This window comes from Budorcas taxicolor, chromosome 8 (genome assembly GCF_023091745.1).
Source record: "Budorcas taxicolor isolate Tak-1 chromosome 8, Takin1.1, whole genome shotgun sequence".
NCBI lineage: Eukaryota > Metazoa > Chordata > Mammalia > Artiodactyla > Bovidae > Budorcas > Budorcas taxicolor.
The window spans coordinates 91,527,527-91,815,884 of NC_068917.1; the positions used below are offsets into that span (position 1 = coordinate 91,527,527).

A 288,358-nucleotide genomic window follows, 5' to 3' on the forward strand; every position below is an offset into this window, starting at 1 on the left:
TGCACAGACAACAACCACTTGTAAAGGTGCTGGATGCTGCTGTGAAGGAGTTCTGTAGATAAGATTCATGTTGACGGTTGACTATAAGTAAAGGAGATTACCTTTGATAACATGGGTGGATCTCATCCAATCAGTTGAAGACCTCAAGAGTAAATTCCAAGATTTCCTGCAGAATTCTGCCTCAAGACTGCAGTGTCAGCTCCTGCCTGAGTTTCTGATCTGCCCTATGGACTTTAGATTTACTAGCCCCTACAACTGCATAGCCAGTTCCTTAAAAAAAATCTCTCTCTCTCTGGATGTACTATGTATTTATATGTGTATTGTATATATCTTGGCTCTGCTTCTTTTTTTTGGTTTTGTTTTTCTGGAGAACTCTGATACACAAAGTAAAGAATAGTAAGAAGAAAGCTGAGTGAAGGCAAGGCTAAACAGGTAATCTGGTTACTGAACCCAGCTTTCATTTTGAGGGTATCTGTTGCCAGGTGTAGGTTCTAAAGGAGAACTTTCTGCTTTGAGCTAGGACCCCAAAAGTGTATTCCATCAATCCAGGAGTGTGGTATAAACAACAGAGAATACAAAGATAACTGTAAGGAAAATAGAAAGATAATTGCTGGCATTCCCTTAGATGAGGAGAAATCTCCCTGAGCATTTTAACTACAAGCCAGTGTTCTTGGGGGTGATTCTAAATGCCTGTAAGTTTTTTCACATGGTTTCAAATTGACTGTGCTCCCAGGCAACACATGGGAATATACTCACATCTTGCAGGAGCCTAAACATTATCCTACACATTAAACGTTCTTACATTACGTTAGCAAAAACTGGAGTAGTTCACAGTTACAGGTCACTTACAGAAGGCAATAATGTAGCTTGAGTGAGAACCAGCAGCAACACTCCATAGAGATAGATTCCTGAAGTCATCACGTACTGGAATTTTTAGACATAGATTATAGAGTAACTACAATTAACAAGTTTAAATAAAGTAAAATGAAGTTTGAAAATAAAATAATGAATAAGGAACTGTAAAGTATGATGAAAGGGTTATAAAAGAGAAATAACAGAACTTACAAAAATGAAAAACCCATATAATTATTGAAATTACTCGCTGGATGAGTATAGTAGCATTGGGAAAAATTGAAAGAAGAGTCAGTGATTTGGAAGATAGAAATCATGGAATTATTCATGATGTGTGAGAGAGCAAAGAGATAAATAATGTGAAAGAGATTTTCTAATTAGAGGCCTTAGGCTGCAGAACTGTCATTCTTAAACTTGAGCAATCATCAGAATCCCCTGGAGGACTTGTTAAAATACAGATTGCTGGGCTGACCCCCAGAGTTTCTGACATAGTAGGTCTGGGATGTGGCTAAGAGTTTGCTTCCCTAACAAGTTCTCAATGATGCTGATGCTCGTGGGGACTCAACTCTGAGAACCATTTCTATCAGTGTGGTTCAAAGCTTGCCTTTGCTGATTTGAAAGCCCACTTGCACTTCTTGATTGAGTAACCTTGGAAATTTTTCATCACCTTTCTGTGCCCCAGTCCCTCCATCACAGGGTTGATGCGGGGAACATGTGAATTAATGCTCACAGAACACTTAGTGCTATGGTGGTAAGGGTGAGGATTCTGAAAGTGTTAGCTGTTACAATGTCTCGTACACAGGACCCCGGATGGATTCTTTCCTGAGCACCCCAGATCACAGAATTTATGAGCCCTCTGAGTGTTGTATTGAAGCTGTGCAACTCAGACTGGGACTTGAACCCATAGTCTTTTAGTTGAGATCACACACCTGATCTCAGGACTTAATAAAGCTCAGGTTCTCAATGTCTTGTCACAGAAAGAATTCAGTGAAAGACAAAGTGATAGGCAAGAAATGGATTTATTCAGAGAGAAACATATTCCGCAGACAGAGTGTGGGCCATCTTAGAAGGCAAGAGACCCTGAACTATGGGATGGTTAGTTTTCATGGGCTGGTTAATTTCACAGGCTAATAAGTGGGAGGATTATTTTATTTTGGGGAAGGGGTGGGGATTTTCAGGGATTCGGCCACTGCCCACTTTTTGACATTTTATGATTGGCCTCAAAACTGTCATGGCACCTCTGGATGTGCCATTTAATTGTTAATGTATTACAATGAGAGTACAATGAGGCTCAGGGTCTATTGGAAATTGACTGCTATCTTGGACCTAGTTGGTTCTGTCGCGGGAGTTTGTAATTTCCTTGGTTATGTCTCATCACAACAAAAATTTGAAGTGACGGACCAGTGTGACACTCCTTGGATGGACAAGTGTTACAGCTCCATGTTATAGCTCACTGTTATTTAGAAAGTAAAAGAAAATACATCTTTGAAGCATGAGGGCATGCCGACCCAAAACATGCAAAGAGAAGAGAGGCCCCCGGCCTAGTTTTGGCTCCTCTTTTTATATGTTTGTTTTCCTCCCCTGGGCCTGTCCTGTGTAAACTGGGCCAGCCAGGAGTGATGTTTGTTCCACCTGAGGTCCTCACTCCGGTCCTCGGACCTTCGTTTGTTCTATTTTCACAGGCTTTTCCCTTCCTTGTCTTTTAGCCACTGCCATTCTGGACTCCTTTTTCCTATTCTAACTACCCAACAGTTCCGACCAGTTTTTGTCATATCCTATGGCTATATTGGGCTTCCCAGGTGGCACTAGTGGTAAAGAACCTGCCTGCCAGTGCAGGAGACTTAAGAGATGCAGGTTTGATTCCTGGGTTGGGAAGATCCCCTGGAGCAGGGCATGGCAATCCACACCAGTATTCTTGCCTGGAAAAATCCCATGGACAGAGGAGCCTGGTGGGTTATGGTCCATAGGGCCGCAAAGAGTTGGATATGACTGAGGCGCACACATGCATGGCTATATCATTCTTATAAAGGTTGTGCCCTACTCTCTTCCCCTCTGTTTCAGTATTAGGGATGTTCCAATGCTACCAATTCTCTGAAATATAAGGAAGCTTGTTGGGTTAAAGTGCTCAAAGCTGATTTGCATAAAGGCTTGCCTTGATTGTGAGAATTTGATGATGTAATATTTAAAAAGAAATCTACCTATTTTTACACAAAAGATTGAATATGCTGAATTCACTTATGATGACATGATTCCAAATAGCATGTTTAAATAAATAGCTAAGCTCATTTGTAATGTCAACAAAAATTAATCGTAGATTTTGAGCAAAATTGAGGATTATAACCAAGGAATAGACCCTCAGAAAGTTCCAAGAGCTGTTCCATCCTTAGAAGTCAAATCACAGTTATATAAATTTTTGAGACAGGCTCCAGGCTGTACATTAAATAACCTATTTGACAGTTTACATAATCCAGATCTGCAGGTATGAAGTGGTGGGTCTTTGTGACCCCTTACAAGGTCAAGAAGGACTGTTCATGCTAGGAGAAGTTTACTCTTTAGGGCTAAGCTGATGGGGGAAGTTTGGTTGATGTATAATGCAGATATTCAGTGTACAGTAGAAGGCAGAGAAACCATTTCATATATAAATTTTTCTTATCTTGCCATGAAATATGAATTTTATTTCACAGTAACCAGTAGCATGTATCGAATATTTGAATATAAGTATTCGCATGCTAAAATTCTTAGAAGAGCTCATTCTGTCAAAGTGGATTATACTGGATCCACTCATACTGGCTGGTGGGAGCAAACGTACACATATCTTTTCAACTCAGCAATGTCACTTTGGTAGCCTGACATCTGCCACGGTGTGAGTCTGAGTGTATATACTGTAGTGTTAGTTAGTTTTAGTCGCTCAGTCATGTCTGACTCTTTGTGGCCCCATGGACTGTAGCCCGCCAGGCTCCTCTGTCCATGGGATTCTCCAGATAAGAATACTAGAGTGGGTAGCCATTCCCTTCTTCAGGGATCTTCCTGACCCTGGGATCAAACCCTGGTCTCCTGCATTGCAGGCAGATTCTTTACCATCTGAGCCTCCAGGGAAGCCCCTAGATATACCATAGAACATGGCAAATACTAGGAACCAGGGCTCTTCCTTCACTGGTACCCCAAGAGCATTTACCAGAACACCATTAGTTTAACATACAGAATATTGCCCATGCTTCCTTGCTTAGGAATCCTTTCTACAAAGATACACTAAACTTCAGGGGTGTCCATCCTTATTTGAGTTCTGGTTTGTTTATATTGCTGAAATCTGCATTATTAACTTTTTAAAATTTGGTTTTATTATAATCAGGTATGCATACACATAGCTCTAAGAATCAGAGTTCTTGTATGGTCATGTGGACAAAGTCCACTTGAGTGGACAAAGCCATTGCAATCATTTGAGCTTTTTAATCTCTCTGTAGGCATTCAGCCTTTGCAGCCATTATCCCTATTATTGAAAACTGAATAAGCCAATTGGAATAAGTCATTCATAAGGGTCTGAGGACCAGCAGTCACCTTTTGAATTTTGCATCTGATATCTGGAGCAGACTGGGCTATGAAATGCATAACCAAAAAGGCCTGTTCCTTATGGGAGGAGGGATCCACATTTTGTATACTTTTTAAAAGTTTCCATTAATTTCCCTTGAAAAACGGCAGGATTTTCATCTGATCCCTGTTGAACTTCTTTTACTTTCTCATTATTAACAGGCTTTACTGAAAGCTTTTTCATGCCTTCTAGCAAACAGCTAGTCATATGTTCCCATCTGTCCCTGTCAATAGAATTTATCTGGTAATTCCATTGTGGATTAGTCTCATGGATGGTGTCATTTGAAAGACTGTATGTCCTTGTTGGGCTCTAGTTGCCAGTTGGTCAGCATGGGCTCTGGCTGCCAGTATTACACACTTTCCTCTGGAGTATAGCAGTGGGAAAGCTTCCCCAGTGGCTCAGTGGTAAAGAATCCACCTGCAATGCAGAAGATGTGGGTTCCATACCTGGATTGGGAAGATCCCCTGGAGGAAGGAATGGCAGCCTACTCCAGTACTCTTTCCTGGAGAATCCCATGGACAGAGGAGCCTAGCTAGCTGCAGTCCATAGGGTCACACAGAGTCAGACACAACTGAAGTGACTTAGCATGCATGCATGCACAGCAGTGAGATTGTAAATATCCCCCACCACCACCAGAGTCCTCTGTCCATGGGATTTTCCAGGCAATAGTCCCGGAGTGTATTGCCGTTTCCTTCTCCAGGGGATCTTCCCAACCCAGGGATCGAACCCAGCTCTCCCACATTGTAGACAGACGCTTTACCATCTGAGCCACCAGGGAAGTCATAAATATCCTCAGGTAAGATCAAAAGATCTCATTAACCTGGTAAACTCCTTAGTAAAAAGTTCAGGGTCCTCAGAAAAACTTCCCAATTTCTCCTCTGCCATACTTCGATCAAATATTGAAAAAGGCATGGGGACTCCTACTGTACCTTGATTTCAACCAGGAATTTCCCTCAGATGCAGACGTCTAGGAGCAGTTGGCTGCTAACTCATGCCACTATGGGGGCTAGCTGGACTGAGATTGGGTCCCTTGGGTAACTCAGAGTACCGAGAAGGAGTTCCAGAACATGATGGTGGCACTTCCTCACCCTTGGGTACACTTTCCCCTGGGATTTTAGCTTCAACTGGAGCAGCAGCTCTCTTCGATATAGGGAGCCTCTGTTGGTTCAAAGGTTCCTCCAGGAGGACTGTTGCTGTTGTTCAGTTGCTCAGTCGTGTCCAACTCTTTGTGACCCCATGGGCTGCAGCACACCAGCCTTCCCTTCACCATCTCCTGGAGCTTGCTCAAACTCATGTCCGTAGAGGCGGTGATGCCATCCAACCATCTCATCCTCTGCCACCCCCTCCTCTTCCAGCCCTCAATCTTTCCCAGCAGGAGTGTGGGGAATATTGCTCCCTCTGGGATGGCAGCTACTGCAGGAGGAGAAGGTTCTTCCTGCAGGAGATCTGTCTTCACGTGGCCCCGAATCCTGGGTCAGCTAAAATGTCCTCTGAGTCCTTCCTTAAATTAACCTCCTGGGTTACACATATATTAGATTCCCTTCCAATTACATTTCCCAAATACAAAGTCATAAAAACTTTAACATATGGTATTTCACTCCATTTTGATTCCCTTCTACAGTATAAAACTAACTGCAATACAGTATTATAATTTAGAGACCCACTCGGTGGCCACTTTTCTTGACTCTCTAACTAATATTGAGGCCGAACTTGGTTACATAGCCTGATAAGCTTTTTCTTTTTTAGATCTTGTTGTTCAGTTTTTTCCAGTTCTGGTGTATGTGTACCAGAGGGGTGTTGACTGGGATTGATTTGGTTTGAATCACCTTAGAGCCAAACCTGGGCAGATGTCTCTGATTTCCGAGTTATCCAAAAGTTTTGTTCTTGTGCAATTTGATCAAGGTTTGTATTTATAATTTTAGATGATATCCCTTTCCAAAGTAGTCTCCCAACTAGATGTTAGTGCCTGAGAAATAGTTGCCAAAGAATAGTTCAGAAGGTGTCCCCTATGGTGCTGGTACCAACAATTACCTGGAATGGATCTGGCAGCAAGTGGGAAATGAAAGGGTTAACATTTGCAAGGGCAGGAGGGAAGACTGACATCAAGGCCTGGTGACTGCTAAGTCACTTCAGTTGCGTCTGTGTCTTTACAACTCTATGGACTGTAGCCAACCAGGCTCCTCTGTCCATGGGATTCTCCAGGCAAGAATACTGGAGTGGGTTGCTATTTCCTTCTCCAGGGGATCTTCCAGACCCAGGGCCTTATAGTTATTCAACTGGGCACTCCTAGTAATTAAGGAAAAGTACTTTAAGTCTTGTAAGCTGGTTCCCTGACAAATAAACTGAGAGAAAGAGTGAATTGTTGTGCCTTAGTGATCATACAGGTCTTCTGGAGTTAAAAGAAAAGAAATGGAACAGAAACAGATATAGAGCTTAGAAGGAAAATCTCAGAGTGAAAGAGGAGAGTACAGATTGCTAAATCCTGCAATGTCGTATAGTGGCTGGCTTTATTTCAGACTTGCTACTGCATTTGCAGGAGCATTGACATTCCACTGCCTTTTTATGTAGCCAGGACTTGAACTTGATCAAAACAACCCCAGTGAAATTCCTTCCTTTTTATACACCATTTCCCTTGTTTTCTGCACCAGCAATATCTCTTCTGTATTTCCATACCACTTTTCTATAGCAACCCATACTGACTGTCATAGTTTCTCCAGTTTTCTGTCCTTGAACATCCATATCATCTTTCCCCTGGCCTGTTCCTAGGAATCCAATCAGAGCCCCAAAGCATTTGGAGTTGATTGGCTGCACTGAAATGGGCTGTCCATTGGTGGAGCATCCTCCCCAGGACTCCTGGCCCGAGGCATCCCATGGCCCTACAAGCCCCGCCCCTAGACCTTCTTACCTAACCATTGTCCTGTCCGTTACCAGCTGAAACTATTGTCTTGTTTCCAGGGCTCCAAGGAGTTCTGGCACCATAGTTCTTTATGTCTCAGTGCAGAGAAGAATTCAGTGAGAGCAAAGTAGTAGATAAAAAATGACTTACTATAATAGAACGTGAAGTTTACAAGCGGGTGGGTGACAAATGCCGCACCCTGAGAACTTAGTGGGCTACATACAGTTTTATAATCAAAGGAGAAGTAGGGGAGAAGAAGTTCTTTGTCTTTTTTCAGTAGATGTCATGTTTTCATCATCAGTTCCTCCCCCAGGTAGGGCAGGGAAGTTTATTTGTCCCTTGCTGTATGGTCAGACCAGGACTGTCATCAGTTCAGTTCAGTTGCTCAGTCGTGTCCAACTCTTTGCAACCCCATGAATCGCAGCACGCCAGGCCTCCCTGTCCATCACCAACTCCCGGAGTTCACTCAGACTCAGGTCCATCGAGTCAGTGATGCCATCCAGCCATCTCATCCTCTGTCATCCCCTTCTCCTCCTGCCCCCGATGCCTCCCAGCATCAGAGTCTTTTCCAATGAGTCAACTCTTCGTATGAGGTGGCCAAAGTCTTAGAGTTTCAGCTTTAGCATCATTCCTTCCAAAGAAATCCCAGCATTTGGGAAAAATATTTTTAGGTCTCAGTACAATAAGCGTTTTTAATTTTGAAAGCCACCGTCCCATAAGTGATTATTTTTTGTGTGCACAGAGCCTGTTTCGGGGGTATGTAACTTGATGACACCACTGGGCAGATTGAAGGTCTTATTTTCCACTATTGTTTTATTGTTTTGGGAGCATGGTGCAAAGAATACGTCTTAGGGGCCAAAGAATTTGTTTCGGGGGTTATTAGTTCACTGGGCAGGATGTGGGTCTCATACCACCATTGCTTTATTGTTTTGAGGCGTGTCTCCTGCTTCTTTTGTGTGGTTTTGTTGGCTAAGCAAGCCTCCTTGATTTTGTGGTTAAGCAAAGCTGCTTTCTCAAGTAATCATTAACTTACAGGGATCTCCCATATTTTTCAATTTACAATCCCCTAGTGGGAGAAGGCAATGGCACCCCACTCCAGTACTCTTGCTGGAAAATCCCATGGGCGGAGGAGCCTGGTAGGCTGCAGTCTGTGGGGTCGCTAAGAGTCAGGCATGACTGAGCGACTTCACTTTCACTTTCCACTTTCATGCACTGGAGAAGGAAATGGCAACCCACTCCAGTGTTCTTGCCTGGAGAATCCCAGGGATGGGGGAGCCTGGTGGGCTGCCATCTGTAGGGTCGCACAGAGTCGGATACAACTGAAGCAACTTAGCAGCAGTGGGATCAAATGTTTAATCACCTATTTTGTCCCTTCATTGTGTCCCTATCACTATTGATCTCAGAGAGTCAGCTCTGAGGTGTGGAGTAAAGCAAGGTCTTAGTTCCCTGCCCAAGAATTGAACCTGGGCAGTCTGGATGGAAGCCAGGAACTCTGACCATCAGACTAGCAAGGGCTAGAGGCTAGAAGCAAATTTTCTTTGGCTCTTGCCCCCACTTGAAAAATGCATTTCTCAAGGAGGTAACAAGTTTAAAAACAGGCACTTGTTTCTTATGAGACACAGCACAACAAGTGGGAGAGCACACAGAGAAATAGAAAAAAGGCAGAGATGCACACCCAGAGAGAAAGTGTGTGGACATCCCCCACAGTGAGGAGGAGCACAGTGAAAAGGCAATTCAACCACTTATATAGGACAGTTCTTTAGGGTCTTTATCTTTCCTTTGGTCAATTGTTTGCTTTCTTTTCCCACACCTGACCCGCCCTGGAACCCTCCCCAACCTGCATGTGCAAATTTTTTTCCAAGATAGATGCCAACCCAGAGGTCTATGGGATCACATATTAGCATCACATATTATGGGGTGGTGACCCCCAAGGAGCCTTTCTGCATATGTGAAATATCTCGTTTGCCCCAAGGAGGGGGAACATATGACCTCCTGATCTTTGCTCAAACAAGGTTTAGCCCCTCTCTGTTCCTGCCATGACTGTTATCTTAAGGATCCCACAGGAGACAGAGACTGGCTATTTACCCTGTTTCTGTTGTTGCTTCCATTTTGAAATAGGAACAAGAGGCTGGTTGTAAATATCTAACCTGGAGCCCATCTACCTCCTGTCTCAGGAAATGCAAACAGGAGGCTACTTGTAAATGCCTAACCTGGAGCCCATCTATCTCCTCAGAATAAATAGTGCCTACTGAAGGGACTTCTCTGTCCTGCAGGTTAAAATTTAGTGTTCTGAAGGGGCAGCGATTTTATACTGGGAAGCAAGTCTGTCCAATGGCACGTCTTCACCTTTATTTTAGGAAAAGAAAGGAAATTTCAACAAAATAAAGCTCATGTATAAGGTTTAAAGAAAAAGGAAATTCTAGATTGTGTCTTGGATAGTATTCATACTTCAAATAATTTCCTATACCATCTACTACACATATCAGAAGGATTAATGATGGCTGCATATCATTTATCACAAAACATTTAATTACATTTTATAACTTAAAATTTTTATTTTATTAAGGCAAAGATGTGTAAAACACGTTTTAGAATTTTTCATTGGAAAGAGCTGTAAAACTTTTCCCAGATTTAATGCACGGCCTTTGCAAAAAATCGAGTAAGGTACTAAGATTAATGTCAGTCTGTTCAGGCTGCCACAACAAAGGACACAGACTGGGACCCAAAGCAGGAGAAATTTAGTCTTTCACCGTCCTAGAGACTGGAAGTCTGAGATCAGGGTGTCATGGGTTGGTTTCTCCTTGGCTTCCACACAGCCGCCTTCTCCCGGCGTCCTCAGTTTACCCTCTGTGTGCACGTCTATATCCGATCTCTTCTATAAGGACACCAAACAGATGCGTAGGATTAGGGGCCACCCCATGAGCTCTGTAAAAGCCCTGTCTCCAAAGATAGTCAAATTCTGAGGCACTTGGGTGAAGACTCTAACATATGAGTTTTTATGGACGTAGTTTAGCCCACGAGAGCCCTTCTCCAGGCACACTGGATGGATTGGTTGTGATCATGCAGCCGCCACTATGTTTGCACAGGAGGTTCTGAGTTTGGACTGCGTTCAACCTTGCATGACCTGAGGTTCACTCCAGCACTGCCTTCCCACTGTGGGTGCTCAGGCTTCAAGCATAAAATCTGTCGATGACTAAGTTCAGATTTTTCTAACTTTACAGCTGGAACACACTGTCACAATCATGTTTCTCATCTCACAAATGAGAACTCCAGGTCCAGAAAGGTAAATGGCTTTCCTCCTCCAGTCCACTCAGCACTTCCCAACCCCATCTCTAGCCCACACAGGCCTTCTCTCAAGTGTCACCACAGGAAGCATCAAACCTTCAGACCAAGCCAGTGGACTCCCTACATCTCCAGGTCTAGGGTTCATGTGATAATGGAAAACATGCTTTTGGGGTGGAGGTCAGGTTTCCTGGGACACAGGGATGAGTCACATCTGACTGAATGTATGTGCAAAAATGGAACCAGATGGCACACACAGGTGTTTCCAATTTAAAAGGCTGTCTGGGTCATCCTCTCCTCTCCACCTCGAAACCTCTTCTAACCTATCTTTAAATCATCCACAAAGAGGAAAAGAAAATTCGTATCACTGACAAAAATGAGTATTTACACATAACCTGCCTATCCATCCACCCACCCATCCACTCGTCCATCCATTTATCCCTTCCTTCATTCTGATGTTTAAGGAAGCACTGGCTGAGCCCCTGCAGATCCAGCAGTAGGCAAGAATGAGGTCCCTTTCCTCATGCAACTTACCCTGGGAGGCATTGTTGAGATGGATGGGACTGCTTTTCAGAAGGCAAAAAGGGAATGATTTTCAGAAGAGGTGACAAGCAGAATGTAGAGGAGCTAGGAGAAAAACAAGTGGTTTCAGAGAGGCAGCAGTGAGTGGTGGAATGAAGCAAGGTCTCCGTTCCCCACCTAGGAACTGAACCTACATAGCCTGGATGAAAACTAAAAATGCTAGTCACCAGACCAGCAAAGGATAGAGGCTAGAAGCTATTTTTCTCTGGCTCTTGCCCCCAGTGAAAAATACATTTCTCATGGAGACAAGAACTGTAAAAGCCGATACAAAGTTTATTACTAGAGACACAGCACAACAAGTGGGGAGCACACAGAGAGATAGTTTAGTTAAGACTGGGAGAGATGCACACCCGGAGGGAAGGGGTGTGGGGGTCTCCTCTAGTGAGGAGGAGCACGATATAGAGGTGGTTAAGTCATTTATATAGGGCAGTTTTTTGGGGGGTTTTGTCTTCCCTTTGGTCAATTGTCTGGTTTCTTTTCCCACACTTGACCTGCCCTAGGACTCTCCCCAGGGTGTGCAACTTTTTCCAAGATGGATTCCAGCACAGGGGCATATGGGATGGCCTTGGCATCACATATATGGGGTGATGCCCACTACTTTTTAACCCCCAGGGAATGCTTTTGCACATGTGAAATGTCTTCCTTGCCCCAAGGATGGAAAATACATGATGTCTTGATCTTTTATTCAAGCAGCGTTTAGCCCTTCTGTTTCTCCCATGACTGTTACCTTAAAGTGTCCTCAGGAGACAAAGCCTGGTTATTTACCCCATTTCTACTGTAACTTCTTTTTCAAAGTGCAAATAGGAGGTTGTAAACATCTAATCTGGAGCCCACCTGTCTCCTGTCTCAGGAAATGCAAACAGGAGGCAAGTTGTAAATGCCTAGCCCAGAACCCATCTATCTCCTGACTCACAAGGACCTTCCAGGTGGAGGGAATGATATGTTTACTATGATCTGCTTCATAATTTCAAAGGATTCATTCTGGCTGCCATTTTTGGAAAGTGAAGAAGTGGAAGCGGAGAGGAGCAGTGGAGACAAAGGGATGTAGACAACCATCAGGACCTATGCTGGGATGGACGTGGAAGGTGATAGAAAGTCAGGAAGCAAGGATGCACTGGTTTTCTGCTTGCTAGTGGGTGTGATTAGTGAGATGAATGGAGTGAGCTAACCTGAGGAGATGCTACTTGGGATTGGGCACTGAGCATCCATTATTGTTGACATTTTATTTTTGTGGGAATCTAGGTAAAATGGGAGGCACAGCCTGGCTGCTGACTGGATGGACATTCAGGTGTGTGAGTCCAGGTGTGGCATCCTGTCATTGTGACATAGGGTGCAGAACTGCCATGGAAACAGCTGTCCGAGGTCTGGGCCTGATGTCCTTGTGTATCCAATGGTGACAGCACCTTAAAGCTGTTCTTCCTGGGAAGAGTCTTGGCTCTGCTTTGCATCCCTGGGTTTCCACCCAAGCCTGGTCCTAAAGCCCAGATACCGTCATCTGCTCAAGTGATCCAGAATCACTGTGTGTGCTTGGTAACCAGAGAGGCTAGTTATATTAGTTTTTTGTGGTTGCTATAATAAATTACCTCAAGCCAGGTGGCTTAAAACAATTAAAGTTTATCCTCTCATAATTCTGGAGACCAGAAGTCCGAAATCAAGGTGTCAGCAGGACCACACTCCATCAGAAGGCCCTGGGGGCGCCCTGTGCTCTGCCCCTCCCAGCTTCTGCAGGCTGCTGAGACTCTGTGGCTTGTGGACACATCACGCTGGCCTTGGCTTTCCCCTTCCCATGGCTGCTGCTTCTGTCTGTGTCTCTCCTCTGTGCGTCTTTTATAAGGACACTTGACATTGGATTTGGAGGGCACCGGATAATCCAGGATGATCTCCTCACTTCAGGATCCTTAACTTTATACATTTTCCAAGACTCCTTTTCCAAACAAAGTCACGTTCTGAGGTTCCAGAAATGTGACATAGACATGTCTTTTGGGGGAACACAATTCAACCCACAGGAGTTGAACTTTGGCTCTGTTAAGTGTGAGATGCATATGGCATGTGTGAGTGGAGGTGACCTAGTGAGCCAATGGAAGTGTATGTCTGGACCAAAGAGGGAAAGATCATCATCACAGGAATGGGATTTGAAGAAATGGAGCTGGATGGGCTCACCCAGAGGGAGAATATGGATGGAGATGGGGCTTGGGGTGAAGCTCTGAGCAGCAACTGCCATTGGGCAGGAACCCCATGTTGCACAGCTGCATAACAAATCATTATAAAACGCAGTGACTTAAAACAACAGTTTATTATTATCATCTTTCTTGATTCTGAGATTCAGGAATTTGGACAGGGCACAGAAGGTATGCTTCATCCTCATTCCACCAATTGGGAGCCTCAACTGGGAAGACTCCAATGCTGGGGCCTGGGGACTTCCCTGGCAGTCCACTGGTTAAGAATCTGTCTTCCAATGCAGGGGACTTAGGTTTGATCCCTGGTCAGGGAAGTAAGATCTCACATACCTCAGAGCAAATAAGCCCATACCCTATAACTATGAGAAAGCGTGCAGCAACGAAATATCCCACATGCCACAACTAAGAGCAGATGCAGCTAAATAAATAAAAATACTGGGGCTTGACTGGGCCTCTTTCTTTTCTCTCTTTATCCACACAATGCCTCTACATGGTTAACTTGAGCTTTCCTATGATATGGTGGCTTCCAGGTGGTCAGACCAATGGATGGTGACACAGAACACTAGAGATCAAGGCAGAAGCTGCAAGTCCAGTTGCAGAACTGGCATGGCACCATTTTCACCATACTTGGTAGGTTAGAGCCAGCCCACTGTTGAGAGGAGAGGAGGGACCAAGGAGTAAAGGAAGACTTGCAGCCATCTTTATTCTGCTTTGTGACCCTATGGACTGTAGCCTGACAGGCTCCTCTGTCCATAGCATTTCCCAGGCAAGAATACTGGAGTGGGTTGCCATTTCCTCCTCCAGGGGATCTTTCCAACCCAGGGATCAAAGCCATATATCCATATATCCAATGTGTCTCTTGCATTGGCAGGCAGATTCTTTACTACTACACCATCTGGGAGACCTTACCTCACAGCAAAATTTGCGAAGAGCCTTTACAGCTCCCCAGTAATAATCTTCCTAGAATCTGGCTCATCTGAGACTGGGTGGTCTATCTGTACCATCCTAAGGGTTGTGTTGGGGCAGAACTTTCTTCCCCTGACACTCCACCCTCTCCTTGAATATGTCTACATCTGTTCAGAGGCAGGAATCCCAGAAATCCCATTTCAAGGTGTGCATGGTGTGTGTGTGTGTGTGGTGTGGTGTGGTGTCTGTGCGGTATGTGTGCGTGATGCACACAGCTTTGTGACTCACTTTGTGAAGTTGTTTCTAGATTTAGGCTGGGGTCCTAGGTTGTTTCTTCAGGCAGGTGAGTAGTGTGAATGCAGACTGGTTGGGTGACACTCAGTGAGTGCTTGTTGTCTTTATGTTCTCTGCGTATTGACGGAAATGGCATCATGCGTCATGACCCCCTCTCTAGTCCAGGTCAACACTCCAGAGCTTTCGGCTTTTTAAGAGCTCGCATGTTCATTTTGAGGTAGTTACACTGAGGGTGACTTCTGGGTTCAGGAACCTCCCTCAGAGCAAGAGTCAAAGTCAAGGAGCCTGATTTCACATGTTGGCCTCACTCACTAGGTGCTCCGCAGCTAGACCATGAAATGGGGGTAACAACTTGAAAACATCTTCCTTTCACATGTGAAAGGGCCATTGAATTACAAGGGAAGCACATGGGCAGTCCATTCTCACTCATTTATAAAATCCATGCTGTGTCCCGAGGCGATGCCTTGAGTGGAACAGAGGGGACAGCAGAGCTGGGGAGGAGGCTTGACTGATGGCAGAGTTGACAGTTCCTCCAGGCATGCATTCACCAGCAGGAAAACTGGAGGTTTGTCCAAAAGGAACGGAGACTCACAGCAGACTGGGATGGTTGGTTACCGTAAGGGCAGATGCCCTGACAGAGTTGCTTCTCTTTTCCAAACCCTCTTTACCTGTCAAATGTTGAGGGTGTTGACATGGGTCCTGCCATGGACTGAGGGTCTGTGTCCCCCAAATTAATGTGTTGAAGGCCTAACCCTTAATGAGATGATGTCTGGAGGTGGGGCCTTTGGAAGGTAATTAGGTTTAGATGAAATCATTAGAGTGGGACTTCTGTATGGGATTGTTGTTTTTTAGTCACTAAGTTATGTCAACTCTTTGTGACCCCTTGGACTGCAGGGGTTCCCTGTCCTTTACCATCTCCTGGAGTTTGCTCTAATTCATGTCCACTGAGTCAGTGATGCTGTCTAACCATCTCATCCTTTGTCACCTTCTTTCCTTCTGCCCTCAGTCTTTCCCAGCATCACGGTTTTTTTCCCAATGAGTCGGCTCTTCACATCAGGTAGCCACAGTATTGGAGCTTCAGCATCAGTCCTTCCAATGAATATTCGGGATTGATTTCCTTTAAGATTGACTGGTTTGATCTCCTTGCTGTCCAAGGGACTTTCAAGAGTCTTCTCCAGCACCATAGTTTGAAAGCATCAGTTCTTCAGTGTTCAGCCTTCCTTATGGTCCAACTCTCACATTAGTACATGAATACTGGAAAAACCACAGCTTTGACTAGATAGACCTTTGTTGGCAGAGTGATGCTCTCTAGGTTTGTCATAGCTTTTCTTCCAAGGAGCAAGCGTCTTTTAGTTTCATGGCTGCAGTCACTGTCTGCAGTGATTTTGGAGCCTATTCATGCCCTTTTAAGAAGAAACACCACAGATCTTGCTCCCCTTTTCTATACCATGTGGGAACAGTGCAAAGATGGCTGTCTGTGAGCCCAGGGGTGTTTTCCCGGATCCCCACCCATGCTGGCCTCCAGAAGTCATCTTCCTCTATCATTTAGCAAGTGGTGAAGAGTAGAGGCTGGGATTCAGCATGATTGTTCCCATGTACTGAGGGCCTGGCAGCTAGAACTCCTTTCCATCTCCCGTTCACTCTGGGCCAGGAGTTACATCATGTTCTCAGTCCCCGTTTTGGCCAAGGACAACCACCTCATTGCCATAAGAAAAGTCCTCCTTCACGCAAAGCTCAGGAGCTGAAGAAAATGGAATCAGGAAACTTGGGCCACTTTAGGAATTATCACTTACAACAATAAAACTTATCCCCAACAAAGAAAACATTCAATCAAAATTGGCTTGATGGAAGATGCTGGATTTCAATCAGGATTCTGATGAAATGTTACAATCTGTTTGCCAAAATATGATTTTCGAAGACATTGAAAGGGAAACTTCAAAAAATATTTTGATTTCCTTCATTTGGGGCTTTCTAAATATTTAATGTCTAAAACCTTTCAGATTATTGATTCAAAATGATGTTTATTTCCAACAACTTATGTTTAGTTTTTGCCATTTATAAACATTCAACAAAATTAGCCTCACGTGATATTTAATATTGTTGGTAATTGCTGTGAGTGTTTTTCCCTTAGAATTCTAGCATTAAGTCATAAAAGGATGATGAAAAGGAAGGCTAATGTAATTCAAAGGGCGTAAAACCTCAGAGTTGATCCTAGGAAGTTTCTATACTTCTTCCTCCCATGGGGAAGCCCTCTAACAGTTTCTGCTGAATTCATTGTGAAGCTATGGAGGGGAATGAACCTAAATTTAATCTCAGTATTCCATCCAGCCTGGCCGCTCAAGCTAACAGCATCTCAAAGTGCAGATAACACTCTGATGCTCACGGGTCCCCCTTAGCAACAGGATTACCATGGAAACACATTGTAACTCACTGAGAGGAAGCAAGCAAGAGTAGGAGGGGTGAGGAATTTCTCATTGAAATAATTACAGTGGGCCTCAGTGTGTTTAAGAAATGAATACACTATGACTTTTCAAAAAGAATTTCCTTTTCATAGCATGTTTGTGACAAGTCTTGCTTCCAAATAGTTTAGCTCAAATGCTTACTATGTTAAATCTAAATAATACTATATTTATGAAAAACATGTTTGGAGAGCTCTTGGTGGTATATTATCTCTTTTAGGATACAGAGTGTCATGTGCATTTAGAAGTTTATCCAGACATGAACTTCCTATGAAGGGGACTGACTGGTTATCTAAGTAAGAGGCAGAAAAGATGTATGTGAAATCTATTTTTTACAGAATTAAGGATTTGATAGGATTTTATAGTAATTGAATGTGTGCTGTTTATGCTTTTTATTCAATATTCTTTATAACGAATTATCACTTTTTTGAGTTGGATTATATTAGCACTCTAACTAGCACTGAGCCTTTGAATCTCTGATCATTTGAGATGTTCTTGGATTGCTATGAAAGATTTTGTTTCTATTTAGAAAACATTACATGCTTCTCTGAATCAGAACTAAAAGAATAAGAAATGTATTTAATAAATTATTCCTAAAGATTCTTTGTAGTGAAGACCTGATTTTTATTTTAAAAATTAGCCTTTTATTCTGGTGAAAAATGTATATGTGTTCATGGTAAAACTTTTAGAAATTATTTAATAGCACAAAGACAAATATGAAGATTTCCCAGAAATCTGGTGAGAGACACTCATCCTCAAGGTTAAGTACTCTTTCTTGAATTCTTTATTTTTAGGTGTATGCATTTTTTATTTTAGTAATTGTGGTCAGGACAGTACTTAGGAGAACTGCATTTAACATAAAAAGCATTCATGGGAAGTTCTTCAGCTAAGAAGAAAAACTAAAGCACAAAGCATGCAGATTGTTTGACATACAGAGAGGTTAATTCTTCCCTCAAGAAAGATGGTACTCCATGGAGAAATTAATTAAAGTGCTCACTATGGAAACTCCATTTTAAAATTGATTCTGGCTGTGATGTTAACTTCTGAAGGTGATTTTCCAAGGATCCTGCACCTGGGGAGGCGGTTGCAGGTTGGAACTGCTCAGTTGGCTGGGGCAGGTTTTCCACTCTGCTAACCTGGGTGAGCACTGAATTAGGTGCCCTGATATATCTCTGTTATTGTCTATCGAGTTGTAGTTTTCATCTATTTTGATGTAACAATGTCTGGAGTTTTCTAAGACCCAGGACCTTAGAACCAATACATTATATTAAGACAGTAATGAGGAAAACATCTAACAATATAACTTTCTGAAATAATAGCATTGTTTACATACTGTGAAGAAAATACAGTGAAATCTAAATCCTTCCACATCTAGGGATCCTGGATGTGGGCTTGTTGTTGTTGTTGTTGCTCTTCACTGCATTAACCACAGCAATGCTTTAGCAGAGCTGAGAACCATGAGAGGGGGCATTCTAGAGGCCCCAGGGTGCCATGTCATGGCTTCTGGGAGTTTCTATGAGCTGTCATCAGAATATAGAATACTGAGACCTCTATCTAGAAACTAAGGGCTGGGCTAGAGTCTGCAAATCAGGTAGTGATAGAATTTTCACTAGATTAATCGGTGGTTGGATTCCTTTTTCTTTGAAGAGAATTTGGAAGCAGGGTGCATTACTATAGACATTTTATAGGAGACAAAAGTTACTTGAATATCACTATGTGTAGCAAAGAAAGTGTTTGAGGCAATTTATTCTTCTCCCATGTTTGCCAGCAACAAGGCAAAGGAGCACTTTTTCCGGAAAACTTTTTACTGTGATAAAATACACCTAGCACAAAGTTTGTCATTTTAACCATTTTTAAGTGTACAATGAAGTGGCAGTAAGTATATTCACAATGTTCTCTACAGATCACCACCATCCATTTATAGAACATTTTTATCACCCAAACCTAACCTCCAACCCATTAATCATTAACTCTTTGTTTCCCTCCTCCTAGGCCCCGGTGGCCACCATTCTAATCTCTGTCTCTGGGAATTCGACTACTCTCAGTACCTCATTTAAGTGAAATCATAGAATATTTGTCCTTTTTGTGACTGGTTTATTTTACTTAAAGGAGTGTCTTTAAGGTTCATCCATATTGTAGTATGTGTTAGAGTTTCTTTCCTTCTTAAGATTGCATAATATTTCATTTTATAGATATACTGTATTTTGTTTATCCATTTATCCATTAATGCTCACATGGTTGCTTCTACCCTTTGGCTATAATGATGCTATTGTGTACAGGTGTACAAATACCAGCTCAAATCTCAGCTTTTATGTATTGTTATTTTTTGGCGTATACCCAGGAGTGGAATCGCTGCATCATGTATTGTTCTGTGCTGTGCTTAGTTGCTCAGTCACGTCTAACTCTTTGCAACCCCATGGACTGTAGCCCGCCAGGCTCCTCTGTCCATGGGGATTCTCCAGGCAAGAATACTGGAGTGGGTTGCCATGCCCTCCTCCAGGTGATTTTCCCAACCCAGGGGTCAAACCCAGGTCTCCTGCATTGCAGGGCGGATTATTTACTGACGGAGCCACTGAGAAGCCCAAGAATACTGGAGTGGGTAGCCTATCCCTTCTGCATGGTATCTTCCTGATCCAGGAATAGAACTGGGATCACCTGCATTGCAGGTGGGTTCTTTACCAGTTGAGCTACCAGGGAAGCCCCATACAGAGTTGTTCTGTTGAATTTTTTGAGGAACCAAGCTACTTATTTCCAAAGCAGCTGTACCATTTTATATTCCCACCAGCAATGCATAAGGGTTCCAATTTCTCCACATCCCTGTCAACAATTGCTATGTTCTCTTTTTTGTTTTGATAGTAGCCATCCTAATGGGTGTGAAGTGGAGGATGGACATAGTTTAAGAGAAGGTGGTGGGAGCTGGGGCAGAGAAACAATCACCAGTGTGACTTTGCTCCCAGGACCAGCTCTCACTCCTTCTGCTGGGAACTGTGCTCACTGGAGGGTGCTGACAGCTACTGCTCTGAGGATGTGGGTCACCTCCCACCCTACCCTCAGTACCTTGGAAAAGACATCCCATCTCCTCTTTGTGAACTTCCCCTTGACTTTCACACTGCATTGTCCTGGATCAGAGACAGCAGGGCAGCAAACTGCAGTTTGTGACTAGGTTAATCCACACAGCAAATTAATTTTTTAAAAAAGTGTTTGTATAGAAAAGTGTAACTTTCAGGGAAAAAGAAAGTGAAAAGCTGAAATCAAGTGGGGGTACCCTCTGCAAGAGAGTTCCAGAAAAACATCTGTTTCTGCTTTATTGACTATGTCAAAGCCTTTGACTGTGTGGATCACAATAAACTGTGGAAAATTCTGAAAGAGATGGGAATACCAGACCACCTGACCTGCCTCTTGAGAAACCTGTATGCAGGTCAGGAAGCAACAGATAGAACTGGACATGGAACAACAGACTGGTTCCAAATAGGAAAAGGAGTATGTCAAGGCTGTATATTGTCACCCTGCTTATTTAACTTCTATGCAGAGTACATCATGAGAAACGCTGGGCTGAAGGAAGCACAAGCTGGAATCAAGATTGCTGGGAGAAATATCAATAACCTCAGATATGCAGATGACCACCCTTATGGCAGAAAGTGAAGAAGAACTAAAGAACCTCTTGATGAAAGTAAAAGAGGAGAGTAAAAAAGTTGGCTTAAAGCCCAACATTCAGAAAACTAAGACCATGGCATCTGGTCCCATCACTTCATGGGAAATAGATGTGGAAGCAGTGTAAACAGTGGCAGACTTTATTTTTGGGTGGCTCCAGAATCACCGCAGATGGTGATTGCAGCCAGGAAATTAAAAGACACTTGCTCCTTAGAAGGAAAATTATGACCAACCTAGACAGCGTATTCAAAAGCAGAGACATTACTTTGCCAACAAAGATCCATCTAGTCAAGGTTATGGTTTTCCAGTAGTCATGTATGGATGTGAGATTTGGACTATAAAGAAAGCTGAGCACCGAAGAATTGATGCTTTTGAACTGTGGTGTTGGAGAAGACTCTTGAGAGTCCCTTGGACTGCAAGGAGATCCAATCAGTCCATTTTAAAGATCAGTCCTGCGTGTTCATTGGAAGGACTGATGTTGAAGCTGAAACTCCAATACTTGATCACCTGATGCAAAGAACTGACTCATTTGAAAAGACCCTGATGCTGGGAGGGACTCAGGGCAGGAGGAGAAGGGGATGAGATGGTTGGATGGCATCATCGACTCAATGGACATGAGTTTGGGTGAACTCAGGGTGTTGGTGATGGACAGGGAGGCCTGGCGTGCTGCTGTTCATGGGGTCACAAAGAGTCAAACACAACAGAGTGACTGAACTGAACTGAACCCTCTGGAGTGTACCTAGGTGGAAACTTCCACCATCCCAGCTCCCGCCAAGATTCCCCCACTGCTGCCATCTGCTCCTATTAACCCCAAAGACCCGGGACTAATGCTTAGGGACTAACATCAGTGGTGACTCAGTTCCTGAGTCTTTTGCCAGGACCTTGGTCAGTGTAGGCCATTTCATTTCTAATATCATAATTGTTTAAAGGAAAGAATCCCTTGGAATCTTTCCATAAAGCTATTTGTAGTCCAGTTCAGATGCCACCCCCTGGATCTGTCACAACCTCCATGACTTTCTGCAAGTTCTGGGCTGCAAATCAACTGTTCTGCTTTAGAGAATGGAAATTGATCACTGTGGGAGTCGTTATGGAACATCCAGGTCTTTGCTGGTCCAGGCTGAGAGGGGAAAGCTCTGACTAAAAATGCTGTCCTAGGGTTGGCAGAATTATTATTTGATTTGATTTCAGAAATTATTCATCCTGCATAACAGACTTTGTACCCTTTGACCAACATCTCCACATTTCTCCTACCCCCAAGCCTCTGGAAACCATCAATTTACTCTGTTTCTATGAGTTTAATTATATAGATTTCATGTATAAGTGAGATCTCGCAGTAATTGTCTTTTCACCTTTGGCTTATTTCACTTGGCATAATGTCCTACTGGTCCTACTGTGTTGTTACAAATGGCATGGTTTTCTTCTTTATCCATTCTTTTGTCAGTGGACACTAAGATTGTTTCCATATCTTGGCTTTTGGGATCATACTGCAGTGACTATGAGAGGAGAGATATTTCTTTGAGATCCTGATTTCATTTCCTTTGAGTATATACTGAGAACTAGAATTTCTTGGTTATATGGTCCTCCAATTTTTTAAAACACATTATTTATTTATTTATTTTTGGTTGCGCTGGGTCTTAATTGCTGCACATGGGCTGCACACGGGCTGTCTCTTGTTGTAGCAAGCAGGGACTATTCGCGGTTGCTGTGCACAGGCTTCTCGTTGCTGCGGCTTCTCTTGTTGCAGAGCACCAGCGCTACATGTGTGGGCTTCAGGAGTTGCAGCACGTGGTCTCAGTAGTTGGGGTGCCTGGGCTTAATTGGTCCACCGCCTGTGGAATCTTCCCGGACCAGAGATTGAACCCATGTTCCCTGCATTGGCAGGCAGATTTCTATCCACTGAACCACCAGGGAAGTCCTATGGTAGTCCAATTTCAATATTCTGAGGAACCTCTATAGTATATTTTATAGGGGCTGAACCAATTTACATTCCAACCAACTGTGAACAGCTGTTCCTTTTCTCCACTTCCTAACCAACATTCGTTATCTTTCTTTTTTCTGATAGCAGCCATCCTAAAAAGTTTGAGGTGATATCTCATCATGAATACAATTTGCATTTCCCTGATGGTTTGTGATAGAAGTACAATGCTTTTCATGTATCTGTTGGTCATCCAGTCATATTCCTTAAGCCAACTGGCAAGATTTAACTTTTTCCTGAGATTGTTAATGAGACAGGATGGATTAAAGGTTAAAAGTATTAGGTTTGGAGCTGGACACATATGCATTAGAATCAATTCAGTTACCCACTAGAGCTGTGTGGCCTTAGGTCCATTTTCAACCTTTTCTGAGTTTATTTCTTCATCTGTAAAATGGGGTAACAGTTCCTACAGCACTGCTCTGAGAATTCAAGGAGAACTTTGTAAACCTTTAGCTCAATCTGATAAACTAGTAATACGTATTTGAATGAATTTACTCAGAGCAAACAGCTATCAACTTTACCTGACTCAAACAGAAATCAGTATTGATTCATTCTACTGTGTTAGCCTTTGCTAACCTGGATTTCCAGCAATTGGATATTTAAGAAAACACTAAATGATATTTTTACTATCGTCTTCTGCATCCACCACCTGAAGCACCTGGAGTAAGAGTTGCCTGCATGGTTTTTTCAAAGGGAGTTCTTTCCTCAGAAAGTGCATTAAAATTTTGTAGAGGAGGGTTGAGCTGGCAGACCCCAGAAGACGAGGAGCTAGAAGCAGTGGTTTTAGAAGAGAAACCTAGAGCTTGACCCTTGGTGGGGCTGGTGTTGAGGGAAGAGAGACCTTAAAGTAAGAGGGAGCAGTAGTAGTTGAGTTGCTAAGTCATGCCCGACCCTTGTGACCCCATGGACTGCAGCCCGCCAGGCTCCTCTGTCCATGGGATTGTCCAGGCGAGAATACTGGAGTGGATTGCCACTTCCTTCTCCAAGAGTAAGAGGAGGCATAGGCTTTGGGGTTTTGTGAGAGTGAGTGAGTGTATGTGTGTGGTATGTGTGTGGTGTGTGGGAGTGAGAGTGTTGGAGACTGTGAATGTGTCTGTGTGTGTATAGACACAGATGGGCCCTTTGCCCCTTGGGGGCTCAGTGTGGACTGCTAATGAAAGGACCCCTGTAGAGACGGGTGGCACTTCTCAGGTGCATCAGGAGTTGGAGAAGACAACAGCAGTCTCCAAGGGGCTGCTCTATGTCTGCCTGGAGCCAAGCCTGCAGCCGCCCAGGGCAGCCAGGAACACGAGTAAGGATGCAGATTAGGATGCCAAAGGCCCACTTCACCCCATCACCAGTTACCTGGTACTCACAGGTGACAAGGACGGCTTTTCCTGCTGACTCAGGTAGCCATGAGCTCAGTAAGAGGCTAAGAGGAATAGAGAAATGTGTCATTTAAAAAATAGAAATGGAAATATACAAAAATTGAGTGGTAAGAGTTCAAGAAACATTGCAGTTATGTTAGGTGCACTGGTGGTAGAGAACCCACCTGCCAATACAGGAGACGTAAGAGTCTCGGGTTTGATCCCTGGGTTGGGAAGATCCCCTGGAGGAGGGCATGGCAACCCACTCCAGTACTCTTGCCTGGAGAATCCCAGGCCTGGAGGAGCCTGAGGGGCTACAGTCCCTAAGGTTGCAAAGAGTCGGACTGATGTGACTTAGAGCACACGCAACCTCAGCACTGCTCAGCATCTACCCGAGAGTGGGAAAGACTGAATCAGGATCTGAGTAAAGCACTACAGGTGAGCACCTACTCCTTACCCAGACACACAAGTGCTGGAGGAGCCCCATGTGGCTTCATATCGCTACTCTGGGTGCTGCCTTAGTCCAGTTGCCTCAGGCCAACTCAAGAGAAATTCAGGGAGTTGTTTAAGCCGGTGAAGGTCATGAGATAACAGTACTTTCATGGAGGCTTCTGATTCTGGGTTGGAGGCTGTTTGGATTTGCACATCACTGTGATGAGAGAGTGATGTTGCAGCTGCCAACATTCTCAGAGATTGCTGAGGATGGGGTCATCTGCCTCGCCATGCTCCCCAGGGATGCAACGTGTCTGTTCTGGAAAACAAGAAGGTAGTTCACGGTTCAGAAATGAGAACAACTGAACATTTTTGAGGGACCGCTCCCTTTGGTGGAAATAATCTGATTGGCGGCAACTGTGCACTTGTGAACAAGTGGAGATCTTACCTCTCTAGAGCAACATGGGGGTGGTCACATGGGGCAACTTTGGTAGCCTAGTGGCTGTGGATCCCACTTCACAGAGTGGATTCACGCTTGCCCCACCACTCTGGCCTTAAGGCCAGAGGATCTAGTTCTACTTAGTGACTCCTAGTGGGTGCTCAGCTCATGTCTGCAAAGAACCCAGGAAATGGAAAGAGTGCTTTAGACTCTCCTGTGCTTTTTTAATGGGTCTTCCCCGGTGGCTCAGGCTGTAAAGAATCCGCCTGTAATGCAGGTGACCCAGCTTCAATCCCTGGGCCTGGAAGAACATAGCTTGCCCTGACTTTCCTTGTGAAGGAATGGGGACAAATTTGACAATCTTCAATTTAAATTTAAAACCAAGGGTATGAACACTGAAAAGAGAGAAAGAAAGGAAGGAAGGAAGTTGAAATGAAATTTCTGGTACAACAAGACATAGGAAGGCAGGGATATTCTTGCTTATATTAAGGACTAGGGTGTGAGGGTATAAAAAATGCAGATATTTGTCCATTGTTATGTAATATCTTGTGTGCCTGCTTGGTCATGTTCGACTCTTTCACAACCCCATGGACTGTAGCCCACCAGGCTCCTCTATCCATGGGATTCCTCAGGCAAGAATATTGGAATGGGTTGCCATTCCCTTCTCCAAGGGGTCTTCCTGACCCAGGGATTGAACCCAGGTCTCCTGCATGGCAGATGGATTTTTTTTTTTTTTTAACCATTTGAGCCAACAGAGAAGCCAGTCTCACAGTTATCACTTAGAAAAAATGATTTTTTTGGGTATGAATTATGATTCCTATTTTGTGAATAGAGGACAAATAGTATTTGGAATGGTGAAGAAACTGACAAATCCACCTGGGAAGTAGCAGATGGGCATCAGGATGGGGCTAAATCTTTAGCAATCAGCTTTCTGGAACACAACAAACAAATAAACCTTGATCAATGTTTGCCAATTTCTATGGCATCAGTGCTCCATCAAGGCCAATTTTAAGTTACTAAAGACTTCATATCAGGCTCACAAAATCAGGCTTAAAATATCAGGCTCTGGTGGTCAGATGGTAAAGAATCTGCCTGCAATGCAGAAGACCTGGGTTCAATCCCTGAGTTGGAAAGATCCCCTGGAGGTGGAAATGGCAACTCACTCCAGTATTCTTGACTAGAAAATCCCAGGGACAGAGGAGCCTGGTAGGCTACAGTCCCTGGGGTCACAAAGAATCAGACAGGACTGAGTGACTCTTTCTAACAAGCTCTATTGAGCTGGTACCAGCTGGCTCTAGCACAGTACTGCTTGGTAAGGAAAATGAGTGCATGTCCATCTTTTTACTGATCCTGAGTACTTCCTTGCTGCCAGGGGATATTTAGGAATAATAATTTGCCTCTGTAGGAAGTAATAGGACAGGAAATTTTGCATTAAATATAATACTGCATGGATGTGTATGTCTTGAGGCTAGACACACTAGATCCTACTTCCTACTGACATCCTAAAAAGGTCATTTCCTTGAGTTGTGTTTTTCCTGCCAATACTACTTCTACTAGCTTTTGTGGTAGACACCTGCAGTCTAACTAGCTGTCTCAAATTTCTGTAAGTCCCCCTGCAGTCCTGGGAGGTAAAGGAAAATGGCTGGATCTCTTAGAGGAGCCCTCGGGCACTGAGCTGAGCTGCTCTCTGTCCCTGTTTGAGGTCTGTGGGCTGCCTGGGGAGCATGTTACTAGGGAGACAGGGCCAACCTGAGGGGAGGCAGTGGGAGGCCTTTTGCAGAGTCTTGGAGCTGGAGCTGGTTGCCGTTCCTGTGACTAGAGGGTCTTCTGCCCACGGTGCTGTGGTGGGAGCTACCAGGACACCTGATGGATGAGGGCTGCCATGATTTTGCCAACCCTGCTGCACTGATGACATAGCCTTGCCCCGAGTGCTCTGTCAGGGCACCAGTGTGAGAAATATACCGTGTGGCATCTCTCAGGGTTTGGCCTTCATCACTTATTTTAAAGCCATTCTCAACCCTGCCTCGGCCATTTTTATTTTATTTTTGGCTATTGCACCTGGCTTGTGGGGATCTTAGTTCCCTGATCAGAGATGGAACCTGAGGCCCCTGCAGTGGAAGCCTGGAGTCTTTACAGCTGGATCGTTAGGGAAGTCCCCCATCTCTTCCATTTTAGGAAGAACATACAGGGGCTTCATTGCTGAGCATCACTGACATTTCCAGTTAACCTGGATGCAGAGTTTGGACTTCCTGACTCGTTACACATCTGCAGGGTTTCTTTAGAAAAAAGAAAGCATTGTCTCAGGCTTTCTCTCTGACACCACAGAACAGGACTGAGTCCCAGAGTCAGCACTGCAGGAACGCAGTGGTCCTGAGTTTCCCCGCCACCCCCCCCCCCCCCCCCCCCCCCCCCGCCCCAACCTCCCCATTCCATCGTTGCTTCCAGGATGCCTTATTTCTCTCTTTTCATTTCTGCATCTTCCCAGGTGGCGCTAGTGGTAAAGAACCCGTATACCAATTCAGGAGACTTAAGAGACATGGTCATGTGAGTTAAATTCACCCATTCCAGTCCATTTTAGTTCGCTGATTCCTAGAATGTCGACGTTCACTCTTGCCATCCCTTGTTTGACCACTTCCAATTTGCCTTGATTCATGGACCTGACATTCCAGATTCCTATGCAATATTGCTCTTTACAGCATCAGATCTTGCTTATATCACCAGTTACATCCACAGCTGGGTATTTTTTTTGCTTTGGCTCCATTCTTTCTAGAGTTATTATTTCTCCACTGATCTCCAGTAACATATTGGGCACCTACTGACCTGGGGAGTTCCTCTTTCAGTATCCTATCATTTTGCCTTTTCATACTGTTCATGGGGTTCTCAAGGCAAGAATACTGAAGTGGTTTGCCATTCCCTTCTCCAGTGGACCACATTCTGTCAGATCTCTCCACCATGACCCGCCTGTCTTGGGTTGCCCCACGGGCATGGCTTAGTTTCATTGAGTTAGACAAGGCTGTGGTCCTACTGTGATTGGATTGACTAGTTTTCTGAGAGTATGGTTTCACTGTGTCTGCCCTCTGATGCCCTCTTGCAACACCTACCATCTTACTTGGGTTTCTCTTACCTTAGGCATGGGGTATCTCTTCACGGCTGCTCCAGCAAGGCTCAGCTGCTGCTCCTTACCTTGAACGAGGGGTATCTCCTCACTGCTGCCCTTCCTGACCTTCAACGTGGATGGCTTCTCTAGGCCCTTCTGCGCCCAAGCAGCCACGGCACTGCCCCTGGTCTTAGGCGTGGGTTTGCTCCTCCCTGATGCTGCCCCTGGCCTCGGGCACTGCCCCTGGTCTCAGATGCGGGGTAACACCTAAAAAAGATGTCCTTTTCATTATAGGGGACTGGAATGCAAAAGTAGGAAGTGAAGAAACACCTGGAGTAACAGGCAAAGTTGGCCTTGGAATGCAGAATGAAGCAGGGCAAAGACTAATAGAGTTTTGCCAAGAAAATGCACTGGTTATAGCAAACACCCTCTTCCAACAACACAAGAGAGGACTCTACATGTGGACATCACCAGAGAGTCAACAGCGAAATCAGATTGATCACAACCTGGATAATCACAATGGTGTGATCACTCATCTAGAGCCAGACATTCTGGAATGTGAAGTCAAGTGGGCCTTAGAAAGCATCACTACGAACAAAGCTAGTGGAGGTGATGGAATTCCAGTGGAGCTATTTCAAATCCTGAAAGACGATGCTGTGAAAGTGCTGCATTCAATATGCCAGCAAATTTGGAAAACTCAGCAGTGGTCACAGGACTGGAAAAGGTCAGTTTTCATTCCAATCCCAAAGAAAGGCAATGCCAAAGAATGTTCAAACTACCGCACAATTGCACTCATCTCACATGCTAGTAAAGTAATGCTCAAAATTCTCCAAGCCAGGCTTCAGCAATACATGAACCGTGAACTTCCTGATGTTCAAGCTGGTTTTAGAAAAGGCAGAGGAACCAGAGATCAAACTGCCAACATCTGCTGGATCATGGAAAAAGCAAGAGAGTTCCAGAAAAATATCTATTTCTGCTTTATTGACTATGCCAAAGCCTTTGACTGTGTGGATCACAATAAACTCGGGAAAATTCTGGAAGAGATGGGAATACCAGACCACCTGACCTGCCTCTTGAGAAATCTGTATGCAGGTCAGGAAGCAACAGTTAGAACTGGACATGGAACAACAGACTAGTTCCAAATAGGGAAAGGAGTCCGTCAAGGCTGTATATTGTCACCCTGCTTATTTAAGTTATATGCAGAGTACATCATGAGAAATGCTGGGCTGGAAGAAACACAAGCTGGAATCAAGATTGCTGGGAGAAATATCAATCACCTCAGATATGCAGATGACACCACCCTTATGGCAGAAAGTGAAAAGGAGCTAAAAAGTCTCTTGATGAAAGTGGAGAGTGAAAAAATTGGCTTAAAGCTCAACATTCAGAAAACAAAGATCATGGCATCCGGTCCCATCACTTCATGGGAAATAGATGGGGAAACAGTGGAAATAGTGTCAGACTTTATTTTGGGGGGCTCCAGAATCACTGCAGATAGTGACTGCAGCCATGAAATTAAAAGATGCTTACTTCTTGGAAGAAAGTTATGACCAACCTAGATAGCATATTCAAGAGCAGAGACATTACTTTGCCAACAAAGGTCCGTCTAGTCAAGGCTATGGTTTTTCCAGTATGGATGTGAGAGTTGGACTGTGAAGAAGGCTGAGCGCCAAAGAATTGATGCTTTTGAACTGTGGTGTTGGAGAAGACTCTTGAGAGTCCCTTGGACTGCAAGGAGATCCAACCAGTCCATTCTGAAGGAGATCAGCCCTGGGATTTCTCTGGAGGGAATGATGCTAAAGCTGAAACTCCCGTACTTTGGCCACCTGATGCGAAGAGTTGACTCATTGGAAAAGACTCTGATGCTGGGAGGGACTGTGAGCAGGAGGAGAAGGGGACGACCCAGGATGAGATGGCTGGATGGCATCACTGACTTGATGAACGTGAATCTGAGTGAACTCCGGATGTTGGTGATGGACCGAGAGCCCTGGCATGCTGCAATTCATGGGGTCGCAAAGAGTCGGACATGACTGAGCGACTGAACTGAACTGAAGAGACATGGGTCCTATCCCTGGGTTGGGAAGTTCCCCTAGAGAAGGGCATAAAAAGAGAAAAGTACAGACAATACTTCTAATCTTGTAGGACATTGGTGTAAAAATTAATGAATTACTCTAACGAAAATATTTCTCATGGTTCCTGTCTTCTGGAAGCATTGTGTAAATGCTGGTGCAGCCTCCCAACCAAATTGCCAGTAGCTGTCAGCTTGTGTGGATGCGCGGTTAAAGATCCAATCCCCACACACTCGTCTTCGTCTTTTGTCGAATTGATCCATCCTGCATATGTCTCCCTCTCCTGCTTCTCTACCCTAGGGATCCCAGCCCAATCTTTCTGCAACATTTCAGTTGATAAAATCCATTGTTTGTCTACATGATAATGCATTTTAAAAAACTGAAATGAAAACTTCCAGTTATAAAATAAATAAGTTGTGGGAGTGCAATGTTCATCATAGTGATTATAGCTAACAAAACTGTATCGTATAGTTCAAAGCTGCTAAGACAGTAGATCTTCAAAGTTCTCATCCAAGAAAGAAGAACTGTGACTGTATGTGGTGACGAATGTTAACAAGACTTATTGTGATGATTGTTTCGCAGTGTAGACGTATGTCAAATCACTACTTTGTACACCCGAAACTAATGTACTATATGTCAATCATATCTTAAAAATTAAAAAAACTCAAGTTATTTAAATTGATTTCATTTGAGAATTTGACAATTTTTGAAGACTCGTTGGAAAAACGTAGAGGCGTGTCACACTATGCAGGTGTAACTGTCAGTGCAACTTGAAGAACAATGTTACTCTGCACAAGACATAGACGAACTATATCAGAGCAATTCCTAATGCACAACCACACTGTCATCTGAGGAACAGGAACATGAGGGGCCCATCCCTGGGACATGAAGAACCTCTCATTGGCCTTTGGATTGAGTTTGGAAGACAATGTTTTAAGGACCAGTCCCCAGTGCAGTGGCACTGTTTTGATAAACTCACATGGCAAGCTAGTAGTCCAGGTCACCAAGAAGATTGTCACTTGGAAGAGATAGTATTTCTAGGACAAAATTTGCTCTACTTGGCAGTATCCTGCATATTTGCCCAAGTAATTGTCAATTATTAGAGGTATAAAACAAGTTTCAAGTGTGTCTCTGTTCTTGGCCTGGGACACAGAGAAGGGTCAGTTCATGCTGGCACACTGAGTGGGGTGTGGAGACCTCCAACTGCATGGGAGTAGGGAGGCATGCTTTTGTTCTTTATATGATCACAAAAGTGGGCCTGAGGCAGGAGGTAGCTGGGTTCCCCCCCCATCTACTAGGGTAAAGCAATTGCAGATTCATTTCCTGTGGACCAAAACTCCAAAATATCCATAGCAGGACAATTGAGAGAGGAGGTTGGGCCCTGCCCAAAAAGAAGATAAGAGACCACATGTTCTCCTTCTTGAAGTCGGGAGACCGACCACACATGTGCACAAAGGCTCCATGGAGATCAAAGGGGAGTGATGCTAAGTGACGCTAACTACCCATAAGCCTTTGCAGTAGAATTCATCTAGGCTAAGAGATCCTGACTGAAGAGGATCTCTTGGGCGATCACACACTTGGGAGGATCCTGAGGTATACTAAGTATGGACTCTGAACCAGGCAGATCAAAATGATTGGTCAAAAGAAAGCCAGAAGAAATGTCCCATTAAAGTAATTCAAACTACCCCAAGTTGCAGCTCAGCAGTTCCTTTCCTGAGTTTGCTTGTGTATCTATCCACAGGTACAGTACTTGTTTTTCCTCCTAATAAATGCTTGTTTCACTACTTTCCATCTTTGTGGCAGTTCTTTTTCTGCAAAACCAAAAGGCCAAGGCCTTGTCACTGACCACTGGTCTAGTGGCTAGGATTTCGTGCTCTCACTGCCATGACCTGGGCTCAATCTGGCCAGGGAACTGAAGCCCTGCTTCAAACCACTGCAGGCTGAAGCTACCCAAGATCAGGCCCTAGAGAGGGGCCCAAAGACAAGCTGAGCATCCACATGGGAAAGCACAGAACTTAGCACAGGTTCGAGGGGGTCACAGCAGGTTTTTGTGAACCTTCATTCTGAGCTCTTCATTTAGCTGGCTGGTTTCCTGACTCAGCCATACTCTCCTTGGTTCAGATTTTTTGAGGGAGCATCTGATTGGCCATAGGGCATTGGGTTGCCTGTGTATTGGTTCCCTCTGGTCTAGTCATCTGTTGCCGGGTGGGGTAGTAGGGTGGGGAATGAGGAATGAACATCTTGCTGGTATCACTCTGTCCTCTCAGAACTGCTCACTGCAGATACCTCAGCTGCTCTGGTTGCCCTTGAGATGAGGTCACGCTCCTTCACCTGCTTTGCAAGGTCCTTCTAGACCTGTTCACTCCCCACTCACTGGCTTCATCACACACATTCTCCCTCCAGAGTTGGCTGCAAAACGTGTGAGCACAGATCACAGTGAAAATATGGGATCCCTTGTTAAAGAAGCAGGGAAAAATATGCCTTAAAGATATTTTGAAAGCCTTTATTTTCCTCATGCATGTTCCTTCTTCACTTCTAGTGGTGTTTTTTCTTTTATATTTAATGATCTAAAGAAAAAGAATTAAGTTATCATGAAGTCTATTGTTCATCTTTATACTGTGCAATGTCAATTTTAAGTGCAAACAGTAGAGCATTTGACTTGCATGCAGTCGCTGAAATGACACAGTTCATGTTTTCTGGCTGGTCCTGAGAGGCTTCTTCAAGTTGGCTGGCAGAGTCAGGCTCGGAGACTTGCTCAAGAAGGGAAGGAGGGGGACAGGACCCCAGGCACAAAACTGGCTCAGGGAGTGCTCCTCGCTGAGGGCTGTTTACAAATACCTGGGGGCTCAGACTGTGACCTGGGGTATCCTGGCATTGGCTTGACCATTGCCAGGACTCCCCCTTGCCAGTGTCAGAACAGATGTGCTGTGCTCCAGGTTAGGGAAGATTCAGGGAAGCAGAGCCTCCCACATTCTCATGGGACCATTCTGTGTGGGCTGACACCCTGGACCAAGAATGGGCCAGAGGCTTGTCCCCAGCTAAGGGGTGATCTTCCACTGGCTATCTTCACGTGTGAAGTGTGGAGCTGGGGAAGCTTTATGGGTCCAGGTCATCCCACCTTAGATGCTTCAGGCATGCCCACCTGAGCCTGGGTCTCTGATGGGGAAGGAGGACAGCAGAGGTCACAACATGGGGAAAGGGAGACATGAGCTAGACCCTGGCAAAGGGAAGTCAGAAGCAAGCAGCTGATAATTCATCCTGGGAGAAGGATGAGAGAATGAAGTGGGACCACATGAGCCAGCCTCCTGGGACATGCTCCACCGTTCCACCATCTCTGCTTCAGTTCAGTTCAGTTCAGTTCATTTCAGTTCAGTTCAGTTGCTCAGTCGTGTCTGACTCTTTGCGACCCCATGAATCGCAGCACGCCAGGCCGCCCTGTCCATCACCAACTCCTGGAGTTCACTCAGACTCACTTCCATCGAGTCAGTGATGCCATCCAGCCATCTCATCCTCTGTCGTCCCCTTCTCCTCCTGTCCCCAATCCCTCCCAGCATCAGAGTCTTTTCCAATGAGTCAACTCATTGGAGGGGGCCAAAGTACTGGAGTTTCAGCTTTAGCATCAGTCTTTCCAAAGAAATCCCAGGGCTGATCTCCTTCAGAATGGACTGGTTGGATCTCCTTGCAGTCCAAAGGACTCTCAAGAGTCTTCTCCAACACCACAGTTCAAAAGCATCAATTCTTCGGCGCTCAGCCTTCTTCACAGTCCAGTTCTCACATCCATACATGACCACTGGAAAAACCATAGCCTTGACTAGATGGACCTTAGTTGGCAAAGTAATATCTCTGCTTTTGAATATGGTATCTAGGTTGGTCATAACTTTTCTTCCAAGGATTTCATGGCTGCAGTCACTATCTGCAGTGATTTTGGAGCCCAAAAACATAAAGTTTGCCACTGTTTCCACTGTTTCCCCATCTATTTCCCATGAAGTGATGGGACCAGATGCCATGATCTTCATTTTCTGAATAGCTTATATATTTTAAAAAATATTTTTTTTTCCTTTGGCTGAGCTGAGTCTTAGCTGCTGCACAAAGGATCTTCACTCTTCATTACAGCATGCAAAATCTTTTAATTGCAACATATGGGATCCAGTTCTCTGACGAGGGATTGAACCCAGACCTTCTGCATTGAAATCATGGAGTTTTAGCTGCTGGACCACAAAGGAAGTCCCCCAACCTCCTTGTTGCTCCTTCTGTGGACAGGCCTCACCTCAGCTCCCAGCTGTCATACATGCCTACCCTCTACTTGGGGAAAACCTCCTGCAGCCCCTTTGCCACCTTCTGGACCTTGCTAAAATGTCACTTTGTGCGGGAGTCTCTCCCTGCCCTACCCAGACTAAAGCAAGGGCTACTCAGACCCCTAGATCCCTGAGACATGGATGATGTAATTACTCGTTTCCCGAGCTGTGTACAGGGTCTGTTTCTGGCTTCCTGATCATTGTGTGCCAGTAAGTCACAGGTACACATGAACACCCAATAGATACTTGAATAAATAATAGATAGAACACCCAATAGATACATGAATAAATGAGTGAATGAATGAAGGAGCTATCAGAGGATGAAATACGCTCTCTATGCCTGCATTTCCTTTTTATTTTTTAAAAAAGTATTTAGTTGACTGCAGTGGGTCTCAGTTGCTTGTTATGGACTTAGTTGTGGTATGTGGGCTTAATTGCCCTGTGGCATGGGAGATCTTACTTCTTGAACCACGGCTCGAACCCATGTCCCCTACATTGGAAGGTGGAGTCTTAACCACTAGACTACCAGGGAAATCCCCTGCCTCTGTGGCTGGAATGGCCTGGAAGTAGACATAGGAAAGTGAATCTGAAGAAATGGCTCACTGTCCTTGACATTCCAGGAATGTGGGGTCCATGCCCCTCTGATTGACCCATAACCCATGGAAACAAATTATCAAAAGGTTTTCTTTTCTGCTTGGGGTGATGAACTCCTCTATGGTATTAGTGGATAAGGATATTGTATCTTTATTTTTGGGAAACCACTGATATCTAAACACTTTAAATTATTAGGAAACATCAAGAGCTTGGACAAAGTGCATTTATGCCAAAACGGTAACAGAAAGTCCAAGAAGTTGGATTCTGTGGTGGTGTTTTTGATGTTCTGTACATCGCTTAAGTCTTTACTTATTAACTTTTTATTATGGAAAATTTCAAACCACAAAAACACAGAAAGAACCATATAATGACCCCCTTGCCTTCTAATGGCACATTCCTGCTTATCGGCATTTTGCCAGTCTTGTTTCCTGTATCCCTCAGTTTTTTTTTTTTTTTTTCCTGGAGCATTTTTAAAGTAAATCTCAGAAATATCTGTAAGATCATCGCTCTCTGCCCCTGTGCCTGGAATATTGAGTGCCATTCTAGTGATGGCGCTTTAGGGATGTCACAGAAGCGCAAATGAAGCAATAAGGAGGAGAGGAGGCTGGATTGCTAGCAGCAGCATTGAAAAGCCTCTGTTCAGTCTGAAACAGACAAAGGCAGGAGCAAAGGGACCTTGCTCCAGGAAACATGAGTGGCATGAGAAGGACCACCAGCTGCTGCCACGCCTAGGACTGCAAAACTCCTTAAATCAGGGGGTGAGAGAGGACTGTGTAGCTGGCAGAGAGAACTTCAACTTGCATGTCCTCCAGGGTGGAGTTCCCTGGCTCAACAACTCCTCTTCCTATAGGAAAACAGCACAGCTATCCGCATGGTGAGAAGAACATGATGGGTGAAATGGGCAGTGAGGGGAGCCACATGGCCCATGGCAGAGGCTCTGGGAACAGACATATCCGGGAAGATAGCTCAGGGTCCTGGATCTAGGGTCCAGATAAACTGCAGGACACCAAGGTAAACTTGAATCTCAGATAAACAACAAATGATTTGGGGGTGTAATTATGACTCAAATATTACATGGGATATACTTATGCTAAAAAATAAAAAATGACTTATACAAGGTTCAGACTTAAGTGGGTGTCCTACATTTTTTTCTTTTTCTCCTGAATATGGTCTCCCTACTTTGTTGTTGTTTAGTTGCTAAGTCATGTCTGGCTCTTTGGGACCCCATGAACTGTAGCCCACTAGGCTCCTCTATCCATGGTATTTCCCAGGCAAGAATACTGGAAATGGGTAGCCATTTCCTTCTCCAGGAGATCCCCACCCAGAGATCGAACTGGCATCTCCTGCATTGGCAGGAGGATTCTTTACCACTGAGCCACCTGGGCCACTTTACACCTAACTCCTTTTTCTGTTCTTCTATAAAGGCTCCTTGTTTTAGTGGGCATATAGTGAAAAAAAAATTTTTTTTAAGTTTATTTTTGGAGCAGGTTTAGGTTTACAGCAAAAAACTGAAAGAAAAGTACAGAGATTTCCCATATGCCCCTTGCCCTCACATACACATAACCTCTCCTATTATCAATATGCCCCCTCACAGTTGTGCATTTGTAACAACTGAGGTCATACAGTTTTCTTAAAAAATATTTATTTGTTAAACACTGTGATAAAATACACATAACATGAAATTTACCCTTTTAATCATTTTTTAGTGTACATTTAGGTAATGTTAATTACATTCAAATTGTTGGACACTCACTCTCCAGAGTTTCTTTCATCTTATAAGGCCAAAACTTAATAGCCATTAAACAAAGTGTCCCATTTCTCCCTCCCCTGGCCCCTAGCAACCTCCAATCTCTTTTCTGTCTCTATGAATCTAACTACTCTAGCAACTTCACATGAGCAAAATCACACAGTGCTTATCCTCTTGTGATTGGTTTATTTCACTTAGCAGAATGTCCTCAAGATCCATGCTGTTTTAGTACACGGGGGAAGGGAGAATAAGGGAGTTTGTGATGGATATGTACACATTGCTATATTTAAACTGGATAACTAACAAGGACCTACTATATAGCACATGGAACTCCACTCGCTGTTATGTGGCAGCCTGGATGGGAAAGTTGTTCACTACTCATTTCTCCACTCTCTCCAGGAAGACTGAATCACATCATCATGTAGAACTCAGGCATGGCCACGTGACTTGCCCTGGCCAGTGAAATGTAAGCAGAGTTATGAGGTCACTTCCTGAGAGAAACGTGAAATGTGATCATTGCCCGCAGTGTTCTGTCTGCACAGGACCATGGGCACAAGAGGCTGCTCTGCTAGCTGAGTCCCCAAGAAAAGACAAGAGGGAGCAAAGAACAGCTGATCCAGGGTTGATGTGGAGATAAAGTAATAAATGTGCCACAAGATGCTGGGTCTTTTGTTACCATAGTATAGTTGAATCTATCCTGACAGTACTGCACCAATCATGCAGATCTGCATAGTAACAGAGGCAAAACCTCTTGAGTCTTCTGGAACTAAAAATATCATTTATTTTTCTTGTTCTTGACCTGGCTGTCTAATGGAACTGGCCTGATATGCCTAAATACACAAACTCCTTTTATTAAGGTGTAACTATCACTCAGATGTCTAACTCAAAACATTATAGTGTTTTGAATTTTATATGTTCTATGCTCCAGTCAGTTAACATTACTGTTATAGGAGGTGTGAATGCTTAGCATCAAATAATGGTTACTCTAAACTCTCATTTGGAAAATCTAAATTTGAAAAGCTATTTCCCCTTGACCTCACCTCTAAGTAAGTAATTCAATAGGGAAATACAGGGAAAAGCTAACCTATAATCACAACTAAACAGTACTGAATGGCGGCTGGTAGACTCAGGGTAAGGAAATATTCACATATAGTATTGTAAATTATTATATATTATTCACATGTTATTATTCATTTATAGTAGTGTAGATTATATAACATTAAAGATTATTATCAGTCAGTCCTCCATTATTCTCTATCTTTGAAAGGGGGGTATTAGGCCAAGTTAGAGGTAGTCATACTCCTTCTAAGTCCATGCTAACTCTTTAAACCTAGTATGCTTTGATGGTTTGATAAAAACTGCAAAGAAAGCCAAATGGAAGCAATAAAACTTGCAGTTTTGAAAGGTTCACACAAAAATAATCCAACTTTTAAAACAAAATTTTAAAAAGTGACTCAGTAGTAGATCATAGTAGATTAATATTGGGCACCAGCTTTCACTAGCTGCTGATAGGATTATTTTACTGTATATATTTGTGAGTATCATTTCAGATTTACATCAACACTCTCTCTGGGTGGGACCCAGTATCATCAGCCTTGTGGTGGTGGTGGTTTAGTTACTCAGTCGTGTAAACTCGTATCTGACTATCTTGAGACTCCTTGTATACTGTAGCCCACCAGGCTCCTCTGTCCATGGGATTTCCCAGGCAAGAATACTGGAGGGGGTTGGCATTTCCTTCTCCAGAGGATCTTCCTGACCCAGGGGTTAAGGCTGGGTCTTCTGCATTGCAGGCAGATTCTTTACCAACTGAACCACCAAGGATAACCACTTTGATTAGCATTTAATGTTGAAAAGTGCCTTAAGAGAAGATCTTCTACTTCAAAATGTAATGTCATAGGCATACAACTCCTCAGAGAAAACTCAAATATAGTACGCCCACATTTTAAAAGCTGAAAAATATTCTCTCACTTTCACTATAACTGAAGATTCTTTATTTTGCTAGATATGTCTCTCTTCATCTCATCCCATCCTGCCCTAAGCGTCTTTGCTGATGGTGAGGTGCAGAGCAGTTGACTTCATGTAATATCGTGTATGAGAAATACAGGATCTGAAGGAAGGCTTAACCTGTAACATCACCAGGAGAATCAGAATGGAAATGGTTTTACACAAAATACTGTCTTAGTTTCCATTTTTTTAAGTAAAGAAATATTTCCAAATATTTTTCTTAAAACAATTTTTTTTGCATACCATAAAATCACCCATTCAAAAATTAATTAATTTTTAGTAAATTATCTTTATGATTTAGTAATTTTTAGTAAATTTACAAGATTTTATAAGCATTACTACAATGTAGTTCTAAAATGTTTCTAGCACCTTAAAAAACTTTAAACTTCCTTGTGAGATGTGCCTGCTGATCCAGTGGCTAAGACTCCAAGCTCTCCAAAGTAGGGGGTCCAGATTTGATCCCTGGTCAGGGAACTGGATCCCACATGTTGCAACTAACATTTTGCATGCTGCAACTAAAGATCCTGCATGCCACAATGAAGGCTGGAGATCCCACATGCCACAACTAAGAACCATCACAGTCCAACAAATAAATAAATGTTTTAAAAAATCATTAAAAAATAAATAAAAATATTCCTTGTGCCCATTGGAGTTAATCCCCAGTCCTTGCTGCTTTCCACCTCATCTTCCCCACAGGCATCAACTGATCTGCTTTCTCTCTCAATAGATTTGCTTTGTCTGAACATTTCATATAAATAGGACCATGCCACCAGAGAAGACCCAAAATAGAATCATACCGGTGGTCTGCTGTGTCTGGCTTCTTTCTCACAGCATAACAATTTTGGGTTCATCTAGGTTGTAGTGCGTATCAGTAGCTCGTTCCTTCAGAGTAGTCTTTTATTCACCAGTTGCTGGACATCTCTGTTGTTTCCACTGTCTGGCTATGATGAATAATGATGTTACGGACATTTGTGTACAAGTCTTTTGTGGATGTCTATTTTCCTTTCTCTTGGGTAGATTCTAAGGAGTAGATTTGCTGGGTGGATAAATAAGTCTATGTCTAAACTTTAAAGAATCTGCCAAACTGTTTTCCAAAGTGGTGGCACTGTTTTGCATTCCCACTAGATTAGATTTTTATATGAGTGCGTTTCATGACCTCTTAGCAAATGGTGACACCCTGACCTGAGGATAGATGAATCTTTGAGGCCGCCAGCAGGAGTGGCCCAAAGATCAGCCAAACCGTAGATCATGTGACTGACAGAACCACTTAGTATGAATTTCTATAAAATAAGCCATCAGTCTTGGCAGTCTCTTACCATGCAGCCTGACAACCATAAGAACCTTCACCCAATGCATCAATTCACTTAGCCCTGTGGAAATATATTTTACAGCCAGTTCCTCCTGGCAAGACCACTAAGACACAAAACTGCCAAAATCAGAGGCTTAAGGGAGAACACTTTTTTTCCTGGTTGGGTATCGGATCATAGTACTTGATCTACAAACCTCCAGTCTAAAGTTATGTATGTATGTCATCTGCATGGTCCATCTGCTGTATAAGACTTGTTGGGAGAAATGGCAGCCCTCCTCCACTTTTTCCAGCAGTAATGTGTTTCCATTATTTCTTGGAATCAATTGGTTCTTCAAAATTTATAAAACATTTACACCATAAATGCTCTTCCCAGACCCCAATTCTCCCTGTACAAATACAGTGTATTTTGACTAGATTAACATTCAGTGTTTACATTATTTTGATCATGCAAATATTACTGAGAACTGAGCCATGTATTACATGGCAATTATTTTTCCTTTTCTGCACCAATTTCTTACCTTCCTTGGAGTTGAAAGGTTGTCTTTTTAATTTGTTTCAGATTCTTTGTAGTTATCATGAGTAGTATCCCAAGTCCCATCAGGAGTCTGAACTGCCTCTCTCTGTGTCCAGTTTTGCATTTCTGAACCATGCTTTCCTGTCACCCTCTGCCTGCTCTTGCAAGGCCATCTTGGCAGTCCCCTCATTATCACCCCAGAATTTCCCTTCCCCTCTGTCTGGAATTGGGTCCCATTTCCTGCATCCTATGGCTTCTTCTTTTAAATATGTGCCCTGAGGGGTGAGGGGAAGTATATCTCATAGTAGCTGCCTGAGGAAAAATGCAGATTTTTTTTGAGATACTTTTTTTAATATACATAGTGAAAACTTTTATATTTGGAATTAGCCAGCTGGACTCAGTTTAGATGATCCCAATTTTGTTGGCAACATCCAAAACATCATAGTCAGGAGCCAGTCGAACATAAGCCTTCTTCTCTCCATCAGGCCTGATCAGGATATTGACCTTAGCCATGTCAATGGGATAGAGCTTCTTCACAGCCTGTTTAATTTGGTGCTTGTTGGCCTTGACATCCACAATGGATACCAGTGTGTTGTTGTCTTCTATTTTCTTCATGGCTGACTCGGTGGTGAGGGGGAATTTGATGATGGCATAGTGGTCAAGTTTGTTTCTCCTAGGGGCGCTCTTCCAAGAATATTTGGGCTGCCTCCTGAGTGTTTTGGGCTGCTGGGAAGTGGGTGATGTCCTGATCTTTTTTTCTTTTTTGGTGGGTGTGGGTGCCTTTCAACACTGCTTTCTTAGCCTTCAAAGCCTTTGCTTTGGCTTTCGCTTTAGGAGGGGCAGGGGCTTCCTTCTTTGCCTTCAGGGCCGTCTTCATGAAAAGGCTTTTTTGAGACTTTGAATATCTAAAACTGTCTTTGTTCTACCTTCACCTTTGTTGATTATTTGGCTGGGTATAAAAGTTTAATCAGAAATATTAGACTCACTATTTTGAGGGCATGGCTCTAGGGATGTCTACTTTCCAGTGTTTCTGATCCTGATTCTTTATATGTGACCTGCTTTTCTTTCTCTGTCTCTCTCTGTGTGTCTCCCAGTGAGGCTTTTCAACATAGAAAGGTCTCATTGTACCCCAATCTTGGTCAATCTCAGTATTCATGTGCTTCAGTTCAAGGAAATGTTGCTATTATTTTATTATTTCCTCTTTGCATTTTCCCTCCCTTCCTTATCTCCTTTCCTTTCTCCCTCCCCTCCCCCCTCTATCTCTACCTCTTTCTTTTTTCTTCCTGCAACTTCTACAATTTGCTTGATGAATCTTCTGATATAGTGTTCTAATTTCTTATCTTTACTTCTTTCCATCTTTTTGTAATTTTGTTCAGCTTTCTAGATATCCTCAAAAATTTCTGTTGGGTTTTAATTATCAGAAAGGAAGAGCAGGGGCCCTTTGTGGTGGACTTACTGCGGCAACATTTGCCAGCCCAGCCTCTCCCTGGCAGTGCTTACTCTTGTCTGTACGAGGTGTGTCAGGACAGATGCCTCCATCCCACTCCAAAGCAAAAACAACTTATCTTCAGCAGGGTGGGCAGGAAGCTATAGCCTGGATGTGGATGGTTGGGGAAAGACCTTGGAAACTACCTCTAAACAGACTTTCAAGTAAGCCTCTTTATTTCAGCTCATACTCTTTACATGCTAGTCCCCAGGTACCTGGTGTTGCTAACTCTTAAGGCTGTAGGTCAGTCAATAGCCTGGTTGACCAGAGTTGCCAAAGCCAAGGCCTGGCTCTAGCCTGTGACTGTGAACCATTACTTAAGCTCTCTGTGCCTCAGTTTCTCCATCTATAAAACAAAGACAGTGGTGGTGTATATGTAATTTGGGAATTGGCAAAAATGAAAGACCATTTAAAGTACTTAGAAAAGTATTTGGCACATCTTTTTCACTATTATTATTTTGGAGGTTCTTGGTTTAAATTTCTGGTTTCTTTGATAAGGAAGTTCTCAAGATTTCCAATGTGCAGCCAACATTGGGAACTCTGTTGCAAAGGAATTTCACATTGTGAAGTTCTCCAAGAGTTCTAGTGAACTCCTTTAAGATGCTGTGTAAGGAATTTGCCAAGATTTTGTCTTAGGCTTCTCAAGGTTGGCCACCTTGATGTCCTGAGATGTTGGAAGGTGGAGCCGTTTCAATCTGTTGGGTACTGTGGCTGGAACATATCCAGGGAGTGTGCTTTCAGTTTGGCATCACTGACCGGATTTACACATTTACTGTGTGGTCAATGGACATTGTTCATGTGGGAAGTAATTGGGTAGCATAACTGGGAACCATCAACATCTACTAAATCCAGGAATGCCAGATGATGCCAGCCATCTTCATGGTGACACATCCAATCAGGAAATCCCTGTCTGAGAACCATGACAACACAAAGGGGCTGCTGGTGCCTGCAGGGGGAAAACACACAGAATTTTTATTCTCAGTCTTACTAAGTGCACCCGAGACAGTGAAGTCCTTTCTAGGGTACCAGTGTCAGCATATTGATGCCCCAGCATTGTGGCTTCTGACTCCACACATGAAGAATAAATAATATGTATAATTAATATATATAAATATTATGTTGACAAAGATTGTATAAGTAGGTTAGTATGCATGCATCCATGCTTAGTCACTCAGTTGTGTCCAACTCTTTGTGAACCCATGGATTGCAGCTTGCTAGGTCCATGGGATTTTCCAGGCAAGAATATTGGAGTGGGTTTTCATTTCTTTCTCCAGGGGATCTTCTTGACCCAGGAATTGAACCTGTATCTTCTCTATTGGCAGGTGGATTCTTTATCACTGAGCTACCTGGGAAGCTTCTATGTTAGTATGTATCAGTTCAGTTCAGTTCAATTCAGTCGCTCAGTTGTGTATGTGTAAATCATAAGACATAATACATCCATATGAAAGAGCAATAACACATATAATTAATATACATAAACATGTATAAATATAGGCTATATAAGTATATTAATATATATGGCTGTGTATTATATAAATCATAGCACATATTCATATGAAAGATAAATAGTACTTTGATATTAATATATATCAATATTATACCAATAAAGCTTATATAGGTTATTAGTATACAAAATTATGTGTAAATAATAATGCATAATATATAGTATGTAAACAATCATATAACAATGTAACTATATTATACATAATTATACATATAATAAAATATTTTTTGAAAAAGCTAAAAGTGATAAACATTTGACTATAGTGAGAACACACACAGAGTCTGGAAGAAATAATCTAAATTAGAAATAGCCAAAACAATGCTGTGAGTCCAGAAAGATAAGGGTGAGATTCAAAACCGGCCCTCTGTTTGATGGAAAGATGTAGGTGAGGGTCTGTACAAGTTCAAGTCTACAGGTAGACTGGTTCTCCCCATCCTACTTCCCTATCCAAATTGGGGAAAATCTTGTCATTTTTGGTTTGGAGTCAACCAATCTCTATGAAGGCAGAGTTATGGCATCCCCTCCACCAGTCAAGAGCCCAGACTCTTGAATAACCATCTTGAAAACTATTAAATAAGAAAAATCATTTGTTACTATGAAAACCACAAAAACAACGAAAACCCCAAACTGGGGAGGTTGCAGAAACACAGGTCTACTGATTGCTGTCAGAAGTGAAAACATAAAGAATTTCAGGAAAGGCACTTAGAAATGGTAATCAAGAGGTGTGGAAGTTTGCTTTTCCCTGTGATTTATACTGAGAGATCATCCAATGATACAAAGGAAGCTGGGTGTGCGAAGTCTCTCATTATGCCAATGTTTACGGCATTGATAAACTAGAAACAACCAGTGTCCAGTGATGGGGAGAGCCTAAAGGAGTTAGGTTTCTCAATTCCATGAAACATGAAATGTATTTGTGGAGATTACATTATAAACGGAAACATCCCTGAAAATAGATTCTTTAGACGAGAATGAGGAGCATGAAATTGTTTCTACATAAAACTAAACATGCATATGATCAAGGAACTGATGGGAATATAGAATTCACTAAATTTTTTCTAAATAAATTAATTCTTCAGTAAAAACTGTAATTTATTTTACAAAGGAATATAAGGAAAATTATGACACTGATGAAAGAAACTGAAGATGACACAACAGATGGAAAGATACACAGTCTTCACAGATTGGCAGAATTTATATTGTTAAAATGACCATACTACCCAAGAGACTCAGTGCAATCTCTATCAAAATACCAATGGCATTTTTCATAGAACTAGAACAAATAATTCTAAAATTTATATAGAAATATTAATACAAAAGGCCCCAAATAGCCAAACGATTTTGAGAAAGAAAAAGAAAGCTGGAGGTACGAGGCTACCTGGTTTCAAACTATATTGCAAAGCTATAGTGATCAAAATAATATGGTATGGCACAAAAACGGACACATAGATTAATGACACAGAATAGAAGGCCCAGAAATTAACCCACATATAGATGAACAATCAATACATATATATCTGTGTGTGTTTGTGTGTATGTGTGTGTGTATAGGAATATTACTCAGCCATGAAAACAAATAAAATTTTGCCATTTGCAACAACATGGATAGATCTGGAGGGTATTGTGTTAAGTAAAATAAGACAGAGAGAAAGACAAATACTATATGTTATCACTTATATGTGGAATCTAAAAAGTAAAACAAACCAGCAAATATAACAAAAATGAAACAGACTCACAGATATGCAGAACAAATTTGTGGTTAAAAGCTGGGAGAGGAAAGGGAGTGGTGGAGTAAGATAAGAATAGGGGATTAAGAGAATCAAACTACTATGTATAAAATAAATAAGATACAAAGATATAGTGTACAGCACAGGGAACATAAGCCAAGATTTTATAATAACTATGAATGGAGTATGATTCTAAAAATTGTGAATCCCTCGGTTGTACACCTGAAACTTTTATAATATTGTTAATCAGCTATCAGTTCAATTCAGTTCAGTTCAGTTGCACAGTCGTGTCTGACTCTTTGCGACCCCATGAATTGCAGCACGCCAAGCCTCCCTGTCTATCACCAACTCTCAGAGTTCACCCAAACACATGTCCATCGAATCAGTGATGCCATCCAGCCATCTCGTCCTCTGTCATCCCCTTCTCCTACTTCCCCCAATCCCTCCCAGCATCAGAGTCTTTTCCAATGAGTCAACTCTTCGCATGAGGTGGCCAAAGTATTGGAGTTTCAGCTTCAGCATCAGTCCTTCCAAAGAAATCCCAGGGCTGATCTCCTTTAGAGTGGACTAGTTGGATCTCTATACCTCAATTCAAAAAAACTAAATTAAAAAAAAAAAAAAAACTGTTGTGTGGCTTTCCTGGTGCTCTAGTGCTTAAGAACTTGCCTGCCAATGCAGGGGACCCAGGTTCAATCCCTGGTCTGGGAAGATTACACATGCCACAGGGTGACTAAGCCCATGCACTACAAGTACTGAGCTTGCACATAGAGCCTGTGCTTTGCAACAAGAGAAGCCACCACAGTGAGAAATCCCCACACCTCAGCGGAGAGTGGTGCTGGCTCTCTATGACTAGGGAAAGTCCTTGTGTGGCAATGAAGACCCAGAGTAGCTAAAAATAAGTAAATCTTAAAAAAAAAAGAAAAGAAAAATAAAAAGAATGTCCTTGACGCTGAACCATTGGGCACACCCAGTTTTCAGCATCAGGGTTTCTCTCCCTCAGGTGACTTGTTACAAAGGATTCCTATACCACAGACAGTCCTACCTCCAGGCACCTTAGGGTCCCTACAGAGAAGACATCTGCCCACCTCAGTCTGGGAACCTTTCTCCAGGGTCAGATCTAGGTTTGACTCACATTTCTTCCTGTCTAAACATCCTGTATTCTCATTCTGTCTTCTCTTCCCTAGTGCCCATCCCTTCCCACCTTGTTGTGGGAAATGAGTTTTCTTTCGTTCCCCAGCCTGCCCCAAGGATGACTCGAACCTCTGATTTTAGTGAACCTGTCACCCCTGACCCCTGCTTTGCCCTCCTGTGAGGCAGCTCCTCTGTTTCAGGGACACAATAAGGGACTTTCTGCTCCCTCCCACCTCCCTTGGTTGTGCATCCCAAAGGATCCAAGCAGCCACCTCCCCAGTGCTTCTCCTCCATTCCACCGTGCGGCTCTTGCTCCTGCTCCCACAGCCACTTCCATCTCCGTGCTTCTTCTCCCCACTGCCCGTCTCCCACTCCTGCTAGTCTGCCCTCTCTCCTCCCCGCCTCTACCTGCATCCTCGAATGAACCTTCTACCGAATGATATGCTATCTTCCAGCTCATATGTCAGCAGATGAACCTTTAGAAAATCACACCTCTGCCCTCATATAATCATGGTGGATTCATAACGCAGAACAGGAACACCTTTGCTTTTCCTCATTTGTGGGCAGCATCATCTCTTTTCCTCAGCAGGCTCTGTAAGCGCTCATCCTCACCTCAGTTTTCTTACTTAAATGGACTACCTCAACTTTTTAAGTACAATCTTGCTTTTTGTGTTACAGAGATCAGGTATAACTCCACATTGGTTATCAAAGTCCTTTGGCTTCCTACCATGAGCGCAGATAGATTTATCTGCAGACACAGTCACGGTGACACCTGTGGTCCACCTCCCTTTACTTTGCCTTGCCTGCTACGTTCCTGGGAGGCTGGCCCCTCACTCCCCACCACCAAGTTCCCTGGACCTCTGGCTTCCTGTGAGTTTGGCTAATGGAAGGCGCTAACAGGAGTCAGAGACTGGGAAGAGAGAAGCTGGGGTATTTATTCTGTTTCCTCCCATCGTTGGTTCTGCTTCTCCATCAGTAACTGTATTCCTTTAAAACTACAGCGCCTCCCAGTGGCCCTACCTCTAAAATTCCCTCTGAAATTCCACTGGTTCTAGAAATTCAGTTGTCTTCCCATTCCTTCAGCCCTAAAGGTGGGAATGACTTCTGGCTTTTAGGAATCCCTGGTGTGTCCCATTGGCTTAAGAAAAGTGTACAACCTAAATCTGCAAGTTAAGATTTATTTGGGAATCTTTTTGAGGACTATACGGGACTTAGCAGGAGGTGCTAGTGGTAAAGAACCCGCCTGCCAATGCAGGAGACGTAAGACACACGAGTTTGAGCTCTGAGTTGGGAAGATCCCCTGGAGAAGGGTATGGCAACCCACTCCAGTATTCTTGCCTGGAGAATCCCCGTGGACAGAGGAGCCTGGCGGGCTACAGTCCATAGGGCACACAGAGTTGGACACGGCTGAAGCAACTTAGTATGTACGCACTGAGGACTATACTCAGGAGACAGCCTCTCAGCTTGCTCTGAATGAACTGTTCTGAAGAGGTAAGGGAAGAGACAGGGTATATACAAGTTTCTTTTGCTGGGGGGTAAAAAAACATGTAGTTGAATATCATAAGATTACTGCTAATCACAAAAATCCAGACATCTCAACTTAATGATTTCAGTGCTTTTCTATGTAGAAGAAGATGCAAGAATCTGAGTCCACTGAAGTTATTCCTTGATATATGTGTCTTACAGGCTTCCCTGGTAGCTCAGCTAGTAAAGAATCTGCCTGCAATGCAGGAAACTCTGGTTTGATTCCTGGGTCGGTAAAGTGCCCTTGGAGAAGGGATAGGCTACCCACTCCAGTATTCTTGAGCTTCCTGGGTGGCACAGATGGTAAAGAATCCACCTGCAATGCAAGAGACCTTGTTTGATCTCTGGGTGGAGAAGATCCCCTAGAGGAGGGTGTGGCAATCCACTCCAGTTCTTGAGTGGAGAATCAGAATGGACAGAGGAGCATGGTGGGCTACAGTCCATGGGATCATGAAGAGTGGGATGTGACTGAGTGACTAAGCATATATATGTCTTACCTATTTAGGGCCAATATCCAAAGCACAGAATATTTTCTGTTTTCCTCCATCCTGAATTCCCTTCAGGGTGCACTGTTGGGCAATTACAGTGGCTAATGGCTTGATGCTAATAGAACTGTTATATTCCTTGTTTATAGTCACTATCCTTTGGAATTTCTTAACCTCTTCTCTGAAAATGGGTCTCCTCCTTAGAACCACCTATTTCCTGCTCAACCCCAAATGATCTGCTCCCCAGTTCTCCCTCTCTCCCACTGTCCTCTCTAGGCTGATAGCTCCACCTATCCTCTTGACCCCCACCTCTTTCCTGGATCTCCATTTCTTCCATTCTGTTCTAATCTAAACCCCTCACCTGTATTCTTTTTTTGGTTTTTGCTAAGGTGGATGTAGGATCTTAGATCCTTGACCAGGGATTGAAACCCCAGCCCCATGCATTGGAAGGCAGAGTCTTAACCACTGGACCATCAGGGAAGTCCTGCCCTCACCTTTCTTCTAAACACACCCCCAACTCTTCTATCATCTGTTCTAGACTTCCTGCTGTACCTCCAGCCATTGCCCTATATCCTCCCTTTCATGGCAATTAGTCTTCTGGAAAGTATGACTGCTTTCATCCATTTCGTCATCTCTCATTCAGTTGGCACCACCCTGTGACCTAAGTGGCAGCCCTTCTGTTACACTGCAAAGGTGTTCTCTTGGGGAACCACTACCTCCACAGCTGATTCTCAGCAGGTCCTTACTCAAGCTCGCTGAGGCTGTGGTCATCAACATGGATTTGGAGTCAGACAGAATGGCCAGTTCCTAACCCTGTGTGTCCTGGGCAGATCTCATAACCCTTCTGATCCTGTTTCTTTCTGTGCAGAGTGGAGCCTCTGCTGTTTGGCTGGGCTCCTGGGGCAGCTGAGGGAGTGAGGAGTGAAGGAGAAAGGAAAGCCCACCAGGCCCCAGGGGGACCCTCAGTGGGGAGCCCACCAGGCTGGGGTATGTGTGGCTTCACAAAGCCACACTTCTCCCTCTGCCCATTCCTCTAGCCTCCTCCTGCCTCCCATGGAGTTTGGTCCTTAATAAGCATCTTGCACTCCAAACTCCATCTCAGCTTTGCCTCCAGACAAGCCAACCTGGCCCACTTTTTCTCACCCATCTTTGTCATCCAGGTCATTTTATTGTCTCTTGTTCAGCCCACTGCTTTGGTCTTCCTTCAAGTCTCCATCATTTTTCATTTGTTGTGTAAACAACTCTGCAAGGCCACCCACCTTACTGTCAAGGTGCCCACATAAAATGTAGACCTGATTGTGTCACCTCTCTCAAGCCACTGCAAACCTGCTCAAACATCTCAAGGAAGTTATTGGTTATTCCTAGATCCTCCGGGTCAGGCCATCTTAGTGGCCTGGCTTCCCAATACTATGCATCAGCTCAACCAGTCTACACAGGATTCTGGAAATCATGAGCTCGCTCAAGACTTGAGCTGTTCCCTACCTAGCATCTCCTCTCGAGGTACCTTTTTTCCTCAGCCTATCTGGAGGATCCCAGTAGTGTCTCAAATATTTTCTTGGGGGGTCATCTGCCTGCTGAAGTCAACCCTGACATCCTTAGGTCATGCTCAGTATGGTACCCTATGGATAGGTTTTGTATATCACACATGTTACAACATTCACATAGCATACTGCATAGTAATATTAATTTTCAATTTTCTGCCTCTCTAGTTGGAATGAAATCTATGGGCAAAGCCACACTCCCCAGTGTCCAGCTTATGGCCCATTCTCAGGAGCACAGTTTCAGACAGCCTCTGGAAGCAGGAGAAGGCACGGAGAAGGCAGTTCTTCTCTAGAAAGCCCAGAGGAATGAGCTCTGCTCACATCTTCACTTTATCCACTTGTGAGCCATTTTGGACTGCTGATCTACAGCACTGGGAGATAAATTTGCATTGCTTTAAACCACAGATTTTGTGGTTATGGCAGCAATAGAAAATCAATACACTTTTAAACGAACAGGTTTAAAAAGAAAAGCAAATATTCTGGAAAGGCCCTAGGCTGCCTAGATTTCTTGAGGCTGACTTAATAATGGTTTCGTTTTTTCTGTTTTTTGTTGTTGTTGTTGTTGTTGTTGTTGTCTGTGTCACCAGACTATGAAAATTTCATCCATCATCCATCTTTATATTGTCACAGGCTGATAAACCTGATACTTGGGCTTCTGGGATAATGTTTAAAATAAGCAATAACAGCCCCCAGTGAGGGTCCACAAGGCTGTCCTGGGAAGGAAGGAGTGGCGGGGAGGTGGGGAGGGGGGGCGCTTCTTGGCTGGGTTGCAGGTTCTATTTTGGTGCTGAGAAATCTTTGGGATCCTCTTTTTGCTTTTCTCCTAAGTCCCAAAATGCTGATACCATCTCCCTGATAAATGAGGTTTTACTGTCCTATTGTATTCTTAAAATATCCATCTCCCTCTTAGATTATATCTTCTTTACATATGGTGCATTTATATTGCTATTTACTTTTTAAAGTGGTCAATTTCCCTTTACTTGCCTCATCATAACAAAAGGAAAGACCGTCTCCTGTTGGCTAAAGGGTTAACGTAGCTTCAGGTTTTTTCCCTCTCCTTGGGGACTCCGAACGTGCATGCCTGTTCTATATTCCTTTCACAAAAAGGATCAAGGGCGAGGAGCCTGGGTATTGAATGTGCATTCACTGTACATTCATAATAAATGCTGAACAGAATGGCACATTCATGATTGCTCTTGATGTAAATGAATGGCTGAATGAAAGTTTTAGGGCATAGCTCACCTCCAAGAGGGCAGTCCTATTCGCACTCATACCTGTCCAGTGGATCTTGAATTTCCTTGGAAAAACTAGTTTTTCTTCTCATCATGGAACAGCCTTCTCCTTCCTCCCTACATCTTTGTTATCAGGTTGGCTTTTTTTTTTTCCCACACTGCCGTTGGATGAAAGATCCCGCCTTTGATTGAAATGGAATCTTCCACTATTGAGCAAGCTTTTGTTGAATGAGTCATCGGGGCGGCTGCTCATTGGCTGAGGCCGCTGGAACCAGGGGATTGCCTGGCGCCGGCTGCAAGGCCCGGCTTCATTCACAGAAACGCTGGCTCGCTCGCTAGCCCTTTCATTCACACAAACAGCATTTCATTCACATTTTGCTGTTTTTGTCTGCTTCTAATGAAGATCACGGTTTGGGAATGATAGGGAAGTTTTGCTTTAGATTTGGGGGGACTTGGATAGCCACCACCACCATCTCTGGAGTGTGCATTTGCTGTTGCTATGCCAGCAAGGGGAAGAAAAAAAAAATGAATGCCATGCGGCTGCTCGGCTAGGCCTGCGGCCCTAGGAGGGGAGCTGCCGCTCCTCCACGCTCCTGCGTTCCCGCAGCGGGCCTCACCTGGCCCACCTTGAGTGGCACTCGTCACACCCTGTTCCATAAAGCTTTTCAAGGCTGGGTGCCTCAAGTGTCACATGTCTAGCCGTGGGTGTGAGAAGACTAAGTGTAATCTGATAACGTGCTAGAGGTAAATTCATTTTTTGCACAGAAGTAGACGGGAAACTTGGACAGGGAGCGAAAGCGTTTCACTGTGAAGGGCAGCTTCTCTCAATAGACCGATGAAGACCTCTGAAGGCCGGCAGAGCCCATGGTGACAGGGGTCAGTGGGTTCGTGTCTCCGCAGACCTTCTGGGGTCGGGTGGAGGGGCTCAGTGCTCTGTTCCGCGGACAGCAAGGAGGCCTGTTCGTTTCCCTTGGAGCCGGTGTCTGACTCCCTGAAAACAAGGCATCTTCCGGCGGGCTTGATGTGCACTGACAGCAGCTGCATTTTTTCCCTTTCTTTCTGCAGGGTTGCAAGCAGCAACCAAAGGGATATTGAAATGTATTTGTAGCGTTTCTTAGGCATTTCTCCAGAGCTTGAGCACATTCAGTTGGAATAAAGCTTCAAGCACAGCCCCCCTTTTGGAATGGATTTCTGGAGTTTGTTGCCATTCATCAAAAGAAACACTCTTCTTTTTCAGAAGTAGGTTTTCAGCTTAACCCTGGCTGAGAAAGACTGCTGTAAATTATCAGGGAAGAGACCCTCAGTGGCTCTGGGCAGAAGTTCATACGCAGATTTTTTTTTTCCTGGGAGGGGGAGGAACTGCATCGCCACAAAGACTGTTGTCATGGCTGCTCTGTTGACTTGAAAAAAACCTTGGAGATTGATATTTTATGTTCACCTGGGAATGAATCTTTTCTTTTTGGCTATTTAAGAATTCCTGCTGCTTTCCAAATCAAAATTCATGAGGATCCGCTGAAGATCTTATTCTTAAAAATCCTTCGTCACATTTTAACGCTGCACCGTCAGACACTTTTCCAGGCTCACAGATGGGCTGAACAGGGAAGAAAAAACCCTAGCATAGAATAATGGGTTTCAGAAAGTTCATTTGAAAGAACAGAATTTACCTCTGGCATAGATGCTGAGAGGGGGCAGGGGAAGGGGAGGTGAAAAAGCAAAGGTTGGAAGGAAATGTCTGGGAAGGTAGAGAAAGGAAATTTGAGAATTGATTGGCTCTAGTGTGCTGTCAGTGGGTGTATGTGGTTTTTTTTTTTTTTTTCCCTTCTTCTTTTTTTTTTTTTTTTTTTTTTTTTTGCTACAGGAAGTGATTTGCAGTGCTCACCGAGCCTTTGTTGAGAAGGGTCTCCTCTCGGAGTGAGTCATGCTTTTGCTGTGAGCAGCCCCAAGCAGCTGGGCGCGCAGCAGAGGAAACTATGACTTTTGCAAAGCGAACGTACCGCCCTCAGCAGCCGAGTCCGGGGCCGGGGCTGCGCGGCCGCGGCCGTGCGGGGTGTTAGCGGTGGGAGGCCGGCGCCGCTGCTCGCGCCCCCCAGCCTGCTGTCCCGGCCGCTCCGTCCCGCCCCGGGGACCGCGGCTCGCCTGCTATGCGCGGCAGCCTGCGCCGGGGCCGGCACCTGCAGCGCCCGGGCGGATGCGGCGAGCCCACGGAGGGGCATGCTTCCACGCACCAAGTACAACCGCTTCAGGAATGACTCGGTGACATCGGTCGATGACCTTCTGCACAACCTGTCGGTGAGCGGCGGTGGCAAGGTCTCGGCGGCGCGCGCGGCCCCGGCGGCGGCCCCCTACCTGGTGTCCGGAGAAGCGCTGCGCAGGGCGCCCGACGATGGGCCGGGCAGCCTGGGCCACCTGCTCCACAAGGTGTCCCACCTGAAACTCTCCAGCTCGGGCCTCCGCGGCCTGTCGGCGGCCAGGGAGCGGGCGGGCGCGCGGCTCTCGGGCAGCTGCAGCGCGCCCAGCCTGGCCGCCCCGGACGGCAGCGCGCCCCCCGGCCCCCGCGCCCCGGCCATGCGCGCCGCCAGGAAGGGCCGACCCGGCGACGAGCCGCCGCCCCGTGCCCCGCACGCCAGCGACCAGGTGCTGGGGGCAGGAGTCACCTACGTCGTCAAGGTGGGTGCGGGCGCGGGCCGCCGGGTGGGAAAGCCGGGGCGCAGAGGCGTCCGGCACAGTGGGTCGCTCTGGAGGCCAGGGGGTGCGCACTTTTTCCCGGCCAGCTCGTTTGGCAGGGGGGACCCAGCTCAGCAAACGCACCCATTGCGCATCCAGTGGGAGAAGGTTTGAAATCGGCGACCTCACTGTCCTGGTTTCCCCTGGCTCCGCTCCTTTGGCATGCCTTTGCCACCGAGCTTTGCCATGTGTCCGGCCAGTACCCCTCTCGGCATGGACCACTCTCCCTGGGAACTGTGCATCAGGTCTGCCTAGGGTACACACTTGGAAGAACTGGGCAGCCCCTGCGATGAGAAAGGCAGGTGGTGTCACTACTTCTCCTGTGTTTGCCCCAGGCGGCAGGGTAGATGGTTTCATTTCTTTCCTCAGCAAGAATTTTCAGCTCCTTGCAGTGCAGCCCAAGTACTGTCCTTTATACCAGATAGGTAGCAATTTCTTAGCCAGCAAGGTTTTCTTTGGTTTCTGCCTTTCCTTCCATACCTGCTTTGGTTTACAGCAGCAGAAGGAAATTTGGGACTGTTTTTCCCTGGGGACTCTGGCCTTCCCTTTAAATAGGCTAAAGGAAGCTGAGCCACAGGCTGGAAAGTAGATTTTTTTTTTTTTCCTCCAACACAGAGAATTATACAATCATGCCTGATGTAGTCCACAAAATTCTTCTCTTATGCAAGTATTCTATGATATTTAAAGAACAAATACTTAGCAGCATTCCACTGGCCTGCCACATGCTTATCACATCCTTCTGGTTGTTGGGCAGCAGAGAATCACCACCACAGTGCTCTTCCAGCTGGGCAGACAGCCTCCAGACAGTGGAAAGGGGCCAAAATGACATTATTTCAGACTGGTCACTCCAAGACATGACTTTTCATTTTAAGAGAAATGAGATGCACACTGTCCCCACAGTGTTGTCCAGTCACACTGAGAAACCTGCAGGCTCTTAGTGGCTATTAATACTTACTGGCTACAGATCCAGTTGCAAAATTCTACAGACCACATCCCCTGGCAAAAATATGTCTTGATAATTTTGAACCAAATATTAAAGGAAACAGTTGACTTTGTGGATTATCTTTAACTATCTCAAAAGTACTAACAAAGGAATGCTATCATCAGTATTAAAAATGGACCTGTTTTCCTTTTGAGTCTCCTTTTTAATTTAATCTTCCTTCTTAGCTTCTGAGAGTGAATTAATCATATATTTTACAAAAGGGATGAAGATCAACATAAAGTATGCACAGCTGGTTGAGTTTATTGTAAAAGAAAAAAGAATATTCCTCTTGTATGCCTTCTTTAAGTTATATAACCAGGAGCCAAAAACAAAAGGAAAAAAGAAGAAACAAAACCAAACAACAAAACCCCTGACAACGTTGAGGTTAAGAAGTGATGCCAGAGTATATTACTTGTGCCATGTGTAATATAGTATAATTGCTATCTGAAGAAAAAAAAGAACCATGTTAGACAGATGTTGGCAAAGGTTTTTATACCTGTCATGTTGAACATAGAGGGTAGTTTCCAAATGGAGGGAGAATTTTCAAACTTATGTCTCTAAAGTTTCCTTCAAAAAAATAACTTGCTTTGCTTAGGGCTTTACTCTTGCTCTTTGAAGGATGAAGGCTGACATCCAGTTCTAAATGTCAGTTGTGGCTGAAGAAAGCTAGTCTATTGTGCTGGGCTATCAGGTAGTGACATCCGGTTCCCTCAACCCCGAAGCAAGAACAACACTCAAATAAGTGAAAGGCTGGGTCTGCCTAGAGCCTTCTGGATTTGGGGTCATTTTGCTGTGCCAAAGGATTGTAGTGACCTGGGGGCACATAGCGTGCCCTGTTAGTGCTTCTTGCTGTCGCCTGGTCCATCTTCAGTGGTGAATGGTGGCGTCACAGGAATATAAACTTAGGTTTCCCTGGAGAAGTTTGAAATCACACAGCAAAGGAGTCCAGACACTAAAGGACAATTTCTTCTGCGCACATTTGATTCACAGTATCATGTGGCCTTCTGTCAGTGCACATTTCTGAATTGCCCTTGTTGAGTTTAGAACCGTGAGTTTATTTTCTTGAAAGATCACAAAACTTAAAAAAAGAAAGAAAGAAAGAAAGAAAGAAACCTGGTATTATTGGCTGATTTGCAAATAGTTTTATTGGTGTCCTTACTTTGAAAGATCTCTGGCAGATAGAAAAGAGGCAATTTTTATAACTTGCTTGTACATCAACAGCAAAATCTAAAGGCTTAGAGTTTGGGAGAGAACTTGTTATTATTCTCTTTGATTTAAATGTATGTCTAAATTAAGGAAAACCCCAAATGTTTTCTAGTTTCCTGGAAGACTCATCTGCTGTATAATTATAGATTTCCTGCCTCACAGACATATCTACCTACAGACAATACTAGAATATTGCACACAGATTTATTCTTTAAAAATATTTAAATGTAATCTACTTATATAAAAATGGATATTGTAAAATATAGACGTCTGGTGTATCAATTAGGAAGCACCAAATTGTTTGAATAGCAGGTTGTAATATTAATTAATGAAGGATTTGAAATTTAAAAATAGTAATACCTGAGCAGCAGTAGAATTCCAAGCTCAGAGCATATGTAATTTGTCCTTCGTGCCTTCCCTTGAACCTGATGCTAATAACAGCATGAGATTATGCAAATGAGCAAGGGTTCAAGTTTGTGTTTGTTTACTTCAGGACACCCATTGGTGGCACCTTTGTACCTAAGTGTGCCTGACACTGGGTTTTGTTTTGTGTGTGTGGTTTTTTATTTCTTTTTTGGTGACACAAAAGGAAAAGAACAAGAAAGTATGTCCTTGAGATAAAGGAAAATCGTAACAGCAAAGAGCAATGGATATTTTCATTATAATTCTATTTTAAAACTATTTTACATTTGGGCTTGAAAGGCCTAGAGACATACAGACAAGTATTGAGGACACTGTTGCCCACTTTCAAATTCTATTGCCTAGAAATCTAAGCTGGCAGGGAGCCTGAGTGCCCGTGGGGGCTGCTACTGATTTTTAGCAGGTCCCAAAGGCAGTATTGGGATGCTCTACCCACAGATCCGCAGGGCGAACAGTTTAGGAAGGAAAGATAGCCAAGAACAGTTGGGGGTCAGTTCTTTAAAATAGCCGCTGGCTGTTGTGGAAGAGTCATTTGAAGTAAGCTTGTCTTGAGGTTCAGCCTTGACCACCGCTGATGGAAGGCAATACTGTGTGGGCTACACCTGAGTTAGCTGTTGGCCCTCAGTGGGAGGGTTCGCTAAGAAGAAGAGTTCGCTTTACAGCACATGACACCACAGGCTCAAAACAAGATCAGGATAAGAAGTGGCCACATTCAGGGCTGACCTGAGTGCCCATAGCAAGAATCAGGAAGTCAAGATGCTTGCTGATCACCAGCAACCCAGTGAGAATGTAGGTTGTACTTCGTCGCTCAGTCATGTCCAACTCTTTGCAACCCTGTGGACTGTAGCCCACCAGACTCCTTCGTCCATGGGATTCTCCAGGCAAGAAGACTGGAGTGGGTTGCCATGCCCTCCGCCAAGGGATCTTCCCAACCCAGGGACTGAACCCAAGTCTCCTATATTGCAAGCAGATCTTTACCAACTGAGCCAATAGGAAAGCCACCAGAGAAAGTAGGTTATTCATCCTTAAATCCTGTGACAGCCCCCTCGGACAGCCAAGGTGTTGGTCTGCAGAGAGTGATGCTATGTCTTTACTGATAATAGCTTCACATTATGAGCTGTTTAGAGGAGATTTTAATAATCAGAGAACTACTGAATTATTTCCTGAAGTGCTGGATTGTTTTTCTTTGGGGATGAAGCCTTGTTTTTACAAGAGCTCTTTAAAAATTATTCTGTTTCTCCCATTTGTGACTCTGATGATATTTAGGGTGTATGAATTATTCATTTTATTTATAAATGTTCTATTGCTTTTTATAGGTGGTCTTTATTAACTGCTCTTACTGTAAAATTTATTCTTAATTGGTATTTTTTTTCACTTGCCTCACTGTCTTTAAAAGTATTTTAAATTTATTCTTAGAAAAAGTATCTAAAATCTTTTTTCTTTTCTTAGCACTGTATTCTTTTGATAACTATGAGCTAAGTAAGGTCATATTAAACAGTCACCAACAGAGTTATTTCATGTATAGTCATGATATATTATTGTGGTGGGATTGATTGAATTTTGTTTTAATTCTAGATTAGTAAGTTGTTCCTTGATAAAGAACACAATTTTAAAAGTTGACTTTTTTCTTAAAATTGTTGAAAAATCTCATAAATGTACGGCTTATATGTAAACTGTCAAAATGATTTGAAAGACAGTTTAAGACATTCTTGTGAGATAAGTAGACAAAATTATTTATTTGATCTGGAAAGCATGACACCTCTTTTTTTTTTATGTGACACAAGTATAGCAGATATGTGAAATGTGTATATGTACACACACACCACATCATACATAAACACATACACACATATCCAACACCACACACACACTCGTACACACACGTACACACACACTGAGTAGACAATTGTAATGACTTCGGGCAGGGTCATTAGAAAATAGTAAGTGTTATATTTCCAGAAATGCCTGATTATTTCATTCATTACTTTTACATTCACATTTAAGAGAAAATAATTCTGAAAGATAAGCTTTCGATGAAACTTAAATCTTACGAAGAGTGGACTTCTTGCCCGTTTATGTTCCCACTTGGTTTTATCTTTGAATATATGTCATATTTTCATATTTGTTATATATGATAAATATCATTTAAGCAAAGTTGTGATAATGGGACACTTGGCCAACAGACATGTAAGACATGTAAGAGGCTGGCTTTCCAGCCAACTGGCTTGTTCTGAAGGGTGTGTGAAGCCTGCTGCCCCTCACTTGGTTGTGGTGTCTCCGAGCAGGAACACAGCCTGGATGTGGAGAATCTGCAGGGTGCCTGGCCACCTCAGTGGGGCTCAAGAGGTCAACCTGTCATGACTGGGGCAGGTCTTTGCTCCTGATCCTCGTGCATCTGGAAGAGAGGGGCCTCTGGCTTGCACTGTGGTGTCAGGGTGTGGTTCCCCGGGTCACGTGCCTTCTGGGTGGCTGCGGCCAAGACCAGACCCCTTGGTGCTACTGCCCAGAAAGTTGCATAGGGTTCAGGGGAAAGCACAGTGAAGATTCAACACTTCAAACAAAAATACCCAAGGACAAATAAAGTTACATGCAATTAATTCAGAAAAAGATAGTTTCAGATGAAATGCAAAAAATGATCAATTGGGCATATTTTCTGGGTAAAGGACAAGAAAAAAATTGAATTTTAGCATAAAAAATTTACAATGTGTAGTGCATGAAGAATGTCTTTATGGCAGGAGGAATTAAGCGTAGGAATGTCCTGCTGAGTGGGTGGATGTTGGCTCTGTGTGTGTGTGTGTGTGTGTGTGTGTGTGTGTGTGTGTGTGTGCACATGCAACTGCACAATAATCTTACCAGTTGCTTTTGGTCCTGCAAATTCATAAGTATTGATTTTCAGTTGAGGTTAAAAAAAACAACAAAACAACAACAAATCATTCTGTCCCCATGTGGTTTAGCCTCTTCCCTCCCCACCACCAGTGTGGAGACAATAACCCGTTGATATGTGTCAGTCTGGGCTTCCCACATGGCTCAGTGGTAAAGGCTCAGCAAAACAGAATCTGCCTGCCAATGCAGGAGACACAGGAGACATGGGTTCAATCCCTGAATCAGCAAGATCCCCTGAAGGAGGAAATGGCAACCCAATCCAGTATTCTTGCCTGGAAAATCCCATGGACAGAGGCGTCTGGTGGGCTCTAGACCATGGAGTTGCAAAGAGTCAGACATGGCTGGGCAACTAATCACACACACACGCAGACACACAGACACACAGACAGACACAGACACAGACACACACAGACACAGGCATCAGTCTGTGCCTCCCAGCACTAGGATTGGTGCTGCTTTCCTAAAATAAATAGAAAGACACTAGTTAAACTTGGAGGGCCAGGGCCAGGAATCTCCACGAGGACCACTGAATTCCAACAAGATGCTGGGTCAAAGGCTGAGTTTCCATGGTTCACGCAGTGCTGTTCTCTTCACCTTGGTGGGGAGAAGGTGCCATGCATACCTGTGATGTGCCTGGGAGGAGAGGACCAGTTGCTGCTCTCCTCGGGGACCTGGTTTCCTCTAGCGCCTTCTTGACTCTGTAGTGCCTCAGGCTTGGACCAGCCTCTGCCCTTGCTCTGGTGGATGATAGCAGCTCAGGGCATCCTTGGCCTTTCGCCCTCAGACTCTGGGCTCAGACTTGCCTTGCCTCTCGACAAGAGAGGTCTGGCAAGTTCCACCATCTTCCAGCTGAGGTCTCCATTTCTAGCCATGGTCTCATCTCCTGCAGGAGCTGTAGGGAAACCTGGGTGCTGGAGGAGAAGCTGCAGATATGGGAGAGTCGAGGGGCAAGAGCCTCACCTTATCACTGGTGTTTCTGATGCTCAGCAGCTTCAGAGTACCTGAAACCCTCCAAGCCAAGACTTTCTGAGGAAGAATGTTCAAAGAGCTTGTTGTTATGATGCTCCTTGCTTTCTATATTTATTTATTGACCACACCACCTGGCATGAGGGATCTTACTTCCCTGACCAGGGATTGAACCATCGTCTCCTTCAGTGGAAGTGTAGAATCTTAATCAGGGAGGTCCCAGCTGCTTACTTTCAAGCTGACTTGGAGCCATCTTAGTTTTTCTGAAATGTGTTGTTTTGCTAAAGTAAAGGCCCCTCAGAAGCGCCTTTCCTCACTTCTGTCTATTGAATGGGCAAAAAAAGCAGCAAAGATTTGATTCCAAATTTTAAGAAATTTAAATTTGTACCAACTCCACAGACTCAGTGGGACTTGGCCTTCACCCAGCCTCTCTGCTGAGACCCTTCTAACAAACTTTATTTCATCAAATTCCATTAAACATAATTGTTTGGCAGTCTAAAGGGCCTCACAGACCAGGTTTAATCCTATTGCTTTTGCAGATATTCAGCATTTCTAATACCACTTGCCCATATAAAAATCTTCTGTTTAAAAATGTTTTGAAAAACCGCAGCACAGCTCTAGCTCTGTTGAGGGAAAACTAGCCCTGAACCTGGTTTTCAGCAGAAACACTATAAAATCAGGGTCTCTTATGTGTTCCCCCAAGGAGGGAGAAACAACATTTTTATCTCTGGTGATGAAACCATGAAAAGGTGACTGTTTTTTGAGTGTTCTCCATGGTGAAGAACCAGCCCTTTCATTGGCTCTCCTGGAGGTGGATTCAGTGTGTGCGCTCAGTTCGGTTCTGCTGGGACCGCTGTGCTGCACCTGAAGACACTGAAGACCCCGAAGACCCCTTTCCCTCCTAGGACTTGGCACATACTTCTTACTTCCTTTCCCTCCGAGCCTCAGTTTGGACACTGATGTTACTGAGCAGAGGCCTGTTCAAGCAGAAGTCCCCACAGCCTGCTCAGCAGGAGAGGACCTTTGCCCTCCCCCAACCCCGGGGAGGAGGGCGTATGGGGGAACAGATGGTTGTCCCCTAATGCTGAATGGTTTATATAAGGCAGCAATGATAAGAAAGGCAGCCTCTGGGGCCTGGGACCCATTATCTGCTGGGTCCCAGGGCCCGCAGAGAAACATGGTCATGGCCTCTAAGCCCAGACACCGACAGGCCACCTTCTGTTGCTGGTAGTCCGGCAGCCTTGTGATGTCTCTCACCTGCTTCTTTTGTACATCTTTCTTTTTCTCCTAAATGTATGGTATTACTGTTTGACTGCTCCCAGGTCTTATTTGCAGCATGCAGGATCTTTAGCTGTGGCTTTCAGACTTTTAGTTATCATATGTGGAACCTAATTTCCTGACCAGGAACTGAACCCAGCCCCCCTGCTTTGGGAGGGTAGAGTCTTAGAAGTCCCATCAACCTTTCTTTATAAAATGTAAACATGTGCTGTGGAGATGTTCAAACACACACCAAGCATACAAAACATCAACATAAAAAAAAGAGAGGATGGTCTGATGAGCCCTCAGGTACCCAAGAGTCAGCTTCTCCAGCTGCCAGCTCATAGCCTCCCCCACTTCCTGAATCGTGCAGGGCTGGGGTGCTCAGACAGAACTCGAGGTTCTGATGAATAAGTTGCAGGATTGGGTTTCATAGTGTTTCCACATCTGGCGGAGCATGTTCAGGGTCACAGGCACTGGGACACCCTTGCATTCGACTCTGTGGTCCTCAGCACAGAGACAGTAGGGCAGCCCTTGTGGTTTCTGCTTTAAAGGTGATGACGGTGGGCTCCAAGAGGCACCGCTGATGGGCACCCCCAGGGGATGGGGTGGGAGCTCTACCTCGCCACCCACCCTGCTCGGGCTTCCCTGGACCACCCCACCTCTGACTCTTTAGCAAGCAGATGACCCTTTGAGGAAAGGGTTTTCTCCCAAACTGTTTTTATAGCAGTGTATTAGTCCAGGGTCTCCAGAGATAGAGAACCAGTAGGATGTATGTATAGGAGGAGTTTTGTGACAAGGCATTGGCGTATGTGATTACTGAGAAGTCTGCAGGGTGAGTCAGCAGGCTTACAACCCAGGAAGAGACATTTCAGTGTGAGACCAAAGGCAGGAGAAAGCCATTATCCCAGTTTGAAGGCCCTCTGGGAGGAGGAGTTCCCTCTTATCCTAGGGGAGTGTCAGTCTTTTGTTCTATTCAGGCCTTCAGTTGATTGGATGAGACCCGCCCACATTAGGAAAGGCAGTCTGCTTTACTCAGTCTATCCATTTAAACGTCAAAGTCATCCCTAAACACCTTCACAGAAACACCCAGAATCACTGTTGGTCCGTCTCTGGGCACCTGGTGGCCTAGCCAAGTTGACACGCAAATTTACCATCACAGGCATAGCCACAAACTTTTGGAGTCTCATCTAGGATGGCCATTAGTTCACCCAAACAGTTAGGGAGATTCATGTGCCCTGGAAGAATGGAGGTGAAAGATAAGAAACAACTAAGTAAATCTCCTGGAAGAGTCTCAGGTTTTCTTACCATTTCTCTGGGCACCAAATGGAGACACCTTTAAAAATTCCTCAAGCAGGACCTCAAACCAAAGCCCTGGAGTATAAGACAGATGAACTATGACCCCTGCACACCAGGAGAGCTGTGGAACTTTGGGGACCAGTGGCAAGAGTGTGTCTGTGGTTTGACACTTGCTCAGAGTGGAGGCCTGAGGAGTCACACCTAATATTATCACCAGAGGCCAGAACAAGTTCACTGGTGGAAATATAGCCCCCTTATGTGTCTCTGTACAGGCTCGCAACCAGGGACAGAGGCTCTAGGAGGGAAACAGATGTTTCTAGATCCATGTGTTATTGTTGTAGTCACTAAGTCATGTCCAGTTCCTTTTGTGACCCCATGGTCTGCAGTCTGCTAGGCTCCTCTGTCCATTGGATTCTCCAGGCAAGAGTACTGGAGTGGGTTGCCATTTCCTTCTCCAGGGGATCTTTCTGACTCAGGGATCAAACCCATGTCTCCTGTGTCTCCCACCTTGGCAGGTGGATTCTTTACTGGTGAGCCACTTGGGAAGCCCCACTTTGAGTCATTACTAAAATGGAAAAACTGCATTTTTTTTTCTGATTTGCATATAATAATAATTTATAGCCCTGGTTTCCTCAATTTAAGGGTTGCTCTCATGGATTTTTAAAAAGTGGTTTCACGTGAGCTTCTGTTTGTAGCCTTGAGCAAATTAGAGAACGAGGACTATATATTACCAGACAGTGGAAGTAGCTAGGGCTGGTCCGTTTCAGAAACTAGGCTTTGTGTGAAAGGCTGATTCTTATGTGGGCAAGCTGGTCTGAGTCCTGGGCCAGAGGAAGCACTGTTAGACACTTGAGGCTTTCCTGAGCTCACATTCTGAGAAGCTTCTATCTTTTGTCCATGTTCTTGTAACTGATGGAAGCTGGGGCACAGTCTAGAAATCCTGATTCTCACATGTGTCAGTCTTGGATGTCCCTGTCTGGGTTCTGCTGGCTTCACTCCTTCAGGAGTCCTCCTTCAGACTCTCCTCCTGGTCTCTGGGCTAGAGACATTGCTTTTAAATTTTTATTATTATTTTTGGGGCCTCACAATGTGGCATGCAGGATCTTCCCTGACCAGGGATTGAACCTGTGTCCCCGGCACTGGAAGTCCAGAGTCTTAACCACTGGACCACCAGGGCAGTCCAAACACTGCTTTTTAAAAAGTTATCTTGTTTATTTATTTGGCTGCACACAGTCATAGTTGCAGCACTCAGCATCTTGAATCTTCATACAGCATGAGAACTTATTTGCAACATGTGGGATCTAGTTCCCTGACCAGGGATTGAACCAGGACCCCCTGCATTGGGAACATGGAGTCTTAGGCACTAGACCACAGGGAAGTCCCCAAACACTGCTTTTTTTTTTTTTTTTTAAGGATGGTTATTTGTGAGGTGGTGCTGGCTGCACTCTCTAAAGGACTGAGCTGTGAATTTGTTCACTGGAAGTAGCAACTCCTTAATAGATAATAAGCTTGTTTACAGAGTGACTTAGTTACTTATTCACTAACATGGGAAAAGAAAATAAAAATCATCCAATGGTGGCTAAGAGGAGGGGGTTCTGATGTTCCTGTGTGATCCACAAACTCCCGTCCTTTAATTGCATTCCCTACTTCTGTTGCGCCCTGCCCTCCACCCACCCTCTCTCATTCCTGCCTTATCTGTTGGTTAAGACTCCCAGGGCAGGGATTTGCTGAGAAAAGTTAACGCCTGGCTTTCTGGACAAAAACATGATTTATGTGCTGTGTATGTCTGTGCATGTTCAGTTGTGTCCAACTTTTTGAGATCCCATGAACTGTAGCTGGCTAGGCTCCTCTGTCCATGAATTTTTCAGTTAAGAATACTGGGGCGGCTTGCCATTTCCTGCTCCAGGGGATCTTCCCAGGGTTTGCCAATTCTTGGGGTGTAAATAGTTATGGGAGGTGGGAAAAGATGTGTAGTAACACAGCTTTGCAGAGTCTTAACTTCAAGGGTGTGGATGATATTAACATATTAAACAATACTTAGAAGTGCTGAGTTTTGAGTATTACTTTTTATAAAATATAACTGATTGTTTGGACCTCCTCCTTAGACTGTGTCATGCTTAGTTGCTCAATCGTATCTGACTCTTTGCAACTCCAGGGACTGTAGCTCTCTGGCTCCTCTGTCCATGGGATTCTCCAGGCAAGAATATTGGAGTGGGTTACCGTGCCCTCCTCCCTCCTTAGGCTGCTTGCACCTAAAACAAATTCCCTTCCAAGTGTCCCTTCTTCCCTCGCTACTCCACCTTCCTCATTTCACTTTCTTTCACCTAATTCATGCCAACATGACACAATTGACTTCTTCTGACCTGTGGACAGTGTCTGGAAAAGGTTCCTCGGTGACCCCCTAATTATAAAATCGAAAACCCACTTCATCTGGTGCTGTCACCTCACAGCCTGTCTCCCAGACTCCTGGCATCTGGTGTGAAGGTTCTTCTTTGCTTTTGCTCCTCATTTCTATTCCTGGATTATTTATGAACAGTCTTACCCTCTCTGTTCCTCTTCTCATTCATTAACTCCTCCATCAATCTACTAACCCATTATTTTATTCAACTAGTGTTTATTAAGTTCCCATCCTGGGGTAATGTGTTGGGGATAAACAGATGATTGCTGCTGCTGCTGCTGCTGAGTCACTTAGGTCGTGTCCGACTCTGTGTGACCCCATAGACAGCAGCCCACCAGGCTCCCCCGTCCCTGGGATTCTCCAAGCAAGAACACTGGAGTGGGTTGCCATTTCCTTCTCCAATGCATGAAAGTGAAAAGTGAAAGTGAAGTCCCTCAGTTGTGTCCGACTCTTAGCAACCCCATGGACTGCAGCCTATGAGGTTGCTCTGTCCATGGGATTTTCCAGCAAGAGTACTGGAGTGGAGTGCCATTGTCTTTTTCAAAAGAGGTGATTAAATAAGCATAATTCCTGCTCTTTTGGTGCCAGTGGTGGAGACAGAGGAGAGAAAGTACCAGGAGATCACATTGGTGGTGAGGATGTGGAAATCAAGGATGGCTTCTCAGAGGAGGTGATATGGAAGTGGAGCCCTAGATATCCAGGAAGATGAATGGAATTGGTATGCAGATGTGTTCAAGCATGAGTGAGTGTGTGTGTGCATGAATGTTCCATTCTAGGAGGAGATGGAAACTGACAGTAGCCAATGTAATTAGTGTATTGAGTCAGGGAGGGTCCCCAGGGCCTGGCCAGCACTAGGCAAGTACAGTGGGAAACCACTGGAGATTTTGTGAAAGATTATTCTATCTTCTGTGTGGAGAACAGATTGGAAAGGCAGAAATAAAAGTAGAGACGGTTGAGAGGTAATAAGGAGGAGTGGTGGTGGCTTGGACCTGTGTCATAGGTCAAAGGCCAGAGGCGTATGTTGGGCGCAGGTCTGTATTGTTCACTGTCCATGCAACATGCCCATCCTCTCTCAGGGCCCCTTAAATGAAACAAATCTCAAACTGAATTCATGATCTTTCCCACCTCAGTTAATGGTTTCATTGCTCACCTACTTCTCAAATTCAAGACCTCAAAGGCATCCTTGAATGCCTCCTTTTCCTAAACTCATTATATCTGTTCGATCACTGAGCTATCATTTCTATTCCACAGAGTTTCAAATCTTTTTTTTTTTCTTTTCCTTTTGCCCTCATTCATACCTTCACAATTTCTTGCTGTGATTATTACAATGAACCAGTCTTTGATGATTGCTTTGGGAAAGACTCTTCTTTTTTAAATTAAATAAAAAAGATGATATAGTCTTACTTAGATGTTTCAGAGTGTCCCCTCAACTGCCTTCCCTTCAAATTTTCTTCCTTTCATAGATAATCATCATCACCTGTTTGCTATTTGTATTTCCAGACACACATATGCACACTTTTCTACCTTCCTTTCCTGTATCGTTTCTTTTCCCTTTCTGTTTCACAAAGCAAAATATTCTACATACATTTTTCTGTGACTTGCTTTTTAAAAAATTTAATATGCCTGGGAAATCTTTCAGTATTAGTATTTATAATTCTGCTTCATTCTTTTTGGCATTTGCTTAATACTCGTGCACAGTCTACGTGCATGCATGTCTGTGTGCATGCGTGTGTGCTCAGTCACTCAGTTGTGTCTAACTCTGTGCAACCCCATGGACTGTAGCCCACCAGGCTTCTCTGTCCATGGGATAATCCAGGCAAGAGTACTGGAGTAGGTTGCCATATTCTCCTCCAGGGGATTTTCTCTACCCAGGGGTTGAATCCATGTTTCTTATGTCTCATGCATTGGCAGGCAGTTCTTTACCACTAAGCCACCTGGGAAGCCCAATATTCATGTATATGGAGGTGCTAATACTTAGTCAGTTCTCTATTATTAGACCAGAGAAGGCAATGGCACCCTACTCCAGTACTCTTGCCTGGAAAATCCCATGGATGGAGGAGCCTGGTAGGCTGCAGTCCATGGGGTTGCTAAGAGTCAGACATGACTGAGCGACTTCACTTTCAGTTTTCACTTTCATGCATTGGAGAAGGAAATGGCAAGCCACTCCAGTGTTCTTGCCTGGAGAGTCCCAGGGGCAGGGGAGCCTTGTGGGCTGCCGTCTATGGGGTTGCACAGAGTCGGACATGACTGAAGTGACTTAGCAGCAGCAGCAGCAGCAGCAGCAGCAGCTATTGTTAGACATGTAGATAGTTTCCAATTTATCCCAGTAAAATAATGAACATTCTTCTACACATGTATTTCCGTTTGGGCAAATATTTTTGCCTGTGAGTACAGTAAGTTTTTGCTAGTATTTATCTTTTCCTATGATACCTGTGGGACCTTGAGAACAGTGATCAATTGTATTGATGAAGGTGACTTTTTCACTCCTGGCTACAAAATGAGTCCTCTTACTTAACTATAAAGGAGGACATTTACTGTCATATACCCTTTTACAAGTTAAGAAACATTTCCTATAACTTTAGTTTTCAAAAACTTTCAAATTAGTTTCCAGCATCTAGTGAGTAAATACATATTTTTTGCATTATTCTGTTAATGTGGTGAGTCATTTATCTTTGTAAAATGCATATCTCATCTTCTTAATTAAAATCTCTCTGTTGCTTGCTTTTGCTTACGGAATTCAATCCAAATGAATTTCATACGACACCCAGATTTTCACAATTTGGCTTCAGTTTAGCTCTTGAGCTTCAACTCTTGCCCCTCCAGTATTCCAGCCTCTTAAAACAACTTGTTTTCCCCATACAAGTTGCAACTCTGGCCTTAGTTCAAAGGCCACTTTCCCACTCTGGGCCTCTTCTGTCCACTCCATCTTGGCCTGGAATAACTCTGCTGTTCCGTCGCTCAGTTGTGCCTGACTCTGCGACTCCATGGACTGCAACACACCAGGCTACTCTGTCCTCCACTGTCTCCTAGAGTTTTCTCAAAATCGTGTCCCTTGAGATGGAGAGTCCATTAACTCTGTTAGCTTTCAAGAACTTTGGGCAGCGGTTCCCTCCTGTCTCTCTGGTGAGGCAGAGTTAATGTCACTCCTCAGGGTCTCCACAGCCCCATAGGCCTGTCTTTGTGCTCATCAGTTCAATCCATGCTGAGTGAGAACCAGATGGATGCTGCCAGAGCTCCTGCAAACCTAACATGAATTCAGTGATCCCTGCTTTCAAGAAATCATTCTCCAGAGAAGGTTTCCATGGCCATGCACTGTGGGAAAGGAGGTCAGCTTGCTTTTTCCAAAATGTCCCTGGGTGAAGAGCCTGTGACAAACATTTACTATGTGGAAATGGAGGAATCAAGGTGGCTGGAGGACACTAGGGTGTATGACAGAGCAAAAGAGACTGCTTAGGAGGGTGACCTGTGGTCCTGTCATATATGGTTGGTGATTAAGAATGTGACTTCAGAGAGGCACATTTTGAACTCTGTTCTGTTGAAAAATCCCTTGATGATTGTTCTTTCTGTGAACTGGCATGTATGACATAGCCCACCCAAAGTCTTTACAGTCTGTTCCCTAGATCAGAGGGACCCGTGAATTCTGTTTTATATTGCTTTTTCTCTAACACTAATTACAGAAGGATTTCAATAAGAGAATCAACTTTAATGAGAGCCATGAATAATTATTATTAAGTTAAAATATTGTATGACCAAATGTCACCAGGACATTTCCAAACAGAAAGCTAAACTGAACACTTCCACATGCTCCCACCTCTAATTAAAGCACATGGATTTATTAAAAAGAATGAGGGACAATGAATGTATCAACAAATATTTTCTGAGGACTCAATTACTTGCCTTGTCCTGTGGAAGGTATTGTGGATTGTGAAAGAGGTACAGGGTGATTTTACAAAAGGAACTTGTGATCCAGTTGAGAAGGAAAAGTGGCTCCATTTTAAAAAGAAAGAAAAAAAAAATCGTGTTCAATAAGGTGCTAATGGCATAGCGAGAGATTGGTGGTGGCTGGAGTTATCAAGAAAGGCTTCACAGAAGGTGTGGGATTTTTGTTTTCTGGATCCTGAAAGACTGTCCAGATCTGCGTAGGTGGAAGAGTGGAGGGCGTTCAAGCAAGAGAGCCAGAGTGAGAAACACTTTGAAGGTGGGAGTGGGCATGGCATTTGACTAGGGGCTGGCCGGAGTCAGAGGGACGGTGAGAGGTCAGCTGCCATCTCTAGCGTCTTAGAGTCAGGATGCCCCCTATTTAAAGGAGGGACCATTCTAATGCTGGTCCTTGTGGGATTACACTCCATGGCTTCCCTCCATGTGGTTGACATTTGCAGGTCTGATCTTCATTATTAGGTTACAGAGCCTGAGGGAGCTGGAGAAATGTTTCCCTTGCTTTCTTCTCTCCAAGTTAAACATTTCTCACTCAATCAACAGTCCCAATTTCATGATATCCTGGATTCTATTTGTTTATGTTTTAGTTTGCTAATTACTTTTAAGAGACGTTGCTCATGTGAAAAATTTGGTGGTATTGATTGGATTAGTGTATATTCTATTTTTAGGGTTTTATCCTGTCCTAAGGATAATTTAGAAGGGGACATTTAGAACTGGATAAGTTAGAATTAGAAATGGAACAACAGACTAGTTCCAAATCAGGAAAGGAGTACATCAAGGCTATATATTGTCACCCTGCTTATTTAACTTATATGCAGAGTACATCATGAGAAATGCTGGACTGGATGAAGCACAAGCTGGGATCAAGATTGATGGGAGAAATATCAATAACCTCAGATATGCAGATGACACCACCCTTATGGCAGAAAGTGAAGAAGAACTAAAGAGCCTCTTGGAATGAACGTGAAAGAGGAGAGTGAAAAAGTTGGCTTAAAACTCAAAATTCAGAAAACTAAGATCATAGCATCCGGTCCCATCACTTCATGGCAAATAGATGGGGAAACCATGGAAACAGTGACAGACTTTATTTTTGGGGGCTCCAAAATCACTGCAGATGGTGATTGCAGCCATGAAATTAAAAGACGCTTGCTCCTTGGAAGAAAAGTTATGACCAACCTAGATAGCTCATTAAAAAGCAGAGACATTACTTTGCCAACAAAGGTCTATCTAGTCAAAGCTATGGTTTTTCCAGTAGTCATGTATGGATGTGAGAGTTGGACTATAAAGAAAGCTGAGTGCCAAAGAATGGATGCTTTTGAACTGTGGTGTTGGAGAAGACTCTTGAGAGTCCCTTGGACAGCAAAGAGACGCAACCAGTCAGTCCTAAAGGAAATCAGTCCTGAATATTCATTGGAAGGACTGATGCTGAAGCTGAAAGTCCAATACTTTGGCCACCTGATGCAAAGAACTTACTCATTGGAAAAGACCCTGATGCTGGGAAAGATTGAAGGCGGGAAGAGAAGGAGATGATAGAGGATGAGATGGTTTATGGCATCACCAACTCAACGGACATGAATTTGAGTAGACTCTAGGAGTTGGTGATGGACAGGGAGGCCTAGAGTGCTGCAGTCCATGGGGTTGCAAAGAGTCGGACATGACTGAGCGGCTGAACTGAACTGAAGGATAATTTGGGCCTTAGTTCATATGCCTCCACGACAGAGGCAAATTCACATTTATCTAAGATACAGCTGCTCTGTTTTCCAAGAAAGGATGATAGGGCTTTCTTTGTGGATTATTCGTTATAATCTACAAACATGATTTTCAGAATCACAGTTCCTTTTATCAAAAGACTCAGTGCAGACTCATCTCTGCCCTCCTATCTTCCTCCTATAGGCCATACAACTATTGTAAACTTCCAACCATCAACCTTGGTTAGCAAGACTCAGAATCACAGTTAAGAAGGACAGCGGAATCATCACTGAAAATAACACTACCCATAAAATAAAGCAAATGTCCCCCAGCAGAATGGTGGAATAAGTTGTGGTGTGTTAATACTACACAGTAACATGCAGATGTTTAAAACAGTGAGTTAGAGTTTTATTATAGTTGACTGGATTTCGCAAGGCATTGTTGGATGAGAAGAGCATAGTGTAGCTACATGTGTATTATGAACTAATTCTTGTAACAGAAACAAGTACAGAAATGCTTGTATATACCCACAGTTATAGATAGAGGTTTCTACAGCTCACTCCAAGCAGTGGATGGGTTACTGTGCTGAAAATCAGCTGTTGCAGCTGCTACTAAGCCACTTCAGTCATGTCCGACTCTGTGCGACCCGAGACAGCTGCCCACCAGGCTCCCCGTCCCTGGGATTCTCCAGGCAAGAACACTGGAGTGGGTTACCATTTCCTTCTCCAATGCGTGAAAGTGAAAAGTGAAAGTGAAGTCGCTCAGCCGTGTCCGACTCTTCGTGACCCCATGGACTGCAGCCTACCAGGCTCCTCCATCCATGGGATTTACCAGGCAAGAGTACTGGGGTGGGGTGCCATTGCCTTCTCCAGAAAATCAGCAAGGATATACACAACTAAGCAACATAATCAACTATAGAGTCAGATAGACATCTGTAGAGTCCTCTATGAAACCACAACAGCATAAACATTCTTATCAAGTACTCATGGAATATCTACTACGATAGACCACAGCTCAAGCCATAAAGCAAGCAAACCTAACCAAGTTTAAAATAATTGAAATCATACAAAGTATGTTCTCTGACTGCAATGAATTCAAATTAGAAATTGATAAGGAAAGACAACAGAGAAATATACAAACACTGAAAATTAAGCAACATGCCTATAAATAATCCCTGGGACAAAGGACAAATTGCAAAGGAAATTCAAAAATACATAGAATTGAATGAAAATGAAACTACATCATATCAAAATATGTGGGACACAGCTAGAATAGTACCAAGAGGGAAATTTATAGCAACAAATGCTTACTTTGGAAAAGAGAAAATTTCTCCAAGCAGTGACCCAAGTATCTAGCTCAAGACACTAAAAAAGAACAAAATAAAGCCAAATCAAGTAGCAGGAAGGAAATAACAAAGATAAAAGCAGAAATCAATGTAATGAAAAACAAAATCAATAGGAAGAGAATCATGAAAGAAAAATCTGATTCTGTGGAAAAAATAATCAGTAAGATGGATAAGCCTGACAAGACTGACAAGTATCAAAAGAAAGAAGATACAAGTCACCATCCCTAGGAATGTGAAGGGGCTGTTTCAAGAGATCCGGTTGCCATGACAAGGCTTCTAAGGTAGCTTGGCCAGGTTCTCAGTTGTCAGCGTCCAGATGCTGGGCTGGCAGCCGCTCACTAAGAGCCAGGGCAGTGAGGCAGGCTCCAGGCAAAAGGGAGTGTGGCAAGGAATGGAAGACAAAGCCAGGCATCCAGATACAGTCTGATTCAATAATACGGAGGCCCAGTGCTGAGATTAGAGCTCAAGGCCCAGTGGGTCCCCAGAAGAAGCCTGGCTGGGCTGAGAATGTGGCTGTTGGCACTAGGCCTATAAAGGTTCAACTACACAGAGAGGCGCTAAGGAGACTTCAGGGGCCATCTTGTCCAATAATCGTTTTATTTATTTTTTTCAGGTGGGGCTGGAAAGTAAAGAAAACCAATTCTACAGGCAAGAGAATGTATCTTCTGAGACCAAACAGCTAGTTCAGTGTCAGACTGAATGGAGTCTTTGTAGGCTAAAGAGGGCCGGTCAGCTTCGCCTCCTTCATACATTAGCTATAACGTGGCTTTAGCTGTCATACCCGTAGGTATTTTGGGAATATTTCTTCCCTCTTTTCCTTTGGCTTTGAATAGCAGATGTGGCCTATTGCGTTGCCTGTGATTTTCAGATGAAATGAAGCACAGTGGTTTACTTTTAACCAAACCCCAGTCATACTTCCTCTCTCTGACTCAGCTTCCTCGTTGTAAATGAGATGGATGACACATGCCACCAGCTAACATTTACAAAGACATCCTGGCTTTTTTTTTTTTTTTTTTTTGATGAAAGCCTATATGGCATTTGTATTAATATAATTTTCCCTGTTAGATGAAAGATTAAATGAGAATTGTCACACTAGCTAAGGAAATGTAGATGTAGGATGCCTATGGAACCAAATGGCTAATTTCTTCCTTGTGTGGGAGCTGAAAAAAATCTAATAAAGGAAACAGGGAAACTGAAAGTGGGTCGTCACCTCTCTCAACACTCAACTCTTTTATTCCCACCAGACCATCCTGCAGCGTGCTCCTCTTTATGTGTGCTTTTTTTTTTTTTTAACTGCACCGGAAACATTTCTGGCTTTATTCTTAACAACAGATACCCTGAGTTCTCTGGACTTAACAACAGGTACCCCTGGTGGCTCAGATGGTGAAGAAACTGCCTGCAATACAGGAGACCTGGGTTCAGTCCCTCGGTCGGGCAGATCCCCTAAAGAAGGAAATGGCAACCCATTCCAGTATTCTTGCCTAGAGAATTCCATAGACAGAGAAGCCTGGTGGGCTACAAAGGGGTCGCAAAGAGTCAGACACGACTGAGTGACTAAACTAACATTTTCACTTGCACTTTATTACTCCAAGTTCTCTGAACAGGTGACAACTTTACTTAACTCTTAATCGTCCATTCCCCAGGGTGATGCCCACCAGGAGGAGGTGCACCGGAGCCTTAAGTCCCTTGTCTGAAATGGGGATGAGTCCCTTGTCTGAAATGGGGATGACTATAGCACCGTCTCATGAGGCTGGTCAGAAAGAGTGCAGTCAGTGAACATTAGTAGGCAATTGGCTCAGCGCCTAGCAGGTGACAGAGGCTTCCTGAAAGCTTGCTATTTGAGCCATCCGTGTCCCTATTATTGAGTCCGGAGCTCACCTCTCCAAAGTTTAATGAATCAGGGACGACCTCTGTCTTCATTCAAAGAGACTGATTATTCATTTGCTTTATTCAAGAAAGAGTACTGTCATATCACAAGATTGTGACTCGAGCTCTGTCAGCTCAGCCTCCTAACTCATGTGGATCTGTTCCAGGAGGCAGATGTGATGGTACAGTGCTGTCCTACATGCCCCTGAGGGGAGGTGAGTTTGAGATTTGATGGGATGAAAGCTGGGGAGCGATCATTTGCTTTTCCTGGTCCCCATTTTGGGTTCTCAGCTTCACAACTTCTGCAGATTTTCTTTGGGGCTACAGTATGAACGGCATGGGTTTGTCATGGAGGGTGAGTAGCAAGATAATTACCAGCAACTGGTTTTGAAAACCAGCCAGCTGGTTTTTGCTGCTGGAAAGAAGCAGTGTGGATATTGGAAACAGGTTTCATTGTGGGTGGGTGATGTCTATGTGGCCGCAGTGCCCAGCGCCAGTGTTGAAGTTGATGGGTGTTGGTACAGAACTTTCTAGCTGCCCTATAAGCCTGTGCACAGAAGCTGAGCTGTCAGAGGGCTTCAGACAACATGTATCATAATGCCAAGTTATTTTGGTGGATGGATTAGAAATGATTTTCATTTTTTGATGCTTGTCTGTATTTTCCAAATTTTGCTACAAGGAACATACATTGTCAGAAAAAAATTGAGCATTAAAAATAAAGTGATTTGAGGGTTTTTTTAAAAAGCAGTGATCTTTTATTCTTTTTATTGACCACATAGTAGACTATGCGACCTTGAGTGTTTAGCTCAATGAACATCATATATATATAGAAACACATTACGCCTACAGAGCACCTGACAAAGATCTAAAGGGCATTCCCAGGCTTCCTGTGTCCCAGCCAGTCAGGAACCTCCCAAATGTACCCACTCTTCTGACTTCTGCCACCATTAGTTTATGTCCATAAACTTTTTTTCCCAACCTTGAAACTTCTTATTTTGTACTGGGGTGTAGCTGATGAACAATGTTGTGGTAGTTTCAGGTGAACAGCATAAAAATACATGTATCCTTTCTCCCCCCAAAGCCCCCTCCCATCCAGGTTGGTGCATAATATTGAACAGAGTTCCATGTGTTATAAACAGGTCTTTGTCATCCATTTGAAATAGAGCAGTGTGTACATGACCTTCCCAAAGTTCCTAGTTATCCCTTCCTTCCCAGCAGCTATAAGTTCATTTTCTAAGTCTATGTGTCTCTTTCTGTTTTGTAAGTCCATTTATATTATTTCCTTTTAGATTCGGCATATAAGGGATGTCAGACGATATCTCTCCTTCTCTGTCTGACTTCACTCAGTATAACACTCTCCAGGTCCATCCATGTTGCTGCAAATGGCGTTATCTCATTCTTTTTAATGGCTGAGTAATATTCCCTTGTATATATGTAACACACCTTCTTTATCCATTCTCTGTTGATGGACGTTTAGGTTGCGTCCATGTCTTGACTACTGTAAACAGTGCTGCAGTGAACATTAGGGTGCATGTGTCCTTTCAGATCATGTTTTCTCTGGTTGTATGCCCAGCAGTGAGACTGTTGGTGCATATGTAGCTCTGGTCTTAGCTTTTGAAGGAACCTCCATTCTGTTTTCCACAGGGGCTGTACCAATTTACATTCCCATCAACAGTGTAGGAGGGTCCCCTTTTCTTCACACTGTCTCCAGATTTGTTCTTTGTAGAGAAGTTACTCTTGAACACAAATGTTTGTGTTTGACTCGCTAAAACGGTTGGGCCACAGCTAACTTCAGCAATTCTAAAGAATTTTTCAAACCTAAAATTTCTGGAACAGAATTTTGCTTGAATTTAAAGTTGTCACACAGTCTGTGAGTCAATGACATTTGAATTCTAATTGATTGTAGGTGTGTAGTGAAGTGACGTGAAGTATCAGTCACTCAGTCACGTTCGACTCTTTGCAGCCCCATGGACTATAGCCCACCAGGCTCCTCCGTCCACAGAGTTCTCCAGGCAAGAATACTGGAATGGGTTGCCATGCCCTTCTCCAGGGGATCTTCTTCACCCAGGGATTGAACCTGGGTCTCCTGCACTGCAGGCAGTTTCTTTACCATGTGAGCTACCAGGGAAGTCAGTTGGTTAGCCGTTGTCTATGCTCAGGTGCAATGGTCACCACTGGGGATTTGGATGAAAGATGAAGTTCACAGCCTGCCCTGGGCCTTTAGTTTCCCACAGGTTATCGAGTGATGGTTGACCAGGTCACAGATGAGACTCAGGCAGGAGCTCGTTTATAGTATATCTTATATGCCTCACATCTTTAACTTGAATTTCCCAGAGAACACATCACAAGTGCCAGTTTCCCTATAGAACCTGAAACCCTTCAAGTCACTAGCAATCAGTACCACTAACAACTAAAATCTTAAAAACAGAACCATTGACTATTATTGCAAATCTGAAAATCTATATAAACATTACCAAATATGGATACTTTGGAAACAGTGTCAGACTTTATTTTTTTGGGCTCCAAAATCACTGCAGATGGCGATTGCAGCCATGAAATTAAAAGACGCTTACTCCTTGGAAGGAAAGTTATGAGCAACCTAGATAACATATTCAAAAGCAGAGACATTACTTTGCTGACTAAGGTCCGTCTAGTCAAGGTTATGGTTTTTCCAGTAGTCATGTATGGATGTGAGAGTTGGATGGTGAAGAAGGCTGAGAATTGATGCTTTTGAATTGTGGTGTTGGAGAAGACTCTTGAGAGTCCCTTGGACTGCAAGGAGATCCAACCAGTCCATTTTGAAGGAGATCAGCCCTGGGATTTCTTTGGAAGGACTGATGTAAAGCTGAAACTCCAATACTTTGGCCACCTCATGCGAAGAGTTGACTCATTGGAGGAGACTTTGATGCTGGGAGGGATTGGGGGCAGGAGGAGAAGGGGACGACAGAGGATGAGATGGCTGGATGGCATCACTGACTCGATGGACGCGAGTCTGAGTGAATTCCGGGAGTTGGTGATGGACAGGGAGGCCTGGCGTGCTGCGATTCATGGGGTCACAAAGAGTCGGACATAACTGAGCGACTGAACTGAACTGAACTTAGTTAATAATGTTATCTTTCTCTTATGAAGGCAATGCAAGCAAATTGCAGAAAAAGTAAAAGCTAGAGAAAAGCATAAAGAAGAAAATTAAAATTACCTGTAATCACAATTTTTGATAGTAATTGCTATTAAGATTTCCATTATTGTTTCAGCCCTTATTTTCATTTATGCAGAATTGAGATCAAGTTCAATGATTCTCTGAATTGTTAAATATTCTTAGAAGGCATGTGTTTTTTTTTTTTTTTTTTGGCCATGCCACACAGTTTGCAGGATCTTATTTCCCTGATCAGGGATTGAACCCAGGACTTTGGCATTGGAAGGGAGCCTTAACCACTGAACTGCCAGGGAATTCCCTAGAAAACATGTTTTGCTTTTGGCTGCACTGTGGGGCTTGTGGGATCTTAGTTTCCTGCTCAGGGATAGAATCTGGGGGCCTGCTAAGTGAAAGCACCAAGTCTCAACTCCTGGACCACCAGGGAATTCCTGAAGATATGGTTTTTAATGATTGTATAATATTCTATCTCATTAATGCATTATAACTTAAATACTTTCTTATTTTTTAATATTTATGCTATTTCCAATATTTTTTGCTATAAAAACTTGGGTATTCAATCATTCATTCATTTACTCAATAAATCACACTGAGTTTACACTCAGGCCCTGTACAGGTGCAGAAGGTAGAAACCAGGAATTAAAGAAAAGTAGATATGGTCTCTGACCTCATAGAGCTTACATTCCAGTGAGGAATCAGAAACTAATAAAATAAACAAGCTAATCAAATAGAGAATTTAAAAATTAATTAAATAATTTAAAAATGAAATCATGCTCAGAAAAGCCAAAATGATCTTGATAGGAAAAAGTTAGAAGACTCAAAGTTTTTGATTTCAAGACAGTATGATACTGGCCTAAGTGCAGACATATAGATCAACGGATATAGATGATATAGAATTGAGAGTCCATACATTTATGACCAATTTATTTTTGATAAGTATTCCAACATTGTGTCTTTTCAGCAGATGGTGCTCAGACAACTGGATATCCACAGGCAAAGAATGAAGTTGGACCCCTTTCCACATCATATATCAAAATAAACTCACAATGAATCAAAAACTTAAATATAAGGGCTAAAACCATGAAATTCATAGAAAACACACCACGGTAAATTTTTATGACTGGATTAGGCAATGGTCTCTTAGCTATATTGCCAAAAGCACAAACAATAAAAGAAAAGTGGATAAATTTAGCTTCATTAAAATGAAAAAAATTTGTACTTCAAAGGACACTGCCAAAAAAGTGAAAAGGCAACCACAGAATGCGAGAAAATATTTGTGAATCATGTCTGATAAGGGACTGACATCTAGAATACATAAGGAATTATTATAATTCAATAATAGAGATGAAAATAACTCAATTAAAAAAATGAGCAAAGGATTTGAACAGACATTTCTCCAAAAAAGACATGCAGATGGTCAGTAATCACATGAAGAGATGCTCAACCTCTTTAGTCATTCAGTTCAGTTCAGTTCAATCACTCAGTTGTGTCTGACTCTTTGCGATCCCATAAACCACAGCACGCCAGACCTCCCTGTCCATCACCAACTCCTGGAGTCCACCCAAACCCGTGTCCATCGAGCCAATGATGCCATCCAACCATCTCATCCTCTGTCGTCCCCTTCTCCTCCTGCCTTCAATCTTTCCCAGGGTCTTTTCAAATGAGTCAGCTCCTCACATCAGGTGGCCAAACTATTGGAGTTTCAGCTTCAACATCAGTCCTTCCAATGAACACCCGGGACTGATCTCTTTTAGAATGGACTGGTTGGATCTCCTTGCAGTCCAAGGGACTCTCAAGAGTCTTCTCCAACACCACAGTTCAAAAGCATCCATTCTTTGGCGCTCAGCTTTTTTTATAGTCCAACTCTCACATCCATGAATGACAACTGGAAAAACCATAGTCTTGGCTAGACGGACCTTTGTTGGAAAGGTAATATCTCTGCTTTTGAATATGTTATCTAGGTTGGTCATAACTTTCCTTCCAAGGAGTAAGCGTCTTTTAATTTCATGGCTGCAATCACCATCTGCAGTGATTTTGGAGCCCAGAGAAATAAAGTGAGCCACTGTTTCCTCATCTATCTGCCATGAAGTGATGGGACCGGATGCCATGATCTTAGTTTTCTGAATGTTGAGCTTTAAGCCAACTTTTTCACTCTCCTCTTTCACTTTCATCAAGAGGTTCTTTAGTTGTTCTTCACTTTCTGCCATAAGGGAGGTGTCATCTGCATATCTGAGGTTATTGATATTTCTCCTGGCAATCTTGATTCCAGCTTGTGCGTCATCCAGCCCAGTGTTTCTCATGATATACTCTGCATATAAGTTAAATAAGGGAAATGCAAATAAAAAACCATAATAAGATATCACTTTATGGCCACTAGAATAGCTGAAATAAAAAAGACAGACAATAATAAGTGTTGTTGGTGAGGATGTGGAGGAATTGAAACTCATGTTGCTGATGGCAGTGTAAAATGCTGTACCTGCTTTGGAAAAAGTTTTGGTGGTTCTTCAAAATGTTAAATATAGAGTTACCACATGGCCAGCAATTCTACTCCTAGGTATATGCCCAGGAGAACTGAAATTGTATGTTCACGTGAAAACTTGTACATGAATGTTCATGGCAGCTTTCTTCATAATACCCCAAAGTGGAAATAACCCAAATACCAATCAACTGCTGAGTGGATGGATGCAACTATAAAAAGGAATGAAATACTGATGCGTGCTATAACTTGGAAGAGCCTTGAAAACATGCTAAGTGAAAGAAGCCAGGCACAAAAGGGCACATATTGTATAATTCCATTTATATGAAATGTCCAGAACTGGTAATTCCGTAGAAATAAAAAGTAGATTAGTCTTTGCCAGAAGGTGTGGTGGGGAGAGGGTAGAGATTGCTAATAAGTCCCTTACCCAGATTTATTTTGGGGTTGATGAAAGTGTTCTGGAATTAAATAATGCAGATGGTGTACAATATTGTGCATATATTAAAATGAATGAATTGTAAATATTGACAGGATGGCTGACTTCATAGCAGGTGAATTTCCTTTTTTAGACAAGGCTTCAACTTCTTTCTTTTAAAAAATGTATATTTATTTATTTGGTTGCGCTGGGTCTTTGATGCATGAGGGCTTTCTCTAGTTGCAGTGAGTGAGAGGCTACTCTTCCTTGCAATGCACAGGCTTCTCATTGTGGTGGCATCCCTTGTTGTGGAGCACAAGCTCTAAGCCCATGGGCTTCTGTAGTTGTGGCCCTTGGGTTCAGTAGTTGCAGCTTTCTGGCTCCAGAGTGCAGACTGACACATGGACATAGTTGCCTCGCAGGATGTGGGATCTTCCCAGAGCAGGGATTGAACCCGCATACCCTGAACTGGCAGGCAGATTCTTAACCACTGGACCACCAAGGAAGCCCAGATCTCACTTCTGAAGCAATAAAATTCATTGTAAAAACTATTTTTCAGGTAAATAACAAAATGAAGATAAATCACAGCCTGCAGAGGTGGCAAAGAGGAAGGGGAAAGGTGTTCTCACACACCATGAATGGATGTATAAATCGGTACAAGTTTTATGAAAAGCCAATTGAAATCCTTATCACAGGAGCCTGATGTGGATGAATAGTCAGTATTCTGAGTATAGTACACGTAGCTTTCACTCATTATGCACAGCTTAATTAATGCCACTCTTTTACAACCTGTGCTGTCTGGTGTATTTCTCACAGTAATTCCATTTTACAGATGAGAAAAAATAAACTCAAAAAGGCCTGCAGCAAACAAGTTTGCTGCAGTTCACACAGCCACGAGGTGGGTCTGTAACCTAGGGCTGTGTGAGTCCAAAGTCTGCTCTTGTCTGACTATCAAGGTGAAGGCAGAAATATACGCAGGTTTTGCGGGGCTTTGTCATTTGCCATTCAGCAAAAGTGATATGTCGACAAAGGTCCATATAGTCAAAGCTATGGTTTTTCCAGTAGTTGTGCATGGATGTGAGAACTGGACCATAAGGAAAGCTGAGCGCTGAAGAATTGATACTTTTGAACTGTGGTGCTGGAGAAGACTCTTGAGAGTCCCTTGGACTGCAAGGAGATCAAACCAGTCTATCCTAAAGGGAATCAATCCTGAATATTCATTGGAAGGACTGATGCTGAAGCTGAAGCTCCAGCTCTGGCCACCTGATGAGAAGAACTGACTCATCAGAAAAGACCCCGTTGCTGGGAAAGATTGAAGGCAGGAGGAGAAGGGGACAACAGAGGATAAGATGGTTGGAAGGCATCCCTGACTCGATGAACTTAAATTTTGAGCTCGCTCTGTGAGTTGGTGATGGACAGGGAAGCCTGGCATGCTGTAGTCCATGGGGTCTCAGAGTCGGATAAGACTGAATGACTGAATTGAACTAACAAGTGGTGCTAGAGGTAAAGAACCCACCTGCAAGGCAGGAGCCATAGAGATGTGGGTTGATCCCTGGGTTGGGAAGATGCCCTGGAGAAGGAAATGGCAACCAGTCCGGTATTCTTGCCTGGAGAATCCCATGAACAGAGCAGCCTCATGGGCTATAGTCCATAGGGTCACAAAGAGTCAGATATGACTGGAGCGACTTAGAACAATGCATAAAATTGGTATGTGCCTTTTGTAGAACAGTCTTCTTATGCTTTTAAAAGAACAGAAGACAGGAGTGAAATTTGAGATCAATGATTTTTCTTGTTCATTTTTGTATTGTAGTGGTTGGCGTATAGAATCATTAAATACTTGTTGAATTGTGTAATTATGGCATGCAGACATAAAAGCACACGTGCCGGTTAACATATAGACTTACAGAGAAGGTAGTTGACTCATAGAATATATATTCATTTAAAAATTATAATTAGTCATTGGGAAACTCTAAGCATGTAATTCATTTGGAAAACTACCAACTACTGACCTTTTAGAAAATACACCTGTTATACCAATTGAATGTTGCTGCTGCTGCTGCTAAGTCACTTCAGTCGTGTCCAACTCTGTGCGACCCCATAGATGGCAGCCCACCAGGCTCCTGTCCCTGGGATTCTCCAGGCAAGAACACTGGAGTGGGTTGCCATTTCCTTCTCTAATGAATGAAAGTGAAAAGTGAAAGTGAAGTTGCTCAGTTATGTCTGACTCTTAGCAACTCCATCCACTGCAGCCTACCAGGTTCCTCCATCCATGGGATTTGCCAGGCAAGAGTACTGGAGTGGGGTGCCATCGCCTTCTCTGAATTGAATGTTACTTGTATCAATTTCCAGAATACTGCTCCACATGGGGAAAAACTGGCATGGAGGTAAACGGAGATAAAATGTTGAAGTTTATAGCAATAGTGTTATAGTCTGCTTTTTTCTATTCCTGAATTTTTAAGCATCTTTTTATTTTGAAATAATTACAGAATATTGTTGCAAATATTTGTTGTGCTTTTTACTCTTCTCCTCCTTTGCTAGGATCGGCATTCCCATCTCCTACTGTGTTTTCCTTATTGTTCTTTAACTTAAAATACACACACTCAGACACTCACTTGGATTAATATAGCTAAGTGAAAAGACCTATTTCACAGTTAAATATCTAAATTCTGGAATAATTTCAGGGAAACACAATCAGAGAATGTTTGTGTATGTTACATATCACAAACCAGTGTAAATTGGTGCTAATAAGTGAAATAAAAAGTTAATGAAAAAATTATGATTCATGAGATTCCCACATTATCAAATGACGTGTTACAAGCTTTCTGGTTCTGATTGCTGGAGAGATGCTGAAAGCATCTGTAACTTCATTAGCCTTTAGTGAATACATTCACCAAATGTTTACTTTGTACCCATTTCATTGAGGCATTAGGAATGCAAAGAGGAATAAAGACACAGGCCTGTGGATTCTTCCAGGTGACAAAGTGTGTGAGTGGGTGCTGGAGCCTGCACTGGGTTTGGGGATGAGGGTGCAGAGCAATAACTGGATATTTTGGAGGCAAGCTGAGATATTGGGGAATTGAGAGGGAGGGAGGGCATGGAAATGTCAGAGAGACTTAAAGGTTTAAATTTTCTTCATTTTGAATTTTGGCAGCATCACTTTGTTACATTCTCTGAGTAAAGCGTCATGCCATGATAGAATGGTGAAAAAGGATCATGCAAACAGGCAGAGGTCATGGCTGCAGACCACAAGAAGTGCTCTTACAAAATAAGGGATATTACCACTTGAGGAGGCAGGGGCACTTTCTGGGTGTCTGATATTTGATGTATGTCATGAAGGACTGGAAGTCATCTGAGAAGGGGAAGTGGGGAGGGAGGAAAGGAAAGGAGTTGCAGGGAGGAGGGTATTGCCTCTATGGACACAAGAGGTGTGACAAAATGGGATGCACGAGGTAGTGATGAAAGATTTGGTTTGTTAGGAATATGGGTGTGGAGGTGGTGTGTGAAACCCAAAAGGCAGGTGAAGGATAAAATCATGCTTTATTTATATGTATTACCTACTTTCCTGACTAGCATGGACTCTCAGTCAGAGCATGCTCTCATCTATACTGTTTGCTGGTGTCCTGTCATCTGTCTAGACCAGTTCTGGCATAAAGCAGGGGCTCCATCAACATTTACAGAATGATGTGTTGGAAGGATCTCCTTTTTCAATTACAGAGAGAAGCTATTGTAGATAGTTGAGGTTCTTCCAATTTTCATTGCTATATCATCACCTTATTTTGTGAATATATTGCTATGTATTTATTAATTATACCATTGGTGGATATTTGGTTTTCCTTCAGTTAGGGACTACTATGACTAGTGCTGCTATGAATATTTTCATACATTTATTTTGGTGGGCAGATGGATTTGTTTCTCTTGGAGTGGAATTGCTGTATCACGGGGTATGAACATATTCAGTTTCAGAAGAAAATGCCAGTTTTCCCAAGTGTTTTCCACAATTTATATACCTACCAGCAGTGCAAGAGTTCCTGTTGCTCCACCCCCCAACCCCTACTCTTGATATTGTATTTTCGACTTTACCGACCAAGTGGGTGCGTGTGTGCATTGTGGTTCAATGAGCAGTCACCTGATGACTAAGGAAACTGATCACCTTTCATTCATGTATTTGCCACTTGAAGTTACCTTAAAACGTAACGCACAATTTAAACTGGTATATTTCTAATACCAGCTTTGGTATCTGATGTTAGTCAGTATTCTAGTCCAAAGGAGACAAGAGCCTCACTATCTTATCTTTCATTTCCCTTCTTTCCCCATCTTCCCTCTGCTATGCTCCTTCTACCTTCCATGTCAATGTAGAACCTTCAGTTCAGTTCAGTTCAGTCACTCAGTTGTGTCCGACCCTTTGGGACCCCATGAATTGCAGCACGCCAAGCCTCCCTGTCCATCACCGACTCCCGGACTTCACCCACACTCATGTCCATCGAGTTGGTGATGGCATCCAGCCATCTCATCCTCTGTCGTCCCCTTCTCCTCCTGCCCCCAATCCCTCCCAGCATCAGAGTCTTTTCCAATGAGTCAACTCTTCTCATGAGGTGGCCAAAGTATTGGAGTTTCAGCTTTAGCATCATTCCTTCCAAAGAACACCCAGGACTTATCTCCTTTAGAATGGACTGGTTGGATCTCCTTGCAGTCCAAGGGACTCTCAAGAGTCTTCTCCAACACCACAGTTCAAAAGCATCAATTCTTCGGCTCTCAGCTTTCTTCACAGTCCAACTCTCACATCCATACATGACCACTGGAAAAACCATAGTCTTGATTAGATGGACCTTTGTTGGCAAAGCAATGTCTCTGCTTTTGAATATGCTGTCTAGGTTGGTCATAACTTTTCTTCCAAGGAGTAAGCATCTTTTAATTTCATGGCTGCAATGACCATCTGCAGTGATTTTGGAGCCCCCCAAAATAAAGTCTGACACTGTTCCATTGTTTCCCCATCTATTTTCCATGAAGTGATGGGACCGGACGCCATGATCTTCGTTTTCTGAATGTTGAGCTTTAAGCCAACCTTTTCACTCTCCTCTTTCACTTTCATCAAGAGGCTTTTTAGCTCCTCTTCACTTTCTTCCATAAGGGTGGTGTCATCTGCATATCTGAGGTTATTGATATTTCTCCTGGCAATCTTGATTCCAGCTTGTGCTTCTTCCAGCCCAGCGTTTCTCATGATGTACTCTGCATAGAAGTTAAATAAGCAGGGTGACCATATACAGCGTTGATGGACTCCTTTTCTATTTGGAACCAGTCTGTTGTTCCATGTCCAGTTCTAACTATTGCTTCCTCACCTGCATATAGGTTTCTCAAGAGGCAGGTCAGGTCAGGTGGTCTGGTATTTCTATCTCTTTCAGAACTTTCCACAGTTTATTGTGATCCACACAGTCAAAGGCTTTGACATAGTCAATAAAGCAGAAAGAGATGTTTTTCTGGAACTCTCTTGCTTTTTCGATGATCCAGCGGGTGTTGACAATTTGATCTCTGGTTCCTCTGCCTTTTCTAAAACTAGCTTGAACATCTGGAAGTTCATGGTTCACATATTGCTGAAGTCTGGCTTGGAGAATTTTGAGCATTACTTTACTAGCATGTGAGATGAGTGCAATTGTGTGATAGTTTGAGCATTCGTTGGCATTGCCTTTCTTTGGGATTGGAATGAAAACTGACCTTTTCCAGTCCTGTGGCCACTGCTGAGTTTTCCAAATTTGCTGGCATATTGAATGCAGCACTTTCACAGCATCATCTTCTAGGACTTGAAATAGCTCCACTGGAATTCCATCACCTCCACTAGCTTTGTTCATAGTGATGCTTTCTAAGGTCCACTTGACTTCACATTCCAGGATGTCTGACTCTAGGTGAGTGATCATACCATCATGATTATCTTGGTCGTGAAGATCTTTTTTGTACAGTTCTTCTGTGTATTCTTGCCACCTCTTCTTAATATCTTCTTCTTCTTTTAGGTCCATACCATTTCTGTCCTTTATCGAGCCCATCTTAGAACCTTAGTTCCAGATTATTATTATATTAAGACACAACCACAAGACATATAGACTTAACAGTTAATTTCATTGATTATTAAATATTGTGTTTTATTTCCCATTTCTTTTTCTAGGATTTAATTCTCACTGAATGCAACATCAGGTAATTCTTTCAGAGAGTTTCCATGCAGTAAACTTTCTGAATCTATGTGTATCTGCAAATGTTTTCTTCCTGTTTCCCTCCACAATATAGTTTAGCTGGGTGTTGAAGTCTATGTTCAAAAATTATCTTCCTTCAGAATTTTGAAGATGTTGCTCTATTATCTTTTTTGTATCTGAAGTTGCTGGTGAGAGGTTGCTATCTATATGCTTGTTCTTTTATCTATGTATTTATGTATGTATGTATATTAAATTGTGCTAAAATATATACAAACATAAAATTCCCCATTTTAACCATTTTAGGTATACAGTTCAGAGGCATCAAGTACATTCACATTTTTATGTCTAACTCTTTTTTTTTGTTTTAAGTAACTGAATATTCTTCTCCAACACCCAAACTTTTGAGGATTTCCTCTATCATTGTTCTGACATTGTATCAAGACATGGGAGCTTTTGTTCATTTGTTCTTTTAATCTTTTTTTTTTAACTGCTCTATGCAGCTTGTGAGATCTTAATTTGCAGACCCAGGATTGAACCCATGTCCCCTGCAGTGGAAGTGAGGAATCCTAACCAACTGGACCACCAGAGAATTCCCTGTTCTTGGTGGAACATTTCAAAGGAAAAATTGGATCTTCTCTATTATCTTTTCTCTATATTCTTATGCCTGCATCTTATATTTGATGGGTACACAAATATCTGAATCTATCTTCAATGTCTTTTAAATTTTCTTTTACTCATCCCAATTCTTTGTACTTTTATGCTGTTGGTGTTCAGTATGGTTGATCCTACAGTCTCCTTTTGCTCTTTTCATGTACGTAGCAGCAGTGGGTTTTAGGAATTGTGTCCATCTCTATGTGTGGTCTTGGATACGCTGTCAATCATTGTAATCGCATCCTCCCGTAAGCAGTTAGTTCAGGAACCAGGATGAAGCCTCAGCAAGCATTCTCTTGGCAACATTCTCTTGATGCTGTCTGTGCTCATCAGTGCTCCAGTGTCAGTCCCATGCTTAATGCATGATGTTTGTGACTTCCTTCTTCAGTCCTACTCTGAATGGCTTTCCTCTTTCAAGGATGCCTTAATGTGGCCAGTCCACTGAAACACCCCTTCTTCTGCTTCCCATTGTAATTAGGGATTCACCTATTCTTTCTAACTCTTCTGCCAGTACTGGGGATTTAGGTGGAAGTGAGAGGCTGCAGTGTGCATGCAAACACCCAACATCATCCAAAACCTTTATCATTTTTAAACAGAACAGTTTTTTCCTCATTCATAGTATGAATGCATTTCCTTTTTAATTTCCCTAGTTTCGTTAAGCCTAGTTGTATTTTGGGGTGATGCCCACTGTTAGGGAAAAGATATGTGTTGTCAGCTCTGCATGTCCATCATAAATGGAATGAGAGCTTATCTCCCACCCTGGAGAGCTGAGTCCTGCTTGGAGCTCAGCTCAGGTTCACACCAGGAAGTCCCTGCTTCAGGCAGATGCTTTACTGAGCAAAGGGTATGTTATGTTGTTACATAACAAAGTTATGTAATTTTTTAAAATTTACCAAAGCAATGCATACTTATGAACTTTGGAAAATGCAGAAAATACAGTTTAAGGATTTTCAGGATGAGTTGGTATTATACGTAAAAGTCCAATATATATTTTTTTAAGTAGTCAAAAAACAAATCCCCTTTAATCCCATCACACAAAGAAGATAACTCTGGGCAGCAGGTGGTTGAGGTCAAGAGTTAGGGTCTGAGATGACGGGGCCTGGGTTCAAAACTTGACTCCTCCTGTGATCCTGTAAGCTCAGCATTTCACCTTCCTAAGGACTGAGTGTGGCTTCTTCCCAGTGTGACTTCTGACCAGATATCTGCATCAGGCCCCTTACAGACCACTGAGTCAGAAACTGGGGTGGAGAGGACCTAGCACTCTGGGCTCAACGAGGCCTTCGGGTGCTTCTGATGTGTGCTCAATTTTAAGAACCATTACTCTAAGCATGGTTTCTTCATGTGCCCTTTAAAGTGAAAGTGAAGTCACTCAGTCTGACTCTTTGCAACACCATGGACTGTAGCCTACCATGCTCCTCTGTCCATGGGATTTTCCAGGCAATAGTACTGGAATGGGTTGCCATTTCCTTCTCCAGAGGATCTTCCCAACCCGGGGATTGAACCTGAGTCTCCCACATTGTAGGTAGATGCTTTACCATCCAAGGCACCAGGGAAATCCTCATGTGCCCTTAGCTATTAATTGTTTGTAATTGCATAAGTAATATGCGGGTACATTCTTGTTGAAAAACATCATGTCACATAGAATGAAAAAGCAGGAGTCCCTCTTCATTACCATCAGGTATCGAATTCCTTTCCAGTGGTCACTGCAGCTACCAGTTTGCTGCCTGTTCTTGTAGATTTTTTTTCCTGTGGATATACCTGTATCTTTGCAGACATATATTCACTAGGAATAAGTAGTTTTGTGGGTTTTCTTTTTTTGCTTTTAACTTAAATGGTATCATAGTACGCATACTTTCCCAAAGTTAGCTTCATTATTGTTATTTATTTGCTTGCCTTGAAAAAAGTTTCAAAAACAGAGCCATTTTTTTTTTTTAAATTACTGCGTGATCAACCATGATTAAATTTCTTTCTGATATAATCACACAGTAAAAATCTTTGCGTGTGCCCCCTCTTAAAATGTATGAGAATCTCCACAAGTACTTTGTCACAGGAGAAGTTTTAGGTCAATAGGGAAAAGCGCATATCTAAATTTTTGAGCCATTCTCTGAAATGCTTATATCAGTTGTGATTCCACCAATAGTAAATAAAGACTGTTTCATCTCATCTCCAGCAACACTGATGTCGCTGAATTTTTCAAAAGTTTTTTCCCAATTTTCAATTTCTCATTTTGCTTTAACTACATAGGTTTGAGTGCTAATGAAATTACATAGGTTTGATCACTGCTCATAATGGTCAGCACATGTCTGTCACATAGTGATTGCTTAATAAATATTAGCTTTTAAGGATTAACATTTTGGTATAATCCTTCTGATTTTTTATATATAGCTTTTGAAAGATCTAGTTATTATCATACTATAGATACAGTTTGAAAAAATTGACTGCATTGCATTCCTTTTTATTAACGTATTTATTTTTAAAAATATTTAAATATTTATTTATTTGGCTATGTTGGGTCTTATTTGTAGCACATGGGCTTCTCTCCAGATGTGGCTTGTACAGAACAGGATTAGTTGCCCCACAGCATGTGGGAGCTTAGTTCTCTGACCGGTGATTGAAACCATGTCCCTTGCAGATTCTAAGAAGGCAGGTTCTTAACCACTAGACCACCAGGGAAGTCCCTATTACATTCTTTCCTCAGTATTTATATAGTCTTCATAAATATGTAATGATGACATAGCTCCTCTGATAGCTTCACCACATGACCCTCATCTCCTGAGGAGCATTTAGTCTGTCTTTGTTGTTTTCGTAACAAATAATAGTTGATAGGGCTTCCCAGGGGGCTCAGTGGGAAAGAATCCACCTGCCAATGCAGGAGACAGTTTCAGTCCCTGCACTGGGAAGATCCCCTGGAGGAGGAAATGGCAAACCACTCCAGTATTCTTGCCTGGAGAATCCCATGGACAGAGGAGCGTGGAGGGCTACAGTCCACGGGGTTGAAAAGTGTTGGACACAACTGAACAACAAAACAACACAACTAAACAGCAAGAGGATCTTTATGCATAAGGGTTTTTTAGGAGTAGGGATCGTTAAGATCCATTCATAAGTTAAAATTTCAGAAATGGAATTTCTGGAACAAAAGAACTGTTTTGAGCCTCTTTATATGTATAAAAAATATTTTCTGTGTGGTTATATAAATTAATAATATTTTTATTAGGAGTAATGCATTTACTCTTATTGCACTTATTACACACACGTGAAAATCCAACAGTCCTAATGGTGTGAAATCAAAATACGAGGGTACTTCTCTCCCTCAGCATACTCTTGGTGGCATACCAAGTATATATCTTGTCAGATATCCTTTATATATATAAACACATACACACAGAAATGTGGATATATGTTTGATTAGGCAGAGAAAACTTGAGAAAAAAGAATGCATTTGTTCAGATTATAATTATTATTTTAAATAAAAGACAATATTGCCCTGCTTTTTTTTTTTTTTTTTTTTTTTTAGCATTTGCAGATGTCTTTTATTGGGATTTACATTGGGAAGATCCCCTGGAGAAGGGAAAGGTTACCCACTCCAGTATTCTGGCCTGGAGAAGTCCATGGACTGTATAGTCTATGGGGATGTGAAAAGTCGGACACGGCTAAGCGGCTTTCACATTTCACTTTCAGGCTTCTATTTCTTAAGTTCGTGGAATTTCAAGCTGAACTTTGTCTTTCGTTAAATATGATCCTTTGCAGATGGATCCTCAAGGTGAAAACTCATATCTGGTCTGAATAGCAAGCACTAAGGGCTCAGGACACAACCCTAGAGCCTGCTGAAGGCCCAAGAAGGGGCCTTTGAAAGTCTAGATGTTTCTCCATGCCCTGAGAGTGGGTACATAATTATTTTTCTCTCCCTGAAGAGAGAGGTTGGAAGAAAACTTATGACCAACCTAGACAGCATATTAAAAAGCAGAGACATTACTTTGCCAATAAAGGTCCATCTAGTCAAGGCTATGGTTTTTCCTGAGGTCACGTATGGATGTGAGACTTGGACTATAATGAAAGCTGAGCACCGAAGAATTGATGCTTTTGAACTGTGGTGTTAGAGAAGACTCTTGAGAGTCCCTTGGACAGCAAAGAGATCCAACCAGTCCATCCTAAAGGAAATCAGTCCTGAATATTAATTGGAAGGACTAATGCTGAAGCTGAAACTCCTACTTTGGCCATCTGATGTGAAGAACTGACTCATTTGAAGAGACCCTGATGCTGGGAATAATTGAAGGTGGGAGGAGAAGGGGACAACAGAAGATGAGATGCTTGGATGGCATCACCAACTCAATGGACATGAGTTTGAGTAAGCTCTGGGATTTGCTGATGGACAGGGAAGCCTGGCGTACTGCAGTCCATGGAGTTGCAAAGAGTCAGATGTGACTGTGCCACTGAGCTGAACTGAACTGCAGAGTGAGGGGCGTGTTTGTAGCTCAAGTGTTGCTTGCCAGTTTGTGAAGCCCACCGACATTAACTAACCATGCAAGAGGCCCCACCCCTCAGGTTCTGGAGGGTCCAAGCAGCTGGCAAGAGTGAAATGAATTTGGGGGCCTGGGAGTTATTGGTTCAAGGTGACAGGTTTCAGTGAGCACTGTAAACCTTCCCTGGCATCCCAGCCCTCCTGTGAGTTCTGAGCTCTTGGCAGTTTTTGGTTGTTCTAGGACTTGAGTCTCTCTGTCCATGAATTCCTGCATCCCATGGGGAACTTTTAAGGGCTTCCCTGATGGCTCAGATGGTAAAGAATCCACCTACAATGCAGGAGACCTGGGTTCAATCCCTGGGTTGGGAAGATCCCCTGGAGAATAGAATGGCTGTCCACTCCAGTATTCTTGCCTGACGAATTCCATGGACAGAGGAGCCTGGTGGGCTACAGTCCATGGGGTTGCAAAGAGTTGGCTATGACTGAGCAACTAACACACACACATTGGGGAACTTTTACAATTCTGGCTCCAGCAATATGTCCCTGACCCCCAGTCTCCTTCACTTCCTAAAACACCTGGTGGGGCAGGGAAAAACGCACCTGCTAAGACAGTTCTGATGTCACCCTCATCCTCAGGCACTCATGGCAGGGACTGTGTCTCCAGGTAGACTTCTGAGGAGGCAGTCCCAGTTCTTGGGGTGAGGCAAGAGCCATCAGAGTCGGTGGAGGGTGAGAGATCTGTGGCTAATCTTTTCCCAACCTTTTTTTTTTTTTTGCTTCCTGCCCTTTGCATTCATTTGTAGCTGGCTCAGGCACACAGTTGCTGAGAAACGTCTTTATCAAGACCCTCTTTTACAAAATGATGACTTTTGTCTCACTGCTATTGGCGGTTATCACTCTTTTCTTCTGTATTGAAGGAACATTTCCCCTTATTTTCCTCCTGCTCTGGATGAACTGAGTTTTCTTTCAGAATCTTTGTAAGTTGCAGTTGTTTTTCTGATGGCTCTGGATTCTTGCCTACACACCCTATTATTTCTTTGAATTCTTTAAAATTTTTCCTTTGAATTCTTGAACAAGCTGGCTCAGTTTATTCTATCAGTGACACTCACTTCTGTTACAGGAACTCTGTCTCCAACCCCAGATGTTTTTGCTTTTAACGCTTCTCATCCAGAAAGCTGATTTTATTCTGTGCCCTTGAGTTATTATTTTTAATAATAGTGTTGTTTGCCTGTATTCCTCTGTTTCCTGAAGAAAGTCTTCAGACACGATTGGAAATTCTTTATTTAATATCATGAACTTGGGTTTTCACAGAGTCCATTTACCAATGTTATGCCATCAGTTTCCCAAGATTTGGGATATTTGGATGCCCTACCTGGGGGCTATTACCAGGTTTACTTCAGAAAGCAGGAGAAGCCAAAAGCTACAAAATTCTGAGACCCTCAAGGCTAGCTGGAGTATGAAAAAAAATAAAACACACTGAAACATACGCCATTTTAAACTAAATATAAACTGTAGTTGAACCCTCAGCCACATTTATGAAGATACCCTTAGGAACTTGGCCTGAAGTGCACAAAATAATAATATTACTGGTATCTTAAGCCATGTGTATGTCAGGAGTTATGTGAAATATTTTACAGGTGAGTTTTACTCACAGCAATTCCAGGAGACATGTTGTCACCACTGTTCTGATTTAAGGAAGGTAAGGCTCTAGGTGTGCACTTGTATGCTCGCTCAGTTGCTAAGTCATGTCTGACTCTTTGCGACCCCATGGGCTGTAACACTCCAGACTCCTCTGTCCATGGGATTTCCCAGGCAAGGATACTGGAGTGGGTTGCCATGCCCTCCTACAGGGGGTCTTCCTGACCCAGGGATCGAACCTGCGACTCTTACGCCTCCTGCATTGGCAGGCAGATTCTTTACTACTGTGCCACCTGGGAAGCCCCAGGCTATGGGAGAATTAACTAAAAAGCAAACAAACTAAGGTTTCAACTATTAAATGGAAAAACCAAGATTTGAACTTACATAGCCTTAGGCAATGGCAACCCACTCCAGTACTCTTGCCTGGAGAATCCCATGGCCAGAGGAGCCTGGTAAGGCTACAGTTCATGGGGTCGCTAAGAGTCGGACACAGCTGAGCGATTTCACTTTCACTTTTCACTTTCATGCATTGGAGAAGGAAATGACAACCCACTCCAGTATTCTTGCCTGGAGAATCCCAGGGACAGAGGAGCCTGTTGGGCTGCCATCTATGGGGTCGCACAGAGTCGGACATGACTGACACGACTTAGCAGCAGCCTTTGTACAACATTGATCAGATAAAGAAAGGTTGGAATGTTAAATCAGTATTTATATAGACAAATCTCAGACTTGAGTGGACATCAGAATCCCTGGAGAGCTTGCAGGAATTTCTAACAGGTTCTGAGATGCTGCGGCTGGCCAGGGGACCACACTTTGAGATTCACTGCCTCATATACACAGTACATTTGGACATCTCTTCATGGTCTCTCCTTTGATTTCCCAGCAATTTGTCTTCCTTGTTCTGACACATTTCTTTTGCTGCCCCATGATGTAGCTGTCAAAGAATGACCAGTAAACTGTGAGGTCTTCAAAGGCATGATGCCTGTTCAAGTTCTTTCTATGTGAGCCTCCTAACAGGTGCAGATAAGTGTTCATTAACACTTGTGATGTGAATGGTGTAGGTCTTTTTACATGTAGTTAGTAAACAATGGGCTTCCCAGATGGTGTTAGTGGTAAAGAACCTGCCTGCCTATGCAGGAGATGTAAGAGATGCAGGTTCGATCCCTGGGCCAAGAAGATCCCCTGGAGAAGCAATTCACTTAGTATTTAAGTGAATAGCAATTCACTTCAGTATTCTTGCCTGGAGAATCCCATGGGCAGAGGAGCCTAGCAAGCTACAGTGCATAGGGTTGCATAGAGTCAGACATGACTGAAGTGACTTAGCACATATGCAGTAAACAAATGCTTATATTCAGTTCAGTTCAGTTGCTCAGTCTTGTCTGACTCTTTGTGACCCCATGAGCTGCAGCATGCCAGGCCTCCCTGTCCAACAGCAACTCCCAGAGCCTACCCAAACACATGTTGATTGAGTCGGTGATGGGATCCAACCATCTCATCCTCTGTCGTCCCCTTCTTCTCCTGCCCTCCATCTTTCCCAGCATCAGGGTCTTTTCAAATGAGTCAGTTGTTTACATCAGATGGCCAAAGTATTGGCATTTCAGCTTCAATTTCAGACCTTCCAATGAACACCCAGGACTGATGTCCTTTAGGATGGACTCGTTCGATCTCCTTGCAGTCCAAGGGACTCTCAAGAGTCTTCTCCAGCACCACAGTTCAAAAGCATCAATACTTCAGCGCTCAGCTTTCTTCACAGTCCAACTCTCACATCCATACATGACTACTGGAAAAACCATAGCCTTGACTAGATGGACTTTGTTGGCAAAGTAATGTCTCTGCTTTTTAATATGCTGTCTAGGTTGGTCATAACTTTTCTTCCAAGGAGTAAGCGTCTTTTAATTTCATGGCTACAATCACCATCTGCAGTGATTTTGGAGCCCAGAAAAATAAAGTGAGCCATTGTTTCCAATGTTTCCCCATCTATTTGCCATGAAGTGATGGGACCAGATGCCATGATCTTCGTTTTCTCAATGTTGAGCTTTAAGCCAACTTTTTCACTCTCCTCTTTTACTTTCATCAAGATGCTCTTTAGTTCTTCTTCACTTTCTGCCATAAGGGTGGTGTCATCTGCATATCTGAGGTTATTGACATTTCTCCCGGCAGTCTTGATTCCAGCTTGTGTTTCATCTACCCCAGTGTTTCTCATGATGTACTCTGCATAGAAGTTAAATAAGCAGGGTGACAATATACAGCCTTGACGGACTCCTTTTTCTATTTGGAACCAGTCTGTTGTTCCATGTCCAGTTCTAACTGTTGCTTCCTGACCTGCGTACAGATTTCTCAAGAGGCAGGTCAGGTGGTCTGGTATTCCCATCTCTTTCAGAATTTTCCGGTTTATTGTGATCCACACAGTCAAAGGCTTTGACATAGTCAATAAAGCAGAAATAGATGTTTTTCTGGAACTCTCTTGCTTTTTTCGATGATCCAGCAGATGTTGGCAATTTGATCTCTGGTTCCTCTGCCTTTTCTAAATCCAGCTTGAACATCTAGAAGTTTAAGATTTGCATATTGTTGAAGCCTGGTTTGGAGAATTTTGAGCATTACTTTACTAGTGTGGGAGATGAGTACAATTGGGTGGTAGTTTGAGCATTCTTTGGCATTGCCTTTCTTTGTGATTAGAATGAAAACTGAGCTTTTCCAGTCCTGTGGCTACTGCCGAGTTTTCCAAATTTGCTGGCATATTGAGTGCAGCACTTTCACAGCATCATCTTTTAGAATTTGAAATAGCTCAACTGAAATTCCATCACTTCCACTAGCTTTGTTCATAGTGATGCTTTCTAAGGCCCACTTGACTTCACATTCCAAGATGTCTGGCTCTAGGTGAGTGATCACACCGTAATGATTATCTGGATATTTATGATCTTTTTTGTATAATTCTGTGTATTCTTGCCACCTCTTCTTAATATCTTCTGCTTCCTTTAGGTCCATACCATTTCTGACCTTTATCAAGCCCATCTTTGCATGAAATGTTCCCTTGGTAGCTCTAATTTTCTTGAAGAGATCTCTAGTCTTTCCCATTCTATTGTTTTCTTCTATTTCTTTGCATTGATTACTGAGAAAGGCTTTTTAAAAAAAAAAAATCTCTCCTTGCTATTCTTTAGAACTCTGCATTCAAATAATTATACATTTCCTTTTCTCCTTTGCCTTTCACTTCTCTTTTCTCAGCTATTTGTAAGGCCTCCTCAGACAATCATTTTGCCTTTTTGCATTTGTTTTTCTTGGGAATGGTCTTGATCACTGTCTCCTGTACAATGTCATGAATCTTTGTCCATAGTTCTTCTGGCACTCTATCAGATCTAATCCCTTGGATCTATTTGTTGTTTCCACTGTATAATCATAAGGGATTTGATTTAGGTCATACCTGAATGCTAGTGATTTCCCCTACTTTCTTCGATTTAAGTCTGAATTTTGCAGTAAGGAGTTCATGCAACATGGATGACATTCCCATTTAGGGGCCATGGTTGAAAATAATAAGCCTGGGCTTACCATCATTCCAAATGAAATTGGAACGGGGCCTCTTATAGGCAATGAAGCTAGAAGTCACCAGGGTTAGTTATTCATAAACTCTTCTAACCTCTGGAAGTAAAGGTATGGGGACTGAGGAACAGCTACTATTAACTGGACAGAAGAGCTATGGACTGTCAACTGGACTGTAGACCCATGGCTACAGTCCATGGGTCACAAGAGTTGGACATGACTTAGTGACTAAACGACCACCACCACCACAGCTCTCAGAAGCTGCCCTGGTCAAGACAGTTCCACCAAAACCCCCAGGACTGTGACTTGTTGGTCTGGCTGCGATCACACACACATCCTTGATCAACTCTGAGGCTGGAGTTCAAAGACACCCATCATAGAAGTAGCCTGCCTGAGAGGTGTGGCTGGTTTCATGGATCACTTCCCTCACTATTGCATCATCAGAACAAGGTAGCTCTCTAGAGGATCCGGGAGGGCTGCTTAAAATCCTTTGTCATTTGAGACACCAGATGGCCTTAATAACTTTTTGGTCCATCTGCATCATGGCTTGGAGGTCCAGTTTTATTAAGCATGGTCTGTTTCTTTTGGTGGAAAATATTTTTAATTTTCCCTCATTTTGTAATTGCATGAGTAATAAACAAACATGTTCTTGCTATGTAAAATGTCTATAAACAACATAGAAGGATTCAGAGCTAATACTCCTCCTGAACCATTCCTCCTTCCCACTGCTCTTCCCAGCAGTACCTGCACCGTCTTTGTCTCCTCTCTGTGCCCTAGGTCTCCGAAGGTGGACCCAGTGAACTAAGCATCCTCATGTTCATATGCTTATGTGGTCCAGTCTCCTTCAGCAAGTTTCCCTTATCCTCCTCCACCACTCTTTTTCTTTGTCCCCTACCAACCATATTGAGACCATCTGAGATTTTAGCTTCCCATCAGTATAAAAAAGAATTAGAGTTATGCATCAATAATTGCTTAGGTATAAAGTGTACCTGTAAATTTTGTTGATTCTTTTCTTATCATTGTTTCTTGCAGCCCACATCCTTCTCTTTTTTGTAGTCCTTGTTTTCCTGAAATAATTCTTTCAGAGAACGTCTGTGGGTGGTTAACTTTCTGAGTCTTTGCTTTGCCCTCCTATTTGAATGCTAGTTTGGGTGGATATAAGATTCTTGGCTTAGTACGCTTCTTCATCCTTTTTGTGTTATTTGTTTTCATATATTTGGTGCTGAAAGAGAACTGTCCCTCTACTTTTTTCTTTTATTTTTCTGGAAGTCCTATGAGGCTAATGTGGAAACTTCTGCATCTAAATTTCCTGACTTTACGCTGTGTTGTATGCTTCAGTCTCTTTGGTGGTAGGAGGTTGTCCTCAATTCTGGGAGGTTTTCTGGGCTCCATTGTCCAGGCTTGCACAATGCTTCAATTTTGTACATCTCTGGAGCCCATTGATCGAATTTTCTATATGGTAAAAACCAGGTAGACACATGATGGAAAAGTCAAACTCTCATTCCCTCTGGTTATCAAAATTTATACGAAAATGCCTTCAGTTCAGTCACTCAGTCGTGTCCAAATCTTTGCGACTCTATGAACCACAGCATGCCAGGCCTCCCTGTCCATTACCAACTCTTGCAGTTTATTCAAACTCATGTCCATTGAGTCAGTGATGCCATCCAACCATCTCATCCTCTGTCACCCTTCCTCCTGCCCTCATTCTTTCCCAGCATCAAGGTCTTTTCAAATGAGTCAGCTCTTCACATCAGGTGGCCAAAGTATTGGAGTTTCAGCTTCAACATCAGTCCGTCCAATGAACACCCAGGACTGATCTCCTTTAGGGTGGACTGGTTGGATCTCCTTGCATCCAAGGGACTCTCAAGAGTCTTCTCCAATTGATGCTGTAGTTCAATAGCATCAATTCTTCGATGCTCAGCTTTCTTTATAGTCCAACTCTCACATCCATACATGACTACTGGAAAAACCATAGCCTTGACTAGATGGACTTTTGTTGACAATGTAATGTCTCTGCTTTTTAATATGCTGTCTAAGTTGGTCATAACTTTCCTTCCAAAGAGTAAGTGTCTTTTAATTTCATGGCTGCAATCACCATCTGCAGTGATTTTGGAGCCCAAAAATGCCTTGGAATACACCAAAGAAAAGTATGAGACTTATATAATAAAGGCTACAAAGTCTTATTAAAGGCAATAAATAATATCTGAATTTGAGACAACTCTCATGTTTGTGGATAAAATACTTAATAATAAATGTAAATTCTTTTCAAGGTAGCATATGAAATTTCAATGGAATTCAAATGGTTTTTGGGGTGTGGGAGAACTTCACTAAATAATCTTAAAGTTCTTAAGGAAAAATAAGCACCAGAGACTCATAAATTGACCAATGACATATAAGAAAGTTCAGATAAAGGTCCATACAGAAATAGGAATTTAATATACCACAAAGTTGGCACATTAATCCAGCGAGACATGAATGAATGATTAAATCAGTGATATTCATATAAGTTCTTACTTAAGTACTTGTATGAGCCTTACAAATAGCTGAGAAGAGAAGAGAAAGGCTAAGAAGAAAGGGAAAGATATACTCAACTGAATGCAGAGTTCCAGAGAATAGCAAGGAGAGATAAGAACACTTTCTTAGGAGAACAATGCAAAGAAATAGAGAGGAAAAATAGAATGGGAACGATGAGAGATCTCTTCAAGAAATTCGAGATAACAACGGAACATTTCATGCAAAGATGGGCACAATAAAGGACAGAAATGGCATGGACCTACAAGAAGCAAAAGATATTAAGGAGTGGCAAGAATACACAGAAGAACTGTACGCAAAAGCTCTTAATGACTTGAGTAATCTAATAGAGTTTTGCCAAGAAAATGCACTGGTCATAGCAAACACCCTCTTCCAACAACACAAGAGAAGACTCTACACACAGACATCACCAGATGATCAACACCGAAATCAGATTGATTATATTCTTTGCAGCCTAAGATGGAGAAGCTCTATACAGTCAACAAAAACAAGACCAGGAGCTGACTGTGGCTCAGATCATGAACTCCTTATTGCCAAATTCAGACTTAAATTGAAGAAAGTAGGGAAAACCGCTAGACCATTCAGGTATGACCTAAATCAAATCCCTTATGATTATACAGTGGAAGTGAGAAATAGATTGAAGGGCCTAGATCTGATAGATAGAGTGCCTGATGAACTATGGAATGAGGTTCGTGACATTGTACAGGAGACAGGGAACAAGACCATCTCCATGGAAAAGAAATGCAAAAAAGCAAAATGGCTGTCTGGGGAAGCCTTACAAATAGCTGTGAAAAGAAGAGAAGTGAAGAGCCAAGGAGAAAAGGAAAGATATAAGCATCTGAATCCAGAGTTCCAAAGAATAGGAAGAAGAGATAAGAAAGCCTTCTTCAGTGATCAATGCTAAGAAATAGAGGAAAACAACAGAATGGAAAAGACTAGAGATCTCTTCAAGAAAATTAGAGATACCAAGGGAACATTTCATGCAAAGATGGGCTTGATAAAGGTCAGAAATGGTATGGACCTAAAGGAAGCAGAAGATATTAAGAAGAGGTGGCAAGAATACACAGAGGAACTGTACAAAAAAGATCTTCATGACCAAGGTAATCACAATGATGTGATCACTCACCTAGAGCCAGACATCCTGGAATGTAAAGTCAAGTGGGCCTTAGAAAGCATCACTATGAACAAAACTAGTGGAGGTGATGGAATTCCAGTTCAGCTGTTTCACATCCTGAAAGATGATACTGTGCAAGTGCTGCACTCAATATGCCAGCAAATGTGGAAAACTCAGCAGTGGCCACAGGACTGGAAAAGGTCAGTTTTCATTCCAATTCCAAAGAAAGGCAATGCCAAAGAATGCTCAAACTACTGCCCAATTGCACTCATCTCACACGCTGGTAAAGTAATGCTCAAAATTCTCCAAGCCAGGCTTTAGCAATATGTGAACTGTGAACTTCCAGATGTTCAAGCTGGATTTAGAAAAGTCAGAGGAACCAGAGATCAAATTGCCAACATCTGCTGGGTCATCGAAAAAAGCAAGAGAGTTCCAGTAAAACATCTATTTCTGCTTTATTGACTATGCCAAAGCCTTTGACTGTGTGGATCACAATAAACTGTGGAAAATTCTGAAAGAGATGGGAATACCAGACCACCTGACCTGCCTCTTGAGAAACCTATATGCAGGTGAGGAAGCAATAGTTAGAACTGGACATGGAACAACAGACTGGTTCCAAATAGGAAAAGGAGTACGTCAAGGCTGTATATTGTCACCCTGCTTATTTAACTTCTATGGAGAGTACATCATGAGAAACACTGGGCTGGAAGAAGCACAAGCTGGAATCAAGATTGCCGGGAGAAATATCTATCACCTCAGATATGCAGATGACACCACCCTTATGGCAGAAAGTGGAGAGGAACTAAACAGCCTCTTGATGAAAGTGAAAGAGGAGAGTGAAAAAGTTGGCTTAAAGCTCAACATTGAGAAAACGAAGATCATGGCATCTGGTCCCATCACTTCATGGGAAATAAATGAGGAAACAGTGGAAACAGTGTCAGACTTTATTTTGGGGGGCTCTAAAATCACTGCAGATGGTGATTGCAGCCATGAAATTAAAAGACGCTTGCTCCTTGGAAGAAAAGTTATGACCAAACTAGATAGCATGTTGAAAAGCAGAGACATTACTTTGCCAACAAATGTCCATCTAGTCAAGGCTATGGTTTTTCCAGTGGTCATGTATGGATATGAGAGTTGGACTGTGAAGAAAGCTGAGCACCGAAGAATTGATGCTTTTGAGCTGTGTGTCGGAGAAGACTCTTGAGAGTCCCTTGGACTGCAAGGAGATCCAACCAGTCCATTCTGAAGGAGATCAGCCCTGGGATTTCTTTGGAGGGAATGATGCTGAAGCTGAAACTCCAGTACTTTGGCCACCTGATGCGAAGAGTTGACTCATTGGAAAAGACTCTTATGCTGGGAGGGATTGGGGGAAGTAGGAGAAGGGGACGACAGAGGATGAGATGGCTGGATGGCATCACTGACACGATGGACATGAGTCTGAGTGAACTCTGGGAGTTGCTGATGGGCAAGGAGGCCTGGCATGCTGCAATTCATGGGGTCACAAAGAATCAGACACGACTGAGCTACTGAAGTGAACTCAACTGAATCATAATGGTGTGGTCACTAACCTAGAGCCAGACATCCTGGAGTGAGAAGTCAAGTGGACCTTAGGAAGCTTTACTACAAAAAAAGCTAGTGGAGGTGATGGAATTCTTGCTGAGCTACTTCAAATCCTGAAAAATGATGCTGTTAGGATCAAGTGCTACACTCAATATGCCAGCAAGTTTGGGAAACTCAGCAATGGCCACAGGACTGGAAAAGACCAGCTTTCGTTCTAATTCCAAAGAAAGGCAGTGCTGAAGAATATTCAAACTACTGCACTGTTTCACTCATTTCACATTCTAGCAAGGTCACGCTCAAAATCCTTCAAGCTAGACTTTTATGTAGTACATGAACCAAGAACTTCCAGATGTACAAGCTGGATTTAGCTTAGGCAGAGGAGCTAGAGATCAAATTGTAAACATCTGTTTAGTCATAGAGAAAGCAAAGGAATTCCAAAAACCTCTACTTCAGCTTCATTGAGTATGCTAAAGCCTTTGACTGTGTGAAGTGAATGAAAGTGAAAGTCACTCAGTCATTCCGACTCTTTGCGATCTTGTGGACTGTATGTAGTCCATAGAATTCTCCAGACCAGACTACTGAAGTATTTAGTCTTTCACTTCTGCAGGGGATCTTCCCAACTCAGGGACTGAACCCAGGTTTCCCACATTGCAGGCAGATTCTTCACCAGCTGAGCCACCAGGGAAGCCCAAGAATACTGGAGTGGGTAGCTTGTCTCTTTTCTTGCGGATCTTTCCAACTCAGGTATAGAACTGGGGTCTCCTGCTTTGCAGGCAGATTCTTTACCAATTGAGCTATCCTGTGTGGATTACAACAAACTGTGGAAAATTCTTAAAGAGAGGAAAATATTAGAGCACCTTACCTGCCTCCTGAGAAACCTGTATGCATGTCAAGAAGCAGAGTTAGAACTGGACAAGAATCAACTGGCTGGTTCAAAATTGGGAAAGGTGTACATCAAGGCTGTATATTGTCACCCTGCTTATTTAACTTATATGTAGGGTGAAAAGTGAAAGTTAGTCCCTCAATTGTGTCCCAGTCTTTGCAACCCCAGGCTCCTCTGTCCGTGGAATTCTCCAGGCAAGAATACCAGAGTGTGTAGCCATTCTCTTCTCTGGGGGATCTTTCCCACCCAGGGATTGAACCTGGGTCTCCTGCATTGCAGGTGGATTCTTTACCATCTGAGTCACCAGGGAAGCCTCAGAGTCATTATATGAAATGCTGGGCTGGATGGCTCACAAGCTGAAATCAAGATTGCTAGGAAAAATATCAGCAACCTCAAATATGCAGATGATGCCACTCTAATGTCAAAAAGCAAAGAAGAAATAAAGAGCCTCTTGATGAGGGTGAAAGAAGAGAGAGAAAAAGCTGGCTTGAAACTCAACTTTCTAAAAACTAAGATCATGGCATCTAGTCCCATCACTTCATGGCAAACAGATAGGGGAAAAGTGGAAACAGTGGAAGAGTTTATTCTCATTGGCTCCAAAATCACTGTGGATGGTGACAGCAGAGATGAAATTAAAAGATGCTTTCTCCTTGGAAGAAAAGCTATGACAAACCTAGACAGCATATTCAAAAGCAGAGAAATCACTTATCAGATCAAGGTCTGTATAGTCAAAGCTATTGTTTTTCTGGTAATCATTTATTATGGATGTGAGAGTTGAACCATAAAGCAGGCTGATGGCTGAAGAATTGATGCTTTCAAACTGTGGTACTGGAGAAGACTCTTGAGAGCCCCTTTGACAGCAAGGAGATCAAATCAGTCAATCCCAAAGGAAATCAACCGTGGCTATTCATTGGGAGGACTGCTGCTGAAGCTGAAGCTCCAAGATTTTGGCTACCTGATGCAAAGAGCTCACTCATTGGAAAAGAAATGATGCTGGGAAAGATTGAGGGCAGGAGGAGAAGGGGACCACAGGGAATGAGATGATTGGATGCCATCACTGACATGGACATACTCAATGGACATACATTTGAGGAAACTCTCAGAGATAGTGAAAGACAGGGTAGCCTGGCATGCTGTAGTCCATGGGGTTGCAAAGATTCGGACATGACTTAGCAACTGAACAACAACAACTCATATAAGTAGTAGTCCATTTGGAAGCTAGCATTATGATTCATGCCATAGCCTATATAGACAAATAAATCCCCAAAAGATTAAAAAGCTAGATGAAAACTGTTAAGTAAAGTGAGAGCGTAGATAGGTAAATAATAAATAAATATTCTTAAAATAAAATTTGGAAGAGTATTATGAGAATCAGTGGACACAAGACCTTCTCATGTAAGATAGAGCATTCCAAAGCCACACCAGAAAGGATAGACGCGTAATCACAGGAAATATTACTATATTACTATGGTAACAAGTTCTTTTAGGTAAAACGTAGAAAAGTGAAGTGAAGTGAAGTCACTCAGTCATGTCTGACTCTTGGTGACCCCGTGGACTGTAGCCCACCAGGCTCCTTTGTCCATGGGATTCTCCAGGCAAGAAGACTGGAGTGGGTTGCCATTTCCTTCTCCGGGGGATCTTCCCAACCCAGGTCTCCTGCATTGCAGGCAGATGCTTTAACCTCTGAGCTGCCAGGGAAGCCCAAAATGTAGAAACTGACCATCAAAAGATTAACATCACATTAATCTAGAAGAAAAAGATGATGAACCTAATAGAAGACTGGACCAAAGATATGAACAGTCAGTTAACAGAAAAAGAAGTGCAAATAGCAATAAACAAATGAGAAAACTACACCATCTGATTAGATGACAGGGAGATTCAAATGAAAACAACAACAGAAAAGAAATGCTTTTGCCCACGAGAAGCAAAGTTTCAAAAGATTGATGTTGTCCGCTGTTACAGAGGGTAGAGAAGTAAACTTGCTTAGACATTGGTGGGAACAGGACACATTGCTACAGACCCATGGGAGGGTAATTCAACTTGGCAGTGTTGGTGGTGATGTTCATGCAGTGCTGTGAATGTGGCAGTATTGGTCATCCTGTATAATTCCCTGAAGTCTGACATGGTCTTCATATAACTGTAACTGTGGTGGAGGTACTGGCATGCCTGTGAAGGTTGTAGTGGTGGTAATGACAACTCTGAGAAGCTGGTCTACACGTTACTCTGCACATTCGTCAAGGAATTCACAGAGCTTTGCATTAGCGTTGGTGGTGGTATTCACGAGAATCTGTGATGTTGGTTGTGGTCATATCCATATATCTCTGCAGAGCTGGTGGCTGTGGTATTCATGTGACTCTGCAAGGATCTAAGTGGTAGCGTTCATCTGCCTCTGCAGTGGTGAGCTTGTTATGGGTTATTCTGTGGAGTGGGTGCAGACGGTCTTCACAGAATTCTGCTGTGGTGGACATGATATTCACGTATCTGCAGTGTTGCTGATTGCATTGAAATGATGTTGGATGTTGTTTATGCTGTTCACACAACCTGCGGTGTTGGTTGTGGTAATCACATAACTCAGTGGTTGTGTTAGTGATAGTCTTCTCATAACCTCATCGGTGGCTGTCTATTCCCATAGCTCCCACGGCTCCCATAGCCGTGATGTCGATCATGGTATCCACACAGCCCTATCGTGGTGGTGGTATTTGCATACACACAATGTGCCACTGTGACAGGTGCATTCATATGACTTTATGATGTTGCTGATGTTATCTCCATGGCCCTTGGAGGTTGGCCAGGGGTTTGCATTTCACATATCATCATTGTTGAGGCAGAGGTGGTGGATGATCTGGCCACCCAAGATGGCTGTTTTCTTGCTCTCTGTACATCCCCTGCTTGACCAGTGCCAGCTATACCTACACCCTACTCACATGACTGACCTTCCCACATCCTTGCCCCCGGCCCCAGCCGGTGATCATTCTAAGCTTTGGTTTAGAGCATCTCCACCATGAAACCTTATCAAATGGGCCATTACGGACATGCTCCCCTCCTGGTTTCCCTGGTAACTGATAGCCAACCTGATGTCAGTTCCCCCTATAACTGGTAACCTCCCTCTCCCCCTAGGAATGAAGACTACTGCCCTGTTCTGCCCGCTGTCTGCTGCACATGGTGGGTTGTTGCTCCGGGACCTTGCTTCAGACATGTGAGATTCCCCTCATCCATTAAGCCATCGATGTCTCTGTTGCTGACACCAGCTCTTTCTTGGGTCTTGAAGTGGGGCAAGTGCAGGGCTTGCAGCCTGTAGGGCTCAGCGCAACATGTGATATTCAAATAACTGTGTGGCAGAGGTCTTGTATTCACACGACCCCGCATCACTGAGGAAGGTTGTCTTCATAGACACTGCAATTCATCACAGTATTCATAATCCTAAGATGTTATTTTGTCATGGTGTTGGCATAATTGGGTGGCATTGATATTGTTATTCACAGATCTTGTGAGGACAGTGATGGTGTAATTCAGATAACACCAGGACTTGGGCATGGAATTCACACAGCTCTACAGTGATGGTCGTGTTGGCATTAACATGGCACTGTGAGGTAGTGATATTCCCATAACTGAGAGAGTAGTCACAGAATTCACATTTTCCGATGGTGGTGTTGGTGGTATCATATAATTCTTCAGTGTTATAAAACGGTCTTCAGTAGCTCTGTGATGGTGGGCATAGTAACTAGATGACCTGCAGTGGTCATGTCATATTCACACATCTGCAGTGGTGGGCATGGAGGTTTCCATAACTGGAGTGGTGGTAGGAATGGTCATCACACATTTCAGAGTTATTGACACAACTTTGCCACTTTGGTTGAAGTAATCACTTCACTTTTTAATGTTGCTGGTGATGGTACTCACGTAGCTCTGGGATGTGGTTGTGATGTTCACATAACTGTGACAGTGCTGGTCTTGACAGTCCTGTAACTCGGCACAGGGGGTCGTGGTCTCCGTATATCTTAGTGACGGTGGTCATCGTCTAGCCCTGCTGTAGCGATGATGGCACCCACACAAGTCTATAATAGCGATAGTGGTAGTCACGTAATCATGCACTGTTGTTCATCGTTTTCCTGTGACTTGTGACCTCGTTGTAGTACACATAACTCTGTAATGTTGGTCATGGTACTCATGTACGTTTGTGATGATGGATGTGGTATTTGCGTAAGTCTTCGACTTTGGTGGTGGTGGTGGTTATATAACCCTGTGATGCTGGTCTTGATATTCACATGATTCTGTGATATTGTCCCTTTAATCATATGACTCTGCAAGGTTGGTGGTCATCTTATTCATATGTCTCTGTGACTCTTCATGGTACCCACTTAACTGATGGAGGTGGTGGTATTTAAATAACTCTGTGAATGTTCAATGGTTGGAGTAATAGTCACATTTCAGAGACGTTTAAAGTTTTGCTTGAGGTTATGTAAGAAGATATGACAGAGCCAGGCTCAAATTCAGGTTTTCTGTATAATTTAAATGCAGTCTTTTCTGTACTACAGCATGAGGTCCCTTCCTGCTATGTCTAAATTTAAAGTCATTAGTATAAAACATCTGTACCTTCAAACTCCCCCGAGGGCTTTGGAACACGAATATTCTATCTCTTCCATTCTAGTTGTTTGTCTGTAGCTCTAACTGTGGCCATATATTCACATATACACATACATTCTCATGTATAAAACTGATAAACTAATTTAGCTACAAATTTAGATGTTAAGTTGAAATTCTGAAAATGTATGTTAAATAATTCAGAAGAGGTCTTTCTGGTAAACCAACATAAAACACCTTTGGGGATAATCTATTGTTTATTCAAAACCCAAAATGTATTTACGAAATAGTGAAGTGTAAGGTTGGCCAAAATGTTGGTATTATAGTGTTTTCATTCTTTCTTTAAATATTACAAACTTCTGGAAATTTAGTAAAGGACTAGAAATGGGATGTTGGGATGTTGGGTGGTGGTTACATGACAGGTACATGTTTAAATGATCATTGAGCTGTACATTTATGATTTCTGCATTTTATGACATACAAGTTATACCTCAACAAAAGTTTCTGAAGATGTATTGCTAAAGAAAGTGAACTTACTAATGGGTTTTGTGAAAGTTAAGTATAGTGCCAAATGTAAGCACTCAGGGTGTTTTACGATGGGTGTGAGTTATTACTTCTATAGAAACAGAATGAAGTGTTACCATGAATAAAAGTTATAATGTGGCTGAAAAAATGTGTGTGGCTCCCCAAAGGACTTTGCTTTGGTTAGGAACCGTCTCTTCATCTAGTTCTCTGACTCATGACTTACATTTTCTCTCTTTGCAGTATCTGGGGTGCATTGAAGTTCTTCGCTCAATGAGGTCACTTGACTTCAGTACAAGGACGCAAATTACCAGGTAAGCCCTCTTGAAAATGGACTCCTGTGATTTTACTTGAGAAAGGAATGATTTCTGAGGTGAACCACTAGAAATTTCCAGAGGGAAAGTCTGCCCCTTGAGTGCTGGTGACCAGTGACAGGGAGTCAGGACCCACTGTCTCAAGTCTCCCAAGCATTCTTCTATGTTTGTGACATGTATATCTTGACACAAGCTTCCTGAAGAACACTCCTCACTTCCAAACTCTTTTTATAATTAAGTTGCAAACCAATGGAGTGTTTATGTTTGTCTCTTTAATAAATGAAACTCTAAGACCAGACTAATATTTTAAATCTGTTAATTCTTTTTTTTTTTTCAATCAAGATGTCAAGAGAGGATTTCCAGTGGTATACACAGAGAATAAAATGCACAGAGTTGGAAGTAGAAATCTTAATAGGAGTAATAATTTAGAAAGCAGACTGATTCTTTTAAGGCATCAGGGATTTTGAGCAGGTTTATATATTTTAAACCAGATTTTAAACTTTTTGAGGGCCAATTCTGTTTTTAAGCATGTTTTTATAAGAGCCATAGCCTAGTAGAGCTTGTATCTTTAGAAAAATGCCAATTTCAAGTCATCTTGAAGAAGAGAACCAGAAAGCTAAGACTAGGTTTGTGCAATAGCTACATTTCAGAAGGTGATGAGCTTATATTGCTTTGGCAGTAGTGGCATTGTTCAATTTAAACAGTGACCTCAGAAAATGCCTCAGTTTTATTTCATTCCAATTTGTCTATTGGATATCTTTGCATTAGCAAGCCAAAAACTAAAGACTGAGCTTTAGAAAGCAATTATTTATGGTAATTAGCTGCTCAGTAATTTACATACCTCAAATCTACATTTTAAGCATCACAATGAAACCTCTTCTTGCTCATTGAAGAAATTCATGTTCAAAAGAGTTGATGTTCTCCTTCTCTCTCAAGCAACTCAAGACACACTTACTGTGAACACAGTAGTAATCTACACCAAGGGGAGAATCCATCTCCACATATTTGTAGAAAATGGTTTATGGATATTGCCAAGGCAAAAGAATGGTATTTTGAAGTGAGAGCAGTTAGAGTAAAAGTCTGAATGTTTAGTCAATCACTCATTCATCCCAGCTGTAAGAAGGCAGTGCTGTGTCGGGGGTGTGGGCAGAATGCTTAACCACGGACCTACAGACACTGGAACCCCTGACCCTGGTCACCTTCTCATGGGGGGTGGCAGTTGTTTTGTTTTGTTTTTTTAACTTCAAAAACCTGAAGTATATTTGATTTACAATGTTGTGTATGGTGTCATCGTTTTTTAAACAGAATTGTCGACCATTTCTACTGGATTTTCTTTACAGGTCCTAGAACTGCCAAGATAATTTTATGTCACTTTAATTCTTCTGAAATATTTTTCGAGTCTTTACCATGGCTGCTGTTCTGCTTTGCCAGACCCCCTGTTTTGGGGGAGAAAGATGCACGTGCAAATGGCCAAGTCCTACTTTTCAGGAATGGAGGTGGGCGTGGGGGTGGGGGGACAGTAGCAATCCCAGTGTGCTTTTGGATCAAGGTCTAGGCATTCTTTGGGTGCCAAATGGGCAGATAAAATCATAGTAGTGGTAGAAAAAAGCTGTGGAGCAGACATCCAATTCCATTCTATTTAGATTCTAGCAGAGGTGCAGAATGGGCCAAGTGAAGTGCCATTCCTCGAGTCAGGAAACTTGGTGTTGTACTTCGATTATATCAGAATTGCCTTGGGTTTATTAGACTTAAAAAAATCAATATATTTATTTTAATTGAAATATAGTTGATTTATGATATCATGTTAATTTCTGTTATACTGCAAAGTGATTCAGTTATACATACATATAACTTTTTGAAAACTATGTTTATTCTTCTCTGTGATGCTTTTTGTCTTTTGCCTCATTTTTATCATGTGACCTCTGTCTTATTTTGTTACGAGCCAAACAGCACTTGTAGGAAATGGTTTGACAAATCAACATCAGAAAGCAGCCTTCACACCCAGGACAAAAATGCTCAGTGGTGTCCTGTGGATGTGGCGTGATTTAGTCTGTGTGGCAGCTGAGTGTTAAACATACCTGTGATTAAATTCTCCCATCTTGATGTGCTTTATATACGTACTAAAGGCATTCTTGAAAGGTTGTAGGGAAACCTAATGTTGTAGTTAAGTTCTGCTGTTGTTGTTGTCCCTAAGTCATGTCCAACTCTTGCAAGCTTATGGATTGTAGCCCGCCAGGCTCCTCTGTCCATGGGGATCTCCAGGCAAGAAGACTGTATTGCATTGGCATTTCCTTCTCCAGCGGATCTTCCTGACCCAGGGATTGAACCTGTGTCTCCTGTATTAGCAGGCAGATTCTTTACCACTGAGCCACCTAGAAAGCCCAGCCATATAGTACTATACTGTAAAAGATTTAAAATACTTTTCACACCAATAATATATAAAAAAGCAAGCAAAAAAATAAATAAAACATTTTTAATCTTACAGTACAGTACCTTGAAAAGTACAGTAGTACCTGCTTCATCCCTGCTGCTGTAATGCTTGCTTCCAGGCTTCCTGAACTTGAAATAAAGATACTGCACCTCTACACTCTAGACAATGCTGTAGTAAAGTACACAAAGCACAACCACTGGTAGAGGATGCACCCATGTGACAGTGTATGCCACACGTGTGAACTAATTTATGTGATTTGGACATGTGAACCATGTTCACATCTTAGCAAGTTTGCAACTTGAAGGTTTGGGTTTCCCCGATGGCTCAGCTGTAGAGAATCCGCCTGCAGTGCAGGAGATGCAGGAGACCTGAGTTTGATTCCTGGGTTGGGAAGATCCCCTGGAGAAGGGCATAGGAACCCACTCCAGGATTCTTGCTTGGAGAATCCCATGGACAGAGGAGCCTGGCAGGCTACAGTCCATAGCGTCACAAAGAGTTGGACATGACTGAAGCGACTGAGCGTGCACACACACACACACACACACACACACACACCTTGAAGGATCATATGTGGGGACTTACTGTATTTATGAAAGTCTGCTCAGGGGACAGAGACACTTGACAGATGAAGAAAAAACTTTTGCAGAAGAACTAGTTGGTCATGGACAGGGAAACCTGTTGTACTGCAGTCCATGGGGTCACAAAGAGTCGGACACAACTGAGCGACTGAACTGAACTGAACTGAGAAGAACTACCTTCCCAATGTGCCCCTGGTCCCTGCACCTGCATGGCCTTGAAGAGGGTGACTCCCTTGAGTTCTGACCTCACAACGTGACCCCTCTCAGCATGCCTCCCCACACCCTTATAACTCAGCACTATTAAGGCCATACAGGAACCCCATGGCAGAAGCTGGGCCACCCAAGAGCTTGAGGAAACTGTCCTCTGTTGTTTCCCCCATCACCAGCGCCACCTTATGGTCTGTGAAACCTGAAACCCACGTGGCGAACCACCTTTCTCCCTGCATGGATTTCACTGTGCTGTGCAGCCCGGAGGGCCGAGGGGGAGGGTCTCGGCTTGGTGTCACCCTGGGGAAGGTGGGGGGCCTGAAACAGGGAGGACCCAGCTCCCCAGCTGGAAGTCAGTCAGAGGCCTACGCTTTCATCTGCATTAAGCCACTAGGTCTTCACATGAGGAGACTGGCAGAATGCTGATGGCCACTGCTGTGGCAACCGGCCACTCTGCCCATGGGGACCACACCCTGTGCCTCGGGGGATGGCTTGGACTGAGTTACTGTACTTCCTGTCAGAGAGTGATGTGCCCCATCAGATGGGGTGGACTGGGACGGGGTGGCGAGTGTGGTTTTGGTCTGACTCGGGCGAGCAGCCTGTCAGGCCACCCTGCAGGGTGACAGGAAGCGCCCATGTGCTATGGTCACAGGAAAAACAAGGCCTTACTTTCTTTCCCCTTCCCATCGGCTAACTTGATTTACCGTGTTAAATTTGATTTATTATTGGAAATCACCTTAAGCTGTTCTTAGGGCATGGAAGGCTGTAAATATATATGCGGTTAGACCCAGAGCGCTCAGCAAGCTGGTCCTTCTCCAACAGTAAGTGTGATGGTCTGACGTGTATTTTTGGTTCTAAACGATCCCAGCTGACCTCCTGCAGTGCTTGGATTCATCCAATAACCGTCAAGTTTGCTTTCCACTCAGCCTCACATAGACACATGAACTCAGTGTGCATGGCTTTGCTACACTTCCTGTAAATGAAGGTGAGGGTGAGTTCCTGTAAATATACAAAATGTTGAGCAGAGACCAACACAAACTGTAGAGAGAAAACAGTTGAATCTAGTTTAGGCTTTTCGTCTCCCTTATTTTATTAACCATGCTCTAACCAACTGCGCTAACTGGCCACTTTCCCTTATTTTAAAACTGTCATAGTTCAATGGGCCCTGAAGATGCAGGTTTAGCCCAGACCCTGACCAGCATGGCCCATGGGTGATATTGCTCCCTAGCACTCCACTTAGCATCAACATGCTGGAGGGTTCTGCTTCAGAGTCCAGGTGTTTTGAAAATTTCCCAGGAATATGTATGAAATCTTTTTGGTTTGAAACCAAACTCAAAATTTGTGTAAGGACAACCTCCTTCTTTGAGGAAGGCATTTCCTTTTGTTCTTTTAAAAAATATTTCTTATTTATTTGGCTGTACCAGGTTATAGTTGCGGTACACCAGCCACCAACTCTCAGTCGTGGCATGTGGGATCTAGTTCCCTGACCAGGGATCGGACCCAGGCCCCCTGCACTGGGAACACAGAGTCTTAGCTACTGGACCACTAAGGAAGTCCCTCTTTCTGTTCTGATTCAACCTATCGATGGGGTTCTCTGAAGACTTTTATCATGGATGCTCGCATGAGTTGAAGTTCAGAGTCACCCGGCCACAACTTTCTCACATAGTAAGAGGGGGCAGAGTGTAATGGACACAGGATCAGCCATGAGCTGGTAAGTAAGACTGAACATTGTGATGTTGGGATCTTTTATGTCTGATGTTTCCCTTAGGGAGTTTGGTTAGATGGTAGATGTGTGACTATGTGGAACTGGTCTGACAGTGCTGGGCACTGTGATGGCTACAGGGCCATGATTTTGAACAAAATAACCAGCATGCCCTGGCGGCCAGAGGGAGAAGAGAACCCGCAGACGTGGTGTTAAAGATCGATCGCGGATGCTCCTGATACAGCCTGATACAGTGAGAACGGCGGCCTGGCTTGCAGGGTTCTCTTGTCAATTAGGAGCGTGGAGGGGTCCATCCTCAGCCTGAAAGATGGCTAGCTGGACAACCTCAGTCCAGCTTTTTCTCTCCATCCACCCTCTCTTCCCCTAGTCAACCTGGCAGCCTTGGTAACGCTCGCTTGTCCAGTCACTTCTGGCTTCCAACATTCTCTCAATGCTCTCAAAAAAAGAAAAAGGCCAAGGTAAAACCTTTCACCACACAGTCCTTCAGCTCCATTAACTCCCCCAGCATCCTCATCTGTGTGCATGCATCCCAGCTGTGGTGTCTCTCCTCACGTGCATGAAGGCCTCCCACCACCGCGTGTCCTCGTTGGACTTCCCGCGAGAGAGGGACCGACCAGGCTGCGGGGCTAGGCATCCTGGCCTCCTCCACCCCCACAATGTCCACCACAGCCCTTTGCCATCTCACATCAAACTTCTGTGTCATGTGGCCATTTTATCACCAGCTCATGGGGGAGTGGATCAGTGCCCAGGCTGAGGTTTGGGGTAAGGCTACATTTACTAATGAGCTATTTGTGTTGTTTGTAGAAGATTTCCCATCCTCAGGGTGGCGTTCAGCCTGTGAGGAGCTGTGGGCACAGGAGATGGACGCAGAGGAAGAAGGGCAGGTAAGGCGCTGCGCAGCTCTGCCTCTGGGAGAACTGTACACGGTCTGGGGATGACCTGGGGTCTGATCACATATCCTGACCAGGAGGAAGCTGGAAACACCCAGGCAGGGAGGGGGTCTGAACATCTTCTGTTCAGCTTTGAGGTTATCGCTTCCTCTTGGACAATAATGACATGGATCCCACATGCTGCATGAAACGGGCAGGACTTTGATTCTGTAGCTTTCTCACCTTGCAGATCCAGAGGGTGAATTTGGAAGGGCCCTGGTAGCTCAGCTGGTCAAGAATCCACCTGCAATGCAGGAGACCCCGGTTTGATTCCTGGGTGGGGAAGATTCCCTGGAGAAGGGATAGGCTACCCACTCCAGTTTTTTGGGGCTTCCCTGGTGGCTCATAGGTAAAGAATCTGCCTGCAATGTGTGGGACCTGGGTTCAGTCACTGGGTTGGGAAGTCCCTGGAGGAGGGAATGGGCTACCACTCCAGTATTCTGGCCTGGAGAATTCCATGGACAGAGGAGCCTGGCAGGCTACAGTCCATGGGGCCCTAAAGAGTGGCCCACGACTGAGTGACTTTCACTCTTATTTATCTGCAAACACATTATATCAAAGGTGTTAAGATGTGCACTTGATACCTGGCAGGTGACATGAAAAACGAGACTGACTTTTGCTCAGGTGCCTTCAGGCTCTGGGATCTTATCTCGCCAATTAGATTCCTCCTCTATCATATTGGAGAATTCCTTTTTCGCTACAAAAGAAACACGGCTAATGTCGATTTAAGTTCAACATGCCAGGAAAAGGAAGAAATCTGTAAAAATCTTTCCCGAGGCTGGTTGACGCTCAGAATTAGAAAGGGGAGCAGTGGGTGTGAACAGCCTGCCTGCCCATCCCTGTGTACATCCTGCCGGCACAGGATGGCTAACTTATGATTTCAGCCTTACGGCTCGCTCTAAATTTATTTGTTCTGAACACGTTTCTCAGGCTGAGCCTTTCGAAGACTTCCACCCCCAGAGGGGCGAGGCCTGGCAGGGAGGGAGTTAGTGTTTTCTCAGTTTAGAATTCTTTTTGAAAACACCAGCTTGCCTCCGTGCAAACGCATCCGGGCTTTGGAGTAGCGGGCTGAGTCCTTCCGCTTTACTTCTACGTTGTTACTCAGGGCTAAACCACCAACCGAAGTAGTTTTGTGCTTTGCGCCTCATTCGTCATTATTTGCGTGCGAGAATGTGACAGATGGGGGTGTGTGCATCACAGGTGCCCCAAAAAGCCACGACTAGGGAAAGAGGGCCAAAGTCACGAGGCAGTGGGTCTGGGGACAGCAAGCGTATAAAAAGTACCACAGGAATACGGAAGAGGCTTGGACGAATCTGGGAGGACTTCCTGGGGAAGGAAGCGTTTAACCTCGCGGTGAATTTCCCTGACCACATGGCAGACCGGAAGAAAGCATGAACCTGAGGCAACTGCTTCCACTTGGGCCCCTCAAGGTTTCTACCTGTCTACCTCTGGGCAGTAATGCTAATACCTGCCAGAGGGTGGGGCCTGAGTCGGATACAGAGAAGGGACACAGGCACACCCTGCACCTGGTTGAAGCCTGGGCCCAAGCCCGGCTGCCTTTAGGACAGAAAGAGTTCCCGGGCTGAGGGACATAGGTATCTGCTTTCTGATTGGCCGCAGTTTGGTGTTCCATCTCTGCTTGCTAATATATGCTGATGCATTCACCCACTTTGTGAGGAATAAATGAGAGGTTACAACATCTGCCACAAGCTGTATACAGGTAAAGTCTCAAGGCCATTCCATTGACCAAACCCACACAAGTGCCTTCATCTGTCCCCTAGCAGACCCTGAGACTTAGTGTGAGGAGCCTACTGGGGAGGGTGTTGCAGGGAGCAGAGGGTGGGAATGGGCCACCAGCGCTGGCGAAGCTCCTATCAGAGCAGTGGAGGCTGACTCTGGTCCTGGAGGGAGCATAGCCATTTTTATGGGGACGTCCATGGAGCCCAGAGTGGACAGGGGGCTGCAAAATGACAGCTCTCGCTGAAGACTCACAGCATCACTTGGTCCCCGTGCTTGTCTCTCTGAATCCTCTCCAAATCAAATTTTTCTCTTGGGGCTCTCTGAGCAGCCACCCTAGCCTGATCTTTGGACAGCAGTCTCCTGACCCAAGCAGCAGAGCCTTAGTTACAGGTGGGGTTCCTAACCTAGCAGGTGAGTAAAGGGATCTGTAGGTACCAGCTCATAATTACCTCTCACCAGAGAGGAGCATCCTAGGTTCTCATTACTTCTCAGGATTGGCTCCTCACCTGTGGAACAGGGATGGAATCCCTACAAGCAGGCTTTTTTAGAGTCTTAAACCTACAAAGTGCTGGGGCTGCACCTGGTTTGCTAGGTTACACATAGTAGGTGTTCAGCAAATCTGGATAGGGTCTTTATCATGGATTTAATTTTGCAGTTTACTCACTCTTTCCAAATTTCTGTATATGATAATATCAACTATTATTGACATTATTCTAATTATCAATATCAACCAGTTCCATTCAGGGACGGTTTTCTAGCTGAAAAGAAACACTGGACAACAAACTAAAGTTACTGAAAAGGGTGAAATTTTTGGTAATGTAGCATTGGTTTTCACTTACGCCAATATTATCTGGTATTTCATTCTGTCTTCTCACTTTGCTGATTGCTGCTGCTGCTGATAATAATAATACCAACACTATTATTGAATACTTACCATATTGCTCTAAACATGTCATTCATTCATTCAACAAACTTTTATTGATCACATGTCGTGTTCAGTCACTACTTAGATATTAGGAACAGGACACTAAATAAAAGCTAAACTTCTATTGCAGGGAGAGAGAATAAGCACATAGACATATCAAAAGAAAGGTGAACTTATAGTTTTCTTAGTTGAAAATAGTCGAATGTCAGCAGTTTTGTGTTGTTTGGCATAACAATTTCAGATAGCAATCAGAGCATGTGGTGTCTTCTCTCAGGATCCCCGGGAGGTGGACTGTGTACATTTTGGAGATGAGGAAACCGAGGATCAGAATGTTTACAAAAACTGTCAAAGATCACAATGCCAGGAAGTGGCAAAGTTGAGACTGGAACCAGAGCAAGTCTGAATCTAGAGTCAGGAGTCACCCACTGCTACTTGAACAAGAGGGTTGCATCCTTAGGGAAGCCACAAATGCTGGCAAACTCCAGACATACCCTGGGCAGGGGGCCACCATTGGCAGATGGAAATTGCTTGTTAATTAAAAACTCCTTTCCCAAACGCAGTGACATGATGGCCTCGAGCAGGCCATGGAGAAAATGAGGCACTTGCAGTCTGGTTGGGATGAATGGGACAAATACACGTAAGGAAAAGGGTCAGCTGTGGGGCAGAGTGGGCTCTTGCCTTCTACTTGCTTTATTCATCCTGGGAATGCTTGTCCTGTGCTTCAGCAACTCTTCATTGAATGTCACTAAATTATAGAAGTAAATATAATACAAGTTTTTTTTTTTTTAAACTTTTTGTATGAATAGTTTGTAGAAAGGATGAGACCCTCGCCACCTTAACTAGCTCAAAGTGAGTAGGGTAGGTTAGAATGGGGAGAGGTGGGGCGGAAAGGGGGTGATTGAGAGATAATAGGATAGATGAGTTGAGGAGGGGTGGCTAGGTGGGGGTTTTGGAATGGGAAAGGCTGGGTAGGGGTGGGGAGAGATGGGGTGGGTTGGGTAAGGTGGAGGGGCCTGGGTGGAAAGGATGAGATGCCATCTTTCTGTCCAAAGGGTTTTAAGTGAGTCGTCTTTTCTCACCTTGACCTGGGATAAAATAGAATCAAGATTGCTGGGAGAAATAGCAATAACCTCAGATATGCAGATAACACCACCCTTATGGCAGAAAGTGAAGAAGAACTAAAGAGCCTCTTGATGAAAGTGAAAGAGGAGAGTGAAAAAGTTGGCTTAAAGCTCAACATTCAAAAAACAAAGATCACGGCATCCGGTCCCATCACTTCATGGCAAATAGATGGAGAAACAGTGGAAACAGTAGCAGACTTTATTTTTTTTTCTGGCTCCAAAATCACTGCAGATGGTGACTGCAGCCATGAAATTTAAAGACGCTTACTCCTTGGAAGAAAAGTTACAACCAACCTAGACAGCATATTAAAAAGCAGAGTCATTACTTTGCCAACAAAGGGTCCGTCTAGTCAAGGCTATGATTTTACCAGTAGTCATGTATGGATGTGAGAGTTGGACTATAAAGAAAGCTGAATGTCGAAGAATTGATGCTTTTGAACTGTGGTGTTGGAGAAGACTCTTGAAAGTCCCTTGGACTGCAAGGAGATCCAACCAGTCCATCCTAAATGAAATCAGTCCTGAATGTTCATTGGAAGGACTGATTTTGAAGCTGAAACTCTAATACTTTGGCCACCTGATGTGAAGAACTGACTCATTTGAAAAGACCCTGATGCTGGGAAAGATTGAAGGTGAGAGAAGAAGGGGACAACAGAGGATGAGATGGTTGGATGGCATCACCGACTCAGTGGACATGAGTTTGAGTAAACTTCGTGACTTTGTGATGGAGGGAGGCCTGGCATGTCGCAGCCCATGAGGTCGCAAAGACTCAGACACCACTGAGCTGGTGAACTGAACCGAGTCTGATTCTTGTTTTTTTTTCCAATGGGAAAATACATTATTCTACTTCCTCATTTCTACTTTGATTTCAGACACTGGTTAACACTTTGTCAGGATGACCCTATCACCGTAATTTTCTGACACGCTGCTTAGAAGATCAGCTTCCAGTTAAGTAGCTGTCTCTTCCAGTGAGGGTATAGTGCCCAAGGGCATGAAAACCTCCAACCATGGGATCTGTTTCTGGGAACCTGGGTGGAGAGATCTTTCTACTGACAGTCTGCTGGGTGGGAGTGTCAGTGTCAACTAGACTTGCATGGCGTGTGCTTGGACAGCCAGTTGGCTGTACATATGAGCCAGGATCTCATGGGATGTGGGGTAGGAAGGGTGAGCGGCTAAAATAAGTTCAGATGTCATTGAAACACAGAGAAAGGGGTTAGATACAGTGTCTAAGAGTTTAACACTTAACTAGTCGGGGACTTGGCAGATCCTCAGGTGCAAAGCCTCGAGTTGTTTTTTTTTTTTTTTGGTTACTTATTTACTTCTTTAGCAACTAGCTTTGTCTCCTGGTGAAACGTTTATTTGGTAAAGATGTAGCACTCTTTGAAGGGAAGACAGAGAAAACAGGAAAATTGTCAATTACCATAATCTCCTCCTATGGAGAGAATTCTGCTGCAGTCGGTTGGGGCGAGGCCTGGGTGATATCCAGGGTGGCCTGATAATATCTCTGGATGACAGCAATAGGAATGGAAGATCTTTTTCTCTTCTTTACCATATCACACCACTTGGAAAGGACTCTTCACCTAACCCAGGCTCTGCTGTACTCTGGATTTCTTGAAGAATCTAGCAAGCTGGAATAGAGGGGCCACACAGATATGGTCTAACCTGGGACAGGGTCCCCAGAGATTTAACGACACATACAAGTATCATCTCATTTTCCAGAGTAGTGGTTCTCAAACTCAAACATACATCAAAATTACCTGGAAAGTTCATTACCACAGATGGTGGGACCTCACCCTCAGAGTTTCTGATGCAGTAGATCTGGGGTGGGGGCTGAAAATGTGTATTTCTACCAAGTTTTCAGGGGCAGATGCTGATGCTGCTAGCTCAGGTACCACATTTTGAGAAGCAACGTTCCAGAGTTCTATTTTTTACTTCCGAACCATTTGCAACTACCATCTATGAAACCACAGCTTTGAAAATAGGTCTATTTATTTTTTTCCAGTGTTTCCACTCATCCAAAAATTTTTAAAATGGAGAGCATTCTCGAGTTCATGGTTTAGAATGGTTTAAATAGAATCCATAAGATGAATGTGTGGCATTCATTCCATACTCTCCTTAAGGACCATCTGGTATAGTGTATATTTATAATCCTCATGCCAGAAGCACATTTGTGTAAGAATGTACCCCCCTGATTGCTCCTTTTCTGTCTCTTTCTCTGAGTCCACTTACCCCCAAATATATCATTCCATAAGGAACTTTCTGCTCTTTGCAGAGAGAAGCTAGTGTTGCAGGTTCTGGAGTCAGATTGTCTGGGCTTATATTAGGCTGAGTAACTTTCCAGCTTGTGATCTTGTGCAAATAGCTTATGTTCTCTGTGTCTCAGTTTCTCTGTCTTTAAAATGGGAATCATCACGGTGCCTCTTTCAAAGGATTGAGAAGAAATTGCATTGATATCTGGAAAGCACTTAACATGTTGTCTTGTACATGGAAGGGCTTAAGGTGCCTTAAGCGCCTACTGATATTTTCCTTTTTATTATATCCCCTCTTTGTTGGTAATCTCAGTGTTTTAAATAACACTTCTAGGTATATAAGCCACAAATCTGTGTCTGTACCTCTGAATCTTCCCTTAGGTACAGCCCTGTATTTTTAGCAACTGATGGACCTGTGTCTTCTTGCTCAGCAGGTTGCCAGGTCCTAAGCAACCTATCTCTGACTCTCTGCTCTGTTTATGTCTCGCCATTCTCATCTCTGTTACCATAGTTGGGTCCAGCTCACAACTCCCTGAATGTTTGTCGCAACTGCAACCTATGCATTCTCTCAAAGTAGGAACCAGGGAGTCAGTCTAATGTCATCTCTCTTACCTGTACAGTTACCAATGCTGTGGGTTATCCTTTGGAAGCCTCCCCAGTAATTTCTCTCCTTTTTTCTACTCTCTCTCTCCTTCAGTTTTATTTGTATTTGCTAATCCATTAATGTGCCTAAAACATATTACTTCCTGTTAAGTTTCATTGTCTTACCCACTACCTGCAGAATACAGTGAAAAAAAAATTTAACTTAATATTCAATGTTCTATTTGAGCTGCCCCAGCCTACCTTTCCAAATATATTTCTTACACTCCCCATTATGCTTCCTTTGCACAACCATACCAACCTACACACTGCTCCACTCTCCTGGTCCACTATGACACCTTGAAGTGAAATATTCAGCTATAAGAAGTATTCACTTTTACCCTGAGCTGTAAGACCACTTTGTCTGAATTGCTTTGTAGGCTTTTACCTTATGCACATTGTATTAGACTTTTAAAGACACAGGCCATATTTCATCTACTCAAGTATCATCTCCTATATATAAAACACTTCCTTTTTTTATAACCACTAAAAAATCGCTGTCAATTAAAATATGATGCAATGCTTTCACATCACTTAGATTCAATTTACATATATTGAAAAAGCTATTTTGGATATTTTGCAGACACAGATATATATCACTGTAATACTTGTACATTTGTTAGAAGGAAAATATAAGTAATCTGAAAAAGATGTTCCTAGAAGTTTCTTCTAATTCAGAGTCTGAATAAAGTGAACCATTTTTTTGACTCCAAGTCTTGTTGTCTATGTTTTTCTAAATTTTATTGTCCTTTAGGTTATTTCAAGAGCATTAGAAGGCAATAAAATTAGAATCAGGAAAAGAATAGAAAACAACTTTGAAACTGAAAAGGTAGTTTTTAAAAGGCACTAAAATTGATAAACTACTACTTAGCTTGGTCAAGGAAAGAGAGAGAAAATTCAAATTACCAATAACAGGAAAGAAGGAGGGAACATTACTACAGATACTACAGATACTGCCTTGATGGGAAGGGAATATTATGAACAATTTTGTATCGACAAATTGAATAACTTAGATAAGATGGTACAACTACCAAACAGGCTTAAGGGAAAAATAGATAAACATAATAGGTCTGTATCTATTAAAGAAATTAAATACATGGTAAAAGCAATAAGCAAATCTTTCCATAGAGAAAACTCCAGGGATACATGATTCCATTGGTAATTTCTATCAAACATTTATGTTTAAACAATAAATATAGCTTATTGTTATCTTTTTGATACATTGTACATATATGATACATTGTACATTGGAGGGGTTATCTAAGGCTTGTAAGGTTGGTTCAACATTTTAAAAAAGTGTAATTACACATATCAGCAGACTGAAAAAGAAAAAGAAAAATGAAAATCTCAATAGATGCAGAAAAGCCTTTGATGAAATTTAAGACACATTCATGATAAAAATTCAGCACACTACCAATAGAAGGAAGCTTCCTTAATCTGATAAGACATCCACAAAAACCCTATAACCCATACCACAATTAGTGGTGAAAAATTAAATATTTTCCCTCTAATATCAGGAACAAGACAGGAATGTCTGCTTTCACAGCTCTTATATAACATTGTACTAGAGATTTTAGTAAGATAGTAAAAAAGGAAAAGGAAAAACCGTACAAATTAGACAGGAAGAAATAAAGCTGCCTTTACTTGCAGATGATATAATCATTCATAGAAATTCCTGAAGACTCTATACATAAAAGTTACTAGAACTAATAAGTGAGTTTAGCAAATTTGCAGAATACAATTGATATAAATATCAGTTGTATCCTGTATTTTTACATACTAACAAGAATGAGTTGAAAACTGAAATTTAAAAAGAACCATTTACAATAGCACAAGACATGAAATAGTGTTAAATTAACAAAATATGTGTTAGATTTATATGCAAAAATTTCTAACCATTGATGAGAGAAATTTTAAAAGATCTAAATAAGTGGAGAAATGTACTGTGTTCATGGTTTGGAAGACAGAATGGTTAAAATACCAGATCTTTATATATAGTCACTCGATATATTTTAATATAATTCTAATCAAAATCTCAGTAAGATCTTTGTAGAGAGCAACAGGCTGATTCTTCAGTATATATAGGATAATCAAAGACCTAGAATAGTCAAAACAATTTTGAAAAAGCCATACAAAGAGAATTTGCACAAATTTGCAGTAACCAATATAGTGCAATGTTAGCATGAGGACACAAGGACAGACATGTAGAGTTCAGAAACATATGCACACATATGGTCAATTTATTTTTGACAAAGGTGTCAAGGTAACTCAATGGAGAAAAGATAGGCTTTTCAATAATGCTGCTGAGACAACTGCATATCTACATGCAAAAACCAAGAACAACAAAAACAACAATGGCCTTCTATCACCATTTACAACAAACTTCCTCACTAAGTGGAATTTTTGAATCACATGGTAGTTCTCACAGTCATGTCCATTGAGTCAACAATGCCATCCAATCATCTCATCAAACTCCCGGAGATAGTGGAGAACAGGTAAGCCTGATGTGCTGCAGTCCACGTGGTCTCAAAGAGTCACACACTACTGAGCAACTGAACTATAATGACATGGTAGTTCTATTTTTAATTTTTTGAGGAATCTCCACACTGGTTTCCATAGTGATTGAACTAATTCACATTTCCAGCAACAGTGCACGAGGATTCCCTTTCTCCACATTCTCAAAAACTCTTACCTTTTCTGTTTCTGATAAGAGCCACTCTAACAGGTTGGCACCTGATATCTTATTTTGGTTTTGATTTGCACTGTTCTAATGATTAGTACTGTTGATCACCGTTTTATGTCCCTATTGGCCATTTGTATGTTTTCTTTGAAAAATGTCCATTCAATTCCTCGTTCCATTTTTTAATCGTACTGGGGTTTTTTTTGGCTATTGAGTTGTGTGAGTGCTTCATATATTTTAGATACTAACCTTTTGTCAGATAGATGATTTGCAAATATTTTCTCCCATTCTGTATTCTGCCTTTTCATTTCGTTGATGGTTTCTTTCGCTGTGCAGAAGCTTTTTAGTTTGAGGTAGTCCCACTTGTTTACTTTTGCTTTTGTTACCTTTTATTTTGGTGTCAAACCCAAAAAATCATTGGCAAGACCTATGTCAAGGAGCTTATCCTCTGTTTTTTTTTTTTTTTTTTTTTTCTTTTAGGAAATTCAGGTCTTATGCACAAACCTTCAATCCATTTGAGTTTATTTTTTTGTATTGTGTGAGATGGTCCAATTTCATTCTTTTACATGTGACTGTCCAGTTTTCCCAACACCATTTATTGAATATGTTTTCCTTATTGTATATTCTTGGCTCCTTTGTTGTAAATCGACTGACTATATATGAATGGGTTCATTTCTATGCTATCCGTTCCATTTTTATGACTATGGCTTGGAAATCAGGAAATGTTATGCTTCCAGCTTTGTTCTTTCTTAAGATTGCTCTGGGAACCCTGGGTGTATCATGGTTCCATACAAAGTTTAAGATTGTTCTTTTTCTGTGAGAAATGCTACTGGAATTTTGATAGAAATTGCATTGAATCTGTATAATGCTTTTGATAGTATAGATATTTTAATAGTATTAATTCCTTCAGTCCATGAGCATAGACTATCTTTTCATTTATTTATGTCTTCTTTGATTACTTTCATCAGTGTCTTACAGTTTTCAGTGTACAGATCTTGCACCTTCTTGGTTAAATTTATTCATACCTATTTTATTCTTTTTTATGCAATTGTAAATGGGATTGTTTTCGTAATTTCTTTCTGATAGTTCGTTGTGATTTTTGTGTATTGATTTTGTTTCCTACAGCTTTACTGAATCTGTTTATTAGTTCTAACAGTTTTTTTTTTTTTTTGGTGGAGTCTTTAGAGTTTTCTATACATAATATGTTACTTGCAAATAGAGACAGTTTTACTTCTTCCTTTCCAATCCAATTTGGATGCTTTTTATATCCTTTTCTTGCCTAATTGCTCTGGTTAGAGCTTCCGGTACTATATGGTATAAAAGTAGTGAGAATGGGCATCCTTGTTCCTGATCTTGGAGCTTCAGGCTTTCACAGTTAAGTATGAAGTTAGCTGTGAGCTTGTTGCATATGTCTTTTATTATGTTGAGGTATTTTTATTTTTTTTGGTGAGAATTTGTTGAGAGTTTTTGTCGTAATTGGATATTGAAGATTGTCAAATGCTTTTTCTATGTCTACTGATATGAACATTATAATTTTTATCATTCTTTTTCTTAATGTGTATCACATTGATTAATTTGCAGATGTTGAACCATCCTTATATCTCTAGAGTAACTCCCACTTGATCATGATGTATATGCTCCTTTTAATGGTTGTTGAATTTCATTTGCTAATATCATGCTGAGGATTTTTGCATCTATGTTCATCAGGAATACTGGCCTAGGCTTGCTTTTCTTATGTTGTCCTGGTCTAGTTTTGGTGTCTGGACAATGCTGGCTTCATAAGATGAGTTTGAAACTTTCCTCTCCTCTCCTGGTTTTTGGAAAACTTTGAAAAGAATCAGTTTTAATTCTTCTTTAAATATTTTAAAGCTGATTCATTACATCTGAGAGTTGAAATGTGGTATTTTAAAATATTTAACAGTGTTGAGTTTATGGGTAAGAGTTTACATTGCTTCCATACACTCCAATGAGCCATCTGATCCTGGGATTTTCTGTTAGAAGTTTTTGTTTTTTTAATTTTTATTGGAGTATAGTTGCTTTGTTGTGTTAGTTTCTGCTGTACAGCAAAGTGAATCAGCTATATGTATCCATGCTGCTGCTGCTGCTGCTAAGTCGCTTCAGTCCTGTCCGACTCTGTGCGACCCCATAGACGGCAGCCCACTAGGCTCCTCTCTCTCTGGGATTCTCCAGGCAAGAACACTGGAGTGGCTTGCCATTTCCTTCTCCAATGCATGAAAGTAAAGAGCGAAAGTGAAGTCGCTCAGTCATGCCCGACTCTTAGCGACCCCACGGACTGCTGTATATCCCCTCTTTTTCAGATTTCCTTCCCATTTAGGTCAGCACAGAGCACCGACTACAGTCCCCTGTGCTAGACAGTAGATTCTCATTAGTTACCTATTTCATACATAATAGTGTATATATGTCAATCCCAATCTCCCAGTTCATTTCATCTTTCTTCCCCCTTTGGTGTGTTGGGAAGTTTTAAATTACTGATTCTATATTACTAATGATCTGCTCAACAAAACCTTCTCACATGCAATAGTATAGATAAATCTCAAAAGCACTGTGCTGAGTGAAAGAAGTCAGACACAAAAGGCTACATGCTGTATGATTCATTTGTGTGACAGTCTGGAAAAGGTGAAGTTAAAACCAGGGTTCAGCTCCCTAGTTGCCAAGGTCTGGAGGAGGGAGAAAAGGAGTGACCATAGAAGGGGCATATGGTCCCCTTTCAGGGATAATGAAAATTGTCTATCTCTTGATTTTATTATGATTACATAAGTGTACATACTTTTCAAAATTCATAGAACTGAACATCTGAAAGAGTGAATTTTACCTTACGTAAATTTTATTTCAAGCGACCTGTCGTTCCACTATTGTCTTAAAATTTTTTTGTCTTGAAACTGTTTTTCTTTTTTCAAACTAATGATATTCATTCTGCAAATTGTGATGCATATATGCAGCCAGTGGTAACTACATCATAAATGCTGCCTGGCCCACAGAAGTTTCGGAAACATTAAAATACAAAAAAAAAATGTGCTTCTTAGAATCAATGCATTGGGATTTCTTCTCTTCCCTAGGGAAGGGAACCCTTTAAGCTTCCAAGACCCTTCATGGCATCATTGGAGACTGGTTTTTCCTTACACTTCACAATCTTTGGTTAATAGTTATTTAATACTTTTTACAACAGAGAGGCTTCTTAAACCTGAACTAATAGGGAATTTTGTGCCTTGGGAGACAAAGGGAATGCACAAATAATAATCAGGCGTAAGATTTTCATGAAATAACTCTATTCTGTGGATCAAAATGTATCCGTTTTTTTCTGAGTATAAAAATAACACCAAAAGTTAATGTATGTCTATTGGTACAACATCGGAGTGCATAGAAGCAGTATAACCTCCTACCCATAAACCCAACACTGTTAAATATTTTAAAATACCATATTTCAACTCTCAGATGCACTCTTTTCACATATTAACATCTCTGGAATATGGGTACCTTTATACTGAGTCATATCTTAACCTCTTTCAGTTCAGTGGACTGAACTTGTATCAGTTCAGTTCAGTTGCTCAGTCGGGTCCGACTCTGCGATCCCATGGAGAGCAGCAAGCGAGACCTCCCTGTCCATCACCAACTCCTGGAGTTTACTCAAATTCATGTCCATTGAGTCAGTGATGCCACCCAACCATCTCATCCTCTGTCATCCCCTTCTCCTCCAACCTTCAATCTTTCCCAGCATCAGGGTCTTTTCCAATGAGTCTGTTCTTCGCATCAGGTCACCAAAATATTGAAGTTTCAGCTTCAGCATCAGTCCTTCCAATGAATATTCGGGACTGATCTCTTTTAGGATGGACTGGTTGGATCTCCTTGCAGTCCCAGGGACTCTCAAGAGTCTTCTCCAACACCACAGTTCAAAAGCATCAATTCTTCAACACTCAGCATTCTTTATAGTCCAACACTCACATCCATACATGACTAAAAACCATTGCCTTGACTAGATGGACATTTGTTGGCAAAGTAATGTCTCTGCTTTTGAATATGCTGTCTAGGTTGGTCACAACTTTTCTTCCAAAGAGTGTCTTTTTTAATTTCATGGCTGTAGTCACCATCTCCAGTGATTTTGGAGCCCCCCCCAAATAAAATCTGTCACTGTTTCCACTGTTTCTCCGTCTATTTGCCATGAAGTGATGGGACCAGATGCCATGATCTTCATTTTCTGAATGTTGAGTTTTCAACCAACATTTTCACTCTCCTTTTTCACTCTCATCAACAGGCTCTTTAGTTTTTCTTCACTTTCTGCCATAAGGGTAGTGTCACCTGCATATCTATCTGAGATTGTTGATATTTCTCCTGGCAATCTTGATTCCAGCTTGTGCTTCATCCAGTCCAGCATTTCTCGTGATGCACTCTGCATATAAGTTAAATAATCAGAGTGACAATATATAGCCTTGATGTACTCCTTTCCCTGTTTGGAACCAGTCTGTTGTTCCATGTCCAGTTCTATCTGTTGCTTCCTGACCTGCATACAGATTTCTCAAGAGGCAGATCAGGTGATCTGGTATCCCCATCTCTTTCAGAATTTTCCACAGTTTGTTGTGGTCCACACAGTCAAAGGCTTTGGCATAGACAATGAAGCAGAAATAGATGTTTTTCTGGAACTCTCTTGCTTTATGATCCAACAAATGTTGGCATTTTGATCTCTGGTTCCTCTGCCTTTTCTAAATCCGGCTTGAACATCTGGAAGTTCACAGTTCACATATTGTTGAAGCCTGGCTTGGAGAATTTTGAGTGTTACTTCACTAGCGTGTGAGACGAGTGCAGTTGTGTAGTAGATAGAACATTCTTTGGCATTACCTTTCTTTGGGATTGGAATGAAAACTGAGCTTTTCCAGTCCTGTGGCCACTGCTGAGTTTTCCAAATTTGCTGGCATATTGACTGCAGCACTTTCCCAGCATCATCTTTTAGGATTTGAAATAGCTCAACTGGAATTGCATCACTTCCACTAGCTTTGTTCGTGGTGATGTTTTCTATTTTTTTTCTATTACAACATCATGATTTATTAAAGCACAGCATTCTGTACAACAAAGAGCCTTAACAGTTGTCTATTCTAAGCCAAACTTCTCTATAAGTTAGTTTCTCTTAATAAAAAACATGTTATACTTTAAATTAGTAATTTAACTGATGAAGAAGTTATCATAATACCTATTTTAACATTGAACAAATCTAACCACCTATTGGACATTAATGTAAAATCCTGACATAGAATTTTATTGAAAACTTCTCAAAATAAATTCATTAAAACAGGTTTGCTGTGAAAATATGTAAGAATGAAAGCTACCATAGTAGCAGGTGCAGTCTTTACATTTTATTAACCATAAAACATACTTTTTTAAGGAGTTTAATAGAGACATTAACTGTGCAAAAGCTGATGAAATTTACAGTCTTAAATACAAGCACCAACACAGAAAGGTTATTGTGTCAGTTCAGTTCAGTTCAGTTCAGTCGCTCAGTCGTGTCCGACTCTTTGTGACCCCATGAATTGCAGCACGCCTCCCCGTCCAAAACCAACTCCTGGAGTTCACCCAAACTCATGTGCATCGAGTCGGTGATGCCATCCAGCCATCTCATCCTGTCGTCCCCTTCTCCTCCTACCCCCAATCCCTCCCAGCATCAGAGTCTTTTCCAACGAGTCAACTCTTTGCATGCGGTGGACAAAGTACTGGAGTTTCAGCTTTAGCATCAGTCCTTCCAATGAACACCCAGGACTGATCTCCTTTAGAATGGACTGGTTGGATCTCCTTGCAGTCCCAGAGACTCTCAAGAGTCTTCTCCAACACCACAGCTCAAAAGCATCAATTCTTTGGCACTCATCTTTCTTCACAGTCCAACTTTCATATCCATACATGACCGCTGGAAAAACCATAGCCTTGACTAGATAGACCTTCATTGGCAAAGTAATGTCTCTGCTTTTCAATATACCATCTAGGTTGGTCATAACTTTCCTTCCAAGGAGTAAGCATCTTTTAATTTCATGGCTGCAATCACCATCTGCAGTGATTTTGGAGCCCCCCCAAATAAAGTCTGACACTGTTTCCACTGTTTCCCCATCTATTTGCCATGAAGTGATGGGACCAGATGCCATGATCTTCGTTTTCTGAATGTTGAGCTTTAAGCCAACTTTTTCACTCTCCTCTTTCACTTTCATGAAGAGGCTGTTTAGTTCCTCTTCACTTTCTGCCATAAGGGTGGTGTCATCTGCATATCTAAAAGTCCATTAATTACACTTGAGAGGATTATTTCTTTATGTAAACACAATCTCATTTATGAATTACACATGATATGTAGGTTAGGATCCATCTACATTATGCTTGTAACTGCATGCTGCTGCTGCTGCTGCTAAGTCGCTTCAGTTGTGTCCAACTCTGTGCAACCCCATGGACTGCAGCCACTCAGGCTCCTCCATCCATGGGATTTTCCAGGCAAGAGTACTGGAGTGGGCTGCCATTGCCTTCTCCTTGTAGTGATGTTTTCTAAGGCCCACTTGACTTCACATTCCAGGATGTCCAGCTCTAGGTGAGTGATCACACCATTGTGATTATCTGGGTCATGAAGATCATTTTGTATAGTTTTTCTGTGTATTCTTGCCACCTCTTCTTAATATCTTCTGCTTCTGTTAGGTCCATATCATTTCTGTCCTTTATTGTGCCCATCTTTGCATGAAATATTTCCTTGGAATCTCTAATTTTCTTGAAGAGATCTCTAGTCTTTCCCATTCTATTGCTTTCCTCTATTTCTTTGCACTGATCACTGAGGAAGGCTTTCTTATCTCTCCTGCTATTCTTTGGAACTCTGCATTCAAATGGGTATATCTTTCCTTTTCTCCTTTGCTTTTCACTTCTCTTCTTTTCACAGCTATTTGTAGGGCCTCCTCAGGCAGCCATTTTGCTTTTTTGCATTTCTTTTCTTGGGGATGGTCTTGATCCCTGTCTCCTGTACAATGTCACAAACCTCTGTTCATAGTTCTTCAGGCACTCTGTCAATCACATCTAATCCCTTGAAACTATTTCTCACTTCCACTGTATACTCATAAGGGATTTGATTTAAGTCATACCTGAATGATCTAGTGTTTTTCCCTACTTTCTTCAATTTAAGTCTGAATTTGGCAATAAGGAGTTCATGATCTGAGCCACAGTCAGCTCCCCATCTTGTTTTTGCTTACTGTATAGAGCTTCTCCATCTTTGGCTGCAAAGAATATAATCAATCTGATTTCAGTGTTGACCATGTGGTGATGTCCATATGTAGAGTCTTCTCTTATGTTGCTGGAAGAGGATGTTTCCTATGACCAGTGCGTTCTCTTGGCAAAATCAGCCTTTGCCCTGCTTCATTCTGTACTCCAAGGCCAAATTTGCCTGTTACTCCAGGTATTTGTTGACTTCCTACTTTTGCAATCCAGTCCCCTATAATGAAAAGGACATCTTTTTTGGGTGTTAGTTCTAGAAGGTCTTGTAGGTCTTCATAGAACCATTCAACTTAAGCTTCTTCAGCATTACTGGTCAGGGCATAGACTTGGATTACTGTGATATTGAATGGTTTGCCTTGGAAACGAACAGAGATCATTCTGTCGTTTTTGAGATTGCATCCAAGTACTGCATCTTGGACTCTTTTGTTGACCATGATGGCTACATCCTTCTTCTGAGGGATTCCTGCCCACAGTAGTAGATATAATGGTCATCTGTGTTAAGTTCACCCATTCTAGTCCATTTTAGTTCACTGATTCCTAAAATGATGTTCACTCTTGCCATCTTGTTTGAGCACTTCCAGTTTGCCTTGATTCATGGACCTAACATTCCAGGTTCCTGTGCAATATTGCTCTTACAGCATCGGACTTTGCTTCCATCACCAGCCACATCCACAACTGGGTGTTGTTTTTGCCTTGGCTTTGTCTTTTCATTCTTTCTGGAGTTATTTCTCCACTGGTCTCCAATAGCATATTGGGCAGCTACGAACCTGTGGAGTTCATCTTTCAGTGTTTTATCTTTTTGCTTTTGCATACTGTTCATGAGGTTCTCAAGATAAGAATACTGAAATGGTTTGCCATTCCCTTCTCCAGTGGGTCACATTTTGTCAGAACTCTCCATCATGACCCGTCTGTCTTGGGTGGCCCTACACGGCATGGCTCATAGTGTCATTGAGCTAGACAAGGTTGTGGTCCATGTGATCAGACTGGTTAGTTTTCTGTGATTGTGGCTTTCAGTCTGTGTCCTCTGCTGGAGAAGGATAAAAGGCTTATGGAAGCTTCTTGAGAGAGACTGACTAATGGGGAAACTGGGTCTTGTTCTGATGGGCAGGGCCATGCTCAGTAAATCTTTAATCCAGTTTTCCACTGATGGTTGGAGCTGTGTTCCCTCCCCATTATTTACCTGGGGCCAAACTAGGTGGAGGTAATGAAGATAATGGTGACCTCCTTCAAAAGGTCCCATGCACGCACTGCTACACTCAATGCCCCCAACACTGCAGCAGGCCACCACCCATCCACGCCTCCACTGGAGACTCCTAGACACTCCTGGGCAAGTCTGGGTCAGTGTCTTATGGGTCACTACTCCTTTCTCTTGGTCCTGGTGCACACAAGGTTTGTTTGAGCCCTCTGAGCATCTCTGGTGGGAATGGGGTTTGATCCTAAATGTGAATTCGCCCCTCCTACCATCTTGCGGGGGCTTCTTTGCCCTTGGTGTCATTGCTGAGCATGTGAACATCTGCTGATTGCTCATGTCAGCTCAAGCAGACAACTTTGACCCTCGATGGTCAGTTCACCAACCATTCAAGGGAATGTAAGTCTTCAAAATGGGTCAAAATCCTTCCCGCAAGACCTTTTGGAAAGGACAAGCATTAACTCTTGCATAATAGGCCTCAGTGGCTTGGAAGAAAATACCAAAATAGTAACAGAGCATTCATTTAAAACCTGCTGTCTCACCTGCATTCTGGATGGCTCAGAGGATGATGTTTCATAGAAATGCACAGATACCAACAACTGAACCATAACATGATTCAGAAGTGTTGAAACCACAATGCCAAGAGGTTGCAGGAATATTTTAGTCCATTTATTTCACTTACCTATTTTTTTGAATATATAGGAATGATATATATGTATATACACAAAAGATACATACATACATATATATATATATATAACTCTATGCATCAATAAGTCTAAAAAGTTCTCTGAAAGTATAAAAGGAAAATTCTAAGGGATGAAGTATTGTGTCACAGTTTTTTCTTTAGTTGTGTGACAGACAATGAGCATTTTTTATTTCTGAGACATACCACATGATCTCTTTTGCAATTGGGTTCATCTTCAGTTTGACTAAAGATAACATTTCCTTCATCTTTTCTGTGCATTTTAAAACATTTTTGTTTGTGATTTTAAGCAGAAAAGGTGTAAGAAGAGAACAAAAGATCCCTGCCAATCTCTAATTTTTTTTCTGAACCATTCAAAGCTACGTAAGAGTGTCTTTCCTCAGGACGATGACATTTCCTTACCTAGCTGGAGTACAGTGATCAAATCTGGAACTGTAACACTGATAGAACACTCTACAGCCCATCACCGCATTGCATCAATTGTCCCGGTAATGTCTTCCACAGCTGGCTTTGCCCAGTCTAGGATTCCATCCAGGATCTCACATTATATTTAGTCATCATGTTTCTTTGGACTCCTTTAATTTGGAACAGTTACCTAGCCTTTCTTTGTCTTTCTTGACGCTGACATTTATTAAGAGTACATGCCAGTTATTTTGTAGAATTTACCACACTTTTAATTTTCCTGTTGCTTTCCCATGATTCATTTTGGGTTATATTTGGCAGTGAACAATAGGAATCATTGTTTCCTTCTCAGTGCATGACCTTAGGAGATACACGATGTAACTTCTTCCATATTGGTGACATCAACTTTGATGAGTTAGTTTGGTACAACTATGATGGTTTACTTTTCTTATACATTGTTGATACAGTAGTGTTCAGACTGTATATGGAAGGTTTATTCATCTTTCCTCCCTTAGAATCATAAACATATATCATTATTAAAAACTCTCAATATATGTTATTATGCAAAAAGAACAAAAGTCTAAGATGTCTGAATGCAGTCAGGGTTGAGCCAAATTATCTTGAAAGTTGGGTTTGAGTTTCCTTGATGAGTTCACAGGGAGGCATTTTCATGGCCCACAAAGCCAACAGGCTGTCCCTAGTAGAGACTTGGGCCCTGAGCCAGTACATAGTAGGTGCTCAATCAATGTCTGTTGAAATCTTAAGTTTTCATGAATCCAGAAGAAGTGAAGAGAAGTCGCTCAGTCGTGTCTGACTCTTTGTGACCCCATGGACTGTAGCCAACCAGGCTCCTCGGTCCATGGGATTTTCCAGGCACGAATACTTGAATGGGTTGCCATTTCCTTCTCCAGAGGATCTTGCTGACCCAGGGATCAAACCCGGGTCTCCCACATTGTAGGCAGATGCTTTACCATCCAAGCTACCCGGGAAGCCCCCTCCACGAATCCAGGGAAATAACTAAAAATGAAGCATCAGATAAAAGCAAGTTGCAGATAGTGATGTGATTAATAAGACAGACTCTGAGTAGAAAGAGTGATTTAAATGTTTTCCTTCCTTTTGCCCCCAGAACCTTTTCTGTGAAAATGAGTACAGCTACATCTGCTGAGCAGAATGGAAGTCACTTATTTTTAGAAGACCAGGCTTCCTTTGTTTGAATATAATATTGTGGGATAGTGTCCTTTCTCTTTACATTTTCATTTTCTACTTATGACCTGGAAAAATGAAGACTTGTTGGATAATTTCCAGATCAGCAGCTTATAGCTCCTTTTGTAGTAAAGCCTTTAAGCACTGGAAAGTGAATTCAATTAGCTAATCTGTTATTTCCTGTAATTTAGTTTAATGTACTTTAATACCTAAAATATCTATCAGAGGTAGGCATATTGTTGAGCGGTGAGTCTGATCCTGACTTCTCTGGGGGACCCGACAGGGTCTGTGGTTGGTTGTTCTTTTAAGCGAATGAGCTCCTCATACTGCTTGCTGGAACCTGGCCTGGCAGGCATCTACTCTGGCGCGTTCCCCGAAGCATCCAGAGTCTCTGCAGCGCCCCCTCTGGTGGAACTTCTAACTCCGCTTGTCCCCTGGTCTGGGGGCACATGCCCTAGAGGGCTCCCCATGAAGGGCTGGGGCAACTGGTTCCTGCTGCCTAATGCAGTTTCCTCCACACTCTTACTGGGCCCTGGTCACTCCTTGTCGTGCTGTCTTGTTTCAACAAAGCAATCTTCATTTCCTCAGGCCCCGAGTTTCGCAGGACCAGCCTCACATAGGTGGCTGCTGAACTCCTTGTCCACTCCACTCTGTCCAGAGCCCAAGACCCCTCACCCTGGGGAAGGCAGCTGGCAGGTAGATCCTGGGGGTCTGGTTTTCAGACCCTTCAAGGAGCATCTGAAGCACTATCAAACTCTGCCTGCTGCCTGTGAACATGAGAGGCCCCGGTTGTCCTCACCCTTGTTCTCTCTTGACCCGCAGGTACCTGCAGGACAGCCAGGTGATGGTGAAGATGAAGGTGCTGCAGCTTGCACACTGGGTGACCCCTGAGTGTGCACCGGGAGGGTGGGGGCAGCCCCTTCAGTGACTTTCATACTGAGTCTACCTTCCTTGGACATCTTTCTCTCCTGTAAAAGGGGCATCCATGAACTCCTCCTGGGAGAACACACACTTATACACACACACACAAACACAGCTGGTACTGCTGCTGGCCTGGGAGGTGGGATCCAGGGCACTGTGGTCCCTTATGGGAAACAAAAACTAGGCTCCACCCCAGGGTTTCTCAGCCTCGGCATCCTTTAATTTTGGAGTCAGATCACACTTTGTTGGGGGGACTGTTGTGTGCATTTTAGGACATTTAAAAACCCCTCTGAGATCTATCTACTAGACAACCCCTCCCACAACATCCAAACTGTCTTCAAACTCTGCCCAATGTCCCCTGGATTAAAATTGCTGCTTTATACTAACCTGCATGCATGCTAAGTAGCTTCAGTCGTGTCCGACCCTGTGCGACCCTTTGGACTGTAGCCCTTAGGCTCTTCTGTCCACAGAATTCTCCAGGCAAGAATACTGGAGTGGGTTGCTGTGCTGAACTCCAGGGAATCTTTCTGACCTAGGGATTGAACTCACATCTCTTAAGTCTCCTGCACCGGCCAGCGGATTCTTTACCACTAGCGCCACCTGCCTACCTTAAAACTAAATTTGATTTCATCATAAAAGTTATATACATGCCCACCAGAAAAATTTTAGAAAACAAAGAAACGTACCCCCCAAAAGAAGGGGGATGTTTTCCCCTAATCTTTCACATTTGTTCAATCACACTATGTCAAGTTTTGTGCCCTTCATTTTTTGTCCAATATAACATTAAGTAACATCAGGTTCAGATTATTAATTTAATTTTATGTTATATCCATATATTATCTCCAGCTCACTCCCTCCAGTCTACTTACTTAGTCTAGATGGAAATTAACTCAGCCCTTCACGCCTGGTGAGAGGCGAGTCTGAGTGCAAACCTCACTTGGGGGTGGATGGGATCAGGCTGCCTCACAGTCTCCATCCAGCTTCTTGAATCCAGGATACAAGCAAATACTGATGTCCTGGTTCTCAGGGGATCAAGAATCATTTCATGCCCATTTATTAGCCAGTAACATTTTATGTGTTGACGGAATTCTTGTTTTCATCTGACTATGACTCTTTTATCCATCCATATTCAACATTAGTGTGTGTAGTAAAGTAGACCCCGATCCTCTGAAATGTATTGCCTAAGTATATGTTATTTACTCTTTTCTAGCTGTGGTTTGTTTGTATCTGAGGCAGTGCTTTCTGACATGTGGCCAGACGCCCACAAAGTCTTTTAATAGCTGCAGAGCACAGGCTGTGCCGAAGGATGCCCCATGAGAAGCATATTACCATTTAAGTTTGAAAAGGCCTTACTTAGTTCAATTATTTATAGCCGCAGGCAGGAATTCTATCATTATGGGCATAAAAATATATTGAAGAATGATGATGCATTTGACAGGAAATGCTGAAGGTTTAATTATATCCAAGATGAAGGACAAGGTTAAAATCGATGGATATCAGTCAATGGCCTGTGACCCAGTGGGTTAGCCTGTAGGTGTGAGACACACTACGCTTTTATGCCAGGCTGCTGCCATGGCCCTTGTGGGGGTGCACACGGCCCTTGGTGTTTGGCTCTGACAGCAGTGATTGTTTTTTATTTTTATTTTGGTTAAACATAAAATTCACCATTTCAACCATTAGCCATTTTTAACTGATTAAGTGATATTAAGCACTTTCACCTTGTAGTGTAGCCATCACCACCATCCATTTGTAGGATGATTCTATCTTCCCAAATGGAATTCTGTTCCCATTAAATAATCACTTCCCATTCCTTACTCCCCCTAACCCCTGGCAACTTCCATCCTACTTTCTGTCTCTGTGAGTTTTACTTTCCTCCATATAGGAGGCATCATGCAGTGTTTGTCTTTTTATAAACTGGCTGATTTCACTTAGCAGAATGCCATCCAAGTTCATCCATGTTGTAGCATGTGTCAAATTCCTGCTTTTTAAGGGCCAAGTAGTATTCCACTTAGGTATAGTTCACACTGGTGTATCCATTTGCCTGATCAATGGATACTTGAGTTGTTACCACCTTTTGGCTATTGTGAATAATGCTGCTATGAATATGGGTATACAAATATGTGGATCCCTACATATGATATATATATATGTATTTGTATACCTATATATATATATACACCCATATATATAGTTTGTGTGTGTGTATATATATATAATTTTTTGGATATATACCTAAAAATGGAATTGCTGTGCCATATAGTCAGTTTTAGGCTTTCTTCATGGCTCAGATGGTAAAGAATCTTCCTGCAATGCAGGAGACCCAGAACATCCCCTGGAGAAGGAAATGGCAACCCACTCCAGCATTCTTGCTTGGAAAATCCCATGGACAGAGGAGGCTGATGGGCTAGAGTCCATGGGGTCGCAGATTCAGACATAACTGAGCGATAAACATTTTCACAATGCTTTCGTGGTCAGTCTATGTTTAATTTTTTGAGGAAATTTCATACCAATTCCCACAGCAGCAGCACCATTTTACTTTTCTACCAGCAATGAACAAGTGTTCCAGTTTCTCCACATCTTTGCCAACACTTACTATTTTCAGTTTACTTAAATTTTTTATTTTAATAATAGTCATCTTGATAGATATGACTTGGCATCTCATTGTGGCTTCTTTATTTCTTTTTTTATTGAAGGATAATTGCTTTACAATGTTGTGTTGGCCCCTGCCATACATTAACATCACTGTGGCTTTAACAGAAATGATTATTTACAGAGTTTTGCTTTTTTATCTCAAAGTCCTTTCGCATGTGAGTTCACCTTTGATCCCTTCATAGGTAATGGATGTTCACTGTGACTCGTAATGCCAGGTGCCCCAGTCTGAACTTGTCAAATTTCTTCCCACATCCAGGGCTTATGATGCAAATGAGATCCATTCCCCACTGCCACCTCCCAGTTGTGTGACCTCAGATAGGCCGCTTAACCTCTCTGGTCTTAGGTTCTCATCTGTAGAATGGGAATCATAACATTAAAATATTAATATGCTCAAAATCAATAGATCAGGGTCAGCCACTGAACAAACACTCCATAAGTATTAGTTGTGGATATTGTTATTACTTTTTCAATCTTCCTACCTTGATAATAACATTACCCTGTCACCAGACTCAGAGTCAGTGTCTTCAACCTGTGTGTGCTCGTCTTGAAAATGCTGCTTATGTTCTCACTTTCCTTTCATCCCAGCTCTCCCCAGGATTCTTTAACCACAGAGACTCACTTTCACATTTGACCCCTAAATATTTGCCCAGGAACACTTCCTCCTTCAATTTCTTTTAAAAAGATCACATCCCTGATCCAAAATTTTCATCACTTTTTTCTCTGGCTTCAAAAGCTACAGTGGGTCCTAATGACAGTGGGTCCTAATGTAGCAGAATACATTCCAGTCCTGCTGACTGGTTTTGTTGTTTGAATTTTCATTTTTGTTGGTGTTTAACAATGAATTCATTGAGGTATTAATATAACATACCTCCGGTAGAGTGTCCAAATATTCAGCGTATAACTCACTGGAATTTTACGCGTGCATACACTGAATAGCTGACACCCAGATCAAGACTTAGAACGTTCCCAGACCCCAGAACTCCCTCTGTGGCTTCCCAAGCCAGTAAACCCCTACCCTGTTCTTGAACTTCTCATAAATGGAAGGATATATCCTGTCCTTGTGCCAGTCTTTTTCCTTTCCTTCATCGCTTCCTGTTTCCTCTTCGACCTTCATTCACGCTGTTGTCTGTTCTTTTCTACTGATGAATGGTACCCAGGGACTGTGAGGCTGCTATGCATGGTTTTGTGCGTCTCTTCCAGGGAATGTATGCATACATTTCTCTTGGATGTGTACCTTAGTGTGCACCAAGTGTAGGCCATGTTTCTTATTTCATTAAACATTTTTATTGTTATAAATGTTCCCCTTGGTTCATTGAGGTCTCAGTTCAGTTCAGTTCAGTTCAGTCACTCAGTCATGTCCGACTCTTTGCGACCCCTTGAATCGCAGCACGCCAGGCCTCCCTGTTCATCACCATCTCCTGGAGTTCAATCCACCTATTTTAAGTGTATAGTTTGAGGAGCGATGACAATGGTATACAGTCATTTAATTACAGAACATTTTTGTCCCCTCTTCCAAATTCCCTATGCTTTTTGTAGTTGATAGCCATCCCCAAGTCTGTCCCAGGTGACTATAGTACTTTCTGGTCCTATAATGTTGCCTTTTCTAGAATTTCACGTGAATGGAACCATGCCGAATGAGGTTTTCTGTGTCTGCCCTCTTTCATTTCCCACAATGCTTTGAGGGCCCCAGCAATGTGGTTGTGTCTCATTGCTGTTAAGGATGCAAAATGGCACAACACTTTGGAAAGTAGCTGAACAGTTATTTTTCCAAAAAGTTATTTAAAAGTATTTATTTATTTATTTGGCTGTACCAAGTCTTAGTTGCAACACTCAAGATCTTTAGTTGCAGCACTCAAGATCTTTAGTTGCAGCATGTGGGATCTAATTTCCTGACCAGGGATCAAACCTGACCAGAGGATTCCACACTCCCCCGGCATTGGGAGTGTGGAATCTTAGCCATGGACTGCTAAGGAAGTTCTTGGGCAGTTTTTTAAATAAAATTGATATAAATTTACCAGATAAGACAGCAAAACATATATGCACAGTAGGTGAATGTTCACAGCATTATAATTCATAATAGACCCAAGCTAGAAACAGCCCAACCCATTGATCAGCCAGTAAATAAGTAAATTCTGGTATGTACCTGCTGTAATACCACTTAGCAATAAAAAAGAAGAATTACTGATGTATGTGACCGCATAGACTGAGTTCTTGTTCTATTAAACATGTTTTTCTTTAAAAATTTCATTAATACAGTAGGTGCTTATTATAATGAGTTCAAAAGTATAGAAGTACAGAAAGAAAAGGTAAAGTTTCTCTGCTCTAATCACAGCTACTTCAGGTGAGGTAACAGGTAATCACATTTACTTTTTTTTTTTTGCATTCACACACTGCACACATCACATATCACACACCACATATATGTAGCACACATACACACACATAGTAACTCCCCACTCTTTTTGTTAAAAACTAATTGATACCACACTGATTTCTACAATTTGCCTTCTTCATGAACAAATCAGTAGATTTGGATTTGACTCCTTCATTTTTTAATGGCTGCAAGTCATTATGGCTATGTGCCAATTTAGTCAGCTCCTCCCATATCTGTTATTTTCTGGACCCTGCAAGGTCACAGGGAACTCTGTCCTTGGTGCTGGAGCTCGGGTTTTGATAGGATTCCTTGACATGGGGCTGCTGCAGGGTCGCTTCTCAAGTTCAACCCTAACCCTAATTTTCAGCAATTTACAAATACAGCCCCCACCTGGTTTTTTTTTTTTTTTTTTATATATATACATTTGAGCACTGAGTCTTAATATTAATTTTACCAGTATTATGGTCAAAACAATGTTGCTGTTGTTTTCCTTTAAGGTTTTTGTGTACCAGAAATGTGGCACCTTTTCACGCATATTTGCCGGCTGGTTTCCTTTCCTTTTTAATGAATCACTTTTACATCTCCTGACTATTTTTCTGTCGGGTTCTTTTTCATTTTCTTGTCTATTTGGGGGAGCTTTTTGCACACACAATTGTATTTTGCAACACAATATTTCCCTCACTGTAAGATCACACTAATGATTATTAATATTTTACTTTATTTTTTGCATCTGGATTTTTTATTTCACCTCTCATAAGGTACAAGTGCCCAAACAGCATCTCCAGTTGAGTTGAATTCCACCTTGTGTGTGTGCTTAGTCGCTTAGTTGTGTCCAACTTTTTTGAACTGCGGTGTTGGAGAAAACTCTTGAGAGGCCCTTGGACTGCAAGGAGATCCAACCAGTCCATCCTAAAGGAGATCAGTCCTGGGTGTTCATTGGAAGGACTGATGTTGAAGCTGAAACTTCAATACTTTGGCCACCTGATGCAAAGGGCGGACTCATTTGAGGGAAAGATTGAAGGCAGGAGGAGAAGGGGATGACAGAGGATGAGCTGGTTGGATGGCATCACCGACTTGATGGAGATGAGTTTGAGTAAACTCTGGGAGCTGGACAGGGAGCCCTGGTGTGCTGTGGTCTATAGGGTCGCGAAGAGTCGGACAAGACTGATAGGCTGAATTGAACTGAACTGTGTCCAACTCTTTGTGACACCACGGACAGTAACCCGCCAGGTTCCTCTGTCCATGGGATTCTCCAGGCAAAAATACTGGAGTGGGTTGCCATTCCCTTCTCCAGGGGATCTTCCTGACCCAGGGATCAAACCCACATCTCCTGCACTGGCAGGCGGATTCTTTACCATTGAGCCACCAGGAAAGCCCAAATTCCACTTTTTCATCTACTAAATTCCCTATACCCTTGGCTCTGTTTCTGCGTCCTATATCAGTCTACTTACAGATTTGTCTTCTGTGTACCAATAACCTCCAGTGCTTGATCTTGGTGGTGGTGTAGCCATGATTCTGATCTTGTAGGAAGCATTGCCCCTCATTAGTCTTTCTTGTTGTTTAAAGCCTTTTCTTCTCAAGTTTTGAACTTCCTTATGCATTCTAACATCATACTGTTGAGTGCAAAAAGATCTCATTAGGATTACAATTATAGTCAAATTAATTTTTTGTATTGGGGAGAAGTTGCATTTAATACCATTATGTCTTTGTATCTGGGGACACTCATTCAGACCTCGTTATGTCCTGTGATGACATTTTCTGCTTGTCTTCATGCAGGTGCTGCCCCACTTGTTACACTCCATCCTATGTCTTGTCATCCGTATGTGTAGGGCTCCCCACCCTTCACCCCGCCACTCCCCTTTCTATGTGCTCACTGCTATTGGAAGGAAAAGAGTCTTTCTTGTTTGTCTCTACATTACCAGACTTTCACCTTACTTCCCAGCAATTTTTCCTTTACATCTCTTCAATGACATAATTTCTCCCATGATGTTCACAACACCACCCTTGTGGGTTACTTGCCTGTTTCTTTGTTTCCTGTCCAAGGTCCCACTCCAGACCAGCCCTCTGGGCTCTGTAGCTCCTTCCAGGCTCCTCCTGGTCCACTAGGGCCCACCCTCCCTTCTCTCTATTTCTACATCTTTGCTTGTCCTCCCCTTTCCTGCATGGTGCTTGGCACCCTTCTCAACAGAGAGCCCACCAAAACCCCCAGAGGGCCAGCCTGTGCCCAGCAGCAAAGGACTTCCCCATTCTGACCCTGCACTTGAAGGCCTGTGGTCTTTCCTTTCTCTGAGGCCTTTGTCATGTCACACAACGTGAGGTTGGATGTGGCCCTTCCTCCTCCACACTCCACGCATTTGGTCTCCTTCGTGTATCAGCTCTGAATGCATCCCATGCAGGCAGCTCTTCTCTGTGTCTGTCCCCACTGCCCACTGGGTCTGGCTACTCTGCACATGCTCGACCCTCAGGAGGGAAGGGCTGGTCTGGGCCCACCCCAGTGCCAGTGCTGGCCTTGTGGTCTCACATGACCTGCTTGGTCTCCCCACACCCCAAGAGGAGAGTGAAATGAACAGGGCTTCGAACGTCTGCCCCCCTGCCTCTTGTGATCTAAGTGAGATGCTGGGTCTAAAGGTTCTCTTCTAACCTGACCTGGCTCATCAATGCTGAGTGCCCACCCATTGTGTGTGTTCCTGGGGTTGTGTGTGGATCCGATGATGTGCTTGTTGAAGTGCAGAGCTCAACTCTGGAATGCTGAGCATCCTCACAAGAGATGAAACCTTGGAAGTCTGGGGCCGTGCCCAGCATCACCAAGCAGTGCTACATACCCAGTGGTGTTGCCTCTGGTCACTGTGGGCTGTGGCGACGGGACAGGATCTCACACCTGAGCCTGGGGTCCCGTCTTCCTATGACCATGGAGATGCCTGCTTCCTTGCTCACAGTGGCTGATGGCAGGCAGTCCCTGGGTCACTGAGTCCATTGGGTGAGTTAAGGTGGCCAGGGCCTCCCCACCATCACCTCTAAGGAGGCTCAGGGCTGTGGAGCCCCAAGGATCTAATTCAGATTTTGACTCGTCTAATATAATGTGATTCTGGGAAGAATTAAGTACCTTCTCTGAACTGAATTCATTTTGAAAGTGAAAATGAAAGTCACTCAGTCGTGTCTGACTCTTTCAGACCCCATGGACTGTAGCTTGCCAGGCTCCTCTGTCCATGGAATTCTCCAGACAGGAATACTGGAGTGGGTAGCTATTCCCTTCTCCAGGGGATCTTTCCAACCCAGGGTTCGAACCCAAGTCTCCCGAATAGCATTTGTATTCTTTACCATCTGAGCCACAGGGAAGCCCAGGAAAACTGGAGTGGGTAGCCTATCTCTTCTCCAGTGGGTCTTCCAGACCCAGAAATCAAACTGGGGTCTCCTGCTTTGCAAGTGGATTCTTTACCAGCTGAGCTCCCAGAGAATTCACTTTATTTTAGTTCATTTTTCCCAAAGGGGAAAGATGGTGGCTACATCTCAGGGATGGTAGCTCAGGGAGATGAGAGGTGTGAAGGCACACACCAGAGGCCAGTTTTCTTACTCTTGGGGTGCTGGCTCCCCATGGAATGAGCATGTGTGTGTGTGTGTGTTCATGTGAGCCCCCCCCCCCCCCCCCCCCCCGCCCACTACAGCTTAGAGTCCTTGTTTGCAGGGAGCCTGAAGATCTACCCTCTGGGTCCCAGGCTCCCAGTTCCCTCTCGCTCTGCCCCTTAAATTGAGAATTACCTCCACACACAGGCAGCTGCTCAAGCATATTTTTTTGAAACTTTATTCATTGTTTCCTAATGTTTCCCTCAAGCCCCATCTCCTTCCCTCTTCCTTTCTTTTCTGAAAAATCAATCAAAGGGATTGTTTTCACACTACATAGAAACAGCCAAATACAGACAGAAAGTCAGACAAGAGGGCTAAGAAGGGAACTCTCTCCAAATAGAACAGCCTGTGATGCACAGAGTTTGTTGAATGATCAGAGAAGGGAAATGTCGCTTGTTTAAACAAACACCCACATGATGGGTGCCTCCCATAGGAAGGGGTGAGATTAACACCATTTGTACATGAGGAAAAATCAAACCAGATTTTCTCTCTTGCTTTCCAGATGTACTGTCTCTGAAAGGCACTTTCTGAGGACTTGCGGAGGGGGACCTTCACACCCTTGGAGTGCCCTGGCCACCTTGGTCTTGCCAGGTGCTGTATCCTGAGCCCCGAATTCTCTGTTCTCCACAGTGAGGCTCCTGCCCTGGCCCCCTCCCCTAATCCTGCACTTCCCCACCTCTCTGGGGGTCTCCACCTCCTCACCCACAGGGTGCTGTGATCACCCTTTTGATTGACTACCTTGTAGTTCTTGCCTGATATTAAACATCTTTTTGAGAAAAACAACCCATTGTGTCTATGTGGTCTTTATTTCTAGGAATTTGTACTTTGGTTTCCTGTATTCCATGCTGCTCATCTTCTGGAGTTTGTTTATATAAGAATCTGTTGCTGTTCTATTATTAATAAGATGGTGACAGAAAGGATGTTTGGGGACCCATGAAGTAGGTCCCCGAAAGAGGCGGGAGCGTGGGGAGTTGCCTGCCTCCCTACCCTCCCCTTCTCTGACCCTTGGGCTCCCCAGGGCTCCTCCTCATTCCTCCTTTGACCCCCAATGCCTGCTCTAAAAGGGGGAGCTCACTGAGGTGGCCCCCACAAGAGTAGAGAGGAGGAGGTGTCAGACTGAGATAGCCCCTGAGTTTCTGTGAGGCTGGCATGAGCTCCCCCCACCCTGATGTCAGGAGGCGCAGGAGGGAGCAGGAGGCAGAGGACAGGAGGGAGGAGGTTTAGGCCAGAGTATCTGCTGGGGTTTCCACGGGAAAGGCAAGACAGGGCAGCATGCGCACTCCAGCCTAGCTAGCTCGAATAACTCCTGTGGGCTCTGAGCTATAGCAGTCACCTGGCACCCAGTCCGGTGCTGAGAGAGCCAGAGGAATGTTGCCTCTGGGGTGCAGGGGCCTGAGAGAGGAGGCCTGGCTCTGAATTTGTTCATCGGCATGTCTTCAGTGATCCACTGGGCCCTTTGCTGTCTCTAAAGAATCAGCTAATCCCGGTGGAGTGGTCTGTCCCCAGCCAGAAAATTTCTTTAAGATGTCAAAATGTCATGATATACAGAAAATACTGACAGAGGACGTGTCTGTGCGAGGCTCAGGACTGTTAAATAGGGCTGCATTGGAGATCCTCCTGTTGGCTAAACCTATTTTTAGCTGCTGCCTCCGAGACCTGCATCCATCCACCCACAGGATCCTAAAGGGAAAGATCTCATTGGGAAACGGCTTCTGGGTCTGCAGTGCGGTAGAGAGCACAGCATGGGAGCCAGCCCAGCCTAGTGTCTGAGCTGTCTGGCCAAAGGGACATGCACAATGCTGTAGCTGCCATTCTACAAAGGAAAGGGAATGCAGAGGACGGAGGGAAGGAAGAGCAGGTGTCTGTTCCAGGTTTAGGCAGCGCAGCCAAGACCAGAGCCACAGAGAGGCTTAATGATGGGAACCTGTCCTGACTTGACCAGATGTGGTTGGGAAACTTAGACCCAGGCTTCTCCCAGGGAGTATGGGAACAGGCTCGTTCCTCCTCCTGTGGTCTCCCAGTCACACACACAGCACCATCACTTATAGATTGATGTGCATTTCCTGGAATTTTTATATATGTGGAATCAGGTGGCACTTACTCTCTTTTGTCTGACCTCCCTCATGCATATAACTTTGTTCACACTCCTCCATGTTCTGTATGGATCCCTAGTCTGCTCTTTTTCACTCCCAGCACAGATTTACTCTGAATATGGTTTGTTTACCCATTCCATAGGTTTTGGATATTATGGCACCTGTTTTTTTTTACTCACGGCCCTCGTCTTTCCCACCACTCAGGGTCCCCAGTGGGTTAGAAATGGTGTTGAGGACTTCCAAGGCCTCCTGTAGTTCTGAGATGGTGAGAATGCTAAGATTCTGAGTCAGTTGCTGGTGACCTTCCTGAGGAATATGTGGGTGGGCTCTCCCAAGGTCCAGAGAGAGACGGATTCAAAAAATGCACCATCTCTGTGCATCTCTGTGGACCTCCCATGTGATCTGGTCTTGGAGCTGAGGGTCAGTCCCAGGATTCTAAGCAGGCTCAAGAGCTTGCTGGCTGTGTGATCTCAGACACTTTGCTTAACTACTCTGTGTCTTCATCTCCTCAACTGTAAAATCAGCATCAGCGGTCCTATCTGCCAAGGATGTGTGAGGATTAAATGAGGCCACACCTTGAAAGAGACGTGGGTTCGGTCCCTGGGTCAGGAAGATCCCCTGGAGAGGGAAATGGCAACCCACTCCAGTATTCTTGCCCGGAGAATCCCCATGGACAGAGGAGCCTGGCAGGCTATAGTCCATAGGGTTGCAAAGAGTCAGACATGACTGAATGGGAAGACCTGACTTCAGTCAGACACGACTGAAGTGCCTGAGCACACATACATACCTTGAAGGCATGTAGAACAGAGTCTGGAAAATGTCAGGACCTCTTTTGCTTTTGGTGGTTGTTCAGTCGCTCAGTCGTGTCTGATTCTTGGTGACCCTGTGGACTGCAGCACACCAGGCCTCCCTGTCCTTCACTCTCTCCCGGAGTTTGCCCAAGTTCATGTCCATTGAATCAGTGATGCCCTCCAACCATCTCATCCTCTGTCACCCTCTTCTCTTTTTGCCTTCAATCTTCCCCAACATCAGGGTCTTCTCTGATGAGTCAGCTATTCATGTCAGGTGGCCAAAGTACTAGAGTTTCAACTTTGGCAATAGTACTTCCAATGAATATGCAGGGTTGATTTCCTTTAGAATTGACTGGTTTGCTTTTGGTATCTGTATCCAAAGGGTCAGAGATTTTGAGGTCAGGTTTGCTTGCTTCTCCTATATTTCTGCTGTGCTATAACGAAGCAGGTTTCAGTGGCACTAGGTTCTTTAGAGCCTGCGGTATTTGATCTCAGAAGATGAATCTCTCTTAAAAGCTGGCATTAAAGATAGATACAGGCAGAGTTTCCAAGGTCTGTGGATTCCACGCTCCTTTGGGCAGCCCCATTTAACCTCTTTGTGGCTGGCATTCCGAGGGAAATGGGACCGCCTTGCCTGCAGCTCAGTGTGGGTCGTGGACTCATCCTGAGTACCTGTGAACTTAGCTTTTTATAAACTTGTGCCTGTCCAAACAGAGCAATTATGAGGTGTACCTTTCTCTTTGATTGGCTTATCAGCATCTTGAAGCAGTTGAATTGGGAGCACTTTTTCTAACTCACCAATTAGAATGTTAATGGGGAAAAAAAAATTCAGTGGAAGTACTCCTAAGAATAAATAAAGCAAGTCTGTGAACTCTCAGCCAGAGATGTCTGTGACCACCACCAGTGATCTTGAGCAGACTTTTGTTATTTAAGCCATTAAGAATATTAGGTTTAATATTGTCTCAGGGAGCTTTTTTCTTTGGTTCAGATATTTTTAGCAATCTCAAGGGTTTATGTTTCCTTTTGGAGATATCAAGGTGCTTAAGGAATGTCTTTTCTACTTTTCTGTTGGGCTTTTATTTTAAATGAGAAATTATAGGATACTAGTTTTTGTATCTGTTTAGTAATCAGCAACCAGTATTTATTGACACCTACTGTGTACGTGTGTCTGGGGCAAATCACAAACATTGGGAATGTTGGGATAACAATGGCAGAGTTGACAGTAAAACTGTGACAGTTGGGGAACTTGCTTTGGTATCTCAGTGATTCTTCCAGCTGTACAGAGATTTCAAAACTCATGGCTCTGTTTCTGCTTGAAACCTACCTATTGTTGGAAAACTTGAGCGTTTTTGACCTGTTGTGGTGAAATTCCTTTTGACAAATTAAGTTTGGGGTATTTTTGATGCCTAACATTGTATTTAATCTTGTATGATACTTTAGATTGTAGGTGTTGTGAAATTTCCCTCCATCTGCATGGATGAAGCTAGGAAGAAGCCATCTGCTCTCAGTCCTCCTCCTGGCCTTTTGAGCACCCATGTCCCCTCTAAGCCTGACTAGCAGGCTCCTGGTCCCATCCTTGCTGAGTGTTGGCTCTCATACCTTGCCTGCCTGTCTCATGGCTTCATGATGGAGAGAATGGGCCGCTTTCAAGCGTCTTTGGGGGAAGGAGAAGCCATCCGAACAGTGAGAAGGAGCTGTCTATGGCCCCACCCTTGGCTCTACTCACCACTATCAGGCAGGCCTGCTGGGTTTTCTTCTCCAAATGCACCTCTTTTTCTCGTCATTCTCAGCACAGAGGCCTGGGCTGGTCTCCCCACCTGCTGTTTCTCAGTCCTCTCTCTCTAGCATACTGCTGCTAGGTTAATGTCCATTCAGTTTTATTTCTATCATATCAACCCTATTTCTTTCTTTCTTAAATAATTTTTTTTTTTGGGCGTGCAGTTGGTTTACAATGTTGAGTTAGTTCCTATTTTACAGGAAAATGAATCAGCTCTACATATACATATATCCCCTCTTTTTTGGATTTTCTTCCCATTTAGGTCACTACAGAGCATTGAGTAGAGTTACCTAAGCTGTACAATAGGTTCTCATTAGTTATCTTTTTTACACATAGTATCAATAGTATATGTATGGAAGTTCCAATCTCCCAATTAACCTCACCCCTTCCTTCCTGCTTTGGTGTCCATATGTTTGTTCTTTATGTCTGTCTTTATTTCTGTTTTTCAAATAAGATCATCTATACCATTTTTCTAGATTCCACAAATACTTGTTAATACACAATATTTGTTTTCTCTTTCTGACTTATTCCACTCTGTTTCTATAAATGACTCAGTTTTATTCCTGTTTTAGGCTGAGTAATACTCCGTTGTATATGTACCACATTTTCTTTACCCATTTCTCTGTTGATGGACTCTAAGGTTGCTTCCATGTACCTGCTATTGTAAATAGTGCTGCAATGAATATTGGGGTGCATGTATCTTTCTAAATTATGGTTTCTCTGGTTATATGCCCCGTAGTGGGATTTCTGGGTCATATGGTAGCTCTCCATATTGTTCTCCATAGTGGCTGTATCAATTTACATTCCCACCAAAAGAGCAAGAGTGTTCCCTTTTCTCCACACCCTCTCCAGCATTTATTGTTTGTAGATTTTTTGATAATGGCCAATATCAGCCCTATTTAAAAGGCCTCTATTTGTCACTCCTCAGAGCACCTCTGAATGCTTCTTGGACCTGGTTCTGGATTCTAAACCCATCTGTTTCTTTCTCCCAGCCCTCTGCAAATCTGACCCAGTCTGCTGTTTCCCAGACCATCCACTGTTCCCTGAGGCTGCTCCTTATCTTTCCATCATGTCATGCTTCTCTGATCCCATTTCCAATCTGTATTTTCTCCTGAGATCTTCTACCACCCCTGACCTCCAGCTCCTTTAGCATGGAGGCCTCTCTGTGGACAAAGTGTACCTGCCTTTCTGCTTCTCTGAAAGACGGAATCGCCTTCTGGCAGTTGACAGTGCACGTGCTCTGGCTACTGCTTTCTCTGGAGTATTCCATGAGTCGCTGGTCTCCTCCTCTGCTCCGTAGGTTTCTTGAGAGGGTAGACTGTCTTGCTTCTCCACGGTGGCCAGAGCTCTGATGGATTTGGTGTGGGTGTGGCATGGGAGGATCAAGGACAGCTCCTGGGTGTGGGGTGGGGGTAGCTCTCTGGACCATGGTCCTGCTTTCTGCTATGGGAAGACCAGGAAGGAATGCTTTTGGTAGGGACAATCAAGGCTTTGTTTGAAAACAAGTCTGAGAAAACTTTAGACAATGAGCTGGAGATAGCAACTGAATGTGGTAACGGTCTCTAAAATCCTGGTACCAACATCCTGGAAAGATTAAAGCTGTAGATGAAGACAAATGAGGCATTTGGAGCTAGAGATAATAAGACACCTTAGGACAGAAATAGGTAGAGGTAACCACAGAGTAAAATTGGACTCTGCCTTTGTTTAGCAGAGGTCCAGGCAGGGCATGGCTCCAGCACACCTGGAGGGCTAAGGTGTGGGATCACCACAGATGGCTGTGGAAACTACTTTGCTGCTGTTTTCCCAATACTCACCCAGAAGGCATAATGAATGGTGTTGGGAATTACGGAGAGGATTTCTCTGGCTAGAGTCCTGTGTCTTGTGGTCTCTACGCTGCTAATGTGGGAGGGGCCAGATGGTTTCCTCTTGCTTTAGACACAGTGATGGGCTTTGAGAAAATGATACAGACTTTGGCATGTGTCACCGGGAGCTTGGACAGCCCAGTGGATCAACAGAATTGCAACGTTGAGACCTTAAGCAGGAGGAAATGTGTTTGGAGAGAAACTACCTGTAGCTGATAGAAGGTGCTGTGCACAGGAGGTACCCTAATGGGTCATGAGCCCACTGAACCCATGCTAGAAAGCATTCAGCTGAAGAATGAGGTCGTGTCAGCAGCAACAGGCTGGAGCTACTCCATGGGTGTGATGCTAGGAGAGGCAGGTGTGTGATTAGTTGAAGGATGGACATTATCTATTTCATAGCACAGGCATTCAACTATTCCTGGGAGAGGGGGAAGGAGCTGTCAAAGAAGCAAGTTCAGTTCAGTTCAGACCTTCAGTCATGTCCAACTCTTTGTGACCCCATGGACTGCAGCATGTCAGGCCTCCCTGTCCATCTCCCTCTCTGAGAGTTTACTCAAACTCATGTCCATTGAGCCAGTGATGCCATCCAATCATCTCATCCTCTGTCATCCCCCTCTCCTCCCACCTTCAATCTTTCCCAGCATTGGGTTCTTTTCAAATGAGTCAGTTTTTTGCATCAGGTGGCCAAAGTATTGGAGTTTCAGCTTCAGCAGCAGTCCTTCCAATGTATATTAGGGACTGATTTCCTTTAGGATTGACTGATTGGATCTCCTTGCAGTCCAAGGGACTCTCAAGAGTCTTCTTCAACACCACAGTTCAAAAGCACTAATTCTTTGGTGCTCAGCCTGCTTTATGGTTCAACTTTCACATCCATACATGCCTACTGGAAAAACCATAGCTTTGACTAGACGGACCTTTGTTGGCAAGGTAATGTCTCTGCTTTTTAATATGCTGTCTAGGTTGGTCATAGCTTTTTTTCTCAAGGGGCAAGTGTCTTTTAATTTCATGGCTGCAGTCAGCATCTGCAGTGATTTTGGAGCCCCCCAAAAATAAAGTCTGACACTTTCCACTGTTTCCCCATCTATTTGCCATGAAGTGATGGGATTGGATGCCATGATCTTCGTTTTCTGAATGTTGAGTTTTAAGTCGACTTTTTCACTCTCCTCTTTCACTTTTATCAAGAGGCTCTTTAGTTGTTCTTCACTTTCTGCCATAAGGGTGGTGTCATCTGCATATCTGAGATTGTTGATATTTCTCCTGGCAGTCTTGATTCCAGCTTGTGCTTCATTCAATCCAGCATTTCTCGTGATGTGTTCTGCATAAGAAACAATGAGAGGAGTCTGCTGCAAACCTCAGTCCTGGCCTGAGGGCCCAGACCCAGGGCTGACAGTGTCCCTCAGTGCTCCCTGACTTCTTTGTATGCATCCCCAGACCCCATCCCAGCTGTGTCCAGAGGATGGGAGGCACCTCCTTCCTTGGCCACCAGAAGGTTTTGGGCTCCAGGCGCTACTAACTAACAGAAGGAGAAGAGCTCTAACTTTAAATGATGTTCCAGGCTTCACCGTTACACTGGGACTAAACATTTTCAATCACTGGAAATAGGAAAATGGAGTCAGTTGTAAGTGACTGAGGACATTTTCTTGTCCGGAAGTGAGTTGACCAGATGTGGGGTGTGCCCAAGGGCTTCATCCAGAGCCAGGAAGGAGTGGATTTAGACAGAAGATGTTTGGGCAGTAAATTTGTTCTCGGGTTGCACCATCTACTTGTCCAGGTTATACAGAGGACAGAGAGGAGCTGAGCTGAATAGATCCCTGGGGCTCTCTACGATTTAGAGACAGAGTCATGGAGAGGGTGAGAAATTGACCAGAAACACTCAAGAGGGTGGAGCATGTCAGAAGAGTGTGGAAGCAAGAGTCAAGAAAAGGCAGTGTATCAAGGAAGTGAGGATAGGAGATCACCTGTCAGTTTGGTGCCAGGGAGGGTGTTGGCGACTTTGCAGGGACAGTTAGTGTGAGCAAGAGTGACTTGGAGAAAGCTGAGGAGGAAAAGGGAGGTGAGAGTGGAGAGGGCACCATCAACAACACTATTGATAGTTCATTTAATGGAGGTACCATCATTTGTTGAACTGTTCCCATGATAGACATTGTTTCCCCTCAGCATGTTAAAGACTTTGCTGCAATCAGTGGTGCTGTATGTAAGTCTTCTGTCTTGTTTCTGAGTGTATTTAGAGGATGCATTCCTGAAGGTAGAAGTGCTGGATGAAAGGTCTATGCGTCTTTCGTTTTGTCAGGGATATGAGCAGTCTGCTCGCATAGAGGCTATATCAACTTCCACACTCTTACTGATGCAGGTACTTTACCTACAAAGTCTTATCAAGCTTAAATCTTTGACTGTGAAAGTTGATTTTTAGTATAGGCTTTAATTTGTATTCTTACTATGGCAAAGCTGAGAATCTTGTCATATTTTCAAGAGCCATTTATTTCCTGTGTGAACTCTTTGTTCTTATCTTTTACCCATTTTCCATTGGGTTTTTGATGTTTTCTTTATTGACTTATATTAGGACAGTTATCTCTTTGATTGTGAAATGTTGCCATTTTTTCTTGTGCATGAAGTTTTATGATATTGTTTTCTTTTAGTACTCTTATGGTTTCATCACAAACAAATTAAATTTGTGATCCACCTAGGATCTATTTGCAAACTTATATAAATATAAGATAGAAACTTAACTTACTTTTCCCTAGATGGTTACCCAGGCACTTAAATGCCCCCCACTGGGTAACTTTTCCCCTCAACTGATACGCATTACCACATTTATTCTGTAGGGGAGGAAAAACTTTTGTGCTCTAGCCGCCTATGTTCTTTGCCTGGGACACTAAAATTAGACTAACAGAAGACAGATTAATGAGAGAAAGGTGAACTGTTGCTTAAAGCATGCAGTGCATATGCACACAGTGAAACTCAGCATTGAGTAACACAAAGAAGTGCTTAGAACTTGGGCTTACATCTTAATTGAAGAATAGATCTGTACAGAATTGACAAGACGCAAAGAAAAAGACTGCATTTCTAGGGGTGACAGATTGTGGGAAGACAAAATGCATGGGGAAACTAATGGAAGATAAGAGTTTGTAACAAGGTTTGTTATGCAGATTCCGCTGGTGCATTTCTTAGTTGATCAAGGTCTAGCATTGTCTCCGGCTTCCCTGGTGGCTCAGAGGGTAAAGAATCTGCCTGCAATGCAGGAGACCCAGGTTTGATCCCTGAGTCAGGGAGATTCCTGGAGGAAGAAATCAGAGCCCACTCCAATATTCTTGCCTGGAGAATTCCATGGACAGGCCATCAGCTACAGTCCATTGGGTCACAAAGAGTCGGACCTGACTGAGCGACTAACACACACACGTAGCATTGTCTCCAGGTGTCCTTCCTGGTAGAGAGGAGAAAGAAATACCTTTGAAAATTCATGTCCTGATTTTAGGCAAATAGGGGAAGTGCAGGGAGCTTTTCTTGTATCTGCTTCTTCTCAGTTGCCTTCAGCTCAGAATGATCCTTACACCAGAGAGGCATATTTGAGGGTGGCAGATTCTACTTATCTACACATTCTACATACCCTTACTTCTTTTTGTTTCTTCATGAAATGGATCGCAATTTGTGATTATATGTGTGTGTTTGTTGCACACTCAACCCACTAGAATAAGAGTGATAAGTGGAGAAATAACCCAGATGTCCTGTTTTTCTTCTTTTTATTGTTTTAGTCTATAAAGTGTGTGTGTGTGTGTGTGTGTGTGTGTGTGTGTGTGTGTGTGTGTGTTTGGGGAGACTGGGTGGGCAGCAATGAGATTGTGAGTAGGGAATAAGGTGATGCTGCATGATTTCAAAGGATCTAGTACTGTATTCCAATGAAAAAGCTGTTAAATCTCAAGGGTACTGGCTCTAACAATGAGAATTTTAGACTGAAAAAGGGACGGTGGTGAAATCATGAGAAGGTAAGGATTAGCATCTGGGGCTGGCTATTGAAGCCAGTAATTGCACTCTTAGATGACTCTGGAGGTGCCAAACATTCCATTTTCATATTAACTGAACTCCAAGGTCATTATTGACTTACCAAAATGGGATCTCGCTGGACAGAATGTTAGGATGCAATTTCCATTATTAAAAACAGGGCAAAAACACAACTGGAAGCTTAAACTAGGATTAAATGGACTTATACAAAGGCTAAATAATGATTGCTAAATGAACCAATTGAAATAGTACTGATCACCAAGAGGCACTCTGCTAGGGAGTAAGGAGGGACAATAAAAATTGTTACATTGAAATTAGACTTTGAAGTTCAAGCGAATTTCAGTCATCTAACTATTGCACTTATTAATAGTTATGTCACATTTCTATTTCAAACAGAAATGGATACCATCGACCTGATTGAAATGAGAATTCACACTTATTAGGAATATGGTCATTAGAAACAAGTTTCTGCCAATGATGAAAGGAGAGCATTTTTCTGAAAAGCAGCTTGGTTTGCAAACCTCCTTGGGGATTCTAAAAGCTGGCTCACAAGGGGGATACCTAGGACTTCCCTGAGTCCATAAACTCTGAAACATTTCTAGAATGTCTTACATTTGCGAAGTTTAAGGCCAAAAGATTGAATCTCTGAACATGCCCTGAGATGGTTGCTTATCTCTCTATGGGAGGAATAGATATAATGGGATTTGTTTGATAGACCATGTTTAGTATTTGCAACATTTTCACCACAATCCCATTCTTAATGCTCACTGGTCTTTTCCACCTCCCAAAGTGATACATAGGTAGCAAGGCCTGTTGCTCAAGCTTCATGGCTTGACTACATGGGACATTTGATGATGTCTAAGCTACATACAGCCATGAAATGAAAAGATGCTTACTCCTTGGAAGGAAAGTTATGACCAACCTAGATAGCATATTGAAAAGCAGAGAGATTACTTTGCCAACAACGGTCCGTCTAGTCAAGGCTATGGTTTTTCCAGTGGTCATGTATGGATGTGAGAGTTGGACTATAAAGAAAGCTGAGCACCAAAGAATTGATGCTTTAGAACTGTGGTGTTGGAGAAGACTCTTGAGAGTCCCTTGGACTGCAAGGAGATCCAACCAGTCCATTCTAAAGGAGATCAGTCCTGGGTGTTCATTGGAAGGACTGATGCTGAAGCTAAAACTCCAATACTTTGGCCACCTCATGTGAAGAATTGACTCACTGGAAAAGACCCTGATGCTGGGAGGGATTGGGGGCAGGAGGAGAAGGGCGCAGAGGATGAGATGGCTGGATGGCATCACCGACTCAATGGACATGAGTTTGAGTAAATTCCGGGAACTGGTGATGGACAGGGAGGCCTGGCATGCTGTGATTCATGGGGTCGCAAAGTGTTGGACACGACTGAGTAACTGAACTGAACTGAACTGAAGCTATATACTAAATTAGACATTTGACATTTCTTTTTTGAAGCCTGTGATCCAAGACCAGTTGTTTTCCTCTTGCATACTGGTGGAAGGGAAAAGAAATCCGATGCTTACTAGGGATATTTAAAAAATGACTAACTGGAAACTTTTCACCAAATAATGTCTTTCTAGCCTGCTGGGACTATCAGAGACTGAACTGCTTTGCTCAGCTAAATATATCATTTAATAGAACACACACAATGCAGACAGGCATCAAACTTCTAAAAAATTAAACAGATAAAATATAGTAACTTTAAAAAAAATGCATGTTTCTCTAGAGAAATGACTCGACTCTATTCAATAAGGTGTTTACCTTTAGAAAATATTTTGGATGATCATTTTGATAGAACCACTTTTAGAATAATAGTATTTTAAAATAAATGACTAAGGATAAACATAAAAAAATTTGTTTCTTTCAAATAAACTTTTTATACATCATGATGATTCATTGTCTACTGTTTTTATGGCATCTGAACTTTTAGAATAGTATTTCTTTCTCTTTTCTCTACAGTGAGTTGAATGGCAAATGTAAAGCTTATCTTAATAGTCTCTTGCTTAATTTGACAAGGTCGTATTTCTCTTAAAAGCATTCTATTGTGACAGTAATAATTTTTGTATATGATAGAAATAATTACAAGAAGTATTCAGCTGAAAAAGTTTGTGAAATGTCACTGAGAACCTATTATCTTCTTTATTATTCAATGTGTCTCCAAATTCCTATTTATTATTTTTTTTATGTTCTTTTACTATTTTGTCATTTTCCATGTGGGAGTTAGAAGTTAACCCAGCTCTTTTCGGGGCTCCTGACTTTGAGGCCTCACTTGGCATATCACTCATCATTTCTCACGGAGGCTGAGTCACAAAACTTTGCTACACATGCTTTCAAGCACCCATCAGAGCCATGTTCTCCCCAGCTTCCAGTATCTTGGCTATAGCAGCCTCCACCTGGTCTTACTTTAGCACCCACCCACTGCTCCTGTGAGTGCCCTGGGTGGCTCAGTGGTAAAGAATCTGGCTGCAATGCAGGAGACGTGCGTTCAATCCCCAGGTCAGGAAGATCCCCTGGAGGAGGGCATGGCAATCCATTCTAGTATTCCTGCCTGGAAAATCCTATGGACAGAGGAATGTGGCAGGCTACAGTCCACAGGGTTGCAAAGAATTGGACATGACAGTATGCACACACTGCTTCATGCCTCCTGCCCTGGACAGGCCTGTGGGTCAGACGCTCTGCAGCTGGTCCTCCTGTCAGTCCCCCTTGGTACCTATGTTCCTTGTCTCCTTCCTCAGGACTGTGCCCAGCACATTGTAGCTACTCTAGAAATGCCTGCACAGAGCCTCATTTCTGGCTCATTTGTATACCCCCGGAGTTCCTCTCCTCTTTCAAAACTCTCTTGATTTTATGATATTTAGTAACTGCAGAAGCTGGGAATAGCACTCAGAGGACTGAATTTCTTTTAATTACATTCTGACTCACTTCAGAAGGATCTTGATCAATAGCAGTGCTTGATTAGAATTGGGCCTTGTGCCATGACCACAGCCATGGAGAGAACATCCAGAAAAGTACACTTCAGCGCTTCACGGCACTGATTTTCTAAAATGGAATCTTAACCAAATGTTGAAAAAGAAAAAAGCAAGTGCGGCATTGATACATATCACAGCCTTAGGAAATGGCCATTGCAACAGATAGAGCTATGATACTGGCAGTCAGAGGTTCTAAGATGCACTGCTGGTGGATTTTTCGTTTTGTTTTTTGTACATGTAGACAATCTGAGTTATGTAATCCTGATGGATGTGATAAAATGGATCTCTCTTCCTGTCCTCTTAGGGAAGCCATCAGCCGGGTTTGTGAAGCTGTCCCTGGATCCAAGGGAGCCTTCAGGAAGAGAAAGGTACCGTCCTCCCAGCTCTGTGTCTACCTGTGTCTCCTCTCCTTTTCCCCGCTTCTGTCACCACGCAGTATCTTTAATCACATACATTGTTCAGCTTCTCTTTCCCATGGCCTGGCTCTTGTCACTTTTTTTTTTTTTTTTTGCTGAGCAGCGGGGAACCAAGAGTCATCCGTTGGTTTAAAGGGGGTAACTTACAGTGACAATGACTTTTGTCACTTTTAAAAACAAAAAGAGCTTAGTTTCCCTCTTTGCCATATGGTCGATGAGGATAGTTAGCTATCAAGACTAATTAACAGGGTTGCCAAAGTAAACACCCCAGGTCTATGCCTAAAGCCCTGTAAACCAGGGCCAGATGCTCTTCTCGGCTTTTCTGTACATTAATTAATTTCATTAGAGCGACTCTTTGTGGTTGATGCCCTCAGGGGTGTGCTGGTAAAAGTTGAGCAACAGGCTCTTGGGGCTGGAGATGGAGACTGAGAAGCACTAAATTTGTCTTGTTTGCCAGTTTCCATGGTGTAAATGCTCCACTATCGCCTATTTCAAGCTCTAACCTGATATGCCTAAAGGGGAGTTGGGAAGAAGTGTGTTCTAGGTCACTGTTACGCAGCATCCCTGCTGCATGTAATGGACATAAGGAGCCTGAGCAGCATGGGCATGCATACTCAATCTCTTGGTCATGTCTGACTCTTTGTGACCCCATGCCCTGTAGCCTGCCAGGCTCTTAGGTCCGTGGAATTTTCCAGGCAAGAATACTGCAGTGGGGTGCCATTTCCTCTTCTAGGGGATCTTCCTGACTCAGGGACTGAACCCGAGTCTCCTGCATCTCCTGTACTGGTAGGTGGATGCTTTACCGCTGAGTCACCAACCTGAACAGCACAGCTAATACATAATAGCTAATGCAGCAACAATTAGGAAGTGATGAGTTTTGAGTATTTATTGCTTGTTTTTTAAATGTCATCGATTTAATTGTAAGTCTACATAAATTAATTTTAAGTAGCAGCTCCTTTTAATGACCGGCTCATGTTATTGTTGTTCAGTCACTCAGTCATGTCCGACTCTTTGTGACCAGCTCATAAGACTCCGAAAAAATTAATAATTGGCTTTCTTTAGCTAGAACAAACCAGCTCTAGAATACCACTGGATATCCCCATTTTACAGATGATAGAAACTGAGGTACAGGGATGGGAACTTACAATGCGAGAAGATGGTGGAGCTGAGCTCAAGCTCAGGCCGCCTGACTTCAGGGGTTGCACTTTTAATTCCTTGACCTTTTTTTCATCCTGAAGGTGGCTGGACCAGAAAGGAAAAAAAAAAAAAAAAACTTGATTAAGAGAAAACATAGAAAAACTCTTTCCTTAAGTGCCTGCTGGTGCTGCCAAGTCACCTCAGTTGTGTCCGACTCTGTGCGACCCCATAGATGGCAGCCCACCAGGCTCCCCCGTCCCTGGGATTCTCCAGGCAAGAACGCTGGAGTGGGTTGCCATTTCCTTCCCCAATGAATGAAAGTAAAAAGTGAAAGTATATGCATAATTAAATACCCATGATCTGGACTTTTCCAAGCCTGGACTGAATGGTGGGGAGTGCATGCATCCTTATCTTCGAGTCTGTCCCAAGGCTGAGGTTCTGGGGCACGTTGTGTCATTGCCTCCGCTGCTTCCAGGGCTGCGGGTCAGCTCTGTTTTCACAGCTTGCAGACATTTGTGAACCCACAGAGTAACTGGATTTCAGACAGATGATTTTGGATGAAGGCTCGGCTTGATGTGCTAGCCTGTGTTTCAATCAGCCCACGGGAGACATAGAGGACCAGGCAGGCTCCAGAATTTTGAAAACAGGAATGCTTTTATAGTCACATGGTACTTGACCAGCAGTTCTCAGGATTCCCTCATGGTCCTCTTGACAAAAGTAGGGGAAGCAATTTCTATTTTGAGGCTCCACTCTGGTATACTTAATCAGAATCTCCTGGGTGGGCCTTAGGCATCTCTGTTTTTAAATAGCTCTGGCAGGGGATTCAAAAATAGTGCCTGCCTGGTTAAGAACTAGTGTGCATTGGCATCTTAGAAGAAGGCATGTTCTAATCTGAAAAGGAAGGATGTGGCGGGGCGCAGTTGATCCCTGTGCCAAGGACAGTTCTGGAGGACTGTTTTATGCACCAGTTGGAGCAGAACTGGGTCTGTCCATCCTTGTGCTGGCCCCAGACCCAACAGATTTAACTGGACCATTTGATTGTTCATCGGCCCCATGAGCTGGTCCATTTAGTCTAGTCCTGAGTAGTTCCCTGGTGGGATGAAACCAGTTTCTGAGGCTGCAAAACTTGTGGCCTGTGATGCTTTTCTGAGGCTTAAGAGTGACCCCCATGAGACTCATCCCAAAAGAGCTGCCTGGTGTACTGACACCTCTGACCTGCCTGCAGGGTCCTCATCTCAGTGTGTGCATATTAGGTGTTTTAGTTTGCATACTGCATACTCTAGAATTGATGTCTTAGGGTCAGATCTCACCCTCCCAGCTCATTTCTGTGACATTGCCTTTGCGGGCCTGATGAGAGGGGATGGTGGAGATTGGAGGTGTGGCGGATGGAACAGCATGGGGCCCTGTCAGTGCGGCCTCCTGAGAATGGAAAGCTAAAATAATGCTTCTTCATTTCACAGCCTCCGAGCAAAATGTTGTCCAGCATCTTGGGCAAGAGCAACCTCCAGTTTGCAGGCATGAGCATTTCCCTGACCATTTCCACAGCCAGCCTGAACCTGCGGACGCCAGACTCCAAACAGGTCTGTAGGCACCCAGGCCCTGCCCTGCCCAGAACCCCCAAACCGTGGCTGTTTGAAAGGGCTTCCCATTTCCAGCTTTATTGGGTCCCTGTGAAACACATTTGTATAAACTTTCACCAGTCTACAAACTCTGGCCACTTTTAAAGTTCATCAAGTGAGTGATAGCTGGAATTAGGTCTTTTGAATTTTGCTATGAATTACCTTCTTTTGTTGGGGGAGGGAAGGAAAATGCATGAAATCACTGACTTACTTAGAGTTAAAAAGAGGTGTGTTTGCATATGCAGAAGTTTCCTATTGATGTCCCTTTGCCCCATTTTGTTTTCTCTTACGTTGTATTTTATTGGTTCTACAGCCCACATTTAATTTTCACATTTATCATCTTTGAAATGGTCACATGCTGTGGTTTAATTGATAGTATTCTTAATTTCTTAGTGGGTCGTTATTTTGGAGGCTCTCACAGTTGAGACTGTCGTGGAGTTGATGTGACATGGTGCATCTGTGGCTCGTCCAGTGTGGGGGGTCCTGGCTGACTGAGGTGGGGGTGATGAAGCTTACTGAGGAAGACTGTTAAGATAGTTGGGTTTTTCCACAGTCTGTCATTTAAGTTTCTTTGACTGTTAGTTCCTTCAGCTGGGAAAATGGGTGTATGAGTAGCTATCCTGGAACCAAGAGCACTTTGGTTCTGAAAGTCAAAGGAAACAAAGGAGGTGAACACGCTCAGCTCAGTCTGGGGTTCTGTTGGCGGCCGTGTAAGTTGGGATTCAGGTGTGTCTCCATGGAGAAGGCTGGGCAATCCACAGACCTCTGAGTGACATACTTCCCCACTCTGCTGTGTGTTACCGGGGATGCCCAGGGTTAACTTCATCTTGCTAAACACAGTCATATTTATTGATTTCCACACCCTCAGGTAAGCAAGCAGCCTGCCCAGCTTCATTTAGGATGAATAGGACACCACCTCATCCCTGCCCCCAACCCCAGATGCTGAAGTAAATTCTAGATCTGGCGTAGAAATGAGAGGTAATGCCTAGGCTGTGTTTTGGCATACTGGATGCCACTTCTCACTCCATTCCTTTGTCCTCACTCAACTGGTGGATAATTCCTTCTCATCGGCCCTTCTGAGGGATGGGTAACCAGTCATCTCATGGTGGATTAGAAAGATGCAATGGTCTCAGCCTTTCTCTGTAGCTGCCTTTAGCTGAGCACTGTGGTGACTTGGGGTGCAGCACGCTTGCGCATGAAAGCTAATGAGATAGGTTTCCTCAGGGTTTCCCTCACATGCCCACTTTCATTCTTTTTTTTTAAAATGGAAGTATAGTTGATTTACAATGTTTTGTAAATTTCCATTGTACAGCAAAGTGATTCAGTTATATATGTATTTATATATACATATTCTTTCAAAAATTCTTTTCCATTATGATTTATCACATGATATTGAATATAGTTCCCTGTGCCATAGTGTAGGAGCGTGTGGTTTATTCATTCTCTATATAATGGTTTGCATTTGCTAATCCCCGACTCCCAGTGTTTCCCTCCTGCCCTCTCCCCCCTCGGCAACCGCAGTCTGTTCTCTTCCATTTTTACTGCATGTGACTGTTGTATCTTTTGTTTGTAGGAACCTTCAGGCCATGGTCCTCAATTCTGTGAGATCTTTGCAATTCCACCTTATACTTCGTGTTCCACCTCAAAAAATAAAACGAGAGAGAGAGGCAAACTCTCAGAGCAGAAAGGATGAGGTCACAATGTTTGGCCTTCCCCATCCTGGGGTTGAGGGCTGGTTGGGTATGTCCTGGTCTCATCGTCCTGCCCTTGGGAGGGAGTGCTAGGCTCAAGAGTCCTGGGAGATGCCAGTGCAGATGACAGGAGCACAGTCTGAGGAAGGTTTGGCAGGAGCCAGAGCTCACATCCCTCAGCCTCTCCCGAGTTTAGGCCTGGCTGTAGCAGATTGAGAAGGAGCTTGAGTGGGCCTGCCCTTCCCAATCCAGAGAAACAACAGAAATGCAGTGCTAGCTCTCCTCTGCAGAGCTTGCAAGGAGGAGAAACAAGATGAAACACCCTCAGAGCAAAACACATCCTTTAGTTAATTAGCTCTCATTTTCTTACTCTCCTTTTCAATTTCTACTCTACCCAAAGTGACAACATAAAATCACACAGTAATGGTCATGTTGACCAAATATGATGTCCATTTTATTCTGAAATCTTTGATTTCCAAATCTCAGCTTTAGGGCTGCTTTGGAATAAAAAATTAAAACATTTAACAAGCAGAAATGAACAACTATAGAAGTCACAGTTTGTCATCATTTGGGGACTGCTACGTCCTCATTGCTCCCCTGGGAGCCCCCTACCCCCTAGACTAGAGGCAGGAAACAGATGCAAAAAGCAACCATTAGTTTGATCCAGCTGGGTTTGAGTACAGGCTACAGAGCTGGACTCATTGTTTTTATTCATATATATGCTCAGGATTTTTCCAGATTCTGAGTAGTTTTGTGAGTGCCAACAACTGAAGTAGGCATTTTAAAATATCTCATTTTATCTTGTAAATTCAGTTATTGCTTTGCTTTGAGTTTTACTGGCGCACGATCGGAAAAATCCCTTGGATGGTAGGATTATGGCTCTGTGAATTCTGCCTGCCTGCCTGTCTGCTGGCGAGGGCCTGAGGGGGCTGTGCAGAAACAAACTTGGTTATGCTGGGCTGGAGGCAAGAATGCTGTTCCCACCCCCGAAAATTTACCTCAGTGTTACTGCATTGTCTTTAAAAGGATAAAAATAGCAGGGAAGACTTATGTAGCTTTTTAAATTTAGGGCAGCTTCTAATTTGCTCAGTGTCTACTAAATTCCTCTGTATGCTGCAGTTGATAATGCTAATGGAAATTTCCCATTTTAAAATTAACTTGGAACATTCTTGCTGGTTTTTAAATTGATCAATGGCAAGAGTGCTGGAGAGGGCATTGATTGTGATCTTGGATGTAAGCTAATTCGTGTGCTCATGATACAAACCAGATGAAGCAGGGGAAAACCACATTCCCCTCCCCTCCAGCTATGGGGTCTTTAGACCCCATATGTCTTTGGAAACAAACTGCACAGTTTTGGTGTGTAGGTGAGACGTCTTCCTTCTCAAAGAGGCATGGTTATTAAGACCCTCTGTGTTCAGGTCTCAGCTCTCCCTTTTATTAGCTATAGCGCTTTGAGCCAACTGCTTGCTTAGCCCCTGGGGGCCTCAGGCTCTTCATCTGTAAGGTGGGATTGCAATAGTTACTTACGTCACAGGGCTGCTATGAGACATAAATGAGAAAGTTCTGGCAAAGTAGTTAAATGAACAGTTGATATGCTTTGAAAATTCACTCGAGGTTATCTATTATTACTACTTTTATGATTGTTCTTTTCACTGGGTACCAATTTTACCAGTTTTCAGGAAACCTTATTGATGTGTATTGTCTGCCAACAAACAGTTTGTTTTCCAAGACATGGGAAGGATACTAACAGCACATCTTTGTTTCTTGGTTTCGGCCTGGCAGATTATAGCCAATCATCACATGCAGTCCATCTCGTTTGCCTCCGGGGGAGACCCGGTAAGTACCCCTGGCGTTGTTTTTGCTTGTTTTTGTCAGAGTTGCTGAGAAGGGACCCTGCTTCAAAAACATGCCTCTTAGAACCCTGTAAGGAAATTTAACTGTGATACCAGCTATTTCTGCTTCCATTCCATAAGCTCTTCCTATCATTTTTTTTAGGGGTGACCCATGGCAACGACCTACTATTAGATTTCATTTTGTTAGTCAAAAGCTGTCAAAAGTCTCTGAAGCAGCGGCTTTCTTAAGGGATAGTGACATAGCTCCCTAGTTTTCAAAGTGGCCTCTGTACGCCTGACTCTGCCGGTCCTGCTTCGTTTATGTTTTCCTCTTGGCTCTCCCCCGGAGTTCTCCATTTGGGGATTTTAAGTTTATCCAAAGGCTGTGAATTTACTTACGCTGACTTATTCATAAATATTTGAAATTGGTATTTTTCTCTCCAAATTTAACACTGTCGTCTTTTAATGATTTGTTTTGCCAACAGGGAAGGAGTTGTGGAGAGAGAGGATAGAGAATAGGAGAATGTTCCAGTTTTTGTGGCTTCTTTTATTAAGAAGGTGGCATAACTAGGGAATTTGCCCCCCACATATGGTCAGGAAATCTACAATACAAGGCTAGCATTCAGTTTCAGTGTCAGGAAAACCACTCCCTCCTCAGGCAGGACAGTATTTTTGTTATCCTTATTGTTGTCTGTATTATTTTATCAAATTGTTGGTAGGCAGTGTTCAGATTTTATGTAAGGCTTACTGGTCCAAGATAGCCTGAGTAATCAGTGCATTATATTAATTACTTCTTATCTCAAGGCCAGGGACCTTGTCTATTTCTAGCCGGGAAAGGGGATTTTTCCCAGACTCCATGTTTAATTCATATTCCTTTCTTCCACACTCCTACCTGGGTAGCCTGATTGTAAAACTGCTGTTGGCACATTGAAAGCCAAATCAAGGGAATGATTTCTTCTGCTGGTTCCAGTCTTACATTTCCGAAGGAGAGTGTAATCATGACATTGAATATATTCGCTACAGGAAAGTCTGCGCCTGCTGTTCTCTCCCCCACCTGCTGCAGCTTCCGGGGAGATATCACTCCCATCTCCCCAGCATCATTCAGATGCTCCTGCTGGGGAGGTATAGGCTCAAGGGTCTGAGACAGGGAGACGCCTGAACCAAGAGCACTGGCAGGAGAGGGACTTGGCCACCCTGCAGATGGCTCTTTGCCCTTAAACCTCTGCTAAAGTGTTGCCCTTAAACCTCTGCTAAAATGTCACCCTATGGCAGAAAGTGAAGAAGAACTAAAGAGCCTCTTGATGAAAGTGAAAGAAGAGAGTGAAAACTTGGCTTAAAACTCAACATTCAGAAAACTAAGATCATGGCATCTGGTCCCATCACTTCATGGCAAATAGACAGGGAAACAGTGAGAGACTATTTTCTTGGGCTCCAAAATCACTGCAGATGGTGACTGCAGCTATGAAATTAAAAGGTGCTTACTCCTTGGGAGAAAAGTGATGACCAACCTAGACAGCATATTAAAAAGCAGAGACATTACTTTGCCGACTAAGGTACGTCTAGTCAAAGCTATGGTTTTTCCAGTAGTCATGTATGGGTGTGAGAGTTGGACTATTAAGAAAGCTGAGCACCGAAGAATTGATGCTTTTGAACTGTGGTGTTGGAGAAGACTCTTGAGAGTCCCTTGGACTGCAAGGAGATCCAACCAGTCCATCCTACAGGAGATCAGTCCTGGGTGTTCTTTGGAAGGACTGATGCTGAAGCTGAAACTCCAATACTTTGGCCACCTGATACGAAGAACGGACTCATTTGAAAAGACCCTGATTCTGGGAAAGATTGAAGGAGGGAAGAGAAGGGGACGACAGAGGATGAGATGGCTGGATGTCTTCATCGACTCAATGGACATGAGTTTGAGTAAATTCCAGGAGTTGGTGATGGACAGGGAGGCCTGGCGTGCTGTGGTCCATGGGGTCGCAAAGGGCTGGACACGACTGAGCGACTGAAAGTGTCACAGAATGACCAAAGCATTATTTAAACATCTTATTCAGTGGGTTTCACTGGCTTTAGCCCTATTTCATACTTAGGGTCTAATTTTCAGAAGTCTTCCAAGATGCTTTCCTCTTCTTTTTTTTCTTTCCTTCCCTTCCTTTATTTTCTTTTCAATCCTTTGATTTCTTACTATCCACTGCAAAATGAAATATCTCATTGAGATGTACGTTTAGAAAGTGGAAGTCTTCCATAATCAAGCCCATCCAAGGAGCACTTCTGAAGATTACATCAAAACATGGTCAGACACTTATTCTCTACCTGTGCCACACATACACGAGACATATACACATGTCTATACTTACATCTGTGCTGCTAAGTCACCTCAGTCGTGTCCGACTCTGTGCGACCCCATAGACGGCAGCCCACCAGGCTCCCCTGTCCCTGGGATTCTGCAGACAAGAACACTGGAGTGGGTTGCCATTTCCTTCTCCAGTACATGAAAGTGAAAAGTGAAAGTGAAGTCCCTCAGTTGTGTCTGACTCTGTGTGACCCCATGGACTGTAGCCTACCAGTCTCCTCCGCCCATGGGATTTTCCAGGCAAGAGTACTGGAGTGGGGTGCCATCGCCTTCTCCGACTTACATCTGTAGCCAGGTCTAATTATTTTGCACACATATCTATACTTACATCTGTAACCAGGTGTAATTATTCTGCACTGGCTGTCTAATTCTTGCCTAATGTAATGCTTGGAACCAGTTTCTTAAATTTGGAAGTTTGAAAAATAAGATGCAGAAACACTGAACACCTGCATCAACATCTCCTTTCAAGAACTTGTCTCAAACCTCATCTTCATGATGATGTTATGAGAGGAGGTGCAAAGATGGGAAATGGAAGGTCAAATACATTGTCCTGGGTTGAAATTATTTTTTCTTATCCAGGATGCACTAAGGTCTGTGAACTATTTTCAATTTTCATCATCACCTCTTCTTAAAAAAGGAAACATTTCAGTAACCCCTAAAGTAATTCATAACTTTTAATGTTTTTTCTGATATAAAAAATGTTATGATTCTAGGGGATAGGAAACCTAGTTACTTTCTAATTTTAAGCAATTCAACTGCATATCACCTTGTGCTTGAGTTCCCATTCCAAATTTATTTGTAACCATTACAATTGGTAGATGTTTTAAATAAAACTAACAATTCTTATTTCTCTTCCTTGTTCTGATGCTAAGTATGTGTCAATTTTTTGCTTTGTGCCTCAGTTTACTGGGTAAGAATATGGTGTTTTGAAATGTCAAATAAGACAGACTGGAATAAGACAGTATTTGTCTTATTCTTATTCATTATAATTGTCTTATTCTTATTCATTATAAGAATAAGATGAGTAAGATAATAATCTACTATTATTAGCAGCTTTAAAAGATCACTAAAAGAATGCCAGAATAATGGTTGAGCTCAGAAAAGCTTGGGAGTGAGAAGACACGTGTATAAATACAGAATAAGCACTTGGCAGCCCCATCTTTGGAACTTAGAGTGCTCACTGTATGACTGGGTGATGTCAATAGCATTGTTTTGAATAGCAATACACTTCCCTACTGTGCCAGAAGAAGTGCATCATTTTTGGCATCAGAAAGGCTGTGTCCTTGGAGTAACCACTGATCAGCTGAGTGACAGGGGCACGCCATGTCTCTTGCCTTGTCTTCCTTCCCTAGCTTGGAGCCAGCAGAGCATTTCTCAGACTAGAGTAAGGATTGAAATAGAAGAATTTCCTTGTATATGCCAGAAGTGTGGACTCTAATTTTGGTATCAAAATATGTGCAAAAATAAATTATGTGTAGACTCCTTTTGTTTGCATCTTTTATTGAACTGTAAATGCCCATCAAACTTGGAAGTGCAAATAAACACAGTAAGACTCGACAACATTCAAAGTAAAATTAATTTACTGTGACGCATAAAGTTTTGCTGAAACTAAATCTCTGCTCCCAATGTGACTCTAAAACTGGCCACCATGGAGCTTTTGAGGGCAGCAACTGTACTATCACAGGCATCGGATGACTCACTCTTTCCACTAATTTCTTCTATTCAAGTAAACACTTCAGTCATACATCATTGCGTACAAAAGTGACATTAAATTGCTTCAGGTGGGGCAAAGCCATCTAGTCTGCTTGTTCTTTTCTCTCTAATTCTTTAAAAAATGTGGCACCCAGAATGTTGGAAACCCCACTGAAAATCTTGGCACTGAAACTGCATGCAGAGCTTGATGACACAGTTGTTCGAATGATCCTGCATTTTCTTGTATTAACTTTTAAGATTCTCATGGAAAGGAAACCATAAAAGAGATTCTGGTATAAATATAAACCATAAAAGAGATTTTGAGAAATCTCAAAAGCTGGAGAATATACCTGCCCAAACCCAGCGTTCCACGGATCTCAGGTTGAGAAACACTAAGTGCTTTCTAGGGTCACTTCTGACATTCACATCTCTTGCACCCAGAAAGGTGTCTATGATTACAAGCTACATACAATCCTTATTTTTGCCAAATAGCTTCAGATTCTGAGCAGATCTTCCCTGTTGAAACAGGAAGCTGTGTCGACTGTGGGTCTCCCACTCTAATTGCCTGGTCAGTCTGTGAATATACCAAAGGCAAGTGGTCTGCGCAGAAAGAGGAAACAGCTTAGTCAGGCTGCATGCTGGAGAATGACCCCAGGGTAGCAGTCCAATATATCAAGAGCTGCTGGAAGCTCTCTCCTTTTTTAGTGAGTGGTTGTGAGTTCTGGGGAGTGATGTTTGGAAAAACACCTTGAACCATGAACTCCCTGCCATGGATGATCGTACCACGGCATCCTCCACCCCCACGCCCACTCTCCCCTTTTCCCCCTCACACTGGAGGGTTTTCTGGAGTGCTGTAGGAAGAGAAAGGGTTGTCTTCTCTGCCCACAGAGAATCACAATGAAGGAACTCATGACAGTCTTGCAAATGCTGAAAGAAAAAAACAAACAAACAAAAAGCAAATAACCTTGGAGTCCTCTGAAGCCATCACATTGGGGAAATACCAGCAGCCATGGGGAGAACTTTACCAGTTGCCCCCCTGCCTTGAGAATGTTTTGAATGTTGAAAATATCAACTTTGCAGCAAAGTCTTTCTTTTGCTTTGAAGAATTCAGAGATGGGATTTCCTTGGTGCTCCAATTCAGTTCAGTTCAGTTCAGTTCAGTTGCTCAGGGATGTCTGACTCTTTGTGACCCCATCAACTGCAGCACGCCAGGCCTCCCTGTCCATCACCAACCCCAAAGTTTACTCAAACTCATGTCCATTGACTCAGTGATGCCATCCAACCATCTCATCCTCTGTTGTCCCCTTCTCCTCCCTCCTTCAATCTTTCCCAGAATCAGGGTTTTTTCAAATGAGTCCGTTCTCCGTATCAGGTGACCAAAGTATTGGAGTTTCAGCTTCAGCATCAGTCCTTCCAATGAATACCCAGGACTGATCTCCTTTAGGATGGACTGGTTGGATCTCCTTGCAGTCCAAGGGACTCTCAAGAGTCTTCTCCAGCACCACAGTTCAAAAGCATCCATTCTTCAGTGCTCAGCTTTCTTCACAGTCCAACTCTCACATCCATACATGACTACTGGAAAAACCATAGCCTTGACTAGATGTACCTTTGTTGACAAAGTAACATCTCTGCTTTTGAATATGCTATCTAGGTTGGTCATAACTTTTCTCCCAAGGAGTAAGCATCTTCTAATTTCATGGCTGCAGTCATCATCTACCGTGATTTGGGAGCCCCCAAAATAAAGTCTGCCACTGTTTCCATTGTTTCTCCATCTTGCCATGAAGTGATGGGGCCAGATGCCATGATCTTAGTTTTCTGAATGTTGAGCTTTAAGCCAACTTTTTTCACTCTCCTCTTTCACTTTCATCAAGAGGCTCTTTAGTTCTTCACTTTCTGCCATAAGGGTGGTGTCATCTGCATATCTGAGGTTATTGATATTTCTTCCTTCAATCTTGATTCCAGCTTGTGCTTCATCCAGTCCAGCATTTCTCATGATGTTCCCTGTATATAAGTTAAATAAGCAGGATGACAATATACAGCCTTGACGTACTCCTTTCCCTATTTGGAACCAGTCTGTTGCCCAGTTCTAATTGTTGCTTCCTGACCTGCATACATATTTCTCAAGAGGCAGGTCAAGTGGTCTAGTATTCCCATCTCTTTCAGAATTTTCCACAGCTTATTGTGATCCACACAGTCAAAGGCTTTGGCATAGTCAATAAGGCAGAAATGGATGTTTTTCAGGGAACTCTCTTGCTTTTTTGATGATCCAGCAGATGTTGGCAATTTGATCTCTGGTTCCTCTGCCTTTTCTAAATCCAGCTTGAACATCTGGAAGTTCACAGTTCGCATATTGTTGAAGCCTGGCTTGGCGAAATTTGAGCATTACTTTACTAGAGAGTGAGATGAGTGCAATTGTGTGGTAGTTTGAGCATTCTTTGGCATTGCCTTTCTTAGGGATTAGGATGAAAACTGACCTTTTCCAGACCTGTGGCCACTGCTGGTGGTCCAGTGGTTGAGAATTGGCCTGCCAATGCAGGTTTGATCCCTGGTCTGGGAACTGAGCTCACAGGCTGCAGGGCAACTAAGCCCACGTGCTCTAGAGCCTGTGCTCCGCAACAAGAGAAGCTACCTTAATGAGAAGCCTGGGCACAACTAGTGAGTAGCCGTTGCTTGCAGCAACTAGAGAAAGCCCACGTGCAGCAATAAAGACCCAGTACAACCAAAAAAAAAAAAAAAAACAATTCAGAGAATTGTTGGTTCCTCTGTTTAGAAACTAAAATCCACATGGTTGTCTAGGCCCACTTCTGAGATCATCAGTTCCTCTGTGTGCCAAGTGCTCTGCACACAGCACCATTGTTGGAGAGCTGATGACAGTGTTTCTCAGCCTTGGTCCATAATAGAATTATCTGTGGAGCTTTTAAAAATTCTGATGCCTGGGGCCCACATCCACTCTAGTTAAATCAGATCACAGCAAGGGACTTATATTTCATGTGTAAGGGGGAGACTTCTCAATAGTATAGTTCAGTTGCTCAGTCGTGTCCACCTCTTTGCGACCCCGTGAATCGCAGCACACCAGGCCTCCCTATCCATCACCAACTCCCGGAGTTCACTCAGACTCACGTCCATCGAGTCAGTGATGCCATCCAGCCATCTCATCCTCTGTCATCCCCTTCTCCTCCTGCCCCCAATCCCTCCCATCATCAGAGTCTTTTCCAATGAGTCAACTCTTCGCATGAGGTGGCCAAAGTACTGGATTTCTCAATAGAATTCAAACTTTGGAAACATCTCAAAAGGATTAAAATCAGTCATTCAAGTCATCATACCTCACCCACCCATTAAGGGTATTTGTAACCAATCTTTGTAACATCCGCTTCTGATTTTCTCAGTGTGGCCCCCAGATCATTAGCAGCAGCAGCTGCCTGGACACTTGTCAGAAATGTACATTTTGGGCCCTCAGCTCGGATCTGCCCTTGGAGACCCTGGGGTGGGGCCCAGAAATCTGCACTGTAACAAGCCTTGCAGGGGACTCTTGACACCAGCTCAGATTTGAGCACCATTGTTGGAGAGCTGATGACAGTGTTTCTCAGCCTTGGTCCATAATAGAATTATCTGTAGAGCTTTTAAAAATTCTGATGCCTGGGGCCCACATCCACTCTGGTTAATTCAGATTATCTGGGACCTGGGACTCAGTGATCAGTGTTTTTACAACTCCTTGGGTGATCCAACATGTTGAGTACCTGGGCCTTCTAGGTCCTTGCTGCTCGCAGTGTGAGTGAGAGCTGTCTGCTGATCTCTGGTGATCCTGCCCTGCGTACAGTTCAAGACATGTCCTTTAGCTGGTCTGTCGTTTGGGCTGCTCTTGGTATCTGAGCTGCTGTGTACACGATGCCTCTGCTTCACCTGTGATTAGTGATTTGACAGCTCCTTTTTCTTTCACAGGACACAACAGACTACGTTGCGTATGTTGCTAAGGACCCTGTTAATCGCAGAGGTAAGCCATGTGTGACCTTTGTCATTTCTCACTCATGTGCAGCTGGGCTTAACACTGGATACAAATTGGTCTTCATGATTTCAGCCCTCTTCACCTGCACGAACAAGTGTTCTCTGGTACTGTCAGCGGTAATTGAGCTTTACAGGCAGTGAAGTGTGGCGGCACACCTGGCTGGGTTAGGAGACACTGGATATCTGAGAGTCTGAACCACACACCTGTATCCAGATGGCTAGAACTTGGTACACCTGACCTGTACAACGCAGCTCCCACTTAGACTCTGAAGGTGGACTCAGTTACACTTGAAGCCTTTACAGGCTGCTAGCCTCCTGCCCGACACCATCTCCTCATTTATCCACTGCCAACTGTCTCACACCGCTCTGCGTGGCCCTGGAGGCCAGGGTCCAAGCTCAGGGCTCTCATCTTAAACCCCGCAAAAAATGCTAGACAGAGAGGCCTCAGACACAGGCTAGGTAGGGGATTTGAAGGATCAAGTACTTCTCATCCTCATGGACACTTTATTCCTAGACCTTCCCTTCGTACCCACCATCCCATCAATTACAAACAGTGCTCCCATCCCTCCTGTGTTAACCGGCGGGGGCCGGTGGGCTGAGTGAGGAGAGTGCTACGCTTGAATTCCAGGCAGCCGCCAGGTGGCGCACGACTCCAATTGAGAACTCATCGATGACACCAGTGAAGCTTGTAACAACACAAAATGGCCCTTCCCTTCAACACCCATTGGTTCCCCTCCTCCTCCCATCCTCTATCCCAGAAACCAAATAAAATTTCCTAGTTGGCCTTGCAAAATTTTTGTCTGTACACACACACACACACACACACACACACACACACACACACATGCACATACACACACACTCTTCTTTAAAATTTCAGCACAGATGTGATTTTGGAATTCTGTTTTCCCACTAACCTTGGGGGAGGGGGAGGTGGCAGGCTGCACCACATTCCAGAGTTATACTGGTTGAAGTTCTTTTATTTTTGTTTGTTCCAGGTTAACCTCAAGTAATCCTAGACTTTCTTTTGATACCTTTAATGGTTCCTAGGTCAATGGCTCTCAAAATGAGCTATATTTTAAATCACCTAGGGAATTCTACAGAGAAGCCAATGGCACCCCACTCCAGTACTCTTGCCTGGAAAATCTCATTGGCGGAGGAGCCTGGTAGGCTGAAGTCCATGGGGTCTCTAAGAGTCGGACACGACTGAGCGACTTCGCTTTCACTTTTCACTTCCATGCATTGGAGAAGGAAATGGCAACCCACTCCAGTGTTCTTGCCTGGAGAATCCCAAGGATGGGGAAGCCTGGTGGGCTGCCGTCTATGGGGTCACATAGAGTCGGACGTGACTGAAGTGACTTAGCAGCAGCAGCAGCAGGGAATTCTAAAAATCCCAGTTCTCAGGCCTCAGAGCAGTGGTGCCCATGTTCAGCCAAGGCTGAGAAATCAGGCTCTCGGGACAGACCCGGAAGGAATACAACCTCATGCAATTTGACTTAGGGCCATAGATGCATACAAGCTATTGTCTTGTTTCACAGGCAGAAACTAGCAGTGCCTTCTGCCCACAGTGCCTTTTCAAAGTCATGGAAATCAGGATATATTTCACATGCGTGTTGGTTTCTAGACCAGCTCCCCCTTGGGACCTGTGTGCAGTGCTAGTGTGAAGACAGATGCCAGACCTCTGTGCTGTGCTGCTGATGCTTTGATGTTACGATCAGCAGAGGGGTCCTTTGAGATGCTTTGTGGGAGATGTTCACTTCTTCCTTTCAGTTATCTGTTGCCTGTAACACAGCTTTGTGGCTTAACGACCATCATTTTAAAAGTATTTTTTTGATACATTGTGTCACAAGTCCAGGCAAGGCTCAGTTGGCCAATTTTTCTGCTCTATGTGGCATCGGTGGGGTCTTGGGTGGTCTTTGGCTGGTAGCTGGCCTGGTCTAGAAGGGCCAGATTGATTTTACTTCCATGCCTCATACCTTGGCAGGAAGGACTAGAAGTCTAAGCCAGCAGGGTCCTTCTCCCTCTGCATGGAGTCTCAGGGTCCCTCCAGGTGGTTCCTCCATCAAAGAAGTAGGACGTCCCATGTAGCAGCTCTGGGCTCCATGATGCCGTGTGGGCACATACAGTAGAAGGCCAGGCATGGCTCCACCTCTGTCATAGTTTACCAATCAAGCAGTCCTAGCCAGCTCAGATTCAGGGGACAAGGGAGCCAGACCTGCCCTCCGACAGGAATCTGTAGCTTTCTTTATCCCTCACATCTCTGTCCCCACCCCTGCCACCCTTGCAAACACACACATACAGGGAGCCACAGCCTTCTGCGAGGCAGTAAGTGAAGGGAGGAGGGTTGCCTGAGTCCACAGTATCTCAGAGTTGGCTTTGCCTTCATTCCATGTATGTCCACCCCACCACTACCTCCTTCCATAAGATACTGGTGGAGCGCTCCCCTGGTTGCTCTGTTCTTCTTTCTCCTCCTGGAATTTAACTTCCAGGAAGAGAGTTTAACTTAGTAAGAATGGCCTCTGACATGCAGGAGTCATATTAGCAAGATATTCTGGGAGTAAGTGTTCTTATTTGGACTCTTAGATAGCCAACTCCCCACACAGAGGCCCCAGTCAATATGCTAGGGTAAGCCTTGTAGCATTGTGATTCCCTGGCTGCCGGCAGTGCTCCTTAGAATGGACAGATACCTGGTTCCACATCTGGAACTGAGAAAGTCTTCTGTCAAAATCCTACAGAGATGAGTCAGAGTCCCTCCCCGTTATCATTCATCTTTTCCACATTGATTCCTGCTTATACATTCCTGTGTGTGTTTTGGTTAATCTAGAAGTACTTACAGACCAGCATCTATATTTTTCTCTCAAGTGTCAAGAATCCATGGCTATTCTAATTAATCTGGTGGAAGAGTCAAGGATCTCTGACCCAAGTCATTAAGTTCTATGGTAACCACCACTAGCATCTCTAGGAGATAAGCGTTGCAAATGGGCAAGTTTCATGAAGTCGACAACTTATCATTGAAAGGGAAAGCCAACCAGGAAGGAGGTCTGGAAGGTAACTCCTGATATATGTAGGATAAAACTCTCAACAAAGCAGGCTTTGCAGGATGCTAATATACCATTTTCACAATGGAATTTGGATTATAACCCAATGACTCCCATCCCCTGAAACCTAATGTCTTTTGGTTCAGGATGGACTGTCCGGGTCACAAAAGTAGCTAAAAGATAATGTTCTGCTTAGACATATGGCTGCCTGCAGGTGGCTTGTATTCCTATAACCTATAAGCACAGTAGCATCCCTGGGCAGGCACCCACTGGATCTCCTGAACTTGCTGTAGAATGTCCTGTGGTGTTGACCTGATGACAGAGAGCCCTCTCTTCAGCTTGTATAGCTTCTAATCCCAGGGTTAGAAGTTGCTTTTCCCCCAGGGTTTCCTGAATAAGGGGAAATGTGGTGAATGGGCTCGAGAGGGAAGCCCCCCGTGGACTGCTGCTCACACGACCACACTTCCTTCTTCAGGCTGCTCTAGTAGCTCACGATCATTTCAACCCTGAATTTAGGGTTCCTCTGGCTTTGGACCAGAGGCCCCAGAAGGTAACTTTGTAGGTTACCTTAACTTGGTAGGTCCCGGAAGGTAACTTTCTGGTAGAACCTCACAGAGTATGAACTCCGTAAATAATAGAGCACTTCCTTTGACTTTTCCTTCCCTAGATGCAAAACCTCATCACCTCATTTTAGGTGAAAGCAATGATTCGTTTTTTTTTTAAGCCAGGAGGTTAAATTTCATCAAATAACTCTGTGATGGGAGGTTAATTTTCCTGTGGGCGAACGATTAGGTTGTTGTTTCCCTTATCTGACTATTGTCAACAGTGTTTTTTAACAAACAAGCCACCCTCTGGGCTTTAAACATGCTGTGCAGAGTTCAGTTCAGTTCAGTCGCTCAGTCGTGTCCGACTCTTTGCGACCCCATGAATCGCAGCACGCCAGGCTGCCCTGTCCATCACCATCTCCCGGAGTTCACTCAATCTCACGTCCATCGAGTCCGTGATGCTATCCAGCCATCTCATCCTCTGTTGTCCCCTTCTCCTCCTGCCCCCAATCCCTCCCGACATCAGAGTCTTTTCCAGTGAGTCAACTCTTCGCATGAGGTGCCCAAAGTACTGGAGCTTCAGCTTTAGCATCAGTCCTTCCAAAGAAAGCCCAGGGCTGATCTCCTTCAGAATGGACTGATTGGATCTCCTTGCAGTCCAAGGGACTCTCAAGAGTCTTCTCCAACACCACAGTTCAAAAGCATCAATTCTTTGGTGCTCAGCCTTCTTCACAGTCCAACTCTCACATCCATACATGACTACTGGAAAAACCATAGCCCTGACTAGACGGACCTTAGTCGGCAAAGTAATGTCTCTGCTTTTGAATATACTACCTCGGTTGGTCATAACTTTTCTTCCAAGGAGTAAGCGTCTTTTAATTTCATGGCTGCAATCATCATCTGCAGTGATTTTGGAGCCCCCCAAAATAAAGTCTGACACTGTTTCCACTGTTTCCCCATCTATTTCCCATGAAGTGATGGGACCAGATGCCATGATCTTCGTTTTCTGAATGTTGAGCTTTAAGCCAAGTTTTTCACTCTCCTCTTTCACTTTCATCAAGAGGCTTTTTAGCTCCTCTTCACTTTCTGCCATAAGGGTGGTGTCATCTGCATATCTGAGGTGATTGATATTTCTCCTGGCAATCTTGATTCCAGCTTGTGTTTCTTCCAGTCCAGCGTTTCTCATGATGTACTCTGCATAGAAGTTAAATAAGCAGGGTGACAATATACAGCCTTGACATACTCCTTTTCCTATTTGGAACCAGTCTGTTGTTCCATGTCCAGTTCTAACTGTTGCTTCCTGACCTGCATACAGATTTCTCAAGAGGCAGGTTAGATGGTCTAGTATTCCCATTGCTGTGCAGAAGACCCTGAATATTTCTGCCTAGCCCAGAAAGTCAGACTTTCAGACTCTGGCTGAAAGTCAGACTTGTACCCACCTATTGCGCGTCTCTGTTCACAAGTCTCCTAGGCCCCTCACTGTGATAAGCCATGAGCTAAGTCTTTTCTTCCTCCCTAGAGCTTGTCTCACTTGTCACAATGTGAGCTGATTCCTGGTCCATCTGCTGTCCTGTTTCCTATGATTTTCTCCCACCTCCACTCCAGTTCCACCCCTTTCTGGCTCATCCTTGAACATGTCAAGTAGACACCTGCCTCAGGCCTTTGCACCTGTTTAACCCCATGCCTGTGACGTTCTTACACTAGACCTCCCCATGGTTCACTCCCTGACTTCCTCTAGGTTTCTTCTATGACATCACCTCCTAGGTCATCTTCCCTGGTCATCCTATATTTTATCCTATACTGCTGCTGCTGCTAAGTTGCTTTAGTCATGTCCAACTGTGTGCGACCCCATAGACGGCAGCCCACCAGGCTCCCATGTCCCTGGGATTCTCCAGGCAAGAACACGGGAGTGGGTTGCCATTTCTTTCTCCAATGCATGAAAGTGAAAAGTCAAAGTCGCTCAGTTGTGTCTGACTCGTAGCGACCCCATGATCTGCAGCCTACCAGGCTCCTCCATCCATGGGATTTTCCAGGCAAGAGTACTGGAGTGGGGTGCCATTGCCTTCTCCATTATTCTATACTGTCGTCCTTAATTTACATTTACATTTTACATTATTGTCTTTATGGTTGTATTGGTTTTCTGTGACTGTGCTGTGCTTAGTCGCTCGGTCGTGTCCAGCTCTTTGCGCCCCCATGGATTGTAGCCCACCACATGGACTGTAGCCTGCTAGGCTCCTCTCTCCATGGGATTCTCCAGGCAAGAATACTGGAATGAATTGCCATTTCCTCCTCCAGAGGATCTTCCCAACCCAGGGATTGAACCCAGGTCTCCTGCATTGTAGACAGATTCTTTACCATCTGTGCACTAGGGAAGCCCAGAAATACTGGAGTGGGCAGCCTGTCCCTTCTCCAGGGAATCTTCCTGACCCAGGAATTGAACTGGGGTCTCCTGCATTGCAGGTGAATTCTTTAAATTCCAGCTGAGCTACCAGGGGAGCCCTGTGACCACTGGAACAAATTACCACAAACTTTGTGACTTAAAGACAACAAAAGTTGCTCTCTCATAGTTCTAGAGGCTCGGGGTCTAAAATCAAGATGTGGGCAGGGCTGTGCTTCTTCCGAAGGTCCCGGGGAGGAGCCTTCCTGCCTTTTCCGGTGTCTGGTGGCTCCAGGAGCCCTTGGCTTGTGGTTGTATCACTCTAGTCTTGGCATCCGTCTCCACATCATCTCCCCCTCCTCCGTGACTGTGTCGTCGCTTCTTCTGTCCCTTATAATAAGAAACTTGTCATTGGATTTGGGGCCCATCCTAATCCAGAATGATCTCATCTTGAGGTCCTTAACTTAAGGACATCTGGAAAGACCCTTTTACACAGGTTCAAGAGGTCAGGATGCAGACAGGGTTTTGTGCAGGGGCACCATTCAATCCATGCAAGCGGTGTATTTTTCCTTTCTTATTTTCAGTGTCTACCCTCTAGACTGTCAGCTTCATGAGAGCAGGACTCTGTTTTGTTCCTTGTTGTATCTGTAGATTATAGGATAGGGCGTGGTACACAGTTCATGTTCAACAAGTGTCTACTGAGTGAAGTCTCCAATAGATACTTTGCACATTGTGCTCATGTGCAAGAATGTTCTTAGGGTTTATACCTCTGGGACAAATCACTGTGTTTTGGGACATCTTCAGCTTAAAAAAAAAAAAAAAAGGTTATTTCACTGTGCAGTTCCACAAGTGGCACAGGAGGACTCCTTGGCTTCTTCAACACTTGGCATTTTCAGGTTTTTAGATTCCTGCCAGTCTGAGGGGTGCAGAACTATCTCCTTATAATTTTAGTTTGCTGCTCTAGGGCTAGAACACATATTAAACTCACTTTTTAAATTTTTATTATTTTTTATTGGAATATAGTTGCTTTACAATGTTATGTTTCTTTCTGTTGTACAGCAGTGAATGAGCTGAGCATACACATACATCCCCTGTTTTTTGGATTTCCATCCCATTTAGGTCATCACAGAACATTGAGTAGAGTTCCCTGTGTGATATGTTAGGTTCTCATTAGTTATTTATGTTATACACAGCAACATACATACGCTGTTGTATGGACATCTAGGTTGCTTCCATGTCCTGACTATTGTAAACAGTGCTGCAATGAACATTGGGGTGTGTGTATCTTTTTGTTTTTGTTTATTTATTATTGGGGTACAGTTACTTTATGGTAGCGTGTTAGTGTCTGTCGTACAATGAAGTGAATCAGCTATGTGTACACACATGGCCCCTCCCTCTTGCGTCTCTCTCCCATCCCCCACATCGTTGCAGAGCACTGGGCTGAGCTCCTTGTGCTACACAGCAGCTTCCCACCAGCCATCTGTTTACACATGGTGGTGCAGATGGGTCAAGCCATTCCACTCTCCTTTCCCACCCTGTGCCCACATGTCTGTTCCCTATGTTTGACTCTCTATTCCTGCCCCGGAAATAGGTTCATCTGTACCATTTTTCTAGATTCCACATATATGTGTTAGTATGAATTATGGTCTTCTCAGAGTATATGCCCAGGAGTGGGACTTCTGGGTCATATGGTAGTTCTATTTTTAGTATTTTTAAGGGACCTCCATACTGTTCTTCACAGTAGCAGTATCAACTGACATTTCCACCAATAATGTAAAAGAATTCTCCTTTCTCCACACCCTCTCCAGCACTTATTGTTTGTAGATTTGTTGATGATGGCCAGTCTGACTGGTGTGAGGTGATGCCTCACTGTGGATTTAGTTTGCATTTCTCTAATAATTAGTGATGTTGAAAACAACTCTTAATTAAGAGCATGGAGCGGAATCTCGAAGTTCTTACCTGTCTTGGATTAAAAAATCTGAAACAATGAGCATGTGAATATACTAAGTGGATACACTAGAGCTGACTGAAAACTATGCTTGAGTTTGTAGCCTCCAGCTCTCTGCTAAGAATTCACCGGTGTTCCGTGTTCCTTTTAAGGGGTGAGAGTTATTAGCCCACAAGGAGAAAGAGAGACAGTCATTGTTTGGTATGGTCTTTTTCTGATTGGGCAATGATTCCAGATGTCTCTGAGATTCCCTGTGTCAGTCACCAGTTGGTAAAGAATGTGGCTATGAACTTGAACTCTTGGAGAGTCTGTGAGTCTAGATATGAGGACAGGAGGAGAGTCCAAGGTGGGACCACTGCAAGGGCTGGGCTGGCTTGGGGAGGCTGGATGGCTGTGAAGTGTGAGTTGGAAGTGTGGGTGTGGGTGTGGGTGTGGGTGTGGGTAGAAGGGGTCATGACTTCCTAAAAGAGCAGCACAGATCCTGCGAGGTTTTCTGCCCATACTTGCAGAGTCCCACTACCCCGCCCCCCGCCCCATGGAACTAGTGCCCACCAAGGTGGGGTGGCCCAACCCACAAGGTATCGACGTGGCCACTGTGGTGGGAGACACATGTTGGAGCCTCTGTTTATAGTCACTGTTGATTTGAGATAGAGGGGATATTACCTTGTAATCATAAATAAAAGGTGCAGTGAACCAGTGACATCCTTTCTGTGTGTCAGTGGCTCCAGGACCACAAAGCGGGTATGGGAAGTGAGATCTTACTTTCACAAACACACACACACACACACACACACACACACACACACACACACTAATCAGATAAGGAATCAACCCCTCCAAACTCTAAATGATTAAGAAAAGTTTTCCGGAGATGGAAAGACGAATTTTTATCTATCATTGTTAGACACTGGCAGGGCAGTGTCTAAATATAAATATCTCACTCAAAATAATTATCTTGCTTTGAGATAATAACTGACAGAGTGATGCTTTCAGGGTCAACGAGACAACTTGAACTTTTGTTTATCTTTGTTGCGTCCTTTTTGAAAGGTAAAAAGAAAGTGTCAGTCATGTCTGACTCTTTGCGACCCCCATGGACTGTAGCCTGCAAGACTCCTCTGTCCATGGGATTCTCCAGGCAAGAATGCTGGAGTGGGTTGTCATTCCCTTCTCCAGGGGATCTTCCCTACCCAGGGATCAAACCAGTGCCTCCTGCATCACAGACAGATTCTTTACTGTCTGAGCCACCAGAAAAGGCCTATATATGTTAAAAGATGTTTTTATAATATACATACGATTATATTGGGCTTCCCAAGAGGCACTAGTGGTAAAGAATTCACCTGTCAATGCAGCAGACACAGGAGATGCAGGTTTGATTCCTGGATCCAGAAAAACCCTGGAGTAGGAAATGGCGACTCGCTTCAGTATTCTTGCCTGGAAAATTCCATTGACAGAGGAGCCTGGCAGGTTACAGTTCATCGGGTCGCAAAGAGTTGGACCCAACTGAGCACAAGGAAAGAAGGAAGTATTATATTATGTTCATAATTTATAAATAAGTTAACATCTATTTGGGACATATGCTCAGTACAGTGAAGAGTTCTTTACTGGTAAGCATGAACAAACCTTGACAACTTCTTATTTACAGAAGTAAAGCCATTTGGGTGTTTGGTGTACATGATAAGCATTGCTAGCGCTCACTTATGTCTTGACCTCCTTCTCCCCGAGCTCCCAGGAGACAGTACTGCCAGCCTTTCCCGGGTAGAGGAGGAGCCAGGTGACAGTTCTGTGTGAGAGCAGAATGCATGAGTGCTGGTACAAGGCCCTGCTGTCTCTTTCTCCCCTGGCTTGTGGAGGAGGCCTTGTATTGAAATTCAGGATTGAAAGATCAAAGCAGCCTGGCTCATGATGTCACCACCCGGTTGAGGAGAGTTGGGGTGATTGAGGAGAGTTGCCCAGGAATGAGCAGAAAAGAATGGAGTTGTCACCGAGATGCTGGGGCTCTTTCTTATTGCAGCATCACTTGTTTGTGCTGACTAATAGAGCAACTGTCCCAGGCAGGGCTCAGAGAGCAGGCTCAGATGAATGGAGGTCCCAGGTGGCCTGCAGTCCGCTCATCAGTTAGATGGCTGGGGCAGCGTCGAACACCAATGGGCAGGTGGAGCCACTGGCTTCTGGACTTGTTTGGAGCCATAGGGAAACTGGACTGGCATCTTACATAGTAACTTCTGCCCTGCCAGGGTCTACTGTGCGTGGAAGATGTGTGGTTGCCATGTGAGTAAAGACGCCATATCTCAGTTCTATCTGATGTGATTATAAGGGTCTCAGCACACGCTGCTCTCAAGTGGCTCATCCCCAGCTGGGAGAGGCCTTTGTGGTGAAGCCTGATGAGGCCCCTTGCTAGTGTCAGGGCTGAGGTGACTGCTGTGTGTCTGAGTGAGTTCCTGGAGAGTGATGTTGGCCTTGCTTTTGGTCAAGAAGAGAGACCAGCTGGGCAAACCAGCACCTCCAGTCCTCACCCCCCTTCTGTTCACTACTGTTCACCCCCCAGTGGTACACTACTGTACCGCTACAAAAGAGCCAGTTTCCTCCAAAAGGGACAGATTGAGGAATGACCTCATTTTGCTGGTCCTGTGTTTGTATGGGGGCCACATTTTAGGTTTTACAGCATCATTTTGAGTCTTGACTCTGGGCCCCACCACTCTGTATGTACTTTTTATCCAGTGCTTCTCCTTCTCATTCATGGATGACAGACACCTCCAGCTCCCTGTTTGCATTGTGGGATATAAAACAAGCAGCTCTGCTGGTCACCTTTGAGGAGGCCCTCATAATCCTCCCACAGGTGAGGCTAGATGATAGTGGCTTTTAAGCTAAAAACCATTGCAACACCAAGAGAAAATCCGAGGCCCAGAGAGACTGTCAGCCCAGGTTGGTTTTAGATTTGGAGTGAGTTTCTGGAGCGCAGAGAAGTCATTCTACAGAAGGATCCTTAAACCCAACTGACAGATGATACTTACTCAGTCCACGGAGGACTGAGCCTGGCCCCAGAGCCTGGAGTCATGATTTAATCCTGCATCTGCAGGTTCTGTCGCCCTCTTGTATCCAAATACTAGGGCTCCACTGTCACCAAGCGAGGGTGCTTCCACCCAGAGCCCTGCATCTTCCAACTGTCCCAGGAACTGACTTAAAGACCTATCTCAGGCCTGGACTTCTTTGGTGTGTAGAAGGTGAGAGAGCTGTGCGGACCTCGGCAGAAACCTTATTCTTCATTCACTGTGTTAAAGCCTAAGTGCTGATTTGCTCCTTAGAAGAAAGACTAGCTTCACTTTCTTGACTCATCCCTAGTTGTTATTCTGGTTCTCCAAAGTACTAGCCAGCTGGTTCCCTTGGCTGGTGCTGATGCTGGGTGGAGGGGACAGGTGTGGCTGGAAACACGGGGCAGGAGGGGGAGCCAGGTGTCTTTCCCTCAATCCATCCTAGACTCCTATTTCCTTATTGGCTGGAAAGACACCTCCAATCCTGTCCGTTAATGAACAATCACGCGACTACAACAGCTGCTTAATATGGGCTTGCTTTATGTTTACCTGGGTTAATAATAAATACTAATACCCATAATAACATAAAAGAATATCATTTTTGGCTCACAGAGATACAGCTGGGACATCTGTCTCCTGGGACAAATCCCTTGGCCATATCTGTGCTAGGGCTAGTCCATATCTGTGCTAGGGCTAGTGTATCCAAGGGATAAGGCTTCCCTGGTGGTTCAGTGGTAAAGTATCCACCTGCCAATGTAGGAGATGAGGAGACATGGGTTTGATTCCAGGGTCGGGAAGATCCCCTGGAGAAGGAAACAGCAGCTCACTCCAGTATACTTGCCTGGGAAAGCCTATGGACAGAGGAGCCTGGCGGGCTGCAGTCCATAGGGTCACAAGAGTTGGACATGACTAAGCCACTGAGCATGGGCTTGAGACCCAAGGGGACTGCATTGCAGCCCGAAGCAGTGATCCAGTTACACTTGGTCTTCCCAGAAAATTCTTGTTTCTGTGTCCTCAGAGGCATGCTCCTTCCTTGAGCCTGTGAGGAGAAGAAACCTCAGGCTCCCCAGCCCAGCAGCCACCATCAGGGTGGGCTGTGCAGTGCCTGGCTGGCGTTGTGCATGGAGAAGGCGGCATCGTGATGGAAGAGCGGCCAAACTGTGGAGGTGGTGGTGTCTCTGCTCCTTCCCTCGCAGCTTCCCATCTTAATGAGTCCTCTCTTTGCTGACTTCCCCTGCAGTGGCAATGCTTCTGCACCTTCCTAATCACTGCCCCAGGGAACAGCTCACTGCTGTAGCAATGCCTCTCCTCACTGCTGGGCATCCACCATGCTCCTGGAGGAACCTCCTTGAAACACAGTTGTGTCCTAACTGGTGGCAAGAGAAAGATGGAGTGTGACACACACATCTGTCATTTTCTCCAGGGAGAATGCCTTTATCTCATTAGTAGCAGAACATGTTGCACTGGTCAGGGTGCCACGTGGAGGGGCTGAGATGTTTCTGTGGGATGCCATGGACCTGTGTCTGGGGAGGAGACAGTTCTACTTGTAGAGCAGAGGGGACCTTCTCTGGCACCTTCCTCCATTTGACCCTTTTTTCTCTGAAGGTTCCACATGGATTATGCCACCTCCTGGCCACCAGGAAGGCAGGCACCCCAGTGGGTTAAGGTTGCTCCAGGTCCCTGAGGGGCCCTCATCTGACTGCCAACACCTCTTTGATGAGAAGCAGCATGATTGTCCAGGCTCTTCTGGTGTACATGCAGATGGCATGTGGTGGGTTGGTCATACTGGCTAATTAGTGTCTCTTTAAATGCATCTTAAAAGTTAAGATGCTTTTGAGTTGAGTCTTAGTGCTTGGAGTTGCCACATTTGGTGATGACACTTTACTCCCCCTAGGAAATGAGCAAACAACTTCCTCCAAGGCCGTAAGATACCTCAAGATTCATTCAGTATGAGTTTGTTTAACTACAATGAGGTATCACCTCACACTGTTCAGAATGGCATCATCAAAAAAAATCTACAAACAGTAAATACTGGAGAAAAGGGAAACTTCTTGCATGATTGGTGGGAATATAAATTGATACAGTCCACTATGGAGAACAGATTTCTTGAAAAATCTAGGAATAAAACTACCATATGAGCCAGCAATCCCACTGTTAGGCATATACCCTGAGAAAAACCATGATTCTAAAAGACACATGTACCCCAGTGTTCATTGCAGCACTATTTACAATGGCCAGGAAACGGAAACAGCCTAGATGTCCTTTGACAGATGAATGGATAAAGAAGTTGTTGTACAAGTATACAATGGAATATTACTCTGTCATAAAAGGAATGAATTTGAGTCAGTTCTAGTGAGGTGGATGAAACTAGAACCTGTTATACAGAGTGAAGTAAGTCAGAAAGAAAAACAAATATCGCGTATTAACCCATATGCATGAAATCTAGAAAAATGGTACTGATGAACCTATTTGCAGGGCAGCAATAGAGACGCAGACAGAGAACAGACTTGTGGAGCCAGCAAGGGAAGGGACAGGGTGGCATGAATTGAGAGAGCAGCACTGAAGCTTATACATTGCCACATGTAAAACAGATAGCCAGAGGGAACTTGCTGTATGATGCAGGCAGCTCAACTCACAGCTCTGTGACAACCTAGATGGGGTGGGAGGGAGTGAGAGGTGGGGAGGGAGGCTCAAGAGGGAGGGGACATATGTATACCTAAGGCTGATTCATGCTGATGTATGGCAGAAACCAACACAACATCGTGAAGCAGTTATCCTCCAATTAAAAATAAATACATTTAAGAAAAAGAGTCAGTTTAAGTCCAATTTTAAGGTTCATGGGGTCTTAGAGGGATTCCTTTGCCATGTTAAGATTTCCCTCCAAACTCTATTTCCCAGTTGAGTTCAAAGTTGATATTTTATAGACTCTCAAGCAATTGAAAAGCCATCAAGTTGAATTTTAAAAATTTAAAATGGACTTACAAACAGAACCTTTGCTTTTGTAGAGAATAAGCTATTAAGAAATGGATCCCTGTGGTGAAGCTGTGTCTGGGGGCTCCTGGGATTAAGCTGCAGGCAGAACTGCCAGGACATGTTATGAAAGCCACCTCCTTGGCGCCTTCTTCTTCCCTAGGCTGCGGAGTTTCACTCTCAGGAAGAAGGAGCCTGGGTAGCTCCAGTCTCTGCTTCTAATGGGCCTGTGTCCCTTGCTCCCGCAGCTTGTCACATTCTGGAGTGTTGTGATGGGCTGGCCCAGGATGTCATCGGCTCCATCGGACAAGCCTTTGAGCTCCGGTTTAAGCAGTATTTGCAGTGTCCTTCCAAGATCGCTGCTCTTCATGACCGGTGAGTAGTGCTGTGACACCATTTGCAGCGGCCTTTCTGCATTTTCTGCCCTTTCCTCTTAAAACGACTTAAAAGGAGAAAAACCAGAAAACAGCTCCCTGAGGAGTGCTCTGAACAGACAGTTAATCACAGGGCTTCCTGGGCCTGGGGACACCTGGCTGGTGCTGGGCTGGGGCTCAGAAAACCGACAGATGGAAGCTGACATATGGGTGATGCTCCCAATGTTTAGAAAAACATTTTCTTGAAACTATAGTGACAGTAGCTAAGGTTACCAAAAAAACCCAGTATGATATGTTTTTATTCTGTTCCCTCTGCAAGCATGTGATGTCCCCATATGTTGTCTTCTTGGGTGGGTGTCACCCCGGGTTCTACCTGTGCTGTTATTGTCATCATCAGGGTTAGACAGAGTCCTGATTCGGGGGCTCCTGTCATGAGGCGCTATGCTTGGGATGACCAGCATGGTTCTGCTTTATTGGACTTTGTAGCTTTCAGGCTCAGTGGCTGTAGGGTCCTGATCTTTGTCTCAGCAGTTTTTTTCTGTAGGGAGAAGACTCTTGAGAGTCCCTAGGACTGCAAGGAGATCAAACCAGTCGATACAAAAGAAAATCAACCATGAATATTTGTTGGAAGGATTGACGCTGAAGCTGGAGCTCCAATCCTTTGGCCATATGATGCTAAGAGCTGACTCATTGGAAAAGACCCTGAAGCTGGGAAAGACTGAGAGCAAGAGGAGAAGAAGTAGGGGACAGAGGATGAGATGGTGGGATGGCATCACCAACTCAATGGACATGAGTTTGAGCCAACTCCAGGAGACAGTGAAGGACAGGGAAGCGTGGCGAGCTGCAGTGTGTGGGCATCACAAAGAGTTGGACAGAACTTACTGACTGAACAATAAGTTTTCTCTGTAAAATAAAAATAATAGAAGCTTGCAATATTTTAAACATTAAGTTCAGTTCAGTTCAGTTGCTCAGTCATGTCTGACCCTTTGCGACCCTATGGACTGCAGCATGCCAGGCTTCCCCATCCATCACCAACTCCTAGAGCCTGCTCAAACTCAGGTCCATCGAGTCAGTGATGCCATCCAACCATCTCATCCTCTGTCATCCTGTTCTTCTCCTGCCTTCAATCTTTCCCAGCATCAGGGTGTTTTCCAATGAGTTATTTCTGCACATCAGGTGGTCAAAATAATGGAGTTTCAGCTTCAGCATCAGTCTTTCCAATGAATATTCAAGACTGATTTCCTTTAGGATGGACTGGTTGGATCTTCTTGCAGTCCAAGGGACTCTCAAGAGTCTTCTCCAACACCACAGTTCAAAAGCATCCATTCTTTGGTGCTCAGCTTTCTTTATAGTCCAACTCTCACACCCATACATGACTACTGGAAAAAACATAGCTTTGACTAGACGTACCTTTGTTGGCAAAGTAATGTCTCTGCTTTTTAATATGCTGTCTAGGTTGGTCATGGCTTTTCTTCCAAGGAGCAAGTGTCTTTTAATTTCATGGTTGCAGTCACCATCTGCAGTGGTTTTGGAGCCCAAGAAAATGAAGTCTGTCATTGTTTCCATTGTCTCCCCATCTATTTGCCATGAAGTGATGGGATCAGATGCCATGGTCTTAGTTTTCTGAATGTTGAGTTTTAAGCCAGCTTTTTCACTGTTCTCTTTCACCTTCATCAAGAGGCTCTTTAGTTTCTCTTCACTTTCTGCCATAAGGGTGGTGTCATCTGCATATCTGAGGTTATTGATATTCCTCCCGGCAATCTTGATTCCAGCTTGTGCTTCCTCCAGCCTGGCATTTTGCATGCTGTACTCTGCATATAAGATAAATTAGCAAAGTGACAATATACAGCCTTGATGTACTCCTTTCCCAATTTGGAATCAGTCTGTTGTTCCATGTCCAGTTCTAACTGTTGCTTCCTGACCTGGATACAGATTTCTCAGCAGGCAGGTAAGGTCATCTGGTATTCCTGGCTCTTTAAGAATTTTCCACAGTTTGTTATGATTCACACAGTGAAAGGCTTTAGCATAGTTAATGTAGATGTTTTTCTGGAATTCTCTTGCTTTTTTGATGATCCAGTGGATGTTAGCAATTTGATCTCTGGTTCCTCTGCCTTTTCTAAATTTACCTTGAACATCTGGAGGTTCTCAGTTCATGTGCTGTTAAAGCCTAGCTTGGAGAATTTTGAGTATTACTTTACTAGCGTGTGAGATGAGTGCAATTGTGTGGTAGTTTGAGCATTCTTTGGCATTGCCTTTCTTTGGGATTGGAATGAAAACTGACCTTTTCCAGTCCTGTGGCCACTGCTGAGTTTTCCAAATTTGTTGGCATATTGAGTGCAGCACTTTCACAGCATCATCTTTTAGGATTTGAAATAGCTCAGCTGGAATTCCATCACCTTCTCTAGTTTTGTTCATACTGATGCTTCCTAAGGCTCACTTGACTTCTCACTCTAGGATGTCTGGCTCTAGGTGAGTGATCACACCATCATGATTATCTGGGTCATGAAGATATTTTTTGTATAGTTCTTCTGTGTATTCTTGCCACCTCTTGTTAATATCTTCGTCTTCTGTTAGGTCTATATCATTTCTGTCCTTTATTGAGCGCATCTTTGCATGAAACGTTCCCTTGGTATCTCTAATTTTCTTGAAGGGATCTTTAGTCTTTCCCATTCTATTGTTTTCCTCTATTTCTTGGCATTGATCACTTAGGAAGGCTTTCTTAGTTCTCCTTACTATTCTTTGGAACTCTGCATTCAGATGGATATATCTTTCCTTTTCTCCTTGCCTTTCACTTCTCTTCTTTCCTCAGCTATTTGTAAGGCCTCCTCAAACAACTATTTTGCCTTTTTGCATTTCTTCTTCTTGGGGATGGTTTTGATCACTGCCTCCTGTACAATGTTACAAACTTCCGACCATAGTTCTTCAGGCACTCTATCTATCAGATCTAATCCCTTGAATCTATTTTTCACTTTCACTGTATAATTGTAAGGGATTTATTTAATTTATGTCATACCTGAATGGTCTAGTGTTTTTTCCCTACTTTCTTCAATTTAAGTCTGCACTTGGCAATAAGGAGTTCATGATCTGAGTCACAGTCAACTCCTGGTTTTGTTTTTGCTGACTGTATAGAGCTTCTCCATCTTTGGCTGCAAAGAATATAAGCAATCTGACTTCGATATTGAACACCTGGCAATGTCCATGTGTAGAGTTGTCCCTTGTGTTGTTGGAAGAAGATGTTTGTTATGACCAGTATGCTCTCTTGGAAAAACTCTCTTAGTCTTTTCCCTGCTTCATTTTGTACTCCAAGGCCAAACTTGCCTGTTACTCCAGGTATCTCTTGACTTCGTACATTTGCATTCCAGTCCCCTATGATGAAAAGAAACTTTTTTTGGTGTGTTCTAGAAAGTCTAGAACTGAGGTTAAATATTTCATTTAAACATTAAGTGAAATAGTAAATGTAAACAGGAATTGTGAGATGTTTAGTTTATTATAAAAAATGTTCAGCGTCTACTCTTGAGTTTCCTTAGGAGATAAGAATATTCCATGCAGCATTAAAAAGAGAGTAATGAGGCATATTGATCATTCAGTCACTTCTCCTACTGAAAGCTTAATACAATGGTGTGTTCACTGTCAATAAAGGTTAATTTCTCCTGAATTTACTTTTCCTCCAACTTCTATGGCTATATTCCAGACTTAGTCGTGAAAGCATTATATTCCTCTGTCTTCATTATCTCTCTGAAGTCTTCATCTTTCTTGAAAGAGATTTTTAATTTTTTTTCATCCACTGGAGAATTTCTTTTAAGGTATTCATTCTGGGGGTGCCTATGGAAGCCCCATTTTTCCTGGTTGACAAGGACTTCTGCAAACTCATATAAGCTGTGTGAAAAAAGAGTTAGAAAGTAGTGGGGACCCTATAGCCCTTCACAGGACAGTGGGTGAACAAAGTTCTAAATTTTGTTTTATAATGGAATATAGCCATTAAACAGAATTCATCAGTAGATGTGTATTATCAAAACGAATCTCAAACATTTTAAATGAAGTAAAAAAAGATATGAAGCATTTATGGAAATTTTAAAAACACATAAATAACTGTATATGTAGCTTATGGATAAATGCATGTGTATAAAGAGTATAAAAACGTGCAAGAATATTACATACCAACTCTAGGACATGTGAGGATGACAGGAACATGTATGCATGCATGTTCAGTCATGTCCAACTCTTTGCGACCCCATGGGCTGTAGCCCGCCAGGCTCCTCTGTCCATGGAGTTTCCCAGGGAAGAATACTGGAGTGATTTGCCATTTCCTTCTCCAGGTGATCTTTCTGACCCACGGACCGAACCCGTGGCTCTTGCATCTCCTGCATTGGCAGGCAGATTATTTACCACTGTGTCACCTGGGAAGCCCAAATTTTTGTACATAGAAGCTAGGTGCATGCATGCATGCAAAGTCATGCCCGACTCTTTGTGACCCCATAGACTGTAGACCACCTCTGTCCATGGGATTCTCCTGGCCAGAAGACTGAAGTGGGTTGCCATTTCCTCCTTCAGGGGATCTTTGCGACTCAGGGACTGAACTCACGTCACCTATGTATCCTATATTGACAGGCAGATTATTTACTACTGAGCCACCTGGAAAACCAACAGGGGCTTGGGGTGGGCTATACCTGGTTTTGTTAAGTGTATCTCTTCCCTAACATTTTATAAGAACAGTATTCCAGTATGTAAAAAGAATTTTGCAGTGAACACCTGTACAACCAACCACCTAGATTCTACTATTAACATTTTACTGTCAATATCACATACTTATTCAGCCAATGTGAGTCTGACAAATTTTATTTCTTTAAAAAGAAAGGAATTAAATATAGCAAAATGTTCACACTTTTTAAATCTCAGTGGTGGATGTGTAGGTGTCTTTTATATTAATTTAGCTTTTCTGTACTTTCAAAATGTTACACAAAAGTCAAATAGATACTATTAAATTAGTATGTACAAAAATGAATGGGGAGAGTTAATTGACCTACATGCTTCTCTGGGCATATACTTAAGGTGTGAAGTCCTTACATGTTTCTATGTAATAAAATTTGAAGACGTTTTGGGAAAGAAAATGAAGTAGAGAGATCTTATCTATTGATAAAACTTTGAATCCAATATGCAAGTAATGGTATAAAATTTCTAAAGCAGAGTATCAACCAGGGGTCGTGTTCCCTGGCATCATTCTCATCTGGTCTGACAAGCTGCTTGTGTCCACTGAGCAGGTCTGGGACCCATCAGGTGGGAATGTGTCACCTCCTGGCCCTGCTGGGGCCATGAGAGAGCACATCTTGCCTCCAGCTGCCACACTCTTTGTCCCCTCTCCACCCTTTTCCAGAGACCTTGGATTGCAGAAGTCATTGGCCCATTTTCCTCCTAGATTTCCCAGAGGCCAGCAAGACGGGAGGTTCTGTTTGTGAGCAGTTCACCTTGGGTTTGCTTCTTGCTTGCTCAGGCCACTTGTTTTCAAATTGGGAATGAGCTGGAAGTGTGAGAATTTGGTATAATCAGCTTCTTTGTCCACATTCCTCAGAATAGAGTTGGGGACAGATGAGTGTGGAGTGAGCGTGGTGTGTTAGGGCCCAGTAAGCTGCCCCAGCATCTCAAAGTTTCAGGTTGGTGCACATGGCTTCCTCTCTCCACTCCTGCTGCTGCTGGTTGGATGACTTTACTCATTATTTGTGAATTATTTTTTGCTCATTGTATTAATTATTGGGAGCAGACTCTGTATCTGGAATCATCTCCCATCTCCAACCGGAAATCAAAAGTTGTAATCTTAAATGAATGGAATTTTTGGTATGGTCTGATTTTCCTTAGAAGATTTTTCCTCTGATTATTCTTGCCAAGATCCAGGGTCATTTTCAACACAAAACTAGAGAACACAATGAAAAAGAACTCAAATGTGGTCAAATCTCTTTTGATTATTAAAAAAATTTTTTTTGATATATAATTTAGGATGAAAATACCCTTTTGGAATATATAGTTCTGTAGTATTTAGTACTGTCAGAGACTGTATGACTATCATTCCTGAATAATTCCAGAACATTTTCATCAGCCCAGCAAGAAACTCCATACTTAGTAGCAGTTAATTCCCCAACTTGCAATCTTCTCTCCCCAGATAATCATTGCTCTACTTTCTGTCTTCATTGATTTGCAGTTCTGGATATTTTGTATGAATGGAATCATACAATATGTGCTTGAATTCTTTCACTTATTGGATTGTTTTCGAAGTTAAGCTATGTTGTAGCATGTATTAGTATGGCATTTTGGGGTTTTAATAATTTTCTTTTGCATACATTTGTTACCTTTCGTTTATTCATTCCTTGGTTTATGGATATTAGGGTTGTTTTTACCTTTTAGTTCTCATGAATTGTGCTGCTGTGAATATGTGTACAAGTTCTTGTGTGAACAGATGTTTCAATACTCTTGGGTATATAACTAGGAATAGAATTACCTAGTCATATGGCAATGGCACCCCACTCCAGTCCTCTTGCGTGGAAAATCCCATGGACGGGGGAGCCTGGTAGGCTGCAGTCCATGGAGTCGTGAACAGTCAGACACGACTGAGCGACTTCACTTTCACTTTTCACTTTCATGCATTGGAGAAGGAAATGGCAACCCACTCCAGTGTTCTTGCCTGGAGAATCCCCAGGACGGGGGAGCCTGGTGGGCTGCCGTCTATGGGGTCGCACAGAGTCGGACACGACTGAAGTGACTTAGCAGCAGCAGCAGCATGGTAACTCTGTGCTAAAGTTTTAGAAACTGCCAAACTGATTTCCAAAGTGGTTGTACCATTTTATATTTTTACCAGAATATATGAGTTTCAATTTCACTGGTATTTGTTATTGTCCATCATTTTGATTTTAGCTATCCTAGTGAGTACAAAGTGGTCTCTAACTGTGATTTTGATTTGCATTTTCTTGGTGACTATTGATGTCAAGTATCTTTTCATGTGCTTATTGGCTATTTGTATATCTTATTTGGAGAGATGTCTGCTCAAATCCATAGCCTATTTTAAAAATTATAGTTGACTTACAGTGCTGTGTTACTTTCTGCTATACAACAATGTGAGTCAGTTATATATATATATATATATATATATATATATATATATATATGTATATATCTCCGCTTCTTTTTAGATTTTCTTTCCCTATAGGTCATTATAGAGTACTGAATAGAGTTCCCTGAACTATACACTAGGTTCTTGTCAGTTCAGTCTCTCAGTCGTGTCCGACTCTTTGAGACCCCATGAATCACAGCATGCCAGGCCTCCCTGTCCATCACCAACTCCCAGAGTTCACTCAGACTCATTTCCATTGAGTCAGTGATGCCATCCAGCCATCTCATCCTCTGTTGTCCCCTTCTCCTCCTGCCCCCAATCCCTCCCAATGAGTCAACTCTTTTCCAATAAGTCAACTCTTTTCCAATAAGTCAACTCTTCACATGAGATGGCCAAAGTACTGGAGTTTCAGCTATAGCATCAGTCCTTCCAAAGAAATCCCAGGGTTGATCTCCTTTAGGATGGACTGGTTGGATCTCCTTGCAGTCCAAGGGACTCTCCAGAGTCTTCTCTAACACCACAGTTCAAAAGCATCAATTCTTTGGCGCTCAGCTTTCTTCACAGTCCAACTCTCACATCCATACATGACCACAGGAAAAACCATAGCCTTGACTAGACGGACCTTAGTTGGCAAAGTAATGTCTCTGCTTTTGAATATGCTATCTAGGTTGGTCATAACTTTTCTTCTAAGGTTCTTGTTAGTTATCTGTTTCGTATACAGTAGTGTGTATATGTTAGTTCCAATCTTACAGTTTATCCCTCCCTCCCTTGTTCCCCCCAGTAACCATAAGAATGTTTTCTGCATCTGTGACAATTTCTGTTTCATAAATAGGTTCATTTGTACCATTTATTTGTTAGATTCCCATGTATAAACAACATCATATGATATTTATCTTTCTGTGTCTGATTTACTTTACTCAGTGCTGAGAAATATTCCACTGCATATATGTGCCACGTCTTATTTACCCATTCCTCTGTCGGTGCACATTTAGGTTGATTCCATGTCCTGGCTATTGTAAATAGTGCAGTAATGGACATTGGGGTGTATGTATTATTTCAAATTATGATTTTTCTCTGGAACTATGCCTATCAGTAAGATTGCTGGATCACATGGTAGCTCTATTTTTAGTTTTTTAGGGAATCTCCATAGTGTTCTCCATTGTGGCTGTACCAATTTACATTTTACCAATGTACAATTTACCAATGGTGGAGGAGAGTTCCCTTTTCTCCACACCCTCTCCAGCATTTATTGTTTGAAGATTTTTTGATGATGGCCATTTTGACTAGTGTGAGGTGATACCTCATTGTAGTTTTGATTTGTATTTCTCTAGTAATTAGTGATATTGAGCATCTTTTTGTGTGATTTTTGACCATCTGGATGTCTTCTTTGGAGAAATGTCTTTTTAGATCTTCCACCCATTTTTGATTGGGTTGTTTGTTCTTTATAACGAGCTGCATGAGCTGTTTACATATTTTAGATTAATCTCTTGTTGGTTGCTGTGTTTGAAAATATTTTCTTCCGTTCTATGGCTTTCTTTTCATTTTGTTGATGATTTCTTTTGATGTGCAAAAGCTTTTAAGTTTATTTAGGTCCCATTTGTTTATTTTTATTTTTGTTAATCTTGGAGATTAACCAAAAAAGATCTTGCTTTGATTTATGTCAGAAGGTGTTCTGCCAATGTTTTCCTGTAAGCATTTTATAGTCTTTCGTAAGTCTTTAATCCATTTTGAATTTATATTTGTGTATGATGTTAGAGCATGTTCTAATTTCATTCTTTTACATGTAGTTGTCCCAAGCTTACTTATTGCGGACACTGTCTTTTCTTCATTGTATGTTCTTCCCTCCTTTGTCATAGATTAGGTGACCGTAGGGGTGTAAGTTTATCTCTGAACTTTCTTTCCTGCTCCACTGATTTATATTTCTGTTTTTGTGTGAGTACCACATTGTTTTGATTACTGTAGCTTGGTAGTATAGTCTGAAGTCAGAGAGACTCATTCCCCCAGCTCTATTTTTCTTTCTCAAGATTATCGTGGCTCTTCAGCGTCTTTTGTGTTTCCATACAAATTGTAAAATTTTTCTTGCTGTAATTCTGTGAAAAATGTTATTGGTAAATTGAAAGACGTTTCATTGAATCTGCTGATTGCTTTGGGTAGTATAGTCATTCTGACAATGTTGATTCTTCCAATCTCAGAACGTGGTATATTTCTCCATCTGTTTATGCTATCTTTAATTTCTCTCATCAGTATCTTATAGTTTTCTGAGTAGAGGTATTTTGCCTCCTTAAAGCAAGGATTACTCCTAGGTATTTTATTCTTTCTGATGCAGTGATAAATGGGATTGTTTTCTTAGTTTCTCTGATCTTTTGTTGTTAGTGTATTGGAATGTAAGAGATTTTTTTATATTAATTTTGTATCCAGCAACTTTACCAAATTCTATTCTGGTAGTTTCCTGGCAACATTTTGAGGACTTTCTATGTATAGTATCATGTCATTTGCAAACAGTGACAAGTTTACTTCTTGTTTTCCAATTTGAATTCCTTTAATTTCTCTCTTTTTTTTTTTTCCTCTGATTGCTGTGGCTAGGACTCACAAAACTATGTTGAATAAAAGTGGCAAGATTGCACATCCTTGTCTTATTCCTGATCTTAGAGGAAATTCTTTCAAAATTTTCACTGTTGAGAATGATATTTGCTGTGGGTTTGTCATATATGGCCTTTATTATGTTATGTTATCTCTATGCTTACTTTCTGGAGAGTTTTTCTCGTAAATGGTATTGAATTTTGTCAAAAGCTTTCTCTGCCTCTGTTAAGATGATCATATAGTTGTTATTCTTCAGTTCATTAGTATGGTGTATTATATTGATTGATTTACATATGTTGAAAAATCCTTGCATCCCCAGGATAAATACCAGTTAATCATGTGTTGATCCTTTTCATGTATTGTTGGATTCAGTTTGTAAGTATTTTGTTGAGGGTTTTTGTGTCTTTGTTCATTAATGATGTTGGCCTGTAATTTTCTTTTTTTGTGTGATATCTTTGTTGAGTTTTGATATCAGGGAGATAGTGGCTGTGTAGAATGAGCTTGAGAGTATTCCTTCCTCTATAATTTTTTGGACTAGTTTGAGAAGGATAGGTTTTAACTCTTTTCTAGATGTTTGATAGAATTCATCTGTGAAGCCATCTGGCTCTGGACTTTTGTTTGTTGGAAGTTTTTAAATCACAGTTTCAATTTCAGTGATTCGTGTGTTCATATTCTCTATTTCTACATGTTTCAGTCTTTGAAAGTTGTACCTTTCCAAGAATCTGTCCATTTCTCTCAGATTGTCCATTTTACTGGCACATAGTTGCTTGCAGTAGTTGCTTATGGTCCTTTGTGTTTCTGTCATGTCTGTTGTAACTTCTTTTTTCATTTCTAATTTTATTGATTTGAGTCTTCTCCCTTTTTTTCTTGATGAGTCTAGCTAAAGGTTTATCAACATTGTCTTCTCAAAGAACCAGTTTTTAGTTTTATTGATCTTTGCTATTTTTTTCTTTGTCTCTATATCATTTATTCCTGTTCTGATCTTTATGACTTCTTTCCATCTTGAGGATTGTTGAGATTTTGTTTGTTCTGTCTCTAGTTGCTTTATGTGTAAATTTAGGTTGTTTACTTGAGATTTTTCTCATTTCTTGAAGTAAGATTGGATTGCTCTAAAGGTCCCTCTTAGAACTGCTTTTGCTGCATCTCACAGATTTTGGATTGTTATGTTTTTGGTGCCATTTGTCTCGACGTTTTTTGATTTCCTCTTTGATTTCTTCAGAGATCCATTGATTGTTTAGTAACATATTGTTTAATCTCCATGTGTTTCTTTTTAACAATTTTTTTTTTTTTACTGTAATTGATTTCTAATCTCATAGCATTGTGGTCAGAAAAGATGATTAATATGATTCAAATTTTCTTGAATTTACCGAGTCTTGATTTGTGGTCCAAAAGGTTATCTATCCTGGAGAATGTTCCAAGTGCATTTGAGAAGACAGTGTATTCTGCTGCTTTTGGGTGGAATTTCTTATAGATATCAATTAAGTCTATCTGATCTAATGTGTCACTTAAGGCTTGTGTTTCTTTATTACTTTTCTCTCTGCATGATCTGTCCATTGGTGTAAGCAAGTGTTAAAGTTCCCCAGTATTACTGTGTTACGTTGATTTCCCCTTTCATGTCTGTTAGCATTTGCTTTATATATTGAGGTACTCCTATGTTGGGTACAGATACATTTATAATTGTTATATCTTCTTGGATTGATCCATTGATCATTATGTAACGACCTTTGTCTTTTGTAACAGTCTTTATTTTAATGTCTATTTTGACTGATGTAAGTATTTCTGCTCCAGCTTTCTTTTGATTTCCATTTGCAAGGAATGTCTTTTTCCATCCCCTCAGTTTCAACCCGTATGTGTTTCTAGGTCTGAAGTGAGTCTCTTGTAAACAGCATATATATTGGTCTTGCTTTTGTATCCATTCAGTCATAGCACCATTTGTTGAAAAGACTATTCTTTTACATAGTGAATTGTTTGGGCATCCTTGTTGAAATCTATTGACTATAAATGTATGGGTTTATTTATGGACTCTTAATTCTGTTCCATTGATTTATATGTCTATCCTTATGCCAATACCATATAGTCTTGAATTGTATAGATTTATAGTTAGTTTGAAGTGAGGTAGTATGTGTCCATTCAGCCAGTCTGGGTCTTTTGGTTGAAGCATTTGATATGTGTCCTCCAACTACATTTTTCTTTATTAACGTTTGACCCTGTTCACTATTCTGGGCCTCTTGCAATTTCAAATGAATAGCATAGCTTGTTTATTTTTACCAAAGAAGACAATTGTGATTTTGATAGAAATTATCTTGAATCTCTAGACCTATTTGGGGAGTACTTCCATCTTAACAGTATTACATCTTTCAATTCATGAATGCAGGATGTCTTTCCACTTATTTAGAATTCCTTAATTTCTTTCAACAATGGTTTGTAATTTTCAGTTATGAGTCTTACACTTGTTTTGATAATTTTTACTACCAAAAGAATAAATCTTTTATTCTTTTTTATACTATAATAAGTGAAATTGCTTGTTAATTTTGTTTTTATTGTTAATACATAAAAATACAATTGATTTTATACACTGATTGTGTATTGTGGAAACTTGCTGAACTCATTTATTTTTTATTATTCACTTAGCTCTAATAATTTGGGTGTATATGTGTATTCCTTAGTATTTTTTATATACAAGATCATGTCCTGTGCAACTAAATATAGTTTTATTCTGACTTACTAATCTGAATGCCTTTTATTTCTTTTTGTTATATAATTGTCCTGGCTAGAATCTCTAGTACAATGAATAGAGGTGGAAAGATGGGACAAACTTATTATGTTCCTGATCTTAGGAGGAAAATATTCGGAATTTTCCCATTAATTGTGTTCTTATCTATGGACTTTTCATAGATTCTCTTTTTTGGGTTGAGAAAAATGCCTTTTTATTCCAAGATTTTTGAGGGATTTTTTTATCATGGAAAACTGTCAGATTTTGTCAAATGATTTTTCTGTGTCTAGATATGAGTATCGGAGAAGGCAATGGCACCCCACTCCAGTACTCTTGCCTGGAAAATCCCATGGATGGAGAAGCCTGGAAGGCTGCAGTCCATGGGGTCGCTGAGGGTCAGACACTACTGAGCGACTTCACTTTCACTTTTCACTTTCACGCATTGGAGAAGGAAATGGCAACCCACTCCAGTGTTCTTGCCTGGAGAATCCCAGGGACGGGGGAGCCTGGTTGGTTGCCGTCTATGGGGTCACACAGAGTCGGACACGACTGAAGTGACTTAGCAGCAGCAGCAGCAGATATGAGTATTTGGCATTTGTTTTCATTCTATTGGTATGATATATTACATTAGTTGATTTTGAATGTTTGAACAACCTTGCATTACCATAGAAATATCACTTAGCCATGCTGCTTTTTTTTAATATTTCGCTGGAGGATTTTTGGCTTGCTAGTATTTTGTTGAGGATTTTCCCATTCATATTCATAAAAGATATTAGTCTGCAGTTTTTTATTTTCTTGCAATGTCTTCGGTTTTGGCATCTGGATAATTCTGGCATCATAGATTTAGTTTGAAAACTTCCCTCCTCTTCTGTTTTTTGGAGGAGTTATGAAGAATTGCTATTAATTCTCCTTTAGATATTAGATAGAATTCACCAGGAAGCCATATGATTCTGGGCTTTTCTTGGGATGCAAGATTTTGATTACTAATTTAGTCTCGTTGTTACAGTTATCTTCAGATTTTCTATTTCTTCTTGAGTTATTTTTGATAAATTGAGTCTTCATAGGAATTTTCCCATTTTGTCTAGATTATCTAATTTGTTGGTATATAATTTTTAATAGTTTCTCTTATAATCCTTTTAATTCATGTATGGTTGGTAGCAGTTTTTCCTCTTTTCTTCCTAATTTTGGTAATTTGAGTCTGCTGTCTTCTTTCTTAGTCAGTCTAGCTATAGATTTATCAATACTGTTGATCTTTCTAAGAAACAAATCTTGATTTCATTGCTTTTTGCTATTGATTTTCTATTTTTATTTTTACCTTAATCTTTATTGTTTTTCCTTCTGCTTGCTTGGGTTTAACTCTTATTTTCTAGTTTATTAAGGCAGAAATTCAGGTTTTTGATTTGATATTGTCTATTATCATATAGGCATTTATATCTCATAAAGTTCTGTGTAGACACAGACTTTCCCTGTAAGTCTTAAACCCCTCAAAGTCATCCATGAGGGTTGAAACTAACTTCTTCCAAACTCCTATTAATGTTGAAGATTTTACCTCTTTCCATGAATCATGAGTGTTTTTGATGCTCTAGGATGCTCAGTCCTTTCTAGAAGGCTTTCAATTGACTTTGCTCAGGTCAATCAGAAGAATCACTATTTATGGCAGCTATAGGCTTATGAAATGTATTTCTTAAATAATAAGACATGAAAGTTGAAATTACTCCTTGATTCAGGGACTGCAGGATAAATGTTGTGTTAGCAAGCATAAAAACATCAATCTCAGTTAGAACTCTTGGGTGACCAGGTGCATTGTCAATGAGTCATAATATTTTGAAAGGAATTGTTTCTTTCCAAGCAATAGGTCTCAACATTGGGCTAAAAATATTCAGTAAACCATGCTATAAATAGATATGCTGTTGTCCAGACTTTGCTGATCCATTTATAGAGCATAGACAGAGTAGATTTAGCATAATTCCTAAGGGCCCTAAAATTTTCAGAATGGTAAATGAGTACTGGCTTTAACTTAAAGTCACCGACCGCATTAGCCCCTAGCAAGAGTCAGTTTGTTCTTTGAAGCTGGGCATTGACTTTCTCTAGCTCTGAAATTCCTAGATGGTGTCTTCTTCCAATATGAAGCTATCTTGTTTACACTGAAAATCTGTTGTTTAGTGTAGCTACCTTCATTATCTTAGTGAGATACTCCAAATAACTTGCAGTTGTTTCTATCAATACAGCAGCATTTGCTGCTTTGCCTTGCACTTTGATGTTATGGAAATAGTTTCTTTCCTGAAATCTCATGAACAAACCTCTGCTAGATTCAAGCTTTTCTTCTGCAGCTTCCTCATCTCTCATAAATTAAAAATAATTAGGATTCACTTGCTCTGGATTAGGCCTTAGCTTAAGATAATGTTGAGGCTGGTTTTATCCTCTATCCAGATTGCTCAAAAGGTCTCCATATAAACACTATGACTGTTTACTTTCTTATTACTTCTGTGTTCACTGGAGTAGCTGTTGTTGCTGTTTGTTGTGGTTGTTTGTTTTAATGATTTTCCTAAACCAACTTGGTCAAGTCTATATTTTGTTACATATGACCACTGACAACTCTGCTCAGTTCACTTATTAGACAGGAATGATCAAAGAGAGATTTAAATGTCTGAAACCACCAAGTCCCCCAGTTTTTGCTGAGGTGCTCTGTGTGAATCTTGGGGAATTCCTTTAACACTTGGCTAGGCAGTTGACAACTCTGCTTTAGCTTTGACTTTCTGCTTGTGCAAAACTTCAAGGTCAGTGCAGATGAGAACTAATGCCTTTTTACATATTTTCTGAGCAGGCACACAACCCGGATGTGAAAACAGTTCTATGCATACATGTAGATGCCTAGATTCCTAGAAATATGTCAAAATTTATAATTTCCTAGCTTTTTCTGTTAAGCTTTTTGACTAGCTTACTTTTTAGCCCAAATGTTATCTATTGTTTCAGGGAGTCATAGTGTTAAATAATTGTCTCTAATTGTTTTTGACAAATGACTTTATGGAAGAAGCTGTTTTCCATAGGCAAGCTCTGAATCAGGTCAAATAAAAACAGTTTTGGGAGTGGAGGTTATAGAGAATGAACAGAAAGGTCATAATGACTGTGTTCTGGGAATAGGAATTTACAGGACTGCGAGGAGATCCAACCAGTCCATTCTAAAGGAGATCAGCCCTGGGATTTCTTTGGAAGGAATGATGCTAAAGCTGAAACTCCAGTACTTTGGCCACCTCATGTGAAGAGTTGACTCATTGGAAAAGACTCTGATGCTGGGAGGGATTGGGGGCAGGAGGAGAAGGGGACCACAGAGAATGAGATGGCTGGATGGCATCACTGACTCGATGGACGTGAGTCTGAGTGAACTCCGGGAGTTGGTGATGGACAGGGAGGCCTGGCGTGCTGCGATTCATGGGGTCGCAAAGAGTCAGACACGACTGAGCGACTAAACTGAACTGAAATGCTTTTTTGCTCCTCCCATGTCTGGCTATTTAGGCTGCTGGTTTTCACTGTGACTACTGGATTTTGGCTTTTAAGTCTACCCTGGAGATGGAAACAGAGCAAGTTAAAATACAACAAAGCTCTTGTCCTGACAGCTATTTATGTCTTTTTTTTTGTTTGTTTAATAAACACTCTCTGCTGCTGCTGCTGCTGCTGCTACTAAGTCACTTCAGTCGTGTCCGACTCTGTGCGACCCCATGGACTGCAGCCTGCCAGGCTTTTCCATCCATGGGATTTTCCAGGCAAGAGTACCAGAGTGGGGTGCCATTGCCTTCTTCAAAACACTCTCTAGATTGGTACAAACTTCTGATTAATTTCCAGAGTTCTAAAAATGTTGATCATGAAAACATTTTTTGCTAGCTTTCTTGTTGTCATTACAGAAGATACAATAATTCAGAGGTCCTTACTCTGCCAATTTCCTTGATGTCACTAAATCTCCATTAAAGTTAATTTTGTTTTGGGTAAATTTCATGATATACTAAAATGTGTGTCAATACCTCAAGCAGCTGATTATCATTACATATAAACTATGTCTTTCCTCATTAAAATGTACTTTTAATAAAGGAGTTCTTTTCTGCTTCAAATAAGACTGGAATTTTCTAAAGGGTAGCACTGTGAATAAGGCAGGGATATTTGGCTGAATCATTCATCTGCTTTTTATATGTGCCTGAGACCTAGATCGTTGAAGGGGGAGTGACTAAACTCTGCTTTCTGGGACTATAGTTACTAACATTAGATTTTTTTGTTTTGACAATAAGCTCAAATTTTGGCTAAAGTTCTTGAAAATCCGCTTTTAACAGAATGCAGAGTCTAGATGAGCCATGGACTGAAGAGGAGAGTGATGGCTCCGACCACCCATATTACAACAGTATTCCAAGCAAGACACCTCCTCCAGGGGGGTTTGCCGATGCTCGCCTGAAAGCCAGACCCCATGGTCCTGACACAGCCCAGGTGAGTCTTATATGTTTCCTTGAATGGTAGCTAACTGAACTTCATTTCCTATTGCTTTCTTCAACTCTATTTTCAGGCTGATATTCTATCCAGACAGAAAAAGTCACAAACTTCCTCCCCTTGAATTTCATAAAGCAGACACTAGGGGAAGCTTTTGCTTTAACATCACAAGATTTAGTCAAATGCCTTGGAACTCCATTGTGATTCCTGAGATACAAGTCTGCAAGTTCCCTCTTCATCCTAGGACAAATCCCATTGTATTGTGAACTTAATGAGGAAAAGAGAGAGTTCAAGACTTTTGAAAGCCTGGGGTTCTTTGAGTTCTCTGGAAAGAGAAAGAATGTAAGCCTTTAACATAAGGTTTTTTGTTTTTGTTTGAGGTTTTCTGTTTTACTTATCTCCCTGATTTTCCCCTCTAATTCAAAATTCTAGTAAGGCATTCTCTTTCTAGAGTTATGGTATCTCTATGATATTTCTGTTAAAGGGAATTTTTGATGTCACTTACCTTATGTGGATGACAATAAAAGCGGTAAATAACACTGAAGCCAAGTGTCAATAGCTCTATAAGAAGGAATCGACAAGGTGGCTTTGCCCAGGAATGAATGGTTATAGGTGTATATGCTGGGTGGGAACTATGTTCTGACACGTAGATATTCTCTAACTGAAATCTATTTTAAGGAATGTTGCGTGATGTGGCTGTATGTAGAGAATTTAATTTATGGTCACACTTAGGGAAGGGAGGTGGGGGGCTACTGAAAGCAGGGAGCATCTGTAGTTTTGATGAGATGTAGCCTCTTTTTCACACCCATGCAGACTAACTTCCCAAATCTTCATGTCAACTGTGAGGCATGAAGGGAAAACTGAGTACAACACGGATGCAATCCACTGGCCATTGAAGTCCCTTCTAAAGTACTATGGCTTTCAAAGGTGGAGACGCAAGACGAGGAGGACTTTTTCTTGTTTTGTATTTACATATGTCTATAGTTTGCAGGAAAAGAGCAAACTTACTACCAGGGAAGACACTTAGGAGACCCGTTTGGTGAAGACTGGCAGCAAACACCTGTCAGGCAAGGTGAGAGGCAAGGTAAGGTGGACAAGAAACATAAAAAATACTTTTCAAAAGTGACGTGCTCCCTAGTGGGTAGTTCCTGTCCTGTGGAGTGGCAGAATGGCTGACTGGAAATAACTGCTGTGGGTGGGGCTGCAGTTTCCCAACTGGATCACAGAAATAGAAATAATGGCTGTCAGGGATACCAGATCAAAGAAATAGAAATAATGGCTGTCAGGGATGTCAGAGGGCGTGCATCAGATAATCCATCCCTGGGTACCAGGACCAGCTCACTCTTCACCCCTCCCAGTTCTTCCTGTTCTCCTGCACACTGAGACCATGCATCTAAGGCCCTTCTCTAGCAGGAGGGCTTGCCCCCCCCTCCCCCACCCAGGGACTAAGGAATTCACCTCCCCAGGGCCAACTCCACACCCAGTTCAAACGAGGCTAAGGTGGGAGACTCTGGAGTCAATACTGAATCCTGGTAGCTTCTAATGGCCGCATGTAGTTTTCCCTTCCTTTCCTCTGCCCCACCTCCTCCTTCTACGGTCACCTTTAGGAAGAACAGAGTGACACCAGCCCAGCAGAGATGGCACCTGGAATACAAGTCTGTCACAGGGCCTGGGTCCTTTTAGAGGACATTTCACTTCTTATCAAACCTATAAGCATGCACCTACATCCCACATTAAAAATAGTGTGACTAATTAAGTACTATTTAGTTTAATTGCTAATGTCAGTCTCTATTCTCTAGACAGTTATTTTTAGACAAGCATACACATGTATGTATCTATACATTTTAAAGGTTTCTTTTAATTTTAAGCATTTTACCTCCTCAAACATTTCGAGAACTTTTGATGGTTCCAGGGTCCTGGCTACAGGGTCTGAAGGAGATGGAGTGATAAATGAATTAAGATCCGATGTATGCTTCTATGTATATATTTTAACCATTTGTTGGTTTAACATTAAGGTTTTCACCTACATTATTGCCATTTGTGCCAGTGGGTAAATGACAATATATTTTTAAAATGTTCCTCCCATGAAATAATTTTATGTCATGCCTGTCCCAGCTTAAAGATGACCTGTTTGTGCTGCCCAGTTAATAATCCATAAAAGAGTCAAACTACATGACTCTACCTCAGAATGGGATGGAAATAGCAAATTAAAGTTACAACTTTGCCAGAGGCACTTTTTTACATTTTCAACTTTGTTCTGTATACATTTAAAGCATTTTATACAACAATCATGTACTTAGACATAGAATAACTATTAAAGACTAAGAGAGACACATTACTTACATTAGATATTGACTATATTGAAAAACTTGTTAGATTTATTTGAAAATGAGGTCTTTTTTATATCCAAGTTATTCCAGCCAGATTAAGAACAAACAATGTAACAAATTCACCAGAGAAAAAATGAGCCTTATATAAGTTCTTGGCCTGAAACTTGAGACTCATAACTCTTAATGAATTTCAAGTTTTATTGGAAAGCAAATAAGACCTTGTCCATAGAACAAATAAACCCCTATTAATCTGCTAGCAGCCATTTCCCCTAAATGAAACTGAACTCTGGGTACCACCACCAAGGAGTGTATATCTCCCTGCCCTGTACTCAACACTTGCAACCATCTGAAGTTGATGACTTTCTCAGGACACTTGCATTCTCAGACTTATAGGCAGAGACAGTGGTCTGCCAAAAGCCCTTCAGTGGGCTCTTGGGAAAGCTTCCTAAAGAATCCTGAACCCACTCTTGCCGGTTGAATTGAGCTGACCCTCATGCCCCACTTCTCTCCAGGTCCAAGGTGGTCTTGAGAGTATCTGCGGAAGTTTGTTAGAAATAGTGACCTGTACAAAGAATCAGATGGTGACCTGAACAGGGCCACACCCTTCATTCACCTTGGGTGACAATAACAGTGACCCCCCCCCCCCCCCCGCCGCCCAAGTCGGGCCTCAACAGTCTTGCTTCAGTTGGGAAGTCCCATGATGGCACAAGCCTGATTCTGTTTTATAAGGAAAGTGTCTCAATTCATTAGGAAGCAAATGGGGGTAAATATTGCTTTATTTCTAAAAATGGGGCCAGAGCATTGGAAATGCATTGCATTTCTTTGGAGTTAATATATGAAGCATTGACCTACACTTAAAAAAAGAGCAGTGGAATTAAGGCTCGTTGTTCTCCTGCTCAGTTATTTTGCTCTCAGTCCTTCGCAGAGGGAATGAGGAGGCTGAGGGAGCTTCTGTGGCGGGTGTAGTTCCCCTGCCCCTCCTGGCCCCCGGCCTGAGTCAGATGGGCCTAGGGTCTTGACAGGGCTGCTAAACTTCATGGTGTCCATCATCCTGGGCTAGCAGGTCCCATTTTGACAGGAAGGAGTGGAGAGTATCCTAGCCGAAGCACAGCAGGGTAAGAGGGTCAGAGAAGAGAGTTAATAGATGGGCATCTGAAAGAAGGATTTTCTTATGAATGGACTAAAGGAACTTCTCTGTGAAACACTGGCTGGCTTAACATGAAAAGCATCATGATCAGAAGAAAAAGGAGGTCTATTTCCTTGTTGCAGGATCCTTGGACATCTACAGCATGCCTGAAGGGAAATCACATGTGGCTCCTACCGGAGAAGCCCCCACCTATGTCAATACCCAGCGAATCCCCCAGCAGACGGGGCCTGCCACGGGCAGCAGTGCAGAGAGCAGTCCGCGGAAAGACCTCTTTGACATGAGTGCGTTTCCATTTGGTATTGTTTTTTTTCTCTTTTAAGGCTGTTTTTTTTTTTTTTTTTTTTAAACTTTGTCTTTTCTTTGAAATCTGTGCAATTACTGAATTTTCTTCCAGAGTGGTTTTGATTAAGGATGCTGATTAGCTGTTTTTTTTTTCTGTGTTATGACTGAGTTTTTCAAGGCTTTGAACTTGGCCGACCCCTGCTTTCATATTACAACCTTCTCTACAGTTCTCTGCGGAAGACAAAGCAACTTCCCCCTCTTTTTATAATTAACTTTGTCTCAATCACATTGAGAAATATGATATACATAAATGAATGGATTCATTTATTTATTCACTTAGGTATTAATTGGATATTGTGTGCCTTAAATCCTGTATCAGTTTTAAGGATGCCAAGCTGAAATGCCTTGGCCCCTATTTTCACAGAGCTCTTAATCTGCTGAACAAAACTAACACGTAAGCGAGAAATTGTAATACACCCACGTGTTTTTGTACACACACCCACTTTCCCTCGCCCCTTCTTCCTCTCCACTGAACACCTACCAGGTGTCAAATACTATTCTATTTACTGGGGATATACAGGAAAACAAAATAGACAAAGTCCCTACTGTCATGGAGTTTAAATAACCGCCATGCGTTACAGGTAGTGACAAATGCTCTGATGAAAAATAAAATGGGGTGAGAAGAGTGACCACAAACTGCGGTTGCTTGCACTCATGTGATGTGTGTCAGCGACCTCTGTCACATAGATTGGGAAAAATAAATCATCTGTGAACTGGTTAATGAAAGTGTAGGTTGTTGTTAAAGAATTGTGAAAAAGCATTCCAAACTCACAGATTGCTTTACACCCCCAGATACCTTTTTCAACTTCCTTGAGAATTTTACAGGCTAAAGAGGGAAGGAGAGGAGACTAGTATTTCGTGAGTTTCTACCACGTGGCAAGGTGCATATTATTTAATTTTTCCATTAGTCTTATGGGTAGATATTATTATTATCATTATTATTACTCTTTGGCAGAGGAGGAAATAGAGAATCCCAGAAGTTTGGTAAATTCACTGCTGGTTGAATACTTGGTATTGTATGTGGGTGAGGATAGGATTGAGTGCTTTTATGAATAGACTGCACCATGACAACAATAGTTCATTTCTCCCAGGATGACAGACAGAAATTCACCAGAGCCAGAAGAACTGCAGAATCCTCTAATCTAATCTCTTCATTTAAAAAAAAGTGGAAATAGCCTAGGAGGTATAAAGCAACTTTGCAAAATTTAGAACCGACTGTTAGCTCCTTGATCCTCTGCTGCAGTTTTAACAATGTTTCCCAACTTCATTTTAGTAGTTGAATTTATGGCAGACCATTTTCACTGCTTAATTTAGCCAAGTTGCCAGTGAATTCTGGCCCCAGAGCCGGAGGAGAGTTAGATTAGGCTGGGGTTTGAGATGGGAAAAATGAAAGCCAAAGCCACCCTTTTCTCATCCCTCAATTTCCACTCCTACTCCCAAAACTAGAGAAGGGGAGAGAGAAAGTAGAAAGAGCCCCGGAGAAGCTAATGTCTATTGAAAAGTATTGCAGAAGCAGACCCAGTGCTCTGTTTATCTTGAAACCCAAGTCCAAGTGTTAGTCACTCAGTCGTGTCTGACTCTTTGTGACCCCATGGACTGTAGCCTGCCAGGCTCCTCTGTCCATGGGATTTTCCAGGCAAGAATGCTGGAGTGGGTTGCCATTCCCTTCTCCAGGGGATCTTCCTGACGCAGGGATTGAACCCGGGTCTCCTGCATTGCAGGCAGATTCTTTACCGTCTGAGCCACCAGGGAAGCAGTATCTTGAACCACTATATCTAAATAACAATAGTGATAGTGATTGTTCTGGTAATGGTACTGATGGTGGTGGTGATGATAATGATGGTCATAAAGGTGACGATAATGATGAAATGGTGATAGTGGTGTGGGTGATGGTGATGTTGATAGTGATAGTGATGCTGGTGCTAGTGGGTCGAAGATGATGGTCATGATGATAGTGATGTCGTGGTGATGGTGATGGTACAGAAATAGAACACAAATTTTCAACTACTCCGGGTAATCAGGGGAAAAAGTAGAATGAAAAAAGAAAATACACAAACAATTTTAGCCCATAGTTTTAACCTCTTCTTTTTTCGGGGGGGTGCCCAAATCTGTAAATAATTTAATAAGTTGTCAAAATGTCTTGGTTTTGGTTTCCTTTATTCACTTCTGCCCATTCTCTGCTAACATTTAACAAACGGTTTTATTTTAGAGCACTCCCTGAATGTTTATAGGGTACAAACTATGACCCAGGAGCAGTGTTGGTCTCTGGGGATGTAGCTATGCCCAGGAGAGAAACTTTCCTGGTCTTGTGGTGTTTGCATTGTAGCATGTTGGCAGTGTGGTCCTCAATAAACATCACAACACCTTACTTTTGTGTAGCACTGTGTGCATTTTTCAGAGTGCTGTTGTACGTATTGCTTTGTTTGAAAATCCAACATTGAGATTTAATTAGATGTGCCTGTCGACTTCTCTCACTGCTGATATTTGTTGCTGTTTAGAGCAATGCCCCGCAGTGAGAAGTGTGTTCTGAAGGGCATGGAGTCAAACTCAATCTCAAACATGCATACAAGAGCCTTTTCCCCCAGGGAAACAAGTGAATGTCAAAGGGAAGTAGAGCTCCTAGCCTGGGGCAAGTCACACAAAAGGCCGCTAATAAATGTTGGTTTTCTTCTCTTTTAAAAAATGCACCTAATACAAAGATTTTGAAAGAAACATTTGTTGGGCTGGGTTTTGGTTTTGCACAAAACCTTGCGATTTGTCTTTTCCTCTGTGTGTTTTCTTGGGTATTGACAGATTTTTATTCAGAAGAGAGCACGTTTGTTGAAGAGGCTAGCCAATGTACCAGAAAAAGTAGGTGGCATGTAGTATGCCTGGCCTCTTGCAGCGTGCAAAAATGAAGTCATTCTAACTAGTGAGACAAAGGGTGTGCTTAAATCTTTGGCACAAGGCACAATGCCCAGCTGTCTGGGGAAAGCAGAGTCATCAGAAAGAGTCATGCCAAGTCTGGGGCTGTGTTTTCAAATGCCATTACGAGAATCTTGTTATCTCACCAGCCAGTCAGTTTTCTCTACTTTACTTTTTTTTTTTTTTCTGATCAAAGTTGTCTTTGCATTGCCAAACCTCACACTGTGTTGTTTATCTTTTGCTCTCCTTGGAATTGACGTGTTGCTGGCACATGTTGTTGGCAGAGCCTTTTGAAGATGCTCTCAAGATTCAGTCCTTGGGGCCTGTGTTGAGCAAGGCAGCCTCCATGGAATGCATCAGCCCCGTCTCACCCAGAGCACCAGATGCCAAGATGCTGGAAGAACTGAAAGCAGAGCCTTGGTACCAAGGGGAGATGAGTAGGAAGGAGGCAGAGGGGCTGCTAAAGAGAGATGGAGACTTCTTGGTCAGGAAGAGTACCACCAACCCGGGATCCTTCGTCCTCACTGGCATGCATAACGGCCAGGCCAAACACTTGCTGCTCGTGGACCCAGAAGGCACGGTGAGCACAGGGCGGAGTGTGGACTGCACTGGCCACCCTCCCTCCAACAGTCTCCCCTAGGTCACTGCACTGGGGACCACTTTCCCTTCTCTACCAACATATGCCTGCTGAGTCCTGACAGTCACTCCTCTGGGACCCTGGAGACCAGGCCCAGAGGACTTACTTTCAGGCCAGAGTCAGATTACTGGAGCCTATGATTAGAGCCCCATGCAACTTATAAGACTTGGAAATTCACCAGAGCCCAGGTAGAAAGCCTTAATTCTCGTGTTCTTTAAAAGTGAATACAAAAACTGTGAGAGTTTCCCTTCCAAACACATTCATAGTGAATCTTTGTTCCCAAGTGCAGGGTTCCTGGGCTTTTGATACTCACCTCAAATTTCTCTACAAGTTGAACCACAAGATTTATTTGCAGGTTGTAAACTGTGACAGAGCAGGAGGTAAGCCTCCTATTAATTGTCTCTCCGTCCCCTCCCAGAGAAGTAGTAGCTCATGACAGTGAGTTTGGCTTTTTGGCTCTTCCTAGCAGAACGATTGTGTCTGAATAATTCTGTTCAGTTCAGTTCAGTCACTCAGTTGTGTCCTACTCTTTGTGACCCCATGAATCGCAGCACGCCAGGCCTCCCTGTCCATCACCAACTCCCGGAGTTCACTTAAACTCATGTCCATCGAGTCGGTGATGCCATCCAGCCATCTCATCCTCTGTCACCCCTTCTCCTCCTGCCCCCAATTCTTCCCAGCATCAGTCTTTTCCAATGAGTCAACTCTTCGCATGAGGCAGCCAAAGTACTGGAGTTTCAGCTTTAGCATCAGTCCTTCCAAAGAAATCCCAGGGCTGATCTCCTTCAGAATGGACTGGTTGGATCTCCTTGCAGTCCAAGGGACTCTCAAGAGTCTTCTCCAACACCACAGTTCAAAAGAATCAATTATTCGGTGCTCAGCTTTCTTCACAGTCCAACTCTTACATCCATACGTGACTACTTGAAAAACCATAGCCTTGACTAGATGGATCTTTGTTGGCAAAGTAATGTCTCTGCTTTTTAATATACCATCTAGGTTGGTCATAACTTTCCTTCCAAGGAGTAAGAGTCTTTTAATTTCATGGCTGCAATCACCATCTGCAGTGATTTTGGAGCCCAAAAAAATAAAGTCTGACACTGTTTCCACTCTTTCCCCATCTATTTCCCATGAATAATTCTGTAGGGTTGACTAAATACCCCATCTTCCAGTAAGTAAACAAATTTGATTTCACCCTGGCATAGTCCTAGAATTACTAAGTTTAAAACTCAGCAGCGGCCACAGGACTGGAAAAGGTCAGTTTTCATTCCAATCCCAAAGAAAGGCAATGCCAAAGAATGCTCAAACTACTGCACAATTGCACTCATCTCACATGCTAGTAAAGTAATGCTCAAAATTCTCCAAGCCAGGCTTCAGCAATACATGAACCGTGAACCTCCTGCTGTTCAAGCTGGTTTTAGAAAAGGCAGAGGAACCACAGATCAAGTTGCCAACATCCGCTATTTAACAAAAAAGCAAGAGAGCTCCAGAAAAACATCTATTTCTGCTTTATTAACTATACCAAAGCCTTTGACTGTGTGGATCACAATAAACTGTGGAAAATTCTGAAAGAGATGGGAAAATCAGAGCACTTGACCTGCCTCTTGAGAAACCTATATGTAGGTTAGGAAGCAACAGTTAGAACTGGACATGGAACAGACTGGTTCCAAATAGGGAAAGGAGTACGTCAAGACTGTATACTGTCACCCTGCTTATTTAACTTATATGCAGAGTACATCATGAGAAATGCTGGGCTGGAAGAAGCAGAAGCTGGAATCAAGATTGCCGGGAGAAATATCAATCACCTCAGATATGCAGATGACACCACCCTTATGGCAGAAAGTGAAGAGAAGCTAAAAAGCCTCTTGATGAAAGTGAAAGAGGAGAGTGAAAAAGTTGGCTTAAAGTTCAACATTCAGAAAAGTAAGATCATGGCATCTGGTCCCATCACTTCATGGGAAATAGATGGGGAAACAGTGTCAGACTTTATTTTTTTGGGCTCCAAAATCACTGCAGATGATGATTGCAGCCATGAAGTTAAAAGACGCTTACTCCTTGGAAGAAAAGTTATGACCCACCTAGATAGCATATTGAAAAACAGAGACATTACTTTACCAACAAAGGTCCGTCTAATCAAGGCTATGGTTTTTCCAGTGGTCAAATATGGATGTGAGAGTTGGACTTTGAAGAAAGCTGAGCGCCGAAGAATTGATGCTTTTATTTATTTATTTTTTGGGGGGCATTTATTTATTTATTTATTTAGTTTTTTATTTTTTTAATTTTAAAATCTTTAATTATTACATGCGTTCCCAAACATGAACCCCCTTCCCACCTCCCTCCCCATAACATCTCTGTGGGTCATCCCCGTGCACCAGCCCCAAGCATGCTGTATCCTGCGTCAGACATAGACTGGCGATTCAATTCTTACATGATAGTATACATGTTAGAATGCCATTCTCCCAAATCATCCCACCCTCTCCCTCTCCCTCTGAGTCCAAAAGTCCGTTATACACATCTGTGTCTTTTTTCCTGTCTTGCATACTGGGTCGTCATTGCCATCTTTCTAAATTCCATATATATGTGTTAGTATACTGTATTGGTGTTTTTCTTTCTGGCTTGCTTCACTCTGTATAATCGGCTCCAGTTTCATCCATCTCATCAGAACTGATTCAAATGAATTCTTTTTAACGGCTGAGTAAACCCTCCTACACTGTTGGTGGGAATGCAAACTAGTACAGCCACTATGGAGAACAGTGTGGAGATTCCTTAAAAAATTGCAAATAGAGCTGCCTTATGACCCAGCAATCCCACTGCTGGCCATACACACCGAGGAAACCAGAATTGAAAGAGACACATGTACCCCAATGTTCATCGCAGCACTGTTTATAATAGCCAGGACATGGAAACAACCTAGATGTCCATCAGCAGATGAACGGATAAGAAAGCTGTGGTACATATACACAATGGAGTATTACTCAGCCATTAAAAAGAATTGATGCTTTTAAACTGTGGTGTTGGAGAAGACTCTTGAGAGTCCCTTGGACTGCAAGGAGATCCAATCAGTCCATTCTGAAGGAGATCAGCCCTGGGATTTCTTTGGAAGGACTGATGCTAAAGCTGAAACTCCAGTACTTTGGCCACCTCATGCGAAGAGTTGACTCATTGGAAAAGACTCTGATGCAGGGAGGGATTGGAGGCAGGAGGAGAAGGGGACAACAGAGGATGAGATGGCTGGATGGCATCACTGACTCGATGTACATGAGTCTGAGTGACCTCTGGGAGTTGGTGATGGACAGGGAGGCCTGGCATGCTGCGATTCATGGGCTCGCAAAGAGTCAGACACGACTGAGTGACTGAACTGAACTGAACACTAACCTAAATATTGAGTAAATTCCAGCATTGTTGTTTAAAATCTTTTATCCAGTGAGAACAATGCATGCAGCAGGTAGCGTTGTCTCAATAGTAAAGGATGTTGTATTTTTAAAAATGTTGTTGAAGTATGGTTGATTTATAATGTGTTAATTTTTACTGTACAGAAGTGACTCAGTTATACTTACAGACATAAATATATATATATATATATATATACATATATATATATGTTCTTTTCCATTGTGCTTTATCACAGGACATTGGATATAGTTCCCTGTGCTATATAGTAGAACCTTGTTGTTATCCTGCCTCTGTATAATAGTTTGCATCTGCTAATCTCAAACTCCCGCTCCTTCCCTCCCTGATCCCCTCCCTCTCTTGGAAACCACAAGTCTGTTCTGTATGAGAGATGTTGCCTTTTTTGATTGACAGGTAGGGATGAAGACAGTCTTCAGTTGAACTTGGATACAGCTGAACTGTGTGTGTTAGAGATGATGCTTTGCCTCAGGCGTCTGGACTTAGCTGCCTGCCTACCTTGGCTCCCTAGATTTCTGCATCTCCTCTTTCCCTTCCACCTGGGCAACCACGCCCCATAAATGTAATTTATAGCCTTCCAATCTACTTGCCTTGGTTGTATGGATTTTTTGCTCACATATATACGTACCAGGGAAAATACATATTTTGTGCTTCTGTGTTTTGGAAATTCACAAACATGATATTGTTCCACAAATCATTTCTCTCTTTTCCCCTTTGATACTTGTTTTTGAGATCCGTCAGTGGTGCCTCTGTGTGATGAAGTGTTACTTGGGTGGGCCATCTGGGGCTCACTGGATACACAGTCTACACATCACTTCCTGAGCTCTTTTGTGAAGGATTAAAAAGCTGAAGGTGCTGCAAACCTTGCGCTTGTTTCCCCCTGCACCTGGTACGGTCTCTCTTGGGCCTGTCCCAAGAGTGCAATTTTTGATTGCGGAATGTATATGCATTTAATGTCACTGTGGGGTTGCAATTACTTCAAGAATGGCTAGCGTTATCGACATGCACAGTGGCAGAGGATGAAGGTCCCTCATCTGCCTCTTCTCTCTCTAATTATGCTAATATGATGGGGGTGGGGAGTGAAGAGATGTCTTATTGTTTGCCATACAGTTCTTTGATTGCATTTTAACAGGTTTCTTTGTAAATTTTGTATTCCTATCTTTCCCCCATATTTCCCCTTTAATTTTCTTATTGGGCTTTCTGGAGTTTTCTCCAGTCATAGAATGTCCATATGTACTCTCCCACGTCTTCACCTCTCAGATAATTTTGTCTGTGACCTTCTTCATCAAATAAAAGTCTTTTTTTTTTTCTGGGAATATAGCTAAATCCATTAATTTTCCCCTTTATGGTTTGTAGTTTTAAAAGATTTCTCACCTACCAATCACAGGTATACTGCATCTTCCTTCCGTATTTTCTCCTATTGGCTTCATGGTTTTATCTTTGACATCTACCTTTCAAGCCCAACTGAAGTTACTTTAGAAGATGATATAAGAGAAGGACCCAACGTCTAAAAAATCGCCACGCAGTGAGTCCATTTTCCCATCACTATTTACTGAAGAACTCACCTTTTCTCTGTGGTGCTGAGGCTCCTTCTAACACACACTAAGTGCTCTGTGTCGTGGGTCCATTTCTGGACTCTCAGTTCTGTTCTGTGGGTTTGTTCTGTTCTGTTCTGTTCTGTTCTGTTCTGTTCTGTGCCTTGTGCATATTCCATACTGCTTTAGTCATCACGGCTTTGAACTCTCCTAATATCTGGTGGCGTGGGTCCTTCCTCTTGAATCTCCTTTTCATAAGTTGTCTTAGATATTCTCAGACCTTTATTCTTTGTTCTGAGTTTAGATTCAGTTTACCAAGTCACCAAAAATATATGCTGGGATTTTGAGAGGACTTGTGCTGAATTTGTAGATTAATTTGAGGAGAGCTGACATTTTTTAATAGTAAATCATCACCTCCATGAACATGGCATGTCTCCACTTATTTAGTGCTAAGATATCTTTTGTTAGAATTTTAAAATTCTCTCCAGAAAGTTCTGTTTCCTTTATCAGGTTACTTCCGTGGGTGCCTAGTTTTAGTGCTTGTTTTAAGTGATATGTTATTTTTGATTACTTCTTCTCAATAGTTATTGCTGCAGGGAGAGGAAGGTAGTGTGATCTTGATTCTGGAAATTTTTCTGACTGTCGTAGTTTTACTGGACAGTGGTCATGCCATTGCAAACGTTGACAGTTTTTCCCTCTTGTCCTCCAAATCCCAGACCTCACAGGGTAGTGCTGAGCTGACCAGGGACTCTTTGAGCATTGGCCAGGAGGGGGCGCCCTTGTGCAGTTTCCAACTTGGAAAGAAAGTAGAGTCGCTCAGTCATGTCAGACTCTTTGCGACCCCGTGGATTGTAGCCTACAACGCTCCGTCCATGGGATTTTCCAGGCAAGAGTACTGGAGGGGGTTGCCATGCGGGCTTTTGTGGTGGCTCAGACAGTAAAGAATCTGCTTGCAATGCAGAAGACCCGGGTTTAATCCGTGGGTTGGGAAGATCCCCTGGAGAAGGGAACGGCTTCCCACTCCAGTGTTATTGCCTGGAGAATTTCATGGACAGAGAAGCCTGGTGGGCTACAGTCCATGGGGTCGCAAAGAATCAGACCAGACTGAGTGACCTTCACTTTCTCCCTTAAGGATGATGAAAGCTTTTGTAGATGTTCTAATCAGCCTAAAGGACTTCATTCATTCACTCATTTTTCATTCAACAAATGTGTACTGAAGGACTACTAATCCAGATATTGATTTTGGCCCCTGGTATAGGTCCATGACAAGTTGGAAGGATAATCTCTGCTCTCATTAACATATATGTTAATTACCCAATACTTTTATCATGTATAGGTATTGAACTTTATCAAATGTTTGTTCGACAGCTTTTGAGATAATACCATGACTTGTTTCCCCTAAAGTCCATTTGTCTGGGGAATCACACAGGTAGATTTTTCTGATGTTTCATCCTGGTATAAACTCTGCTTGGTCTATGACATAGTAACCATGGATTTGGATTTGGAGTCTGAACATTTCCTTTAGAATTTTTTCAGGTGCTGTTCATAAGAGAAATCTGTCTTCATCATCTTTACTTCCTTTGGTTGTGTGTTCATCAAGCGATGTCAAGATTATGGGGTTATACTCACCTCTTACAATGATCTAGGTTTACTCCAAATCAGAGAAACCTCCTCCCCCAACCATTTTGTCTCATATAGAATACTTTGTATAACTGCTTCTTCTTTACCCTGATTTATTCTTACCCGGAAGCACTTAGCACAAACAAGCACTCTTATTTGCTAATTTATTATTTAGCTTCCCCAACTAGAATAGGGCTTCCCTAGTGGCTCAGCAGTAAAGAATCTGCCTGCCAATGCAGGAGACGTGGGTTCAGTCAGTTCAGTCCCTGTGGTGGGAAGATCCCCTGGAGAAGGAAATGGCAACCCACTCCAGTATTCTTGCCTCGGAAATTCCATGAGCAGAGGAGCCTGGCGGGCTACAGTTCACAGGGTCACAAAATAGCTGGACATGACTTAGAAACTAAACAACAACTGGACTATAATCCCCATGAGGGTAGCAATCTTGTTCAGTTATTTCCCACCATCTAGAATAGTTATTTCCCACCATCTAGAATAATTATTTCCCACCATCTAGAAAAGGGCCAGAGAAGGCAATGGCACCCCACTCCAGTACTCTTGCCTGGAAAATCCTATGGACGGGGGAGACTGGTAGGCTGCAATCCATGGGGTCACGAAGAGTCGGACACGACTGAGCGACTTCACTTTCACTTTTCACTTTCATGCATTGGAGAAGGAAATGGCAACCCACTCCAGTGTTCTTGCCTGGAGAATCCCAGGGACGGGGGAGCCTGGTGGGCTGCCGTCTATGGGGTCGCACAGAGTCGGACATGACTGAAGCGACTTAGCAGCAGCAGCAGCAGCAGCAGAATAGGGCCTGGCACATAAGTGGTGTTCAATAATCATTGGATAACTGAATACATAAAGCAACCTCAGACCTTTGCAGGTTAGGAACTGAGGACCCAAGAAGGCAACCTGGGTTCACAAATAAGTTTTCTACACAGACTCAGTCCAGAGTTCTTTCCATCTGCATTGAATACCTATGAAATTTGTTGTAGTTATCTCTAAGTAAATAGAAGAGGAAAATAAGCAATTCTGATAATATAAATATTTTGGTTGAAAATTTTAGGAATTTTTTAAAAATTAAAATTTAGCTAAATTATACCCTCTTATAGATCAAAGATTATTATTATTATTATTTTTTGGTCACTCAGTCTTTATCGACAAAAGGATGATTTATGAAAAGATATGTACTACTAATATATTATACATTCACAAACTAGTATAGAGATAATGTAGAGGGTAAGAAGGAGATGAAGTTAGACCAGATGTCTGAGCAAGCCCCAAACACCCCAACACTGGGTTGTCTCTACAACTTTAATTTTGGAGCAGAAATTTGCAGTATGGTTGGGAAAATGTGTGAATCACACCTACTAATAACTGTTCTTTTGGGGGGCTTTTCATTGGATCTGATTATCTAGCTTAATTGATCCTATGGAGGACAGCTTTAGTTGAAAGGGAAAATGGAAATCAAAGACTTAATTAAAAATATAATGTCGCTTGCTTGCTGTGAGGACACGAAAATAGACGATGAACACATTCTCTTCAATATTTATTCATCTGATTTTCATGGTAATTGGTTGGTCCCAGACTATAAAGGGGAAAACTTGGCAGAACAGATTACTCAGAAAAATAAGGATGCAGAACAGTTCTGTGTCTAAATTTACCCCCGAGTATATCAACCTATGTGCCTCCCCACTGTGCACTGATTGTTCAAGGCTCCTGGGGGCACTGATAACGGGTGACGGGGATGGTTGTGGCTGGGCTTCTGAGCTCCTGGGTGGTTACCGACCCTTGAAAATACCAGCTGGAAATAGGCCCGTGAGTTGGTCTGTAGGAACAGCCTCAGAGATGGCATCTGGTGCACTTTTTTTTTTTAATCTTTTCAACATCTTTCAGAAACATTTAGTCAGCGCTCTGTGTCTAAAATTATTCCCTGAGTCATTTATCACTGATTCATCACGTTGGCCTTGAAGGGCCAGCAAAGTGTGGTGGGCAGCGAGCGTGCTTACATTTGAACAAGCTGCTGTCACACATGGCTGGTTGTTCTGTGGGCCTCATTAATGTGATCTCAAGTTGTTTGTTAACGTGGTCTCAGGTTGTGACAGGTTTGAGAGCACATAGGGGCTTTTGCTTTCATACAATCACCAAACCACAACAGCCATCCAACTTTCACATTTATTAGGTTGTTACTTTCTTCTTAGTGTAATTAAGAAAACACAAAGCCTTCCCCCAATCCCTCCACTTAATAAAGCCATGTTATTATTTTTCAATTCCCTTTTTACCAGTTAGTCTAGACTGTGCTGCCTTAACAAATAATAGGTGAATTCTGGTTGAAAGTGATTTAATCCAGCAGAGCTTCTGTTCCCACTCACACCAAGCTGGTGTCTGTGGCTCCCTAGTCTCTCTGGTCCTTCCTTGGGTGGCTCAGGGATGCAGGCTCGTCCATCTCCTGGGTCTGCCTTGTCACCATGGAGAAGAGAGGGATGGAGGAAGATCAGGGGCCTCACTGGGAAGCTACACATGTCACTCAGCTCATGGTCCATTAGTCCCCACCTGACTCCAAGAGAGGTGGAGAAATGTAAGGAAGCATGAAAACTGCTTGACTGACAAGTTCATCTCAACAATCTATCTTTTAACTTTCTGTCAATGTCGTGTCCCCAGATATGAACAAAAAAGGCAGAAAGGGTTTAATGAAAACCAATAGGCCCCCTCCTTCCTCCTTACCTTATTTCCGATTCCGAGAGAGACAGGCTCTGCCAATGGATTCTCTTTAAAGTTCTTTCAAGAGTGCTTGATTCATTAATTTAAAATTTCAAGACATTGTTTCTTAATGTTCCCTGTGAACTCTCTTTGGTCTACCTCATTTTTGCTACCTCTTTAATTTTTTGACAAGTATTTTAGTTTTTGTAGTGCTTGTTTTTGTGCCTTGCAATCTACCGAGGCTCTCTCCAGGTCTATCAGTGTAAGGTCCGGTCTCTCGCAACTTCGTCCCCTGCCCCAGGCAGACTGGGCACCCTTCAGGTCCTTTCTTTCCTCCCCCTTCTTCCTCCATCTGTCTTCTGTCAGCACTGGCTTCACATTTTTCTTTAATGCACCAGAGCAAAGAAAGTGGCCTAGTGAATTCCCAAGTACTTATTAATGGCTGCAAAAATGACCAATATTGTTCTAATGTCATTTCAGCTGTATCTCACCTCATTAATTTTTTTTTGGAGTATCTTTTGGAAGCGCAGTATACAAAAACTTTCTTCTCTGGAATCATTTGAAAGTCAACTGCTCAGATATTCCATCACCCCCGAGAGTACTTGAGTGTGAATTCCTGCTAACAATTCTGCCTAACCATGGTACAGACACCCGAATGAATCAGACCTTTATCCTGCTGCATCACCACCAGCTCATCCTCCAGAGCCTTTTGTTGTCCCAGGAGTGTCCTTTGTCCTGAAAGGATCCAGTTCAGAATCATGTGCTGCGTTCAGCGGTGATGTCTATTTAGCCTCCTTCAACCTAGAACAGTTCTCAGTTCAGGTTCCTCTGATGTGTCCTCATTATTGGAGTCAGCTTATGCATCTTGGATGAACTATCAGAGGAACACTACTCACTGTCTCACTGCATCCTGCTGGGGAGATGCTGGCTGCTGGTGAGTGTTCACCTGGACTGTTTCACCGAGGAGATGTCGGCATGCCTCCCCATAGCAGACCCTCTCCTTTCCCTTGAGTTAACACTGGGGGAGGTACTTTGAAAACTACATAACTTCCCTCTTCATGATCAAACTTCCCATCTAATCACTTATTTATTTTTGCTGTTGTGGATTTCTAGTTTCCTGTTTTATTCAGTGGGCTATTTGTTGTTGTTCAGTCGCTCAGTCGTGTCGGACTCTGCGACCCCATGGACTGCAGCACGCCAGGCTTCCCTGTCCTTCACCATCTCCTGGAGCTTGCTCAAACTCATGTCCATTGAGTTGGTGATGCCATCCGACAGGTTATACTTAATTATTGTATTCATTTTGATGCTCCTTCAAGCTGGCTTCTATGTCCTTTTGATATGTCTTTATCTTTCAGCATCTTCTTTCTTCTGATGCAAAATGATAAACCTTGGCCACCTGGCCGAGTCCTGCAGTTACCCACTTCTCCAAATGAACTCTGCTCTGGTTCCTTCAGAAACCAAGATCTGGGCATTGCATGTGCTCATTGCTGGTGGGGTGTTGCTGCTACCAGACCCTCTAAATGGGCAGACACTGTACACACACACACACACACACACATTTATTTCCATATCTATTTCTATATCTATCTGTGAAGGTGAAGCATTAGTTGCTCAGTTGTGTCCGACTCTTTGCGACCATGTGGACTGTAGCCACCTGGCTCCTCTCTCCATGGGATTCTCCAGGTGAGAACACTTAAGTGGGTAGCCATTCCCTTTTCCAGGGGATCTTCTCCACCCCAGGGCTGAACCCAGGTCTCCTGCATTGCAGGCAGATTCTTTGCCATCTGAGCCACCAGAGAATTGGAAACCAGGCGTTCACAAAAATTCTTCTAATTTCAAGCTACAATCACAGGGTTCATTTTTACTTTTTTCCTTTTCTCTGTCTTCAACTCCCTTCTCCAACAATAAGAAACCTGACTCCCATTATTCTCAACAATTTAACCTATTTGATGAACTCCTTTGTATGTGATACATCACCCATCATGGCTGCTGCCCCTACTGTGTGTGGAAACCTTCCTCACCCAGCCTTGACTTGGACTTCCCGGCCCAACCGTTCTCCACGTGATCCCTCCTCACCTTGTTCATGCTCCGATGCCTGTGCCACTCTACCCTCCTACATACACACCCTCCCTCTCCTTGGCTCTGACCACCATACTGCACTGACCAACCTTCTCCCTGGCATGGATGCCTCTGCCAGTCCATCCATCCATCCCATGGGCATTTCCACTCTGCTAACACTCCAAGATGCCATGTGGGGCCATTGTGACTACATGACCCTCATAGCCCACCGAGACCTATCTTCTTGGCTTTTGGACTGATTGTTCTTTTAGGAAGGAAAAGGAGAAGAAAGGAAGGGGAAGGAGGAAATTTTCAAAGTAATTCATAGCAAATTCTGGGCCTCCTGTCATTTCTCCTGTAACTTCTGCAGGAATCTCTACCAATAAGGACGCTGCAACAATAACATATCATCGTTATACCAACAAAACCAAAAATAATTATGGAACATATTGAAATTTTCCTGATTATCTTAAAGATGTTCTTTTTATAGTAAGTTTGTTGGAATCAAAATTGATAGATGATCTGCATAATGCATTTCGTTATGTCTCTTATGGTTCTCTCTGTTGCAACTTTCTTTCTGCGTCCCTCTTGATTTATTTGAGGAATTAAATCCCCCTTGATTTATTTGAGGAATTAAACATTTGCCTGTAAAATATCCCGCATTATGATTTGGGTACATTATGATTTGGGTACATTATGATTTGGGTACATTATGATTTGGGTCCTTGTTTCCTTGTGGCGTTATTTAACTTGTTTCTTGCCTCCTGTATTTTCTGTGAACTGGTAGACACAGAGATCTTTAAAAACAGTCTTATTGGGATATAATTTACATAACACCCATTTAAAGTGTATGATTCAGTGGTTTTTAGTATATTCACAGATATGTGCATCCATCATCACAGTCCATTTTGTAATTTCATGCTGTACCATTTAGCTCTCACCCTTCTAGTCTCCCATTCTCCAGCATTAGGAATCACTCAGCAGTTTTCTGTCTCTGTAGATTATCCCATTCTGGATTTTCATTTGAACAGAATCATACAACAGGTACACTTTTGTGACTAATTTTTTTCACTTAGCATAATGTTTTAAAGGCTTATCTATGCTGTAACATGTGTTAGCACTTCCTTTTTATGGATGAATAATACTCCATTTATGAATATACCACATTTTATTTATGATTAATCTGTTGATGGGCAGTTGGCAATTGTGAATAATGCCACTGTAAACATTATATAAAAGTTTCTGAATGGACATATATTTCATTTACCTTGGATATATACCTAGGAGTTGAATTAGTATGTCAAATGGTAACTTTATAAATAGTCACTTGAAATGCCAGACAATTTTCCAAAGCAGCTGCATCATTAAGCAGTGTATAAGGGTTCTAATTTCTCTGTGTCATCACCAACACTTGTTATTATCTGACTTTTAAATTTGAGAATACTAGTGGATATAAAGTGGTATACCAGACTGGTTCCAAATAGGAAAAGGAGTACGTTAAGGCTGTATATTGTCACCCTGCTTATTTAACTTCTATGCAGAGTACATCATGAGAAACGCTGGACTGGAAGAAACACAAGCTGGAATCAAGATTGCCGGGAGAAATATCAATCACCTCGATATGCAGATGACACCACTCTTATGGCAGAAAGTGAAGAGGAACTAAAAAAGCCTCTTGATGAAAGTGAAAGAGGAGAGTGAAAAACTTGGCTTAAAGCTCAACATTCAGAAAACGAAGATCACGGCATCTGGTCCCATCACTCCATGGGAAATAGATGGGGAAACAGTGGAAACAGTGTCAGACTTTATTTTGGGGGGCTCCAAAATCACTGCAGATGGTGATTGCAGGCATGAAATTAAAAGACACTTACTCCTTGGAAGAAAAGTTATGACCAACCTAGATAGCATATTCAAAAGCAGAGACATTACTTTGCTGACTAAGGTCCGTCTAGTCAAGGCTATGGTTTTTCCAGCAGTCATTTATGGATGTGAGAGTTGGACTGTAAACAAGGCTGAGCCCCAAAGAATTGATGCTTTTGAGCTGTGGTGTTGGAGAAGACTCTTGAGAGTCCCTTGGACTGCAAGGAGATCCAACCAGTCCATCCTGAGGGAGATCAGCCCTGGGATTTCTTTGGAAGGACTGATGCTAAAGCTGAAACTCCAGTACTTTGGCCACCTCATGCAAAGAGTTGACTCATTGGAAAAGACTTTGATGCTGGGAGGGATTGGGGGCAGGAGGAGAAGGGGAAGACCGAGGATGAGATGGCTGGATGGCATCACTGACTCGATGGACATGAGTCTGAGTGAACTCTGGGAGTTGGTGATGGACAGGGAGGCCTGGCGTGCTGCGATTCATGGGGTTGCAAAGAGTTGGACACGACTGAGTGACTGAATTGAACTGAACTGATTGTGGTTTTAATTTGCATTTTCCTTGATGACTCTTGATGTTGAGCACCCTTTCATGTGCTTATTGGCCATTTGGGTATCTTCTTTGGAGAAATGTTTGTTCAGATCTTTTGCTCATTTTTTCCCTTCATTTTTTTTTTATTGTGGCAAAATATATATAGTGTAAAATTTACCATCTTAACCATTTTTGAGTGTACAGTGATATTAAGTATGTTCATATAGATATACAACCATCACCACCAGCTACCTTCAGAAATCTTTTTGTCTTGCAACACTGAAACTTTATACTCGTTAAGCAATAACTCCTGCCTGCAATGCAGGAGACCTGGGTTTGATCCCTGGGTTTGGAAGATCCCCTGGAGAATGGAAAGGCTACTCACTCCAGTATTCCGGCCTGGAGAATTCCATGGACTGTATAGTCCATGGGGTTACAAAGAGTCAGACACGACTGAGTGACGTTCACTCTCTCACTCATTCCCATCTCAGAGCCCCTGGCCTTCACCACTTTACTTTCTCTGTCTATGATTTTGACTACTCCAAGTACCTCATGGGCTTCTCCAGTGAATCAGTGGTAGAGAACCCATCTGCAATGCAGGAGACGTGGCAGGAACTTTGGGTTTGATTCCTGAGTCAGGAAGATCCCCTGGAAAAGGAAATGGCAACCGAATCCAGTATTCTTGTCTGGAAAATCCCACAGACAGTCCATGGGGTCTCAAGAGTTGGGTATGACTTAGCAACTAAACAACAAGTACCTCATATACTTGGATTCATACAGTATTTGTCTTTTTATGTTGGTTTCTTTCACTTAATATAATGCCCTCAAGTTTTATTCACACTGTAGCATGTGTACTAATTCCCTTCCTTTTTAAAGTTAACTAATATTCCATTGTATGTATGAGTTCCAGTTTCTACACATCTTTGCCAACATTTCTTATTTTCTGTTTTTTTTTTTTTTTAATAATAGCCATCACAATGACTATGAGATGTATTTCATTATACTTTGGTCTTAGATCCATTTTCAGTTAGTTTTTGTATGTTGTGTCGGTTAAGGGTGCGGCTTTATTTTTTTGCATGTGGATATCCAGTTTTCCCAGAGACATTTGTTGAAAAAATTGTCCTTTCTCTAGTCAAAGGCCTTGGCTTCCCAGTCAAAAAAATTTGCCCACATATGTGGGGGTTTTGTTTTCTGGGCCCTCTATTCTATTCCCTTGGTCGATATGCCTATCTTTAAACCAATATCTTATTGTTTTGATTACTGTAACTTTGTAGTGAGTTTTGAAATCAGGAAGTGTGAGTCTTCTTAGTTCTTTTTTTTTTTTTCGAGATTGTTTTGGTTATTCATGTCCCTTGAAAGCAGAGACATTAGTTTGCCAACAAATGTCCGTCTAGTCAAGGCTATGGTTTTTCCAGTGGTCATGTATGGAAGTGAGAGTTGGACTGTGAAGAAAGCTGAGCACTAAAGAATTGATGCTTTTGAACTGTGGTGTTGGAGAAGACTCTTGAGAGTCCCTTGGACTGCAAGGAGATCCAACCAGTCCATCCTAAAGGAGATCAGTCCTGGGTGTTCATTGGAAGGACTGACATTGAAGCTGAAACTCCAATACTTTGGCCACCTCATGCGAAGAGCTGACTCATTTGAAAAGACCCTGATGCTGGGCAAGACTGAGGTCAGGAGGAGAAGGAGATGACAGAGGATGAGATGGCTGGATGGCATCACCGACTCGGTGGACTTGGGTTTGGGTGAACTCTGGGAATTGGTGATGGACAGGGAGGCCTGGCGTGCTGCGGTTCATGGGGTCGCAAAGATTCAGACACGACTGAGCTACTGAACTGAACTGGGCTGAATATAAATAGTGTTGTTTTAAATTTCAAATTCAACTTGTTCATTGCTTACATATAGAAAAGCAATTGGCTTTTGTATATTAACCTCTTATCCTGAAACCTTGATGCAATCATGTATTCATTCCAGGAAAGTTGGGTTCTTTTTTTTTTTTTTTTTTGGTTGTTGTTGCTATTGATTTTTTGAGGTTTATTCATAGATAATCATATTATCTGTGAGCAAACACAGTTTTATTTTTTCCTTCTCAAGTATTTCCTTTCTTGACTTATTGTATTAGTTAGGACTTCCATTTTGGTGTTGAAAAAGAGTAATGTAATGGGACATCCTTCCCTTGTTCCTACTTATAGTGGGAAAGCATCATTACTTATAATATTCCTTTATTATCCTTTTAATATTCCCGAGATCTGTAGTGATGACCCTTCTTTCACTTCTGATATGAGTAATTTGTGTTTTCTTTCTTTTTCTCTTAGGTAGCCTGGTTAAAGGCTTACTGATTTTAACTTTTAAGAGAACTAGCTTTTGGACTCATTGATTTTTCTATACTGATTTCCTATTTCAATTTCATTGATTTCTGCTCCAATTTTTATTATTTCTCTCTCTTATTTGAACTTAAATTGCTCTTGCTTTTCTAGTTTCCTATGGTGCAAGTTTAGATGATTGATTTCAGATCTTTCTTCTTTTACAATACATGCGTATTTTAGCCTATTCTCCTTGTTGTTCAGTCACTAAGTCATGTCCAACTCTTTGCCACCCCATGAACTGCAGCATGCCAGGCTTCCCTGTCCTTCATTATCTCCTGGAGTTTGCTCAAGCTCATGCTCATGGTGATGCCATCCAACTGTCTCATCCTCTGCCGCACATAGTTTTCTAGGGTTAACATTCCTTGTGTCATTTTTGTAGCAAAATCCTTTATGCATCTGGAGGAGTTTGTCCTAAGTTTATCTGGACTGCTGGGCTTTTAAAATCAGCCTTTGACATTTCCAACACATGGCAGGTCAGCCCCACAGATAGTCTATGGGCTGCAAGTTCTCTGGGCAGAATCCAGATGGGCTTTCAGCATGTATTTATGGGAATGAAGTAAACTATTTCTTTATATTTCTTATCCTTCTGTGTGCCTTTGGTTCCATGTGTGCATGTTTATACTGGCCATCCTAGGCACTACAAAAACATTGACCAGTGGTCCTCAGCTTGGGCAGCATGTTGCAGTCATGGAGGGAATATGAAACATACTAGTGGCCAGGCCTCACCCCAAGCTCCTGGTGGAGCTGGCCTGGGCATGGAGTTATGGAAAGCCCCTCAGCTGATGCCAACATGAGCCTCGGTTTAGACCACTGTCCCAGACACCTCCCCATCATAAATCCTGCATCTGCCCTATTGCCCTAGAACAGAAATGAATGTTAATCATTAAGAAGTGGGAATAAGGAATCAATGTAAAGGCAACACCCTGACAGTACTAGGCTCAGGCTGACCTCCTGGATGCCTTCATCCTCCTAAAAGGAGCCTGTTATGCACTCAGGGGTCCTTCTGGGTGGGGAATTCTACGGAGCTCCAGGAGGATTAAACAACCTTGATGCAAAGATGCCAGAAAGTCTTGCATAAGGTGTTTTTTTTTTTTTTTTTTTTTTTTTTCCTGAATGTGCCCATCAGATTACATCCTTACTGAGGCTTAGTGCCCAAGAGTCAGGAGACCTGACTGGGAAGTTTCTTCCCCTTCAATACTTACAGAGTTGGGTGGAGAGGGGCCTCATAGCAGAGTTGGATCACAGGAGAGGAAAACATCCTCATTTAAAAAAGTTTAAAACCTGAAGCAGATGGCTTCTGATATCCACATCTGGAGCATAGAGTTAGTGGAAGACTGGGATATGGGACTGAAGGCCCAGAGATACAGGACTGAAAGACATCCCATGTCTTTGGGGTTGATGGAGGGGGAAGAGATAAGAGTGACCATATTATGGCAGGGGAGTGAGACTAAGAACTTGGGGAAAGATGAATTGTATTTCCCCAAGAGATTGTCACATTGAGTGAAGTATCAGACAAAGAAAGAGAAATATCATATGATATCACTTATATGTACTTATAAAAAAAAAGTTTCAAATGAACTTATTTACGAAACAGAAATAGAGTCACAGATGTAGAAAACCAACTTATGGTTACCAGGGAGGAAAGTGGGAAGGCATAAATTGGGAGGTTGAGGTTGACATATACACACTACTGTATATAAAACAGATAATGACTAAGAACATAGTGTGTAGTGCAGGGAACTCTACTCCATACTCTGCAATGACCTATACAGGAAGACAATCTAAAAAAGAGTGGATATATGTAATGTTGGACAAGGAAATGGCAACCCACTTCAGTATCCTTGTCGGGACAATCCCATGGACAGAGTAGCCTGGCGGGCTACAGTCCATGGTGTCACAAAGAGTTGGACACGACTGAGCGACTAACAACACACACACACACACACGTATATGTATGGGATTCTACACGGCATTAGTGGTAAAGAACCCATCTGCTAATGCAGGAGATATATGAGACACAGGTTTGATCTTTGGATAGGGAGAATCCCCTGGAAGAGGGCATGACAACCCACTCCAGTATTCTTGTCTGGAGTATTCTTGTACTTGCCTACAGTATTCTTGCCTCCATGGACAGAGGAGCCTGGAAGACTACAGTCCAGTTCAGTTCAGTTCAGTCGCTCAGTTGTGTCTGACTCTTTGTGACCTCATGGACTGCAGCACACCAGGACTCCCTGTCCATCACCAACTCCTGGAGTTTACTCAAACTCATGTCCATTGAGTCGGTGATGCCATCCAACCATCTTATCCTCTGTCTTTCTCTTCTCCTCCCACCTTCAATCTTTCCCAGCATCAGGGTCTTTTCAAATGAGTCAGTGTTTCATTTCAGGTGGCCAAAGTATTGGAGTCTCAGCTTCAGCATCAGTCCTTTCAATGAATATTCAGGACTGATTTCCTGATGGACTGGTTTGATCTCCTTGCACTCAAGGGACTCTCAAGAGTCTCCACCAAGACCTCAGTTCAAAAACATCAATTCTTCAATGCTCAGCTTTCTTTATAGTCCAACTTTCACATCCATACATGACTACTAAAAAAAATCATAGCTTTGACGAGACGGACCTTGTTGGCAAAGTAATGTCCCTGCTTTTTAATATACTGTCTAGGTTGGCCATAACTTTTCCTCCAATAAGCAAGCATCTTTCATTCTATGGCTGAAGTCACCATCTACAGTGATTTTGGAGCCCACCAAAATAAAGTCTGTCAATGTTTCCACTGTTTCCCCTGTTTCCCCATCTATTTGCCATGAAGTGATGGGACCAGATGCCATGATCTTAGTTTTGTGAATGTTGAGTTTTAAGCCAACTTTTTCACTCTCCTCTTTCACTTTCATCAAGAGGCTCTTTAGTTCTTCTTCACTTTCTGCCATAAAGGTGGTGTCATCTGCATATCTGAGGTTATTGATATTTCTTCCAGAAATACCTTGATTCCAATCTTGATTCCAGCTTGAGCTTCATCCAGTCCAGCATTTCTCATGATATACCCTGCATAAGTTAAATAAGCAGAGTGACAATATACAGCCTCGATGTACTCCTTTCCCCATTTGGAACCATTCTGTTGTTCCATGTCCAGTTCCAACTGTTACTTCCTGACCTGCATATGGATTTCTCAGGAGGCAGGTCAGGTGGTCTGGTATTCCCATCTCTTTCAGAGTTTTCCACAGTTTATTGTGATCCACACAGTCAAAGGCTTTGGCATAGTCAATAAAGCAGAAGTAGGTGTCTTTCTGGAACTCTCTTGCTTTTCCGATGATCCAACAGATGTTGGCAATTTGATCTCTGTTTCCTCTGCCTTTTCTAAATCCAGCTTGAACATCTGGAAGTTCACAGTTCATGTACTGTTGAAGCCTGGCTTGGAGAATTTTCAGCATAACTTCGCTAACATGAGATGAGTGCAATTGTGCAGTAGTTTGAACATTCTTTGGCATTGCCTTTCTTTGGGATTGGAATGAAAACTGACCTTTTCCAGTCCTGCGGTGACTGCCGAGTTTTCCAAATTTGCTGGCATATTGAGTGCAGCGCTTTCACAGCATCATCTTTCAGGATTTGAAATAGCTCAACTGGAATTCCATCACCTCCACTAGCTTTGTTTGTAGTGATGCTTCCTAAGGCCCACTTGACTTCACATTCCAGGATGACTGGCTCTAGGTGAGTTATCATACCATCGTGATTATCTGGGTCATGAAGATCTTTTTGTACAGTTCTTCTGTGTATTCTTGCTACCTCTTCTTAAGATTTTCTGCTTCTGTTAGGTCCATATCATTTCTGTCCTTAATTGTGCCCATATTTGCATGAAATGTTACCTTGGTATCTCTAATTTTCTTGAAGAGATCTCTAGTCTTTCCTATTGTTTCTATTGTATTCTATTCTATTGTTTTCCTCTATTTCTTTGCACTGATCACTGAGGAAGGCTTTCTTATCTCTCCTTGCTATTCTTTGGAACTCTGCATTCAAATAGGTATATCTATCCTTTTCTCCTTTGCCTTTAGCTCCTCTTCTTTTCACAGCTATTTGTAAGGCCTCCCCAGACAACCATTTTGCCTTTTTTCATTTCTTTTTCTTGGAGATGGTCTTGATCCCTGCTTCCTGTACAATGTCATGAACCTCCGTCCATAGTTCTTCAGGCACTTTGTCTATCAGATCTAATCCCTTGAATCTATTTCTCACTCCACTGTATAATCATAAAGGATTTGATTTAGGTCATACCTGAATGGTCTAGTGGTTTTCCCTCCTTTCTTCAATTTAAGTCTGAATTTGGCAATAAGGAGTTCATGATCTGAGCCACAGTTAGCTCCCGGTCTTGTGTTTGCTGACTGTATAAAGCTTCTCCATCTTTGACTGCAAAGAATATAATCAATCTGATTTTGGTGTTGACCATCTGGTGATGTCCATGTGAGGAGTCTTCTCTTGTGTTGTTGGAAGAGGGTGTTTGCTATGACCAGTGTGTTCTCTTGGCAAAACTCTCTTAGCCTTTGCCCAGCTTCATTCCAAGGCCAAATTTGCCTGTTACTCCAGGTATTTCTTGACTTCCTACTTTTGCATTCCAGTCCCCTATAATGAAAAGGACATCTTTTTTGGATGTTAGTTCTAGAAGGTCTTGTAGGTCTTCACAGAACCATTCAACTTCAGCTTCTTCGGCATTACTGGTCGGGGCATAGACTTGGATTACTGTGATATTGGATGGTTTGCCTTGGCAATGAATAGAGATCATTCTGTCATTTTTGACATTGCAGCTAAGGACATGGAACAACAGACTGGTTCCAAATAGGAAAAGGAGTACATCATGGCTGTATATTGTCACCCTGCTTATTTAACTTATATGTAGAGTACATCATGAGAAACACTGGGCTGGAGGAAGCACAAGCTAGAATCAAGATTGCTGGGAGAAATATCAGTGACCTCAGATATGCAGATGACACCACCCTTATGGCAGAAAGTGAAGAAAAACTAAACAGCCTCTTGATGAAAGTGAAAAAGGAGAGTGAAAAAGTTGGCTTAAAACTCAACATTCAGAAGACTAAGATCATGACATCCAATCCCATCACTTCATGGCAAGTAGATGGGGAAACAGTGGAAACAGTGGCTGACTTAATTTTTCTGGGCTCCAAAATCACTGCAGATGGTGACTACAGCCATGAAATTAAAAGATGCTTACTCCTTGGAAGCAAAGTTATGACCAATCTAGACAGCATATTAAAAAGCAGAGACATTACTTTGTCAACAAAGATCCATCTAGTCAAGGCTATGGTTTTTCCAGTGGTCATATATGGATGTGAGAGTTGGACTATAAAGAAAGCTGAGCTCTGAATAATTGATGCTTTTGAACTGTGGTGTTGGAGAAGACTCTTGAGAGTCCCTTGGACTGCAAGGAGATCCAACAAGTCCATCTTAAAGGAGATCAGTCCTGGGTTTTCATTGGAAGGACTGATGCTGAGGCTGAAACTCCAATACTTTGGCCACCTGACGTGAAGAGCTGACTCATTTGAGAAGACCCTGATGCTGGGCAAGATTGAGGGCAGGAGGAGAAGGGGACGACAGAGGATGAGATGGTTGGGTGCCATCACTGACTCCATGGGCATGGGTTTGGGTGGACTCCAGGAGATGGTGATGGACAGGGAGGCCTGGCATGCTGCAGTTCATGGGGTCACAAAGAGTCAGACACGACTGAGTGACTGAACTGAACTTAACTGCATCTTGGACTCTTTTGTTGACTATGATGGCTACTCCATTTCTTCTAAGGGATTCTTGCCCACAGTAGTAGATATAATGGTCATCTAAGTTAAATTCACCCATTCCAGTCCTTTTTAGTTCGCTGATTCCTAGAATGTCGATGTTCACTCTTGCCATCTCCTGTTTGACCACTTCCAATTTGCCTTGATTCATGGACCTAACATTCCAGGTTCCTTTGCAATATTGCTCTTTACAGCATCAGACTTTACTTCCATCACCAGTCACATCCACAACTGGGTATTGTTATTGCTTTGGCTCTGTCTCTTCATTCTTTCTGGAGTTATTTCTCCACTGATCTCCAGTAGCATATTAATAGGGCACCTACTGACCTGTGGAGTTCATCTTTCAGTGTCCTATCTTTTTGCTTTTTCATACTGTGCATGGGGTTCTCAAGGCAAGAATACTGCTGTGGTTTGCCATTCCCTTTTCCAGCAGACCACATTTTGTCAGAACTCTCCACCATGACCTGTCCGTTTTGGGTGGCTCTACATGGCATGGCTCATAGTTTCATTGAGTTAGACAAGACTACAGTCTATAGGTTTGCAAAGCGTCCAACACAACTGAAGTGACTTAGCACACAATGCACGCATGTATATGTATAACTGATACACTTTGCTGTACAGCAGAAACTAACACAATACTTTAAATCAACTATTTGTATTGATACTACAACTATTTATATTGGAATATATTTTACTCCAATATAATAAAATAAAAAAGAACTTGGGGAAAGAATATTGACACAAGTAAGGAAAATGGATGTGTCTTCAGGTCCCCAAGGTAGGAATGGGAGAGATCTGGTTGCTCTGAGAGGGATAAGTTCTGAGCAATGAGGCTGGAGAGAGAGTGGAATACCTAGGCAACACAGATACATTGTGAGGGCCAACTATGGGCTTGGAGCATCTGTGGATGTAGTGAGGTACCTACTCCCTGCCCCACCTTCCCTCCCTCTCAAAGGAGCAGGCCCCTAGGGCTGCATCCAAAGCAAGAGAGACTGCTCCTGGCCAGACTTCATACTGCCTCTTTCAAGTGTGATCTCTCCTATGAGTGCACTGACTCAGGGTGGTGGGGGGGTACTGGTGGCCTCCAGGGACCAGAGCACAGGCCCAGTGAGCAGAGCAAGGAGACAGAGCTCCTCCTGGGACCTGCACCCCATCTCAGGCCTTCATCTGTTCAGGAGGAGTTCATGGACAGGCACGATACCCAGCTCCAGAACTGAGTGACCAGGAACTGCAGCACTGCCCCTCCATCGCAGCTAGGGTCACCCTCCAGTAGAAACTTGGAGCCCCTCGTCACAGCCGTGGACTCCTTCCTGGCAGGCAGGGAGGATGCTGGTGGGTGGCCTGGGGAGAGTTGGTGTCGAAAGAAGGAACCTGAGAATGCTGAGCTGGAGGCTGAGTTGGGTTTCCAGGTGGAAGAAGCACAGTCTGGGCCAGGGACCACTGTCCAAAGGCCCAAAGGCAGCAGGGGCTCTGGAGCCTGTAGATACTGCTGGGTGGTGTGGGACAGAGGTTTCTGGGTCCCAGGAGGGCAGGAGGGGAGCAGGAGAGAGGAGGCTGGCATCAGGTGAGCAAGCTCACCAGTCCCTGGTTGCTAAAGGTGGGGGAGGGCATGGTTTAGTCCCAGCTGCTGCTGCTGGTTTAGTCCCAGAGGGGTGGACAAATGAGCTGACTAAATTGACTGGCCAGTGACAGTGGCCAGGGACTTGGCAGACACCATCTCTGGAAGGGTGATCCCAGGTGCCTAAGGAGCCTGCCCTTCCAGTTTCGACTCCCGGTGAGGAGGGATGTTCTCTGTCCTCTGACTGTGGGTGGTACTAACCTTCCTTGTGCATCCCTCCCAGATCCGGACAAAGGACAGGATCTTTGACAGTATCAGCCACCTCATCAACCACCACCTGGAAAACAGCCTGCCCATCGTCTCTGCCGGGAGCGAGCTCTGCCTGCAGCAGCCAGTGGAGAGAAACCCATGACCCGCCAGCTGCCCTGTCCGACACTGCACCTGTGGTCAAGAGGGCTTGGTTCTTCCCAGTAGATGGGTATCGGGCCCCGGGAACCTGGGCAGCTGTCCATTGGCTCAGAGCTTTGTTCAGAAGCCCCAGGAGGAAGGCTTCCCTAAGATGCAAGTTTCATAAACTTGTTCAGAATTCTCATTAGCATATTAAAGGTGTACATACCTATACATCCTGTACAAATTATCCCTCTATATTTATATTTTTTAAGACTAAGAAAGATGTAAGACTAATGTTCTGTGCTGTATGTTTTTAATGAAAACTAAGTTTGACTGTAGTTGTCCAGGCAAAATGTTAATTCAGCTGACCCATTCCACTGGGAAATTCCACTGGGAAAGTGTTACCTATTAAGCACAATACAGGGAATAGAAGCAGCAGGAGGGTCAGTACTACACTTGGGATGTAACAGAGTAAGACAAGATGCTGCCTGTGCTCTGCATGCAAAGCGCTCTGAAGTGCTGGTCCTTAGGGCCGTCCCTTCTCATTGGTGACGCCTCCCAGGCTGCCTGCACCACACCCATGTTCGTGGGGTTTCCAGCACCAGAGTTTGGGGTGCTGTGCTAAAAGCAGACGTCACTCCAGCTGTTTCAAGTAGTACTGAGCACAGGCATGCTTTTCCCATGACCCTGGTTGCCCAGGGGTTCTTGGGGTTTCACTTCACTGCCAAATAGGGCCCAAAATAAGCCTCACGGATCAAGATCTTGACAGGTAAATGCTTCCTTTGTTTTTATCAGTTTAATGGCAAAACGAGGGTGTGTGCAGGGATATTGGGTAGCCGGGGATGTGTACATCCTCTCAGCCAATGGGCTGCTGCCGTACCTGCTCGTGAAATCCTGTCCCCTTTATATTCAGTAGAGGAGGAAGCATGCATTCGACCTGCGCAGAATATGGGTGCAAACACATGTGCTCAGAGACGTTCCTTCGGTTGTGGATGATTAAGGTTTGCCTAAACCTACGGACCAGGCTCAGGAGCTTTGGGAATCAGTTTGAAGTCCTGCTTCTGGAGAGATGGGTGGGTCTAGTGTCTGGTTTGTTTCCACGATAGGTTTCCCAATTGCTCCATGAAGAGGGTACCTGCCCCAGGCAGCACTTTGTCCCTGCTCCTTCCTTCAGGGTCAAATGCTCTGATCTCCTACTGGGTCTTCTGGTTTTAGGAAATTTGACAATGTTTCTAAATGTCTGGCTTGAGATTTCCATGCGATTTAACAGCTGATGACTTTTAAAAGATAGAAAGATTCATTCATTCAATGGCACCTTCCCACTAGTGCCACGACATTGGCTCTTGTCCAGTTGAAATCCCCTCTTGGGCAGCACCCCCTTCATCAGTGCAACAGAAAGACCCTCCACATACACTTAGCCTTTAATAGTAATAAATTTGATGCTTCCAGAATGAGGAGCAAAAAGTAGATTTTTGAAAACGCTGACGAGCGCTAATTCCACAAAGTTCTAATACTGTATGTGAACCCTATTTCTACTTTGAGGGGATGTGCTTGGCCAGGATGGGAGAATGGTGTAGAGCTGACAGTTGAGGATGGGTTGGGGAAGGTCCAGAGCTTCATATTAGCATTCTGTGGAATTTTACCCCATGAATCCAAGCTGACAGTGGTTTCAATCTTCTAGAATGTTCTGCCGTGAATGGGAACTTTGTGGGGAGTCTGACACTAATCTAGAACCACTCCCTCTCCCCAACTCTGCCTCTTTCTGGACTGGTTCTGCTTTCAGGTACAACTGGGATACCTGTTCCTGCTTATCCAGAGGCAGTAGGGGCTGAGTGGGGATGGGCTGAGTAGCTGGGTTGGGCTCCTCCCCTGTGACAATGCAGATTTGAGGTGGCTGTGAGAATTGCCCCGCATTCTTTATGTATATCTGCATCCTGGAGATGTCCATAAATGTCTGGCCTCTGTGGGAGGCACGATCCTTCTCTGTATGCGAGTGTACACACATATTCATGAATCAAACGACTTCTTTCAACAGTTTTGCACTCTCCGCTGCTAAGGCCAAAACATTCACGTTTAGGGCAAAGCGGAGAAGGAAACGAGCGAAGACCTGAGAGCCCCTGAACACTTGATCTGTGTCTTTTCTCTCCGGTGTGCAAGAAATGCTAATCTGCGGTTTTAGTAGCTCTCGGCTCTGAAGTTAGTGTTTATCTCAGTGGTGATAAGCAATATATGTTTTTTTTTTGTTTTTTGGGTTTTTTGGCATGAGAATCAATTTACAAAATTAAAAGTATGGGGGGATCAAATATCGTTTCAATGTTAATTAACATATGTATTTTTAAGTTCAGATTATACCTTGTCTCCCATGGGGCAGTGGGACAAACTGGCACTCTGGTAGCCACTGGAGCGGATTTGAGACACAGCAAATGGCAGTGATTTTGTGGTCTTAGTTTTCTCCCCTTTGTAAAGCATGTAAGAGCTCACCAGGCCATCTCATCTCTTCCTTCAAGCGCCATGTGCCGGGTATCACAGAGCCTCACACATGGATGGTGAAACTGAGGCTCAGGTGGTGCCCACTTGCTCAAGTTCACGCGGTTGGCGGCAGCGAGCTGTTTTCCCGCTCCTTTAGGCGCTTCCTGAGCTCCGCGCTGCAGCTCCACTGCGTTTCGGAGGCAAACTCCCGCCAGAGCAACCATGCGCTCCTGGGCCTCCGACTCCCAGGGCGTGGTCACTGCGCGCTGTGAGGGCCATCCTGGGCCCCTGGAGTGTACTAGGACCGGCTGCCCCTCTCGTGGGCCCTCCTGCCACTTTACCCAGGCCCCTGTGTCTGCTGGGAGGACCTGGCGAGTCCTAAAATGGCCCCTCTTGCTAAGTGGCCCTGGAGACGGCTCCTCCCTCCCCCATCATCTTGTGGGAATTAGCTGTGCCTTCTAGCGATTCCCACCTGCTGAGAGTCTGCAGGGCTTCCTGTGGGGCTGCTGGTCACTGGTTTCAGCCTGCTTTGAGGCCTGACTCTTAAGGATACTCTGAAGGCTCACAGTAGAAGCAGGGGGAGAATTCCCTGGGGGTCCGTGTGTGAAGGGAAGGGCCTAGTTTCAGGCAGGGAGGGTGGATGGAGCAGCGCTTGGTGAGGCCCCATCCCCACAAAGAGCGCTGTGCTCCAGGACAGTATTGACTCCTGGCTCCATGTCCAGCCCCCGTGTCCTGAAGTGCCCCCTTCCTGTAGTGGAGCTCTCCTTTCAGGGAGCACTGAAGCATTATGTAAGTAACGCTTACATAATGGAACGAACATCCTGCTCCTTAATTCCCGGAATCGGTCACCCCGTGAAGGCCAGTCACGGGATCCCAGGCTCCCTGGGAAGCCCACCTCAGCTCCTGCGTGGAGAGCCACGTGGCCTTGAGCTGGCTGCTGGGTTTCTCTGAGCCCTGCCTCACCACCTGCACCACAGGGCTGTACCTGACCTTGAAAGGGTGTGGGTGTTGATGACTGTGTGTGAGCACCAAAGACAGTTGTTTTCTGGGATGTTTCACTCTCAAAGTGTACATCTGTGCTCTATTGCTGTCCAAGTACATATGGACAGCAGCCATAAATACTTTTATGTGAATGGCAGTGTGCATGCGTGCCAAGTCGCTTCAGTCGTGTCTGACTCTGGGGGACCCCATGGACTGTAGCCTGCCATGTTCCTCTGTCCATGGAATCCCATGGACAAGAATACTAGAATGGGTTGCCATGTCCTCCTCTGGGGGATCTTCCTGACCCAGGGATCGAACCTGCATTTCTTATGTCTCCTGCATTGGCAGGCAGATTCTTTACCATTAGCACCACCTGTGAATGGTGGAAGCCTAGTGGAAAATGGGAAGGAGACTGGAAAGATTACCAATAGGTAACTATAGGACACAGAAAAATCTTGACCTTGTGTGTGTGTAAGTCGTTCAGTTGTGTCCTACTCTTTGCAACCCCAAGGACATAGCCTGCCCGGCTCCTCTGTCCGTGGGATTCTCCAGGCAAGAATACTGGAGTGGGTTGCCATGACCTCCTCCAGGGGATCTTCCCAACTCAGATGCTGAACCCATGTCTCTTATGTCTCCTGCATTGGCAGGCGGGTGGGTTCTTTACCACTAGTGCCACCTGGGAACTGCAGGACACAGACAGATCTTGACCTTGTGTTTCAGGAAAATACTCTTAAGTTCTGTAGTGAAACTTTAAGTTGGTTTTAATAAAGAGAAGTGGAAAAATGACTTTACTGGCACATGTCAGAAACCTGGAACTGTCCCTGCTCCTCAGAGGACAGCAAACGAGGGAGCGTCTTCAGATAGCACAGCTGGAAGGATCCATTTTTCAGTGAGGAAATGAGAGCTGATTGACTTCCTAGAAGGTGGTGACAGTCAGTGGCTGAATCTAGGACAGAATGCAGGACTTATTAGGGTCCTTCAGGGTTTCTACATAAAGTTCAGCCCCTGGTGGAAAATGGCAAGTAGTACTTTCCTCCTTGACTTTATCTTTATGCTCTTCCCCGCCCCCCCCTCAAAATGCATAAAAGCATGAGCCATTCACATGGACAAGGAAGTGTTTCTATTCCTTTGTTTAGTTTGTGTGTCCGACCCTTTGTGATCCTATGGACTGTAGCTGGGCCCCTCTGTCCATGGGATTCTCCAGGCAAGAATACTGGAGTGGGTTGCCATTTCCTTCTCCAGGGGATCTTCCTGACCCAGGAATTGAACCCATGTCTCCTGCATTGGCAGGCAAGTTCTTTATCACTAGCACCACCTGGGAAGCCCAAAATTTTCATTTTTTTTTATTGGAGTATAGTTGATTTCCCAATATTTTTGCCTAGGAAATCCCACGGACAGAGGATCCTGGTAGGCTACAGTTCATAAGGTCGCAAAAAGTCAGACATGACTTAGCGACTAAACAGTAACGTAGTTGACTAACAATGATGTGTCAGTGATAGATGTATGGCAAAGTGATTCAGTTATGCCCATAGCATGAATTTTAGAGTGGGTTTCCGTGCCCTTCTCCAGGGGCTCTTCCTGAGCCAGGTGTCAAACCTGCCTCTCTAATATGTCCTTCATTGGCAGGCAGGTTCTTTACCACTAGCGCCACCTGGGAAGCCCCAGTTTAGCTTGGGGTCCCACAGAAGCAGACCCTGAGACAGGCTCTGAGTGTATGTAGACTCAGGGTTGGGGAAGGAAGCTGATGAGGAAGGCATGATCAAGCAAATCACTAAGATGTAGATAACTAATTGCACTGGGGACTGAGAGCCAGGGCTGGACAGACCTAAGAGCTAACCCACCAGGGCAGGGATTGAGCCAGACATTTATTTACCCAAACAGCCCAGCACTGGTGGAAGGCTGTTTCTGGCCACAGTGTCCTGGCTGGTCTTTCACACACCAAACCGAGGAGTACTTGGGTGGAGAGACAGCATTTCATAAGCAGACTTGGGATGAAAGGCAGGCATCAGAGCCATTGGGGATCCTCCCCAGAGTCCCTGACTCAGTACTTCTGGATGGGGCCAGAGAATTTGCATTCTTAGTAAATTGCAGTTGATGCTGGCAGGCAGTCTTGACTTTTGGAACCATCATCAGGTATGAATTGCTAGCCCTTACCTGTCTCGCTGACTGTTTTTCCCCTCTAACATATGGTTGTTTTCATGCCACTTCATATTATAGATCCCAGAGTCCAAGCTGTGAGTTCAAAAGTGGAGGATTAATAAGCATTTATAACTCCATGCAATCACTACTGGCAGATAAAATGCCATCTGCCAGACACAATTTATTTATAATGGGGTTTATACATATTTATAAGTTTGCAAGCAACAAATGCACAGTTTTAAAACTGGCATATTTTATAGCAGCCAGAAAAATTGCAACTTTATACCAGGACTTGTGAATATCAACTGCATATGTGTGTATATATATATATATATATATATATATATATATATATATAAACACACACACATACGTATACCTACTAATTATGACAGATGTTTGTCTCCGTCTGTCTGTACATACGTATATACACATGCATATACCTACATTGATTATTACGGACACACATCTCTGTCTATATGTGTGCACATGCAGGTTGGTACCTTGGGACTCCTCCCTGGATTTTGGTATTTTAATTAGCATGGACAACTAGAAAGTTACACACATGTTGAGAGTTTGGGGACCGATACGTCCTGGCATCTGCACATGGTCCTGGATGCTGGTCTTGGGGGGATGGTCTTGGATGCTGCAGGAACAAGACAAGAGGGCCATAAGGGGGCCACCGTGGGAAGTGACAAAGGGACATAGGGAAGAGAAGCCAGTGGGGGAAGACAGGAAAGGAGAGGCTGGGAGAACAGAGAAGGAAAAAGAAAAAAGGTAGGGGGCAGCAAGTCCAGACCTACATCCTATGTTCGTCCAGCAGTGTGTAAAGATAAGCAGGGGCGGGTGTCAGGAGGCTGTCCAGGCAGCTGTGCCTAGGAGCTGAGCGTTGTCTTCCTGGTGCAGCTACACTGCTTGTCGCCTTTACTAACCAGCCTCCTCTTGGCCTTGTCTCATATGAGTTCACATGAGGCAAGCACTGTGTTGTGCCTCTTCGATCATGCAGAGCTTCTGCCTGTCTGCAGTTACAATTCAGTAGAAAATACACACACGGAGGGTATGGGGGCACGACAAGCCTGACGTGTGGCCCACCTCACTAGGACCCTGGACGGTAGGGCTCCTGGGTGGGTCTGGGGAGTCTGAAGTCTTTGCAGATGGGCTGCAGACAGGATGGAGGTTAGAACAGGCAGACACAGTGTGGATGGCCCAGGAGGAGGCAGAGACACCCTCATGCATGAACGGTGGTCAGGGGTGGGAGGGATATTGGAGGCATCCCTGGGGTGCTCCTGCCTCATTCTTGCCTCCTTCTCACAACCACAGATGACCAGAATAATGACCCCCTTAGGCCCAAACACACGGGGCTCCCTCCTGAGGGCTAAGGTATAGAAGAGGCATTCTCATTGAAGAAAGCATGAGAAATGAAATCCCATACAATTTCCAGTTTCTATTTTGTTGTTTCACCTTGAAATGCTGTAGGCAGAAATATGCACACAAGGGGACACATGCCGTGGCCCTGGGTGACTGAAGTCACGAATTCACACTCATCTGGGACATTTTAACCACAACCAAAGTTTCTAACCACTGAATCAAGGGATGATTAAAGCAGAAATCAATAGACAAATCCATTTTTGAACACTGAATAAACTTTTTTGTAACAATTATATGTCGGTTGCAAGTGGAATGTTCTCTGTTCCTTTGACTTTTGACTATAACTTGTTCCAGAGTAAATCTTGTAAAATTAAGGACATGAATGTTTCTTTGTATCCAGAACTAAATAAGAATTAAAATTTGATGCTTAAATCCGAGGATTAGGAGAGAACTCCGTCCCGTGTACATCTAATGTGTAATAATGAGATATTTATTACTTTTTAAAAAGCATTTGGATGGGAAATTATACCTATTGGTAAATATTTGAAAATTTCGTGTTTATTTTCCATTAACTTTTGTGAAACAAAAAAGAATTACTGTGACGATCTCTGGTTTATTGCCAATTTACCACTTTCTATGTTGCTACTGGATAAGAATTGGTGTTGGAGATCTCTGAGGAGTGGAAACACAAAACCAACTTCAAGTTTTCTAATTTCTGTTCTTTGAAAGATAATAAAATTGAAATTATTTGGCCAACATCTGGGAGATTTGACAACACAATGGGTTAAGAGAATTGGCTTAAATTCCCTTCTCACGTTCAGTGATTCCACTTCACTCCTTCAGTAAATTATGTGGTTTCCTGTTGTGAGCTCTGCTGCCATGCCGGGCACATCCCTGAACTTCTAGGGCAGCCAGCTGGAGGTGCCACATGGCACTTCTGTGTCTCACCACCATGGCCCAGGAGCAGAGGTTGTCACTCCCACTTAGGCGCGACTGCACTCCTTGTCACTGGTTATCGGAAAATGTGCCTTCATTTTCAGAATAGTGGTGTGTGCGTTTCTGATTATGTAGCAAACCCTTTGATATTTGACTTAGATACTAAAAACATTTGAGTGTGGAGGTTTTGCACTCGTAGATACATTTAAAAGCATGGAATTGGTAATTTAACTACAAGTTTTCTATAACATACACCTCGTTAATAATACATTTCTGTGAAAGGCTCTTTTCCAGTGTAGATGAACCATGGGTCAAGGTTGGAGAGAAACAACTGTTCTCTAAATAGTCTGATGTTAACTGGCTGTCAATGTGAGTCTGTGGGCAATAAAGAATATTGTGAAAAGTCTCTCATTTGGATGGTGGATCTTGTATTGCCTCATGAAGGAGAGGAGGGGAATTGGAAGCCTTTCCATAGAAAGCAGATATTCTCAATTATTCCCCAGGAGACCTCTTAAAATACAATCACAGCAGAGTCCTGTTGGGGACACCAAAATTGTGGGAGGAAAATGGCAGTTTGACAAAAGCATTCCTGATGGGATTTAGGTAAACTTCTGCCCACTTGGCCTTGGGCAGAATCAAAGGTGGCAGCAGGTTGTGGTTTTTGTTACATGATGGAACCACACGCTGCAGCTTGCGGATATGTCAATGGCAGACATTTGAAATCCAAGTGCTCTGTAATAGAGAAATGATGAATTTCTGTGTACACCCACAATTACTTTTGGGGGCAGATTTCTTCAGGAATGTCACTACCAAATAGTGATGCCAAACACTGGCTCCTTTCTGTGTAAGAATGCAAGGTGGAGAGGTAAACCTTGCCATCTATGATGGATAAAGCTAGGAAAAGGGCTGGTTTATCAAGTCTCTCCTGGTGCCTCCACTGCACCAAATGGAGCAGAACCCGCCATCCCCTCTCTTCTGGCTGCACTTCGGCTGCCATGACCCTTACAGTTTTCTCCCCATTGAAAGGGTGGCCTATGACCTCCTTCCCTACTGACCTCCTTCCCTATTGACCTCCTTCCCTGTTGACCTACCAAAATTCATGGAAAGTGAAAGTGTTAGTTGCTCAGTTATATCTGACTCTTTGCAACCCCATGGACTATAACCCGCCAGGCTCCCCCGTCCATGGAATTCTCCAGCAAGAATACTGGAGTGGGTTGCCATTCTCTTCTCCAGGGGATCTTCCTGGCCCAGGGATTGAACCTGGGTCTCCTGCATTGCAGGTGGATTTTTTACCATCTGAGCCACTTCCCACAAGCAGAGCTGGTATTTTCGGAAACTTTGGTGTATTGGGTGCTATTCCACCAGTGTTAGCACCCAATACACCCAAGTTTCCGAAAATACCAGCTCTGCTATTGGGAAGTATAGGGGAAATGCTACTAGAGTTCTCAGAGTGATGTAATTCCCGGAGAAACAGCTAGCAGCAGGTGAGAGTTCATGCTGTCACTCTGCATATCACCAGGGGCGGCCTTAGTGTACACAGCTCCCCACATGGACTCCCGACAACCAGTTTATACAAAGGCTTTCAATTTTATTTTATTTTTAACAAACATACATGGGACTCGATAAAAGTTACTAACTGAATGAGCTCTAACAGACAGGTTCTCTGTGGCTTTGACACACTCAGCTTCTAAATGATCAGCTAGCTAGTTAGGATTGTACACTTGGTACTTTTTGCTGTTGTTCAGTCATTCAATCATGTCCAGCTCTTTGCCACCTCATGGACTGTAGCCCACAAGGCTCCTCTGTCCATGGGATTTCCTAGGCAAGATTATGGGAGTGGGTTGCCATTTCCTTCTCCGACACTTGGTACTAAATTTGATTATTATTATTTTTTGCATATATCAAATAGACACAATGACTGTTTTGGGATATTTTTCATGCAGATTGATTGAAAGTGTTGTGCTACCTCAAAAAAGAGTTGAGGTTATGGTGCAGTGTTATATTACTATTAGCGCCAGAGAGCTGGAGCCCCCAAGCAACTCAGAACTAATATATAAAGTTCTTAAGTCATTTCACCACTGACGACAAAATGCAATACTCAATATTTTGGCTCTCTGAGGCAATTTTGTTGTTATTTTCTTAACCCAGTATCTTAATGCTTAACTTTTCTATAAATGCTCCCAGTTTTCTTAGGCTGTTTGACAAGAGAATAAGCTCCTTTTCAGTGATGTGATGAAATGCCACTGATGAGCATGTCCTTGAAAATAGGATTTATCTCCATCAGCAACAAAAACTAAGAAAGATGTTGGGTGGTACATGGTCACCCAGGACCCATGAAAACGTTCCTTTATAAAGAGGAGCTGGCATGAGATAACAAAGAGGAATCACGTTTTCTCTGAAAAGTTACTCATGTGTTAAAGCTACTCTTTTAGTCTTTACTCAGGCAAAATTCCCACTGAACCTAAAAACTTCAGGGGTTCTGAAGTGAGGCTTACACAGGTAAGAATCCTTTTGAAGGTTCCTTTTTATCTTTTTAAAAAACAAAGGACTCAGTACACCAACTACGTACTTATGACAACTCTGAAATTTGTATATTTTCATCCATTTGTACTTCATGAAGAATCCTTGGGGATGACTGTGTACAAAAATGCCTTCTAAGTAATTCCTTCTAAAGGTAAAGAGTGATACAGGGTCAACCTGTGTTAAAATGAAAGATTACAGTATTGCTACATCTCTCTGAAGAAAGCACAAAGTGCCAGATCACAATTAAACTGCTCTAACGGTCGCAGTAAGGGTCAGCTTTCAGGAATCCACGAGGCTGTTGACGGCCCCAGCTGCTTAGCTGTAACAGCACAGGGGCGTTACTAACTTGGTGCTTTTCTGATACAGATTCAAACTCAACACAGGATCACAGCGCTGTCCTGTTAAGCATCTTCGAATTCAACAGAAACTCCCCATTATGTCAGAAAGGTGAAATGGGCCAGGGGTCTGTCCTCTGCTTCTCCCTCTTGGATTCTTTTCTTGACTGGTGTGGGGCACGGGCTCCTGGAATACCTTGGCTGGCCTTTCTAGAATTTGGAGAAACCCCAAACAACCGGGTAATTTGGCTAATTTGACTTTTGGATGAGCTTAAGACTCCTCAGGGAGAAATGACGGAAGACAAGCAGGAGTCCCCTTGGGGGACGTACATCCACAGAACTCACTCATTCTCTCCTGGATCCTCCAGACGCAGTCAAGGGCATCTCAGGACAGTTGGGGGTCAGATGCATACATCTGAGACCAGCCTCAGACAAGCCCTTTTAGAGGGGTTGCGCTTTCCAAATCTGCTTAACGTGATACTTTGTGTCAGTCTGAAGAGCCTGCGACTGGCCTGTCCACCTAGTTCCCAGTCACGTCCTCATACTTGGTGGTTCAGCCAGAACTTACTTGTCCTCCCTGTTACATAATGACACCATGTACTGCAGCTCACATAAGTACCAATGGCAGACATTTGAAACGCAAGTGCTCTGTAACACAGAAATGATGACTATACAGCATCCATCCGTGCACAGTCAGTGTAGTGTAGTCACCGAACAGCATCCTGGGATGATGATGTTCCTGGGAAACACATTGCATAGTGTGTGTGGTCCAACACCTTCCCTCTCCAGACAGAGGCCAGAGGGGAGGGAGGATTCAGGAGAAGGTGGCTGCTGACATCAGCAGCTTGGTACATTTGGAAGACCCTAGAGCCTAAATGGACAAGGCACGGTGTCTGCACTGAAATGCATTGGCAATTCCTTGGGTCCCCTCCTTAAGAGACATCCACACCAGGCCAGGCTGTTGGCAGAACAGCTTTCTCGAGTCCCAGATCTGGAAATACCCCCATGGGTGAGGCATGCAATCCAGAAGAACGTGGCTGCAGGGTTGGTCGCTGCTCTCCCTGTGGCGATGCAAGGACCCCAGGTTCCTTGAGGCCCACACCCTCACTTGTATATGACTCCATTCTGCAGGGTTTTGTTTCTGTCGGTGATGCAGGGTGAGGCGGCTGTTTGGGGGAGATCTTCCTTGCTTTTGGGGGAGGGGCTGCTGTTATTGCTGCCGCTGGATTTACTTCTGCTTGGGTCGAGAGCGGGCTGGATGGGTGAAGAGTGGGCTCCCCGGCCCTTGACCAGGCAGGTGCAGACAAGTCGGAAGAAGGCCCGCCGCATCTCCTTGCTGGCCAGCGTGTAGATGATGGGGTTCATGGCAGAGTTGAGCACGGCCAGCACAATGAACCACTGGGCCTTGAACAGGACAGCGCACTCCTTCACCTTGCAGGCCACATCCACAAGGAAAAGGATGAAGAGTGGGGACCAGCAGGCGATGAACACGCTCACCACAATCACCACGGTCCGCAGCAGGGCCATGGACCGCTCTGAGTTGTGTGGGCTGGCCACCCTGCGGCTGCTGGACTTCACCAGGAAGTAGATGCGTGCATACAGGATCACGATGGTCACCAGGATGGCCATGAAGATGCTGATGCAGAATGCGATGTACTTCTTGGAGTAGAGGGGCAGGATGGTGGAGCAGTCGGGGAGGTTGTGCAGGCAGTTCCAGCCCAGGATGGGTAAGGCGCCCAGCGAGAAGGCGATGAGCCAGCACATCCCGATCAGAAGAAACACGCGGTGCTTCTTGTTGGCATCGTACGGCCTCATTTTGATCATAGTCAAGTGTCTCTCGATAGCAATGGCCAGCAGGCTACAGGTGGACGCCCCAAGGGCCACGAACATGCTGCCTTCCCGTAGGAACCAGACCGTCAGGGAGAGGCTCAGCGTCCTCTTGCCCGACATCAGAATGTTGACCTTGTAGGCTATGCCGGCCAGCAGGTCGCAGAGGGCCAGATTACCGATGAAAAAGTACATACGGTTATGGAATTTATTGTTTTTCCAGATGGCAATCAAGACCATCAGGTTCTCCAAGACAATGAAGCTGCAGACGATCAAGAACAGCACGGTGGTGAGTGTGCTGCCGTCGGGGGCGTCCTTCAGCCTGCCCTCCAGCTTGCCGACGTAGCTGTAATGTTCGTGCAGGGTTTCGTTGGAGGTATAAGGTCTGGGGCGTGGCGTGAGAATCAGCGCCATCACTTGAAACTCACAATCAGTTAGCTCCTGAATCCACCAGAGGGCGCCCTGAGAACGTCCATTTCCAGGGAAAACAATGCTTTCTGCTTAGGCTGCAACAGGGATCCAGGCCCGACACCGGCTAGGGTGTTGAGAATAGGCTCCTACGAAAAGACAAGGAGAGAGAGCCCAGTGATAAAGTAACAGCACCTAAGAACAACAGCAGCAACAGAGTTGGAGAAAGTCACTAAAAATGCTGAAGCATTTGGATGGCTGGTCCATAGGGCCCAAAGAGGGCCTTTAACCCAGGCCAACTTCCTATGTGACTGTGGAGACCAGAAGAAGCAATTCTGTGTCTACAGTTGGCAAGGAGGGAAATTCTGTGATCGAGCACTGCCATCATTCAGTCATGTAATCCAAACACACGGATTTAAATCCAAAGAACACTTCCACCTGGAAATCTCAAGGACTTACGAAAGCTAACCAGTTCACACTCATCTACTGTGCATGCATGCACGCTAAGTCGCTTCAGTCGTGTCCCACTCTGTGTGACCCTATGGACTATAGCCTGCCAGGCCCCTCTGTCCATGAGATTCTCCAGGCAAGAATACTGGAGTGGGTTGCCATGCCCTCCTCCAGGGAATCTTCCCAACCCAGGAATCGAACCTGCATCTCTGTGTCTCCTGCAAGGGCAAGTGAATTTTTCACCACTAGCACCACCTGGGGAGCCCCATCTCCTGCACAGGAGCTGGTAAACCCTTATTCCCAGTTAGTGAGAGAGAAACAGAGATTATGTCAGGTCCAAAAAATAGGATGGAATTCAGAATAAGGCCCACTGATTTCTGAAATCTCCTTGAAGGGTTTTGGAGCAATGTTGTAGGAAGTAGTCACACTTCCCTGGAATCCCTGGGACCAAGGCCAAGACCAGAAATCAAATCTAGATGGCCTCCAGGTCTGCCCCACAGAGAGCTCAGAGACAAACCATCTGGTCACCAAAGGAAGAACAGCACAGCCCACACATGGCCCACAGGGCCACTCCCTGAGTGAGCAGCTAATTGTGGAGCCAGGGGAAGAAAGAATATAAACCTGTATAAGTGGAATCAACCGCTACTGAGACTAAAGGAAGAAGAACAAGGACAAGCAAGTGGATTTTTGAGTTTAGCTGAAAATCGGAGTTTAGATAGAACTGTCAAAACTGCCTAGACGCAATCGGTGTGTGTGAATGGAAAGAAACAATCAGCCTGGGAGCGCTAGTGACAATGGGGCAGAGAGCCCAAGAGCCAGGCTTCCAACGGCCCTTCCCCTGCTGGACCTCTACGCACCCCCACCCCCATGTGGCTTTGTCCAAAGGCTTCTTGTGATGTCCAAGGCAGAGCAGACCCAGCTACCAAGGTAGAAATGGTTTTCGCTAAATGCACTGATTCTAAATTAAAACTATTTGAATATTTAAATATATAATGAAACTCAAACAAGGTCAATTTACATCAGCCTACTGTGTGGATCCGGTTCTATCTAGACAGTTCTATCTAAACTCTGAAGTTTTTTTAACTTTTATAAGTTTAAATCACAGCCCTCAGTCTGTCTTGGTGGCACATGGACCACTCTTCAGAGAAGTGAGGCTCTGCATTTTGGGGTGCAGTGGAAACTGAAGGCCTGGTACAACTGCTGAGCTCATTCCAGAGAAGGCCTCAGTGGCAGGGGGACCCGGGGGCTCAGCCTGGATAGCTGCTCTGTGAGTGAGAAGCAGAGGAGGCTCTAGACAGAGCTCCCTGACCAAGGGCCCTCCAGATGGATGCCTTCCTGCCACTCGGGTGCTGGCTCCAGGGCCCTGAGGATGTTGTCAAGCCTCCACTCCCTTAATTTGGGGGAGCCTGGTTTTCTGACATGGGGCAAAGACGGCCCCACTGCTTTGCAGAGATTTCTTCTAGTGTCCTGGAGGTTTGTGTGTGGCTTATTGTGGAAACCACATGAGCCCCTGGTGTCTCAGTGAAGTTTGAGGTCACGGAGGGCTGGGAGTCAACTTTACCACCAAATAGTGGGGCCTGCCAAGGTCTCCACATAGCTGATGAGCCTCGGAGGCAGCACCCGACCCTGGGGCTGTCTCCCCTCACCCAGGGGCACTGTGAGGCCTCATGTAGGAGGCAGGCTCCCTATCCAGCCCTGGTCCCCCCTGCTTGGTCTGTGATAAGGGGCCCGGTCTCCCAGAGACAGAAGTAGGGGTGGTGGGGGTCAGCTCGTGGGCCACTCCCCCCAACAGCTTACTTCTTTTCCATTTTTATTTAAATCGTGCCCATGCTTAAGGCTCCAGGTCAACTTCTACCAGCTCTATAGCATTTTCTGGAATCATCCTGGCCCAGCACACCACTTTTTAAAACAAACTGCAAACTGTTTTTTAAGGATAGAGATAGGAGCAGCAGCTGACACTCTCGGAGCACTTTCCTGGAGCCCCTTATTTCATCCTCTCCATCTCTCCTCTCACAGCACCACGTACATTAATGGTGCCCAGTTACATTAGCGTGTGCCCCTCGCTGCTGCTCATCTAAGTGCTCTCGTCTGTGGGCACTGAATGGAGTCTCTGTGCTCCCACTTTGCTGACTCTTCCTGGCTGTCATAGGAAACCAGGCACAGGAGAGCCTAGCCGCCTGGTTATCTTTCCAACACCTCCCACCCCAGAGCACAACCCTGAGAGAGTGCTTGGCATTTCCGCATGGATACCTTGTCACAGCACCACGTGTGTCCTTGTTCACAGAAAAGGCACGACCCAAAGGCAGGGAAGAGGAACACACGCGCTGCTCCAATGAGGGTCACAAAGTGGCAGCATCCTGAGAGGGGCTGTTTTTCCTCTGAGGGCAGTGGGCTCATATAGCTGGCCGGAGGGCCCTCCAGCACTCCCTGTCCCAGCCCTGCCCTTGCCCCTGCCACTCCAGGCCACCGGCTGCCATGTCCAGGTGGCCGCCCCTTTATCCCAGGACCTGATGCTGGTGAGCATAACATGAGGAGTTATGATGGTGACCTAGCACCAGAACAGCCTGAATGATCAAAATATACAAACATTACAGAAAAGGAGAGCAATGTGAGTTGTATCGTAATTTCCCCTCACACTGGGGCGAAACAGCTCCAGGAAACTGCATCTGAAAGCCATTTGGAAACAGGGTGTCCGAAGTTTCTCTCCTGTGCCCTAGTTTGCCTGCGATAACTCCAAGGCCTTTAAATACCTCATGGCCCCCTCGAGACAGTCTCTGCCCCTCCGACTGTGCTCTACAGTACAGAGAGCAGGGCTGCGAGTCCCTTTAAAATTGCTGGATGTGGACTTCTCTTGGGAATAAAGGGCGGAGGAAGTACACCGCAGGCTCCACAGACTCACATTCATTTTTTTCCCCCTCAATATGTAGAGTTTTGATAAACTCGAGTAGAAGGTACGAAAGGAAACAATAAAAACGAATACCCAGCAAGAAAATAACCAAAATGACAATAGTTTAAGATGTGCCAGAAACCCATCAAAACCATGAATCCTGAGGGTGAACACATTTTCCCATTAATGCTCGATTTATAATTTCCCTTAATTAAATATGTATCACTCAAGGAGCATATTTTCTCAGAACATCTTTTATGAAATACCGACCTCCACACTGTGCATAACTGGAAGATACCCATCTCTCTTTGGAACCCAAAAAGCTTATTTTCTTTGGGTTATTAACATTAAAAAGCTGATCCCATCTGAGAGTTTTGTGCCGGGCCAAAGATTAGATTGATTTTGGATAGACCTGAATGCCACTATGCATGGCCAAGACCATCTCACGGGCGAGTTCCTGCCTCCATCCGAAGGGATGCAACACAGACTCCAAGTCTGCAGGGAGAACGCTCTGCCCCCTCCCTGGTCCCTGAATCTTTGAGAGTCAGCTGGCTCTGCTCATGGAGAGGTGGGCATCGGCCCTCTGTGGCTCACCCATCCTGCTGCTGCCAGTCACTGCAGGAGTGCTGGGCACTGTGGGCACCAGGGTTCCTGGGATACCAAACCTTTCCTATCCCTCATGGCCTCTTCTAGTCACTAACCACTAGAATGGCACCACTCTCTGGACTTCTTATCCCTTAGAGTAATTTAGCCTGTGTCTGACCCTCACATAAATGGAGTCATGAAGCTGTGCCTGGCATCTTCTTCTCAATGTGATGTTCCTGTGAGCTTCCTGCTCAATGTGAGTCATGCAGAGAGATGTGGGTAACTCCTTCCCATTGCTCCTGCTGTGTGGATGGATATATTCTGGGCTGTGGACGTGGAGTGGTTTCCCTGTGCCGTTGTCCTCGGCAGTGCTGTTAGGACGAGCTGAGGATGTCTCCCGCGGTGAGCATGTGCCTGTGTGCCAAGGGGTACCATGGACTTCCTACTGCTGATGTCTAGGCTGGGTTTTGATGGAGGGTCCCCACAGAGGCTTACGGGTCTCAGCCAGTGGTCCTGAGAACTGTCTTTGTGGGTAGCTGGAGAAGTCCCCACCGAGGGTGAGAGTTACACGTTACAAATGCTCACATTTTATTTTAAAAGATAAGTGTCTGGGGCTGGTAGTGACCAGACCAGTATCTGCCTTTCCATTGTAAAAACTGGATCACTGCTTAATTTCCACTTGCATACTGAAAAATACGGCCTGATGCTGAAAATGTGGCTGGGCGCCAGCTAGTCATGTACATATTCAAAAAACCTGGCCAGTTATAGAAGACACGTGGTGCTCCTACTCATGCGCAGTGGTCTTCCAACAAACCCAGATTCTGACAGAGCTGTGCCTGAGAGCAGGCTTTACTTATATCCGTAAGCAGAGCTCTCCCTCCCAAACTGTGCTCAGGTCATCCAGACCCCCGCAGACTTCTCCCGTCACCCACTCTGAGTGAGGATTTGACTGCCTGCATTTCACTGTGAAGGTAAAGGTAGTATACTGCCCACTCCTGGGCTTGTCTTCCATCTATTCAACAGAGATCTGCTACCTAAGAGTTTTCACTCCATCCTCATTCAGGTGGGGTCTTTGAGTCTACCTCAAGGCATTCCAACACCAAGGCTTTTCTTTCTGCAGAGAAGGACTATGACGCCTTCTAGAAGGTGGTTCATAGGGGTGTCACCCCATCCCCCTCCCTCCATTCCAAGGAACAGCATCTGTAGGGGGAGGGGGAGGGGGCCAGGCAGAGCCCGATGGATTCCAGATGTGTTTTCCACGCTGGAGAGTCACTTTCTCTATTCACGTCACTTTGAAAAATAAACAAACTATAAAAAGAAGGAAAAGGGAAAAAAAACAAAGGAAAATATTTCACCAGTCTGGGGTCTGTCTCTTTTTCTTTGTAATGGCCAAAAAAAAAAAAAAAAAAGCTCAATAAGATAGTGAGACACTGATTTCTCCTGGTAAGATGCGAGGCGTTATATTTTTAAAATGCTATATTCTCCCAGTTCATCCCACAAACTGAATTAAAACACAAAGTATTTGTCCACAAGTAAAATTTCTTGGAAAGCAAGGTTTGTTCTTTTTTTCCCCCACTTAGAAGAATTTAGAAAGGAAATAATGAGTTGGCTATTTCATGGCCCCAACAAAATTCCTTTGCTAATGAGTATTTCCCTTCACTCAGGGGTTTCTTAGGTGACCTCACTCTGCTTTCAGAGATGGTTCATGACAAGAGGTGTTACATACTCAGCCTCGCATGCCTGCATGTTGCTCTGGACCCATCAGTGGAGCGCCTGGTGAGAAAGGCTGTTACAGACGAACCACATCAGGATTCTACATCTTCCCCTTTCTTCTCCAGATTGCAGAAGTGAGTTTGTCCCCGGTCAGATTTCCTACCTTTATGCAGCTTCTCCAAAGGTTATTCTCTCAGCAAACAAGGCTCAGATGCTAACAGAGATCTGACAGCAGTCCAAGGAGTCCCATGTATGCAGGTTGTGCCCACAACCAAGCCCAGCTTGAACACCTGCCTCTCTGCATGTTCTCCTGGGCATCCAGGCTCATCGGTCTGAGGGCAAATGCTTTTGATGCAAGAGGTCTTTATCTTCATTGCTTTTCCACCAGGTTTCTCAAACTTTCTCTTCTCTGCTTGTTCTAAGGAAGGGTACAGGACTGAATTCCTACCAAGGCTGTCACAGCACGAATCAAAGTGTGTGGAAATGAGTTCCTCTAGGCACACGAAAATGAGAGGTGTTCTGGGCAGGAAGTGGTAACCACGGGGCTCCTTTCATCCGTTCCCACAGCAGCACCCTTGCTTGGTGGCATGGCATGCACTCTGCGCGCTGCGCCTTGCAGGCGCCACGGCTGAGACCGCCGCAGCATCTGCTTCCAAATGGACACAGGAGGAAACTGAGCCTGTGGCGCAGCTTGGAAGAGGCTGTGCTGGGCTGGATGCCCATGTCATCGGACTCCAGTGCACCACATCAGGGATAAGCTCTTCCAGAAGCTGTCGTCTTTCCATGCGTTCCTCACCTATCTAGCGACACGGGTGCCACCAGCATACTTAGAACAGAACTACTTCTAGCTACTATGCTAGCAAAACGCTGGAATGCTGAATCTGGGGGCTAGACTGAAATATACGGAAAACTCTGACCCCAAGGAAATGGAGCAGCATCTTCAAGGCAAAGAGCCTACAAATGACTCAGGATTCCCACTCCAGCTCACGGTTCCAACCAGACGTTAGAACCACCCAATGGGTTCCACACCCTCCTCTGAACAACCTTGTCACTGATTTACCTGACTGGCTATGCCCTGGCCTTTCCAGATGCCACTGTGATTCCTTAAAAACAGAATAAAAATGAAACAAAAGAAATTTTATGCCTAGTAACTATAACAACAAGTTAAAAAGTATTATTAACTAAAGCTAGACAGGAAAAGTCTAGCATATCATCTCCAAAAGTTCATGGAATATCTTTTTCATTTATTTTAATTGGAGGATAATTGCTTTACAATATTGTGCTGGTTTCTGCCATACATCAACACGGTATCAGCCATAGGTGTACATATATGCCCTCCCTCTTGAAGCTCCCTCCCACCTCCCACCCCATGTCACCCCTCTAGGTTGTCACAGAACACCTGATTTGAGTTCCCTGCTTCAAACAGCAAATCTTCACTGGTTATTTAATTTTACATATAGTAATATATATATTTCAATGTTCTTTAGGTAATTAACCAATTTTACAGAAAACATATGGCAAGGGAATAATATAAAGTGGCTCCAAAACTGATAAGAAAGGAATCACGAAATCAAATGTGGGGAAACAGAAAGCCTGTATAGCCCAGGGGCAGCTCAGTCTCAGCTAACTGGCCAACACAGTAGACTGCCCTAGGCTGCCATGCCAGCTGTATAATCCCAAGTCCTGGCAGAGAAAAAGGTTTTCACCAGTTGGGCAACAACAAATGTTTCAAGATTATTTTATACTCAAATTCCCATGTCTTTGTAACAAAAATGTATGCATACACAGTAGGTCTTGAAACATTTTTAGGGGGTCGAAGAGATACCGTGGAATCAAATTAGTGTCATAATTTCCAGGTAAAGGAAAACCAGTCCCTTAATTTTGAGACATCAAGTCATTAGGCCCATTCATTAGGTAGGCCTTGTACAAGAAATGGTAGCTTCACTATCCACATATAGTAGAAAACTAGGAGCGTCATGCATTTAATGGAATTCACAAATATAAAGAGGAAAGCAGTATTTTCAGAGATGAATACTGGGCGAGGAATCATTGCATCTGTATCTTAATGGCTGATTTTGCGTTGGATCCCTGGTGTCAGGAGACTGGAGCGCCTGGACTAGCAGGCCCAAAGTGCAAGTTTTCTGACTGAGAAAACTCGATGTGTGGTTCACCTATGGTAACAAAAGTATTCAAACTGGCACTGGGCTCTGCATCAGTGAGTCCACAACTCTTTGAGTACCACATACACACACACACACACACACACACACACACACACACACACCCCAGAACCACCACCATCCTCATTAGTCATATACCCACAGATCATAGTCCTGCCCTTGTACTTTCTAGGAATTAAATTTTTCTTATATGTAAGATTTTCATCAATGAAGAAAGGAATGTTGTAAAAATAAATCATGAAGACTTAATTCTTTGGGGCTTCCCTGATGGCTCAGATGGAAAAGAATCTGCCTGCAATCCCGGAGAAGGGATTTTGCCTGGAGGAGTCTATGGATAGAGGAGCCTGGTGGGCTACAGCCCACGGGGTTGTGAAGAATCAGACAGGACTGAGCGACTAACACTTTACTTCCAGGATTCTGTACAATGTCTGCAACTTCTAACTCCAGACTTTAAAAGATGCCTAATTCTCTAAGTACCCAGAGCTCCAGGGGCAGACTCATTCACGCTCTTCATCTTCAAAGTAAAGCATGTTCCCTTTAAAAATCCAACAAGAAGTCCCTCTCTTACATCTAAATATAAATACACCACAAAGAAATATGTCCTTGGCAATGTCCAACGTCAGGAAGAGAGAAAGTAAGGAGGAAGAGGAGAGAGAACAGTTTGGAGACTATGGTGGGGGCACGGGGTTAAGTGGCAAAGTTAGCACTTTCCTGCAATCGTCGAAGAAGGACCACTACTGTCGCTTCCTCGGATTTATCTCAGATATGACTGTAACTTACTGATCTTCCCTGGGAACCTCATTACCGCACCGTAGAACTTTTGTCTTCCAGACTCCTTTTCCCGTCCCCCCACCTCCACCCCCCGCCCGGTTCCGACAGCCCCGATGGCCTTGTTTGAGAAATGGAAGGAAAACTGGAACTTCGCGGCGAAGAAAATAAAACAGAACGATTTCCCCAAGAGAACAAGAACACACACTTCCAGAGCCCCCAGGTCCGCATTCCAGGCGGTATAAACTTAATTATCCCAGGAAAAGGACCCATGGCGCGTCTCTGTGAAGAGTCACTTCTCTTTCATTCGGCGTTTAAATGCTCTAACTGTAGTTAAAAAAGGAGCCATCCCCACTTCCCCCGCCCGGGTTCAGTCCCCAGAATGGACGACCTGGTGGGAGTGGGCGATGCTGATGCGGTGTGCTCGCCCGCCCAGGTCCACGTCGCGATGGGCTGGATGGCCTGGAAGACGGGCTGGAAATCCGTGAGAAAAGCGGACCCAGCTGCCCCCACCCAGCCCGGGGGCCCCGGGCCTTCTGTCCCGCCGGCTCACCTCTATCCGCGAAGGGCGCTCGGACCCTCGGCATCTTGGCACCCCTTCCTGCCCTCCCGGTGCCGGGGCTCCGGGATAGACTCGGCGCTCGGGGCTGGGGACCCTGCCCGGGCCGAGAGTCTCGCTCGGGTTACTGCGGCCACCGCGCTGGGCGCCGGGTTCCTGTCGCGTGTCTCCTAGACCTGCTTCCTCAGCCTCTGCCCCCGCCGGCCCCGGCGCAAACTTTTCCAGCTAACCTCGGGGGCTGGGCCCGCGCCCCGCCTCCCCGCCCGGCCGTCCAGCCCTCATCTCCCCGCGTCCCAGCCCCTTACTCCCGCCCCCGCAAGACCCTCCTACCCGGACCTCCTTCCCCACCTCCCGGCGCCCCGCCCCACCTCCCGGCCCCGCCGCATCGCCCCCGCTCCGTGCGGCTCTCCCACCCGCATCTTTCCCGCTCTGCCCCTCAAGTCCCCACCTTCCCGCTTCCCACGCCCCCACCGTCCTGGGCCCCTCCCCCGTCTCCCCGCCCTCCGCCCTCACCTCCTCTCTTCTCGGCCCCCACCACCTTTGTACTTCTTCCCTCAGCGTTGAGCCCCTATGTCCCCATCCCTCCTCCCCTCCCCGCAGCCCCTGCATCCCACTTTCTCGCTCGCGGCTCCTGCCCTCGCCCCCCAACGCCTTGATCCTTCTCCTCGACTGCCACCCCCGGAGTGTCCCCGCCTTTCGTGTCCGCCCCCGCAGTCAAGCCTCTGGCGGGCCCCGGACATTCTCCTGTCGCCCCCGCCTCTCTCGGCAGTCCCCCCAGAGCTTGGCTCGCCCCTCCGCCTTTGTCCCAGAACTGCCCTTCAGATCCTCCGCCCCTCCGAGGAGTTCAAGGCTGCCGACCCCTGCCCAGCACCCAGCCGGGAAGGTCCAAACCGGATCGGGGACTAGGCTTGGACCGGGTGCATTGAGGGCGAGGATCTGGCAGATTATTGCTGTTAGTTTCATCATCATCATCTTTGTCGCGATCACGATCATTTTTGGTTGGAACTGACTGACTTGAGGGGAGACATTTGGCCACATTTTGATTTGAACCCTGCGCGTACCACCTCCCTTCTGCTCTGAGCCTCCAGTGCAGAGGCTGTTCCCCGGAGGGCACACACGCTCTGAATCCCCAGATCTACCCCGGGCACAAGAGCTCTTGGGCCTGCGGGGGCAGGTCTCAGCGATTTGCCTCTCTTGTGTGTAAAGAAGAATCCCCCGGGAGAGGACGACCAACTCTGTTGGACAGGGAAAGTGAAGGTCCTGAGTAAGTGAACACAGAACAGCCCTCCAAGCCTCTAGCCGGAGGGAGAAAGAGATGGGCGGTTGGGCGGGGGCGAGGGGTGGGGGCGGCGGAGGAAGGATTAGGAGGAAAAGGAAAAAGGCAGGAAGAAGGAACCAGAAGGCCTGATATCAGAGCAAGGCTGCGCATTCCTGGGAGGAGGGGACTGGGACCACAGGGGTCCCTGGAGCAAGTTGGGGAGTTGCTCAGTTACCAGTCTGTGATTTGCTCTCTTGCTTCTAGAGGAGGAGCCCCAAGCATCCTTCCCCTTGATCTGGGAGCAAATGCCCATTAGGGGTGGGACTGAGCCCTGATGGGGTAGGCGAGGGGAGGCAAGTTGCCAGCACTTCTGCCTGCCTTTTGAGTTGGTCCCTGTGTCAGACTTTATTTTTCTGGGCTCCAAAATCACTGCAGGTGGTGACTGCAGCCATGAAATTAAAAGACACTTACTCCTTGGAAGAAAAGTTATGACCAACCTAGATAGCGTATTCAAAAGCAGAGACATTACTTTGCCAACAAAGGTCCATCTAGTCGAGGGTATGGTTTTTCCACTGGTCATGTATGGATGTGAGAGTTGGACTGTGAAGAAGGCTGAGCGCCAAAGAATTGATGCTTTTAAGCTGTGGTGTTGGAGAAGACTCTTGAGAGTCCCTTGGACTGCAAGGAGATCCAACCAGTCCATTCTGAAGGAGATCAGCCCTGGGATTTTTTTTGGAAGGAATGATGCTAAAGCTGCAACTCCAGTACTTTGGCCACCTCATGCGAAGGGTTGACTCATTGGAAAAGACTCTGATGCTGGGAGGAATTGGGGGCAGGAGGAGAAGGGGACAACAGAGGATGAGATGGCTGGATGGCATCACCGACTCGATGGACATGAGTCTGAGTGAACTCCGGGAGTTGGTGATGGACAGGCAGGCCTGGCGTGCTGCAATTCATGGAGTCGCAAAGAGTTGGACATGACTGAGCAACTGAACTCAACTGAACTGTTGAGAAACCCCAGCCCTGGAGAAAAAGGGGTATTGGTGTGGGTTTGCAGATCTGTTGACCTTTGTCACTCAGTGGAGGGCTGGTGCTGCCCTCGCCTTGCTTCCACTTAATCTACTCTGAGTTCCCTCTGGTCTCCTTCCAAGCTGGCTCAGAGTATCCTGTGCCAGCTCTGAGAAGCCATTTCTGCTCCAGATTACAAGGGGAACCAAGTGTGCTTTCATCTTTCCACTTCTACACCAGCAAGTCAGGAAAAGGAGAGGAGAGATCACACATTTTCAGCCAATGACCAGGGTAAAAACACAGAGTACCGGCCATGGTGCCTGCTGCTGCTGCTGCTAAGTCACTTCAGTCGTGTCCGACTCTGTGCGACCCCATAGACGGCAGCCCACCAGGCTGCCCCGTCCCTGGGATTCTCCAGGCAAGAACACTGGAGTGGATTGCCATTTCCTTCTCCAATGCATGAAAGTGAAAGGTGAAAGTGAAGTCGCTCAGTCGTGTCCGACTCTTCGAGACCCCATAGACTGCAGCCCACCAGGCAGGCTCCTCCGCCCATGGGATTTTCCAGGCAAGAGTACTGGAGTGGGGTGCCATTGCCTTCTCCAGGCCATGGTGCTTACAACTGACCAAAACAATCAGTTGGTTCATTGACAAGTCTGTTCAATTAGTTGCTTTGCATTGTGAAAAATGCACTACTAGGTTTGTTTTGATTGGTGCCCATGTCTTCATTCACTAGATGGTGTCTGAAATCTTGACATCACCAGGGCAACCTTGAGGCTTAGTGATGCCTCCAAAACCAGCATCAGGACCTGGACTCCAGAAGCCTGAAAACTTGTGGGACTCTACTGCAGGTGTCCAAGGGAGATGAGAGGATTTGATATATAGGCATATCTGAAACTCCTTTTCCGCAAAGATTTCCCATCCTGAGCAGCTCTAGCCATACATGGTCCTCTCACTGGCCCAGTGCCCAACCCTGCTTCCTCCTCCTTTGCTTAAAGCTCGGACAATGGACCCTGACTGGGGGCACCCTCTGTGCCCCCACACAACTCTTAGAGACCACATTCTCTCATGACTTTTCTGGAGACAACCAGTTCTCCCTAAGAGTCTGTGGGATAAAACTCTTCCCCTCTGCAGGGACAGCTCTTTCCAGAGGAATGATGTTTCGTAAATGCAGAAGTAATGAAAGAACTGGGCTTCCCTGGTGGCTCAGTGGTAAAGAACCTACCTGCAGCACAGGAGATGTGGGTTTTGTCACAAGGTCGGGAAGATCCCCTGGAGAAGGAAATGGCAACCCACTTCGGTATCCTTGCCTGGGAAATCCCACGGATAGAGGAGCCTGGCAGGCTATGGTCCATGGGGTGGCAAAGGAGTTGGACACGACTTAGCGACTAAACAACAACAGTGGGATGATTAGGAAGATCCCAGTGTGCAGTGGTCAGTGAAATAATTGAGTTAGAGAAGGCGATTTTATGCAGGGCCCTATGAAGGTGTGGAGAGTTGGTGAAGCACAGAGCTAACTGGAAAAGGAAGAACATTCTCCATTTTCAGTGGACACATCTGTTAGGGCCTTCAGGAGGGATCAAACTTAGCATCTCTCAAACCAAATCAACCCGATATTATAGGATGCAGAATCCAGCACACACCATCACCAGTGCTGTGTTCTTGCTAAAAATACTTAACTTGAATCAAAGTTCAAGCCTGCAGCCTTTCTGGTTTACGAGAAAGAAGGGTTTGAACAGCAAAGTAAATGACTCCATGGGGAAAAGATCAGATAGGTGCAGAGAGCAGAGCATTCTGTATCCATTTTTCTGGTCTCTTCAAAAATGTCAGTGTCAGAGAAGGAGTGGGAATGTTCTAGTACAAAATCAACTAAAAAGGAGCAATATTCGTAGCAAACATGGATGCTGATCAATTCCTAAGTCAACTACCCAGTGTGAAACAGTTTGGAGGAACTTTCAACATGATGATGTATTGAATGATATTGTAGAATTATTGTTCACATTGTTAGGTGTAATAATAGCACACTGCTTGCTAGAATGACTTTATTTTTAGAAGATGCCTGCTTAACTACTGAAGGGTCTTGATACCTGAAACTTGATTTTAAATGATTCAGCAGAAACAGTGAAGTGAAGAAGTGAAGTCGCTCAGTCGTGTCCAACTCTTTGAAACCCCATGGACTGTAGCCTAACAGGCTCCTCCTTCCTTGAAATTTTCCAGGCAAGAATACAGGATTGGGTTGCCATTTCCTTCTCCAGGGGATCTTCCCAACCCAGGGATCGAACCTAGGTCTCCTGCATTGCAGGCGCTTGCTTTACCATCTGAGCCACCACAGTGTGTACAGGTAAACCTGATATAAAAACATGTTAGCCGTAATTGGATCTCCAAGGTGGATGGGGAGACTTGTGTTATGTGTTCCCCTTCTCTAAGAGCTTGAAATTTTTCCATGATAAAAATTTAGAGAAAAATAAAATGTGAGGTTCAGTTCAGTTCAGTCAATTCAGTCACTCAGTCGTGTCCAACTCTTTGTGACCCCATGAATCACAGCATGCCAGGCCTCCCTGTCCATCACCAACTCCTAGAGTTCACTCAAATCATGTCCATCAAGTCAGTGATGCCATCCAGCCATCTCATCCTCTGTTGTCCCCCTCTCCTCCTGCCCCCAATCCCTCCCAGCATCAGAGTCTTTTCCAATGAGTCAACTGTTCGCATGAGGTGGCCAAAGTATTGGAGTTTCAGCCTCAGCATCAGTCCTTCCAATGAACACCCAGGACTGATCTCCTTTAGGATGGACTGGTTGGATCTCCTTGCAGTCCAAGGGACTCTCAAGAGTCTTCTCCAACACCACAGTTCAAAAGCATCAATTCTTCAGCGCTCAGCTTTCTTCACAGTCCAACTCTCACATCCATACATGACCACTGGAAAAAACACAGCCTTGACTAAGTAATTAAAAAATTCTCCATCTCTGTGCTCAAACTATCAAATCAAATTTAGGCTTATGGGGATAAAATTAAAAGATACGATCATTTATGTCTGTATACTTTTGAAAACCACATGATCCCGGACTTGAATATGAAAGAAAGTGAAAGTGAAGTCGCTCAGTCATGTCTGACTCTTTGCGACCCTGTGGACTGTAGCCTACCAGGCTCCTCCGTCCATGAGATTCTCCAGGCAAGAATATTGGAGTGGGTTGCCATTTCCTTCCCTAGAGACTTGAATATAATTTGAGCAAATACGTATTATCACGTGGACTTCCCAGGTAGCGCTAGTGGTAAAGAACCCACCTGCCAGTGCAGGTAAACTGAAGAGACTTGGGTTTGATCCCTGGGTCGGGAAGATCCCCTGGAGGAGGGCATGAGAACCCACTCCAGTATTCTTGCCTGGAAAATGCCATGGACAGAGCAGCCTGGTGGGCTACAGTCCCCTGGGTCGCAAAGAGTAGGACTCAACTGAACACACAGACACACACACACACGCATTATGTTCTTACGTGTAGTTTTTTGAAAAGCAATACACTTTATTTTTACAGCACATTAGTGCCTGAAACATGGCCTTCAGGTGCCACATGGTGAAAAGACATCCAGCTTTAAGACTCTAACCCACAGGGAAGGCTTCCCCAGCAGAGCTGAGATGCTGCAGAAGTAGTTGTAGGAACAGAGAAGCTGGGAAAGCCAGACACTTGTGCCTATAAATGCACCTTCGTTCCTCCCTACTTGCCTCTGCCTCTTGGATCTCTGTCTTGCTCTTATCCTGAGTGAGTGTACATGCTACTTTTTTGAGGGTTTCAGAGGTCGATTTTTAAAGATGCAATGTGGTGTGAGTTCACACGTGTGGGCAAGTGGTGGGAGCTCTGGGCAGGGGGTGGGGTAGGGTAGGTTGGCCACAGGGAAGGGTACCCAGTAGAAAAGAGCCCCTGGGGGGCCCCGGTCTTGTGGTTTCCAGAAGATCACCACAGTGGAAGTTATTTACATAGTGCTGGAGAGAAATTAAGTGAAAGTGACTCAGTCATGTCTGACTCTTTGCCACTCCATGGACTATACAGTCCTGGAATTTTCCAGGCCAGAATACTGGAGTGGGTAGCCTTTCCCTTCTCCAGGGGATCTTCCCAACCCAGGGGTTGAACCAGGATCTCCTACATTGCAGGTGGATTCTTTACCAACTGAGCTATCAGGGAGAGAAATAGCTCTAAAACATCGATCTGAATTGGATCTGCAACATGGAAATTGGCCTTTTGTACCTAATAACCCTGGCTGGGGCCAAGTGAAGCCAGGCTGCCTCACTGTCAGAACTCTTTCCCAGTGAGCTTTCTTTCTTTGACAGAGATTCCTACCAAAGCTGGCCTTCGTGACTTTGTGACTTTCATAGTTATTACATCACCTGTCCCCATCTTTATGTCTCATCCATCCCCTTTCTCCACTCTTGCTCAGTGGAGAACCAACAGATTCCAGGAATTGTTCTTTTCACATTTCATATTTGGTGAGGCTGTTTCTAATATTCAGACACCTAATTAGTGTGTGTGTTCATCTAAGTGTGTAACTGTCTATATGTGTGTGCATTGTGTGTGGGTGTATGAGTGTATGTGTGTATGTATTTGCATACATGTATGTATGAGCCTGCATGCATAAGTGTGCTTATCCTCCCTGGAAGATAAGCCCATGGACCCTGTAGTATAGTACAAAATAAATATTTGGTCTTTGATCCTGATTCCTTGGGCTTCCCTCGTGGCTCAGACAGTAAAGAATCTGCCTGCCAATGCAGGAGATGGAAGAGATGCAAGAGGTGCAGGTTCAGTCTCTGGGTGAGGAAGAGCCCCTAGAGGAGGAAATGCAACCCACTCCAGTACTCTTGCCTGGGAAATCCCATGGACAGAGGAGCCTGGCAGGCTACAGCCCAGGGGGTTGCAAAGAGTTGGATGGCACTGACAAAACTCCTAAAATCCTCAAATCTATTGTTTTTTGCCTGCTAATGAGATGGCTGGTGGTTGGGCCCTGGAAAGCTTCAGGATGGGGGCTGGTTGAGAGGAACCAGCCATGTGATTACGGAGTGGGAACTTTCAGCCCCATTCTGGGGAGGAGAGTGGCTGGAGATAATCACCAAAGGCCAGTGATTTAATCAATGAAGCCTACGTAGTGAAACCTCCATGAAAGCCCCCACACAACTGAGCTTCTGGGTTGGTGAACACATCTATATGCTGGGCAGCTGATAGACCCAGAGAGGGCATGGACTTTCCAAGGTCTTTCCCCATACCTTGCTCTGTGCATCTCTTCCATTTGGCTGTTTCTGAGCTGTATCACTTATAATAAATCTGTAACATAAGTAAATTTGTAGTCCGCTGTGCAGAAGTTTCAGTGGGAGCAGATAAACAGAGAAACGTAAGCTCAGCCTGGGCTGGTGGTGAAGGTCTAATATGTTAGTGTATTTGCCCCTGTGGTGAGTTTTCAGTTAGAAGCCTGCGTTCTCTGAAAGCAGGAGGAGACAGGGTGGGCTGGAAGACACGCCGAAGGGTGGAGGCACTCCTGAGTCTCTCCATTGTTTTGTTGAGGAGACCTGTCTGAGGCTTGCGGCGATGCCTGCACTGAACCCCACAAACCGGGTAGCTCAGTCTTCAGCAGCCTGAAACTTTGAGTCAAGTTTGTCCCTAAAAGTGCTTTTCTTGCTGGATATTGCTTCTGGGAAATTGTGGTGAGGGCTGAGTTGCTGGAGAAGAGCTTTCCATTTATGGAGGACTATTGATATATATAGTCTGGGTTGTAATTCAGCAAAAATGCCTGGGTTGTGTTTATCCTATCATTCACATAGCCCTCAGTGAATGGGGTGGTTTTGCGCAAACCTGTCTGCAATCTGCTCAGACTGGTTCCATGTATTCCTCCCCTGCCCCTGGCTTTTTGAACAAGTGTCTGCAATATTATTGAATGACTTGGCTTTTCCTCAGCCGTGGAAGGGTTGTTTGGAGATGAAGGTGGAGAGAGAGGGTGACGAGATGAGGGCAAAAGTAATTGCCAATTTCCTCACTCCTGTACCATCAGAGATTGACTCTTAAGTGGAAAGGGCTGAAGGAGTTTGGATGGGGAAGTCAGAGCAAATATCAGTACTGATTTGGTACCTACTCCTGCCAGATCTTGTTCAAAGAACTTCACACAAAGTAACTCCTTAACCCTCAGAGCAACCGTAGGAGATGGACACCAATATCATTCCTTCTCTCAGAAGAGGCAAGTGAAATGCTGAATTGATCATACATTTACCCAAAGTCACACAGTTGACAAGTAGTGGAGTTGGCTTGCCCTGCCTATCTGGAGTTTGTTGATTTACTTTAGCACTTTGGAAGTTGCAACCCTCCTGAAAGACCTAGGCTGGCCTTTATGCATGGATGTCCACTATCCAGGTGCCTGCAGAGGCCCAGGGCCTGACTCCTTTGACCTGACTTGACTGGAGCGTGAAGACAAGAAAAGGAAGGTTAGATGCCATCCACTGACCCTCACTCTTGCCAGTCCCCACATCTACTCTGGGTTATAGACTGTGCATGGCTGGTTTGGGGGTAGAACCTGCCTAGATCCCTTATGGACAGCCTCTGCTCCAACTGGTGAGAATGGCTAGCACAGGCTGAAATGCTGTAGTGGGGAGAAGGGTGGGGAGTGTTGCTTCTACCATGATTGTTAATTAATAAAGAAACTGTCAAACATCTGAGTGTCAGGGTCCGCATCTAGAAAATGGCACATTGTACCCCATTTAATGGGTACAATGCTAAGTATCTGGGCATTTAAATGGATCATAGAATTTCTACAACTTTTTATAAAAAGAAAAAGCTTTTCCTTCTATATTCATTGAATTGGAACCATGCACAAGCTCTTCTTCTTGATTAAAACATTTTTTTTTTTTTTCGCACACAGTTCTTGTTTTTTCCAACCATCTTTTCCATCAAAATCAGTAGTTACCTTTTTGGGTGATATATTGATTTTAATTCATTTTATTTTTTAATTTTTTTTCAATTGGAGGATAATTGCTTTATAATGTTGTGTCTGTTTCTGCCATACAACAAAGTGAATCAGTCATAACTATATATGTATATATCCCCTTCCTCGTGAGCCTCCCTCCCCCATCACAACTCCTACAGAACACCTGATGAACACTGGCAGAAGACCTCAGACTTCCAAAACATGTTTTTTAAAGCTTAGATTAGAAAATAAAATAGACTCAAATCAATAGTCTAAGCTCTCACCTCGGGAAATAGAAAAAAGAAGGCAAAACAAATCTAAAGCAAGCAGAAAGAAGGAAGCAAGAAAGATAAGAGCAGAAAATAATTAAATGAAAACAGAAAAATAATGAAATAAACGGTGGTTGTTTTGAAGGTCAATAAACAGACAAACCTCTAACAGGGTTGACAAAAAATATGGCAAGACAGACATTAGCAGTATTAGGAATGAAACAGGTAATGACTACACTCCCTGCAGACATCAGAAACATAAAAAAGGAAAACTAGAAACAATTCTACACACATACATTTGACAACTTAGATGGAAAGAACCAATTCTTTGAAAAGCACAATCTACCACAATTCTCCCAATATGAAATAAAACATTTCAAATTTGGATTGCCCTATAGCTATAAAAAAAAAAGGAATTCATAATTTTTAAATTTTCAAAAAATACATCTTCAGGCCAGACGGTTTTGCTGAAAATTCTACCAGAGTGTGAAAAGAAGAATTAACAAATGCCAATTTTGCACAATTCTTTCAGAAAATAAAAGTGAGAACATCAACTCATTTTGTAAAGCAAGTATTATCCCGAAAGCAAAAGCAAACCAAAAAAGTACAAAAAAAGACTACAGGCCAATATTCATCAATGTAGCCACATAGATTCTTAAGAAAATGTTAACAAATAGAATTCAGTAATATATAAAATAATTAACATGAGCAAGCTGGGTTTATTCTAAGGATGAAAGGCTGGTTTAATATTCACAAATCTAGCAATATAATCCATAATACTTTCAAGCTAAAGAAGAAAAATCATTTGATCCTATCAGTTGATGCAGAAAAATCATTTGACAAAATTCAACATTATTTATGATAAAACTGTCAGATAACTAGGAATAGAGTGAGACTTCCTCAACTTGGTAAAGAACATCTGCAAAATCCCTACCGCCAACATTATATGTGATGGTGAAAGATTGAATGTTTTCCCCTAAGATCAGGCACAAGACAAGGACACTGAGACCACTTCTCTTCAGCATGATACTGTAAGTCCTGGACAGCAAAATAGAAAAAAGAAAGGAATAAAAGGTATACAGGTCAGAAAGAACGAAATAAAACTGCCCCCATTTGCAGATGGCACGAGGGTCTTCATGAAAACCCTCAGGAATCTACAGAAGGCAAACAAGCGAAAAACAAACATAAAAACACCTGGAATTAAGAAACACGTTTTCAGGCTATAAGATCAATGTGCAAACATTAATTGTATTTCTACATACTGGTGATAAATATATGAAAACTGAAATTTAAAATATAATATGACTTATAATCACTAAAGCAAGAAGAAATTCTGAGGTGTATATCTAACAAAATCTGCACAGGTATGCTAAAAGCTACAGAGTGCTGGAGAGAGAAGTCAAAGGCAGAAATAAATGGGGAAATATACTATGTTCATAAACTGGGGAACTTAAAGGGGTCAATTCTCCAAAACTGACATAAGGTTTAACACAATTCCTAAAAACTTCCAGAGAAAGGGAAGATAAACCAGGCCACATGCCAGAAAATGGTCATCATAACAAGGACCAGATTTCTCAACAGTAGCTTTGACAGACAGTGGAGCTGGGAATCCTGCACTCAGCCAAATTATCAGCCAAGTCTGAAGGTATTATAAAGATATTTTCAGACAAAGCAAGGATTGAAACAATTCTCCTTCTATGTCCCTTTCTTAGGAAGTTACTGGAGGATGAGTTTCAACAAAATGAGAGTAAACTAAGAAAGAGAACAACATGCAGCCTGAATACAAGAAACCTAAGCTAGAAAGAGAAAGCAGATCTCATGATGCCTGAGAAGGAAAGTTTCTGGATGATGGCTCTATAGGAAATTCATCCGTGATTATCTCTACCCTTCTCCCCGCTACTGTCATACAAATGGACAGTTTAAAAGGGTCAGACCTGGAGAGTAATCCTCCTTCAGGTTTCTGTGTGGCTATTTCTACTTTGTCTTTAATGCCTCTGTTTATGAACCTCATTAAACATTGCTGTCCCTGGGGAATGGGAAAATCTTGCAATTAGTTAAGATGGGAGCATTTGGGATAAGCAGAGGTTTACTGGAAAAGTATGACCAGATAAAAAAAGAGAGAGAGAAGACATCACTGTATTTTTGGTAGAAGGAGGAGGCTGACTACAAAGAAACGTTTTAAAATGAACCACGTGAAATTACCACACTTGACCACTTGTAACCACTGATATGGTAATTTTATACAGTGCATGCTAAAAGAATAATGCTAAGAAACACAGAGGTGTTCTCTATAAGTGCTCTCAGCCTTCTATAAACCAAGTATACAAACACACCCTGTCCTCCTTCAACGACTCTCTTGCTCCCTTCTGTATTCCAAACAACAGGGAAAAAATAAAGTAATCTCTCTAGTCCCTCAGTGCAGAAATCTATGAAGTCCCTTGCTTCAGGGCTGCAATCTCTTAACTAGCAAAGTTAACCAAAGGACCTCAGACTCATAGTTCTGTGGGCTGTAGGATCTTGCAAAGTTAGATAAAAGCAGAAACAAATCATAAACCAGAAATAAATCCTGCCTGTAAGACTGACCTGCTGCCTGAAGCCTCCAAGTAACTGAGAATCCTCAACAATCATCTGAAAACAGATTCCTTTACACTGGAAGGAACTGACTTTGATTCATAAAGAGTACAGTAAATTCCATTCAATAAAAGTCACAGGGAATGTTCCAGGACTACATTGGCTATAATGCTCACATAGGCACTTAAAGATAAATAAAGAGGACAAAAAGGGGGGAAAACCCCCAAAAGCAACCTTTGGAGCATTATGCTTTTAAATGCAGAGGCTCGGGGAAAGCTAGTGGAGAGCGGTGGGTAAACCCAGGAGAAACAAAGGCCCCAGCAGGGGACTGTGTGGTTGTTGAGAGAGGCAATGAGTCAGAGGCAATGAGCCACTTGAGAACCCAAGGAAGGCAGCACGTAAATGGCCAGAAGCCCTGGCTCTGAGCACTTCTCCAGGTACCCAGAGAGCATGCAGCGCCGTGGCCTTCCTTCAGCTTCCCCAGTCACTGTGGGATCCCAGGACTTGCTGGTTCAAGGGTTTTCAGTTCCATGCACTCCACTGCCAGAGAAGGCAATGGCACCCCACTCTAGTACTCTTGCCTGGAAAATTCCATGGATGGCAGAGGCTGGTAGAGTGCAGTCCATGGGGCCACGAAGAGTCAGAGACGACTGAGCAACTTCACTTTCACTTTTCACTTCCACGCGTTGGAGAAGGAAATGGCAACCCACTCCAGTGTTCTTGTCTAGAGAATCCCAGGGATGGTGGAGCCTGGTGGGCTGCCATCTGTGGGGTCACACAGAGTCAGACACGGCTGAAGCAACTTAACAGCAGCAGCAGCAGCAGCAGCACTCCATTGTACTGTCTAGAAAGAAGGCACCTCAGGAAAAAACGAAACAAAACAAAAACCCACTCCACATTGAGACCACCAGCACTGGAGCAGCAGGTCCATGGGATATCTACTTGGGGTCTTTCTGTCCCCTTCCCATTCTTCCTAACAGAGAGGTATTCAGTTCTTTCCCGCTGGGGATCTTCATCCCGGTTCTTGTACGTATCATGAGAACATACTCTTCAGTTTTCCCACTGGAACAAGGACATCATGTGTTAAATCTTTCAAAAGAAAATATAAGGACTTTCTGATTTTTCACTTATTTAGAATTTTAACTTTTTGAAAGTGAAAGTGTTAGTTGCTTAGTAGTGTCTGACCCTTTGCGACCCCATGGACCATAGCCCACCAGGCTCCTCTGTCCATGGAATTCTCCAGGCAAGAATACTGGAGTGGGTAGCTATTTCCTTCTCCAGGGCACCTTCCTGACCCAGAGATTGACCCCAGGTCTCTTGCTTTGCAGGCAGATTCTTTACTGTCTGAGCCACCAGGAAAGTCAAAATGTTAACTTTTTATTCTAAAATAATTATAGATGCATAGGATTCTACAAGTTACCCTGCCATGGAGAGTGTGTGTATGTGGTTCTGTGCCATTTAATCACTTGTGTAGGTTCTTATAACTATCTCCTGGCTGTGCCCTGAGAGCAGGTGGGATGGGGACATGGGCTCCCAGTTGGATTCTCTTGTTTCTCCAGACGGAAGGCTTCCTGGGGTTCTCCTTGTCAGCATCCCTCCCTGCTAGCCTTCCTAAGGCAGTTCCCTCCCCTTCATCCAGGTGTCCTCTTTCCAAATTTCCATGAGTGTCTCTTTCCCCGATGTCCCTATTCCATTTCTCTTTATCCCTTGTGCATTTATTGCAATTCTGGTGGGGTTTCAGGAAGGAGAGAAGGTTAAGTGTTTGGTTAATGTAATATGGGCTTCCCAGGTGACACTAGTGGTAAAGAACCTGCCTGCCAATGCAGGAAATCTAAGAGACACAGGTTCGATCCCTGGGTGGGGAAGATCCCCAGGAGAAGGCCAAGGCAACCCATGCCAGTATTCTTGACTGGAAAATCCCATGGGCAGAGGAGCCTGGAGGGTTACAGTCCACAGGGTGGCAAAGAGTCAGACACGACTGAAGTGACTTAGCATGCATGCACAATGTAATATATTCAGTCAGACAGCTTAAGACAGGTTTTTAAACATTCTCATTCTAAACAATGCTAACAACAACAAAACAATTTCCTCCTTTGATGATTTCCTCTACCCCACGGCTATCATCTTTTGTCTCCTTCCTAGAAAGTTGCCATTTTCTCCCTTTCTGCTTCTCTCTTCAGTTCACTCCCATTTAGCTTGTATCTGTGGCTCCAACCATAATATCTCTTGCTAAGGTCACAAGGATCCAAATGCTGCTAAGCCCAGGATGCTTTTTCTTACACTGTGGTCCCTCAGCAGACTGTCATGTTGACACACCTTTTGGGCAGTCCTTCTTTCCTTGGCCGTCTATTTATCCTCCTCTCTGATGATCCCTTACTCTCCGCTGTGGGTAACTCTGGCTGCACTCGAGGTTAACCTTTGACTTACCTCAGGGCTGGATCTAGGCCCTCTCATCTTCACTTTCCACAGTGGTCATGCACAAACACAGCTGAACTCACCCTAATTCTCCTTTCCCACTGCCACCTAAAGGATCTTTTCAAAATGCACAGTGACCTCTCTCCTTGCCTCTAGCCCCTCCCAGCTGCTAGGAGCTCCCAGTGCTGTCCCCATCACTTCACAGCCTGATGTCCTGCATGTCCTTTCTCCAGCCCACCTCCTGCCTTGTGCCTCTTCCTTGCCGCTCTGCTTCCCACCTCAGAACCTTTTGCACACGTTGCTCTCACACCCTCCTCATCTCAGTAGATCCTAGTCACACTCTGGCTTTCAGATGAAGAGGCTCTTCCTGTAGGAAGTCCTGCTTGATGCGTCTAATTGTCTCTCTGTTCCCTCCTGGCCACTAAAGAGATAAATGCTCCTCTGCCTCTTCCTCCCCTCACCTTTTGTCTGTATTCCGCCATCTCCCTCCAGACCCTAAACTCTATTATCAGGAGAGCTGGAGTCTCTATTATCTCTGGAAAGCAACACTTTCCAGAGGGTTTTGCATCATTTCAGCCAGTCTCAATATAGAGTGGCGGGCATTCTGTTTTCCCATGTAGCAGAAACACAATTTACATTTACTCTGCTGGCTTGTTAAGAAGCATGCACAGTTCCTCATCCTTTTTTAACGTGAAGTGAAATTTTTATGTTTTGAATTCATGTAATTAAAATATGCATGTAACATAGGTTGACCTTGCAGGATGTGGGGAGTATTTTTGTTCTCACACTGACATGACATGCCACAGCCGCCCTATGCTGGGGCCTGGCTTGCTGAAGCCCCAGGAAGCACCTGGGGATCCTGACCTCCTCCAGCCAAGTGGTTGCTCACCTGGGGGTAAAACCCCCAAGGTGGCCAGGTGTGCAGAGGAGGTTTCATTTAATTTACGGCCTTCCAGGATCAAGGGGTTTTCATTCACTAAATTAAAATGTTTGACAGTTGATTGCTTAATATAAGTGGGCAGGAGGGAAATCTACACTTGGGACCAGGGCTTGGGAAAACAGACCGCCCCTTTGGATGTATTCCAAACCCAGAGACTAGAGAAATGTTGGCTCAGCAACTCTGTGGTCTAGAGCCCAGTGTGACTCTGGGAAAAGTGCGGAGTGTACGTGTGTATACGTGAGTGTCTGCATGTATGTACGTGTGTGTCTGCATGTGTGTACGTGTGCATCTGGGCACTTGTGGAGCAGAGATCTCAGGCCCAGACAGCACTTCTCCTCAGGCTGACTCTGGAGTAGCCACCCTGCTGTCTCACTAGCTCCTTGCTCAGCAGTTGTCCGGCAGGGCTGGTGGCTCTGACAATGACTTCTGAATTTCATGTCAATTACCACTTTGGTGTGCAGTATTCTTACTCTGTTTTCTGTTGACTACATAGAGAGACGATTTAAGATGAAATTCTTATTTCTCTGTTACTTTCTTCCCCACACTCAACCTTATTTGATTTGGATTACAATGAGGTAAGGTGAACCTGTGTTCACCTTGAATTTTAAATATTCCTGCTGGTCCTTATAGCACATTCACTTGAATGTGCAGGCTAGTAACCATGCTGTGAGTTTCCACCCAGTTGAAGGTTAGATCCACTCATTGCTTAATCAGTGACTACTTACACTCATGTCACCTTGAATTGACTCTTCTAAAGGTAGTGCACCAGCTACATGCACTGGGCACTCTTGGTCTTGCCACATGGAGTGTAAGTTCCGAGGCCTTCAAAAGAAATAGAAAACAGGGTTTGGAGAGCTAAATGCTTTCCTCCTTCCTGTGTTCTCTCCTTCCTTCTCATCTCTCATTCATTTTTTTAAAAAATGTATCAACTAATAGGGCTTGTCGGGTGGCTCAGATGATAAAGAATCTGCCTGCAATGGAGGAGACCCAGGTTCGATCCCTGGGTTGGGAGGATCCCCTGGAGAAGGGAATGGCTACCCAAACAACTAACACTTGTGAAGCCAGACCCAGAGAGGGCATTGGATCTTGTCCTTAAACCCCCTCTAATCCAGTAGAGTGGGAAAGACCAGAAAGTGGAGGCGATGATAGGGCTGCTTTTAAGGAGGGTGGGGGTCCCAGCCCAGTCTACAGAGGTGGGTAAGGCTTCCTGCAGGAGGGGCTTGCCCTCCATCTTACATCTTACAGATACAAAACATGCAGGGTCCAGCAGCGGAGGGCTGGGTGGCAGGTGCCAAGCCTGGAGAGCTTGTGCCTCCTGGGCCTTGCATCATGTTAGATGTGACTTAAGATTTGTGTGTATTGGGGTGGGAGTGGGAAGTCATGGCAAGTAAGGCCATGGGAAGGATCTGACCTCTCAATCATCACACCAAGAATTTCCAACTATCTTTTCAGACTAAGGGCCTTTGCTGGCTTTGAAGCAATGGTGTCCTGATCCAATAGGCCTGTGAAGACACACATCAGCCTCACTTTCTACCCTCATACCTTGGTGTGCACACAGTGAGGAAGTCCTCCCTGTGCAGCCTTGAAGGAGAGGGAAGGCAGAATCCTGGCGAGGCCTGGCTGGGCAGACTGCTGGGGGCTGCCAGAGCCTTCATGCTCTGAATCACTAGAGACTAGAGTTCCAGGGCAGGCAAGAGCTTGGTGGGTATGGACAACACTGTCATCACTTACTGAGAATGTCTTAGGTGACATGTGCTCCTGGTTGGTTGCTCTGTGAATACATATGTTATTTGTTAACATCCAGGGCACTGCAAACCTGTCGATCCTAGAGGAAATCAACCCTGAATATTCATTGGAAGGACTGATGCTGAAGCTGAAGCTCCAATACTTTGGCCATCTGATGCAAAGAGCCAACTCATTGGAAAAGACCCTGATCCTGGGAAAGATTGAAGGCAGGAGGAGAGGGGGCAAACAGAGGATGAGATAGTGGAATGACATCACTGACTCCACGGACATGAGTTTGAGTAAGCTCCTGGAGATGGTGAAGGACAGGGAAGCCTGGTGTGCTGTAGTCCATGTGGTCAGAAAGAGTCAGACATGACTTAGCACCTGAACATTGAGGGCACTTTGAGGTGAGTTCTTGCTTACTGGTGTAAGCAATTGGACAGAAGAAAATCTTGTTAAAGAGCCCACTCTCTTTGTGCAAGCATGATGTTGGGTTTGGCTTTGCCCAAAGCTCATCAGAAATGCACGTACTGAGGCCCACTGTTCCTCCTGCACCAGAACATGCATTTTAACAGACCTGCAGGTGTTTTCTGAGGCACTGAGGTGGGAGGAACTCTGAGCAACAGCAGCAATTCCCTGTCTCCCTGCGTCAGAGGAGCCTGGCCAACTAAAGTCCAGGGGCTCGCCAAGAGTTGGACGTGACTGAGTCACACACACACACACACATACACTCTGCACATTAGCGTCATCGGAGATCTCACACTCCCCCAATCCAGCCACACGCCAGGCCAGCAGAGCCAGCTGCTGGTGTGCAGCTGGTGCCCTGCACAGCCAGGGCTGAGGAGCTGCTCCACCTGCTGGATCTGACTCACCTGAGCCCGCAGCTCAGTCTCCCTGATGTAGAGCTAATCCTTGGTCCTTGCCTGGCTTGGTCTGAGTCTGACCTTCCAGTCAGGCCTCTACAGTCCTATATTCCCGGTGTTCTCGCTGTCTCTCCAAGAGCTCCTCTCACTCTCCTGCACATCCTCCACGGCTCCCTTCCTACGGGAGTGCTGCATTCATCTCCCACATGTCTTTACCCTTCTTCCCCCAGGTAGGAGTTCACTGTCCACTACTACACGACTGAAGCAACTTAGCAGCATCATCACTCCTTGGTCAAGTCCCCAACAACTTCCACACTTCCCACCCCGAGTCGAGTCCCTGCCAAAACTTTATTTAATCAAACCTGAATCTGAATCACAGCAAGATAACAGGGAGAGCTGAAGCCAAACATGATAAATGGGTGTTTGAAAATTGTCTTTTACTCTAAGAAATAAAGTGTAAGCAGTAGATGGAAAGACAGGCTTGAGAGTGACCACAGGGCAAGGACTGGGTGGTCGTTAACAATGCAGTGGGAAGAGAGGAGCTGTGGCTTTGGGCATACCTGGCATGTCAGTTGGGGGAGACCGGGTGTGCCATCAGGGAGATGGGGCGCCCAGTAGCCTGCCATGCCCTGGGATCCTGAGAGTCTTAGCTGAATATGGCCAAGGCCAGGGTCTAATCAGTGCTCCTGTGACATGGAGGCAAATTACTTGTATAGCTACTTCTTTAATTAAATATCCAAGGAAGTTTTCACTCTAATAATAGCTCCAAAATGGTAGCTGGTGGCAAGAAGCCCATGGACAATGATAAAGCCCCCATACAGGTTTCTGAGCAACTGAGGACCTTGGGATCCAGACAGGGCAAAGGGCAAGCATGGAGCACCGCAGAGTGTGGCAGGAATGGGGATGGGCAGAGGTCAGCTTGCTGTGGGATGTGGGCTGGGTGCCTAGAGCAGGGCTGTGAGTGCCTCAAGAGCCCCCATAAGCCTGGCAGCAATGTAATGAGCCAGGACTCAAATGGCCTTATTGGGGTAAAAACTTTGGCTCTGAGGTGGCTTATAGGCAAGTACATCACAGGGAACTGTAGGTCCCGAGTTAAGGGGAATGGCTTAGCGAGGTGACAGGTGGAGAAGCCCACCACAGATCAGGCTTAGGTGTGCAGAATCTGGTGACAGGACCCTGGTGGCTCCCAGGAAGCGGCAGGGGACCTCCAGATCCTCATCAATGGCCCCGCCTTGGGGCAGAGAAAAGGAGACTGTCTCCCTCCTCAGATTCAACTGGCTTCCAGGAACTGAGATCAGAATGGCCTGAGTCAGGGCAGGATGTGGCCAGCTGTGGTGAGCAGGGTGTGTGGGAGCCAGGACCACTGCCTCCTGCAGCTGTCAGCCTTGCAGTGGCTCACAGACCCATCAGGGGTTTCCGAAACAGGCCCGTGGGAGGGAGATGGGTGAACCCCTAGGCTGGTCATCTGGGGAAATTCATTCTTCACAATAATGATTTCTGCTTTTGTTTTTGTTACTTCGGTTTGGCCTCTTTTATTTGACACGCTGTTTTGAGATTTGTTTTATGTTGTTCCACACATCAGTAGTTTGTCCCTTTTTAAAAACTTGAACTATAGTTGCAGTTGTGTTAGTTTCAGGTGTCCAGCGAAGTGCTTCAGTTATGGATGCATCTTTTTTTCAGATGTTTTCCATTAAACATAATGATGATTGGAAATGGATTCCTTTACTGACCATGACTTTTTTTGTTTCTTGTCTCCCTTCTGTCCCTCCTTCCTGCCTTTCTTCCCCTCTCCCATTATATCAGTTTCAGGCACAGAAAATTATATTATGCCACCTGTATGGAGAATCCCAGGGACAGCGGAGCCTAGTGGGCTGCCGTCTATGGGGTCGCACAGAGTCGGACACAACTGAAGTGACTTAGCAGCAGCAGCAGCAGCATACACTATAGGGTTGTCATAGCCACAAGTCTAGTTGCCATCCATCACCATAAGGTGGACCCCCTTCAATAGTTTCACCCTCCCCTCAACCCCCTTCCCCTCTGATCACCACTAATCTTTTCTCTGTACCTAGGAGTTTGTTTTGTTTAATTTTGTTTGTTTGTTTGTTTTTTACAGTTTTTTTTTTAATGTGAATGATATCTTTCTCCATTTGATTTATTTCACTTAGCATAATACCCTCTAGGTCAACCCATGTTGTTGGAAATGACAAAATTTCATTTCATATTTTATGGCTGAGTAGTACTACACACACACACACACACACACACACACACACACACACACACACAGGCTTTCCAGGTGACTCAATGATAAAGAATCTACCTGCCAATGCAGGAGATATGGGTTCGATCCCTAGGTCGGGAAGCTCCTAGAGGAGAAAATGGCAACCCACTCCAGTAGTCTTGCCTGGAAAATCCCACAGACAGAGGAGTCTGACAGGCTCCAGTCCATGGGGTCAGAAACAGCTGGACATGCCTGAGCATGTACACATGTAAGTGCCGCATCCTTCATCAGTCCATCCACTGATGAGTACTTGAGGTGCTTCCACGTTTCCATCTCTGCTGCTGCTGCTGCTAAGTCACTTCAGTCGTGTCCGACTCTGTGTGACCCCATAGACAGCAGCCCACTAGGCTCCCCCGTCCCTGGGATTCTCCAGGCAAGAACACTGGAGTGGGTTGCCATTTCCTTCTCCAATGCATGAAAGTGAAAAGTCAAAGTGAAGTCGCTCAGTCGTGTCCGACTCTTCGCGACCCCTAGGCAGTTGTAAATAATGATGCAATTGAACACAGATATTTTTTCAAATTAGTGTTTTCCTGTTTTTTGGATAAATACCCAATAGTGGAATAGCTGGATAATATGGTAGTTGCAGTCTTAAATTTGAGGACCCTCCATTCTGTTCTTCATAGTGGCTGTATCGAGTTATATTCCCGCCACCTGTGTGCAAGACTCCCTTTTTCTCCACATCCTCTTCAACATTTGTTGCTTCTTGTCTTTTCCATAATAGTCATTTTAACAGGTATGAGGTAGTGTCTCATTGTGTTTTGATTTGCATTTCTCCAATAACTGGTGATGTTGAAAATCTTTTCATGCGCCTGCTGGCCATCTGTATGTGTTCTTTGGAAAAATGCCTATTCAAATACTTCCTTTTTAAGTGGGTTGTTTCTTTTTGTTGTTGAGTCATATAAGGTGTATAAATATCTTTTAGATATCAGACATATGACTTGCAAGTATCTTGTCAGATACATGATTTGCAAGCATCTTCTCCCATTAGAGGGGTTGCCTTTTCAGTTTGATGATTATTTCCTTCACTGAGCAGAAGCTCTGTAGTTTGACATAGTCCAGTTTGCTTATTTTTGCTTTTGTTTCCCTTGCCTTTGGAATCAGACCACAAAAAAAAGTGACGTTACTGCCTATGTTTTCTTTTAGGAATTTTATGTTTTCAGGTCTAACGTTGTAAGATAGTGATCTAGTTTTTTTTTTTTTTTTTGCATGGACTGTCCAGTTTTCTCAACACCGTTTATTGAAGAATGGTGTTGAAAATCCTTTTTTCATTGTATGTTCTTTCCTTTGCCATAATTTTTCCATATATGTGTGAGTTCTGCTATTCTATTTTTTTTTTTTTTTTTTTTTGCCGGTATCATACTGTTCTGGAGGAGGAAATGGCAACCCACTCCAGTATTTTTGTCTGGAAAATTCCATGGACAGAAGGGCCTGGCAGGCTACAGTCCATGGGGTCACAAAAAAGTCAACATGACTGTGACTGACACATCATACTGTTCAGATTACCATAGCTACTCTATATTCTATTGATATATGTTAGCATACTCTGAAATCAAGATGTATGATATCTCCAACTCTGTTCTTCCTTAAAATTGTCTTGGATATTTATGATCTTTTGTGGTTCCATAAAATTTTTAGAGTATTTGTTCTAGTTTTCTGAAATATGCCATTGGGATTTTGATAAAGATTGCATTGAATCTTCAGATCGTTGTAGGTATTATGGACATTTAAACAATACTTCTAATCCATGAACATGGGATGTCTTTCCATTTATTTTGGTTTCTTTCATAAGTGTCTTAGTTTTCAGTTGTATAGGCTTTTCAACTTCTTGGTTAAATTTGTTCCCAAGTAATTTATTCTTTTTGGTGCTATTGTAAATGGGATTTTTAAAATTTCTTTTCTGATGATTTGTTATTAGTCTGTAGAAATGCCAGATTTCTGTTTATTGATTTTATATCTTGAAATTTTACTGAATTCATTTAACTTTTTTGATGGAATCTTTAGAGTTTTCTATATATTACATCTAAAAATAGTGACATTTTATTTCTTCCTTTTAAGTTTGGTTGCTTTTTATTTCTTTTTCTTGTTTAATGCTGTGGGTAGGACTACCAATACTGTGTAGATTAAAAATGGCCAGAATGGGCATCCTTATCTCATTTCTGATATTACAGGGAAAGCTTTTAGCTTTGCACCACTAATGATAGCTGAGAGTTTGTCATAGAGGGCCTTTATTATGTTGAAGTATGTTGCCTCTATGCCCAGTTTGTTGTGACTGTTTATCATGAATGGATGTTAATTTTGTCAAATACTTTTTGCATCTATTGAGATAATTATACGATTTTATTGTTCATTTTGTTAATAATGTATTAATCATTAATGTGTCATATTGATGGATTTTTTGATGTTGAACATCCTTGCATCCCTGGAATAAATCCCCCTTGAATATGGTGTATGACCTTTTTAATGTTTTTTTTAATATAAATTTATTTATTTTAATTGGGGGTTAATTACTTTACAATATTGTATTGGTTTGTTGACTTTGGCTTACTACCATTTTGTTGAGGATTTTTGCATCTATGTTTATTAAGGACCAGTTCAGTTCAGTTCAGTTCAGTCACTCAGTCATGTCCAACTCTTTGCAACCCCATGAATCGCAGCACGCCAGGCCTCCCTGTCCATCACCAACTCCTGGAGTTCACCTAAACTTATGTGCATGGAGTCGGTGAAGCCATCCAGCCATCTCATCCTCTGTCGTCCCCTTCTCCTCCTGCCCCCAATCCCTCCCAGCATCAGGGTCTTTTCCAATGAGTCAACTCTTCGCATGAGGTGGCCAAAGTATTGGAGTTTCAGCTTTAGCATCAGTCCTTCCAAGGAACACCCAGGACTGGTCTCCTTTAGCATGGACTGGTTGGTTCTCTTTGCAGTCCAAGGGACTCTCCAGAGTCTTCTCCAACACCACAGTTCAAAAGCATCAATTCTTTGGCGCTCAGCTTTCTTCACAGTTCAACTCTCACATCCATACACGACCTCTGGAAAAAAACCATAGCCTTGACTAGACGGACCTTTGTTGGCAAAGTAATATCTCTGCATTTTAATATGCTGTTTAGGTTGGTCATAACTTTCCTTCCAAGGAGTGATAGTCTTTTAATTTTACAGCTGCAATCACCATCTGCAGTGATTTTGGAGCCCCCAAATTTAAGGATATTAGGCTGTAATTTTATTTTTTTTGTGGTGTCCTTGTCTGATTTTGGTATAGGGCTGGAAGTGAAAATCACTCAGTCATGTTCAACTCTTTGTGACCTCTGGACTGTATGGTCCCTGGAATTCTCCAGGCCAGAATACTGGAGTGGGTAGCCTTTCCCTTCTTCAGGGGATCTTCCTAACCCAGGGATTGAACCCAGGTCTCCCGCATTGCGGGTGGATTCTTTACCAGCTGTCACAAGGGAAGCCCAATAGAGGGTAATGCTGGCTTTATAAAATGTGTTTGGAAGGTTTCACTTCCCTTCACATTTTAATAAGAATTTGAGAAGGGTAAGTAGCATCTTCTTTGAATATTTTATAGAATTCACGAGTGAAACCAACTAGTCCTGGGCTTTCAGTTGTTGGGAGATTTTGATTATTATTGCTATTTCCCTACTAGTAATCTGTCTACTCAAATTTTTTATTCCTCCAAGACTCAGTCTTGGAAGATTATATGTTTCTAGGAATTTATCCATTTCCTCTAGGTTGGGCTAAATTGTTGTTGTATAAGTGATTGTAGCAGTCTTTTATGAAATGTTGTACTTCTATGTATTAGTTGAAATTTCTTTCATCTTTGATTTTATTTATTTCAATTCTCTTATTTTCCTGTTGAGTCCAGCTAAAGGTGTGTTGATTTTGTCTTTTCTAACAACTGGCTGTTAGTTTGATTGATCTTTTCTATTTCCTTTTAGCTTCTATTTCATTATTTTCTGCTCTGATCTTTGCTATTTTCTTCCTTTTACTAATTTTGGGCTTCATTAAAAAAAAAAAACTTCTTTAGAAGTAAGGTTAGATTTTTCATTTGTGATTTTTCTTGAAGTAGATTGCTATGAACTTATCTTTTAGCATATGTGGGAGTATTTTGTTGCTAGTATGTTTTGATTTTTCCTTTAATTTCTTCAATGACTCCTTGGTTTTCAGTAGCATGTTGTTTAATCTTCATGTTTATGTGGCTTTGAGCTTCTTCCCACTTTTGATTGATTTCTACATTAATACCATTGCAGTTGGAGAGGTGCTTGATACAATTTCAATCTTGAATTTATTGGCTCTTTTCTTATGACCCAATATGTCACATATCCTAGAGAATGTTTCATATGCATTTGAGAAGAATGTGTATTCTGCTGCTTTTGGATGGAATGTTCTATCTATAAATGCGAAGTTTATTGATCTAATATGTTGTCTAAGTCTGATGTTTCCTTATTGATCTTCTGTTTGGATGATCTATCTATTGATTTATTGTTAATCACTCAGTTGTGTCCAACTCTTTGCAACCCCATGGATTGTAGCCTGTCCATGGAATTCTCCAGGCAAGAATACTGGAGTGGGTTGCCATTCCCTTCTCCAGGAGATCTTTTTGACTCAGGAATCGAACCCATATCTCCTGCATTACAGGCAGATTCTTTACCGTCTGAGCCACATGGGAAGCCCATTAAATGATGTAAGTGGGGTTGTTTATTACTCTTAGTACTTTTACTCTTGCACTATTATTCTCTTTACTTTATTATTTTATTCTATTTTTCTGGTATTATTTTGTTGTTTACAATTTTCCCTTTAAAATGTTTACATTTGCTTTATATATCTTGGTGCAACTATATTGGTGCATGTACACTTATAAATTATAAAAGTATATCTTCTTACAGGATCAATCCCTTTATTGTTGTGCAATATTTTGCTTTGTCTTTTTAGTACACTCTTTGTTTTAAAGTTTATTTTCTCCCGTATGAGTATATAGCTGCTCCAGATATCATTTCCATTTGTATGGAATATCTTTTTCCATCCTTTCATTCTTTCCGTGCTTTCTCTGAAGTGGCTTGTAGGCAGCATAGAGACGTGTCTTGTTTTGTTATCCATTCAGTTGCTCTATGGTTTGATTGGTGAATTTAGCATTTTACATTTAATTATTGTATGTACATGCTTACTGACAATTTGTTCATTGTTCTGTGCCTGTTTATGTAGTTTATCTCTGTAACTTTCTTCTTCTCTTTCTTACCTCATATATTGGTGGTTTTCTTTAGTATTACATTCTTTTCTCATTTTCTTTTATTTACTATAAGCTTTTTTCTTTGTGGTTTCTATGAAGTTAACATATAACATCCTATGTAAATAGTAGCCTGTTTTAATTGGTAGCAACATTCCAAAACTTTATCCTTTTACTCTACCCCACCATATTTTGGGCTTCCCACATAGCTCAGCTGGTAAGGAATCCTCCTAAAAGGCAGGAGACCCCAGTTCAATTCCTGGATCAGGAAGATCCCCTGGGGAAGGGATAGGCTACCCACTCCAGTATTCTTGGGCTTCCCTGGTGGCTCAGATGGTAAAGAACTCCCTTGTGATGCAGGAGCCCTGGGTTCAATCCCTGGGTTGGGAAGATCCCCTGGAGGAGGGCAGGGCAACCCACTCCAGTATTCTTGCATGGAGAATCACCATAAGCAGAAGAACCTGGCAGGCTACAGTCCATGGGGATGCAAAGAGTTGGACATGACTGAGCAACTAAGCACAGCTCTGCAGTTTATAATTTTGATAACATATTTTACCCCATTTTATTTTATGCATCCCTTGATTATTATAATTTTAGTAATATTTACTACTTTTGACCCACTATCTTTAGTTTACAGTAAGTCCCCAAAGCTCATTCATTATTCCAACAAAGTTAACTTAGGTAACCAACTAACACAACTGGCTATATAGTACTGTACTATAGTGGGTTTAAAATACTTTTCACACAAATAATACATAAAAAACAAACACACAAAAAATAAAGAAAACATTTTAATCTTAAAGTATAGTACCGTTAAATGTACAATAGCACAGTATAGCAGCTGCCATTCAGGGGCTGGCATTGAGTAAACAGGCAAGAATAGTTACTGACTAGAGGAGAGAGAGGAGTTGGGAGATGGAAGAGCTGAAGGATTGTCAGCAATAGGAAATGGAGGGCAAATTGCAGTTTCACTCACACCTGACTTTGATGGCATGCACGTTTGCATCTTTGAAAGTTTGCAACTTGATGGTTTGCATTTAGAGGACTTACTGTATTATGATATATATTATATATTGTCATTTCCACTGAGATTTTTACTTTAATATGTTTTCTTATTATTAATTAGTGCCATTTCTTTCAGCTTAAAGAAATCCCTTCAATATTTCTTGCAGAGTTAGTTTAATGGTGATAAACTTTTTTTTTTTTTTAACTTTGCTTATCTGGGAAACTCTTGATCTCTTCTTCAATTCTGAATGAAAACCTTGCTCAATAGAGAATTCTTGGTTTAAAGTTTTTCTTCTTTTCAGCACTGAATATGGCATACTGTTCCCTTTTGGTTTGTAAAAATTTCTGCTGAAAAATCTACTGATTTGGGGCATTTTCCCTATATTTAACAAATTGTTTTTCTCCTGCTACTTTTAAAAGTCTTTCTTTAATGTCTATCTTTTTAATTACAATGCTCATCTTATTTGTATTTTCTGAGCTTTCTAGACTTGGATGCCTATTTTCTTTACCAAATTAAGGAAAATTTCAGCCACTATTTCTCTAAATAATTTTTTTGGCCCTTTCCCTTTCTTTTCTTCTGGGACCTTGTGCTAAGTGGCTTCAGGCGTGTCCGACTCTGTGTGACCCTATGGACTGCAGCCTGCCAGGCTCCTCTGTCCCTGGGATTCTCCAGGCAAGAATACTGGATTGTGTTGCCATTTCCTTCTCCATCTGGAACCTTACAATACAACATCTACCTGATGTTGTCTCAAAGGTCGTTTAAGATATTTTCACTTTTTAAAGTTCTTTTTTCATTTTGCTGCTCTGACTGGGTGAATTCCATTGTTTTGCCTTCCATCTCACTGATTCATTTTTCTACCATATCCAGTCTGCTGTTGCACCCCTTCAGTGTGTTGTTCAGTTTGGTTATAACTTCTGTTTGGTAATTTCTTGTACTTTCTATCTTTTTGTTGAAGTTCATCCATTCTTCTCTCAAGTTCTGTGAGCATTCTTATGACCATTATTTTGAATTCCTTACCAGATAGCTTTCTTATCCCTGTTTGAGTTAGTTCTTTTCCTGAGGCTTTGTCTTGTTTTTTTCGATTGGAACATATTCTTCTGTCTTCTTATTTTATTTTATTTCTCTCTTCTCTGTTTATTTCTGTGTATTCACTACATGGGAAAAACCAATGGCAGAAGGAGAAGAGGGCATCAGAGAATGAGAATGCTGGATGGCATCACTGATGCAATGAACATGAACTTAGACAAACTCCAGGAGATGGTGAGGGACAGGGAGGCCTGGCATGCTGCAGTCCATGGGATGGCAAAGAGTCACACATGACCGGACAACTGAACAACAGCAACAGCAACATTAGGTATATTATCTGTCTCTCACAGTCTTGGAGGAGTGACTCAGCCCCTACGAAGTCTTGCAACTTATTCCTTCCTTTCCAGCAGATGCTTCAAGATTAGTAAGTGGGTCTTCTTCACCTATGGCCCATATGCTTCTAAATCTGGTGTTTTAAGCTATTTTTGAGATTGAGTGAGTTTTGCACATGATCTTTTTAAGAGTGGGTTCTCCATTCCCTGTAATTCTGTAGTTTTCCTGGGCATGTTCCTTGTTGGTTTTCAAAGCCAGGTGTTTTAGGGGCTCATCTCTCCTGTACAGGATCAAGAGGTTGGAGTATCAGATGTGAAGCTCAGATCCCTCAGTCTTTGGGGAAAAGACCCATACCTTTGTGATCTCTCCTGATTGTGGATCATTGTAGGTGGGATCTAGGTTTTTCCTTGGCAAGCCTGTATCTCTGCCTCTTTTACCCATTTAGATGCTGTTCTTTTACCCTTTGCTGTGGAGGCTCTGGGTTTTAGGTCTCTTTCTGAGGGACTTATTTCCTATGTATTTGTAGGTTTTTTGTGGCCATGGTAGGAGGTGAGATCAGGATCTTCCTACACTTGCCATCTTGAAGCCTCTCTGGCTATGACTGTAGTGCAGGAGGAATGGTTAAAGACGGTAGTTGGGAGAAATGCTCTGACAATGTTAAAAATGGTAACTATGAAATGCTTAAGACTGTTTCCTGACACTATGAATACAGCTACTTTTCTTTACTTTTTCTTTTAAGTTTTCAGGCACTTTGAAATGATGGATAAGAACAAGGCCATCAGCGGAAATGAAGAACATGAACATAAATTACATCAGGAGGTCAGGATTTCCCATTCTGGATACTTTTCAAGGATGATCTTCAAAGCAAGGACATTTTCAATGCTTGGGCTTGTTAAATAAAAAGCTAATGTTCGACTTAACCTGTGTGTTTTTTCATGTGGTTATTCTCCTTCCTCGAGGCAGCTTTCTCTGTCTCTGAAAAATGCAAACATGTCCTGCATCAGGAGAATTTCTGAGTAGTCTTTTCTTCCTAATTCCTTTGCAGAAGGTGGACTACAAAGGATGCTTGTCTCTTCCTGAAGACACAGTTCCTAGTGACGGGCTGTATAGATCTGGGTTCGCAGTGCAAGAACAGAGACCTGGAAATAGAATGTAAGGGGACACTGTGATATGTCAGGGGGCCTTCAGGAGATGTTTAACTTCTGAGAACAAGGGGGTCACCTGGATGCAGACTGCCTGTTCCACTGAGTACTTCAAGGGAGAGTGGGCCCAGATGCCCTGGAGGGCCTGAGTCTGAACTCACAGGGGGCCCATCTGATGGATTCAAAAGAAAATAACATCCCGTGTCACCTTGCAGGATATCTGTTTTTCCACTGAGAGATGTGGTCCTTAATTCCACATGCAGGTAACATATTCATAGGTTCCAGGGATTAAGACATGATTAGGCTACCTCTGAGGGGCCAGTCATTACCAACCAGGTGAGGAATTTGCATTTTTATCCTGTGTGCGGCAGGAGCTTTTGGAGGAATTCACATAGGGAAGTATTCTGATTAAGAGCCGCCCCCGCAACACGGAGTCACAGTGTTACAGAGCCCTTCAGGATGTACAGGGCTTCCCTTGTAGCTCAAATGGTAAAGAATCTTCCTACAATGCAGGAGACCCATGTTCGATCCCTGGGATGGGAAGATACCCTAGAGAAGGGCATGGATACCCACCCTAGTATTCTTGCCTGGAGAACTCCATGGACAGAGGAGCCTGACAGGCTACAGTCCATGGGAATCGCCAGAGTTGGACATGACTGAGCGACTAACACACACAAGGTGTTTCTGGGCTTCCCAGGTGGCGCCAGTGGTAAAGAACCCGCCTGCCAATGTAGGAGACATAAGGGACGTGGTTCCATTTCTGAGTCGGGAAGATCCTCTGGAGGAGGGCATGGCAACCCACTCCAGTATTCTTGCCAGGACAACCCTATGGACAGAGGAGCCTGGCAGGCTATGGTCCATGGTGTCTCAAAGAGTTGGACATGAATAAAGTGACCTAGCATGCACGTAGGATGTTTCTGGCACCTGTCATAGCCCCATTCTCAGAGGAACAGTCTGCTGGGTCCCAGGCCCTCCCTGGGGCCCATGGAAGCCTAGCTGCCCACTGTGTGTGTCCAGTGCAGAGGGGAAAGGGAGCTGGAGAGGAATCCTGTCCACCATCTGGCTTCTTCCAGCCAGAGCCTCTTCCTTGATTCAGCCCTCACTGCATTCCAGAGTTCTCCAGGGTACATGTTCAAGAAGAGATTGAAATGGTGAAATGTCCACTGGTTAGTGTCTTTTACAGAAGAAGAGAACCTCAAATACCTTTGAATCTATTATGGGTCTGGCCCTCTTCATATTGCAAGAGGGAACTATATTGTTTTGAGAGTCCCATTTTTATTTTTGGTAACTCTGTGTCACATCTAATTTTCTATTCAACTGAAGAAGCATCTTCACTGCAATCCCTAAATTATTTAATCGTCCCTGCTATTGGGTTGGTCAAAAAGTTCCTTCAGTTTTAAGTATTATAATGTACTTACTGTGATCGATATTCTTGTATAATGAATGAGGCTTGTCCTATTTAAGTGTTTATATAAGCTAGTTACATGAAGTGCCAGGTAATGACTATTATCATAGTAAGTCATTTTTGTAAATTTGCACAAGTTTTTGAAACTCATTGGTAAAACAGAAAAATTTTGGTTTAAGGATAATCTTCACTGAAGCCTGGAAATTCACTCTAACAGCTTGCACCTGGGTTACATTTACTCTGTCGTATTCTGTAGAAGTTGTTACAATATTTGACAACCATCTAGTAGGATGAGAGGGAGACAGTCCCTGGAGAAGGCTCTTTCCAAGGAGGCCAGGTGCAGGGGATGGAGATATGACCTTAGTTAATGTCTCTTCACTCTTTGGGGAGTGGAATATATGCATGATGGGTTTTAGTGCACCTGGAAGCATTAACTAATGCATATTTCTTGAGCGGTGCAATATATTTGTCTCCTGGGAAGCTGATAAGAACAAGTTTGTGATGACCACATGTGAAGCAATGGGGCAAGTGTGGACTCGGACTTGGCTTCCTCTGATACCAGTAGTGGTGGAAGTCGAGGAGATGCTCACATGCTCAAGATAGGAGAGAGAACTCTTTAGGTTATGATTCTGGATTCTCACCTCTTCCTGCAGCAATCATCATCATTAGTCATCCTTCAGTCTCTCTTTTGTGTCATTGCAACCAAAACAAACACAGGTTACTCTGTTAAACTCCTAGCTGCTGTAATAATGATAACAAAACATGTTCAACCTTGTGCCTGGTTCTTGCTATGCATGCAGCGCTTATAGTTAACATGTTATTTCCGTGTTCTGCTCTTTCATATTTTTGATAGTTTGTTGCTTTTGTTTTTCTGGTTTTGAATCAGTTTCTCTCAATTTTTATTTATTTCTCTGTCTACATTTATTACTTTCAAAATAGTTTCATTTTCAAAAGACTATTTGCAAATAGTCTTGTGGCCTATTTGTCCTTTCCTATTTTTTTTCTTTTTAATATTTCTTCTGTTGTGTCTCAGTCATTTCTTTCCATTCGCAAACCTTTGATTATGTCAACAATTGCTAACAATCCATAAGCTTCCTTAAGTGACTAAGGGCTCAGAAATGCCCATAACTGTGACCTAATCTTATTCATCTTATTGAGTTCCATGATATGTGCTGAATAATACCTATGGAAATAGAAAGTTGAATTTCCAAAATATTAAGCAATAAATTTCCAGCAACTAAAGCCCACACTCATAATTTTCAGCATGATTTTCTTGGGCACCATCTTGTAATGGTCAGAACCACAGATGGCAGGCTCTGCTGAGGAGACCATTGCACAAAGAGACCCATCAACCCTCATAGGTCTAGCTCTTTCTCTTAAGTCCTAAAACAACATTCTGCTATGACTAAATTACCTACAATGTACTTACTGGTGTTACCAACTCCCAGGATGTTGAAATGAGAATTGTGGCTTGGCCACAGTTGTAAACAATCTATAACTTTAAATCTCTTACCATCTGGCTACAGGGAAGCCTTCTCATAAATGGTTTGCTTTCTTCAATCTGAACTCTTTTTGCATATTTTTGTTGCTTGTTATGTCTAGACTCTGTCTTCCCTGAATAAATGCAACATGAAGCTACAACCTGTTGACTTG

The 288,358-nt window shown here is 43.4% G+C and overlaps 3 protein-coding genes and 1 pseudogene across 3 annotated transcripts; 2 read left to right on the forward strand and 2 right to left on the reverse strand.

Moving 5' to 3' along the window:
- Positions 1–40,905: 40,905 nt before the first annotated feature.
- On the reverse strand, positions 40,906–41,380 carry LOC128052721 (60S ribosomal protein L23a-like; annotated as a pseudogene).
- Positions 41,381–53,341: 11,961 nt separating this feature from the next.
- On the forward strand, positions 53,342–234,216 carry SHC3 (SHC adaptor protein 3). The gene is made up of 12 exons (XM_052645198.1): positions 53,342–53,797; positions 108,040–108,110; positions 157,445–157,508; positions 160,154–160,273; positions 163,786–163,839; positions 171,814–171,865; positions 186,032–186,158; positions 202,866–203,016; positions 204,001–204,100; positions 206,616–206,774; positions 210,024–210,319; positions 234,088–234,216. The coding sequence occupies exons 1-12, from the start codon at positions 53,342–53,344 to the stop codon at positions 234,214–234,216; spliced, it is 1,779 nt and encodes a 592-aa protein (XP_052501158.1).
- Positions 234,217–246,049: 11,833 nt separating this feature from the next.
- Positions 246,050–247,186, reverse strand: S1PR3 (sphingosine-1-phosphate receptor 3). Its single transcript, XM_052645339.1, has one exon. The coding sequence runs from the start codon at positions 247,184–247,186 to the stop codon at positions 246,050–246,052; it is 1,137 nt and encodes a 378-aa protein (XP_052501299.1).
- Positions 247,187–255,896: 8,710 nt separating this feature from the next.
- On the forward strand, positions 255,897–256,978 carry LOC128052101 (WAS/WASL-interacting protein family member 3-like). Its single transcript, XM_052644552.1, has 2 exons — positions 255,897–256,002; positions 256,200–256,978. The coding sequence occupies exons 1-2, from the start codon at positions 255,897–255,899 to the stop codon at positions 256,976–256,978; spliced, it is 885 nt and encodes a 294-aa protein (XP_052500512.1).
- The last annotated feature ends 31,380 nt before the right edge of the window (positions 256,979–288,358 follow it).

Excerpts from the sequence above, each read along its gene's own strand:
- S1PR3 (XM_052645339.1), bottom strand. The coding sequence starts at position 247,186 with ATGGCGCTGATTCTCACGCCACGCCCCAGACCTTATACCTCCAACGAA.
- LOC128052101 (XM_052644552.1), top strand. The coding sequence starts at position 255,897 with ATGGAAGGAAAACTGGAACTTCGCGGCGAAGAAAATAAAACAGAACGA. Across the intron at positions 256,003-256,199 it reads CCAGGTCCGCATTCCAGGCG|GTCCACGTCGCGATGGGCTG; the intron begins GTATAAACTTAA and ends TCGCCCGCCCAG.
- SHC3 (XM_052645198.1), top strand. The coding sequence starts at position 53,342 with ATGCTTCCACGCACCAAGTACAACCGCTTCAGGAATGACTCGGTGACA. Across the intron at positions 203,017-204,000 it reads ATGGTCCTGACACAGCCCAG|TTTGCAGGAAAAGAGCAAAC; the intron begins GTGAGTCTTATA and ends ATATGTCTATAG. Across the intron at positions 210,320-234,087 it reads TCGTGGACCCAGAAGGCACG|ATCCGGACAAAGGACAGGAT; the intron begins GTGAGCACAGGG and ends CATCCCTCCCAG.